This window comes from Camelus bactrianus, chromosome 8, assembly GCF_048773025.1.
Source record: "Camelus bactrianus isolate YW-2024 breed Bactrian camel chromosome 8, ASM4877302v1, whole genome shotgun sequence".
Lineage (NCBI taxonomy): Eukaryota > Metazoa > Chordata > Mammalia > Artiodactyla > Camelidae > Camelus > Camelus bactrianus.
Window position 1 is genome coordinate 45,736,708 of NC_133546.1, and position 243,793 is coordinate 45,980,500.

Genomic DNA, 243,793 nt, shown 5'->3' on the forward strand with positions numbered 1-243,793 from the left:
GTATTTATGTGTTTTTTGTTTTGTTTTGTTTTGTTTCAGATTCCACATATGAGCGATCTCATATGGCATTTTTCTTTCTCTTTCTGGCTTACTTCACTTAGAATTACATTCTCCAGGGACATCCATGTTGCTGCGAATGGTGTTATGTTGTTGTTTTTTATGGCTGAATAGTATTCCATTGTATAAATATACCACTTCTTCTTTATCCAGTCATCTGTTGATGGACATTTAGGCTGTTTCCATGTCTAGGTTATTGTAAATAGTGCTGCTATGAACATTGGGGTGCAGGTGTCTTTTTGAAGTAGGGTTCCTTCTGGATATATGCCCAGGAGCAGGATTCCTGGGTCCTATGGTAGATCTATTCCTAGTCTTTTGAAGAATCTCCATACTGTTTTCCTCAGTGGCTGCACCAAACTGCATTCCCACCAGCAGTATAGGAGGGTTCCCTTTTCTCCACAGCCTCTCCAGCATTTGTCATTTGTGGACTTTTGAATAATGGCCATTCTGACTACACACCATACCACTTCTGAGAGACTGAAAACCACTTCAGAATGCCCTCTCCTACTGTTGAGATGGCAATGGTTTTTAAGCAAAAATCTTTGCCTCTATTTTCCTATTGACTGTGGTGAGGAAGGAGAGCGATGGAGAAGATGTCTGTGGCAGAGGAATTATAGCAAGCACAGTTCATCTCTGAGCTACAACAGCTCTGTAATCCGGCCATCATTCAGACTTTTTTAGAAAATGGGCTGTTTGGGCAATTTTTTGAGGGAAAAGTCACACAGGACTGAGGACAGCTCTCAAGGTTCAGGATCGAGTCACTTTCTCAGTCTGCTTTGCAAGGATAACCCTACTGAAGGGAATCTGCAAAACAGCATAGGCAGTTCCGTCCTGCAGTCCCGGGATTCTCTTTTCTTCCATGCCACCTCCCCAGCCATCCTTTAGGAGAGTCTCTGCCTTTATTGCTGAATTCCTTCATGCCACAAGGAGGAGAAGCAGCTGTCAAAGTGAAGAAGCGAGTACATGATGGTCGAACAAAAACCTGTTTCCATGATTAAGTCGTATTTCTTACTTGGACCCAGTTTAGTATTTATTTTCTGAAAATCCAGGGATATTTTATCAGAAGGAAACAAAAATTTGTTTCAAATTGCATTAAACACCTCTTAATTGACAAGCAATGGTGAGCCAAGGCCCATTCCACTATCAATCGTGTTTATCTAATATCACTCACAAATTTTCTGTTAAAAGGAAGTAAGAGAGGTGCAGGAAATTTGTAAGAAAATATTTGGTGAAATGAAGGATAAATAAATGGAAAATCTACTGTATTTTGACTTCTTAAGAAGGAAAAATTCTAAATTTTGTGGCTTTTTCTCTGAGAATATTTTATACTCATTAACTATGGAAAAAATTTGGTATTGCAAAGAAAGAGAAAATGTAAGTTCTGTTCATATAAACCTCTGGGAAGTACAATTAAATGACATTGCCGGCCTTCCATGCAATCTTTTTTAATAAGAAAAAGTCTGAAAAAACTTCAGTAGCCCACATAGTCCAAATCAAGGCTTTTATGAACAGATATCACCACCTTTGGGGCTGCTAGAAAATCACATCAAATCCTTGGGCAGGTTATAAAATGGTACACTTAGGAGTTGTGAAAATAAGGAGTCATTCTACTTTTCAAATACATGATGATAAAACCATATTATATCTCTGTTTTTATAGTTAAGCTTTATTTTTAAAGTATTTTAAAAGTTATATTTTAGTAAATTGTTTTTCTAATTTTGTGTCCTTTCACAAAGCAGTTTCATCATATTTTTCTGTTTGTGATGATCACTAAAGGGCTGTTACATACACATATATATGTAACAATACCAGTTCTGGCTTCAATAGACAAAAAAAAAAAAAAAAAACCCAAAAACTTAGGAGTAAAGAATATTTCTTTCTCACTGAAAAAATATATATTTCCAGTCTTTACATTTTCATCTGGGCTTTTGCCATGCCACAAAAAAAAAAAAAAAAGGAAGGAAGCAAAGAAAAAGAAAATGCCTTCTGAAGAGAAAAGTGTTGACATAGATAAGGAATCTCTTTTAGCAAAGAGTGCTTAAGAGGAAGGTGGAATTATTCACTAAGTCAGTATTTTCCCAAAAATTGCTCTGCAGAATTCTAGTCTTAAGAAATGCTTCTCTCAGTCTCTGTCTGTCTGTCTCTGTCTCTCTCTGAGATTCATAATGTACATTAACATGTCAAAGGCTCTGAGAATTACTGCAAGAAACATATCTGCTTAACATTTGTTTTACTCACCTTTCTTTTTCCTTCCACAAAACCCTATTAATTCCCTATTGGAGTTATTAAGAAAAAATAAAAAATATACTTTGGAGAATGTGGCCTTGAGCTGATGTCTCCCTAACTACAGTATAATTCATTATAAAGATTTTTGTTGTCAAGTTGTTTTGAAATATTTAAGCCATCCCAGGAAGAGTCTGATTTCAAGAATGTTTCTATGGGGATCAAGTCTAAATCTTTAAGCAGAAAAACTGGCCCGTGTGTCACATGCCCAGCACCAGTAAGAATGATATCCAAGCCCCTTGTGATCCTCACCCTGTTCACACTGGAGTTCCTAAGAAGTTCCTGATGTCCTTTGCCTGAACTTTCCCCTTATCTCTTATTTTTGGCCTCATAAAGACCCCTGGGGGCAGTGGTGGGGCGGGACCTAAAACAAAGGGCATTTGATACTCCTCTGGTTTTGGCTTCCTCTGCTTTGATTCACATTTACCCCTTAAATTCTATCTCCTTCCAACCACTCCAGAAATAATCCAACCAGATTCAGTTTATCCTAAAGCCTTGGTGCTGGACTGTGTCCACTCATTCAGTCATTGGAGAGATATTTTTAGTCTCCTAAGACGAGACAGGCAGTGTGTCAGGCCCTGAGGCTCCTGCAGGGATGAGGACAGATCTGGGCCTGACCTCACAGAGCTTTTGATCTAATGGCCATGCTGGTGAGGTGCGCCAGTGTGCAGGTCAGGAAACAGGCAGGTCCCAGGTGGCGAAACCAGGAATTACTAACTATTAAACATCAGGGAGACTGGAACTTAATGTTACACAGGCAATTATATTTTATTTAAAATTTAAAATTGTGTATCTTTTTTTTAATAAAGTGGCTTTTGTTTCTTTGGCTGCTTTAATTTTATATGAAATTAAAAATTGGCTATAAAATCACAATGATTTCCCTCTAGATTAACTGATCTTATCGATAATATAACCAGAGCCAAGTTTACTTGGTGGCTGCATATTCTAATTTCAGCAGAGTAAGTGGAGACCAATAAAAAGTTTCTTCAGGGTTGGTGTTGTAACTCAGACCTTTTTAATGCTAAGTGAATTGTAGATATTCATACATGTAGACACACAAAAAATTTATGAAGAACATTTTTAGGTACAAATTCTTTTGAACTGAGCAAGGATTGTGATTCAAAGTGCTCCTCAGGATGGGTTTGGGAGGAACCACTGGACTTGGATATTTGAAAAAAAAAAGTGAGGATTCTGAAACTCGGACTAGAAAACCTGGCTTCAGGCAGAGAGTAGTGTCTTTCTCTTCCTTGTTCTCTGTGACTATGAAATTCTACCTATTCCAACCTCTCCTTCTTCTCCCTGATTTTAAGATGAATTGAGCTCCTTTTCCAGAGACAGAGGCTGGCAGCTTTTTGGAAGTATCAGCTGTTCTCTGTCCCTCAAGAGGGCGATGGGCTTAGGGGTGGGAGATAGGGTGCCGCTTTGGGAAGAAAACGGTGGTCAGCTCCATAAGCCATTGCGGGCGTGATAGATTTTACCCAGCCTTTTGGGTCAAGATGTAGTCAGGAGCAACTGAAGGAAAATTCTCCACCAAACCTCAGGTTCTTAGCACCAGTACAAAATCTTTTTGTTTTTAAAAGAAAGTTATGTGTCTAGACTAGAGGAGATAGAGGAGGAAGTGTTTACCTCCATAAATATGGTCATTATGCCCCAACTAGCCTTACCCATAGGCATGCAGGTAATCCTTGATGCCAAAATGACAGCACATAAATAAATCCTGGGGATGTAGTGTACAGCATGGTGACTATAGTTGATAATAACTGTATTGCATATTTGAAAGTTGCTAAGAGAGTAGATCTTAAAAGTGCTCACCACAGGAAAAGAAAATTGTGATGGTGATGAATGTTAACTACACTTATTGTGGTGATCATTTTGCAATAGAGATAAACATCAAATCCTTATGTCATACATCTGAAAAACTAGTATAAGGTTATATGTCAATTATATCTAAATTAAAAAACAAATAGTACACCCCCTCAAAAAAACCAAACCAAACAATTTGTGCCCGCCAGTCTACCATTCTAGCTTCACCATTTTTGATTCTTGAGAGCTTTCTTTTTTAAATGCACATACCCCTTGGAGAAGTTATATCTTAATTTAAGACTTACAGTTTATCAGACAACATGTCTAACACTGAGATTATTCCCCATCTCAGGAAATGGGTACCAATGCCCACACAGTTGCTCTAACTAGAAACACAGCCTTTCCCTATATTCCTTATGCAGTCCATTGCCCTTTCTTGTCAGTTTTCCTTCAGCATATCTTGAGTCTATCTACTTCTCTCCCTTTCCCCTGCACCATCTGAGCCCAAGCCACTCTCATAGGTCACTAGCATCATCCTCCTATGAGCCCCCTCAGCACCTGTACCACCCCCTTGCCATGAGCTGTAACTGCCGTTTACTTACCTGCCTCCTCTCACGGGAGCTTAGGACCTGGTGTGTTGACTAGATGAGTGAATCTGAGCGACACTAATTTCTAAGCCACTTCTGGAGACAGGAGGTTGGGAATTCTATTTCGTATGCTCAACAAGAATATTCTTTCCCTAGGTCGGGCCTCTGGACACACACACACACACACACACACACACACACACACACACACACACACACACACAACCTGCAGATATATTTCAAAGGATAACTTGACCTGAAATGAATCCTAATGAGTTGAGAGAGCAAAATATAAGCTTGATTTAGGACCAAGAAACTTTTCTAAGTTCACCTATCAAAATGTCTTCAGGGCTTTTTCATCATGTTGAAGACCTTGATGAAGCACACTGCAAATGGCTTAAAAGACTATTCTGGATAAATTAAGGAACTGGTATACTTTTGAATTAAGGTTATTGGGAGAAGCCCACACAGAGTAGAGATCCCTTTAACCTTTTGGACTTCAGGGTCAAGGTGAGGAGGGAAATCTACCTTTGCTTTGCTTTTCTTACATTCTGTCTCTTCTTGCCTCCCTCATCTTTTATTATATTTTTTCATCCCTCCTCAGAAACATCTCCTCGCTTTCTAAAATCACAGACTCTTCGAGCTAGAAAGGACTTAAGAGACTCTCCAGTTATCTGTTTTAATATCCCCTGAAGGGAAAACTGAGGCTCAGAGAGCTGAAATGATTTGTCCACAGCAGTTGGAGACCAATTTTTGACCGAAGACCCCTAATTCTTCCTATTATGTAATGCTGCCCTGCTTCTCTAAGAGAATAGTAAGAAGAAAGAAGGCTCCAGTGCTTGCAAAGAAAATGTTTTTCTCTTTTATTTGAAAAAAATAATGTAACATGCATCTGTGCTTTCAAAATATTAATTTCCTGAGTTAAAGAGCTAAACTCATGTAATAGAATAAGAGAGAAATCCCAATTAGATTAGAAAATAGAACTACTGTGAGTATAAATTTATCATTAGCATTCTGATGTGTTTCTCCAGTCCACTAGTCAGCTGCCCAGTATTTCTTAAGTACGAAGCTCTAATAATGTCCTTCTAATCACACTCCATTGAGCAATGGGGATCCTTAGCCTGAGACTAATTCAAGAGGCTTAGAACTCTCTCACATGCCTTGTTTCTTTACTTTCTTTTCATGGATTTCGTTGACTACTTTCCTTCTTCTGCATTCTCAGATGTTGGACAGGTACCCATTCAAGTGTCTATTCAGGTACACGATAAAAAATTAAAGTTGAAATAAAAATAAAATATCAAATAGATTACCCTTGATAAAAATGTCCTTGGAAATATATGTATAAGACTATAACACTATGCTGTACACCAGAAATTGACACATTGTAAACTGACTATACTTCAATTCAAAAATGGGGGAAAAAATGTTCCTGGGGAAGGCTGCTTCCAATTCAGTTAGTTTCTGTGGCTCATGGGGGTAGACAAAGACTGACTTAAGAGTAATCTCTCATGGTATAATGGGGTGTGCAGAGATCTGCCCTCTTAGTACCCTGCAGAAGAGCTGATGTATACAAATGGAAAGTATCCATCAAAAATTCTATGAAAGAATCCTAAGAACCACGTGGTCAGCCCAAACCCCTCACATTGTCCTCATGAACTGACCCCACCTGCTTTTCCCAGGCTCATTGCTGACCACTCTTCCCTTATTTACCAAGCTCCAGCCCACCTAGATTCCATTCTGTTACTCAAATTCCACCTGTTCCCCACTTCGGAGGCCCTGCCCCTGGCCTCATGTGCCCCCTTGACCTAGAATGCTCTCTCTCTCCTCAGGACTGGCTCCTTATTCCGAAAGAAGCCTTTCTGAGGCACTTTACCTGAAGAAAGCACCTCCTCTATCCACTCAGTCTCCAGCCCATCATCTATTTGTTTCCCTCATAGGCCTACCATGATTTGAAATTATTAAGTTCATTTTTTACTGTTTGTCTGTGCCTCTCCCCTCCCCCAAGAAGGTAAGTTCTGTCAGAATTTACTTGTCTTGCTCACGTACGAACCCCTAGCGTCTCAGATAGCACCTGGTACAGTGTAGATGCTTGATATATATTTATTGAATATGTGAATTAACAAATAAACCAAGCTGGAGGATTGTGGATTATTGATCAAACAGCAATGAGCTGTGCAATTATGATGTCAACTGGATTCAGAATTTCCTGCCAGGAATGATGTCTCCGAGAATATTGATGTGGGCAGTAAAACACATAGACTCATCAGCCCAGGGCAATTTCTTCTAATTGGAACGTTTCCTAAATCTGGGCTGCACTCTGACAGTCCCTTGTAATGCTTCCCATTACATATCAGTCTACATTCCTCAATGAATGTCCAAGTATTATTGGGAGGTTTCGGGGACACAGAGATGAGGAAGCCTCCTTTCCTTTCCTGAGGGAACTTGTACTCTAATGGGGTGAAGAGATAAGGGGCTTTATGTTTTGTAAGTCGCCCAGACCATAGGATTTTCATTAGCACGTGAAGTGGTCTCATGAGTGTTGTTCTGCAATATGAGATCTTGAAATGATTCCTAAATTCTTCATCTTTTGATGCCTAGGATCCTCTGGACTCCACTAAAATGTCCAGTGTTTTGAAACCAATAATAATTTTTTTTTAAAAAAACCTACCCATTACTGAGCTTCTATTATGTGCTAGACCCTACTCTGGGCATTTTAAAAAAATTGTTTTTCTCCCAAGGTAGTTCTGATTATACTAAACTCATTTTTACATATGATGAGACTGAGACTCAGGAAAATTCATCAACTGGTTGAAGGTCACACAACTAGTAAGTGAAAGCCATGAATTAAATCCGGATGCGTCTAATGCCAGAGTCTATGTTCCTTGCACTACACCAGCAGGCTCTTGTATCAAATATTCCAGGATCCAGTTCCTCCATTTTTCACTTACAATGGCTCTCTTCCCAGCTTCCCTTCTCTACATGTGTTGGAGAACATCTTATGCACACCAGGTAAAAGCCCTGTAGACCAGGCAGTCTTCTTTACAAAGAGGGTACAGTCCAGTGGCACACTGTACAGATAGAGCTATTAAATAAGGCTGTAGGAGGATACCTAGGAGACATGGGGCAAAAATAACACTAAACTATCAATTACTGATGTGACTGACACAAGTCCCTTAATCAGCTCAGCTTCTGCTCCCACTTTGGTAACTACAGAGCCCTTCTGGGTGAGACCATTTTTCCCCTAGGTCTGTTCAGATTCCTCTCATCTCTTGCCTTAGCATATGTATTTTCAGTCCCTAATGGTCACCTAGAAAGAATTCATTGATGAAAAATGCTGTGTCTTCCAAGAGGTGTGTGACTTTCCCAATAAATGGCAATAGTGAATGCTGCTTTCCCACTGGAGCCAAGCTCTTCCTCCATCTCAGGGAAGCAGTTCTGTTCCTCTTTTTTGGTCTTTATGGTCTTTATTATTTTTTTTTCTTTCAGATATTACTACTTGAAAATTGTGGTTTTTATTCCAGCTCATTAAGTCTTATAAACATTATGATTTGACATTTCACATCCCCCAATTAATTTCCTGTTTGTAAACTCTCGGCTGTTTGGACAGTTGCAGAAACTAGGCAGGGAGGGTGTAGTTGGCAGGAATGAAGATGATCACGCCCTCCCTTTCTGCACATACTCTCCAGCCAATGCCAGGGCACTTCTGGAAAAGTAGGCTATGAGGAAGAAAAACTTTTAAGAGTAATGATTACTCTGCTGAGGGAATAAAATTGACTTTCCTTGAAACCACTTCTTTGGAGTATCAGGCAAATATCAAATATCTTTCAACCTCTTAAGTGTGAAATGGTTTTGTAGGTACCTGTGACAACTGACTTCAAAACAAAGGATTTTAGAGAAGACAGATTTCTAACTAGCTGCTCTTCTCTCTAAATATAAGAAGGTGTATGCCCCTGGGAGAAGGAGTGGAATGAGGAACTAAGGAAATAATGGAAAAGAAAAAAGGAGAGATGGCGGAAGGGTAGGAAAGAGGGAGAGTCAGAAACAAAGGACACATGGGTGGGAAGGGATAGACGGGATTTCAAAATTGTAGAATAGATAAACAAGATTATACTGTATAGCCCAGGGAAATGTACAAAAGATCTTATGGTAGCTCACAGAGAAAAAAAATGTGACAATGAATATACATATGTGCATGTGTAACCGAAAAACTGTGCTTTACATTGGAATTTGACACAACATTGTGAAATGATCATAAATCAATAAAAAATGTTCAAAAAAAAAAAAAAGAAACAAAGGACACATGGGGTTTAAGTGTTCTGCTTCCTTTTCCCTTTCATTAGCACAAGTGATGGGGCTACCCGTGGATTTCAAATCCACTTAAGCTCTTCTTGGAAGCTGGTTGTGGCCTGAGGCACAGGCTGACTCTCAGAGGCGAGCTTGGCAGGAACAGAGGCAGAAGTCAGACAGAAAGGCTCTGACATGCGAGCTGTCGGGTGATGTCAACAACATCATAAGACCTTAGGAAGAAAACCAATGGGAATCTTGTTTCAGAGCATCTAGTGCCCAGCCAGCTCCCTGCTAGGTGCTTGAAAACAGATTGACTAGCATAATGGAATGATTTTGTAATCTGTCATAATACCATAAGCCACAGATCCACAGACTTTGACCCCTCACAGGTATAATAAGCTCCTTTGAATAAAGCTGCACATGTTCTCCCTATGGGGAGAGAGGGAGGGGGCCTTTCTTCTAATTACATATCCAAAGCAGATGCTTTGCTTGAGAACAAAGCATTATATTCATTAGCAGCAATCTTATAAACCAGGTTCTTTTTACCAGTCAGTTAATTAATTGACAGTTTAGAATTTGTATTAATAATATACTGCAGCCAAGCATTGCTTAATCTGACAGTTTTATTAAAAATGTAGGCAAGCCCTGCCTGCAAGCCAGCATGGCTGCCAGTCTTTATGTAGGAATCCCATTTCCCTGGGATCTTCACTTGCCTGTAAAGCAATATCACACTGCTGGAAAATTCCCAGGTCGAAGTCCAGGAGTCAGCAGAATTACTCACTTGGATGATTTTTGTTGTTGTTCCCTTTGTGACACATCTGAACAAGGAATTGATTTTGTCCATGTTTTCTTAAAATCTTATTGGCATGGTTCATTTGTTCTTGGCCAAATTATCCAAAAACTGACTTATCCTGACTCTTCCTTTCCGCTTTTCTGTGTCCCAGACCGTTTTTTCTTTTTAATTTTATTTTATGGGGTATAGAAAGAACTATTTCTTAAGCCATCAGCAACTACATCAAAAGTTGTGTAAGTGAGGACAGAGATGCTGAAACTGAAAATCTATCATACCACTGCCCTTTACAGTCTTTGCTTTGAAATTCTACCCGTTTTCTGCGACCCAGCTTAAAGACTACCTCCTCTACAACATCTTCTCTAACTTCTTTCACTGATGAAACTCAAATATTTTCCTCTTCCACTCTCCCTTTATAAATGCCTCTTCTGCACTTCGCTCACTTATTTGTTCATGTTTCATGCATCTCCTGGAGAAAGCGTGCTCCCTGCGGGTGGGACTCATCACTCTTACCCTTCCACAATCAGTGGAACATGGCAGAGCTTCATTAAGTGTTTATTGAATGAATGGGGATCATAGAGGGAAGTGTCTCTTCCTCTGAATCCCTCTTCTTCCTCCTCTCCTGTCCTTCCACAAAAATGTTTTGATTCTTTTCCCCTCTCTCTGTAGTGACATATGCACTCATGCTACCTGGCAGCACATGTGATGAAGGGACTTGGATAAACACTGACTTGGCTTGGAAACTCAGAAATAAAATTTTATTTGCATCATAAACATGTTTAAAAATATCAAATGAATTTAAGACTCCTTTAACTACCCACCAAATCAGGCTGTGTCATAAGGAATTACAGCCTCCAAGTTTACTCCCAGGAAATCTTTCTTAGAGGTCAGGGAATAGAAAGTCTCATGGGCCAAATTAAATTTCTTAAATACCATTATTTATTGAATATTTAAAACACAGAATGGGAAACAAGGGAACATAGATGGGATTGGTTAACATCTTTCAGATGGGGGCAAGCAGCATGGAAGGAAGATCACTTTTCTCTCTCTGTTTGTGCTATAGACAGGAGGACCAGAGTTGAGGTTGGACAAGATAGGGTGGGGTCAATAGAGAGAAGGTGCCTGGAACTACTCCAAGCTTGCTTTATTGAAAAGACACAGGGCAGGTACCCATGCACAGAGTCAAAGCTTGCCAATGAGATTGCTGAAAAGTGACTGATTTAGGAATGAGGTAACTACCAGCCTAGAGGTAGTGTAATCCATAATGTATCCCTTTTTGTCTATAAGTAACTTTTTGTTGTTCTGTCTGTTTGACATATAACATGTTTTACATGTTACCAATTACTACCTAATACTTAGCATATCTTTAAACATTTATTTATTTATTTTTAATGGTGATACTGGGGATGGAACCCAGGACCTCATGCATGCTAAGCTGGAACTGTACCATTGAGCTATATCCTCCTCCCAATACTTAGCATACCTTATGAATTCTGTGTTTCATAGGCTATTTACTCACTCACGTATACTTAACAGGTCCTGAGTTTTATTTCTCATGAGCTACTCATTTACTTTCTATCTGTGTTGAAACCTTCTTAGGAGTTTAATCCACCTTATGTATTTTTCTTTCTTCTATAGTAGAATTGGATGTTTTTAAATAATGCAGCAAACCCATACAGTGTAGGCTGGGAAAGAGAGATCCTAAAATGCCAGTTTAAGTGTATCTTTGTCCTAATGCAATGTCTCAGGAGGTAATTACACCCAGCAATTTATGCTTCTCACCACCTGCAGTGCATTCCCATGATTGGCTTATTGAAGCACATATTTAAAGGCAAAAGAAAAAATGAAAGTCATAAAAACCTCTGGGATCATTAATTATGTAAACCCATGCTGGCTGGTTAATAATCGTAGTAGTTAATTGGAAAATTTGGCTCCCAGTCATCTTAGTCTCTCAGAATCTTTTTCTTTTCCTGCTTATTCCCTAGAAGTCCTAAACTAGTTCCAATATGGCATTGCTCAGCTGAAAGAAAAGAAGTCCAGCGCAGTTATTTATTAATTTCCTTATTTATTTTAGATTCACTCTAATAGTTTTATTATGCAAATTGCTTTTTAAAAATAAGCTTTTTTGAGGTATACTTTGCATACAATAAAACATACCCACTTTAAGTGTACAATTCGATGGGTTTTGACAAATGTTTGTACCCATAAACACCACCACAATCACAACATAGAGCATTTCCAGCATCCCCTCCAAATTTCTTCATTCCTCAGCAGCAGTTTGACACAAAAAGGAAGTCTCCAAAGTGCCTTAAAAGGATTTCACTTTGCCTAAAGCCCATCTCTTGCCTCTATGGGCAAACTGAGAAAACTTTGTAAAACATCATTTGTCAGTTTCTTTCCAACAGGTGCTGGGCAATGCTTATCCAACACATTGTTTTCAATTATTGGTGTCAATTAGGAGTATAGGCGCTTAAAAAAAATACTACTTATTAGTATTACTTTTTGCTGGGGGAGGTAATTAGGTTTATTTATTTCTAGAGAAGGTACTGGGGATTGAACCCAGGACCTCATACATGCTAAGCATGTGCTCTACTGCTTGAGCTATACCCTCCTCCTTGTGCTTTTAATAATTGGTGTCAGACTTGCCTTCTGCCCCATCTTGAGAAATGGCCCAACCACCTATCCAGCGTTACTTCTTCCCACTTCTGGACCCTTAGCCACGGTCAGACAGGATGTGTGACTGCCCTTTAAATGCACCACATTCAACATGCAACACGGCACAACCTCTGTGCGTTTGCTCATGTGAAGTTCCAGCCGGGAGAGTCCTCCTCCAGGGATCAGCTCAAGTCCTGCCTCTCTGAGAAGCCTTTCCCAACCCACCCAAACTGTTGATCTCTTTCTCTTCAGCACACCCCTATTGTGCACACTCAACATACATGATTAGAATCATCAATTTAGTATCTCATGTTTACCTGTCTCCTCCACAAATGGATAGTAGACTCCTCAAGGGCAGGCACTTCCCTTCATCCCTGTGGTGTCCAGTGCCCAGTGAATAGTCACTGAATGGCTGAGCCCATGAGACTTTCCCTGACAGAATATATTACATATAAATCAATCCTAAAACACTCCTTGACTGACAAAAATAGCTGGATGTTTATCCTATGCTCCAGTTAACAACCTCAGAGGGACACAATGGGAGTGTTGGGTCCTGCACTCTAATACAGAATTCATTCTGCCTTAAGGAAACCTGATGTGTGATGATCCAGTCTTACAGAATATACAAACCGTGCATATTTTTTGGAGAGCAGGAAAAGGGTTGCACAAAGGGGAAGGAAAGGGAGGGAAGAGAGAATGTCTGTAATTACTTTCCTTACAAATTATTGCTTCACTGTACAGAGAGCAGTCATCACAGGGCTCTGTGTGTGCTTGATTCCATCCTCCTTTGCTCTCCTGTGGGATGTCTTCCATTGTGCATCTTCTCTCTCTCCAGTTCCAAGCTTCTCTTTTCTACTGGGTCCTTCCCCTCATGTCATGAACAACTCCAGTTTTCTTTAATTAAAAAGAAAAAAGAAAAAAATATATTTATCCTTCTGAGGTCCTCGATCTCCTACAGCTAAAGATACATATTTTAAAAAGAACCAGAAATTTGGATATTGATGCTTGCACAGGCTGGCTGGATGATACTAGAGAATACCTCTCCCCTCTCTGGGCTAATGAAATCTCTGCTAATACTCTTCCTCTCAATCTCTTTCCATCCTATACATTCTACATCCCAAATATCTACATGTATCCATCTCTGCTTCCCAATCATCTCTCCCCTAGACCACCACAACCAATTCCCTTTTGCCACAGTAGCCAGAGATCTTTCTAAACTGGAAATGAACCATGACTCTCTTATGGCCTTTCACTGCTCTTAGGATAAGTTCCACAGTCCTTATTGCAGATCCAAGGCCCTTCTTGATATGATCCCTCCCTGCTTGCTCCCTTGAGCCTTTCTGGAAACATTTCTTCCCTTTACCTCATGGCTCCACTTCTACCCTTTCATCTTGAGCCTTCTTGCCTGAACATTTCCCCCAATGATTTTTCACTCAGCTAATTTCTGATTCTTTATTAAGTTGCCAGCGTAAACACCACTTCCTCTGAGAAGGCTTTCCTGATCACCTGTGTCCCTCCCCATGATTCAGTTAAATGCTGCTTCTGCCATGCACATTCATATACTTCTAATTCAAATGGTCACAGCACTTATCTCACCAATTGCTTAATTGTCCCTCCCCATCCCATCCTCTGTGCCTGTTCCCCATGGTATTCCAGCACCTAACCCAGTGTCTGGTTCTAAAAAGAACAAATGAATGTTTATCCTCCATAATATATCCCAGTTCTGCTTCTTCCATCCCATGCCCAGAGTCCTTTTCTAGGCAGTGCCCCATAACCCTGGATTCCTGAAACAGCCTGAGATCAGCCTCCCAACCTGAGGTCTCTTTCGTCTAATCCACCCTGCTCACAGCAGCAAGTACCATTGTCCTCAAGCATCATTTTGATCATATCACTCCCCTTCTTAGAAACCTACAATAGCTCCAATTGCCTCTTGAATTAAATTAAAACTCCTAATCATGGGTTTCAAGGGTCTCTACCAATTAGCTGCCTCCCTCCCTTCCCCCACATGTAACCGCTGCCATCTTTTCTCAGGTCCTCAAGCATGGCTTCTCCTGCTGCCCTGCAAATCTGCCTGTCCACCTCCCTCCTAAGCCAGCCCTTCTGGCATCTCTCTTCCTTACTTAGCTTTCTTCTTTCCTCTTTCGTTCTCCCAAATCATATCCCTTCCCCCAATTAAAAAATATTACTCAGTAATCATTCTCTTCTTGGCTATTTCATAAATCAACTGCAGGTGGCTTTGTCCTTGCTGTCATAACCTGTTTACAAGTGTGTAGAATATTTGTGCTTATATGTATGTTGTTAGCATCCCATGCCCTGTGGCTTCTGCTAACTTATTTTTGGTACTGTCTGCCCTATTAGGGGCAGGCAACTCCAAGGACAGGGATGCTGTCTTCCTACCCTTGTGACTCCCTGTGATCCTCAGGCATGTTTTGTGCCTGAGATCCTTGCTTACCTTTGCAAAAGAGATGGAGGGGAGACTGGAAAGTGGGAATTTTCCAATTTCCTTCCTGTTTCCCAGACTTCCCCAGACTTCACTCAGTCTGATAGGTACAGCCCCAGCTGAGCAGTAGATAGTTTGTGCTCAGCATCCCCATCATGAGGGGATCTTAGTCTGATAGAGAAGAAGAGGGACAAAGACAAACATTTCTGAGTGCTAGACACTGTGCTAGGAGCTTTACGTATGTTATTTAATATCTGTCTCCTAATAACCTGATGAATTAGAAAGGATTTTCTTTTTTTAAGGAAGTTTTCCCCAAAAGAAAAAGCCTTAAAAAAAATTGAAGTATAGTTGATTTACAATATTGTGATAGTTTCAGGTGTACAGCAAAGTGATTCAGTTATACATATATATATGTACATAATTTTTTCCAATCTTTTTCCATTATAGTTTATTATAAGATATTGAATATGGTTTCCTGTAGTATACAGTAGGTCCTTGTTGTTTATCTGTTTTGCATATGGCAGTGTGTATTTGTTAATCCCATACTCCCAATTTATCCCTCTTCCTTCCAGTCCCCCTTTGGTAACCATGTTTGTTTTCTATGTCTGTGAATTTGTTTCTGTTTTGTAAGTAAGCTCATTTGTACTATTTCTTAGATTCCACAAGTAAGTGATATCATATAATATTTGTCTTTCTCTGACTTACTTCACAAAATATAATAACCTCTAGGTCTATCCATGTTGCTGCAAATGGCATTATTTCATTCTTTATTATGGCAGAGTGATTTTCCATTGTATATATACCACATCTTCTTTATCCATTCATCTGTTGATGAGAAATGATTATCCTTGATTTACAAGTGTATTAGGAGTCAGAGAGTTACGTATAAACTGCATCATCACTAATCAAAGTCTTCCTGATCCAAAATACATGTTTCTGTTCTCACACCAAAGAAGGCATGTTTCTGGAGGGGTGGACATTCTAGTGGAGCTCCTCAAGTCTAAACTAAAAGCAGGACACATGCTCTGACATCATTGTGTCCACACGACACATACATAACATGCACAATGTTGTCTACCACTTTATGTCTGAAGATCTTATCAAGCCCGCACCACATGGCTCTGTTGCCCTGTCTGCTTGTCTAGCCCTTGTGAGACAAGACTCTTTCTATAAGTGATTTCTTTTAAAATTTTAGTTAAAGATTCCTTTAAGAATTTCATAAAAGCCATGAACTCTTTCCCCAGAAAAAGATAATAAACATATGGCATTTGTGTACAAATCAGGGTGTTTGCAAACAGTGCCCCGCTTACTTCTAGCCATAGGCTTATCTAGACCCAAGGCCTACAGAGAGAACTACAGGTTCTCCTTATGCCTTTCCTATTTTACAGAATTCAGAACTTAACTGTACATTTTTGAGGACTCTGTGTCAGTATCATTTATATATATTGATATGCTGTGTTAAGTCTTTAGTTACTTAACAGTGGAAAGGCTAGCTTTAAAATGGAGACCTAGGAGAAAATCTAGGGATTGAAAAGAAGATAGAGAAGGGGCTTTTGGGAAAACAAGTTTCACGGTCCTTCATTCTGGTTGTGCACATAGGAACTGTGGTTTTAATCAAACCTTAATTTCCAGATCAGCTTTCATTGTGATTGTAGATAAGATTATCATTTGTTTCAGCCTAATTTTTGGAAGCACCACACCAGAGCCTGCTCTGTTTACAATGGGAGGCTCCTTTTTGAACAGTAAACTCATTTTCCTGGGAAACTTTCCCTTTGTAGTTGGGGAGAAAGAAAAAAGAAAAATGCTGGTTTCTTTTGGGAGGCTCTTTAAGGCTGAAGAGTGACATCTCTCGGTGGAGAGATGGAAGAGGCTTCTTACTAGGCCACTTTAAACTGGGACATGCAGGAGACTAAGTGTCCATGGCTTTAGAGTGTCTGTGAACCCCCTAAAGATAGACACAAAGTTTTGGGTGTAAAATATGAATTTTTCTGAAAAAAAAATTGGTCCAGAACTTTCATCAGGTTCTCAGCAGGTTATTTGCTCATGACAGATTGATCCACTGAGTTGGGCCTGTGTTTTCTTAAAGTATTTGAGGTCAGAAGGTTACCTCCAGCAGAACCACTGGAGGGAGCATGGTAAGCACTCAAATTTCTGGGCCCCACCTGCAATCTTTGACTTTCTATAGGAATGACCTGGGACTCTGAATCTTTAACAATTTACCCAGTTGATTTTGTTAAATTTCTGAATTGGTTAGGAGGTTTCAAATGTTTAACACCACCTGTTAGAATAAGCTCAACAATTCAGTGTTTACATTTACCTAAACAAGCCTGGCTTCAAATGCCAGCTCAGCTACTTACTAGCTGAGTTGTGTAATATGGCAAATTAAGAATCTCTTTGAACCTTAGTTCCCTTGTCTGTGAATATGAGGCTAAATAACTTATCTGTTGAGATAATATTGCCTAATACTTAGGAGTCCAGAAAATATTATTTACTGTTCATTGCTTCTCTTAAACACTGAATATTGCCCAAACTCTCCAGGTCTATTTTTTTTTCAAGTGCTTTGTGAGGATTTTTTCATAAAGATATTGTCATTAAACAAAACAGATTAATCATTTTCTACCATGATCCACATGCATGTATAAAGGGGTTTTGTTATGCCATCAAATAGATATGCCTGAACTGTAAACCATAAACTGAAATTTTCTTTGTCTCAATAAATTAGCAATATTCATATTCTGTAGGCTCTACTATACTGCAACTCTCTCTGTGGACTCAGTGATTTTAGCAAATGGAGAGCATAAATAGCAGAATTTACCAACAAGGACAAAGTCTTCCATGCTTTATAGGCACATTATTGAGAATGTTTGATTTAATTGAGAATCTGCTCACTGGTACATCTCCAGAAGCAAACAGCAAAAAGGAGAAAGGAAGAAATTCCTATTTTTGTAAGATCAGTTGTAAAATCCTAAGTTTGGTAAGAACACCCACACCGATCTTCCTTGCCCCCATTCCCGTGCACACACACTGGATTATTTTGAGCAAATTCCTTTCCTCTGGTGATTTGGTAGCTCTATTCTACTACAGCTGTATATTTTCTATCTTTGGGAAATCATTTACACAAATGTTCTTTCTTACATACCAAAGAACATTTACCCTGGGTCACGATGTAAGCAGAAAACCTTGCAAAGGAAATACTTAAATAAAAACAACAAACTCTTCTAATTCATTTTCACATAGAGTTCCTGTTTGATTAACTAAAAAGTCTAAGAATTTGTCCCTGGTGTCTCTTTTGAGGTGAGACATTGACTTCAGTCCCTGGTAGAAGATGACTTCTTTGGAGCATAAGAAATGGTGGCTTTTTGAAGAACTGGTGTATATATAAGGTAGAATGCAGTGGTCTGCTTACCTGAAATATATCATCTTATTCTTCAACCTATTTTTCAAAAATCTTGAAATGGATAAACTTGGGTTTTGTATTCTCTGATTGCCATCTGCTGGTGGTCCTCCATACTAGAAAAAAAAAATTTCCAGGAAGATTGCAACAACCTGGTTATAGTTTGATTTAAGTAGTTTTTGAAACCCCAAAGAGAACGACATTTTTAATGCCCACAGTAATACCAGAGAGTCATGCCAAAGTTCCAGAGAATGTGCCACTCAGAAATAAACCTTTTGTTGTTTTTCCCCTTGGGAACATGGTTCCACAACTATTAGGCATTGCTCTGCAGGGACAGTTGCTTATTTAAAAAAACAAAAAACAAAAAACAGGCTTTATTGTTTAGAACAGTTTTAGGTTCATAGCCAAATTGAGTGGAGAATACAGAGAGTTCCCATAGACTCCCTGCCTGCCCACTCGCACAGTGTCCCCTACTACCAACATTTGGCCTCAGAGTGGTACATTTGTTACAATCAATGAACGTATATAGAGACATCTTTATCACCCGAAGAGATAAACAGTTTACATTAGGGTTCACTCTTTGTGTTGTACAGTCTATGGATTTTGATAAATGTATAAATGACATGGATCCACCATCATACTATCATACAGAATAGTTTCATGGCCCTAAAGATCCTTTGTGTTCCATCTGTTCATCAATCCCTAACCCCTGGCAACTACTGATCTTTCTACTGTCTCCATAGTTTTGCCTTTTCCAGGATGTCATTTAGTTGGATTCACGCAGTTTGTAGTCTTTCCACATTGGCTCCTTTCACTTAGTAATATGCATTTGAGTTTCCTCCTTGTCTTTCCAAGGCTTGCTAGATTATTTCTTTTTGGCATTGAATAAATATTGCCTTATGTGGATGCGTCACAGTTTGTTTATCCCTTCACCTACTGAAGGACATCTTGGTTGCTTCCAAGTTTTGACAATTATGAATAAAGCTCTCTAAATATTAGTGTTCAGGTTTTTGTGTAGATATAAGTTTTCAACTTATTTGGGTAAATAGCAAGGAGTGTGATTGCTGGATGGTATGGTAAAAGTTGCTCATTTTTATTTTGTTTATTTTGGGGGGGGAGAGGTCATTAGGTCTATTTATTTTTTTATTATTAGTTTTTTTTTTTTTTAATGGAAGTGCTGGAGGATTGAACCCAGGACCTTGTGCATGCTAAGCATGTGCTCTACCATTTGAGCTATACACTCCTCAACAAGAGTTGCTCATTTTTAAGAGGAATAAGTGTGTAGCACTCGGCATAAATACTTATTTTTGGGGAGGGTATAGCTCAGTGGTAGAGTGCATGCCTAGCATGCATGAGGTCCTGGGTTCAAACCCCAGTACCTCCATTAAATAAATAAATAAGCCTGACTACCTCCCCCACCCAAAAAAAAAAATCTATTGGGTAATGTGCATTTTCTGGTACTATGGTTCATTGTTTTCATCAGATGCTCAAAGATGGTATGACTCAGGAAACAGCTCTCTGGAAACTTTTAAAGAAATGTAGTTGAGGTGCCCACACAGGAGATATGACAGGCCTGTAGTGGTTCTCTTTGCCACCAGACATCCATTATTGGAGTCAGAATTAGAAAATAAGAACACTAACATTTCTTGAGAACTTAACATGTGGTCAATACTGTTAGAAAGCTCCCACATTAAAAAATAATAATGATAATACTAGAAACGATAGCTGGGATTTATTAAGAATCCACCAAGCTAAATAATTTAACTTTATTACTATATCTCTAATCTTACAATGACCCTGTGCTTAGAAATTATTTTCTAATTATTTTCTGACCAAGGATCAGAAATATTATATTGCCCGAGTTTGTACAGCTAATCAAGGGGCTGAAATTCAAATGCAGACCTGTTTAAATTCCACTCCCAAATAATGAAGAAAAAAACAAAATTCTTGCCTTTGATGACTTCCATGAGGGAAGACAGAGCTGCATACCATCTGTGGTGAGGAATGGGGCCTGGCTCCCTCTGCTGGGGGCAGACCTGAGGATCCACAAAGAGGAGGAGAAAATGTCTGAGCCTAGTCTTCAAGGGCAATGAGGACCTGGCTAGGCAGAGAAGATGGAGGCAGAGATGGAATTCCAAGTAACGAAGCAGCACGTGCCACGGCACAGAACATATCCTAGCAGCTCCTGGGATAGTCATATGGATATAGGCATACTGACTACATCCTGGCAGTTTCTGGAATATAGTCTATAATCATTCTTACTATATCCCAGCAGATCCTGGCAAGAATGACTTGCCAGCTCTTGGGACAGTAGGATAAAGATCAATCATCTCTGGTCTTAAAGAGAAGAAATTTCAAAAGTGAATTCAAAATAGATAAACCAGGCTTCATCAAAGTTATAAACATTTGTGTTTCAAAGGACACTAGCAAAAAAGTAAAAAGACAACCCACAGAATGGGAGAAAATATTTGTGAAGTTGTATATCTAATATGGGAGTTGTACCAGAGTATATAAAGAACTTTAACAACTTATCAATAGAAAGACAAAATAATCCCATTTTAAATAGGGCAAAAGATTTGAATAGATGTGTCTCTAAAGAGGACATACAAATGGCCTATAAGCATATGACAATGATTGACACCACTAGTCACTAGGGACATGCAAATCAAAACCACAATTAGATATCACTTCATGCCCACTAGAATGGCTAAAATTAAAAAGGCAATAACAAATGTTTATGAAGATGTGAAGCTACTGTAACCCTCACACATTGCTATGGGATTGTTACCAATCCGAGCTCATACTGCTTGGTGTACAAGAGGCTAATAAATTGAGAGATGAGGTGTTGGGGCAAGGAATAGCAACTTTATTTGGAAATGTTTTTCTCTGTTCTGCAACTTTTTATCTCTGTATGAATGAAGTGTTACTTGACCTTTAAAGTTCAAGCCTGGTTGGCAGAGCCTTGAGAATGGGCTATTATGTATATTTCAGGCTATAGACAACGTTCGTTTACAAAGGTGCAGGGCCCGAATGACCAAGCACTGGCAACAGAGCAAAAAATGTGGGGCTAAAGAAATAGATTCAATGTGGAGTCAGGTTTGTTCTTCTGTTACAGAATTGTAAATGGTGCAAGATACTTTGGAAAACTGTTTGGCAGTTCTTCAGAATGTTAAACATAGAGTTACTACATGACCTAGAAATTCCACTCCTAGGTATGTCCCCAAGAGAACTGGAAACACGCAACTATTCAAAAACCTGTACGTGAGTATTCATAGTGGTATTATTCAGCCAAACAGTAGAAACAACCCAAATGTCTGTCAATTGATTGGATAAACAAAATATGGCATGCCCATATACTGAAATATTTCTCAGCTATATAAAGGAATGAAGTCCTGGTATGGGCTACAGCACGGGTGAAATTTGGAAACACTACGCAAATTGAAAGAAGCCAGTCACAAAAGATATAATTGTATTCACGTGAAATACCCAGAATAGGCAAATTCATATGGAATGAAAGCTTAGTGGTTGCTACAGGCTGGAGGGAGGTGAGGGAGCATGAGGAGTGACTGCTACTGGTACAAGGTTTCTTTTTTGGATGATACAATTTTAATCCTCTCAACAACCTATGAGGTAGATACTCTTATTATCCCCATTTTACTGATGAGAAAACTGAAGTAGAGAGAGATGGAGCTGGTATTCAAACTCAGGTATTGTCCTTTCAAAACGCTTTATCACTTTTCAAAGCTTTTTCATGCAAATAGAATAATATATGCAGAAGTGCTTTGTGGATGATGAAGTACTATGCAAATGAAAGTAATTATAACTACTTTAATGTAATCTGATTTGACCTCCATGTTATACCTGTGAAAAAGATAAGGTATGTAATATTGTATCATTCTGTAGGCAAAAGCAAATGCCTGTCACTATGAAGTGCAAAGTAAAGAGACTTGCCCAAGGTCACAAAGTTAGTAAGAGCATATGCAGAACTAGTACCCACATTTTTAAAGTTTTGCACTTTTACCTCTTAGGGTGATAAATTCTGCTAAGTATTTTTCTTGAGAAGTATATTTATAATTACATTAATTATTAGAGTTAAAAACAGCTTAGTGTTCATAAATAGATCTTTGAATTATCCCTTCTGTATTTTCAATTCCACTCACTCCACAGGTGTCTTTCTTCTCCTCCCCATCTTTTTCCTATTCCCTGACTCTCCAGACACTGACACACCCTCACATACACACTCTAGGAATCAGGGAGAAGCCATCCACGCTTCAGATTCCTCTTAGTTAACACAAGGAAAAGACATTCATCCCTTATTGAAATGAAACCAGATCATTAGTTCTTAAGACATAGTCAACCACAGGATCCAGCAACCCCACTCCTGGGCAAATATCCAGAAAAGATTCTAACTCAAAAATATACATACACCCCAAGGTTCATAGCAGCACTATTTACAATAGCCAAGTCATAAAAGCAACCTAAATGTTCATGGACAGATGAATGAATAAAGAAGTGGTATATATATATATTTATAATGGAATACTACCCAGCCATAAAAAGAATGAAATAATGCCATTTGCAGCAACATGGATGGATCTAGAGATTATCATACTAAATGAAATAAGTCAGACAAAGAAAGACAAATATCATATGATATCACTTACATGTGGAATCTAATAAACTGCTACAGATTAATTTACTTACAAAATAGAAACAGACTCACAGACATAGAAAACAAACTTATGGTTACCAAAGTAGAAAGGCAGTTGGGGGGTGATCAATCTGGAATGTGGGATTAACAGATGTACACTACTATATATAAAACAAAAAAAACAACAAGGACCTACTGTGTAGCACAGGGAACTATATTCAATACCTTATAATAACCTATAATGGAAAAGAATCTTAAAAATTATATATACATATAATTGAATCACTTTGCTGTACACCTGAAACGTAAATCAACTATACTTCAATTTTTAAAAAAAAGATAATCAGAGTGCAGTTACTAGGAGAAAGATGAGTGTCAAGGTGACTACAGGGGTGAGGTTGAAAAATCACTCTTCAAGGTGATTCATGTGCTATGGGGAGAAAATGCCTGTGTGTGAATTGAAGGGGCTGTGAACCTTTGGCGCTCAAGAATCTTTTCTGTGGACCTCTCCACTGGCTCCTCTATCCCCACCCCAACTTTGGAGAACACTCTATTGCCATCACCATATCCTAGACAAACAACATAATAATACCAGGTGATATTGTTTTTGCAAAGGCAATGGCATGAATTTTAACAATCAGATGCAAAGGCTCTAGCATTTAGGCAGTGACAACAGTGGTGGTGAGGGCTGGGCAAAAGTCTCTCTGGGTTCTGTTGCAGTCTGAGCCTACAGGGCTGTAACCTAATTAGCCATGGCGGAGAGAAATGAGCAAGTCCAAAATATGCACACAGGAGAGGTTCCTGGTTATTTGCACAGCTTTTGCATGAGGCTGCATTTCTTGCAGCCTGCCAAGTAGTGATGGTGAGCCATTGAGATTGGATGAATGGATATAAATCTGGTGAAGCCCTACAGACTTGGGCTGCATCTGTACAGTAGTAGTAATCATTTATTGAAGACTTACTGTTGCCAGGCCCTGGGCTGGGCACTTTTCATTTACTAAACACACAGCAAAAATTTCTCCTTATCTCACAGATGAATTAAACCATTTTCCTAAGGCCACATATGTAGTAATTAGCAGAGCCAGGATTTAAATTTTAAGCTGATTTGGAAGCCCAAGCTCTTACCTTCTATGCTACCCTGCTTTTCTCTATCTACACTCTAGCCATATTTTTCAGTATTGGACACACTCTTTAGATGAACTTGATGATTTCAAATCTATCTCATCAGATTTGGTCTACAGTTCTTTCCACCTGTGTTTCCTCAAATATTGTCTTTTCTGATGTTCACTAGGCTTATCGTGTCCTGACTACATGAGAGTCACCGTCACCCGTCCCTTCTATCTTAGCCTATTTGCCACAGCTATATACTCTTGCTGCTTTTATCTATTAACATTAGATTTGGGGGACAAACTACAGCTTTGTTACTCAAAGTGTAGTTTGTGGTCCAGTAGCGTAAGCATTACCTGGAACTTGTTAGAAATCTAGGCTCAAAGATCACACCCTACACTTACTGATTTAGAACCTTCATTTTATTAAGATTCCTCAGGGGATTCATATGTACATTGAAGTCTGGGAGGCACTAGTCTAAGGTTTGAAACTAAAACTACTCCAAAGCTTGGTAACTGATCTAGTCCAGAGCTTTCAAAAGCAGAGAGGCTGCTGGCTTCTGCAGAACAAGAGCCCTCAAGATCACCTGATGAGACCTCATCTGCCCCAAAATGTGAGCCCCCAACATTTAAATAGTGGTAGTTTTTCATAGTAATGGAAGGTAACTACAATAGGAAGAGACTGTGTGCTTCCCTGTGAGGAGGGACTTAAATAAATGAGTGTACTGGTTCTAAAATCTCGCTGCCGATTGGACTCACAGTGGGAGATGGGGAGGAAAATTCTGCTATAATTGGTACAGGGAATGATCCAGGCATTGGAAATTCCCCAAGTGGTTCTTAAATGCAGCGAAGTTTCAGGACCACTGAGCTATTGTGAATATCTTCTTTTTTCAGCTGATAGAATTCTGGGATCTATATTAGATTCAAGGGTAGTTTTAAAACAGTCTCCTACATGTCTTCAATTTTAAGACTCACCTGGAGTAATTGATAAGAACACAACAACCAGGCCACACCCCCAGTCACTGCATCAGGATCACCAAGGACCTGGGAGCTGTCATTTTAATTAACACCTGGGTGCTCTGCTCATCCTCAGAAAGGAGGTTTGGAAAATATTGCTTTCAAAGACCAGTGGGATATGAGCTCTAAAACCTGTAACAGTTGCCTGCTTTTGTCATCTTCCTATTTCTGGAAGAGAACCTGATCCCCACCCATCAGGAACTAAATGGTTTTAAAAGCACAGAAAAATGATCGCAGCATCGTTGTATAGCTTTCTGAAGGGAAATGTTTTCTTATAAAATGCTCAAGCTGATTGTAATCTAGAGACTAGTGCAGATCTTGGCACAGGGTCTCAAACACTTTTTAAATAAAAGAATGAGTGGTTAAATAACTCTGAAAAGGAGCACCAGGGTGATGGAGCAAGGAACCAGGAAGCAGACTATCTCCCTTAATTCCTGGCTTTTCACTTTCTGCTCAGACACAAATTACATACACACATACATCCAACCCGTACAATGTACTTTACTTCAGTAAACATGACATAGGACAAACAGATAAATTAGGAAGTGGTTACTCAATGCCCAAAAGGATGATTTGATTTCTAAAAATGATTCACTAGAGCAGTATGGTTTCCAGACCAGCAGCATCAGAATCAGCTGGACACTAGTGAGAAATGCAAAATTTCAGGCTGCCCTTTTTGCCTGAATCAGAAACTCTGGGGGTGCAGCCCAGCAATCTGCATTTTAACAAGCCTTCCAGGTGATTCTCCTGCAACTAAAGTTTGAGAACTACTGCACCAAAGGAGTTCTTTAAAAGAGAAGCTCTCCACCTGGTAATACAAAGAATGTTCAAGAACACACTTTCCTTCAAAGAGGACCTTATCTGTATTCTATGATAAAGCATCCCTATTAATCTTCAGAAAGCTTCCAGATTGTAATTCAGTGTTTCTTTAATAAAGCATTTTATATGTAAACAAGTATAATTTATTTGTATTTAATAGGAATAAATGTCTAGTGTAAGATAGAAAAATATCACAACGCATTGCACATAGTGAAGGTTAAGTACTCTTTTATGACATTTGTACTGAGCCATAACATAAAATATATTTCTTGCTTCAAAGAATGGTCAGAAACAGTTTTAAAAGTACAGCTGTATATGGCACAAAGTTTGACAGTTCTCATTCATATGAGTGGTGAATGACATGTAAAAAGGCATACAGAAGGGCTAATAATAAGGATCAAATCAGTAATCTCAGCTAAGGAAGAGAGTTCTAAAGTTGAGTTCTAAACTTAAGTTCTAAAAAGGCTTTTTATTTTTGTGGTCCTGTCTCAGATCCAAGCAGTGAATCTGATTTCTTAGGCTGGTTGGTTGGTTGTTTTTTTTTCCCAGAGGGTCTGGGTTTTAGTGAGAGGAGATGTGGGCACTTGGCAAATCATTAAGACATCTATGCTAAATGTATGTGTGTAATACTATGTATATCTAACAACTGTTAAAAGCAATTTATTTAGTATTTACCTAATGTGGAAATAAATAAAGTTCTTTCAAATAAGAACAAAGATTATTTATTCAGAGCTTGCTATAGTGAGAGATTCTGCTATCACTTGGGTTTGGAAGAGATTCAAATGTAGGTAGGGGAGTGGGGAAACTTTAGAGTGAAAAAAGGGAAGGCTTCAGGTGTGCTCTGATTATATCGTTGGCATGGAGAATCTAGAGGCAGCCTAACAAGGAGTGGAGAATCCTGTGTGATTGGTTAAGGTATTTGGCTGGTTGATATTGATTTGGAAATGGGGCAAAAAATTGGGACACTGGCAGTTTGACCTAGTCCTGATGTTCTGGGCCAATTGCTGAAGAGGCTGTGTTTTGGCTTCCTGGATTGGTTGCTCCAGGGTTGTGGGTTAGAGTTCTGTTGTCATGTAGATCTGGCCATTGTCTCACGACCCATAGAGTGTGGCAAGAATTAAGCCTGGAGGGCAAGTTATTCATGTATTTAACAATTATGGTCTCTTGCCAACTTGTCCAGTGAATTAGAAATTAAAATGAGTGTTGAATCTAGTCAGGCTGTAGGTCAGTTTCCCTACCTTGATCTGTTAGTTAATTGACAGGGATGGGCCATACCAATGTGCTTTTGGTGAACTGGAAATGCTCGCTGATGCTGAAACACCCTCACTGGCTAGCAATCAGCTCTAGGGTGGCTACTCTGAGTCAGTGCTAATCTGAGTGAGCCATGTGAGCTGGGAACCCCCAACCCCACGATGACCCTAGCTACTCATCCCTCTGCAGCCCAGCAACAAAGCAGGCCTCCAACCTAGCTCCCTGCTCTGATCCCGGCTGCCATGTCCACTTTTACTTGCTTCTGAAGTTACTCAGCCCGTCTCCTCTGCAGGTGGGATTGCTGTAACCTCAGCAACTCAGGGAGGTCAGACATCTAATACCCTCTTTTTTCAATTAAGTCTCAGTGAAATGCCAACTGTAGCACATGGAGTAATGGCTAGAGGATCTCACCATTTAACTGCCCAGTTATTTTCACTGTGGACCAATGACATTCTTAGTGGCATCTGCACCCCTTCCAAAGTTTGGGGATCTCCCACTTTATGAGGTAGAACCTTCATCACACCATAAAAGATAAAAACACTAAATACTCTCCTAGCATCCCCTGCAACTAGAGCGTGGCTGTGACCCAGGCTCCAACTGCACACACCTATATAAGCCCTCAACTTCCTCTCTATGCAGATGCAAAAATCCCATAACATACTGTATATCCCATTACCTATACCTTCTGATATTTCATAGTGTGAACAAGGAAAAATGGAGAGGAATAAGGGAAGGAAGAAAAGAGGAAAGAGAATCAGTGAAACTTGTTTTAAATGGGAGATTTTTGTCAGGCTTTTGCTCAAGTTTAAGCAGAAAACCCTGTTTCTGAGATTAGCGTGAATTTACCTAGCACCTGTGGTAAGGGGCTGGAACACATAGAATGTAACAGATTTAAAAACAATTATAAAATGATACATCAAAAAGTTCAATTTGATAGTGTAAATCGAACATTCACTGACTTAACAAATAGTGTGCACCTTCCATATGCCAGATACTATTCCAGGCACCTGGGATACTACAGTAAACAAAATAAGACTCTAATTTTGTGGAATTTACATCCTAGTGAGGGAAGAAATTCAATAAATAGGCAAATTAATATAAAATATATCACCCAGTGATAAATGGTCTGAAGAAAAATAAAGGCAAGTGGGGAGATAGAAAATGAAGGCGATCAGGAAAGGCTTATTTGAAGGCTCAGTAGTTGAGCAGAGACCTGAGTGAAGAGAGGAAGGGGACCACAGGGAGAGCTGGAGGAAGAATATTCCAGGCAGAGGGACTCACTACGTGCAAAGGCCTGGAGAACAACAAGGAGGCCAGTGTGGCTGTAGTGAAATGCAGAGGCAGCAGTGGTCGCAATGGCCTCAGAGGGGTAGGGGGTCTGGCAGATGACTTATAACCTTGTAGACCCAAACCCTAGGCTTTTACTCTGAGTGAGACAGGAAGACTTCAGAGAATTTTGAATAAAGTTACATGATCTTACAGGCTTTAGAAGGATCACACACATACACACACACACACACACACACACACACACGAGTGCTTATGTAAAACTGGTGAAATCTGAATAAGATCTATAAATTGTATTAATGTCAATTTTCTGTTTTTGATATTGTACTATAGTTACATAAGATGTTATTATTGGAGGAGACTGACCGAAGGGTACATAGGTCTTCTCTACTGTTTTTGCAACTCCTTGTGAATCTATAATGATTTCAAAATAGAAAGCTAAAAGAAGAAAATATCCCTCGCTGCTGTGAGAACAGATGTGAAGCAGGACAGAGGTGGGAAAACAGGATTGGAAGTAGAGAGGGAACAGGATGTGACATGACATACAAGGGCCAGCAGAGTGAGGTCAAATAAGTACGTCAAATAAGTCTTTTTAGGGACATAACTGTTGTATTAGATCTTAAGAAGATTTGATTGATACCAAAGAGTAGAAACTATTCTGGATAAAGGAGAAAGAAGAAAATAATAGAAATGGTGACCTAGTCCACCCTCTTGTTTTCTGCAGGACTGTACTTAAACCACACTAGTTAAAACAACTTCTTTTTTTTCTCCTCTTTTTTAAAGGCATCCAAAGGAGATTGCAATGTCTCCCACCTAGGTACTCCTTTAACAAAGCTCATTTAAACTGCAGTGTTGCTAATGTGTTGCTTATAATCTGCAAGCTGGACTTTATTTTTCCACCTCTGTGATTCCCATTCACAACCAGACTAGATTTCATTTGACTTTCCAAATGTTCTCTGAGCTACCTCCACCTGGATTTTTTTCCTTCACTTTTTAAGTTTCAAGGCCTAGCTCAACTGCCACCTCTTCCTTGAAGCCTTCTAATTCTCCCTGCCAAAAGAAAGGATCCTTTCCTATGAATTTGGAAATGACTTTATCTGTATATTTCTTATAGCATTTATCAATTCCTTCCTTGGGTTTTTGTTACTTATTGCAAAAGTATGTCCTCTGCATTAGATCGTAGGCGAGTCTCCGGAGGTCAGAGACCCTGTCTTAAATATTCTTGTGCTCCCCACACTGGTTGATATTATATGTGATCTCAGTGATTGTTAACTGTTGAATGAATGAATTTCTTCCTTATAGTAACCTGTATATTTGGAGGTAAGGGGGTACATTCATTTTGGAGTTAGGGTGATATTTTTATGTAGTTCACAGTTACTTCTGTGTATAGTTGTTACCACTTCCAGGAATACTCCTTCCACCTCAGTCCCTGGGGGCAAACTTACCCAGCATTGCAACATGAAAAGTGATACATCTTGATTCACAAATATGAATATACTCCAGTAGGCCTGGCACCTGAATTATATAGGTAATGGAGGATAAATATTGTTTGAAATGTACAGAGTCAGAAACTACTCTGTGGAAAACTCTCCTACTCATGAAATCTTAAAATTGTAAGCAGAGGATTTAGTTGTCATTGAGCCTTGTCAAAAAGGAAGTATCTCTCTTAGTAGAAATATACTCAATATGCAGTTTATACAATGATAAATGTGCTTTATTTTTCTTGATGGAAATCATGTAAAATATAATTTATCAGAATCTTTCTGTTTGTAGAACACATACCTATATCAATTATAACTATTATAATGTTAGCTATTTTTAGTAGACTTATATTTTTAGAGCAGATTTAGGTTCACAGCAAAATGAAGTGGAAAGTACAGAGAGTTCTTATATATTCCCTGACCCTGCTCCCTTAGGCAGAGCCTCCTCCATTTTTAACATCCTCATTAGAGTGGTACATTTGTTACAACTGATGAACCTACCTTGACACATCATTATAAACAAAGTCCATATTAAATATGAACTTTTGTATCTAATTTTATAATCATAATTTTATATTCTTTTTCTTTATTAGAGTCCTCCAATTTTATAAGCTTCAGGACCCACACTTATTTTCTTTTCAACAAGAGGAGTTATATTTTTTCCTAAAGTTTTAATCTCAATTGAGAATTTTTTCTTCTTACTGAAATATATACCTTTGAAATCGCCATTGTGATCTCCTCTGTTTATTTATGGTCAGTCTTCCAAATTATATTTCAACCTGATTGAGAAATTTCATTAAGTGCTATTTTGTGGCTTACTGTGAAATTTCAATCAGTTTTTCAATAAGCAATTTAAATATATTGGTAATCCATGAAATTAATTCATAAAGAAATAACCTACGTTTGTGGATACATTGTTGACAGCTGGCTTTAGTACAATAAATTATCAGCTTTGGAATCACAAAAGTAGGATAGAATAACAACAATATTGACAAGTCCAACATACTCATGAAAAGGAGCCAAAATACAAAACTTCTCCCAACACTAAAGAAAACCACAGCCTTCAATTCCTCTTTCAACATTGTTTTCATGCTTTCAGAGTTGAGAATAATACATTCTAATGTCTTTCCAACTCACACCTCCCTTCACATTCTCTGCAGGTGTAAGACCGGGATTTCACTGGGTCCTAAGCGCCTTAGAAAGCTAGGGAATGGAGGGATTGCAGTGGGTTAGTACCTTTTACCTAGTCAAAGTTCCAGCATGGGGGTCATGCTTTGAAATTTCAAATGGAATAATGTTGAGGAAACTTTTTGTAAATAATAAGTATTCATACATATGTTTCTTTGTTGATATTGCTGTTGTCATTATGATGGGGTAACTTTTCATCGCCTAAGACCAAATAAAAAAGAATTATTTCCATCAGAGGAGATTGAGCTCGTAATGGGGAAAATCCTGACACTGAAACAAAGTAATAAGAGGTATAACATTACAGATGATTTGCTAGGTTCTAGCAGTGAAGGTTATTGTTGAGTGGGAGGGAGGGAAAAGACTGGAAATAACTGCACTTACTTGCTTATTAATTTGGTGCTTTCCAGTCTCTTTGAGGCTAATTCCATTAAGCAGAAAATTAAATACTGTTAATTATGGCTACACACATGTATTTTAGTATGTATAAATATAAGTCAACATTTTAGTTACGAGAATGACTTGCTGTGAAGAAAAGATCCACTTTAAGGAAAAAGCAGATTATTAAGAGGAACCAAAAAATAGTCAGGCTTTCTACACTTGAGAGGAAATACTTACCTAGCAATTAATATGAAATTGATTAAAATACTCTTATATAGATGCATACAGACAAAATACAAAAATGCCTTTTAACATGTTTTATTAGACTAAGAACAAAAAGTGTTTGTACCTCTGGTTCTACCATATTCACTCACTATTATTAAATATTTCATTAAAATGATACGTTGAAAGAAACAATTGCATTAGTTTAAAAACATCACCATGAGTCAGAAATTGTGATTAATTAAAGGTATGGTTCAGATTTACTTTGGAGAATATTTGGGTGATCTGAGTTTATCTATGACCAGTACTGTTTAGTTCTAAGACAAAATGTGTTTAAACTTTTTCACATCTTTAAGATACATTTTCAAATCTTTAATCTTTCAATCTGATTTTTAAAATTCGTATTTTAGATTGGTCTGGAGTTTAGCAAATAAATGTGATTTGTTCAAAATTTTATTTCATGGTTCAGTTCTGTTCAAGCCACTCATATGCATAACCCAAAGCTGCAGTGAAAAGATTACTCCTGCAGAAAAAAAGAAGGGGAATATTTATCATGAATAATTTATATTGACACAAGGTTATAAAACTGATGTATTATCTTTATACAAATGCTGAGTAAAATGTATAATTAGAGTAATAAAAATAACCAATTCAGCATTATTAAAACCTGGGAAGACTTAATAACAAATTCACATAAACAAAAGGAACTTCAGCATCCTACCCACTTCAGTTGAGCCAGTTTTATGACTAATTTGTTTCTGAACCAAGGCTAATTGTTTTGGCCATATCAGCACTGGGTGATCAAAATGCTGTGCTGACTTCATAGTCCAATCCTCTTCCCCTCACTTCTCTGTTTTATTTTTCCTCTCTAATATAGTGTTTGAAAACTTTATACAGAAAAAAATGAGGAGGAAAATGCAGTAAAATGGTTTTCTGAAATTTCCTTTCAAAATAGGTAGGTAAAATATTTGAAAGGGAAGAGGGAATACATGTGAACACACTCTATTATGAAGGAAGTCATCACTGATTATGATAAAAACTATTTTTGAGGACATGAAAGAAAGGATGACCTGTGACCAGATTTCTCTTCTAACAGTAGTAGACATATTGAAAGGAACCGAGTAAAGAGACTATATAGTTTTAAAATGAGTTTTAAAAAATACAGTGTAATATGCAATATTTGTTTATTACATAGTTCTCCCTTTGAAAACCATTTTCACCACAACTCCCTTTAATCTTCGCAACCACTCTATAAGGTGAGTCGGGTGGGCATTTCCTTTTGATGCCCCAAGGGGAGATGGAGACATGGGGAATAGGGCTGCCGCGGGGCCGTGGGGTCATTCTCAGAACAGGGCACCAGCCCTCTCCACTCCCTGCTCAGCTGACACTGGCTTCTGGGATCTCAGGGCCAGCGAAGGGAGAGGCCACCGAGAGCGACTGCTCCTCCAGCCGTCCTTTCCCGAAGGGCGGATTCCTGCCCACACACTGCGAGGAAAGTGCCAGACGCTATCAGGGAAATGTTGAATTAAGGTCCATGTCCAGGCGGCGGTCAGGGGCACTGGCTTTGTGGCGTCAGCATGATCTAGATTTGAATCCCCAGATCTGCTCATACTGCGCTTGACTTCAGGCAATCTCTCTGAGCCTCATCCTCATCTGGAGAGCCGGCAAGCTTTGATTTATTCTAAGGGGTTCACGGACCATTTAATGATTTAAAGCAATAAAGGTCTTAGTCTACTGCCTTTGTCGAAGAAAACGCTATAAATATTATTCGCTCTGGGATAGGGAGGTCACCATCTCCACCGGCTTGGGGAATCTCCATCTGCAAAATGGGCGCAATGTAGATCGCAGTCTTTAAATAGCAAACATTTCTTTGCCAAAAAAAAAAAAAACCCACCCCAAAACTACAGCAAAACCCTTCACCATCCCTCTCAACCCCACTAACCCTTCGCGCTGCCCTATTCTGACTGACTCTTGTTTCCGAACTGTGGAGGAGCAGATCCGGAACCTAAGGAAACATTCGTATCAAACAGGGAAACAGAAAAGCAAGAGGGCAGGACTGGGTGAGGTAGGGATGGGAAACATAGGAGGCAAGGAAGCCTCTGTTCTGCTTCGAACAGCGGCGACTCCAGCCGCAGTCAAATAAATTGCCTGCGCCTACTGCTTGGTCGGGAAACCTTGGCTGGGACACGGTAAACCCACCATCGAACCAGGAGTGGGACCCTGGGAAAGGAAGCGGAGGAGGGAAGGGGAGGGACTCTAGGGGTAGGGGCGGAGCCTTAGGGAGGAACTACCAGGCTCGAGGGGCGGGGTTGAGGCTAAAGGGGCAGGGCTAAGGGCGGGACCTCACGGAGTTCGGCTGCTGCGCGCGCCACGTCTCCCTCGGAGCGCTTGTAGGGAAGAGGCGGGCGTGGGGGAGGGAAAAACCGAGCGGGGCGGGAGGTATCTCTTCTCGCGAGAGCTGGAGACGGCAGCGGCGGTGGCGGCGGCGTGTCCGTGAGAGTAGCGTGGGGGCGGGGAGGAAAGGCGGCGGCGGCGTAGGACCTACGCCACACGGGGCCGGGGCTCTGGGAGCCGGAGCACAGAGCGGGGTCGTGGCGGCGGCGGTGAGAAGAGGGAGGCGGAGGAGGGCGTGCCATGGCGGGGCAGCAGTTCCAGTACGATGACAGCGGGAACACCTTCTTCTACTTCCTCACCTCCTTCGTGGGGCTCATCGTGATCCCAGCCACATACTACCTCTGGCCCCGAGACCAGAATGCCGGTGAGTGCCGCCGGGGGCTGCCCGTGGACCTGCGCAGGCCCCGCGGGCCCCTCCGGCCGGCGTCGCTCCCGCCCGCTCCGGCCCGGCCCTCCCCGCCTGTCCGGGGGTAATATCGCCAGCGCGGCCGGGCCTCACGTCCAGGCGTCCGCCGCTGGCGGGGCCCAGGCTCGGCGGTGTTTCTCTCGGTGCTTCTCCGGGCTCCTTTCCATCCTCTTCATTGTCCTCCTCAGGAGTTTCGCTTTGCACCTTCTCCGCTATTGTTCTGGACGCTCCTTGCAGCCACCTCCTGCCTCTTTTGTCTTCTCTGCCTCCGGTTTTATTGGGTATTTTTCTTTATGGAGGGAGCAGGATGGGATAGGGAAGATGGGAATTGGGAGGTGAGAGAAGAGTTGGTAGAGGAGGAAGCCAAGCGTGCAGGCTCAACTCCGAGCCCCCACACCACGGTCCTCGTCCCCCCACACCCCCGTCCCCCGGTTGCAGCTGTCGTTACAGATGTTTTGGGCACCGTTTGAGCTGGGAGGCATGTTTAAGACTCCAACTGAGCTTGCCTGCCGCCCCTCCCCCCCCGTGCCTTTCCCCCTTTGCTTTTTCATTTGTTCACTCGCACTGTAGGGGTTGGAAGCAATGCGTTTATTCCCCTTAGCAAAAAAATAGGCTTTTCCCTATTTCCTTTTCTTTGGAGTTTCCTGTTTATGGCAGAAAAAGTGCAAGTATGAAGGAAGGATTAAGTCTTGTAGGTAGTTGATCTTGTGGGTAGTTGTGAGGTAGCTGGTCCATTTGCTTTTTTTAGTTCTTAATTTTCTGTTTTCACGTTAAACAACATCGGATTAGGACACACAATTACATGGATTCTTCTTAAGGCATTTTATGTTTGGGTAGTGTTTTGATTCCATTTGTTGCACATATGGCAGGTGATATTCTTAAAACTGATGGAACAACAGAGCCCTAATAGCTTGTGTATGGTAGTATTAACAGAAACTAGCAGATTTTGAGTATAAAATTTAGGAAAAGCTTTGTTTCACAAGAGCTATGCTAACTTGAGTACATATATTGTCTCAAGTTGGGTGTGATGGGAGTCTAGGTTGTCCGGATGACATACTGTACTTGGGGGAAGTTGTTAACAGTGAAGCATTGAATCAACTCAGAACTTGTTATGGTTTAAGAGTGATTCGGTGCTCTGTAAAATTCTTGAGATACATAATGGAACTAAGTTAAATTGAATTTAGGATAAATAATAACAAAAGATTCCATCTTTTTGTACGTTTGACAATAATTTTATCCATTAGATGCAAAAATCTGCCCAGAGTCCCAGTTTTCTTATTCAGTGGACAGTTCATGAAAATTGGATTTTGGACTGTTGTGCCTTCTTTTCCTGAGTGTATTTAATTTGTCTGAGTTCTTTGGACAGTGATCATATATAAGTGATGTAGTCTTAATACCATTAATGGCTTTCCATATCTGCAAAACCTAGGTTACTCTGGTAATTTTATTTCTACTTAAAAGAGTGCACTTTTTTAATTTGTTTGTTTGTTTTGAGGGGAGGTAATTAGGTTTGTTTGTTTGTTTATATGGAGGTACTGGGGATTGAACCCAGCACCTCTATTACTGAGCTATACCGTCACCCAAGAGTGCACTTTTCACTATGGTAGTTTATTTTCACTAATCACTCATTTGAGTGTGCAAGTTGGTTGTGTGAAAGACAAAAGGGTATTGGGAGAGTAGGTAGGTATGGTTAGATTGTGGGTTTTTTTTTTTTTTTTTTAGTTTTTTAAAAGTTTTTTAAAATTGAAGTATAGTTGATGTTAGATTGTGTTTTGAGAAGCTGCCCTGATTTCAGAAATTAGTCATTTTAATCCACACTGGATTTTTGAAATTTGAAAATCATATTTTCATGGTGGATTTTGCATTATAAAGTTTGTCTGATGTCTTATAGGCAAGTCATGCTTGAGCACCTTCAGCATTTGGTTAGTCTTTGGAAAAGTGGTAGCAAATTAATATTGACTATAAATCATCAACTTCAAGTGTTACTTTATTTAATCCTCTTAAAACTATAAGATACTAGTATCACCTCCATCTTTACATGGAGAAACTGGAGTTTAGACAGCTTAGGTAGCTTTGCGATGTGATAGAAACCGGTCTGCTTAGCTTCAAGGTCCTCTGTGGATTCCATATTGCTAGATAGGAAGTTAGGTGTTCATTTGCCCCTTCTTTACCTCTGGCTCTCTGCTTCAGGCTTACCTTACTCAGTAAATGTGCACATATTGATGTTTTTGGTCTTGACCCAAATTGCATTATGAAAATTAAGGTGGATACTTAAGTGCTATTCTAATTATCATGATAATTGGTGGATACCACTTGGACTTCTTGTGTGTATCCACCATAACGAGTTGTTTCTTTAGAATTACAGTGGTATTAAAAGGATTTTTTTTAATCATATTGATTTTTCTGAAGTCCAGTTAAAATGTCTTGAATATCAAAGAGAAGTCTTGAATTACAGATTCATACAAAGTTCTGAAAAAGAAAGTTTTTTCAGATGTTTGCAGGAAAATAATTTGGTGACTTGTACTGACAGCAGGCTACTTACAGTCTTTATTCATCTCACTTAAAAAGTAGTCATAATTTGCTGTTGAGATACTAATTTGTTGAATTATTGGATCCTTAAGGGCTTGTTAGGTTAGAAACACTATACTATCTTTCTAAAATTTGAAAAATTCTGTAAAATTTTTGAATAACACAACAGAGTGTTATTTGATCTTGAAGCTTATTTAGTTTCCTGTGAAACTGTAAGTAGCCAAAGGCAAAAATGTAGGCATATGATTTTGATTTTCAGAGTTCTTATGTCGATCTTGACTTCAAGGGTATCTTCTGTATGAAAACATAAAAAGATTTTATTTGCCAGAAATTATACAATCTTAAAGTTCAATTTAAGTAGTCGTTGTTTAGTTTTTTAAGTAATCTGTTTAGTTTTTTAAAAAGGTGACACATTTGGGGCTTCAAGATTGACAGTTTTTTCAGTGTTGCTCTTTTGGAATTGTTGGGCTCTTGAGTCCATCAGAAAGCATGGGGCCATTTCAGATTGTAGAATCTAGAATTTGAAAAATAGAAATAACTTGGTCATTGTCATATTTGACACGTTAATTGAAGTTACTCTGTAATCCAGAACATTATTATTGGAATTGTTTTGTCTTGATTTCTGTCTAATCTATTGGGCTAAGTGTGCTTATAATTAGTACCTCTTTTAGTAGTTGAAGGGTCCTGCTGTTTATTTTACTCTCTTGGTTGTTTGCAAGTTGGCTGAATAAGATGACTGAATACTTTTTAAGACCATTATGGACAAAAGCTCTATATGAAGTAATAATATGAAGGGTTTATATTTCCTTAGAATAGTGGTTCTAAACCCTGGCTTCTCATTAGAGTCACTTGGGGGAAGTTTTTAAAAAACACTTAGACCCATCACCAGATGTCCTAATTTAATTGGTGTGGAGTGTGTGCTGTGTATTGGTTTTTTTAAAAAGTCCCTATGTGATTGTAAATAGTAGCTATGTTTGAGAAGTGTTGCTAAGATAGGTAGTGGTCTTTTGCTGGAGTTGTCACTTTGGGAGGTGGTATGTGCTCTTTGCTGCTTAGCCTTTCCGTTTTACAAAGCTAAGAAGACTTACTGTACAGTGGTGTTGTAAAGTTCTTGTAGTTGAAAGCTGAATATATTTGTTAAACCAACTTTAATATTAACAGGTTTACCATGATATTTGAGAAGAGAAAATAACTACTTGTAATTATTAGAAATTCAAATAAGCCAGAGAGAGCTTTTATTCTTTCCATAGGTTAAGGAATAAAGAGACTTTGAATTGAGATAAAATATATCATATTTTAACCCAGTTTTTGTTTGTTTGCTTTTTGACTTCTTAATCTTACTTTTCCAAACTGCCTGGTTTTGAAACCGAAATCTACTGATTTCTATGTTATCTTAGGCAAGTTATTTAACTTCCCTGTGTTTTAGTTTATTCATTTGTAAAATAGAGACAGTAGTTATCTGTTTCATAGAATTAAAGATTAATAAATTAGATTTGTATAAAGCATTTAGACCAGTGTCTGGCACATGTTGGGGCTGTTAGCTCCTGCTGATTTTGCTGGTTATTTAGACAGTTTCATTTGGTACTTATCTCAGATTTTCCCCCCATTGTTTGAAAAGATTAATGAAACTTTAAAAAAAGTTACATTCCTTTATTCTTGTTTGCTTGCTCCCTCTCAAACAGTATACAAGTGATTCAGCTCTCTAACTTGGGAATGTATGTGGAAGCCCCACTTTTAGTGCTTAGTTATAAAGTAAGAAAACTCTAAATTTTTAAAGTTAGAAGTTTTGGTTTAAAGTTCCAGCCTAGTCCCTACTCAGTTGTTTCTGAATTCTCAGCCTCATTTTCTAGGATAATAATAATAACCTGCCCTGTCTACCCAAGAAGTGATTATGAAAAGCAAAGAAATAAATGCATATAAACATGTTTACTTATAAAACTAAATGCACTTTAGAAATTCCTTCTTTTTCAGATACTTACAGAGTGTAATACTTTGTGCTAGATGCTGTTTCTAGGTGACAGGTCAAATTTTTAAGTGTGTATAGCTTTTTTCTTAATAAGTTGCGTGTACTCAATGCAGAAAAGCACAAAGGAGCAGAATAAAAATTGCTTGTAGTTTTGTTTCCCAGATCACCCAAAAGTGATTAAACATTTTGGTGTGTGCATCCCCTTTTTCATCCTGTGGGGATGAGTTTAGACATGGTCCCTTCTCTTGTGGGAGGAGACCCAGTCTGAGACAGATAGTTGTGATCCTCATCTGAGCTCTGCTACTTTGTTGGATGTTTCCTAGCCTCAAGGATGGACAGTGCTGAATGCACTCACAGTAGCACTTTGAGGTAGACTCATGTGTTATACTAGTTTTATTAATGAGGAAGTTGAGCTCTGGAGGAGGTAACCAACTTACGTAAAGCCATATTGCTACTGGGTGGAAGATTGAGTGTTGGAACCAAATCTACCTTACGCTAAAGCTTCTCTTTTTAGCCACTACCTTGTATTGCCTCCTATAATTAATATAACATGTTGTAGTAAGTATTAAAATGACAGATGGAAAGTGGTCTGGGAGAAAAGAGAGAATAATTCTGTTTTGGGATTTGGGTGTTTCATGTAGAGGAGGTCTTGAAAGGTAAGTGGGAGAAGTGCATTCCAGATGTAGGGGAAACCATATGCAAAAGCATGGAGATGTCCAGTAAGTGTAAAGGTTTAAGGTGATTGGCATTTAGGAGCAAATCAGCCATTTTAGGGAGTTTATACTTTATCCTGTAAGTTACTTGGTAAACAGTGGAGGTTTTTAAGTAAAGTAATTTACATGGTCAGTTTTGCTTTTGTGGAGCATTGAGTGGAAAACAGTTTGGAAGGCTGTGCGGTGGGAGGTGGTGGGGACTGGGTGGGGAAAAACTGGATGGAGAAGGAGTTCGTTTCAGAGGCTTATTGTTCTTTGAGATGTCAGGATATAGGGGAATGGGCAGGTTTGAAAGAGAATTCTAAGATAGCATGCGTTATTCATAGAATCTAAGAACCATGGAGGGAATGAGAGAGTGGAGTTCAGATTTTGATTTTCATTCATTTCTTTATTTCTCTTCCTCTTCCAAATTCTGTTTGGTGATTGACCCAATAATAACATATTAACTTTTATCAGTTTGGGGATTGAATGCAGGGGGAGGATGGGGATGAACATTTTTGTTTAAAATGAAATGTTTGCCTTTTCTGCTGATTTAATTTACCTAGATGATGTCTAATTACAGTAGAGTGGATTATCTCAACCTCTTGTTGAGTGGATTTTTTGACAGAATAAACTGGCTAATTACCAGCTTTGTGACCAGAGAAGTGTATTTTATGAATGTTCATATTTAACTTAGAACATAGCGTCTTCCTAAGATTTTAGATTTTGAGTAGTTTGAGTCATGTTAAAGTAAAGTCATTCCCTCTGTGTTTTGTCTGGACAGAAAGGGTATCAGACATGTAGCATATATACACTTATGTCCCACCAGTAGAGGAAACCAGATGGGAACTTGGCAGTAGGAATTATAGCACAACATTTAGGCTTTATAGATATGGTGGCAAACATTGGATTAGTAAATGCATTATGTAAAATTGTTTTTATTTTAAAGTCATCTTGCGTTTTTGATTGATCCTGGAGAACCTGAAAAACAAAGATAGGTTTATTTTCATTTTCTCAGATGTTCATTCCCATAATCATCTGTTTTTATTCAGACATAAAGAAGGTCATAACAAATAAATCCGTATTATACTTGGACTTCCTTTTATAAAAATGTTTCCTATTACTAGATTTTACTCATGAGAAATGTCGTTACAGTCTCACCATCACATTTGCTTGTTTGAAAGGCATTATTTTTCATTTTCTTAATAAGTGAAACCAAGTCCCCCTAAAACTCAAGTTTCTCTGCTGAGTTTACGATTAACCTGTCTGCCCAAAACTTTATTCCCTTTCTTGTCCCACACTTGCTCCCCTCAAGATTGAGGAGTATCAAAGAAAACAAGGATTGAAACTGAGCAGGACCCTGCAGGACCCTCCTGGTCACAGAAGCCCTTCTGTGCCCTCCATTTCTTGTTTATAGAAAAAGCCTTTAGTCTCCTAGGCCTTTCCTCAGTTCCAAAGAGCAGGCATAGGCAGTAGGGAAGTGAGGGAATGTAGAAACAAAGGAAAAGCAATTCAACGAGAAAACTAATGACAATAGTTCAGGGATAAAACCAGTCCTAGTTCCTGCTCAGGGGATATACAGAACAATCTGAAGGATCTCTTAAAAGAAAAAAATTTTTTTAATTGTATTGAAGTATAGTCAGTTACAATGTGTCAGTTTCTGGTGTACAGCATAATGTTCAGTTATATATGTGTGTGTGTGTGTATATATATATTTTCGTATTCTTTTTCCTTAAAGGTATCGAATATAGTTTCCTATGCTATACATACAGTGAAGGGAACTAAGGGTCCCCCACTCCCCCCCAAGCAAGAGGATCCCAGACTGGTTGGAACCAGAAGGTTAATGATTGAGATTCTGGAAACACCACTCTGTTACCTCACTACCAACCGATCAGAAGAAAGTCATGCATCCTGTAGCTGTCACCACCAAGTGTTGCCTTTAAAAAAACGTTTCCCTGAAAACCATTGAGGAATTCCTATCTTTTGAGCATGAGCTGCCTGTACTCCTTGCTTGGCGCCTGCAATGAACATTACTTTCCTTCACAACCCAGTGTCAATAAATTGGCTTTGCTTTGTGACAGGCAAGTGAACACAAAATTGGTCCAGTAGCATAAAATGTTCCTTTCATTTTGGAATTATGTTTGTATGGATGAAGGAATTTTCTCATGTAGATTGCAGGTCTTTTTGCTTTAGAGTTTTGCTTGTTAAATCTAGTAGTTATTTTCTGAGCATTCACTGTTTGCCTGTACTAGGAGCAGCAGACAATACAAAGATGAAGGCAGTGTAAATATAATGTAGTCTTTTTTGATAGAATTTATAATCTGGGAAATGTAAGAGAAGTGAAAACAAGTGCTGTGGAAGTTAGCTGGGTAAAAGTGTTTGCTAGATGGGGTGATAAGGGGTATCTGGAGATCTGGAAAGTTTCTTTAGAGTAGGTTGATTTTGACTGGACTGTTAAAGGATGAAAAAGATTTAATGGATGGAATGGGGCAGGGGAAGGTGCAAAGAAGAAATCACATGAGCAAAAGTAGAGATGGAAAGTATGAAACATGTCCAAAGTACAAGTGAAATCAGTTGCAGCAGAGCTCACAGAGTGATAAAGTGTAAGAAAAGGCCAGAAATTTTGATTTAAGTCATGTGAGGAGAAACTTGTCTAGCTGAAGAGTTCATATGTGATTTGGTTATTAGTATGCCATTTTGAGCATTTTAGAATATATCTTTGTAACTGTGCTGTATACAAGTTAATGCAATAACATCTCATAGAATGAGAAAGTACAGAGATTGAGAAGCAGACCAGAAATAATATGGGCCTGAGCAGTGGTGGTGGCAATACGAAGGTAAGGGACATACTTGAGATATTACTTGATATATTACTTTTCTTTTTAAATTTTTATTGTGGTTATATATATTTAAAACACTTGTAGTTTTAACCATTTTAAATGTACAATTCAGTAACATTAATTATGTTCACAATGTTGTGCAACCATCACCACTGTTTCCCAAATTTTTCATCACCCCAAATAAACTCTATACCTATTAAGCAGTAACTCCTTATTCTCTCTTTCCTCCAGCCTCTGGTAAACTCTAAGCTACTTTTTGTCTCTATAAATTTGCCTTTTCTAGATATTTCATGTAAGTGAAATCATACAATATTTTTCCTTTTGTGTTTAACTTATTTCATTTAGGATAATGTTTTCTGAATTTATCCATGTTGTAGCATGTATCAGAACTTCATTCTTTTTATGGCTGAATAATATTTCCTTGTAAGGATATATCACATTTTTATCCACTCATCTGTTGATGAACATGTGGGTTATTTCTATACTTTATCTATTGTGAATAATGCTGCAGTGAAAATTGGCATACAGATGTCTTTTTGGATTCTTATTTTCAATTCTTTTGGGTGTATTCTTAGGGTGAAATTTCTGGGTCATAGGGTAGTTCTACTTAGCTTTTTGAGGAGCTTCCCAAACTGTTTTCCACAGTGGCTGCACTATTTTACAGTCTTACAGCAGTTTGTGTGGGTTCCAATTTTGTACATCCTCTTCAACTCTTAATTTCCGTTAAAAGAAATTAAAGCCATCACAGTAGGTGTGAAGTGGTATTTCATTATGGTTTTGATTTGCATTTCCTTAATGGCTAATGTGGTTGAACATATTTTTATGCACTTATTGGCCATTTGTATATCTTTTTTAGAGAAATGTCCATTCAAATCCTTTGCCCATTTTTTAAACTGAGTTCCTTATCTTTTTCTTGTTGAGTTGTAGGAGTTCATATATTCCAGATACGAATTCCTATTTAGATGTATGGTTTGCAGATATTTTCTCTGATTCTATAGATTGTCTTTTCACTTTCTTGGTTATATCCTTTGATGCACAAAAGTTTTTAATTTTGATGAAGTCCAGTTTATCTGTTTTTTCTTCTATGCTAATGCTTTTGTTGTCATGTCTGAGAATCCATTGGCTCATGTCTAAGAATCCACTGGCAAATCGAAGGTCATGAAAATTTACCTCTTCGTTTTCTTGTAAGAGAATTATGGTTTTAGTTCTTACATTTTGGTCTTTGATTTGTTTTTGTATATGATGTGAGGTAGGGGTCCAGCTTCATTCTTTTCCACATGGAAATCCAATTGTCCGTATACTATTTGTTGAAGAGACTGTTCATTTTCCATTGAATGGAAAGCCTTGTCAAAAATCAATTGGCTATAGATATATGCATAGTATCTATTTTTATGGGATAACTTATTGAACATAGTTTACCAGTGAGAACTTCTTAATATTAGAATACCTCAAGGCCAAGTTTTTGACTTCTTTTCCATCCACACTTACTCCTTTGGTGTTCTCATCCAGTCTCATGGCTTTAAATATCATCTGTGTGACTCATCACACTTATATTTCCAGTCTAGAAGTTTTTCCTTAAACTCCAGACCTGGGTATATGTAAGTGCCAAGTCTACATTTCAATATCTAATAGGCATCTTAATATGCACAAAACTGATGTGATTTCTGTCTCCCCTCTCTCAGTCTTCTTGACCCATAATCTTCTCCATCTCAGTTAATCACATCTGTTTCTTCAGCTGTTCAGGTAAGAAGTCTTGGAGTTAGTTATTCTTGGCTCAACTCTGTCTCATAGGCCACTTTCAGACTGTTAGCATGTACTGTTGGCTTTACCTTCAAATAATATCTAGTCTAACCATTTGCACCACTACTGCTGTCCTGGCTTATTGCCTGGATTATCATTAGCTCCTAACTAGTCTCCTTGCTTCTACCCTTGTTCCTTGCAATATGTTCTCAAAATGGTAGCAGAGTGAACCTTTTAGAACTGAAGCCAGCCCATGTTACTCTTCCGCTCAGAACCCTTTAACGCACTCCCATCTCAATCACAATAGAAGCTAGAGTCATTAGAGTGGCCTGTGAAGTCCATGATCTTTTTGACTCCATTTTCCTTCTTGCTCTTTCCATTTAAGTCAAACTATCCTCTCTGCTGTTCTTAGATCACATGAGGGGTACTCTTTCTTTTGGACCTTTATAGTTTTTGTTTCCTATGCCTGGAATGATTTTCCTCTAGGGAGCTATGTTAGTACCTCCCTCATCTCCTTTGTGTCCTTTCTCAAGTACCATCTTCTCAGTCATGCCTTCTTTGAGCACCTTACTTAAAATTAAGTTTTTTTCTACCTCCAAGGAAGCTCTTCCCTTTCTGTTTTATTTCTCTCCATAACACTTATCTTCTAATATGCTATGTAGTTTACTTAATTTTTTTTGTTCTCTCCTGCTAGAACGTATGGTCTATGAGAGCACGGGTTTTTGTTTTGTTTTCTGCTGTGTCTTCAGTGTTCAGAAACATCTGGGCACATAGTAGGTACTTACCAATATTTGTTTTATAAAGGAGTTCTCTACATTCTATACAATTCTATACAAATATTTATATAGTGCCTACTGTATTCTTGGCAACTGAAAAGGGGAGGGATGATTATTTATATATAGGATAACAATCTGCCCCCAAGAGTCTGAGTACACATGAGTAAAAATTGGCTTTCATACTGGCTGCTGAAGACTGGTGGTGCCAGTCATGCAAACTGCTGAAGAGAATGTGTAGTCCTACTTCCTTTATTAGAAGGGAGCTTTAAAAATGTTAAAAATTTTAAATTTGGCAGTTCCACTTCTGGGACATTTTCTAAGGATCTTGTTCGTTCTTTCTTTCTTCCTTTCTTTCTTCCTTCCTTCCTTCCTTCCTTCCTTCCTTCCTCCCTCCCTCCCTCCCTCCCTTCCTTCCTCTATTCCACTTGCTTGCTTTGCTTTGCTTTGCTTTGCTTTGCTTTCTCTTTTCTTCCTTTCTTCCTTCCTTCTTTCCACCTTTATTATAGTATGATTCCTGTACAGTAAACTACACATGAACAATTTCAGATGAACAATTTGATGAATTATGATAAATGTCTATACCAATGAAACAACCACCACAATTGAGATAGCTAACATTTCCATCACTTGCTAAGAGGTGCAAATTTCAAATTCCCAATTTATCCCTTTCCACCCCTTTTACCCCTTTTACCGCTTGGAAACCATAAGTTTGTACTCTATGTGTATGAGTCTGTTTCTGTTTTGTAGATAAGTTCATTTGTGTCTTTTTTTTTTTTTTTTTTTAGATTTCACATATGAGCAATATCATGTGGTATTTTTCTTTCTCTTTCTGACTTACTTCACTTAGAATGACAATCTCCAGGGATATAGTTCTAAATACTTATAGGACCAAAGAAAGATACTGTGATATTGTGACTTATAAGAAATATATATTTGGTCATGATCAAATATGTATTTCTTATATATATTTGGTCTTTATCCATAGTTCCTGGTCACAGCTTTCAAAACCCTTGGAATTTCCCAAGTGCTGAGAGTGATGAAGATATCTTTTGTTATATAAATGAGGTGACTTTTGGAAGCACCTAAAGAAAGATTCTGCTGATCACCAGGAGAACCAACCATTTGGTTAGAAGATTGGAACTTTTCAGTCCTATCCCCTGACCTCTGAGGCTGGAGATTGAGCTCAAATGCCAATAACCAATGACTTAATCAACCTGCCTATGATATGAAGCCTCTATAGAACCCCGAAAGGGTGAGTTCATAGAGCGTCTGGGTTGTTGAAATGTGGAGATTTTGGGAGAGTGGTGCACCCAGAGAGGGCATGGAAGTTCCTCACCCTTTCCCCATACCTTACTCTATGCATCTCTTCCATCTGGCTATTCCTGAGTTACATCCTTTTTTAATAAACTGGTGATCCAGTAAGTAAAATGTTTCTCTGAGTTTTTGTGAGCCACTTTAGCAAATTAATTGAACCAAAGGAAGAGGTCATTGGAACCCCCAGTCTGTAACCATGGCTTATGATGGGTGTCTAAAGTAGGGGGCCATGGGTATGTGGCCTTGTGAGACTGAGCCCTCAACCTGTGGAATCTGATGCTATCTCTAGGTAGATAGGGGTAGATAGTGTTAGAATTGAGTTGAATTTTCTGACCATTTAGCTGGTATTCCAAGAATTACTCATTAGAGGTGTGGGGAACCTCCCCATCCCCATGTTGGAAATTGAGTCTCAGAACACCCTATTTAGATGCCTATTATACCAAAAAATTAGAAACAGTTTATATGTCTAATTGTAGGATGGTAGGTATATTATGGTGTCAGTTCATCTGGTTATTAGTAGTCATTAAATGATGTTTACAGTGAATTTCTAATTATGTGAGGTATTTAGAAATTAAAAAGTAAAAAATTACAGGTAATGTGATTTTAACACAAACTTCAGCTTTATGTGATTGTGTCTTTCAGTTTGTACACTGGTACATTATAGAGTGCTACACTTAGATTAGTTTTTGTGTGTCCTGTTTGTTCTCCTGTCTAAGAAACTATCACTTGGGCATCTGCTGCATTGGGGAGAAGTAGTAGATGTCATCATAACTGCAGAAGTGTCCTTGAGGGCCTTGACTGAGGCAGTCCCACAGCCCTCTAATTGAGGGAAACACATTACCACTAGAAATTAGTTGCTGAAACTTACTTGTTCACAGAGATGTCTTTCCTGAGTATGTACCCTTAACCTTGCCAACTCTCCTTTCTTTCTTCCTTCCCAAATATTCTCCTAAAGGGCCTACAAAGGAAATATATTAAAATGTTATTAGTGATTATTGTCTGGGTGTTGGAGTGGTGAATATTTTCTTCCTTCTGCTCTTATGCTCTTATGTATATGCTGAGTATTCTGTATAAATTTGTTATTAACATCCAAAAGCTTATTTAAACAATCTCTGGCTAGATTGGCTGTGATCTTAAGGAAGACATTCTCTGTACCTTGTGACTACAGGCCTTTTCAGCTCAGTGAATTGTCTTTACTTTAGGGTATGTGGTGTTTAAGGTCCCAGTGGGGCTTAACATCCTTTTAAGTATTTTAAGTTGCCTTCTTTTTTTAAAGCTAGTATTTCTTTATTTTAAGAGTATTTGAGTTTCTCTATTTCTTTATCTCTTGTTTTATCTTAAAAGTAATTAACCTTTGACTTGGGCTATGGCTTATCATGGTAGAGGATTGGATGAAGAGTAAAGTAGCTAACAGGGTAGATGTGTTGTTGGCTGACGAGATGGCAGGGTAGAGAGGACCCTTTGGTAGGATTTCAGGTCATGTTTGAGAGTATGCTAAGGAGACATAGCATCCTTCTCAGAGACGTACTTGGAGCACACTCTAATTTGTTTAGGATTCTCAGCTGTCTTGGACTTCTAGTTTAGTCTGAGAAATGTAACTTGGAATGAATCATCTCTACAACTGAGACTCCCCTTCTTTCCTTACTATTATCTTCTGGCTGAGAGACAATTACTCATAAAAACCCCTGTGTTCTACAGATATGAAGGATGGATGTTTGCTTTTGTTTTGGATCTTGACACTTCTGTAGCAGATTGAGCTAAAACAAACAAACAAAAAACTGGTTTGTCATCTCTCCCCCAAAATTTATGTGTTCTGTTGGCTTACCTCATTCACATTCTTTAGTGCTGAAGTCCTTTCAGCAGTTTTATTTGTAATACTCTTTTTGTCTGTGAACTTCTATTTCACCAGACTTTTTTTTAGAGTTATTATCTAATCAGTTGTCTACTCCTTGTTCTTAAATTTTTTGACTTGAATTTCTTCATATTATGCTTTCTGCTTAGGAGATGTAGTGAATTCTGGTTAATAAGTTAATGAGAATAAGGGTACAATATATTTTAGCTACTTTTGTGAATTGTCACAGTGGTCTAGCTATTCTTTGATAGGAAAGGTGTTTAAAATAAAATGATGAAGTGCATGTGAATTTAAACCTGAGCACAAGTCCCATCTTTATTTTTCAGTGGTTGTGATTTCTTTGGTAGCATCCGTAACTTTGAGCAAGTTACTTAACCTCTCTGAGCCTCAGTTTTTTTGTTTGTTTGGTTTGGTTTGGTTTTTTTGTTTTGTTTTTAAAGTATAATCATACATACATACATAGATACGTACCCCCAGGGTGGTTGGGAAGTCTAAATGAGATCATTCAAACATTCAATAAATATTTATAAAGCATCTACTATTGGCCAGGCATTGTGTTAGGCAGTGGAATATAGGAGTGAACAATATAGATAGGATCCCTCTCTTGAAGCTTATATTCCTAGTATAGGGGAGACAATTGACATACTACATATAAATAATAAAAAATATCAGATAGTGATAAATACCATGTAGAAAAGTAGAGTATTCAGAGAAAGTCTTCCTGAGAACATTTTTTCAAGCTGAGTGACAAAAGAGAGCCAGCCATTCAAAGATCCGTGTGGAATGGAAAAATTTATTTCAGACCGAGGAAACAGTTGTGTACAGTCTTTAAGGCAAGAAAGAGTTGGGCCTCTTTCAGGAAGAGAGAAGATCAGTGTGGCAGGAGTGTGACAGGTGAGAAGAATCGGGGATAAAGTCAAAGGGGGAGCCGGGGTGCAGATCATGTCTGTCAGCCAGGTACGAAGCTTGGACTTTATTTTAGGTGCAGTGGGAAGCTACTGAAAGTTTCTAAGCAGGAACGTTGACAAAGTTCCCTATTTCTTAATGAGGTGAAAAAATTTTTTGGCCAGCTCAAGTATATATCCTTTTAAGGATGAAGTCATACCTACTTAAAATGTTTAATTTATACATTTTAGTTGCATATTTAAAAATCATATAAAATAGAGTGCTTTATTTTTATTGAAGTATTCTTGGTTTACAATGTTGTAGTAGTTTTTGGTGTACAGCATAGTGATTCAGTTATACATATATATGTATACATATTCTTTTTCATTACAGGTTACTATAAGCCATTGAATATAGTTCCCTGTGCTGTGCAGTAGGACCTTGTTGTTTATCTATTCTATACATAGTAGTTTGTATCTACCAATCCCCAACTTCCAGTTTATCCCTCCCTCCCCCTTCCCCCTCTGGTAACCATAAGTTGTTTTCTATGTCTGTGAGTCTCTTTCTGTTTTGTAAAGAAGTTTGTGTCATTTTCTTACATTCCACGTGTAAGTGATACCATGTGATATTTGTCTTTCTCTGACTGACTGACTTCACTTAGTATGATGATCTCTAGGTCTAGGTTCATCCATGTTGTAGCCAATGACGTTATTTCATTCCTTTTTTAGTATTCCATTGTGTGTGTGTGTGTGTGTGTGTGTGTGTATGTGTATACACAGCACATTTTCTTTATCCATTTATCTGTTGAGGGACATTTAGTTTGCTTCCATGTCTTGGCTATAAAATATAACATTTAAAAAAATACAGTTTTAGCCCCTTACATTTCAGGAAACAATTATTTTTTAAACTCCTCATGTATTCAACCTCAGTGTCTTTATGATCACCAGAGCTATTTTTTAAGTCATCTTACAGGTTTTCAGAATTTGTTTCATCTTCGTTTGGGACTTTCGGGTTCTGAACATGACCATCAGTGGAAATTTTATTCCAAGCCACAAGTGCAACATTATATAACATTAGGTGTTTTATCATCCTGTAGGTGTATATTTTTAATCTCCATCATGTAGCCACCTACTGTATTTTTAAAGTGGTCTTTACAAAGATTGCACACAATGACAGCTAACACTTGTAATTTGAGATCAGGGATAATTATGAATATCTAAAATTTTAATTTTTGCCTTCAGGTGACCTCTATGCCAAACTACCATTAATTGAAATTGTTGTGGGCTGTCTTCCCCCAGCCTTTTTTGTTTCTTTGGCTTTTTCGGTCTTTTAAAATAATCAAGCACCCGAACTCCCACCCGCCTCCACCCCCCCCCCCCGGGTGTTCGGAAGTGCTCAAATATATAGTGATTTTTTTTTGCCTGAAGGTTGCTTGTAGGGGAATGGAAAAAGATAATTGTTGCCTTATTACCCCTGTTTATTCTCCCAACCTTCCCTTTCTTCTCCCTATGTCCCTAATCTTCAGGCTGTATCGTTCAGCTTGCTTTCCGTGACCCTTCTATAGCCATGTGATTTGGGGTGTGTATGTGTTTAATATTGTCTCTTGTGGGGAGGTGCTTTTGGCATCTAGTGGAAAGAGATCATAATACTGCCAAACATCCTCTAATGCACAGGACAGCTCTCCAGAATTACCTAGTCCAAAATGTCAATAGTGCCGAAACTGAAAAACCCTACTCTATAGTGCTTGTTTCAGTACTATAAAGGGAAAATAAAATTTAGGTGGGTGAGCATGTGATACAGTTGTATGCTGCTGTCTAGTCAAGGGCCTGCTGAATAGTTCTTGATCAGTATGGTGGTTCTGCTCTGATCCAAACATTTTCAGTTGCCTTCTGGGTTTCTTTCTTCATTGCAAAAGTATGCATATGGGGTAGGTGGCAACTGAACCCAAGTTTCTGGAACCCTTCCAATTTCGGTAATCTGTGATTGTGTGCAATGGGTGGTGGTGATGGTGAGTAGTGTTTAGTCAAGTTCCTATCTAATCCAAGCAGTTCTGACCTGGCCTTGAGAATGACACATCATGGCCAAATACTTAGATTCAAGTTAAGAGCATAACAGAAGTCTTAGTTCCTCTTAGTCTGTTTTGAGATGGTTAGGTAAGCTGTGGTTTTGGTGGTTTAGAGCAGTGATTCCCTCCAGTTTTTCACTTACAAATTATCATTCTCATACTTCTCCTTTTTTGAAGCATTCCGGGAACTACCTGCACTATTAAAGTAAAATGTATTTTCCTATTTTTTTCTAAAATTAATAAAACAAAATTGTCCTATCAATGAGGGAGCCAGTATCACATTGAGGTGATAGTCTTGACTAGCTGCCTAGAGACTGGGTAGCTAGAAAACTGATGTATCTATATTGCAAGGTATGTTCTAAAATTTATTTCTCAGTGATTTTTATAACCCTCAGAATATCAAAATATCAGTATATTTATTTGAACTGCAAAATAAAATCAGACTCTTTTTGATCTAGTTTGATTTGCCTGATTTAACAATGAGAACTGCCTTTGTCAGTTATGTTACACAGCATATTTTTTTCTATAAATTGAATGACTCAAGGTAATCTGCAAGTTTTGACAAAATATACTTAACGTAAAAGATAAAGCTGTTTTACCTAACAATGTGCCATATTGGCAAAAGTGTAGTTTTTATTTATTTATTTAGGTTTTTTTTTTTTTTTGGTGGAGTTACTGGGGATTGAACCTGGGACCTTGAGCATGCTAAGCATGCACTCTACCACTGAGTGGTACCCACCCCTGTGTACTTTTTATTTTAAAAAGTAAGTTTTAGTATTTAGAGTTTTAAGTCTTTGAACATTCTTATTTTAGTAATTTATCCATTTATAATATCTATGTTGCCTTGATGACATACACAAACACACAAAGTAGCATCGGCAATGTTAACACATAGTATAGATATTAAACTTATCACTATGATAAACTTAACTGATGTTATTTGGCCATATGTGCCAAAGCATTTGAGGTGAATTGTCTTGATGTCTGCAGCTTTCCCTAAAATAAAGGGGAAAGGGAAGAAAAGAAGGAATGAGACATAAAGCAGAGAGTTGCAAAAAATGTTAATAGTTGGTGGAGTTAGATAGGATATTATTCATTGTAATACTCTTTCAACTTTTCTGAAGGCTTGACATTTTTAAGTATAAAAAGTTGGGAAAAAGTAGTCACAAGGAATAAAACAAATTAATTTTAAGAAGTATGTGTCATACTTCTTATTATAAGTATTATAAGAAATGACTTACCAGGATAAAAATATATTACATTAGGATAAAATTGCGTGGGGGAAGTGGAATGAAGAGCTTTTTCATGAATTTTTGCAAATGGATGACAGTGGGTATGAAATTGCTATGGTTTTTAGATTTCCTTGGTAAATTTAAAAGCACTGGAACCCTTTTATTTTAAAATGTCAACATCAACATATGTCAGAAAATGACATCTTCTGCAACTCTTCAAACTTTACAATGAAAATTTTAGATGCCAAATTAAAACTCTACAAGAAGATACATGTATTTTTGGAGTTCTTTTGTGATAAGCAGGCACTAAGGTTTGAAGACTTCAGATCTGGCTAACATTCTTTCACTCTTCAGTTTCTAGGAAAATGGTGCTAAGAGTTTACTCAGCAGATCTGAGTGACTCTCAGACCGGCAGATCATTCTGGCATGACAGATGGATGTGACTGTTTTAGCAGAGGCACCATATAGCTTATGAAGCCCAACCATAATAACCTGCCTCCAAGCCTGGACTACTCCCACGGACATGTAAACTTTATGTTCAGCTGCTGAGAGTAATCATAATATGTTGTTATGTTGTTTTTAAAATCACAGAATTGTTTTATGACCTTGAAATTTCCCTTTTCTGTAAATGTGGGTAATTTCTTTAAAACTATGTCATAAGTTAATGATATTAATTAGGTAATCTTTGCTAGCCATGAGACTAGTAATTCTGTAAACTAGAAGCTTATAAATGAGTTTTTTATTCTAAGTGTCTTAAAAATATCTGGAAGGACTTCTGACAGTTACTTTGATTTGAGGTCATACATGTAGAATTTTGGAGTATGTACTACGTATGTTTAGTTGTGTTGGATATCACTGTTACTGTGTAAACTATACCCTGCTGTACTTACTGATTGACTTAAATATTTTCCTAAAAGGTTACAGTGTAAATTTTGGATTGGAAGAAAGAGGCATGCAAGGTACATGTACATATTGTACAAGACTTTGAGGGGTAAAAACTATGTGTACTTTCTCATGGACAGAAATATTGGGAAAATACCATTCCTTTGGATAGATCAAGCTATCTAGTTAATAAAGTAACTTCAGCATTGTTCTTATAACCTTATCAGATGTTTCCTTGGTTTTATACTTAAAATGGGAGATGCTGGAGGCTTAATTTAATGAAATGCAGATTAAAAAATCACCAGTGGTATTTTCAAAAGTGTCCATAATTTAACTGTGAAAAATCAGAAAATTAACATTACTACCATTTCATTTTTAGACCCATTCAAGTTTTGTCACTTGTCTCAATGATGTCCTTTATAGCAAAAGATCTATTTCAGAATTACATATAACATTTCGTTGACATGTTTATTTAGTATCCTTCAGTCTGAACAGTTCTTTAGTTTTACCTTGGCTTTAAAGATTACAGGCCAATTATTTTGTAGAATGGACCTGAATTTTTGTTGTCTGGTGTTTTCTCATAATTAGATTCAAGTTATGTGTCTTAGACAGCAATTTCACAAAACTGATTCTGTGTTCATCTCATTGCATTCTACCAGATGATACATGATTGCATTTTGTCTCGTTGCTGGTGATGTTCACTGATCACCTGATTAAGATGGTTTCTGCCAGATTTTCTGTATTAATTTCCTATTGTTGCTGTAACAAACCATAACCATAGTGGCTTAATATGACACAAATTTATTATCTTATAGTTCTGGAGGTCAGAAGTCCAAGATGGGTTTTAGTCATGGTGTTGGCAGGACAGATTCTTTCTGGAAGGTTTAGAATAGAATCCTTGCCTTTTCCAGCTTCTAGAGTCAGCCTATATTCTTTGGCTTGTGGCCTTTCCATCCATCTTCAAATGATAATACTCCAGCCTCTGCCAATTGTCACATTATCTTCTCTGTCATTGACTTTCCTGCTTCCTTATAAAGACCCCTGTGATTATAGTGGGACCACCCAGATAATTCAGGATAATGTTCCCACCTCAGATCTTTAATCACACCTGTGAAGTCCCTTTTGCCGTGTAAGATAATACATTCATTGGTTCTGGGTATTAGGATATGGTGGACATCTTGGAGAGGGGTTAGTTATTCAATCTAATGCACTTCCCCCACTGTAAAATCATTCTTTCCTTCTTGTAATATTTGGTGGGAAAATACTTGGATCTCTGGTTCCTGTTAGTGGAGAATGCTATATAGAAATTAAGATCTGGGTACTAGGTATGCTCACTGCTATTGAGATGCCATTGCTCCTACACTTCATATAATTAGGGAATATGTGTGTGTGTATGTAGGTCTACATTTATATTTCTATAGTAAAAGCTGTTAAATAGTTCATACTGATACCTTCAACACCACAGGGTTCATTCATGTTTTCTAATTTTTCATATATGTAACTTCCTTCTCTGACAGTGAAAAACTGATGCCAGTTACCCTTAATAAATTAATGTATTTGATCAGTCCCCCTGTATATTACCAGTCTCCTTTTCTGTCACTACCCCTTTCCCTGTATGGATCTTCTTCACCATACCTGGTTCTGATACCTCCTGCCACATAGCTCTCTCACATGGATTCTTTCCTCAAAAAATGATAACAGGGTAGTTGGATTTTTTACATGGCAGCTTTGGAGTGTTCTATTATTTGCAAAGATCTTTCACTTATCGGATATCTATTTAAGGCCTTTGATTTTGTAGTTTTTTTTAATATCATGAAAACATTTTTACTTAGTATTAGTCAGCTGGACTAAATTTAGATGATCTCAGTTTTGTTGGCAACATCCCAAAGCATCATAGTTAGAAGCCAATCGAACATACAACTTCTTCTCTCCATCAGGCCTGATCAAGGTGTTGACCTTGGCCATGTCAGTATTGTAGATCTTCTTTACAGTCCTTTTGATCTGGTGCTTGTTGGCTTTGACATCTGTAGTGAACCCAAGTGTGTTGCTGTCTTCTGTCTTCTGTCTTCTTCATGGCCAACTCAGTGCTCAGGGAAACTGGGTAATGACATGGTCAAGCTTGTTGCTCTTCCAAGGATAATTGGGCTGCCTTTGGAGTGTCTTGGGCCACTAGAAGGTGGATAACATGCAAATCTTCTCTTCTTTTGTGGCTGTAGATCTTTTAGCACTGCCTTGTTGGCCTCCCCAGCTTTTGTTTTGGCTTTAGCTTTGAAAGTGGCAGGGGCTTCTTTCTTTGCTTTCTGCGTGCCATCTTCACAAAAAGGTAGGTTTTTATTTTCACACTTAAAAATTTTTTAAACTTGGGAGAGCTATTCAAATCAAGTGATTGTGGTGAGTTTAGTAAAACAATACATGATATTTGGGCTCTGGTTTAATTCCTTTTTAACTGAATTGCAGATTTTTCCTGGGAACTAAAATACCTTTTGTTATAACTCTTAAATAAACCTGTTTTAACTTCTCATGGGTTTGGGTGGCTTTTCTCGTTTAACATAATTATTTTTTTATGTTTGAAGACCACCATTTCTGGTTAGCTTCCTTAATAAACCGCATGTTCCAACTGTTTTATACTTTCTGTTACTTCTATAGCAAAAGAGAATGGAGGAGAGAATTAGAAATTACTGATTATGTAACTGAATATTTTGGGTTCAAGTCAGTGTTTAAGTTTTTCAGTTATAAGTAGACAGTACTTTAATGTTCCAAAAAATATTAGCATGATAATGAAGGTTAGTGTGGTATTAACTCTGGTTTTGCCTTCACTATGAAAATAGTTTAACTTATTACCTTATTTTTCTTTTTTTGACAGAGCAAAATCGATTAAAGAATATCAGAAAAGTATATGGAAGATGTATGTGGTATCGTTTACGGTTATTAAAACCCCAGCCAAATATTATTCCTACAGTAAAGTAAGTAATTGGTTTCAATAAAAAATACTTAGTGTTTATTCTTTGCTAGGCATCTCATAAAATAGGTGTATAATGATGAATAAAATGTGCCTGTAAGGAAATTGTAGCCTTAGGAGGGGTAGGATGTAATTAGTAAATTTGAGAGTAGTCTGAACAGAGTGGTTTAGAAGTTAGAAGAGTATACTATGACTTGGGAGGAGGGACGAAAGAGAAATCATAACTTGACCTTGTATATCTTGTGTCAGGAATTGAGTTTCTCTTAAAGGCTAATGGAGGAATCTTTAAAAGATTATCAAAAGCATGGAGGTGACGTGGTCAGGTTTGCATTTCATGGTAATTGAAGTTTATTGAGCACATATTGTGTGCCAAGTGCTGTGCTAGGGTTTTATATGTTACTTCAGTTTTATATTAACTTCAAGGAAGACGTTTCTGCTTTTTCTCAGACAAGGAAACTGAGGCTAAGAAGATAAGGTCACTTGACCAATATCCTAAAGCAAGAAGTGGTGGAGTGGGGACCTAGTTACACTTTATTTTGGCAAGCCCAGCTGCTTAAAAAGGCCATTGGCATGTTTAATTAGAGTAGGCGTCTTTGGCTTTGCAAGGCTGTGAGGTGTGCTGGTTAGAGCCCCCTAGGCTTTGAACCTTTACCCTAAGTCATCAATTTAGAGGTAATAGATGAAACTGATAGGGGGCAAAAAAGTTGCTGTTACTGGATGACTGTATCTTGTGAATTATCTCCATCTGTCTATCTAGTAGATAGGAGAGCAAGACCTAGCAGAGGAAATTAGTAAAAGTAGAACTGGTTATTTTTAAATCTTGGTTTAAAAGAATATGATAGTTTTCAACATATGTGTATTACTTAATGAGGTTTAAATAGTTTTCTTTGCAAGGTTCTACTTTGCCTAGTTTAGTTCCTTTGTAGCTTTGGTGTTAAAAATTCTTAAGTGGTGTAAAACTAAAAGGCAAAATTAGTGCTTTCAAGAGTAGTTTCACGTTCACTATTTATTCTTTGCTATTGCTTCTCGTTTTAGATTAAACTTTTGAGGCAGCAAGACAAATATTTTTGGCTTTCCAATCTTTTCTTTTTTGGGATTTGATCAACATGTTGTAGTATCTGAAACCTCAGTTTTCAAGGAAAAAACCCAACTCTGTGAAGTTCTCTTCAGTGATTAGTAAAGTGATTTACTTAAGTGGAAGTACAGTGATTTACTTTAATGGATGTTTAAATAAGGAATATTTAGGTAGGTACTGGTAAAAATTTAGAAAAGGTCAGAAACCATCAAAACCTTTTTGCTACTTAACCTTGAAGTATTCTTTAAAAATTAAGCAGTCACTGTGTAATACTCAAATTTCTGAAAGTTGCTTCCACAATGATTTTTAAAGTATTTGGAGAAAAAAACACAAGATTTCAAGTTAATTACTGAAGCTATATGTAGGGAAAATGCTTATCTTTTCAGAGAAATCAACAATGCTTTTAAAAAATTGGGCATAGAGCATGATGTAATCCATTATGTCTCTACCTTTGCTTTGGCTTTCAGGAAATGAGAATGGTTTTTATTGTTTATGGTAGTTTTCATCAGCCTGGAGGTTCTGTCATGGACCTCTTTATTCTTTGGCTCAGAGAGCCATATGCTACACGTAGAACATCTAACATGGGGTGTAGTGTCTTAGGTGTTTTATTCCCTTTCTCTTCTACCCTTGTTTACTTTAAAATTTTACTTTAGCAATTTTCAATTTCACCTTAATCTTTGTTTTCTGAGCTTTGGGAAAGTTGGCAGAACAAAATGTGGAGTTAACTAAATTTGTGTGAAAATAAAGTATATATTCAAGTATTCTTTAGCATATTGAGAGTATTAACAAACTTTGGATTTGAGTCAAAACTTACTACTTTAAATTATTTTCATTATTCAATAAGTAGTTACTGTGTGCCTACTATGTATGTGTCAGGTATTATGCTAGGCGCTGATATGCTGTGATTCACAAGTACTGGCAACTAAACAAGTAATGATAATAGAGTTTAGGAAGGGTTGTAAGCAGGGAGGGTGGTGGTGGGGTGCCATTAAAGAGCAGAGGAAGTGCCCTTAATTCTGGCTTGAGACAGAGGCTTCCTTGAATAAGTGAAGTCCTAGCTGAGAGCTGAGACTTGAGTAAGAGTTACTAATAACAGCCAATAGCTAAGATGAATTGATTACTATCTGTGAGGCACCTTCTAGATGCTTTACATACCTAATCTCATTTAATTGTCAAACCCACCCTAACAGTTGGAAATTGAGTTGTAAGAGGCTAAGCTAAATGGTAAGGCTGGGTTTTGGCTTCAGGTAGTTTTGTTCCAGAGCCTATGTTCTTAACTACCTCTCCCTAATAGCCAGGTGAAAGTGGGAGTGTTCCAGGTAGGGCTCCCCCTTTGTCTTTGGGCATACAGATAGTGTGGGGAGCAGCTTGCAGTATTATGCCCTTAATAAGGTTTAGAGCATTAACTTGGCCAGATGGAAAGAACTTTGCATCTGAGTGCAATTTATGTTTAAGTTGCTCTGAGGTTAGTCAAGACTGAATAAGGTCCTGTCTGTGTGCTCAAGGAGTTTGCAACGAGTCAGAGGAGGAAAGTCACAGTTTGTGCTTCTTTGTGACTGTGACCATGGTCTCGCCATTGATCATCTTGATGGTTAAGGATTGCTTCTTGGAGGGTAAATAATTTGAGTTGTCTTGAAGGATGAGTATACTTTAGATATGTAGAGATGGGGAATGGGAATTCTAGGTAGAAAAATCCAAGACAGCAAAAAGCATGATGGTGGGAACAACTTAGGAAACTTTGGGAGACGGGGATTTATTTTGTTTGAAAAACCAGAGTGATAAAGGTAAGGAGGTAGGTTGGAACTGGATCCTAGGAGCTCATTCCAAATAAACATGTTTAACTAGGTTCCTACCAAGAGACTTAAACATGTTTTTTTCTGTATTTGAAAACAAGTCACTTCAGTGTTAATAAACTTTTATTTATAAAAATAGGATTATATTATACATACAGCTTTGAAAGCCATTTTTCTTTTTTAAACTTAACAATACAACGTAGATAATCTTCCACAGGAAATATATTTAGTGGCTAAATAATATTTCTCTATGAATGTACTGTTACTTTATCTGTTCAGTACTCTATTGGTGGACATTTATGTGTGTGTGTGCTTGTTTTCTGCTATTATTTATAACTGTAACCAGCCTTTTACACTTTATATACTTAATTTTAGTTTATTTCCTTCTAAATTTCTTAAAGTGGAGTAGATTGATTGTTAAAAAGTTACATACTTTGGGGCTTTTGATTCCTTATTGCCAGATATTCCTTCAAAGTGTAGAGTATATGAGAGTTCCTTTTTTCCTTAGCCTCTCCAGCACTGGTAATATCAATCTTTTAAGTATTTTTACTAAATAGAACATATTGAAGAGAAAGGAAATTAGTTTTCTTTCAAACTATATGTTCTTTTATGTTATAATCTGTTATGCACATTTTTCTACATCTTTGTTGGCTAAAAATATTCCATTGTGTGGCTGTATTTTGGTTTATTTAATTATTTAATTAGTCTCCTATAAATGGTTCCATTAATTCCCTATAAATGGACATTAAGATTTTTTCCAAATTTTTACTCTTATAAACAAGGCTATTTCTTTATCTTTACACAATTGACCCATTATTTTTTGTAGCTTTATCTTACTAAAAGTATAATTACAAGGTCAAGAGCAATTCTTTTTTACATTAAATGATTAACTGAATACTTGTATTAATATATTTTGATCTAATGTAATAGGTCTGATAGGTTAATAAATTGAATTAACTTCTTAAAATTCTGCAAATAGTAACTGAGGGAATATTACATGCCAGGCACTGCTAGAATCCAGAGAATTCAAACGTGAAAAAGACACTGTCCTTGCTATAACAGCTTACAATGCAGTGATTATAAATTTGAGTCAATAGCACAGTGATATGAGACTACTTTGGATTGTTTTACGCCTTTATCATGCAATAATGTGTTTAGAATCTTAAAGGAAAATCATAAAGTTGTATTTACCTATACTTCACTTATCTTTTTCCTGAACAGGAAAATAGTTCTGCTTGCAGGATGGGCTTTGTTCTTATTCCTTGCATACAAAGTTTCCAAAACAGACCGAGAATATCAAGAATACAATCCTTATGAAGTATTAAATTTGGATCCTGTAAGTAGTATTTTTATATAATACACATTAGTTTAATGATCCCGTGAAAATACTGTAGGTCCACATCCTAAAAGAAATTGAGCTGTGCTTAAAGAAATCAGACTTTGGTCAGTTAAAATGAGATATCTAATCCATTATTATTCTAGTGCGTGTATGTTTTTTTAAGCTACAGATGTTGATTGCCATCCTATTAAGGTTGGTTTGTAATTGCTAAAATGTAAAAATATTTGAAGATGAGATGAGAAGTTAGTACATTTTTAAAGGACATTTACAAGATTGGTTTAATGCAAAGTTAAAACCAGGAGGTTCACTTATGTTGGTTGAGTGATAAAAGTCTTAGGACCCTGTGTTAGTTGACACTAAGGCAAGGCATTAAGTCTTTATGTCTTATGAAGAACTGGTGTCCTTGTCATAGAAATTCGAGTTAACCTTAAGTGTACTTGTTAGGTGACTTTCTTGATTGAACTGGATTAATGGATCCTAGTAGAAAATTAGTCTTAAGTTTATCAGTGGAAAGTTAGAACTGAAATGAATGCTAGAGATCATCCAGCCTTTTTTTTTCTGATGGAGAAAATGAGGCCTGGAAAATTTGTACCTTGTCTGGGGTCATACAACTTCTTAGCAGCCAAGCTGAATCTAGTGTCCATTTTTTCCCCCAAACTACTTTCTTTTACGTCTAGTCTCTGCTCAGTAAATGGCTTGATCCAGAGATTCATAAAATACAAAAGAGTGTGTTTATCTTCTCATTTGCTGCTTTATAGAAGTGAAGTTTGCATGTCAGCTAAATTTTCTTACTGTGATGATCATGGTTATCAAGAGAGGCTTTTAAGAGCAAAAGGTTTAGGGGCAATTTAATACCATAAAAATCAATTTGAAAAATTTATTAATAGAAATTGAATCTAATTAAGAACAACTAAGGTAGACTTATGAAATATTTACTTAATATTAAAATGCTGACAGGCTGATAAAACCAGGTATTCTTTAGATAATTTCTTAGAAAGGAAGTTGACCTTTGATTTGAGGTTTGTTTCAGCCAGACTTAATTTACTGTGATCATTCTTTGATATTTAAATATCACCATCATTTTATTTTTTAAATTCTGTATATTTAAGAAGATAGATGTTCAATACCATTTTTATTTAAATAGCATTATATAATATCACTCTCAAATTATCAGTGCCTAGGGTACTGCTTGGGACATAATAGGTGCTTAATAAAATAAATATATTGGACAAAGTATTTTTATTTAAAAAATATGTGAGTGAAATATGGGACAAGATACATATAGGATGAAAACTTTATTTTCTCTTTCTGAAAATATTGAGTAGTTAATATTTTAAGTTCAAAGTGAGATAGATTATGTTTTTACAGCATCGTGCTTATTTTTACTAAAACACAACCTTTTCTTTTAGGGGGCAACAGTAGCAGAAATTAAGAAACAGTATCGTTTGCTGTCACTTAAATATCATCCAGATAAAGGAGGTGATGAAGTTATGTTCATGAGGATAGCAAAAGCTTATGCAGCGTGAGTATTATAGGACCCATTACATATTTTTAAGAGTGGTAAAGATAGTTCTTTGTCTGAATAAAAGAGTAAATAAAATGGTTGTCATACACTTTTACTAAATGCTGACCTCATGTATTGTCTGTCATTTATGGAACTACCTGGCAACCCTGAAGTGGTAATTTAGTTAAATCTTAATTTTAGTAATTTATAGTAGTGCTTTTGTCCTGTGAGTTGACCAAATTAAATATTAAGTTATATGTTAATTGAGCTATTTTCTAAGCATCGTGATTAGAAGAGGGATATACTTACACCTTATTTTCATTCCTAGGCTTTTTATTAGGCTATATCTATTTTCTTTTGTTTTGACATTGTAGCTTGTCTCATTTAAACTATTTAAAGTTGAGTTTAATTTGGGGCGGTAATTAGGTTTGTTTATAAGATGAGTTTAATTTTGGGGAACAGGATAAAGTATATAAAATTAGAAGTAGTTATTCCTTGAGTATTAATATTACAAGAGATAAAAAAGTTAGCTGGACTCTTCAGGAATCATGGTAGGTATATCCCACATAGCTCTTACATTGAATTTAAAAAGTAAAATACAGACAAGAGTAAAATACAGATGTTATCTGGTTTTTGAGGATTCAGTGGTGTTATAATTTTGTAAGCTAATTTAAAAACTGTAAGTAAATAATAGGCTATGCAGATATAATAGACTGTTAAAGTGGAATGAGAATGACAGAAGATTGGAAAATATTATTGTCTTACACATTTTTGTGCTTAATAAAAGTATATTGACTGTGCTTCCTCTCTGCCTTCCCCTACTCCCACTTATGGATTTCTTATCTATGTAAATGCGATTCTATAATAAAGCAGCACCTTCAGGAGCTTTTGAAATGTGCACTACATTTTGTTTTCTATGCAGCAGATGTCCTCAAGATTACTATCTTTCAGTTGGTGTCTCCTTTTCCCCCTTTTCCAGTGTGTCTCCTTCAAGCATTTACCCTTGTTGCACAGGTATTGCAGTGCCTTAGTTGCTGTGTCTTCAGGTAATTTAAAAAGAACTGAAGATGTCCAGAGGAAGTCAGATAGCCAAGATGAATTAGTAGTTTTAATTTTAGTGCTTTTGGTATAGTTCCCCCCCCAACCCCTAGTTTTGGGTATTATAACATTTTCAAGTTCATGATTTTGTTCTCAGGTTCCTGGAAATCTATTATGTATGGTCACTATTCTAGAGAGTACAGAAGAATAATATGTGGCCTTTGGTTTTAACTCAGTTACATGATCAAGATGTAGAATGTTTTGTATTTAAAATGTCTTAAATATTTGATCTATCAGACAAATGAAGTAAAATGATTATGGGACCCAGAACTTTGAATTATTGTAACTTGTACCAGTATAACTAGATTAGTTAAAAGAGTGCGTTTTACTAAATATAAGTTATCAGTGATTCAAATGAAGCTGCTATCTTATGTATAACTATCTAGTTTATTCCTCTTGATATAGTTGAGATTTTGCTTTTGGGTGTAAAACCTATACTTGCTTAAGCTACTTTATAACGAGTGGGCAGCATGGATAAACATTGTTAAAGCTATTTTAACTTTTAAAAACATGTGCCTTCTTGTGTTCTTACATATGAATATGTAACTTAGCTCTATATAGCCAACTCAGGTCACTCACATATAATTTAGTGAAAGCATTCTCTAGATCGGGAATTATAACCTGAGGTCTCTGAAATTGCATACAGAATTTATGTGTATTTGTAAATGTGCATTTTTTTGCCCATAGCAGTGGAGTCTTATAGGCGTTGTTCATTTTTTTCTTGAAGAATGTGATGGCGTTTTTGGAGAGATTACTATTAATCATGTATTATTACTCATGTATTAATCATGTATTGTATTTTAAAAATAGATATATATCATTATTAAAGTATAATCATATTCATTGAAGAAATTTTGGAAAAGATACGAGCATATAAGATTTTAAAAGTTGCCTATAATCCTACTTGCCTTCTTAGAAGATGAGGTATAGCCTTTAAAGTGTCATCTTCTGGCTTAAACTGGCTAAACTTGAGAACTCATGGGCCAACTAGGAATTTGTGTCAGGGCTCAGTGGTTAGCATTTTCTGTTAATGCTGGGTTCCTTACTCTTCTCCCCCCCTCCTTTTTTTGGGTAATTTCAGAGAGGTTTTTGTTGATTCTCTGAAATTGGTATCTTTAGGATATGAGTTGGTGGGTTAATGGAGTTTGTGTATATGAGTATTTATTTTTCAGATGTGGCTTTCTAATTCTGTACCTTTGTTTTTTTGTATGCTAGTTTAACTGATGAAGAGTCCCGAAAAAATTGGGAAGAGTTTGGAAATCCAGATGGGCCTCAAGGTGTGGTAAATTATGATTAAAAAATACTGAGGTTATGGTGTATATTAGGAAAATATTAACTAGATTGAAAAGAATGATTTTCTTAGTTTGTGAATAAGAAAATTACAACCACAAGGAGTTAAACAGTTATGTAAATTAATTTTTACTTTATTTTTCTTTCTAGAGACTAGTTGGAAAGATGGAACTTAGACTGATTTGTTGAGAAAAGTAGTCAGTCATTATTCATCATTTCCAGTTAGTAGTTGATAAAAATTAGATGAAAAAATCTTTTTTTTTTAATTGACTAAACATTTTCTCATATATTTGTAGTGTTTGTATAAACTCAAGACATATGAAAGAATTTTGATGTTCTGGGAAGAAGGAATTCACGTACTTGGTTTTTTTTTCTTTTGAAAAAATTTAAAGTTTCAGATATAAACCCTATCCATCAACTCGTGTAACGAGAACACATAATAAGATCATCTTAAAGCTCTTTTGAGGGGCGCAGGGTAGAATTTGGGGATATAAATAAATAAAACTGGAAGTGGAGACTCTTCAGAAATATTCTTCCTATTTTAGCCACAAGTTTTGGAATTGCTCTGCCAGCATGGATAGTTGACCAGAAAAATTCAATTTTGGTAGGTATACTTAAATAAGACATTATAATGTGTTTGACATATTTTGGTAATATAAAGAGAGCATTACAAAGAAAATACTGATATGCTGTTTTTAATTTAACTGTGTATTGTGAAAACTGTTTTGGCATAATGGGGAAAAGAATTGGTTCCTTTTATTAGGTTGCTCGTTTGGTGTGTTCTAAGGTAGTTTTAGAACGTTAAAGTTGTGATTTCTTTTGGAGGTAGTTTCAAGATTGGAACCAGTTCCCCAGGGATACTGAGGGATGACTGTATATGCTGCAGGTTCCCTGTCAGCAAAAGGAATATAATAATGGTACCTTCCTCATAGAGTTTGAAAATAAGGATTAAATGAAATACTACATGAGGAGTGCTTTAAATTGTGTCTCCCCTATGTAAGCCTCAAAATGAGTTGGATGTTGTAATTTACCTGATGAAGGCCGTAATTTTTTCTCTCCTTTTCAATCCCAGGTTTTACTTGTGTATGGGTTGGCATTCATGGTTATCCTTCCAGTTGTTGTGGTAAGTTCCAGCTGTTTTCATTAAAATTTTTTTGAGGAAGGGAATTGGTGGCATGTTTTGCAGTCTCCCTATAAGATTGTTATTTGTATTAGAATATAATCCATTAATCTTTGATTTTTTTTTTTAAAGCAGAGAAAGGTTTATTACAGGGCCAAGCAAAGAGAATGGGTGGCTTGTGCTCAAAGACCCAAACTCTGAATTTTAAGAATCTTATATTCAGCTATACATTAAGTTTTCTGAAGGTGGCATCACTTTAGTATGTTAAAATATATCTCCTTCTGATCCAGAAGTTACATATAAATGAGATAATACAGATGTATTTAGAGCTTAAAATGAAAGTCTTCCTTTACCACTTCCCCCAAGTCCATTTCTCTGTCAGATAATATCACTGCTAAGTTTGGTGTTTTCCTTTTCAGATATTTTTTGTGCGTTATGTATACATTCATATGCACATTTTTAAAAAAGGTGATCTTGCTATATATATTGTTGTGTAACTTTTTTTGCTTCATATATTAAGAGTACAACATATAGAACAACATATAGAACAACCTCATTTTTTAAAGCAACTGCATAGTACCTCAATATGGAGAAACCGTAAAGTTTATGATTTTATTGTTTATTATTTTTTTATGACCGGTGGTGTTCTTTCTGATCTTATGGTTCCTCTGAGTCCCATAGTGAGGCTAACAATTAATCTGTCTTGCCTTCTTCATAGGATTGTTGTGTGAGGATCCAATTGTATGGAATAATGTGAATGAAAGTAGTATATCAACTATAAAATTGCTCCACTTATTTATCAAATATCTGTTGAAGATACGCTATCTGTCAGGAACCAGCTTGTTGCTTATATCAATGGGTTGTTTCATTCCTATTTTTTCTTTAAACAATTTCTAACTAAAACTTAAATGTTTTCATCATATATATGTATTGAGGTAGGTTGGCATTTAGGCATCAGGCAGTGTAAGTATTTGCCAAATAAATCACTTAAAATATGTAACAAATGTATTTGTTCTAAAGAACGGGTCTTTTTCTTGGTTTGTAAGCATTTAGAAAATTTGACCATAAAATATTCTGCATCAAATTTAACATTTATTGTGGTTTTCATGCTATTTCTTGTTTAATTTTGTTTACATTTTAGGGCTCTTGGTGGTATCGCTCAATACGCTATAGTGGAGACCAGATTCTAATACGCACAACACAGATTTATACATATTTTGTTTATAAAACTCGAAATATGGATATGAAACGTAAGTAAATTTATGTAACTGTGGTATTGTATTATTTTCTGAGTCATTTGTGTGGAGTTGATATATATTCAACTGGAAAAATTCCATAGTACAGCTTCAGGGATATTCAATTTATGTAACTAAAGCTGAGGAAAATGCTAACACCCTTTATTACATTTCTTGATCTTGTAGTTCTTTTATTCCCATTTACTCAGCTATCTTTTTCATATACATGTATCTTTTTCCCCCTAGAAATTTTATGGTAAAGCTTCTTGTGGGCTAATTTTGTAATAATACCAGCTAACATTTCTTGAGTATTTGTTGTTGCCAGGCATTGCTAGGCACTGTACATGTATTAAATCGTTTAATCTTTGTATGCCCCCATAAGTAAGTGCTGGTTTTAATAGATGAGGAAACTGAGCCCAAGGAATTATATAGTAAATGACAGAGCCAGGATCCAACCCAGGTAATGTGGTTTCCAAGTCCTAAACCAGTACGTTATACTATGTTATTTGTGTCAAATAAGTAGAGGTCTTGGATGTGTTGAAAGAAAGCTGCCAGAATATTTCATTCCCAGAGTCTTTTTTCAGAATTTATTATGAAGAAAAAGTACCATCCTAAATACTTTCTTTGACCCCATAAAGCTAATAATGTAAATTTTATCCCTGAAATATATAGTGTTGCTTTTCAGAATCACTGCTCTGTGGAAATAAATCATAGGCATTTCCCTTCCTGTCCTTTAAAAAAAAAGAAAGATGTAAATTTTAAATTGTGCCTCACTGGAGAATGCGTTTTTATTCCAAAATCTGAGTGGACTTTTTTGTATTTTCCACTTTTACTAATTTTCTTGGTAATGAGAGTCTCCTTAGAATCACTTGACTATGTGAGCTGATCTTATATTTCTGAAGAATGAGCATATCTTTTATTTCTGAGGAATGAGTGAATGTTACCCTCCTTCATGCACACATACCACTCTTATGCTGGATTGAAATAGTGATATATAAATTTACTCCCTTATGAAAATGTTTTGTTTATAATCTGTTTTAATGGGTGTTTGTTTTTTTTTTTTTTTTTTTTTTGTTCAGTGATCTTGATGTCTGTTTTGTTTCTGAGGGTGGTACTTAGCCTTACACAATTAATTCTATCAGAAAAGCTTTGTTTAGCAGGTGGGTTTGGTTATATATATCCTTGATTTTACCATTGGCACCATTTATATGGCTGTCTTAGGAACAGTTGTTTTTTATGCAAACATTGGAGGTAGTAATACTAATAGCTCACACATATTACTATGCTGACTGTGTGTCAGGCACATTTGAAGAAACTGAGGCCCATAGAGAGGTGAAGAATATTGTCCTAGGCCACTCAACTAGAAAGTGAAAGCTCCAGGCTCTACACACTTAACCTCTGTACTGTCCCGCTTTTTGTGAGGACATTGCATGTATTTTCTGCTGTAAATTGAAATTGATGACTGTAATTCCAGTCATTAAAGAGCTTGTGCAGGCTATCGAGAGTAATGCTAATATATGTGACTGCAAATCATGTGTATTTCAAGGAGCAGTATTCCTACAAAACCCTCTAGGGTTCCATAATAAAAATTTCTGTAAATTGCAGTGTATTTTAGTTTACTCAAGGCTCTGAGGAGTCATGAAGTGAAGAAACCTGGAACTCTTTGTAACTCTTATTTTTCAGCTTTATTTAACCAGAGAGAGCCCCCTTTTTCCACAAAGCTATTAGTAATGTCACATGGAATACTTAGTGCTATGTACAAAGTTTCTGTGGAACACATGCTTAGGTCTAGAAATAGATGCTATTTGTAGTGGTTTTAATGCATCTACTTGCTTCTGGGCCCTTAATTTGATGTATATTTCTTTTCACTTGTGGTAGGTAATATTGCATACATTTTAAAAAGTGAGATGTTTCTTTTGTTATGGGAGAAATTAATACTTGTTAGTAGTAGAGTTAGGTGATTTTAGCATTGTGAGTGATTAGAAAACTTCCCCACTCTAGGATTAATCAAGTGTTATGTGGAGAATTAATAGATGAGTGAATTTATTTATCTTCATATTTCTTTTGTTTTCTTAGGTCTTATCATGGTTTTGGCTGGAGCCTCTGAATTTGATCCTCAGTATAATAAAGATGCCACAAGCAGACCAACAGATAACATTCTAATACCTCAGGTTAGGCTTGTCTCCTGAATTCCTTAAAAGGCATTTAAGTATTAAAAGTTAATGCTTTTTTAAGTATACATTTTTTGAGTAATTATTTTATTTACTCTAGCTAATCAGAGAAATTGGCAGCATTAACTTAAAGAAGAATGAGCCTCCACTTACCTGCCCATATAGCCTGAAGGCCAGAGTTCTATTACTGTCTCATCTTGCTAGAATGAAAATTCCTGAGACCCTTGAAGAAGGTATTTGTGACTCTAATATCTGTAGGGTTTTAATGGTATAAATGTAGTAGACTTAATTAGACCTCATGGTGCAGTGTTTTTGTCGCTGTTCTTTTTACTCAATCAAGTAATTACTCAAGGACCTTTAAAAAAGGAACCTATATGCTACATACATAATTACTTCACAAATACTTTGAAGGTCTAAGAAAGTCAGAAATTTGGTCAAATGTCAAGTGTAGTATTTCAAGGTGAGAGAATACTCTGTATAAGAAAGGTTTAGTCAATTGTAGATTATACAATAATTCCGAATGACTTTTTAAAATAGGATTTTGTAAGCTTTTTGGGGGGAGAAAAAAATGAATTTCATAACAGATATCTCAGCACCACCACTACCACAACCACACTTAAGCAGTAATTACCAATAAAGTGTCTAATCTTTATTTAAAGCTTCATAAGTACTTGTAGCTTTACTTCTACTTAAAAGAAAAGCCGTGGGTTGCGACAGTGGTGTTTCCAGGAATGTCATGAATTTGAGTGTCATCTCTTTTCATTTGCATTATTTCAATTGAAAGTTTTAGAAGAAAGTTATCCTTAGGGAATAAATTTTCTTTCTGAATGAAACAAACCACCCCCCTTCCCTTTTAAGCCAATAATACAGTCAAATGCCTTTGAAAACAAGGTCAGTTGATGCTGTGATTAATGACTGTATGGGCTATTTATGATGGAATGAAGGAGCACTGTTTAGGCATTGTGTAAATGAAAGAACCTGTCTCCCTCCTCCTCCTCCTATCTTTTCTCTGCACTTAGTTGACATTTCTTCTCAGTCTTAGTCTTCAGATTTATCCTTAATTATAGAGGCTTAGTTTTGCAAAAGGAAAATTTTTAAAGTTCTTAAATTAGTAAGGTTAGGATTAAATTTAGGATTCAGACTTTCAAAAAAAGGGGGGAGTCACTTATAAAGCCTGACACTATAATATTCAAAGTTTCTCTTGAAACATCTAATCTGAGCTAAGGTTTTCTGACTGATTTTTGACATAGTGCTACTGAGGAGAAACTATTGTGTTCAACCTGTAAAATTCTGAGGTAATATGAAAAATTTGTGGGACAACTTAAATTTAGCGTTAGTCTTGGACTATAGGTGGTAAAGATGTTTTAACTATAAAAGAAGAATGATTTGTTTCAGATTTTTTTTATTGTTTTGCAGATCAGCAATTTATGCTGAAAAAATGCCCTGCTCTACTTCAAGAAATGGTTAATGTAATCTGCCAGCTAATTATAATGGCCCGGAGCCGTGAAGGTGAGGAGAAAACATAATTATGTTGTACTTTTTCTTGCAAGCATATACAGATTACACGTCATAGTTTTAAGATTTATGGGTACTTAGTATAATTCTGTAAGTTGAATCCGCTTTCCCAGTTTTGTTCATGGTTTTTCTTATTTCTTTCCTTGATTTTCCATTATGTAAGGTGTCATAACTTACTATGCTTTTGAATTTACTTTTTCACTGTTTCATTGTTTATTGTTATTTATTTTTTTGCAAAGATTTAAGATATCCTTTCCCTTCCTCTGAATATTTTTAGAATAGCTTAACAATGAATTTGAAATAACTCTTTGATGTAATGTTGGTTCATCTGACATGTAATGTGTTTTGCATGAAGAGGAAAAAGAACGAATGAGTTTGTGGTCAGTAATGGAAATAGACCCTTAAAAAAGGAGATAGTGATTGTGGTTTGTTGTTATGGATGATGTCAGTTTTTGGCATGGTGTCAGTGTGTTCTTGATACCAATGTCTGATTGATGCAAATAATTTTTCTATTCAGTCAGTGGTTGTTGCTGAATAATGTGCATTTGACCAAGTTTGTATATTTTCTGTGTCTTATCCAGTTAACTTTCAAAGGAAAATCAATAATGTGACCATAAAATTTGAGGTATTAAGGATGTTCATGTAAATCTTGTTTTTGTGATGAATTATGTACTCCTGAACATATAAGAAGTCCAGCCCTGTTTTTGCTTTTTCTCCTGTTCTTTCTAAGAAAGGGAGTTTCGTGCTCCAACTTTAGCATCCCTGGAAAACTGCATGAAGCTTTCCCAGATGGCTGTGCAAGGCCTTCAGCAGTTTAAGTCTCCTCTTCTACAGCTTCCTCACATTGAAGAGGACAATCTTAGAAGGGTTTCCAATCATAAAAAGGTAATTCTTTGCTACTTTCAAATTAGTTTTAAGTGGTTTGTTGTGTCACTTAAAGGTAGCATGAATGAAACATTTTGTACAAATGGTTACTCTGAATTTAGATTTATAATATTTTAAATATTATAAAACTATTCCTCAAGTGGCTCTGTTAAGATTTTCTTGACTGGGTAGCTATTTTATAATATTTACTACTGTAGTGATTTTATTACTTTGCAGGGATCAGTGCATTTTAGCAGTTAACACTTTGTTCTTTATGTTGCCAAAAATAAAAGTACTAAGCAAAAATTCCATTTATTTTATTTGTGGCTTAAAGGTTGGGCAATTGTTTATTGGTTGAGTATGAACAAGAAAAAATTAAGCATTCAAAAAATTAGATCAAATAAAAAGATAATTCTTTTTAGAAAATACAATCTATATATAGATTATAATGAATCTTAGGGTACAGCAAAAATGTGTATAAATGAAAAACCTGAGGAAATATAAGAAACTGAATGAAATTGTAATTTGAAAGATTTTAAATGTTACTTTGTATATGGACAAAGTAGGCAAAAGATAGACATTGGATTTGATAGTGCTACGGTAGAACTAATGAATGTATATTAGAAATTTGCATCAAGGTTTTTTCCTTTCAAGTAAGTGTGTTACTCTTATAAATTTGATCACGTTTTAAGTAATAATTGAAAACTTCTGTATTCAAAAGCAGGCATTTCATATACCTCATGATCTAATCTCTTTCTGAGAAAGTAAAAGTTAATAACTAGCACCAAATACTCAGAAATTTAAAAACTCTCTCTTGAGTATCCATTTAGCCAGGATAGGTATTACTGCAGTAACAAACAGCTATATTTAGAAAATAACACAAATGAGAATATTGCATAGTAAAACCTTAAGGGTGCATGCAGCTGTACTTGGGAGATAAATTCATACTCTTAAAGGTTTATACCATTAAAATTAAAAATAAAGGTGTGCAGACTGAGCAAATAAATGACAGTAGTTCTTACTTGGGTCAAGAGTCTCTAAGAATGTTATATTTTTCCCTCTAACTTTATTTTTTTCTAATTAAAAAAAATTGTGTTAACTTTGTAATTAAAAAAAATCACAAATTTAAATTTCCTTGGAGAAAAAGGCCATGAAATACAGTAAGTATTTCCTCCTTTGAAATTTATATAACATTAACAATTTTCTAAAAGTTGTTGCACTTTGTTTTAGTAAACATTCCAAGAATTTTCCTTTTATGAAAAGTTTTATGACTTTTGGACTTATTTTCTTTCTCTCTTTTTTTAAATTTAGTACAAAATTAAGACTATCCAGGACTTAGTGAGTTTAAAAGAATCAGATCGTCACAATCTATTACACTTCCTTGAAGATGAAAAATATGAAGAGGTTATGGCTGTTCTTGGGAGTTTCCCGTATGTGACTATGGACATAAAATCACAGGGTAAGTGGGAAGTTTCCTGTTGCTTCCCTTTTGATAGATTGGCTCTTGTTTATTTGGCTCAAGGTTCTCAAAATACTTAATTTAATATCATAACTTGTAATTTGACTTTGCAGAACTGTAGTTTACCTGTCAGATTTGCTGTAATGGAAAATGATGTATACTTAGTAGTTTTGAAAACCCCACTCTTAATATTCTCATAGCAAGATTAGGTTTGAGGACTCTTCTGTAGTTCAACTTTCAGGAAGATGTTAACTTTTCAGTGAAAGAGATTTCCAAATGGAATGAAAGATATTTGAAATATACCTATTGTTAGTGTAAAAACCCTGCTTAGTTCTAAAATTAATTTTTAAAAACCTATTTATATTAAGCCTTGAAAATGATCGTGCTCTGTGCCACATTTTGTGTGTTTTTCTCTATCTTTATGTGTGCTTGGAGTTATTATATCTAAATATAATATCTTAGAATAGTGACAGAATTAGAGATTATCTGCTCCATTTCTTCACTGTGACATTGTTCTGAGCTTTGACATTTACTAAATTGCTGTTGTGAGAACATTCTTGTGGGACCAGGAATACAAGGATGTATTCGGAATGGTTTCTGTCTTTAAAGGGGTTGTAGTTAAGTTTGTTTTATTACTAGACTTTTGGGGATGTGTGTGGCAAATGTGGTTTTTTACAAAAAATATTTTTAAGGTGCTTTTTAATATAAACAATATTTTGAATTTCTTACCTTAAAAAATAAATATCTTTAACGTTGCTTAGAATACTAGTTTTAATTATTTTTTTCTGATAGGCAGGCATTTATCATACAGGAAAAATCTTTTGCATATAAGATTTACACAATTTAACAGTGTCAGAACCCTATTTTTGTATCACTGTGAGAGAAAGCTGTGGTATGGTAGTCCTCACTTTATACTGTTTTAAAAGACCTGGGTTTGAAACTTGGCAGTGCCAGTATAGCCATATGTGACCTTGGGCATTTTACTTTTTTTCTGAACCCCAGTTTCTTCTTTAAGGTGGAAATAATAATAATAATGCTTCATAGAGCTAATTTAAGGATTAAATGAGTGCATTTTTAAAGACATCTACTAGAGAGCTTTATACATAGTAGATAGTCAGTGAATTATTTTTTACTTAGTAGGTTTAAAATTCTGTATGTTTCAGATACCGAAGTACCCAACTGGTTTGGGTAAGTTAAGTTTTGCTGTTTGCCTTGACATAGAGCTTGATTTTTATATTCTACTCTTCTTGTTTTCTTTTATCCTATAGTTTTGGATGATGAAGATAGCAACAACATCACAGTAGGATCCTTAGTTACAGTGTTGGTTAAATTGACAAGACAAACAATGGCAGTAAGTAGTCTTGTTTGTATTTTTATGCTTTAAGAAGTAATGTGTTAAGGTTTTTATATTTTCTCATTTTAAATTAAACAGTCTTAAAGTCAACACTATTGTTCCAAAATCTAATTTTGCAAGTTCTGCTTGCTATTTTGAAATTTTGAATTGATTTTTATTGTTTGCACACACAAAGTCGGAAAAATAGATTAATTCTTCATGTGATGATTTGTTAATTTCCTATAAAACATAATAACAAGGTAATGTGAGTGTCATTCTTAAACTGTAAAGTGCTATACAGAGGTTAATTATTGATTATTGTTGAGAATTTCTATTACCTTCCAAGTCAACTGTACTTCCCAGTTTACAACTATAGTTGTAACTCATTTTTAATAAACTGTAGTATTTCAACTCAGCTTTATTTAGCTAGTGATAGATTTTAGCCTGTGCTACTCTGGGATCTGTGGGCATCTGCAGGAAACATGCTGCATTTAAAACCCGTTTCTAAAACCTCTGGTAAGAAAAGCATATTTTTGTAATAGGATATATCAAATTAAAGATGTTGATTTTATGGTAGCAAGTGGTAAGGAAACATTTGTATCAAGGACTCTGGATAGGAGATGCCTCCTGGGAGAAGAGTAGACTCTAAACAAGTGGCCAGGGTTGGGTTTAGAATCCAAATTTACACTACTTACATGCTTTGAAAGTCCCACCCTGAGAAATGAGCCCAAAATTGGCCTTGTGCTGTTGACACTTCTAGGGTAGTTGGTAGAAGAAAAAGCAAAAATGCCTTAAAGGAAGGGGAAGAATCAGTTATTTATCTTTCAATTCTTGTATCAGTTGTATCTCAGCATAATTAAGTATTAGAATCCAACTAATAAATGAAGAAATGAAGCAGAGATGATAGAATTAGATTAGGAGTCAGCAGATGTTTTCTGTAAAGGCCCAGTTAGTAAATATTTTCGGGGTTTAGAGGCCATACAGTCTCTGCAGCAACTGCAGAATTCACAGATGGGTATGACAGTTTTCTCGTAAAACTTTGTTTAAAAAGCAGGCAGTGGGCCATAGTTTGCTGGCCCCTGCATTAGGCCAGCAGTTTAGAGCCCACTAGTTACCATTGCTTTTACTTGGTAGCTTTAATAATTCTAGGGAGTTTATTAAACACAACCCACATTACTTGTTATCTTCTAGTACCGATTCTTACTGAATTCTCACTGGATTTCAAATTCTAAATTTATAGCCTTTGTACTGATTCTAAATGGATTATTTGGTGGGTTGGGTATGTCTTTAGGATATATAGATTTCCTTGGTGTTCCACTTCTTGGTTATATTTAAGTTTATATCACTTCGTTCTATCAGCAATATCACTTGCAATCATAAATAAACTAATATTGGTCTCGTGAAGTTTTAATGTTAGAGAATAATGTCATATATTCAGATTCTCATAAATAAAACAGTCATACCTGATTATTATTAGAATAAGAGTAAGACTTTAAACTGAAATAAGACTATGACTTTATAATGAGTTTCCAAATTTTAAGTCATTGCATTTATAATTTAGATAGGCTGTACTTTTCAAAATATATTTAGGCAGATGTGAGATATTTCAGAAGGTAACTTCTAAAGATTTAGTGGTTGCTAAATTTGCACACATACATCATTTAGTAATTGCTAAAAGTCTCCTGTCTATCCATGTCATCCCCACTCCCTGCAATTGTCAGCAGTCAAAAAACTTAACTGATAATATATATTGAAAGTTTACTTTGTTTATCTGAAAGATAAATATAGGTTGACAGACTTTATCTTCTTCTTCTTGCTACCTCTAGGAAGTATTTGAAAAGGAGCAGTCTATCTGTGCTGCAGAGGAACAGCCAGCAGAAGATGGGGTAAAAACTTGAGCTTTCTTTCTATCTTTTCTGGTTAAAGAACTGTTTTGTTTAGTTCTCTGATTGATTTATATTGCTGTGGAAGAGTAATTCACTTTAGGAGAACATTTAATTTAGTTGTTTTCATCTTAAAATTACTATGACTCCCAAATGAAACTTTTGCTAAACTTCTGAATGTTTATGTGTGTTGTGGTTTATAGCAGAGTGATACTAACAAGAACAGGACAAAAGGAGGATGGCAACAGAAGAGTAAAGGACCCAAGAAAGCTGCTAAATCAAAAAAAAAGAAACCATTAAAAAAAAAACCTACACCTGTGCCCTTATCACAACCAAAGCAGCAGAAACAAAAGCAGGCAAATGGAGTCGTCGGGAGTGTAAGTTTATTATCTTATGTAAAGATTATTGTTATTATTTATCTTTATTGAGGTCTGACATACACTAAAGTGTTCAAATATTAAGTGTACAGCTCCTGGAGGTTTACAAATGTATGTACCCATGATACCCAGATCAAGATATAAAACCTTACCAGCACCCTAGAACGCTCCCTTGTGCCCTTCTCAGTCAGTGACCCCTCCATCCACCTCCAGAGCCTTTCCTATTATTCTGACTATTATTACCATAGGTTAGTTTTGCATATTCTTAAACTTCATTTAAGTGGAGTTATGTTTGGCTGCTTTCATTCAACATTATGCCCATAACATTCTTCTGTGTTGTATATAGCAGCAGGTGTGTGTGGGGCGGGGTGGGGTAATCCACAGTTTATCTATCTGTTCTGTGATTGGTGGACATATGGGTTTTCTGCTTTTTGCCTATTATGAATAAAGGTGTTATACTTATTTTTGAACATGTCATTTTGTGGACATTCATTTTTTCTTGGGTATGTACTTAGCAGTGGAATTGCTGGGTCATAAAATAGGTATATGTTTAACTTGTTGAAAGAGCCCATTTTCTAAAGTTGTACCATTTTATGCTCTGACCAGCAAAATATGAGTCATGTTGTTCCACGTCCCCACCAGTACTTGGTTTTACCAGTCTTTTTTATTTTAGCCACTGTGATAGATCTATGGTGGTGTCTGTGTATATGGTTTTATTTGTGTCTACCTGGTGACTAATGATATTGAGCACCTTTTCATATGCATACTGGCCATTTGGATTTCTGCTTTTATTTTTGTCTGTCTTATAGATTTGTAGCATTCCTTTATATATTCTGGATTTGAGTCCCTTTTTACTCTCTTAATGGAACATTTGATGATTCTTAATTTTAATAAAGTCTAGTTCATCAATCTTTTATGGTTAGTGCTTTCATGTCCTATTTGAGACATTTCTGCTTATCACAAGGACACAGATATTTCTGTTTTCTTCTGTAAGTTTTATTAGTTTGCTGGTTATATTTAGCTCTGTGATACATCTTAAATTTTTGTGAAAAGCGTGAGATGATATTATGGACCACTTATTTTAGCACCGTTTATTGAAAAGATCATTTTTTCCTCTCTGAACTGCAATAGCGATTTGTTGTAAGACAAATTACCATAACTGTGCATGTGCAGATCTGTTTATGGACTCTCTGGTCCATTCCAGTGATTATTTGTCTCTTCTTGTGCCAATACCACACTTTCTTAGTTATTGAGGCTTGAAGTCTTAAAATATGGTAGTGTTAAGTCCTCAAACTCTTTATTTTACATCTTGAAAATTGTCTTGACTATTTTAGGTCCTTTGCATTTCCAGCTAAAATTTTAGAATAAGCTTGACAATTTCCACTCAAAAACTGATGGAATTTAGATTGGTATTGTGTTTAATCTGTGATTCAATATGGGAGGAATTCACCTGTTAACAGTACTGACTCTTTTTATTCATGATTATGATTTATCTTTATTAATTTGAATCTTTCTTACTTTTTTCTCAGCAGTGTTTTGTGATTTCCATTGGCAGAGGATATGACACATCTTCCATTAGATTTAGTCCTGTGTATTTGATGCTTTCTGGTGCTATTGTAAATAACATTTAAAGAAAAATTTGTTCTTCAGTGTTTATTGCTGGTGTATAGAAATATAGTTGCCTTCTAAATACTGACCTTGCATCAAGAAGCCTTGATGAAATTGACAGTAATTCTAACCATTTGTAGATATTAAAAAAAAATGATTTTCTGCATAAATAATCATGCCATCTGGGAATAAAGGCAGCTTTACTTTTTTATTTTTAATCTTTATGCTCTTTCTTCCTTTCTACCTTACTGTACTGTCTAGAACTTTCAGTGTAAAGTTGATTAGAAGATGGCAGTCACCCTTGTCTTCTTGTTGGTCTCATGGATATAGCAAACATTATGTCACCACTAAGTGTGATGTTAGTTTTTGTAAATGTTCTTTATCTGGTGAAGGACTTGTTTCCTCTATTCCCAGTTTGGTTTTTTTATCATTAGCAGATGCCTAATTTTATTAAATGCTTTTTCTCCATCTATTGAGATGATTGTATGATTTTTCTCCTTTTGTTAATGTGGTTAATTATACTGATGAGTTAAATTTTAAACTATTCTTGTATTCCTGGAACAAACCTCATTTGGTCATAACAGTATTTTAAAAATAGTTATCTGGATTTGATATTTTGGTTTAGGATTCCTGCATCTATTTATATGAGAGAATATTGGTTTGTCATTCTCCTTTCTTGTAATAGCCTTTCTAGGTTTTGGATCAGGTTTCTGCTGGCCTCATTATACAAGTTAGGAATTATTCTTTCTTCTTCCTGAAAGAGTGTATAAGATTGGATTTGTTTCTTATTTGGAAGAATTATCTAGAGAAGCCATCTGGGCTTGGAGTTTTAAAAAAGGATTTAGAGTCCATTTCTTTAACATGTTCACCTTTTTTCTTACATTGGTTTTAGTAAATTGTGTTTCTCACAATTTATCTATTTCCCTTAAGTTATCCAATTTATTGACATTTTTCATAATATTCTTTATTTTTAATGTCTCTTGGATCTGTAGTTATGTCTCTTTTATTCTTAATGTTGGTAATTTGTATTGTCTCTTTTTTCTTTGATTAGTCTTGCCTAATAAAATTTATCAATTTTATTACTCTTTAAAAAGAGTAAAAAGAACCAACGTTTGGTTTTATTGAGGTTTCCTTTTTGCATATCTGCTTTCTTTTTAATTGATTTCTGGTCTGTATTATTTACTTCTGCTTTCTTTGCATTTAATTTGCTGTTCTTTTTCTTGCTTTTTGAAATGGACTAGTAAGTGTTTTGCTGAGACATTGGCTTTCCTTACTGCATTATGCTCCTGTCAGTTATCAAAGATAATATTAAACTCCCAAAGCAGTACTTTTCTATAAACTTCTCATTTTTCATCTTCAAATAAAATATGTGTAATTGATGTTTTGAAAGATGAGCCATCTTCATTGTTATAGTATATTTTCCAAGTAGAAATAAAATATTTTAGTTTTACCAGCTATGAAGAATGAATAAAGTAACTGACAGTAGACAAATAAAGCAAATGTTTAAACATCTTTAGCCTGACTCCCACATATTTATACATAAGAATGTTTATAATTCTCTTAAGATTCTATATGAATAGTGAAATTATAATCTTGAGCCAGCTTAATTATAATGACAGTTTCAGAGACTCAGAATGATATAGTCATTGAGATGTTCAGAACTTTTTGTGGTTACTTTTTCTTTTTAGGAAGCTGCTGTAAAGGAAGATGAAGAAGAAGTTTCTGACAAAGGCAGTGACTCTGAGGAAGAAGAAACCAATAGAGACTCTCAAAGTGAAAAAGATGATGGTAGTGACAGAGACTCTGATAGAGAGCAAGATGAAAAACAAAACAAAGATGATGAAGCAGTAAGACTTATAGGTTTAAATAACTGGAATTATACTTCTGATGAGAGTTTTGGTTTTTGTTGTTGTTTTTCATTTGCTTGCTTTCCTTTTTTTTTGCTTGTCTTAATACCAGTATATTTTACAATCTTATATTACTTAGCAAGAATATTTTTCAGAGATGGTGGCCGTAATTATAAAGAAAAAGTATTTCTAACAAGAATTGGAAATCCTAATTTTCTTAAATTGCTAGATAGAATAGGATCCAGGTCTGAGATGAAGTCAGTTTGGTCTCTTAAGGCAATTTTCAGTATTGGAGATGACTCTGGAAATATGAATAAGGGAATATGGGTTATGAAATAGGTTGCAATGTAGGAGGACCTCAGAAGTCCCAGGAAATTTTTAGGGTAAAGAAACATTACTGTGGGCTCTAATGTCAAGAGGTTGGTTAAGCGAAAAGCTAACATCTACAGAATGCCACCTTGTTTCAAGAGGTATATATAAGACATTAAGGAAAGGAGGCATCTCTAAGGTATTAAGGATGAGGATATAGAGAATAGAAAATAATCTCATGGCATGGCATTAAGTTGTACATGATTTATGAGAGGGCTATAGAAAAGAATATTTGGTAGACGAATAATTTGGTCCTTAGAGGCTCACTGAAAATAAACTAAACTTATCAGCCATTTCCTTTATGTTTGCGGTGTTCTTCTTGTCTGGGCCATTGATCTAAAAGTAACTTTTACGGTTTAGTAGTCTAAAAGAGATTCCCTGAATAGCCTCTGAAGTAAAAGCACAGGACAAAAAAAAAGGAAAAGGTGAAGGGCAAAGAATAAGAATGTAAGTAAATAATGTATTTGCCCTTGGGAATAGTGGGCAAAAGATAAGAATGACTGTTTTTAACAGCTGCTAGCCCTTGAGTGTTTTTTCATTTTGGGAATTAAGTTGATTGCTAGGAAATTAAAACCTATCAAAGAAATTATTTCCCTACCCTTGCTTTGAGGAAGAGTTGACTTATTTCTTTCCAAATATGTTAAGGTTAGTAGAGGTGACTCTTAGGGTTTTGATTAACTAGTTTCTTCACGTGACCCAAAATACATTGATTCATTTGAGAAATAATTACATGAATAATTACTCATCATCTGTCCCATTGCAAGCACTGTGTTAGATGATAGGAATGCAAAGCCAAACGTGGAATAGTTTCTGCCCTTGAATGATAGCAGCCTTGTAAATAAGCATTATAAGCACATTTTGTGCAGGGTGCAGGGTGGCACAAAGGAAGGAGTGATCAACTCAGCCCTGGGGTAGAGGATGATTTGTGGGACTCAGGAACTCATACTTTAGACTTTAGCTACTCTTGAAAGAATAATGAGTAGGAATTTGCCAGATAGAGGAAAAAGAAGACAAAAATCCAGACAGGGTTTAAGAGGAGTGAAATAGCTGGTGAGGTCAGAGAAGTCAAGGTAGTTTGTAATAACTAGAATAAAAAGTGCAAGGAGGAGAGCAGTGACAGGAGACTGGAGAGACAGGCCCAGGTCAGATCATGCTTGGCTGTGTAGTTCATGCTAGAGGGGTTAGATTTCATTTATGAAAAGGGGCATTGTACGTTTTGAGCAGGGAAATGATCAGATTTGTGGAACTGAACTTAGTAGTAATTAGTATTGTCAGGAATAATATGTGAAAGAAGATAGACACCCCTCAAAATGATCATAAACATGCTTGATTTCAAATATTTAATTTTCACTTTACTAGGAGTGGCAAGAATTACAACAAAGTATACAGCGAAAGGAGAGAGCCCTACTGGAAACCAAATCAAAGATAACACATCCTGTTTATAGTCTTTACTTTCCAGAGGTGAGTTATTCACAGCCTAGTGTTTTCTCATTCTATTCAGGTATTTCTCAGTTACCTTTTATCTTTCTGTAGTGTCTATTGACTCAAATGTGCTGAATGTGGTCTATTCTTGACAGGCCACATCTTTGAAACATGTATTTAAATATAAATCAGTTTTAGTGAGTATGTTGTTTAAAAGGAGAGTTGTTAACTTCTTAAGTACTTCTATGTTTTCCTGGGCTTCTATCTTTTCTGTGCCCAGATTACTGAGTGTTGTGCTTAATGATGATTTCTCATTAGCAGTTCAGGCAGTCTTAATCAGACAAATGCATATTTTACCTATGAATACTTGGGAATACATGTCTTTTGTGAATCTCTCACTTCCATCATGCTTTAAGTAGAATGAAAAATGTTCTTAAATCTTCCCCATAGGTTTTCTCTGAGGGTCTTATACTGGCCACCTGGAGCCACTTGACTTGCATTCATAATTGCCCTGGTCCATGGGACTAAGCAAGGCCATGGCTGAGGGACCAGCTAAGTTCAGTAAGAGCCGAGCGTGGCTAAGCCCCACGCTCCAGACAGATTATTGCAATGCTGTTTGTTCTCTTGTGCTTGTTTACTTTGTGGTTATGGCCTGCTCAACTTTTGATCTCTTTGATAGGCTATGTTGTTTGTCTTTCAAATGAACTTGAAATCCACTTGACATTTTGCTTTTGCAGATGATTCTGTCTGTGGCTAGAGGTCAGGGATTGGTTGCGTTAGTTCAGGGAACCTGTTCCACAGACTGCCTCACAGCTTTGCCACAGAACCTTTTGCTCACCCCTCATGTTTGGCAGGTGATTTCATGTATAAATCTGCTTTCTGCTCTGAATGTCAGTTCTTAGTTGCTGGGAGCTGCTGAAGGCAAATTCCTAAGTAATTTGGCTCTCCTAATAGTAAATGAGTGGCTCTGCACAGACTTTTTGTTTTGACTTGGAGAGAAATCAGCCCAGAATTCCATCTTACTGTGCATGCTGATCTTCTGGCATGTCCTGAGCCGTAGCCCATCTGTTAGGGGCATTTTGCCCATTGCAATGTAGTCTGCCAACACCAAGGCTCCTGAAATCAAGCGAATAAATTCCACTCATTGATTGGTTTTAAAAGTACCATGGGATGCTGTAATCTGCATAATTTGTACCCTTATAACAGACAGCTTCATTTTAGACCATGCTTACTAAATAGGCAAAACATTCATTCACTCCCTTTGAACATTTTAGCAGTGAAAATGGCTTTTAAAATTTCATCTGCAGGGTAAATATCTCAAAGTGCCATTTATCAGATAAAATTTATTCGGGATTTTCCCAACATCTTCCTGTCTACTTCCCATGTACCTACCTAACTATACAGTACCCACTTAAATTACTTGAAGTTTTTTGTTAATAATTGACTTACATGTTATTGAAACATTTAATATATTTAATACATTAAGAACGGTTGGGAATCTTACACAACAGAAAAACAATTTTGTTTAAAGTGCAAATAACTCAATGCAAAATATCTTTTCCACTAGGCAGAGGTGCAGTGCCGTAGATTGATACTCACTATCTTCTTAATAAATAATATTCTTGAATGAATCTCATTTTAATCAAATAGTGTGCAACAGGGGAGGGAAAGGCATTCTCTGAGTGGAGAGATGAAGAAGAAATGCATATTCTTGAACATATCCCTGTGCTGCTTATATTACATGCATGTTCTGGTAATGGTATTTCTGATGATGAAATGTCAGACTACTTAAATAATAGAGATGTTTACCTCATTTCATTAATAATCATAACTTTAAAAATTATCATTGAAATATAGTTGACATAACAACATTATGTTAGTTTCAGGTGTACCATGTAGTGATTTGACATTTGTATACTTTATGAAATGATCACCATGATAAGTCTAGTAATGAACTGTACCCATACAAAGTTATTACAGTTTTATTGACCATTTTCCTTATGCTGTGTATTATATCCCTGTGGCTTATTTATTTTAAAACTGGAGGTTTGTACCTGTTAATGTCTTTCACTTACTCCTCCCACCCCCACCCCTCTGGCAACTACCTGTTTATTCTCTGTATCTGTGAGTCTGTTTCACTTTGTTTCATTTTTTAGCTAACATAGATAAGTGATCTCATATGGTATTTGGCTTTCTCTGACTTCATTTAGCATGATATCCTCTGTGTCCATCCATGTTGTTTCAAATGGCATTATTCATTCTTTTTTATGACTGAGTAATATTCCATTATATAAATGTATCACATCTTCTTTATCTACTTATCCATCAATGGACACTTCAGTTACTTACATAACTTGACTATTGTAAATAATTCTGCAGTGAATTGATGTACATGTATTTTTTCAAATTAGTGTCTGTTTTCTTTGGACAAATGGTGAGAAGTGAAATTGCTGAATCATATGGTTGTATTTTTAATTTTTTGAGGAACCTTTATACTGTTTTCTGTAGTGGTTGCATCAACATAACTGTAATTTTATTGCATGCAGTGTCCTAGGCATTCTAACAGATATTTTAATTATATTATCTCAGTTTATCTTCACAACACAGCTTGAGGTAGGCAGTTATCATTTACAGAGGGAAAAAAGTGAGGTTTAGAGAAGTGAAATAATCAAGTCTAGGTGGCTTTAAAACAAGCATTGGTAAACTTCAGCCTGCAGACAGATCTGCCTCCTTGCCTGTTTTTGTAAAATAAGTAGTATTGTAAATGAAGTTTTATTGGAACACAGTCACACTCATTCTTTTTGCAATACAGTAGCAAAGTTGAAGACTTGTAACAAACTCTCTGGCCTGCAAAGCCCAGGTATCTGTATAGTTGGCTCTCTGTAACTGTGGGTTCTGCATCTGCGAATATGGAGGGCCAGCAGTACCACGACATTTTATATAAGGGACTTGAGCATCCACAAATTTTGGTATCCTGGAGGTGGGGGGTGTCTTTTTAATAGTTTTTTGTCTCCTGTCATTGCTTCCTGCCTTCATTGTGCTTTCTGGTGGAAGTTTCTTACCCAGCTCTTTTTCTATTCCTAATCTTTTGTGAAGTTCAACTAAAAATACTGAGCATATTAAAATCATGCACAGTGGGGAAGGTATAGCTCAGTGATAGAGTACAAACCTAGCATGCACGAGGTCCTGGGTTCAATCCCCAGTGCTTCCATTAAAATAAGTAAGTAAATAAACCTAATTAACCCCCCCAAAACAAACAAAAACAAAAAACTACCACAAACAAACAAAATAAGTAAAACATTTTTTAAAAATCTTGAGCAATGAAAGGTATAAATAGACTCTTAGAATCTGAAATGTTCTCTTATGAGTAATGTGTTTTGATGTATTGATTTCTGATTTTGTTGCCCAAGTCCCTTTCACTCCTACTTTCTGGCTTTTGCTTATTACTAGGTAAAATTACTATGATTTATTTGCTAGATGATATTTTAATAGTTTATACTGTTTTCTTTTTTAGCATGTCTGTGATTTAAGGTTAATCGTGGGTTTTCAATATAGAGGCTCATCAGTAGGGTTCAAAGAGCCATTTGAAACCCCAGAATTACATACAAAATTCTTTTGGAGAATGGATCTACAAATGGTTAAGAACAATTTATTCATTCAGTAAATATTTATCGACATCTGTTTTTTACCAGACACTGTGTCTCTACTGGGGATACAGCAATGAACAAAACAAGGACAGTACAGTGGGCCTTCTGCATTTGTGGGTTTTGCACCCATGAATTTGACCAACTGTGGATTGAAAATGTTAGGGGGAAAAGTTTCAGAAAGTTCCAAAGGAAAAACGAATTTATGCAGCACTGGCAACTATTACAAGTAACCTAGAGATGATATTAAGTATACAGGAGATGTGCATAGGTTATAAGCAAATACAACACCATTTTATATAAGGGACTTGAGCATCCATGAATTTTGGTGTCCACATCACAGGGTGTGGGGGGGTGTCTGGAGCTAATCCCCCTCAGGTGCCTCAGGGGATAATTGTACCCCTAAAACTAGACAAGGCAAAACTGTATTTCTCTAATTCTTTTTCTTTTTTTTTAATTGAAGTACAGTCATTTACAATGTGTTAATTTCTGGTGTACAACACAACATCCCAGTCAGTGCATATACATATATATACTTGTTCTTTCTGATCATTTATACTCTTCTCTTTTCTTCTGTGCAGGAAAAACAAGAATGGTGGTGGCTCTATATCGCAGATAGGAAGGAACAGACATTAATATCTATGCCATATCACGTGTGTACACTAAAAGATACGGAAGAGGTAATTATCCAACAGCATTACTTTAGTGTTTACAAATGGACAGCATCTCATCATCATGCTGCTACTTCATAAAATCTTTTTAGAAATCAGTTAATCACATTTGGCTTACTGCATTTTATTTAAGACACAACTTTTTCCTGATGTCTTTTGAGGGGAGTTCATTGGAAGTTTATAAAGTACTGAATTGTTAAAGGTAGACAACTTGATCAGTTTTTTAAAACCTTGTTCTCAACTTATTTGGGGGGGAATTTTCACTGTTACTAAGAACATATGCATTTCCTTCTCTCCAGAATTTAATTGTGTTTTTACAGATATTTATGATATTTATCCTCATTGGATTAGTGCTCAGATATACTCCTTTTGTCTTAAAAAAAATGTAAAAACTGGTGATTTGGTTTTTGGGGTTTTTGGGGGGTGGAATTTTTTATTACTTGCATTTGTCCACTGTCAGTGACATCACTAACATAGCATTGTGATGAACATACTTTACCCTTGGGTTTTACTGTTTTTCTTCTTGATTTTTTATGTCACTTTTCTAGAAATAAGGTTCTGTCTACCTGGACTTGGTGGACAAGAGCAAGACTTGTGAATTTCAAGATAGTTCTATGATGTTGATTTTTAATTCAAAAAGCTTTTTCCTCCCTTTCTAACCAAGTAATAAATGTATGAAGTAGTTTATTATTTGACACTTAGAGTTAGTGCCAACTTAAGGGTATTTCTTTGACAGTAATTTTAAACATTTTTTTCAATTTAAATTTTGCTTATTTTTAAATAGATACTACATTCACCTAGTTAATATTTCAGAAGATACACAAAAGTGCACACATTGAAATATTTTGCATTCTTATCTCTCAGTCACCCATTCCCCTTCCTGGAGACCATCAGTGTCACATTTTTATGTATTTTTCATGTGATATTGGATGTAAATCAGGCAAATACATAGGTGTATTTTCCCCAGTTTTGTGCAAAAATAAGCATACACCATGTTCTGCACCTTACCTTTTTCTCTCAGTGATGTAACTTGGAATTTGCACCATGTTAATACAGAAAAGCTTCCTCGTTTGTTTTTATACCTGCATGATATTCTTTTGTATGGAAGATCATTTATTCAGCACTCAGCCATTTCATGGACTGACAGGTTGATTCATGTCTTTTGCGGCAGTGAATAATGTCATATATCATTTTGCACATGTGCAAACATATCTATAGAATAAATTCAGAGAAGTAGAATTAATGAATCAGAGGTCTGCAAATTTGTAATTTTGATAGATACTGCTAGATATTTATTTCTCTATAGGGAGAATGAAGGTTTAAGTATGCCCATTGCCTCTCAGTGTGTGAGACATTTTGAATGTCATTGCTAATCAGAAAGGTAAAAAATGATGTCTCAGAGTAATTTTTTCCTCCTCTGATCTTTTATTTTTAAAAGCTTCAAACCTATAAAAGTGTGGCAAGCACACTATCATGAGCCCCCATAGACCCTTCATCTACATTGACCAGTTGTTAACGTTTTGCCATATATATTTTATAGCTCTGTGTGTATACACAAAAAAATGTCTTTCCATCCCTTACCCTCCTGAGGTACTTGCAGACATGACAGTATACCCCCTAAATACTTGAACGTGTGTCTTCTTAGAACAGCAATCTATTCCTACATAAGCACAGCATATTTATTCTTCTATTTGGGAAATTTAACATTGATATGGTGTTACCACCTAACATGTGGTCTATATTCAGATTTCCTTGAATAGTCCACTAATGTTTGTTAAATTTTTCGTTTTGTTTTTAAATTCAGTGTCCAGTCAAGGATCATGAATTATGTTTGGATGTCATTCCTCTTTAGTGCAGAACATTTCCCTGGCCTTTTCCACTTTTTCATGCTGTTGACATTTTTAAAGAGTCTGGGCTAGGTATTTTGTAAAATGTCCCTTAATTTTAGTTTGTCTCATTGTTTATTGTATTCATCTTTAATATTTTGTCTCATTGTTTATTGTATTCATCTTTAATATTTTGGGCAAACATCAGGGGCACATTTATATCAGTTTGTCCAACTTTGGTGATATGTTATGATTCATCATTTAGTTAAGGCTTTTCTATATTGTGAAAAGTATTTCTTCCTCTAATCTGTGGGGTGATATTTGGACACTATGTGGCTATTCTGCTCTCCAGCAGTCTCTTGCCCACTCATTTTAGCATACATTGATTATTCTTGCCTGATGCTGATTGTATTCAGTGTAGTTTTAATTTTGTATTTCCCTGAAGAGTGAAACTAAACATCTTTCACTGTGTTTGAATTATATTTCTTTGTGTGTCTATTTGTGACCATTGCCCATTTTTGTTGGGTTATTGGTCTTTTAAATTGGTTTGGGGACTTTTTTTTTAATATTATGAAATTAGCCTTTTGTGATGTGTGTTGCAAACATTTTCCCCCAGTTTGTTTTACCATTGTTGTTTTTACCAAAGCAAAAATAGAAATGTTTGTTTATTTGTTTATCCATTGATTTATTTGGGGGTAATGGGTAGTATGATTTAGTAATTTTTTTCTGTATGATTTCTCAATTTGGTGTTACAGTTAGAAAGGCCAAACTTTGATATTAATTTTAAAAAAATTTTTCCCATGATGTTTTCTAGCTTGTTTGTTTTAATGGCATATTTTAATATGTAATCTTGCCTACAAAATCTGGATTTTGGAAGTTGGAGGCGGATTACCAGAACATCTAAATGTCAAAAGCTTATTCTTCCTTTGTCCAAGTGGACTAGAAACTTCTAAGAGTTTATAACTCTTTGTATTTGAAGAGAGTTCAAAATAATCATCATTTATTATTATATGATAGGAAATAAAATATCTTTTTGACCTTTTAAAGCATTGGGCATCTGTAAAGGAAAAATGTATTTCTCCTGTTTGTCCCTCCTTTACTCTAACACTACTGCCACAGTCACAACACTCTTACACCAGTTTGTGGGTTTTCCCCACAGCAAGCAATTCTTTGTGATGCCAGCTGAGTGTCAGGCGTTTAACACAGTGCTGTCACTGTCTACCTGGCTATCTACCTCAGCTTAAGGGTTCCCCAAGACTGCCATGCCCCTGCTCTTCACCTTTAGATGCCAGTCACAGATCCCAAGTTGTCACCTATACTTCTGATCAGATTAGTATAAATTGTGGGTCCCGTGATCCTCTCCTTGGGTTCAATAATTTGCTAGAATGGCTCACAGAACCCAGGGAAACATATTTACCAGTTTATTATAAAAATAATATGATAAAAAATAAAAAAACATGATTAAAGGAAACAAATGAACATCCAGATGGAAGAGATACATAGGGCAGGATATGTGGGAAGGGGCATGGAGCTCCCAAGGTTTCTGAGTATACTCCTCTCCCAGCACCCCACATGTTCACCAACTCAGAAGTTCACTGAACCCCTTACTTTGGGGATTTTTATGGAGGTTTTATCATAAGACATAACTGATCATTAACTCAGTTTCTAACTCCTCTTCAGAGAATGGAGGTTGGGACTAAAAGTTCCAAACTTCTGATCACAGCCTGGTCTTTCCAGTGACCGGTCCTCGTGTAGCAGCGCATCAGGAAGCACACTTCGTTAGAAGAGAACACATTCCTGTCATCCAGGAAATTCCAAGGGATTTACGAGCTTAGTTTCAGGAACTAGAGTCAAAGACCAAATATTAGAACAAAAGATGCTCCTTGTGTTCTTTTCATTTAGGAAATTACAGGGTTTTGAGGAGCTCTGTGCCCAGATCTGAGGGTAGAGACCAATGTGTATATTTTCTGTTATCTCACAGCATTTGTCTTAGAAATAAGAAAATGTGGCAAGAACTATTTCTTGTATGGTGAAGTCTATTTTATTTCCACATTTCACTTATTTTACTTTTATACCCTACTTCATTTCTTCAGGTTGTCAAGGTGTGATGGTCAACATAGAACTTGATTGCTTTAAATATACTTCTCACATTGTGGAGATAGAAATTAACCCCATCAATTCTGCCAATTTGGTTTCCTTTTTGTGTAGTATGTATAATGTATGACGTAAATGTCACATATATATATATATGTTTTTGTTAGAACCTTTGTAATTTCTTTTTAGGATATCCTGTGTCACCTGAGTAAACTCTCACTATTAAATACTCTGGTCTAAGAGTTTCAGGAGTGAGCTGTTGTTTCTTCCACTCTTCAAAATACAGATTTTTAGTGCTGATTTTATCTTCTAGGTAGAACTGAAGTTTCCTGCACCAGGCAAACCTGGAAATTATCAGTATACAGTATTTCTAAGGTCAGACTCCTATATGGGTTTGGATCAGATTAAACCACTGAAGGTAAGAGTAATGACTATTCAGTAAATATGGTCGTCTATTTGAATGAGTGCTTAGTATACTAGGGAAGCATTTCTGGTTTTGAAATGTAGAGTAGTAGAGGGAAAAAGAGGTCATCTCATACTTTTTATATAATACACTTGACAGACTACTCTTTCAGTAATAAACTTAAATTGTGTTAAGGAAGTAGAACGATTTAGAACATTGAGTATAAATTACTTAAGTGATACATTTTAGTGTGCTGTAATATGCTGTAATTTTATAGGGCCTCACCAAATGGGTTCTGTTTTCTTTAGAAAGGTACATGTGTTTTCCCACGGATTCTATTGGGGTGTTCATTAATTTCTGAAAATAATTTATTTTTTATCATTTTAGCGTATATACTTTGTGTGAGTATCGTTTAAAGGACAGTCCTATCAGTGTTTACCTTTTCACTTGAGGTTTTTATAGAAGGCATTCTGTTGTGTTAGGAGATGACGCTGAAGAAGTATTGTTGCACTGTGTACTGGAGACCCGAGTGAAGGGAGCCGGTGAAGGCCTGCCTCTTGTTTCCCAAGAGGGTACCATATTTCTTTCCATGGGTGTACATTGGTACTTCATGAGTCTGGAGTCTGCAAAATTCTTCCTTGGAAGTCACATTTGAGTTTTTCTTCCCTCAGCAGAAGCCTTACTAAGATTTTACTCAGTGTTCTTGCTCAAGAATCACAATTATTCATCTTTCATGACACAGAATAAATAGTATAGCTTCTGTAAAATCAAAATATCAGACTATGTTAGAAATTTAACTACATTTATGTTTGAAGATTTACCTTTTTATTTCTGGGATGAATCTCTATTCCAAATGTGTTAAATTTAGAGTTTAAAAACATAAAACCTATTTCTTTGTAATTGCTGTGGTCAAAGAAAACTTTTTCTTTACCAGATATTTCTTCCATTATTCCTCCCCAAATTTCTAATGTCTACATTTAATTCTTTTTATAGTTGGAAGTTCATGAGGCTAAACCTGTGCCAGAAAATCACCCACAGTGGGATACAGCAATAGAGGGGGATGAAGACCAGGAGGACAGCGAGGGCTTTGAAGATAGCTTTGAGGAAGAAGAAGAAGAAGAGGAAGATGATGACTAAGCAGTACTACAAATGGACCACAATATTTGCACATATTTGCAAATTTTTGCTGTTTTGGAAGTGTGTAATAAACCAGAAACAGTACCGAACTGATTTTGAGGGAGGTGTTAGTTCTTTACTAGAAATGGGTGCATAATATAACTAGGCAGTGGTGGTGCCTTGGTACACTTTGGAAAATGGCTAAGGCTTGTTAAAGCCTTTAAAGTATGGGATGGTGCATTTATTTCATCTGCAAATGATAATAAACCCTTTGTTATAACTGTCCAGAAGTGTGGGCTGTATTATCTGATCAATTTATGGTCCCAGTAAAAGTAAAGGTACATGAAAAACAATCTATAAATGAGCGACTTTTCTTTGTTTAGCTTTAGTTTTAGCAAACATTAAAATATGATAAACACCACAAAATATGTTTTAAGTAATATCTGTTCAAGTTTTAATCTCTTAATAAGCTCTGTTATTCATTTACTGACATTTTGCAGTGATATAAGACTATAACAGCTCCATTCATTGCTTTAAACATTTTATTTTTGCCTATCTTGGTCATAATTTGGCGTTCTGTCACATTCCACATAATACAGAGGGCTACATTTTTGGATTTCTTTTTCTTAATTGCCCAGAGTTATCAGATAGATTATAAAAATGGCTTTTAATGGCTTAAAACATTTTTAAGCCTCTATTTTAGCAGATCAGTGCAGGATCTAATTCTTTTTATAAGCTATAAATCTAAAAATGATTGTGGGACCATATGTTCTCTTATGTTGGTGACTTACGTTATTAAACCTTTTTAAAAAGGTTCATTATAAAAGCTGAAATACATTCTTAGCTTTTAATCTACCTGACTCTATCAGAAGCCTTTTAAGGAAAAAATATATATAAACATGCAAAGGAGGCATTTTTTTGTATTCATTTTGGACTCCTGTCAATAAAATAGAAGTTTGACTCATTTTACGTTTGTAACGGTGTGTGTCTTTTTACTCCCAGAAAGGGATATAGTAGGATAACTCATTCTTTTTATTTTTCAACTAAAAATTAAGTAATACTGTACATGACTGCTGAAGTGACTGCTATTTCTGTAACTATAGAAAAACCTATGCTCAGGAGGAATTTCCCCCTCACACATTCACAGAGTATAACCTGGAAGGATAGTGCTTATAAAGAGCAGAAATGTGTACATGATGAATTACTGAGATAAGATGAATATTTTTATTACTAGTATGGAGGAAGCATAAGTCTGTAATATTACAGGACTGATTGTAATAATCCTCTCCTATCAAAATCTCCATAGACCAAAGTACTGTTGGAATACTAATTTGTGACCTTGTTTACTTAAAAGGTTGCCTCTTTCCATACAGATTTACAACGAGTATTTTGTTACTGCAGTAGTTGGAAATAAAATTTGAAAATTACCAAAAACATGAATGGGTTTTTTTTGGTTCTCAATTTAGGATGTAATATTTCCTATAACATGGGCAGAGCAGTTTTTTCACTGACACTTCCATCACCTGTTTTTCTTTTTAAAGGTGTTAGTGAGACCCTTCCTTGGCAAGCAGAAGTGCCACTGAGGATTTATTTCATTTTATAAGTAGAGGGTGGGTTTAATTTTCGAGTCAGGCTTTGCTGGGAAGCTGCTGGTTACCTAAGTGAGGTGGAAGGGAGTGAGCCAGCCTGTAGCATCCAGTGGAAAGAGAAGTTAGAGAAAAAGGCAGGTTGGTGTGAAGGCAAGGAAAGTGAGCAAATGAAACAATGTGTGTGTGGTATGTGGCAGTCCTGGCTTTCTTGAAGGATACTTCTCTAGAAAAGTATTTCTATTCTAGTGGCTCTTTCGTCTTAAAAGAGGCTTCGTAAGTTCATTCAAACAACTGGCTTCTTCTGATTTTAAGACTAGACAATGATTTCACAACCCAGTAACTCACCATAGTACTTAAAAAACCAGCATCACCTCTTTAGGAAGTTCTGCTAGTCTGTTTTCCTTTGCCATTTGTGTGGTACGTGTGTACCTCCCAACCGAATAACGCAGTTTCCTCTAGTGAGTACTGTAGGTAAGCTCTTTCCACATGGCAACAGTGAAAGAACTGAGCCCTCAGTTACAGTTCTCATCTCTTCTTTCTTTCTCTTAATTGAGATTTAACAACTAACTTAGCTTAGTTTGTATTTAATTGAATGGAAACTTTTATTGAGTGCAGTTCCAGTTTTGTTCCATCAAGAAAGAGTGATATTTTGTCAACATAATAGATGAACATAATAGATGAAAACATTCAGTGTGTGTATACAAAGTTAAACTGATTATTTATGAAACTAAGCTACTTAAACTGTATAATGCTTTTATCTCTTTACATTGGTGTAGTACCTGTTAAAAGATACTCTTCCATGAGGAGGCCACAATTGAAGCTGTAACTTTTTGTTACACAACTTGTTGGAGGCCCCATGGTGTTTTCCACGTGCATGTCTCAATCTCGAAGTCAAATGTTCCTGTCCTTTAAATTTTTAAAAAATTTTTTGCAAATACTTCTTTAAAATTAAAGAGTCCATTGAGTAAGTTTCTCTGCGTAGGACAGACACACTGTTCTATTTCTCCCAGCACTGGAGTAGAGAAGGATGAGCCTGTCTGGCTGCAGGGCTCTCCTGCACAGTGGGAAGCTCAGGCCCTGGCTGGAAGCAGAGCGGGTGGATGGACGGCAGAGGACTGCTGTGGAAAAGGGGAGCAAGGGTGTTGAATGTGATGAGACCAAGCATATTCTTGACCATGACATTTATCCAGTTGTTTACTTGAGCCAATCAAAACCATATACAGAGTGTTTCTAGCAACAATTGTTATTTCAAATGTAATTCAGCACTTTACATGCTTTCCGAGGGGTTGTTCATCAATCATCACATATTTACTGAGTTTCAACGTGGCCGGGTCTGTGATTGGACCCTGGGGCTATACAGATCAAAGAATTGGTGTTCTTAAGGTCTCACAGGCTTTAGGGCAGGCAGGTATGTGGCAAACCATCTGCACTGGCTAATGGTCATTTTTTGGAATGTCTTTATTTATTTATTTTTTAAGTCCACTGTAGGCAGAGGAATTTATTTTAGGTGCTAGCTACTTTTTGACTTTAAAAAAAAATAGGTAAATTCTCATCCTTTATTATGAAGTGTTTCTTCAAAGCATTTTCCTCCCCAAATATTCTTACTCAACTTCATGAAGTCCCCTATTTAATCTGCCTTATGATAACTGAAACAGCTGTCAGTGAATCACATTGTGACATTTTACCAGCTGTGCAGTGGTTAGTCCAGATATGTCTTAAAATGTTAGCATCAAGCATCTTTGCACATTTAAATTTGATGCTAGGGCTATTTTGCAAAACTAAAAAAAAGGAAAAAAAGCTATGATCTTGTACATTTTTCTGTAACTTCAGCTAAAAATTCAAATCTAGCAATCATGGGCATGATTCAGGGCTGTGCTTTCAGGTGGGAGTGTGTACAGTTCATTGGGAAAATGTTAAAATGCTTATTTGTATTTAATCTCATCCTTTTAAATTTCTATTTTTGTGTGTTTTATAATGTACATAATATGTTGTACAGTTGTACACTTTATGATTTATAAATAAATAATACATTTACTGGTGCATTATACAATTTTTTTCTGATTTCAGTGATCAAATTATTTGGATATGCTGCTTTGAAGTATCGATATAGTGCCATTTAAGCTAAAACTGCAGTTCGGACCTTTGGTATTCACCATTTGAGTTCACAAGGTGATGCTCCTCTGCTGGAGTCAAAGGGTTGGCATTCACCATGTAGCAAAGTGATATTTTTTGAGGTGGAACCAAGTAGGTTTGGTGATGGGGTTAATAGACAAGGGGAGGATTCCAAGCATCTATTGTCTACTGAATGAAAGTGGAACAGGTGAAGGCAGAAGTGCCAAGTGCAGCTTCCTGGGGCTTCCAGCAAAGTCTACAGCTCTGTTAGTGGTCCCTGCAATCAGTGGCTGCTACAGACACAGGTGCATGTGAGAAGGGCTGTCCACTCTCTTTTCGGCACTAGCTGGCTCAGCATTCACCCGTCAGGCTGGGTATGCTAAGGGTGCTGTGTTCCTTTACCTTTCTGAACACCTGAAGTCTACACTTTAAGTTCTGTATAACTGCAGCAGTGGATACCACATAGGTACGAGCAGATTCTAGAAAGAGCAACTTCCAACTATTTCCCTGCAGTTTCTAGCCTGGCTCCGGTAGAGGGCGACAGGGCTATAATTTTCTTTAGCAAAGAATGGTTTACTTTGTGGGACTAAAAGAGCCAAAATTAAAGACATGCTCTATAATCTCTATCTCCACCTTCTAGGATTACCTCCTTCCCTTTAATGTTTTGTATTTCTATCTAACCTTAGTCTGTCTTACATGTGTCCTTTCATAAGTTAAATTTACTTCTCAGTTTTCTGGCTGGAAATATTAAGCCCCCTTGCAACAAACTCCAGAAGACTGTCCATATTTACTAATTTTGCTAGAATTGTATTAGACTGTTTGCTTGAGGGGGGGGGGTCAGGTAGGACAAGGAAATCCTTTTATTCTACAAAATTAATTTTTGGATGGTAGGTGTCAAGAACTGTGACAAGTCTGAGGTTTCTCCTCTATGTGCAAGCTCATAAGTTAACCTGTCACAGTGTCACGGATGCAGAAGACAGAAGACTCCCAGTAAGAGGCACCACAGACTGAGCTTCCTGTTCCTCGTCTGCTCCTCTGTCCCCAGGTTCCATAGCGGTGATGAGGAGTAGCTCAGGTGGATGCTTCACACGGAGTGTACTGTGCCCCAGCTGAGGAATTTCGACCTCAGGAAACCTATTCTTTTAAAGGGTATACAAGCAAAGCTGTCTAAGAGGGAGCTACTCATTCTTCCAAGGCTGTTCCCTACACAAACATAAATAGAGAGTCTGGAGCAAAATTGTATGCCTCTGCTCACAAGGTTTGCAGAAATATGAGATACCCATAGAAAGCCATCTCTTAAAAGTTGAACTTCAAAATATATAATAGTACATCTATTTACGAAGAAGTATAGAGTACTTTCAAGTGACAATTAGGACCAGCAAGGCCATCTTCATTGAGAATAATGTGCTTTTAGACCTTCTGCGAATGTTTTACTGTCAAAGATAGTTTTATGTTACAACTGAAGACAGTTTACTTAACATGCACCAACTAAAACATATCCAGAATTTTCCAAGTTGAATCCAGTCCAATGTGACAGTGGAAAGGGGGTGTCTAAAAATGGACACTCTCTCTGTTACATATTGTAAATGTAAAAGATTTTGATTATGGCTTTGGCACCTTTCCTCAAAACCTCAATCTAAAATATGTCCTGACCCCACTCCCCTCCAAAAATCCTGCTCTTCCCAACAAACTGAACGTGTTCCTCCAAGTGAGTCTGAATCCTTGTAGAACAGCTGACATTCCTTTTTCCTAAGATGCTGCCCAAGTCCAGGGAGTCTTTGGAGCTTCTTTGGTTGAAATAATTGAGGAACCTCTGAAATATTCTTCTGAACAGTTGTGCTGGCATCTGATCATCTTTGAGAGATTATTTATTTTTGTTTTTGACTGTGAAAAGGCATTTAGAGATGATGCAGATGAATTAGGAGGGTAATCAAATTTGCTGATATTTCAATTAAAAAAAATCATATGACTAAAATTCAATGAGTGACTTTTTAAAAATCATTATTTCTATTTAAACTGCCTCTGATTCAAGGAGACATTCAGTAATACTGGGATAACAATAACCTCCCTCATTTACATGAATCAGTCTGCATCTATATCTTTAAAAAAATTAGTAAATTTACTTAAAATTAATCTATTTACTTTATAATCACACCCAAAGTTTTTCCAGCTTTTTAATTTCTTGATTCTCTGCCACATTCTTGGGACTCTGGTCACTGGGTATGTTCTATGTCAACTTTCCAAAATTTTCCGAAAGCCTACAATTCCTGTTCTTTTTGTTTTGTTTTGTTTTTTGTTCTTGACATGACAACACATATGAGAGAGAGAGGACGGAGAGCACTAGGGAGGTGCCTCAAGTCAAAGGGAAGCAAGGCACCCCTTCCACGTGTCTTGGAGGTACAGCTTTCCCCACAACCAGCTCCTTCACAACTCTGCAATTACTCTTCCCCACCTACCACACCCCTACTCACAAAACACAATCTGGGCCTATTGTCATGGAAATTATAAGGATTAGTGTGACTTTCAGCAAAGTGCTTTCGAGAATTGGAGATGACACTGGAGTGTTATGACTCATGGAATTATTTCTTTATACACTGAACCCCCACATCTTTCAAGCCTGCTGACATAATGACAGGGTATCTCTCTGTATGTCAGGAGTGACACCTCAGGAGCAGCGCATCTCAGACGAGTTTAGGTTTGATGATACTAAAACTGAGTTTTGAGTAGAATTGTGAACGTTTCAGTGTGTTGAAAAAAATAGTTTTTAGAGCAAGAAAAAAATCTAAAAAAAAAAAAAAAGCCATCCTCCATCTCCAACAGTATGATTTGTAAAGTTTTCTTTGCATTTAGTACTAGGTACTTATAATCTGACTGAACCAAGTGCCTGACCCCCAGCCTTCCACAGCTTAATATAAGCAGAACTGGAATGTCGGTATGAAAACAAACCCCGTGGATTTCAGTCTTGGAGCTGCCTCCATGGGGTGGTGTTATCGTGAGGAGCTATGAAGGCATGTATGCAAGTGCTGAGAACCTGGGAGGCCCCCTCTCAGCAGCTGTGACTTGAAGTTAATTGCACGTCCAGTTGCACCCACAGAGGGCCAGGCACTGACGTGAGGGACAGACCTGGAAACGGAGACCCAGAGAAGAGTAGTGACTTGTCACACTTGGTGACAGAACAGGAACTGGGACCCATGCACCTTCCCCCACAGGGGGCTGCGCTGCATCACACAACACCCCTGTCTTGCACCACTGCTTCCAACAGCAGGGCCAGACAGGAAGCCCTTCCCTGGGGTTCCTCCCGGGGTTCCCCCCGGGCACCAGGTACAGGGGCCTGAGGCCACGGGGCGGGGCAGAGGACAAAGCTTACAGTAGACTGTGGTTTACAGTTCTAGGTGCTTGGATACAAAGAGAGCAAAACAGAAAAAAAAAAAAGCAGATAAAGATCCCTTCCATACATAATCAGTTGATAACTAATTTAAATAGTATAATCAAAGGTGACAGACAAGTGTGATGGATAAAAGAAACACTAGAGAAAGGCAAGGAGGGCAGAAGGAGAGCAGGTTTCAATTTCTGTGGTCAAGACAGATTGCATTTCAAAGCTGGGCCAAGGCTTGAAGGGGTGAAGAAGTTAGCCGTGCAGCTATTTGGGGGAAGAGTGTTCCAGACAGAGAGCAAAGTTGACACACGGGCTCTAAGGCGGGAGCAGCTGGCTTGTGTGTAGACTGTTAGAGACGCCAGTTGCTGGAGGGGAGAGCAGCGGGAGGGGAGCTCAGAGATAGGCCCGAGATCAAGGCTGCAGCAGGCGGGAACTCGTGTAGGCTGTTGCTAGGACTTCGGCTTCTACTCTGAGTGAGGTGGGAGCCACTGCAGCGTTCTGAGCAGAGGAGTGACAGGACCTTGCGTTTTTGTCTTAAAAAGATCCCTCTGGCTATTGTGTAAAAACAACAACAACAACAACAACAACAACAACAAAACCTAAGGAGAGAGAGATTGAAGTAGGAAGACCAATTAGGTGCTTACTGCAGAAACCTCCCTGGAAATTTTATGTGTTATAAGGCAATGAGCGCTGTAACAGGCACACCTCAGAGATACTGTGGCTCTGTTCCAGACCGCATAAAATAAAGCGAATATCACAATAAACTGAGTCACAAGAAATTTTTGGTTTCCCAGTGCATGTAAAAGTTATGTTTGCACCATACTGTCGTCTATTAAGTGTGCGACAGAATTATGCCTAAAAAAACAACATAAATACCTTAATTAAAAATACTTTATTGCTAAAAAGCAGACCATCATCTGAGCCTTCAGTGAGTCATAATCTTTTCACAATAGTAACATCAAAGGTCACTGTCACAGATCACCATAGCAAATACTATAAAGTTTGAAATGTGAGAATTACCAAAATGTGACACACACAGAGTCATGAAGTGAGCAAATTCTGTATGGAAAATGGCTTTGATAGACTTTCAGGGTTGCCACAAACCTTCAATTTGTTAAAAAAAAAAAAAAAAAAGCAATCTCTGCAAAGCACAATAAAACGAGGCCTGCCTGCATAGCTACCTGTTTGTCCCCATGGAGGCTCTGATGAGGTGACAGCTGCGAGGTGGGGTGCGATGTTTGGATTTAGGATGTGCATATTTTGAAGGTAAACCCAGCAGGATTTTCTAATGAAGCGGATGTGCTGTTATGAGAGGAAGAGTCGAGTAAAGAAGCTTCTAATGTTTTGTGCCTGAGCAACTAGAAGGATGGAGGTGCCATCAGCTGAGAAGGTCAAGGCAAGATTGTAGAGTGGATTTGGGGGGAAAAAATTATAAGCTCTGTGCTGGGTATGTTAGTCTGAGATTCTTCAAAGGGAAAAGTTAGGTAGGCAGCGAGTATATAAGTGTAAAGTTTAAGAACAAGGTCCAACAAAAATAGAAATTTGAGGTAAAATGGCATTTACTCTCTGAATGAGATCGACGAAGAAATAAGAGCAGAGGCGTCTGAACTCTGAGGAGAGTTAACAGTGTCAGGCCGGGCAGAAGAGGAGGAAATGGGGAAGGACACGGAGAAGGAGCACACAGCGTGTTGGGAGGAAAACCAAGGTGTGGTGTCCCAGCAAACACTGTCAAGAAAGAGGTATCACCGGTGTCAATTGCACTGAGAAGGCAAGAAAGATGAGCACTGAGAACTGACCACTGGATTTAGTCAAGCGGGGGTGGTGCTGAGCTTCCTAAGAGCCACGTCAGTGGGACAGCTGGAGACGTAACCCCACTCCGAGCAGGCTTGAAAGTTAGAATGGGAAGTATGACAGTGTGGTACTGGGACAAGGGCAAAGAGGCCAATGATACAGATGGGAATCCAGAAACGACCCCACACATGTGGACAGACTCACACACTTGATATAGGCGACAAGCTCGCTCTGCAGAACAGTGGGGCAAAGGAAGACATTTTCAAGGGGGAAGGTATAGCTCAGGTGGTAGAGCATATGCTTAGCATGCAGGAGGTCCTGGGTTCAATCCCCAGTATCTCCTCCAAATATAAATAAATAAATAAACCCAATTGCTTCCCCCTCATTAAAAAAAAAAAGGAAGGCATTTTCAAAATATGGTGCTGAGACAATAGGATATTCATTTGGGGGAGAAGAAAATGATACACGGCTCCTGTGTCACTTATGCAACAATTAATTCCAGGTGGCATGTAAGTCTATAATTGAAGGGCAAAACAATAAAAGGAGAAAGGAATATAGGAAACAATAAAAGGAATACAGGAGAGTATGTTTATTCATGACCTTAGGGTAGGATATAAAGAGCATGTCTAAAAAGGAAAAAAACTGAGAAACTGAATTACATCCAAATAAAAGACTTCAGTTCTTTAAAGACACAATAAAGAAATGAAAAGCAAGCCCCAGAGCGGGCGAAGACATTTGCCACACATGTAATTGACAACGGACTTGCATCCATGCTAAACAAATAACTCCTACTAATTGGTAAGAGAAAAGATAACTCAATAGAAAAATAGAAATAGAAAAATAGAAGAAGACAACTCAATAGAAAAATGGGCAATAGGCTTAAAAAGACACTTTGTGTCCTAGATTTTCAAAGTATGGTGCTCTTCAGAAGCAGACCCTGAGAAGGAGTTTGTGGTGCAAGATGTTTATTAAAAATCAAGATGCTTATTGTGAACAAAATGGGGGAGGAACTGCAGGATTGGCAGAGAAAGGAGTTGAGCTTCGATGTCAGCCCGGCAAAGCCTGGACTAACCTAGTGGGGGTTGCTCAGTAATGTGTCCTGTGTCCCACGTCCCATGTCAGGTTGAAATGGCTGTGCTTGCAGAGTCCGCCTTGCTCAGTCAGAGCATGGGCTCCCCAGAAGAGCGTGACCTTGGACAAGGTGGTTCTCTGTGGTTGAGGCTGACCCTGAACGCGCTGCTGGCTGGAGGCTGTCTGGGGACCACACTCTCCGCTGCTGGGCAGCCAGTCCTTCTAGGAAGGAGGAGCTGAGTGCTGTGTCTCCATGTCTGCTACAGTTCACAAAACCCTATATCCCAAGGTCCAAAGACATACGTGAAAGCCGTTCAAGCTCTTTATCCATCAGGGAAATGCAAGTGAAAACCACAGTGAGGTATTACTACATGCTCACCAGAATGAGAGAAGCAGAAGAGACTGACAATACCAAATGGTGTGAGGACATTTAGCAACTGGAAATCTCATCTCCTTCTGGTAGGAATGTAACTATGTAGATCACTTCATAAAGCAGTTTGCCACTAGTTATTAAACTTGACAGTGATGCACAGGCAGTAACCTAGCAGTCATACTTCCAGGTATTTGTATGCACATATGCACCAATAGACATGGACAAGAATGGTCATAGAAGCCCTATTCATAACAGCTCCAAACTAGAAATAACCCAAATATTGATTGATAATAGAATGGATAAATAAAGTCTTCTATGTTTATATGAAGGTTGTGGTGGGTAGCTTCCAAGATGGTCCACAGTGATTCCTGCCTCTTGGTTTTCACATCCTTGAGTGGTCCCCTCCCACACTGGACCAGGATGGTTGGTGTGATCAACAGCACACAGCAGCAGTAATGGTGTGTCACTTCTGAGATTAGATTATAAAAAACATTGCAGCTTCCATCTTGGGAGCTCCTTCACTCATGTTTTTTCTCTTGGACTATTTGCTCTGGGGAATCTATGTCATGAGCAGCCCTATGGAAAGGCCCATGTGGCAAGGAGCTGGTCTCTTGTCAAAAGCCATGTGAGTGAATTTGGAAGTGCCTGAGTTAAGTCTTCAGAGATTACAGCCCAGATGACAGCTTGACTGTAACTACAGGAGAGACCCAAAACCAAACATCCAGCAAAGCCACAAATGATTCCTGACTCTCAGGACATAGGTTGTATAATTAATGTTAGTTTTAAGCTGCTAAATCTTGGGGTAATTTGTTACACGACAATCAATAAGTAATGCAGTGGGATCCTATAAAGTAATGAAAATAAATGAAATGCAGTTACATTTGTCAACATGGGTGAAAACCTAGCCACAGGACACATTTTTGATTATTCCATTATTTTTTTTAAATTGAAGTATAAGTCAGTTACAATGTGTCAAAATGTCTGGTGTACAGCATAATGTCCCAGTCATGCATATATATAAACATATATTTGTTTTCATATTCTTTTTCATTAAAGGTTACTACAAGATATTGAATGTAGTTCCCTGTGCTATACAGAAGAAATTTGTTTTTTTTATCTATTTTTATATATAGTAGTTAACATTTGCAAATCTCCAATTCCCAAATTTATCCTTTCCCACCCTCTTGCCCCAGTAACCATAAGATTGTTTACTATGTCTGTGAGTCTGTTTCTGTTTTGTAGATGTGATTATTCCATTATTTAAAGTTCAAGAAACAGGTAAAACTAAAAGTACAGTGCTCAGGGATGCATGCCTAGAAGGTAAAACAATAAAATAAAGCAAGGAAGTGATGCTCATTAAAGGCAGGATGGTGGCTACCTCTGGGGGCAGACGGGGGCGGGGGAGGGTAGGAAGTGGGAGGGGACATGAGGAAGGACTCTGCGCTCTTGCTAATGTCCTGTTTCTTGACCTGGATGGTGGTAGCAGTATTTGTTTTGGATAAATTATTAAGCTGTATAGTTCTGTTTTTACCCTCCACTCCCTCTTTTTTGAATATGTGTTGTATTTCACAATAAAAAGGCAGAGAGAATGGGAGGAGAGAACTGCAGACAGAAAGCGTACACAACACTTTAGAGGAATGTTGCTACAAAGAGGACCAAAGAAAGAGGGTAGCCGCTGGAAGAGAAATGAGATCAAGATTTTTTTTTTTTTATTAAGAGGAGAGAAACAACAGTATGTTTTACACAGAAAGAGATCATCTACTGGAGAGGAAAAACTTACAAGACAAAAGAGAGGTATTGTTGGAGCCAAATTCTGGATTAGGAGAAAGGGATGGGTCTGGGCTAAGCTGGGTGCCAGGCTGTGGGGAAATTGAATTAGGCAGGGTTCTCCAGAGAAAGAGAACGAACAGAATGTATCTATAGGTATCTATAGATATACATCCTATTAGTGAACCTGTATCTACCTATCTCTATATCTACATATCTGAGAGACAGGGACAGAGAGGTAGCGAGATTGAGAAAGAGAGGGAAATTGAGATTTTAAGGAACTGGCTCACACTACTGTAAAGGGTCCAAAATCTCCAGGGTGGGCTGCTAGCAGGCTTGGAGATCAGGCAAGAGTTGATGCAGTCTTGAGTCCAAAGGCAGTCTGCAGGCAGAATTCCCTCCTTCCTTGGGAGAAGTCAATCTTTTTCCTTTTGAAGCCTTCAACTGATTGGATGAGACCCACTCACATTATGGAGGACAGACTGCTTTACTAAAAGACTACTGACTGAAATGTTAATCTTGTTTTAAAGAATTCCTTCACAGTAACAACAGCCCAATGTTTGAGCAAATATCAGAGTACCTTGACCCAGTCAAGTTGACACATAAAATTAACCACCCACCATGCAGACTTTAACCGTGTTTGTGAGTTATCTTGCTTGGGGTGGAGAAGGAGGGTGAGAGACAGTTGGTCAGCTATTAGGCCGTCTCTGGCCCTTGGGTTTCAGTTAGAACACCTGCCTCTTGATTTTTCTGTCGGCCTTGGAGAACATCCACACAGCATTGTGGGAAGGGGAGAGTTTGGGATCACTGTGTGAATAATGTAAAACAAGACCCAAGACCTGGCTCTTCTTATTTTGAGTTTGGAGCAAGAGTCTGAGGATATTACTAATTCTGAGTGAGCAAGACATCTGCTTGTATTTTTTTCTTACAGTTTGGCACGTCTTATATTTGAAAAGGTGGATTCCGTATCACATTTACTCAAAGTGGTCTAAGTGGTGGGGCCATCAGAGCATTAAGCTACCTATACCTGCAGAGGAGATGAGCAAAGATGCTCTCAGGAACAGTGGGATTGCCCCTGGGGGATTTTCTACCAGGGGCTCAGTTCTGCCACCAGAACTAGGTGACCAGGTAGATGTTTGGGGAACTCGTAGCTGTGACTCCCTTGTTCGTGAAGACCCTGAAAGAGGTGTCTTCGGTGACGTTCTTCTTCCCTGTCCCAGGAAGCAGTAGTTCCTCCAGGACTCTCGCCTCGCCCCGCTCCGCCACGAAGTGCAGGCGCTCAGAACCGGGTGTCCGGATTCAAGCGGGAACGGCTTGAGCGAGTGGCGCGTCCAGCTGTGGCCGCCAGGGAGCGCCAGCCGCCGGCGGAGGTCAGGCACTGGCTGGCGGGATCCGGGACATCCGGGACCCGTCTCTGAAGCCCGCGGCCCGAACCGCTGTGGCGGGATCGCGGCTGAAGTTCCCCAGCGCCGCTGGCCTCGGGTATCGCCGTTTTACCCACCCTGAAGTCCCGACCACGTCCCCTTTGCCCTTTCCCACGACGGAGAGCTGCTTCTCCTTGGACCCCTGGAGGCAAAAGGGAGTCCCTGCCGCTTCGCTCCTTGGCCTGTCGGATGCACAGAGCGGGCGCCCTGCCCCCAAGGGACTCGCCCGCTGTCCCCGGGCCCTAGTCCCCTGCCCCCCACCCTGGGGGAGGACAGCTACCTACGGTCGTTGCCTCAGAGGGGTGACCCTGTGAACTTTAGGGCCTCTCGCTAGAGCAGGGCGGAAACAGCCACCCCCGGGATAAATATAATCCTCTTTAGGACGCGCCGCCACACTCTCCATGGAATCGTCAGGGGCCTCGCTTTGGGGCCACAACAGGGTGGCCAGATTTAGCACACACACAAAAGGATGCTCAGGTAAACTTGAATTTCAGATGGACAACAAATTATTTTTTAGTATTTAAGTGTGCCTCATGCAATATTTGGCACATACTTTTGCTTAAATTTATAGTATATATGTATTTTATATTATATGTTTGGAAAAATACACTAAATATATATTACATTTTATATACATATAAATATTTAGTAAATATACATATATGTCTATAGTATATACATGTAGTGTACTAAATGTGTGTGTGTGTGTGTGTGTGTGTGTGTGTGTGTGTGTGTGTGTGTGTGTGTGTGTATTCCTTGTTTACCTGAAACTCAAATGTGACTTGAGTGCCCAGTATTTTTTTTCTGGCAACTCTAGCCAGGAATGAATTTATGTGGAGGGAGGAAGGGAAAGGTGAGGGCAGATAAATGTGTGTGAAGCTGTCACTATGAGATACTCATTTCTGTTTCCTCTTTTTAATGTCTTATCTATACATTTTTAATTCCATTTATAGAAACCTGACTAGTTAAAAAAATCCAATTTCTCTGTTTTGTTTCAGTTAAACTCAAGTACAACCTTGTCTGTAACTTTTTTTTCTTAGCAGATTTTAAAAAGAAGCAACTGATCATTTAGATCATGGAATTCAGCTAAAGCTGTCACTCTTTATGTCTATGGAAACTTTCCTTTCGAGAAACTTAATATTTTTCTATTAATTTATTTTTAGAGACAAATCTGTATTTTGCTATTTTGGCAGAAAGCTTTACCTTCTGACCAGAGACCAAAGAACTGTTGGGTGGGGCAGAAATATGGAAGGCATGATACTGCCTGCACACACCCTACACACCCTGACCAGGGCCTGTGGGAGCCTCCTGGGACCCCAATTCTGGGTAGCCATTTCACACCCACTATCCAATGGGGGACACACACACACACACACAGAGTATATGTGTCCATTACATTTAGATTTTGAGTCAAGGGACTCAATCCCCATGAGGGACTGGATCCCGTATATTCCTAGTAACACTGCTTGGCCTTTGCTAGCTCATTTCCCTCACTCCGTTGCGGAATCCCACCTGAAACAGGACCGGCTTAGATGTAGATAAGCTCCTGGTTGGTCTTGACCTGCTTAGTCTTGGAGGAGAGGAAGCCAAGTGTATTAGCTTAGTTTCCCTAGGGCTGCTGTAACAGAGTACCACAAACTGGGTGGCTTAAACAACAGAAATGTATTGTTTCAGTTACGGAGTCTAGATTTTTCAAAATCAAGGTTTGCTTCCTTCTGAGGGCTGTGAGGAAAAGATCATTCCAGGATCTCTCTTTGGCTTGTAGATGGTGTCTTTTCTGTGTCTCTTTACATTGTTTTCCCTCTAAGCTCATTGTCTCTGTGTCCAAATTTCTCCTTTCTATAAGGGCACCAGTCATAGAGGATTATAACCCACCCTAATGACCTTGCTTTACCCTGATTCTCTCTGTAAAGACCCCATCTCAAATAAGGTCATGTTCTGAGGTAATGGGGGTTAGAATTTCAACATATCTTTTTGTGAGAAATAGTTCAGTCCATAACCCCAAGGAAGTCCCGATGAATGAAGGTGCAATTCCCTGGTTCCTGATAGATGATTCTCTGAGGGTCCCATCAGCACCTCAATAGACAGGGCATTGGCTACCAGGCTGGAGCTTTGGTCAGGAAGCTCCTAGAACCCAGGAAGTGCTGGCTTCCTGGGAGAGCTCGCTGTTCCTGTCAGACACTTAAGCTTGGTTTGAGAGGCCAGCTGAGCTCCTGGCAGGAGAAGTGCTTTCCTCTTCACAGTGAGCCTTTCTGTGATGGAGATGCTCACCTCAGGGAGGGGTCCTTCTCTCCCCAAGGGCAGGGGCCCACTTGTCTCCTCTCACTGCAGGTGGCAACAGGACCCTGAGCAGAGCATCCTCTACAGATTTGTCCAACATGTGTGGCACCCAAGTTCAACAGGGAGCTGGGAATTGGTCCAGGAAAGAAAAACAAGGGCAGGCATTCGGAGGACTTGAGGTAAAAATTTAATAACGTGCAGTAAATGTTCATAGTAATTTGGGTCTCATAAAAGCCTGCCTCCTCACACTGTATCCTCTTACTCGGACAGTAAAACTCTAATGCAACTCCGTGTTCTGTCACACACAGTTGAAATCTGAGGATTCAGAATAATGCCTTGCCTATTTCTTCCTAAGGGAGTATGGTCACTAAAGAGTTTCAGACTCAGACTTTGGTCACCTTATCGTCCCATAAGATTTTAATATTCTAATTACTAACAGGAAATCATGCAAGCAAGGAAGAAAATCCCAGTTCCTCCATTAATTAATACAGACAAAAAGAATCCAATCAATCATTCTGTAATTTCCGGAGAACCATCACCTTTCTAGTAGCTGCTAAGTCCAGTGTGAAAACAGGCTAATAGCACATGCAATCTCCCACCATTTCTGGTCCCCCTGGGGATAGTCAGGGCTATCGTGTCCTGCTGCATTAGGACAGATTTTTTGACCCCAAGCCTAATTTCAGATTTTTTGTGTGTGTGCATGCTGAAGTGTGATCCTTTATGTCACTAAGTTGGGGATATGAATTTTTAATCTCCCTAAAATACATAGTGTGTTGGAGGTGCAAAATTTGGCTTGTGAACAAATGGGATGGAGAATTGACTGCAGGGAGGGCGTCCCCTTGCTGTCACTGCGAGTGCTGTTTGGGACTCCAGAGGGAGCTATTTGGAAAATGAATTGGATTCTGTCCTTAAAAATAAAGTTACTTGGTAAATTGAGGAAGCCTTGATCCAGGTGAGAGCCCAGGAGCAGCTGGGGCTTAACACCCTTCTGCACATGTTTAAGGACATTGGAGGCTTATGACTGCTAATTAGGACCCACAGATCATTTAAATCGTGAGTCTCTTGATCCACTGTGAGCACATTAATAATTTTTCTCAATACTTTCAAGGTAAAAAGAGATTATGGAGAGAAGACTGTTTAATTTGATCACTTGTGTATATGGGCACCAACACCCTTTTCCTGCCTCCCCTCCTTGGCACCGTCCTTGGACGACACATATCCCCGTGCTTTGGGGAGTCAGCCCTGCTCCAGGAGACCCACTCACCCTCTCAGAGCCACTATGTGCTTTCTTTCTGTCAGTCTCTTCATTTCCTTTTCTCCTCCATACACATTCACATCTGTTGCACATCATTTAACTGTTCTGTGTCATGGGGTACATTTTATTTTCCAGTTTTCCTGTCTACCATCTCACGTGTAGGCTTTTCTTTAACAAACACATTCTCATTTCCTTCTCATACTGTGTCCTGGATTGTTTCCACTACTCACTTTGCTATTGTTATAATTTTTCTTTGTCTTCTTTTTTTCTTTTGCTTTGGTTTTTCTCTCTCTGTTGTGGAGGTATGGAAACCAGAGTGTAGGTGCTGAAGCTGGTCAGCTGGACATCGCCAGCAGCCCTGGTTCCATACCCTCTAGCCTCTTCGCTAGTGGCCCCTCTGATTCTTGTGAGAGCAGTTGTGGTAAATCCCTTTCCCTCCCCCTCCAGCCTCTGTTTCAGGAAGTTTGGGTGGGTCATTCGCAACTGGCAACATGTTCAGTCTCCTTCCCCGAGGTTGAATGTGCCTGCAGGTGTCGGGCTCTTCTGCAACTCCCCTTTGTAGGGCCTGTGGGAGGACAGCTCAGAAGTCACTAGCAGGGTCGGCGGGAAGAGCAGGCAGGTTGATGAAGAAACTGGTAACAGAAGTATACGGTGTGTGGGGAGTCATTTTCCTGGATTACTTTGAGTAAGAGTCTTCTCTAATATCTTGTGCTCAAAGACATGTTATTAAAAGTTTCAAGATTGCTGCAATACAGGTGCTCAGTTTGGTGAAGTCTAGATTTTTTTTTTCTTTTTGCCTTTATGACCTTCTAAAGGGGCACTGGAATGTTGTTCCTGACTACTCTTTGAGAGTCTCCTGTCTTCCCCAGGGAACGTAACGTACCTTTTTTCTCTGGCTGCCTTCAAGATTTGCTTTTCATCTTTTATTTTCTGCAGTTTGAAAATGATATACCAAGGTATGATGTTTTTGTTTGTTTGCTGCTTGATGTTTCTGAGCTTTTGGGTTTGTTTGCTGTCTGTCAGGAAGTTTGGAAAATTCTCAGCCATTAGTTCTTTCAATATCTCTTCTGCCTCACTCTCTCCCTCTTCTCCTTCTGGTATTCCCATTGCATATATATCAGGCCACAAGATATTGAATCACTTTAAATATAAAAACATAGATACATTATGAGGAAATTATGAAAAATAAATGTCATACAAACAGTGAAGAAAGCTAGAATAGCTATATTATATTAATACCTGAAGAAGTACACTTCACCCTTAGGAGTGTTACCAGGGATAAATGGTGCTGACACATAATGATAAAGGGTTCAATCCTCCAAGAAGACACAGAGATACGAAATGTGTGCCCACTAACAGCAGTACTCAAAGAGACGCAGAGAAAAGCTGCTAGAACTGGAAGGAGAAAGAGAAAAAGCCACAGTTACAGATGGAGACTTCAATCATTGATAGAAAAAGTGGACAGGAAATCAGTAGGCACAGAAGATCTGAATAATATCATTAACCAACTTGGCCTAATTTACGATTATAGAATATTCCACTCAGCAGCAGAAAACAGCCTTTTCAACTGCACACAGAATATTCTCCAGAACAGACCATATATTGACTCATAAAGAAAACCTTAACACACTTTTTTTTTAGTTGATCTTTTTGTTTGTTTGTTTTAGTCTCTTTTTTGTGGGGGGTAACTAGGTTTATTTATTTTTTAATAGAGGTACTGGGGATTGAACCTAGGACCTCGTGTATGCTAAGTATGGGCTCTACCGAAGAGCTATACCCTCCTTCTCCTTAACATAGTTTTTAAAATGGAAACCTCTTCTTGGCTCTTGGAATTTTGGCCCCTGTGTGAGAGTGGTGGTGCTGCCTGGACAATGTGCAGAGTGCCCCTGCTGGGCCAGTGGGGTGGAGGGCAGGTGGAAAGGTTTAAAAAAAAAAAAAAGGAAATCTCACAAAGTATGTTCTTGGAGTATAATGGAATTAAACTAGAATTCTGTAACGATAAGATATCTGGAAAATCACCAAATATTGGCAGTTAATACGCTTCTATGTAACCCATGGGCCTCAAGGTAAATTTAAAAATCCTTTGAACCAAATAAAAATGAAAATACAGTATATCTAATTTGTGGATTGCAGCTAAAGAAGTGCTTAGAGGAAATTTTATAGCATTCAAATGCTTATATTAGAAAAGAAGCAGTGTCTCCAACCAGTAATCTAAGGTTCTACCCTAAGAAACAAGAAAAAGAAGAGCAATTAAACCTAGAACAGGCAGAACAAAGGAAATAATAAAGAGCTTATATCAATAAAATTGAAAAAAAAAAAAGAAGAAAAACCTTCCTACCTCCCACTCTCCCCACCAGTCCTAAGTCCCTGTGTACATCGTTGGATGCAAACAGAGATGTGTGGAGGAGGAGGAATTCATTCAGTTACACAGGTCAGACTTGTGGATATTAGCTCTCTCCCTCCCAGGAAAAACTAGATGTTACAAATGTTTTTTTTTTTTTAATATTATAAGTTTTCTATGTCATTTCTAAAGCTAACATCTGTTGAGAGCTTGTAACATTCCAGGTATTGTTATAAGCACTTTAAATATATTAGTTCATGTAATCCTTACAAGTAACCTATTTTTACCCCCACGTTATAGATGCGGAAACTGAAGCACACACAAGTAATCTGCCAAAGATGACTCACGTAATATGTGATAGAGCCAAGATCTGAATCCAGGCAGTCTGGCCTCAGAGCTCAGATGTAAAGGAGTGTTTTTGCTGGTACCTGTGATCGGGGGGTCCAGGATGGAAAGGGCTGTATTTGTTCCCCCTGCATCTAGCACAGTGTCTGGCAAACAAAGCTCTGGATAAGGGTTAGTTGGCTGGTTTATAACTTGAGACCATTTTAGAATAAAAATGGAAATCATCTTGGCCTATTAGAGAGGTGACTTCAAAGTTGCTAAGAGACTAGTTCTTAAATGTTTTCTCCCCCTAGAATAAATGATAATTATGTGATATCATAGAGGTGTTAGCTAAGGCTACAGTGGTAATCACTTTGCAGTATATAAATACATCAAACCAACATGTTGTACATCTTAAATGTACACAATGTTATAAATCAGTTATGTCTCACACACAAAAAAGGTGATGACTACAATGCTACACTTTATTTATAAACCTATTTATAAGTTACTGATGCTGGTCAATACAGATGACCTTTCGCTTTATATTGTGTGATGTGATATGATGGGTGGAGGGAGGGAGATGTTGTCTTTGGGGTTTGAGCAGATAGATGGAGAGAGAGGTTTCTCTGATAACATCACAAAAGTCATGGAAGAGAGCAAACAATTCAATCTCTAGAATCTTCGTATCCTTTCTCTGAGTTAACTGACATTACTCCCACTCTCAGGGGCCCGGAGGAGGAGGAGGAGGAGCGGAGGCTCAGATGGCTCCCCCTTCACTGCCTTCAGGTCTTAACACACCTTCACCTCCAGGAGACTTTCTCTGCTACTCTAATTTTAATTACAGCCCTTCCTCCTTACTGCAACCCTGACCGTCTCTATCCCCCTTCCTTGCTTAAATGTTCCTCTTTGTCACTCATTACCATTTAACATGTACATATTTTATTTATTTATCTTGCTTATTGTTTGTCTCTTTGCAGTAGAAAGTAAGCTCCATGAGGCTAGAGATTTTGGTCAGTTTGTTAAACTGAGCCTAGAATAGTGCCTGGTACACTGAAGGCATTACATATTTGTTGAATGAATGAATGAGTAAAGATTCCCTGTCATTTCACTTACTATAAATTAGGGGAAGGACATTCAGAAGTTAGGAATCTGTGAGAATCTGTATGCAAGACAGCTCAAAAGGTGCCTATTTTGTATGTCTATGATGTCTGGGTGCTAGGTGCATAGTGGGTCACATCGTTTATCCCAGATCAGGACCCAAAAAGTCTCTGCTTTCAAGGAACCCTCTGTCACTCATTCAGATGTTCACAAATGTTCAGAAAATTAGTATTTCTCATTCATTCATTTATCATTTAACAAACATTTATTGAGTGCCCACTGTGTGCCGGGCATTGTTCTATACACTACATTGCTCATTGGATCTCTCCAAGAAAAAAAATCCAGTATCCAACTAGAAAGCAATGGTAAGTATTTTCATAAAGTATCTGTAATAACAGACATTTTTAATTATGATTTAAATAAGGCAGTGTAATTAGGTTTATATTAAAAAATTTTTTGTTTTTAATTTTTACTTTATAGTTGAATTTTATTACGTATTTTTAAAAATGCCCACTCTTTGTAGGTGAAAAAAATCATGCTCATAGTATTTGTGAGCTCCTCCACTCTTAGAGATAGAAGATCAATGTTTTTTTTTCTATAAAAATGAGCATGCTTAAATTTTTTATTTAATTGATTTTATGTATAAATGTATCTATCTTTTGAGAAACAGATTAAAAAGGCCAAATAATTCTATAAGATGTATATCAAAAATAGTTGTCTCCTGTCCCTACTCTCTAAAGACAACCATAGTTTTAGCTCTTCCTTCTGATATTTGCTTAGATTTCTAATTGCTTTGCATGTATTGCCCTTTCTTGATTATTTTTTGTTTTTGATATAGTCTGTTGATCTTTTACTTTGGAAGATGAAGGTGTAGCTTGAAGAACTCATCCCACCTTTTCCTCCTTCCATCCTCCCAATAAAGTTATGGCATAATTTTTAGTGAAACCAATACTTAGTGATAATATTGTTTTGAAAATGTATATATTATTTAGAATTGAATCATATAATGTACTACAGTTATTTTTTTCTTTATCTTTCTCTCTCTCCTGTTGGGTTAATAATTCTCCCTCTCTTTTTTTGTTTGCTTGATTTTTTAGTGCTTATCACAAATTTATCCCCAAATTATCCATCAGCACTAGAACACTTTCATTATATTTATGCAGTTCCTTACCACCTAGTTTTTTCTTTGGAGACATCCCTCCAGGATGGGCAACTCACTAAGTCCATTGATTATCTGTTATTCTGGAATTTCCCCTCACCCTTATTCTGGAATGAATCACTCCTACCAACTGCCCCTGATGATTTGTCCATCTTCAGACACTCCTGAACCAAGAGCTTTAGAGGACACTAGGGAGGAATTGAAGATGGGCCAGACCTGACATCATGCTTTCTTTACCACCCCTCCTGTTTGTTGCATGGGGCAAAAGGCTGAATGGTCACCTCTGGGACTCTGGAGGGCCACAAGCTCTGCCCAAGTGGTGGTAAGCCAGCGCCAACTGTGCCCTGTTATTTGTGGGGAGAAATTTACAGAGTCCCTACTGCTCATTCAATAATGGTGAGGTTAGTCTGGGACGTGTTGGGCTATGATACTGGTTGGAATAAGATTAAAGCCAATCAGCTTGCCCTAGCACTGTGTACAGTGCTTATGTAAGGAGCCAGCTATGACTTGAGAGGTAATGTAATCACAGCCCTACTAGGCAGGGCTGTGGCAACCCTAGGGCAATCAGGGACTTGATAAAGAATTGATCTACGTCAAGAAAATGCTTCCATGAATGGCTATTGTAAATAGTGCTGCTATGAACATTGGGGTGCATGTATCTTTTCAAGTTAGAGTTCCCTCCAGGTATATGCCCAGGAGTGGGATTGCTGGATCATACAGAAGGGATAAATTGGGAGTTCAAGATGTGCAGATACCAACTACTATATATAAAACAGATAAACAACAATTTTATACCATATAGCACAGGGAACTATATTCAATATCTTGAGTAACCTATAATGAAAAAGAATATGAAAACAAATATATGTATGTATATGTACGACTGAAACATTATGCTGTACACCAGAAACTGATACAACATTGTAAACCGACTATATTTCAATACCAAAAAAAAAAAAAAAAGAAAAGAAAAGAAAGAAGAAAAATGAACAACAAAAAAAGAAAATGCTAGGGAATATACCCTTCCAAGGTTGAAAGACCCTTCACTTCATAATTCCTGAAGAATGGGCTGTCATAGTGCCTGGTATTAAACCAGGCAAGAGCCACAGGCTACCAGTGACTTCTGGGTGATCTGTCCCCAGTAGTAAACCTGATAAGTATCATAAACAAAGAAGAATATCAGGGAAAACACCCATCGTTATGGGGTAGGGAAACCAAAACCTTGAACTCATGGGATGTGGATGGGAGCACATTAGGCCTATGAATTTCTGGACATCCAGGGTTGGGGACCACAATGCCCAGAAGCTGGTCACCCAGAACTCACAACTGGCAATCTAACCCTCAAACACCCCAAGACACCTACTCCATAAAGCTACTCCCTTGTTCAGGATATACACGTTCATAAGCCCAGGCAGAAGTAGAAGGGTGCAGTTCCTGGAACATTGTGATACTTCCTGATGGTTCCATACCATCACCTCTCAATGCACATCCAGAATGGGCTCTGATAGTGGGTAAAGAATAGCAGCCTGCCTCGAATTCTACCTACTGGATACATGAGTCATGTATGGATGTTCAGAGGCTCCGTGAGAGAAAGGAGATGGGGAGAGAAATTGAGACTGGGAGTCAAGAACCCAGGATAAGCTTCAGAACAGCGTTTGGATATACAGTTCCCAATGTATGAAGGGACAAAGGGCATAGTAGAGATTGGACATATGTTGCTGTAAGAATGGTGGCTTTGAGAAATGTGATGCTCCAAAACTTCATGGCCTTAGATCATATCCCAGCTGAAAAGGGAGAAAAACTTGATATTGTGGGGAAGACTGGCATTTGTATTCCAGACAACTTCCCAAATACATAGAATTTAGCGAGACATACATATAAGGAAATGGCTAAATTTAGGCAGACTCTAACTGAGCCCTGGGATATGTGGTCCTGATTCTCAGTTGGTTTTTTTTGGTTTTTTTTTTTTTTTAGAAAATGAGAGCTTATGTAATACTATGTATGTTATGCTTTGCTTTGTATAAATTGGTTGTATTAAAATACTGATTGACAGATGTCATCACCTGTTTGAGGAGTCATCACACCTATCTGGGCCATCAAGAGTTATTAGTAGGAAAGCTACTCCCATCCCTGACCAAAGAGATGGATGATGATACATTCTGTGCTGCTTTAGAGGCCCAGAGACAGTGGGGGTGCCCCACGTTGTTGGCAGGCCCTGTGGGTATAGTCTTGTGATGTGGTTAGAGGTTTAGTATTTGAAAACTGGACTTAACCTGAAGTGTTACCTAAAATGTAGTTTTATCAGTTAAGATGTTGACGATGTGACCTCTGGATGGGTAAGGGATAAAGCTCTAAGAATAAGGTGACAGGGCCCCCCTGACCTGCAGCACTCATCTCTGTGCCAGCTCCAAACCCATCTGTCTGTCTATTTAGAGTGCTTCTCCTGCTAAAGTATTTTCAAATGAGACAGCAACAATATTCCAATTAACATACTTTTCCAAAACAGCATGGTGTCTTAAAAAGATGTATGAATCTGCCTTAAGAAATTTATTCTGTTTCTAAAGTACATCTTAAAGCACAGGAACAAAAATTGCTGCAATCAAAATTTACTTAAGAATATTCATGTCAGCAAAATTGTCTAGGAAGCTCCAAAACCCTTGTTTCCCCAGAAGACATTCAAATACAACCTAAAACTGGCTGAAATAAACTTGCAGGAGGGTGAAGCCAGGAGGGACATGCATCTCACTTCTGTGGACCCTTTAAGAGGCGTCAGCTTGCCATGAGTCTCCTACACTGATCCCTTGGTTTCTTCTTATTTTTCTTCCGTTAGCTTTTTTTTTTCTATTATCTTGAAGATTTCCTTGACAGTATCCTTTGATCTTTTGATTAAAATTGCTATTTCTACTCTCATATTTTTAATTCCAAGGATTCTCTTTTATCCTGTTAATCATGCCTTTTTTTTTTAAATAGCAACCCATTCTCATGTTATTGATGCAATATGTTGTATTATGTCTTCCAGGACATTAATCATCATTTTTTTAATGCTTTTTTTTTTCTCCCTGTATTTTGTCTGTTTTTTTTTTTTTTTTCCAGATTCCTTTTCTTCCTTTTTGTTGGTTTTGGTTTCTGTCATTCATGGCTCAGATTTAGTGAGGTCCTTAAAATGTGACTGGAAGCTCTTTTTGTATGAGCAGCCTTGTCACCAGTGAGAGTCGCTGAAGAGGGATCTTGGTGGGCCATCCACGTGAACCCCACCTGACAGTGTGTGTACATCTTTCCTCCCTCCCATGTCCTGCCTGAGGGTCTCAGCCTCACTACGAACAGTCTGGAAGCTGAGTTTGGGTTGGTGCTGTGGGTCCCACTTTAAGGATATGAATTTTCTCTGAATCTTGTTTTGTACTTGTTGGGCCTGTGTCCTAGAGAACAGAGTAAGGTTTCGTTTGGTCAGGTTGAGGGGCCGTCACCAGCAGCACAGGGGTGGGAAGGGGGTGGGGGCTTCATGTTCTTATTCCCCCCGTCACTTCCACTTTTGGAGATTCCTGAAGCCTCAGTTTCAGAGGCTTTCTTGGTGTGAACTGTGTGCTTCCTGGGATCCCCTACTTCAGAAAAAAAGGTCAGACTTCTTGGGTCCACCAGGTCAGTTCCCTCTTGACCATCTGCTTTGCAGCTTCTATAATTTTGTTGCTTTTATCCCCTTTTTCTTCTGTTTCTCATTGTGTTCCCTTGTTACAGCCATTCATTCATTCATTCCAGGCACTATTCTAGAAGCTTGACATTATAGCTATTCTAACCCACTTAATCCTCACAATAATACTGCCGTCCCCAATTTACAGATGAGCGAAGCTAAATAAAGCACAGAGTGGCTGAGTTTCTTGACCACAGACACAGATGTGGTGAAGCCAGAATCCCTGCTCTGAGCCACTGAGCTTCACATAAAATTTGTACATTTGTTGTTAAATTTCCTTTTCATTTTAGTTTTTGCTATTCCCATCTCCTTTAGTGTTCATATGAACATAACTGGGCTACACTCCTTCCCACAAACCAGAAGAAGATGGGAATCCCTCTCTGGAGAGTCCCCCAAACTACAGGTTTTGTTCTCAGTCCAGAGGGCATTCCTGGTCTCAGTCACTGGAAGGTCAGTAAAGGGCCCACTTCTAGATGGTGCTGCCATGACCTGTTGCTGCCAAAAGCAGGTAGTCCCTGAGTCCCCACAGCATCCCCTGCTCACCAGCCCCTTCAGTTCCCACCTGGTCATTTTCCTGAGGCTTGCACGCAGCCCACACATGGTTCAAGAGGAGAGAACTGAGCCTCCCACCCATTCCCTGCAGGCAGGGCCTGGCCTGTATCTCCCATCCCACAACCCTCCCCCCGCCCCCATGCACATACATACACACACATCTGAGGAGTGAACCATGCAGCTAGATTATCGCAGTAGTCCACAACACTTCTCTCAAAGTGTGAGCTATCACTCTAAAGTAGCTTGTTTGGCGAGTACCAATTCCAGCCAAGCCTTCTCCAGAAGATCCCTCTCCTTTGCTAAAGCGACACAGCTGAATATACACCCAACTTACATGACTAGTCCCTTTGTCAGCTGGCTACCTTTCTGCCCCTTAAATTCCCAATTTTCACATCCCAGGGAAGTCCAGAGTCCTCCTCGTTATGGCTTAACAGTTAACTACTTCCTTGGGTTTAACAGTTTCTGAATCCGTTTGTCTTGGCCCCCTGGCTTCTCATGTGCTATCTTGGTTTCATTTGCATCGACCCAGGATGCAAAACTCAGCCTCTTTACCAGTTTCTACAAGAACTTCAACCACATCAAGCACTTCATAGTTTCTGTGGTCTTTCCTGAAGATCGTGTCTGAGAGTGCTGTAGGGGTGAGGGTCACAAGCGCAGCGCTCAGCATCCTACCATCTCTCCATCCCCCGCGCTCTTCTCTTCTCCAGATCTCCCCCTCCCTACCTTCTACTAGTCAATTGCTTCTTGCTGATTATGGTCCTTTAGCACTCATTCCTTTTCCTTTTTGCCAAGAGCACCACAATTATTCAGATATCCAGCCCTCCCCAGGCAGCTCCTGTGCCTGGGGGAAAGCAGAGTCCTACCTCCACCGGCTCCAAAGGTGGATTTAAGCCCATCAGCATATGCCAGCGGCTGTCATTGGTTCAGGGATGGGGCGTGGCCCAGTTCCATCCAATGAGATGGAGGGATGTTGGCAGGATGCTCTAGGAAAGAAGCTTCCTAGCTCCTCTGTGGAAAGTACCTGGAGAAGTTGTCCCCTGTGTTGAATGTGAATGGGGAAGTAGGTGGCCTGGAAGCAAGTGGCAGCAATATTGTGACCATGAGGGAAGCCAGGCATAGGATGATTGAGACCAGCTCTTTGGTCATATCATGAGTTAGGTCAGCATCACCTAAAGCTCACTGGACTCTCTGCCAGTGAATGCTGTTTATTTTTAAGCCAGTCTGACTTATTTTTACTTCTGCTTGCAACCTTACTTCCCTCTTCCTTCCTCTTGGCCCCAGAGCCAGTTTTCTGGGTTCAGCTTCTAACTGGGGTTGGCTTATCAAAGACATGGCCCACACAAAAGTTGGTTATCCTTATAGAGAATTCACCAACCAGTTGCATTTTGTTCACCATCCAGCTGCTTTTTAGTATAAAGACATTGGAAACTTTCAGACTATATCATCTGCTTTCAGATTCAAGTTCTGTTTCAAGGACAATGGTTGTATTCTTGCCTTTTGGTAACTAAAGGGCCCATCTTGGAGATCTCCCCTCAAATAAAGGGGGAAGGAGCTTCAGGTGATCAATGAATTTATTCTAGAAACTGAAGCTGCAGGCAACCTCCAACAGGCTATTCTCTAAATGATGTTTTTAAAATGCAGAGTTTCTCTTAAATGGGCCCCTGCTATGTCCTTCCTACGTTACACACATGTACACACACACACACACATATCTTTCTGTATATGATGGGCCCAGAAGCAGTAACTATTAGCAACTAAATTGCATACACTCCTTACTTTATTTGAAGTCTCTTTTTCTATCTCTTTGGAGTGCACATACAGTCCTGGCTGAGGCTCAGCTTCTCCAATTCTAGGAGCTTCTCAGCACTCCAAGGTTGATTTCTCATATTTACCTTGGGGAAAATATTTTAGGAGGTGAAAGGAAACCTAGCAAATAGCCAAAAGTGCTTGGAGTTCACCTGTATGAAATTTTTTTTTTCACCTGTATGAATTTTGAATAAAAATTTATCAGTTTCAAACAAACATGGCTCAGTGCAGAAGTGATCTCAAGGGGTTAGCATTTTTAAGAGCATAAAGGAGGAGGGACTTAGGAAATGGAAGTCATCCTTGCAGTTTTTTTTTTTTTTTCTAATGACAGATATTCAAAGTCAATCACATTTTTGGAGAAAAGGAATCAGGTCTAAAGGCCTGTACTCATGTTGATTAAGATTAGATCACTTCTTTAACCCCTAGTTTCTTTTGTTCATTAGGCAATAGTTATTTGTTGATTTCCTACTACAGACCAGATACATGTTGGGAATTCAGTGGAGAGCAAGACTGGTTTCCTGGCAGCTTGGACTCTGCAGCCTAGTGACCAAAGAAAAAGGCCTGTCTGCTGTCCCCTTCAGCTGTCCTGGCTGTCAGCACATGCCCTCACTGTACGAACTCTGTTACCAGACACTGCCCCTGAGATGAGGGTCTCCGGGCTAGCTACCACCAAAACTGCCAGACCTTGAGACAAATATTTCCACTCAGTCAATCCCTGAATATCAGCCAGGGCCACAGGCCCAGAGCCACAAAGACAGGAGGCCTCATTTGAAAGGAACCATGTTTTAGGCCCAGGAGAATTTGAATGAGTCACTTTTTCCTTGGATGGGAGTGATTTCCACTTCATTCGATCACCTTCCCCTTTCCCCAACCCCCTGTGTCTTTAGCACGTGGCTTTACTAAAACAAGACTGAGTTTTATCAAGTCTGAAAGGACCCCACAGACTGTGGGAGTTCTTGGGTATGGAAGAATGGGGAGTCTGTCCCCTGTTTGTGTTTGTGCTGAGTGCGCTGTGTGGGCTCAAAGATATTAGGTGATTGTGAAGCCCAGGGTGACTTGAGCGAGTTGGGGGATAGTCTTCAAGTTTGAAGCACTGGCTAAGGCTGTGGCTGAATGTAGCCCACAACTGTCAGGCAAAGGATTTATTTTTATTTCATTGATGAAAAAGAAATTTGACACAAGATTTGTGAGAATTATAAGCAGATATATTTGTAGATATGAGGAAAAATTGTCACCAATCAATTAATTCACATAATTTGTTATTATCACAGAAAGCAGAAAATATAAAGAAAGCTTAAGAAGATAGAAATTACTCATAATTCTATCACCAAGGGATCATCACTGTTACCATAGCTCCAGTATTTTTGCGAATCATTTTTTTTTCCAAAAGAAGAGTGTATTCTGCATATTCTTTTGTAACCTGCAATTTTTTTTAATCAACTATATATTGAGAACATTTTTTTCATGTCTTGGTCTTCTATAGCATCCTTTTCAGTGGTTACTTTGTATATTCTATAGTGTGGATATATGATACATTAACTTAAATAATCTCTTTTTATTGGCTATTGAGGATGTTTCCTGTTTGTCTTCACTCCAAAGAACAGTTTTGCTTTTAATTTGGAAAGATCGCTGCTTGTGTAGTTTAAAGTAAGATCTGTCCCTGTGGAGGGCAGGGCTTTGGGTTGAAGAAGTGGCTGGCTGGGGAGGAGGTCTGGGTCTACTGATTATTTACCTTTCTTGTCTGACTAATCAGGTTAACAATGAGCTGCCTTGATTTCCCTGCTGGCAAAATGTGATCATAAGCCTCATACCTTCCATAACCCTGAAACTTCTCAAACTTTCAGGAACATTTAGAGAAGAGCCTGTGTTGAATGATGTGAAAGCAACATCATGGGGCCTCTTAAGTGTGGGAGACTTATCTCCTTTCTCCACTTCAGGATAGGAATCTTGGCCTTTAAAACTTCCCTATTTTTTCTCCATGCTCTCCCTGCCCTCTCCTGCCTCCTCTCCCCCCACCACCCAACACACGCCTTCATCCCAGATTGACAGTCCAAAGCGCTTAGTTTGCCAGTCTTATTCTAATGAAAAAGAGGGTTCTTTTGGCCCCTTACTCATGGCCATAGCCACAACCACAACTGAGTTTTCCTCCAATCCAAAGCATCGCCCAGCAGATGAAGCAATACATTGGACAGTAGAATGTCAAGACCATGAGAGATCACAAAGATAATCTAGTCCCCTACTCCCCATGTTATAGAAGGGGAGTAATTTGACCAATGTCATTGGGTTAATGGCGGAGCTGGAACAATGGACTGCGCCAGGAATCATTGTGGCCAAACAATTAATTACTGTGTTTTAGGGACAGAGTGCTGGGTCAGTCCTGCATCCAACACTTCTGAGCTGTGTGACCTTGGGAAACTTATTTAACATCCCCAAGTCTCAGTTTCCTTATCTGTAAAATGGGGATGATACTCATAATACTTATTTCATATCATTGTTGTAAATGAGATCACATATGAAAAGGGCTGGCATATAATATTTCCATAATAAATGTTGGCTTTTATTATGAGAACAAGGATTCTTTTTTCTGTAGCACTGACTCCCTTGTTCAGGACACAACTCTCTCCACTTGATGTTTGTGTTGAAACCACAACCCTTTACCAGCAGCTGACAGTGGGATTACTCTTCAAATGGAGGCTACTCTAAGTAGGTTTGTGTTTGGGATGCCCCCAAATTAACCTGCTCCCTCTGGCCGCCTCTTGCTAACCACCAACCCAGTACCATTTGTGTGGAAAGTGTGGAGCGTGCTGCCTGTGGTCTGAGACAGAAATGTAACCACAGTGCCAAAGAAAATTAACAACGTGGCACAGCCTAAGCATCCTGATTGTAGCCCAGGGATGTATAAGACCTGGAGATACATTAGCTCAGAAGGGCCCCCTTTTTCCTTAACGGACCCCGTAGCTTGTATGCAGCCACCCCACCAAATTTCTTTTCTCTTTTATGTTTAACTTAAATTTTTCTTAGAATTAAAAAAATTGAGGATTTTTAAAAACATGAATTTAGTTTCTTAAGGCCCATAGTCCTGATTGCATAAAGACAGAAATCCTAGTAAGATTATCTATCATCTATTTTTTTTAAGCAAGTCAGGTTAGTTCATTTCCATTTTAAGCCTCTTGTGTGATTGACCTGTGATGCCAATGCCTGCATCCCAGACACACCTGATTTAAGGATGGGCCACCACCATAGCGCATGTGGGAGGAGGTGAGGCAGTGTGGACCCTGAGTATCAGAATCACAGACTCTGACAGAGCTGGGTAGGAAATCCAACAACTCCTTTATTTAGGGGCAGATCCTGCCAAACCTTTTTCTTCTTTTACAGAATTTGGAAAATATTTTTGATTATTTAAGAAATATTTATTTGATTTATCTGAAGAAACATTTTAAAGTGAAGACTGGTCTAGCATCTCAGCCCACTCAAGGTGCTTCGCTGAGTGAAGTGTGGGATTGTGTTCAAGGCCCCGGGCATCAGTACAACCAACGTGGCTGCAACAGAGATGCTGGCCAAACTGAAATCATCCATTGCGTTGTTTTCTTTCCTCCTCCTCTTCCTCCCCCTCTCTCCTCTTCCTCCTCCTCCTTTAATGAAATCAACTTATAGTGAATGAGCAAAATGAAAAACTACCAAACTTGCCTTTGTTTTGTTATATACAAAACAACAAAATCAGATGATTAAATGAACTAATACAGTGAATTTACTTCTTGCTTAATAAGTACAATTTAATTTTTGATTTCAAAAATTTTAATTTTTCTCTGTGTTTATAATTCAAAGAGAGGGATTTCTTATTTCTTTCTCATGCGACTCTGTATATATATTCAGAAAAACCTCAAGTTGTAATTTAGGTTTTTTTCACTCTCAGTAACTGTCCAAGTTACATTAGCCCTGGTTGATGTTTAGTTCTGGCTAAACTTGCTTGTTGCTCATCCCCAGGAGTAAGCCTTCGGATAAACGGATGTTTCCTCTTGTAGGAAATACTTGGGAATAATATGCCAGAATGGGGTGAATGAAATGGGCAATTGGGAGCCTTGCTCCACTTTACAAAAAGAAGAAGACAAAGTCTCTTTCCTAGTATAAATTGATTTGCCACAGAGAACACAATAGGGCGTGGAGGATGAATAGCAGCCCCTTTCCCGTGTGAAGACCACTCCACCCCATGCAGGCCCCGACGGTGTTTTCGAATATAAACCGTGTTCATGCCTCTGCACTTACACACAGATGTGGGGCCCACTTCAGGGCCCCGTTTTAATGAACTGACCACATGTGTTGTACGCAGTTGTTGAGTCAATACATATGACCATGGTGTGCTTACCCATATAGACACACTCCTCTGGCAAATATACAGTCTGTCCTGAACAACAATGCCATTAGAATCTTTCTCTTTGTTTTATTTGTCCAAAGTCAAACATTCACTCCTTTAGATCACCAGTATATTATAAGCCCGGTGCTGGCCCACACTGCTGCAGGACTGGGACAAAGAGATGATGTTACAGTCTGGTTTCTATGGCAACAGAGGAGGGGTAATGAAAACCGAAATGTTGGAAACACCCATTCTGACAATTGTGACATAATTCAGGTTATTACAAGGACGTAACTACCAAAGAAGCAGAAATGTCATTACCTTGCAGCTCGCGTCGGCAAAAAGCTACACTGCACATTTCTCTTAGTTGGGCTGCTGAGAGGAAGGAAACACGAAACACACACACACTCACACACACGCGCGCACGCACCTCGTTTTCTGCATGTAAAATGTGTGTGTTCTTTAAAAGCCAGTGGTTGGCTGGTTTTCCGGACATGATGTGGTTGAAGCTGTCATCGTAATGGAAATTCATTGCTGTAGCTATGGTAAATCGAGTTTTCTGCCTGTGCTGAATGCATTAGTCTAATGAGATGTTTGCAGCCGGAGAGCAGGGCTGCTGGAGACTAACTGTGAGCTACTAACACACGGGTGGAAGATTAGCTTTTGCAATACTCGGTTTGCATGTACTGAAAGTCATCTGTCTTCTGAGTCAACATTCCCGGCCTGGTAAAGAACCTGATCAGGGCTCTGGTGAACAAGCCGTAGGTAAGGGAGATGCACAATTGGAGGGTGTGCCGTTGACATGGGATCCTTTTTTTTTTTTTTTTTTTCACTGTCAGCATGACATGTTACCTGTTTCTGGGCTGCAAACGTATCTCTATAGCAATGCACGAGTGTCCTGCATTAAATCCACTGAGGCTGGCAGGTAAACTTTAGTCCTTCCCACTCAAAATACAACATTTGATTTCTTAACCAGATTTTAGACGGGGAGATGTAGTATAGAATTGTATAGTTTATCAATTTGGGGTACATACGCTACTCTTTGACTCTGCATTTGAATATGTAGAAAGTTATTTTTCCCCCAAATGTGAACTCAAATAATTGGTGAGCCTTTTTTTTTTTTTTTGGCATAATGATTTCACTTTGCTTTGTTTCGTTTTTTAAATTTAAAAAAATTGTAGTATGTCTTGGGGTAAAAATATTTACCTAAAATTTAATTTTTACAATTGATGTGAACATGCAAGAGAGGTTTTTTTAATTGAATTTATTTTTTATATACCAGATGGAGTATTTTGTGTGTCTCTGTGCTCGATTTTCCTAATTTACCAGGATAGATGAGAATACTATTTATTGCTAGTTGCTGGTCTTAGTTTTGGGAAAGATACCCAGGTGACTGTGGAGTATCAGGAGCAGTTTTCCCAAGTTCAAGTACAGAGAGTCACCTCCTTCCCAGGTGGGCATTATATGACTCGAACCCAGTGTCATGAAGCTTCCTTTCCAGGTTGCCTGCTAAACAGGACAGCACAGTGGATGAGAGTGAGGTACCGGCTGCAAGAAAGTCATTTGACCGATGGTTGAGGCGCTAAGTCAAAGTTCTTTCCCCTCCTTGTAACAGTGAAGGAGAGGGGGCTCATGGTGTTGTCTCTCGGTGCTGTGACAGTACTCGAGAGGGTCAGACAATCAGTAGCTTCCTGAGAAAGTGGCTTTTTGGTTGGTCTCAGAAACTGTGGTATCTGAGACAGTAATCCAGGCACTTCTGAATCCAGATGTTTGTTGTATACTCTGTTATACTGTTTTTCTTCCTTTTTAACCAGAGCGACCATTTTTGAAGAGTGAAAAACATAGTTGCTTTTTTTGTTTTTCTTGACTCTTTTTTTTTTCCAATAAAATAGGATATTTGGAGTGAAAGCATAAAAATAACTGAAGGAATTTACAGTGTGGAAAAGTAAACTACCTAGGAGTGCAGTGTTCGTGTGGAGCAGTTTTTGGTGTGTTGTTTGGTAGAACTAGCCTGAAAAAATGGGCCGGGGATTTGAGCAACAGCAGCTCAGTAAAGATTACCTAGAAAAGCAATAGTGATCATCTACACTCAAGTAAGTGTACGTGTAGAACCTTCAGTTTTAGGAAAGTTGCTTGGTGGCTTCACAGTCTTTATCTTTTAAGTACATTTGTGACAGATATTTTTATTTTCTTCAACTCTGTAAATTGCATATGTGGTAAGGCTCTATAATATTTTGGTAAATTTATATCTGCTTGATTTGTGGAATTACAAGAAAAATGCAAATCTCACAAACACCGGGTTCTTTTATGTTTAACATGCTTAAATTTCTTCCCTGTGCCACTGAAATTACTTTTATTTTGCTACCAAAACCTACCCCCCAAAACAACAACAACAAAACTAACAAGTAAATGAACAATAATAGAAAGAAAAGAAAACAATAAGAGAAACAAGAGAAAATTGCTCTCCGTCATTTATTTGCTTTTGGTGGTGTGTTTTCGAGGCAAGTGAAACCAGCAGAAGCAGTTTCACTTTCTGGTTCTTGGTTTCTGGGGGCTGGGGTTGTGGGGGCTTCTCCAGCATCAGTAAGACAAGCAGACCAGCAGCTAGAGAACAAGCCAACCTCAGGTACTGCCTCTGCTGTAAGAACTTTATATTGAAGATTCAAAAAAGTAATGAGTTTTTAAATGTGAAATAATGTTTGCTTGTTATAAAAATTCACGCGATCGCCCAAAGTACAAAGATAGAATTTAAAAAAATATCTTAAGCTTTAAATGATGTGAAAAATCACAAGCAGATTGCGTTAAACCTCTCATATTGTGGTGGCTTTTATGTATTTTTTTCAATCTCAATTTTGGATCTTAAATACTTCAACAAGTTTCAGGAAACATTGCTGAAGTTCCCTTAACACAAAACTAGGAATGCTGAGAAATAACCTTTACGTTCATTTAGGGAGTTCAATTTTAGAGTGTTCTGTAGGTCTGTTTACAGTTTGGGGTGGCGGGAGGACACATCACACACATTCACTCCCCCTGAAGACACCTTGGAGCCAATTCTGGGATCCGGCAGAGGTGGGGAGGAGCGCGAACTCGCTCCCCGGTCCAGGCAGAGCTCGGCGGCGGCGGCGGCGGCGGCGGCGGCGGCGGGGGGGACGCGGCTTCTCCGAGTCTGTACCCCTGGAAGCCACAGCATCACTCTCACTCCAGGTGGCCCGTTCCACACGTCCTGGAGAGAGCAGGAGACATTGCCTCTGGTCGGGCTGGGGGCTTCAGAGTCCAAGCACCTCCAGTTTCATTCCGTGCTGCTGAGTCTTACACGCTTTTATTCAGGGATGGTGTGGGAGAGAAGGGAAAGGAGGTGAGGGAAGGCTCTTTTCCAACCAAATTATCAAAGGGCATAAAATTCGGTGTAACATTTTGGAGATGAAGTCTGGAAAGCAGTCCCTTTTGGTGTGAGCTCACGTGCTTCTGAATTTTGGTGGGCAAATCTGGCATTTCTAGGAGAGAGCTTTGTTTAAATGCCTCCTTGGACATCTCACTTCTTAATCTTGCAATCTCCCGAAAGGCTAGTTTGAGGTTTACACGTTTTTAATGTTTTTGTTGCCTTCAAAGGCAGACAGGTGAGGAGAGGCAAGGGGGATTAGAAACAGCTCCTGGGAGAAAAATCAAATGGTTTGGTACGTATATAATGTAACAGAAGCCACCACTGTGTCTGGTAAATTACTCTAAATTTTAATTAATGAGTCACAAAAGCCACACCAGAAGCTTTAAAAATTACCCCTTTATCAATAAGGTGATAATTAACTTTCTCTGGAATTAGCAATTCTCTCAGCCCCGGGCAGTATGCAGCCTAGTAAGTTGTCTGGAATCTTGCCAATTTTTAACAATTGGTCTTTTGGCAAACCGACTGGATTTTAATTCAAACGTCTATTGTGACATTTTCCAATGTGGTTCAGAGACCATTAGGATCACCCAAATTGTGGTAAAATTTCTGAGGCTGAAAGCTTTGCTCAAAGTGTTTGGATTGTGTTTCAATCTGTCTCTTTCGTCGTATTCCTTTTCTACCTTTTCTCCCCAAACCTCTATTTGCAAGAACGCCACATGCTAGTCTCTGCTATAAATCTCTGCTATAAATCGCTGTGGCGAATCCTGCATTTGTTGGTACGTACAGACCAAGTTTGAGTGTTTGGCTGCAAGCCCACGAGTTTCTAAGTGTTTGTCATTGTTATTGCATTCATCTCTGTTTCAGTTCTGGCAAGGGTTCATTCCTTAATATTTCTGCAAACTCTCACCCGCATTGTCAGATGCTAACATTTAGATTGATGCTTGAAGGAAAGGAGCTGCAGGCCAGTTTGGACGTGCTTACAGGCTGTTTGAAATTTGGTTTATTCTGACCTATCAATGTCTGAGGAGGTACAGGAGTACTGGGCATTTGAGAGCAGCCTGCTCCACAACACCTTCTCCCTACTGCCAACACACCTACTCCCCTGTGTTGCTAGTCGCTGGTAGGTGACATTTGGAGGCAGCTTAAGGAGGGACACTGCTCTTTGGCCATAGTGGCTTGCTCTTTGGCCATAGTGGCTGGCTGGAAGTCAAGTGGCGATGGGTGCAAATCACTCCTTCAGAAGTCAGATTTCTCTCTCCATCCTCTGGGTTCTTCAGATATTGGCATTGGTAGGCTGTTGCTTCTCTCAGCCAAGAGACCTGGCTAGGACCTGATGCTGGAGACAGAGCTTCCTGCCAGGTTAAACTGGCCCTTCTGACACAGTCTAGAACATCCCTGCCTTTAGGAGAGTGGGCTGGAGATGAGCAGTCAGCAGGATTTGTGCATTCTGGAATAAATCAGCATTTTTCAATCAGAAGAGGTACTTGGCCACCACTGAGGAGATAAAACACCTCTTCCTTCTTGCAGTGATTACTTTGTGGACTACCATTTTAGGACAGGAATGGACTTTGCATTAGACTGAAAAGTCATTCCACTGAGTCTGTGTGACACCTTGGCATAATGGGAGTGTATTCTGAAATCCATACACTGGATTCCCAGGGGTTGCTATTGTTACAGTTTGACCAGTTATGTTTTATAGAGAATCTGGTGGCACCAAACCATACGAACTCCTCTTTATTCTCTCACCAACTCAGACACGGCCTACCCTAAATTTTTATTTGTGGGGAGTCATACATGCATTTCCTTTTCAGCAGCCGCATTTATTGATCAGATAGATGGAACTTGGTCCCGGTGTTGCTGCTTTTTAAGGAGGATTGGCACTCCTTTGAGCCCTTTGAGGAAGGGACTGGGCTGAGGAGTGGTGGCCTTTCTGTCTCCATAAAGCATTCAATACAGAAGCAGAGGAGTGGAGTTGGCTGCTGTGAGAAAATTAATGTGCCAGGGAAAAATAGCATCAATGCTGTGCTTTGAAAGGTGGTGACATTGTCTGGTTAGCCCTGTGATGGTGACTCAACTTTTGGGAGCTGAATATTTGGTAACAAAAGCCTTTGCCCTTTTTCTGTCCCTGTGCTGACCATCCTAGAGCAAAAGCCGTAATTCTTTCAAAACAGAAACAATGACTTGAAATTCTTCCTGAAGAAACATGCAGCCTTTCGTGAAGATGGGCTTTAAATTTGGGAGCAAATGCTCATGTGGGCAGAGCAAAAAGTTATGCTGGTTGGGTCCCAGTCCAGCCTAGGGAAAATGGCACTGGACAAAGAGGTACCAAGATAAAACCCAGAGGAGAGACCTATTCTATCCCCCTTCCAGTGAGGACTTCCAGTGAGCTTAGTCCACCCGCCTTCCATCATTTCGCCTCCTGTAATCCCCTGGTGCTGTTTGAAAGGCTTCAGTAATAGTCAACAGTAGCATATGGCTGTCAGCTCACAGACCTTGGGCCGTTTTCTTTTGGACTAAAGGCAAAATTTCTGTGTTCCCTTTCATATTTGTTCACAAGTCATCCTGGGACATCACCCTTCTGATGAGAAAACCAGGGTTGAACACCAAGGAGTGTGTTTTTCCCTGCTGTCGGGAGCCAGGCCCTGAGCCCTCTCACCCGGCTTATGTTAACACTCACAGTGACCATGTGTGGATGTAACCTTGGATGCAGTCTTTGAGGTGGCCTGAGGCTGGCCTCAGGATTTGAATCCTATTTTGATAGGGCTTTGGAAAAGAAGAATTGAAGAGAAAAACCCAAGGTGAAAACCAACTTTGGAGCGTTCATGCTTTTTGTTTTGAAGCCGGGATTTGGAGGTTGTATTATGTAATCAATTCCTTTGGGCCTGTTTCTAAACTATTACAAGTCAATAGAAATCATTCTCATTCTTTGGACCTTCCAGAAAAGAGGCTGACCTCTTTCCTTCACAGTCCTTTAGGATTTAGCACCCTCACTATTGGGAAATTATGGTGATGTCAAGCCTTGATCATACAATTAGCTTTTAAGATATGCTATTTTTCCCACAATGAATAACTCAAAAATGTTTTGTGAAGCATTGGGTTGATTGATCAGTAAAGAACTCCATTGTGGGAATAGAATTCTATCATGTTTCAGTCCTAAGAAACCTGTGGTCACTGATTTGGTTCATGCTATTGCCATTGCATCCTATGCTGGGGGACTTTGCCATGAGATTTGCGGGTCAATACAATAGCCATCAGTGCTTTCCCCTTCTATGAGAATGCCCCCTTTCAGGTCAAAAGATGCTCAAGGGTATTTGATGATATCACTTTAAAAACTTCATTTGGAAAATGCTTCAGGTGGAAAGCTGTAGAAAGCTTTAAATCTTGGTGCACAAATTACAAACAAAGCATAGAAACAGTGAAAAAAAAACAAAACTCAACAGGCTCTAATGCCTGAGATCACCACCCACAGTGTGAAAAAATACCCCTGTATTGAGTGTTTGTAATGTAATTAATAGCAAGCATTTAGCATAAATAATGAGGACAAATTGTGTGGTGGGGCTGTGTTGGTGCCTGAGGTGGAAATAGTTAATTGGTCCCACAGTGAGAACCTGTACAACTCTGCATTGTGTTAATGAGACCAGGTGAATATAAGCTCTCTAGGGAATTGAAGGTAAACATTCAGGTTGGGGTGCAATGTGTGTGACAGTGTGAGGGCCAAAGATATGTGCTGGTATAGTGGACTGGTCCTTTCTTTCTATTGCCCTTTTTTTAGAGGTCACTTGGCATGAACCTAATAGAGAATAAAGGACCTAAAAGTTCTCTGATAGCAGAGGAAGGGAAAAGCACATTCAGAAAAGTTTGTCTCTTACACATGTTTCCTTGGAAGCAGCCCAAATCTGCTAGGGTCAAGTAAAGAGAAATTGAGTTCTTACTACTTGGCTTGAAACCGGAATAGTGTGGAATAAATGGGAAGTATAGTCATTTTTAAAAAATCTATTTCGGTTAGACTACTGCGTTTATGACTATATTTGACATTTTCATGCCTGAGGAAAGAAAGTTCCATGGGACCAAAGATGTAACTGGTCCTTATAGGTTTCTAACAGTGGACAGTGTGGGTTGTATGGCTTCCTGGGCAAAGTTAGGCAGACCCAAGCAGCTCTTTGGTTGAGATTTCCAATATTCTGCTTGTGTACCTGGTAGATGGGTTATCAGTTTCAAGGGGGTTTTCTTTTTCATCTGTGAGAATAGAGATTTGGGACAGGATGAGGAGAATTTATATTGGGACCATGGATTCACTACATCCCAGACCATTTTCCAGCCAGCTCACCTCTCTGTGGAAGCTGGAAGGTTAAAATAATAACCTAAATAATGAGCTTGAGGGGAAATCATCTGATATTTGAAGGGAATAGTTAAAAGTAAAAACCAATTCTCTGTGAAGAGGTCTCTACGTGATTCCCAGATCCTTTGAGTGAATGGGTTTTGACGACCTCCCTCCCAGGGCAAGCCTCAGTCTCTTTTCTAGTGTCCCTCCTCAAGACGCTACCCCTTCCCTTGTTGGAAGCTCTAACTGTTAGCGAGGGAGGTTCGCAGCTTCTTCCTCCAGTAACTTCTTCCTCCTGTGAGGGCCTCCTTTTGTCCTCAGAGCTGTACATAGTAAATCCAAATGGAGCAGCATGGATTTTGAATGGGAAAAGTCTTGTTTCATGGCTACCAATGTGACCCAGGGCAAGTATCATGGCAACTTTGGGCCTCCCTGAACCTCCCTTCCTTATGGGAATTCCTGTGGGTCCCCACAGCTGAGGCCCAGTGCTTTGAATATGGCAAATGCTCAATAAATATTTGTTAAATGGATGAAAAAATGAATGAAGGATTAAATTAATGATAATGCTGGCACAGGCAGAGGCAGCTTTTGTGGAAAGGGCGTATGCACTCTTTGGCGTTATACTTACTGTATTAGATCATAGGCTATAATATTTCAGAAGTTGTTGAGAAGGTTTACTTGGGATAATGTATATAAAGTTCAAAGGAAACAGGATATGGAAACGGGTTTTGTAAACTGTAAAGTGAAATACAAATGGTAATAAACCCGTGTTTCCATTTATTGAGCACCATACGCTCAGGGATGCTGAGGGAAGCACTAAACATGCTTTATCTCATTTTTTTTTTATTTGATCCACAGAGGAAGTCAATATAGGAGGGGCTATTTTTATCTCCATTACATAGATGAGGAAACTGAGGCTTATGTTAACTTGCCTTGGGTCACATGGCCATATGAAGTCTGCTGAGTCTTTCCTTCAGTTTTGAAAAGCTGACGAGGCGTCCGTGTCTTTTCACCTGTGAGGGCTGAAGAGAAAGAGCTCCTTCATGCTTTAGAGCTAGCTCCTTCTGCTCGGCCGGGCTGGGCTGTTCCCAGGTCCAGCAGGTTCCAGAAAGGAAATGATTCCCTGGTGTTTCCACTGGGAAAGGCATTTTTGATCCACAGCAAACTTCTCTTAAAGCAGTGGACTCTGAGGCCTGTTGGACTCAACCCTCATTTTTATTACAAATATTTTTTAATGCCCTGTTTACAATTCTGAAGTGAATTTCCCAGATAATCTAACCCACCCACACCCATGATTTAAGAAAAATCAGCATGATGTCATAACCGAGATACGAAGAAGAATGAAGGCAATGTAATTCGTAACTACTTCCAGTGCAGGCGCCCCACTCTGGATGCCACGTGGAGTGATCAGGTGCTTGCCGTCCGCTACCTCTGCTGCAGCCCCAAACAGGCATGTGGTATTGAGGACTCAGACAACATGAGCTCATGCTGCTTCCAGTGACATGATTCTCCAAAATGGTAAACAACTCTTGCAATTCTGAGCAAAACAGAGAACAGTCTTCCCTTGACTTATGTACTAGTTGCATTCCTGGAAAGTATTATAGCTGAACAGAATTACATTATGTTTATACATAAAATGAAGTTAGTTCTAGGTTCAGAAAAACGAGGTCTTCACTTACGTGACTGTGTGGTGAGACAGTGCTTTATTATGTGGGACAGCTCCGTGCACCCAGCATCCCTGGCCTCTGCCCTCTAAGTATAGTAATGCTCACCCTGCCCCCAGCATTGGACCAGGTAAAACCATCTCCAACGCATTTCCAAAATGCCCCTCTATAGGGGTGTCATCACCACCTCTGAACACCTGTGGATCACAGTGTGCCAACCTGCCATGCATTTTACTCTCTCGACCTCCCCAAACACCTGATTAATTATGGCTAAGAAAAAGAATGGTGCTGTTTTGCCAGCTCCCTACATGATTACTAGGCAGAGCTATTCTCAAATATCATGGCAGGAATTTGGGGGTAACTTTGACATTTGAAGAAGATACTTGCTAGAAAATGTCCTCCAAAAACTGCAGCTTTAAGCCGCGTGAGAAGGCCCCTTCGATCATGTCTCATTCTCCTCCTTCAGATTATGCATAGGTTTTATCACAAATACAGTGAAAATACTTTTGTAAAATCTTCACTATCCTCTGGGTTTGCTTAAAAACATTAACACTTACTGAGTAAAGAAAGTAAGGCTTTTTACTAGGTATCCACACGACAGCCCTGGAAAGTATCATCATTCCACTTTACAGACAAAACCCATGAGAGTCAGTGAATTTAAGCAACTGGCTCAAGGTTACCCAGTAAGTGATATAAGTGGTCTCAAAGCCAGGCATTCAAACCGATGCCTTTTCTCCAGTGTGACCTGGCTCCTGCCCTAGTTCTAGACGCATGGTGCACTTCTATCCATGATGTGGAAACCCCGTGCCTGAGGACTTTCTCCTTGTTCAGTACGTGAGAATAGGGTGAAGTAATAAAGATGGCTGCAGACTCTTTGACATTCCTTCCGTGGGACTGAGGCTTCCCTCCCCCTAACTCTGGGCTGTCCTAAGTGACTTGCTTGGCTCATGGGTTGTGGTGAAAGTGATGTTCCAGGACAAATACAAGGAGCCTTGCAGTTCAACCCAGGACTCTCAGAATGCCTGCCCTTGGAACCCAGAGCCACCACGTAAGAAGTGTGGCTGCCCCACAGCTGCCAGGCCATGAGAAGGCAAAGCTCCGTGGAGAGGCCCTGGAGGATCAAACACCAAGGGGAGAAAGAAGGAGGCAGGAAAGACAGAGACACTAGACATGTGAGTGAAGAAACCACCTTGGAAGTGACTCCTCCTGTCCTAGCCTCTCCAGCTGATGCCACAAGGATCAGATACAAACCGCCCAGTCCAGCCTTTTCTGAACTTCTGACCCACAAAATGGTGAGACCTACATAATAAGTCACAAAGTTTGGCATAGGTTTAAATGTAGCAGCTGATAACTGGAAAACACAGTAATGGCATTCTTTCTGTTGGATTGTGGATTGTGGATTATTTTTGATGCCTAAGAGAAAAGAATTTTCCACTTGAAAAGAGGATATAATTCACTATAAAATATAGTTGATCTCCATTTACTAGGGACTGAAATGAGAAATAGAAGTTTTGTTTTATATACAGCTACCATCAGAAGTTTTCAAGAGAACTATTATTTTAATAAGTGTATATTTAATTTCATGGTTAGCCTATATATTTATATTTTTGGCAAAAATACTTGGTTTAAATTTGTGAATATGACAAAGTTGCCTTTTAAAATGCATTTATTTAAATAGGCTATTTAAAATTTAGTAGCTATCAAGTAAATATGGTACAGAAGGTGTATTAGGGTTCTTAAGAGAAACATAACCAATGGGATAGATAGATAGAGTATAGATAGAGATTTATTATAAGGAATTGGCTCACATGATTATGGAGGTTGAGAAGTCCTAAGATCTATGGTCAGCAAGCTGGACCCAGGAGAGCCAGTGGTATAGTTCCCATCTAAAAGGTGTCAGATTCCAGACCCAAGAAGAGTTGATGTTTTAGTTCAAGTCTGAAGGCAGGAAAAAAACTACTGTCTCAGCTCAAAGGCCATCAGGCAAGAGCAAGAGGAGTTCCCTCTTACTCAGCCTTTTTTGTTCTATTCAGGCCTTCACCGGATTGGATGAGCCCTACCCACATTAGAGAGGGCAAATCTGCTCTACTCAGTCTGCAGACTCATAGATACACTCAGAATAATGTTTGACCAAATATCTGGTTACCCCATGGTCCAGTCAAGTTGACACATAAAATTAACCATCATAGGAGGTGTTCAGACATGACAAATATTGCTAAGGTTGTAGCTAAGGATCTGAAGTTTGGTAAGCAATGCTTTGTGCCCTAGGCTTCCCCTGTCTCTGGTCTGAGGATTTGGAGCTGAAATCCTCAGTTCACCTGTAGAGACTGTGATTGTATGAATCCTTCCCAAAATGTCTCCTGGAAAAGTTATTCTTTGGCTTTCAGAGCAGCTTTTAGAGAGTGTCCCTGTTGGTGACTCTACCTCTGGGGAGGTTTGAGCCACACCGTGGACTTCTGGCTGCCTTTCTGGGAGTGGCCATTCCCAGTGATGTGCAGCTGGCCGCCAGGCTTGCTGTCAGCCTTCAGGCTGCCCACAGTTGTGCAGCTGCCATTCAGTCTTCCTGCCAGCTCCTGCACAAGATCATATGTCACAGCAAACTTGGCCTTCTGGGGAGAGAATGTCTGCCCTGGAAGTCAGGGCTGCTGGACACCCTGTCTCAATATGTTATGTGAAGTCTGTCTCAGGGTGACGAGGAGCTCAGATGTGATGTATGTGATGTGACATCAGAGGCGCTATGATAAGTCCATGTCTCACGACCATGAAGGCAGCTGGACATTTTCATGTCCCCCTCTGGGCCCTGCTTGTTTAGATGATGCTTTGGCACTATCATTTTCACTTACTAACTGTCCCCTCTCTGTGACCAAACCGCCCTCAGAAGTGGGATAAAAAGTCTTTAGGGCAGCGGTTTTATCTCTTTGGCCTCTTTGACTTAAAGGGTCAATGTGGAACAGAGAACCTGCAGTGGGCACCTCAGTGGGACTGAAGAAGACACACCTTTTTCTCCAGGCGGGTCCCTTTTGACTGGGGGCATTCTGGGCAGCCCTCACTTGCACAAAGTGCTGCAAATCAGCAGAACCTGTAATCATCCTCACCCTGTCTTCAGCATCAGAGAGAGGGATGGAACTTCCACCCCATGTAATGACGAATCCTGTTTGGATTAGAGAGAGGAGTAGGCTGGGCTGATTCACAAGTAATACGAGGAACAACCAGAAGCACGAAATACAACAAAGAAAACAAGCAAGTTCACAAAAACAAGTTGTACTTGTTTTGATTATATATTTATTGGATGAAAACAGCAGTGATTTGTTACTAAAGAAGCAAATGTATTCATAGTGCCTGTGTTGGTCTCCTTGGGCTGCCATAATGAAATACCAGAGACTGGGTGGTTTAAACAACAGAAATTTATTTTCTCACCATCCTGGAGACTTGAAGTCCAAGATCAAGTGTTAGTGGTTTCACTTCTCCTGAGGCTTCTCTCCTTGGCTTATAAATGGCTACCTTCTTGCTATGTCCTCACATGGCCTTTCCTCTGTGAGTTGAGTATCCCTGGTGTCTCTCCTTCTTCTTATAAGGACAGTGGTCCTATTGGATCAGGGTCCACTCTTATGACCTCATTTAATCTTAATTACCTCTTTAAAAGCCCTTTCTCCAAATGCAATCACATTGGGGGTTAAGCCTTCCAACATACGAATTTTGGGGGTACACAGTTCAGTGCACAACAGTGCTTCGTCTGACCGTTTTCATCTATTTCCTGTAACTATCAATGGTAAATGTGCCTCATAATGGTCTCTTATGGCTTAGCAAACACCTACAATTCTTTGAATTTTAGATCAGTCACATATCTGCTATATCCGCTCCAGATGGCCAAGGGACCTACTTTATAAATGTTCCAACTCTCCCTTCACGGCAGAGGAGGTGGTCTGATGTCTCCAAATCTTTTTAAAATGGCAACTGGAACCTCCTGCTCTCTCCTCCCTGCCGAGCAGTGCAAGTTCACAAAGTTCCTAAAATTGATGGAACTCAACAAGGAGGGTTGTACTGATAGCGCCCCAGAGTTTATGCTTGTGGACACAGTTCCCACTGTGCATCCTACCTCTCCCAGTAGGACTTCCTAAGATGCTTGTGCACCAGTTTGGTGGGGGAGTCTTGAGGATCCAGATTCTATTTGAGTTAAAATTATTAATCTAACGTTCATCCCTTTGACTAGTTTTCTTGAACTCTTCAATATGACAGTTCCCTCTTATTCTTGAAAAATTAACTTGTTGAAAGTGAATAATAATTATTGTGGCCTGAATTTTAACACTGATGTTTGGATGCATTGTGTAGTGGGCAACAAGCTTCGTTGTGAAGAGACAAATGCACCCTTGCTGCAGGGTCTAGGACAGTAGCAGGGTTAGGATAAAAATCCTGCATTATTGAATCCCAGACCAGAGCCACTGTCAGCGTTAGCCTGTAAAGTTTTCCTAGAATCCCTGATTTCAGGAAGGGCAATATATGATAAGAATAGAGGTGGAGAACTTTGAAAATACATTGCTACAACATATAACTCAAGCACTCTCCTCACTCACATTTGATGGTATGAATTGGCTTTGACTGGCCTGCCATGTTTTGGTTGATGTCCAGGCATTGAGAGAAAGAACTGGGACAGCTGCCTTGCCTGAGGGCCAGGGGTTTTCCTGGGGACTTTTTGGGTGACTTTATTTATCCGCTTACCACCTGATGCCCCAACTGAAGATTTCCTGATGTGGCAGGCAGGGAGTGGAGTGAGAATGAGTACCCAGCCCAGGAGCAGCCTTTGTGTTAACTGCCCCTTTCCCAGACCACATGAGCCTCAAGCCTGATATAGAGCTCCTCCCCATGTTTTCTAGATGGATCAGAGGATGTATGGACAGAAAGGGGGATGAGTGGTTACGTGAGGGGGGTTTGTATGCAAAGACTTGCTTGGCTAGCTTCCCAAGTTCCAGTTTAGAATTTCAACTGTTTTGATGGACATCTTCACCTACATGTTCTACAGGTACCCTAAACTCAACATTGCCAAAACTGGACTCGTTATTTTCCCCCTTCGCCACTTCTTCTCTTTCTCCTTTATTCTGACTTCATGAAAGCAATCACTGCCTCCCCAGCTACCCAAGATAACGGTTTCAGAATCCCTAACTCTTCTCACCCCATGCCTTTGAATTAGAAATCACGTCCTTGTTGATGCTACTTCCAGAAGAGTTTCTGGTACTTCCCCCTTCTCCCTCCACCCTCTATTGCCCTTGCTCAGGCCTTCAGTGACACCCCTCCCTGGACCATATTCAGGGCCGTTGGCCGCACCCCTCTGCCTGCAGTTCCTCCTCCCGTCACCCAATTGTGCACTGCAGCAAGGTTACCTTTGTAAGACACGATGCACTCTAGTCACTCAATTGCTTAAACATCTTGGGTAGATTCCATTGCTTACACTCAATGGGTACCAAATGTCTGGACCATGTTCTCCATCATAATTCCTTGAGTGCACATTCCCAATATATGTATATTCATAGATTATGTACACACAACGATATTAATGCATCATACATATTATAAAACATAATATGCAAAACATGCAAAATAGAAATGAAAAAGGCTATATGAGCATTTTGCCCTTTCCTATACATTCTCAAAGACTCTGTGTTTTTTCACTTTCTCTTCCCATGTCCTAGAATTCTCTTCCCTCACTTCTCCATCCTCCATGTGATGAAATTCTGTCTTTTAAAACATCGCTCACATATCACTCCCCTGACCCTAATTCTCCACACAGATTCTCCACACAGACTTTATATATAGTATTTAGATCCTTAGCTATCTCCTGCTACATGACTTCAGAATATTTTTCTGGTGGACAAGGAGGAAGAAGGAAGGTGTCAGGATGTGTGTTCTTGTTGCTGCCAAAGAACAAAATTGTAGTAGTAAAGTGTCTTTCCTTCCTTGTTGAACGTTCCAAGGAAGTTTTTTCCCCCCTTTTTTCCTCATTCAGCTTTCCTATTACTCTGGGTAAAATACGTATCCCACAAATGAGTGCAGAAGCAGGCAGGCAGGCAGACAAAGTGGGAGGGAGTAATTGCGGGAGATGTGCAAAAGAAAACTGAATTCTGAATATCAAGCAATTAGGTTGATGTGATTTAGAACAACGTGATGGGTGAAGTTTGTGTTTGTTTTCCCCTCAGACTGTAATTAATTCATGGAAGTGCTGTAGGTTGTTAAATTCTAGTAATTGGATAACAGAACTGTTCTTTGAAATAAAAGCAGCGGCAACAATCTTGTGATTTTACAGTCGCGTGAATGGAAGACGATTACAGTTTGCAAGAATATCCCTGTCCAGTGCAGGAACACTGGTGGGGCGGCTTGTCTTTGGCAGGGAGTTGCTGCTCAGGGAAACGGCCCAGTATTTTCCCCATCTAGCTAAGGAGAGTGCTTAACTCACTTTTCAGATATTCCAACCAGTGTCCTACAGGGAATTGTGCTAATAAATATGACAATAACGTTGTAATGGGACAAGAAAGGCTGACACGGCATTTAGTTAATTTGTGTTCCGCATTAGCAGGGAGCTTTGCAACCCCTGGGCAGTGAAACAGGAGCATACTGGTTGACCGTGGGCATTTTAATTAGCAGTATTGGGAATATCTCTCTGCTGTGGCAGCTGAGTGAGACCTGGCCCCACAAAGCTTACCCAAGGCAGGCTTTCCTCCTTGGCCTCAGCATCCATGAAAAGGTCTTACTGGAGGCAGGGGGCTGGGGGAGGGGAGGGAAAAGTTTTTAAGAAGAGGACTTCTGGTTGGCTGGTGTCCAATACCAATTAGCTACTCGGCTGTCAGCACCCAGAGCCCTTGTTTTAACCAAGTGGTGGCAAGGATTGACAGAAATGGCTCGATCCCATGATGGATCCCAAAGCATTTTTAAAGGGTTCTTTTTACTCTTGCTACCTTTTCATAATTTGGCTTAAATACAATGCAAGAATAAAGACATCATAAATCAAAAGCTGTTAGCACACATGGCCCCTGAATTTATGGGTATTAAGTAGAAAAAGCTTAGGAACATTTCACCAAATAATTTTCCAATCCCTTAGGACTCATTTAAAATTCCCTCCTCTCTCTTCCCCGTTGCTGATGCACATTTGCTGGCTGCCAGCAATTTATTGCACAGGAGCACCTGGGCCCTAGGGCAGAGGGAGCCGGCTCTGCCCTTTGCCATGAGACAGGCTGGTGGATTCTTACAGGGTGGAAGTCAAAGCTCTGCCCAGCTCCCAGCACCACTTGGGCAAAGAGCCAGGAACCAAGGGAAAAATATGGCAACTGCCCTCAGGTCAATGATGCAGCTGTGGAGATGGTAATGTCCATGAGTCTGGGCCTCAGTCCCCACTCCTTTCACTTTTAGCCCTGGAGCCGGAGGGTGGGGAGCTTCACTGGGAGATAGTGGGACTAATTGGAGATAAGGAGTCCACTGCCAGGCTAGGATGGGGACTTAGTGCTTAAAGCCAGCAATTTCTGTGATGGTTCAAGGAAGTGAATGCTGGTCCAGTTTGGAGGTCCAGTGCTAAGTCCTGGAAGGCAATGTGTATACAGAGCAGTGGGCCCACCAGAGGTCAGCATTAAGGAGCAGAGACACTGAGTTATGCCCTGGAAGGTGGTTACTCGGTCTGGTCTTACTGTTAGTGGAGAAATAGAAACCAATTAGTGGTGTTACATTTGTTAATCAGTGAACTTGACAATAATTATTGAGCCCCTCTGATGGGCAAGACACATGGAATAACTTACTCTGGCCATGCAGATAGACAAAGTCACGTCCACTAGCACCAAAAATTGGATCTCCTGTCCTTCAAGGATCACATCCTCCAGGAAGCCTCCCTGCCTTCCTCCAGTTCTTGTACTTACTCTTGGAGGACCATTCAGGTCTGTACCTCAATCCTCTACTCCTTTAGGTTTGGGGTTATCTATTTCATGTATGTGTGTGTGAGACTGTGATTGTGTCCTCTCCTCAGGGCAAACTCAGAGGACAGCTGCTGCCTCACCCTTGAGGCTCTGTGGTGCAGCATTAGTGTCTGGGCAGCTCAGAGTTTGAATCCCAGCCCTGCTACTCCTTAAATAGTTAAATTGCCTCTTTTCATCTCTCTGAGCCTCAGCTTTCCCACAGTTCATATGCAGACACAAACACCTACATCACAAGTAGCTATGGGGAGCAAATGAGCCAAGATGAGTCCAATACTTAGCATATTGCCAGGCCACAGTGTGCAATAAATTGAAGCTAATATGATTCTGTCATTAAGCACATGGATTGTCAGCTGAGCCCTTGTTAACTGTCTCTTAGGACAAAATCTCTTTCTGATTGTTTGTCCTTCTTGAGTTGACAAGGGACCCTCTAGGTTGAAAGCTGCCTGGGAGAAGTAGAGAAGGTGGTAGGCAACAAGACTCTCTGTGGAAAATCTTATTTTATTCAATGAGGAAAGGAAAGAAAAGGAGCATCTCCTTAGACATTCTTCTGAGGCTGACAGGAATCTTTTGATCAAGAACCCATAACCATGGCCTTCTCCACTTGAATCCCTGGGCTCTCATGCTCTCTGATCCCCTACCGGTCCAGGTTCTCCTCGGAGATAGTGTCTGTCCATTTCAATGCCATTGTTCTTATTATAATTAGGAACATTATTATTTCAGAACCAGGCTGATTTCTCATCAGGTCTCATTGCCAATATTATAGCAGCTATGTGCTCTTAGATCCGAAGGCCTATAAAACAGCTCACCACATACGTGATTCTTAACATCACTCTTCGCTGAGCTAAGTTGGAAAATTTATAGTTTAGAAGAACACAGAGTCAAGTTGAAAATGTGACTTTGGCTGGGTTTGTGCATAACTGGGGTTTTCAGGTGTAGTTTGGCAGCTTTCATCTAACAGAAACATCAGGGCTCATAAAGTCAGTCCAGTGTCAGAGTTTCAGGTTGCTGCAGTAAATATTCTTGCGGTTGCTGCCATCCCTCACTTTTTAAAAAATGAGGGTATAAAATGACAGGATGTGCTGCTTTAAAAAGGCCAAAATCTCAATATTCCCCACAATGAGGGAGAATAAGCTTGCTGTTGAAAAAGATGGTATCTCATGTTTTCTCATTTATTCATATTTTTAAAAACATCTATTGACACCCTGTATTTCAGGCACTGTCCTGGGGTACAAGGAAAAGTAAATTGTGGTCCCAGCTTTCATGGAGCTGATGATGTACTAGAGGGGTCAGCAAACATTTTCTGTAAAGGACCAAATAGCAAATATTTTAGGTTTTGGGGCCATTTTGATTGCAACACTCTCAACAGTGATTCCATTTCTTTCTCCTCACGCCTCAACTCTCCCTCCCTCCCTCTAGCCTACTGACACCTCTCTTCTCTCCCTACACCCGTTATCTCCTCACCTGTAAGACAGGTATTAATATCTACAGTGCAGGCTGATTGTGACGATGAGCTGAGCTGACAGTGCGAAGTTCCCACTCAGGCTCTAGCTGCCTCCTTTCCTTCCAGGTGAATCTGAGAAAGTAAAATCCTTCCCCCTCTTCCAGACTAAAAACATCTGCCTGTGCCCCACTGCAACCCAAACATTCAGCACTTTCTCTTGAACATTCTACCTTCCCCTCTATCTTGTTACTCTTTGCCTAAAAACACACTTAAGTCTCCTCTATTTAAAAGAAGGATTTAAAGAAGGAGGAGGAGGAGGACACTGTATTTGACCTTACATTCTCCTCTGGCTACCATTCTTTTTCTCTTCTATCCAACTGATCTCCAACTGCCTTCACTTTCCCATTAATCTCTTTGTTAATTTCTTTTTCTTCCTTATGTTTTCCTCTCTTAAAGGCATTCTGAGCTGTGGAAAAGGCAGGCTTTAGAATCAAGCACACACCCCCACATCACCATTTGTAGTGTCACAGACCTTGGGCCACTTACACAACACCAAGGTTCTCAGCCACGGAATGGGAAAAGCGAGACCTCCCTCAGGAAGGGATGATGAGAATGCAACAAGGTGATTGATGAAAGGCACTGTGTCAGGGCTTGGCTGGTGGCAGGTGCCACTTAATAAATACCTGTCTTCTTCTTCCTCCACTAGCTGCTTAAGGAAGGGCAGGGGCCTCTGTTCTCAGGGATGTTAGGGGAGGGGTAGATGCGGGCAGTTTATTGTTTGAAAAAGTACCTGAAAATGGATAGGTGCCCAGGTTGAGCTTATCAAATAATTAACTAATCTACTCAACATACACTTATTCAGCATCAGCTATATGTTCATCCCTGTGAAAGGCCTGGGGATACCAAGATGGCTCCTGCCTGAGAGAATCTCTCAATCTGGTTGGGGGTGCAGAGGAGTGAGCCAGGCAAGTTACACACACAGCATTCCTGGGCACTGAGAGGCCAGCTGTCGGAGTTCCTACAAAGTGCCATGGGAGTGTAAGAAGGGAGTGGTCCTCTTTGCTGTATGAGGTGGGGAGTCTTGCGAGGAGGTGTCCTCTGAGTTGTCTGGAAGGATGTCTTTGAGTGTGCCAGGGCAGAGAAGGCAGGTGGGGAGGGATTCCAACAGGCTGAGCAGTGTGTGCAAGACAGTCTGTGGATCAGGGGGACCATACCCTGGGTATGGAATGGAGAGAGGGAGGCAAGGCGAAAAAGGCAGGCTGAAGGTGTGAGTCTCACCATGATTTTCCTCTGGAAACATAAAGTATTAGTCTTCCATATGGAGGAGAAAGTGGACTTCCTCATGTAAATCCAGAAATAGAGCTACAGCCAGGGGAGAAAATTTTCTGGGAGGTTCAGCTCAAGATTAGGAAGAATTCGCAATCCTTCATGTCCAGCAATGGAGCAGGCTTCTACCTCCCACCTGTGTAAGCAGGACCCAGGGTGCATGAGGGCAGTGAGCATGGGGGAGTGTCTCCTATGCCAAACATAGAAGAAATTGGTAAGAAGGATGAGGGGGAGAAAGGAATTTGACCATCCCACACCCTACCCCTGCCACAGCCCACCCCACTCAGATGGCCAGTACTGGTCTCATGCCTCAGTCTGAGAAGAGAGCAGGACCTCTTCCCAGATGAGGGCTGCGTGTCCAGCTCAGCTCTGGGCTGCCTCAAGAACCCCAGTTTCACGACACTTTTTCCTTTCAAGGGACAAGAAAAAAAATGGAGCAACTAGATAACATCCTCTACTAGCAGGAGAAATTTAGAGTGCTAGACAATTTTTAAAATTAGAAGGTTGTGTGTGTGTGTATACACATATACATGGGCATCAAGTGAAGTTATTTTCTTTGGATTCCAAAATTAGGTCTACTTGGATGCTTAAACAACATACTGCAATTTGAATCTGGCCCTCATTCTCTCTGTCTCCTCTCGACTCCCCTCTGGGTGGCCTGTGTCTGTATGGCTAAAATGAAACTTGAGAAGCCAAACCCTGGACCTCATCTTACCTCCCCAGGGGGTCTGGCCTCAGGCAATGGTGGGTGTTCTACCAGGACTTAACTTTGTAACAGGCTGTTGAGGGTTATTTATCTATTTAAAAAAATTTTTTTTGAGTTCTGCAAGTTGTACACACACATGTTTATGTTTAAAATGAAAATCAGTAAACTGGTAGAGTCCATGTAGCCATGTTCTCCACAGAGCTGCCAGAGCAAGTCACATTACTTCTCTGGCTCAGAAATGCCCGGTGCTTCTGCATCTCACTCAGAGAAAGAACCAATACTCATAAATGGTCTGCAGGGCACTATACTCTCTGGCCCCTTAGTCTCCTCCTTACCTCGTCTCCCAGCCCTATCCTCAGCCACTCTGTGCCCAGTGTCTGACTTCCGTACTGTCGCCCACTACAGGGCTCTTGCACTTGCTGTTTCCTCTGCTTGGAACACTCTTCATTCACACATCCTCATGGCTCACTCTCCAAGTTCCTTGAGTCTCTGCTCAAATACCCCTTGATGAGAGAGGCCTTCCCAGGCCATTAATATAAAGTAGCACACTCATTGCCATCAGGTTTTATCCTCCTTAACCTAATTCATTCTCCTAGTATTATGTTTATTTATGGCCTGTCTGTCCCCACTAGAATGTAAGTTCCATTAAAGCAGTGACTTTTGGTTGTTATTTATACTATATTCTTAGTGCCCAGAAGACTGACATACATAGTAGGTGCTCAATAATTAGTTGTTGAATAAATTAACAAATTAATGAAGATCACAGTAGAAAGTAAAAATTTCTCTCTTTACCCACTTGTGTGCTCATTCCCATTCCACATTTCTCAGTCTTTAGAATTATAACAGCATATACTTCCGGAAATTTTCCTTGCATATGCAAGAATGTCTAGAGGCTTCTACTTCCAGTGAGGATGTAAAGAAATGTGAAATATTTTTGGTCATGGGAAGGAACAAGAAAAACTTGGGAAAATAAAACCCATACTTTTCTATGGAATTAGCAAAAAGTGATGGATGCAAAGAAACCTTGATGAACTATACTCCAGGGAGAAATGAGCCCTTCCTAGGTAGGCAGGGAACTCTGGCTTCCATACCCAAGGGCTGGGCAGGTATAGGTAGATGTAGCAGTGGGGAGTTTCCTCAAGGAGATGCCCTCTGAACCATCTGGAAGAATGACTTTGAGCACACCAGGCTAGGATGGGAGGTGGGGAAGGAGTTGGGAATAGTGTGTGCATAGATAGCACTGTCTGGGAACAAGTGAAAATATGACTGGGTCTGTAATGGTGTGGACTTATAAAAGACAGAGAGAGTTTACAGGGAGAAATCACTTGGACTTTATGTAACAGTGTGTGCTGGTAGGAAGTGCTGAAAGATCCTTGGGTTCAGTCAGAGACATAAACCACACTAACAATTTGAATAGGAAAGATTTAACATAAAGAGTTGCTAACTAGGTAAAAGGCAGCTAATTTTTGATAGAGGTAAAGAAGAACTCTAAAATAGTAACTGCAGAGAGCAGTAACTATTCCTAAAGCTGAAGGAAAAGTGAATAATGAAGGGACTTAGAAACTCAGAGGAAGGGGGCTCTGTAAGGCTGAGGGTCAGACCTCTGTCTGTGGAAACAGCGCGTTGACGTGTGGTGGAGACAGCTTGCTGCTGAACCCAAGAACCATCCTTCTCTCTAGGAACACTGCCAGGGCTTCTGCATACTGACCCACTTGCCACCATGTAAAACAAAACACTAGAAGAAGACAAAGTCCCTTCTTTTCTCTTCCAGATTTGAAATGTCTCTCCAATGCCCTCTGTTGACAGAGCCTAAAATCAAGCCAAATGGCAAAGGAGAAATACAGTCTGTAGAATCTAGCTCCAGTATCACAGAACATGATGAAGAAACATGGGTTTGTTGCTGGGAAGCAATAAATTAGTGTGGCACTAAAATACATACGTGGAACACAAAAAAACCAGTGTTGTTATCTCCCCCTTTCTGAATTTTTTGAGACAGCACCAGTGGAGGAGGGGCTTGTAGGCAGAGAAAAACCATGTAGTTTCAAATATTCTCCTGGTTTTTAGATTCTGGTGGGCCTGCAAGAGTTGAATTCAAAGGTAAACAAAAAATAGAGGAGACTGGTTGGGAGTTGGGCAAATTAATCTAAATAAATTTAGGTGAACTCAACCTAGATAAAGCGGCAGCTTAACACCATTTTAACTCAATTCTAAGGAAATCTGAATAGCCACCTGGCAGAGGAAAGGGTTTGCAATCTGGGAAATAAACAAAACTAAGCAAAACCATTATTTTCCATTCTCCACTATTTTCCTATACACAATTTCTGGATATACAATTTATTATGTATATTTATATATATAAAGAGAGAGAGAGAGATGTAAAGACGCAGGAAAAAATTACTTATGATTGAGAAAAAATACAGGCAATAGGAACATATCCCTGGATGGCCCAGGTATTGGAATTATCAGATAAGTACTTTAAAACAATGATTATATATATGTTAAATAATTTAAAGAAAAGAGCTGAATATTTTGGGAGAGAAATGAAAACTCTAAAATAAAAACAAGTGGAAATTGAAATTCTAGAACTGAGAAATAAAGTACAAGACATAAAAAAATGACTGGATGGGTTTAACAACAGATTAGCCATTGAAGAACAATGAATAAGTAAACTTGAACACAGCTAAGAAAGAAATCAATGATGTCTAGCTAAAAAGCCAAAAGCAGAGGTAAAATGAAATTCTAAAAAAAAATTCAGGAAATAACAAAGTCAGGAAAAGAGAAATGAAGGACATGTAGTAAACAAATAGCAAGATGGTAGACCCAAAGTCAACTTTCTCAATAATTACATTAATTATAAATGGACCAAACACTTCAATCAGGCAGTGATGATCAGACTGGATAATAAAAACAAAACCTAGAAAACTGGCTACAAGAGACATATTTTAAATATACAATTGAAGTTAGATTGCAAGTAAAAGATCAATAAAAGCTAAATATGCAAACATTAATCATAAGAAAGATGGAGTGACATATTAATATCATACAAAGTAGACTTAAAGCCAAGCAGTTTTATCAGAAATAGAGATATTCATAATGATAAAGCAGTCAAATCATTAAGAAGACATTAAAATCTTAAATGTATTTGCACCTCAATAACAGCTTCAAAATGTATGTAGTAAAATCTGTCAGAAGTACAGAGTCAAATGAAAAAATTCACAGTTAGAGTTGCAGATTTTAATACTGTACTTTCTGTAATTGGTAAAACAACTAGACAAAGAATTGTAAAAATATAGAGCATTTGAATACCACTGTCAATCAAATTAACCTAATTAGTATTTATAGAACACTATACCCTACAACTGCAGAATAATCATTCTTTTCAACTACACATGGAACATTCACCAAGATGGACCAAAAACTGGTCCATAAAACAATCTCAATAAATTCCAAAGGACTGAGGTCACACAGAATGTTTTAAAAGTCAGTAACAGAAACTTACCAGGAAAATCCTAAATACATGAAAATTAAAAACAAACCACCAAATAACCATTGTGTTAAAGGAGAAATTTATAAGGGAAATTATAAAATGTTTTGAACTGATAGAAAATGAAAGAAAAAAATTCAACATACTAAAATTTGTTGAATGTGGCTAAAGCAATGCTTAGAGAGGAATTTATTGTGTTAAATATTCATATTAGAAAAAGAAGAAAGGCCTAAAATCAGTTATTTAAACTTCCAACTTACGAAGCTAGAAAAAGAAGAGAAAATTAAACTCATACTAAGTAGAAGGAAGGAAGCAATCAAGTTAAAAGCAAAAATGAATGGACTGAAAAACAGTAGAGAAATATCAACAAAGTCAAAATTGGTTCATTGAGAAGATTAATAAATTTGATACTCTCTAAGAAGATTGATCAAGAAAAAGAAGGAAAAATTCACATTACTAGTAGAGGAATGGAAGAAGGGAAGATGTATCTCTATAGATACTAAAAATATTAAAATGATAATAAGGAATTATTATGAATAATTTATGCTAATAAAGCCAACAACAAAAAATCTCTTTGAAAAACACAATTTACCAAATCTAAGACAAGATGAAATAGAAAACCAAAAATAGTCCTCTATCTTTTAAAGAAATTGAATTTATAATTAAAAACTTTCCCACAAATAGAACTTCAAACTCAGATGACTTTACTGGTGAATTCTATCAAATATTTGAAGGAGAAATAATACCAGTCTTACACAAGCTCTTTGAGAAAGTAGAGGAGGAGAGAACACTTCCCATCTTGTTTTTGAGATCAGCATAAGCCCGGTCACCAACCTTCACAAGGATATGATAAGAAAAGAAAATTATAAGCCAATATCTCTCACAATAACAGAATAAAAAATAGAAATTATATGATCATCTCAATAGATGGTGACAAAGCATTTTGCAAAATTCAATGCCCATTCTTGATTTACAAAAACAAAATAAAATTGTTAAGAAGCTAGGAATAGAAGAAACCTTCTTAATCTGGTAAAAGGTGTCTTTAAATACCTTATGATAACACCACGCTTAAAGATAATATAATGAAAAATTTTCCCCCTGAGATCAGGAACAAGCCAGGCTATCCTCTTTCGCTATTTATGTGCAGCATTATCCTGGAAGTTCCAGCCACTATAACAAGGCAAGAAAAAGAAAATTTTAAATTAAAAAGCAAAAAGATTGGAAAGAAAAAAATACAAATATTTTAATTCACAGATAGGATTGTGAATATAGAAAATCTAAAGAAATATAAAAAACTTACTAAATCTGGTTATTTAGAAGTAGTTTACTAGTAGTATACAAGGTTGATGTACAAAAATCAATTATATTTCTATGTAAAAGTGACAGTTGGAAAATGAACCATTCCAATAGCATCAAAACCCAAAATATACTTAATGATAAATTTAACAAAATATATGCATGATATCAACACCAAAATCTACAAACACATTTCTGAGGAAAAACCAAAGAAGTCATAAATAAATGGAGAGATATACTGTGTGTAAGGGTTGTAAGACTCCAAAGCGGTAAAATTTCAGTTCTCCCCAAACTGATTTACAGATCAATGCAGTCCCAATCAAAATGCCAGCAAGTTTTTGGTACTTATGTAGAAATTCAAATGTAAATTGTGAAAGAACTTTGAAAAAGGAAAATAAAGTTGGAGGACTCACATTACCTGATTTTAAGACTTACTGTAAAGTTATAGTGACCAACGAATTTGGCATTGGCATAAGAACAGATGAATATGTTAATGAAATAGAATACCTGGTCCAGGAATAGACTCAAACTCACATGGTTAATTGATTTTTGACAAAGGCACCAAGCAATTCAATGGAGAGATAAAGTCTTTTCAATAAATTGTGTTGGGGATGACTGGATATCTATGTGTGAGAAGCATAAATCCTGAACCTTATCTCATACCGAACACAGTAATTAATTTGAGATGAATCGTAGACCTTAAACTGTAATAAGTAAAATCACAAAGCTTCTAAATTAGGAGAAAACAGGAGAATATCTTCATGATCTTGGGGTGGGAAAAAATTTCTTAGAGAGGGCACAAAACCCCATGATTCAACAAGAGATTGCTATATTGGACTTCACTGAAAAAAAAAAAAAAAAAAACCCAAAACAAAACTTCTGCTTGTAAAAGACACTAGAACAGGCAAGCCACAAACTAGGAGAAAAGTTTTGTTGTACAGATATTTGACAAAGGACTTGTATCCAAAATATATATAGAACTCCTACAGCTGAATAATAAAAAAAAGGCAAACAACCCAATAAATATTTGGGCAAAAGACTTGAACAGGTACTTTAAGCAGAAGGTGCATGAACGGCCAATACACACAAAAGAAAGGTGCTCAACCTCTCTCCTCATCTAGGAAATGCAAATTAAATTCCACTCAGTAGAATAGCTAAAATGAAAGACTGACAGCACTGTATTGGTGAGGATATGGATCAGCTGTCCCTCTTTCACATGGCAGGTGAAGATGGTGCGACCATTGGAAAACTGTTTGGCAGTTCCTTATAAAGTTAAACATAAACCTATCCTATGACCCAGAGATTCCACTCCTAGGTATTTGCCTTAGAAAATGAAAACATATGTCCACAAAGGACTTGTATATGAATGTTTCTAGCAGATTTGTTTAAAATAGCTTAAAACTGGAAACATTCCAAATGTCTAATGATAAAACAGGTGAATGGATTAACAGATTGTGGTATATTCACACAGCGGGATACGAGTAAGCAATAAAAATAAATTGATTGCTGATTTATGCAAAAATATGTTTATGAACTAATGAAGCCAGATGCAAAAGAATACATATTGTATAATTCCATTTATATGAAACTAAAGAACAGACAAAACTAATCTATGGCGATAGAAATCAGAATAGCGGATGGCTTTGGAGCAATGAGGTTGGCTGAAAAGAGGCATAAAGGAACTTTCTGAGGTGAAGAAAATATTCTATATTCTAATTGGGATATGAATTACATTGGTGTATACATTTGTCAAAACTTGTTACCATGTACCTTTAAGACCTGTGCATTTCACTATGTGTAAATTGCATTTCAATTAAAAAATATTTTTATTTGGAAAATATAAATTTAATTGGAAAATGTCACTTGCACAAGTTAGCTTGAAGATGAAAAAATATGGTTAAATTATAAGAAAGGCTATCGGATTTGCTTCATCTTTCCAGGGGATGTAGGAAGAAAAATGCCTCAAATTATAGCAAAAGACTTCTATAGAAATTCCTGTTCTAGTTAACACACCACCATAGCTGGTAAGATAAAGACAGTATTTCCCCTAAATGAAAGTTGATGCATACTACTTGTATGGGGCTGGATGATGTCCCCCCCAAATTTGATGTCCATCCAGAACCTCAGAATGTGATGTTATTTGGAAATTTGCAGATTAAATAAATTGAGATAATATCATACTGGATTAGGATGGGTTGTAAATCCAATGACTAGTGTCATTATAAGAAGGCCATGTGGAGATACAGAGACACACAGAGAGGGTTGAAGACCATGTGACAATAGAGAAAAAGATTGAAGTTATATAGTTGCTGGCAACCACCAGAATCCAGGAAAGAGGCAAGGAACAGACTCTCAGATTCTCCCTCAGGGCTCCAAGAAGGAATCAAACCCTGCTTGACACCTTAATTTTAGACTTCTGTCCTCCTGAACTGTGAGAAAATAAATTCTATTATTCTAAGCCAACAGGTTTGTGGTTATTAATTATGACAGTGCTAGGAAACTAATATTCTATTCAATTAGGTTATCGAAGAATAGGGTTAAAGTATTCAACCATTTGTTTGGTGTACTCGAGTAGATTTTAAATAATAAACTAAACAAAATGTGTTCTAAAAAGTATATATATGCTTTTTCTTGTATACAATTTGAGTAACATACAATTGAGGTAAGTCTATAGCCTCTTTGGCTACTTCTTACTGTTATTTTCTAATGGAATAATAAATCCTAGAGACATTTCCCTGTTAGCACACAGAGAGATGCCTGAATGAGCCCGTCCGGGCTGCTCTGGGACCAGGGAATTAGTCTTTCTGAAGACTGCACTGTGTTCCGGGATACATATGGATTTCCTATGATTTATTTTGCCAGTCTAGTTCAATTGGATGAAAGTTTATTAAATGCCTCATCCTGAGCACTTCAATTAAAATCTGTTCTGTTCAATCCAACCCAGTATGAACGACTCCAATAGCATCGGTGGAGCACCTTCCTTTTGCCAGTCACTCTGCTGTGATCTCATCTTTGGTTTCATCTTAACTGATTACCTCTGCCCCTCAGGTCTCGTGGGAAAGATATTTCTTGAAAATCTAGTATGAAATATAACAAGAGACTGATAATAAGACCAGAGGAAAAGAGGCTGATGTTCAGGATGGATAAAATGTTTTTCTTTTTCTAAACTGACCTTCTTATTTTAATAGTCTCTAGTGTCCTTACTTGGCTGGGCTTCTTAGACTTTGGGATTTGCCCCAGATAGAAAGATGCAACTCATCCTACAAAGAGTTGAAAGCAGAAATAATAGGTGATTCACAGTGAGAAAGACACACACCCAGAAGCCGTGAGGAGAAACCTAATGTCCTGCACTCGTTCAGCCTGTGTTAAGTATTTGTCTGTCTCGTACGATTCCTAGTTACTGGTTCTGTGTTTCACGTATGTGCAGGCGCTTCCTGTCCTGTAGAATAAATACACACTGGCTGTAATACACAGCATCTCACTTAGTTCTCCTTGCTGCTGATGTAAGGAAGCACATTAACTACTGCTTTCCCATTTTGGAGTTATACTAGGTCTTAGATCATGAGAATTCTGAGTAATAAACATTTTCATTAGTAATTTACTTTAAATTCTTGACACAGTGTGAGAGTGGAGTTGGGGATCATTGGGGCCATTTTGGAGGCTGCCTGCTGCTAGATCCTGCTTTTGCCTTGTGCTGTGTGGAATAGTCCATCTCTTCCCCAAGCCAAGGGGCCTCAATTATTTCAACTGCTCCACAAGGGAAAGTTTCCATATGCTGTTCTCCACTCCTTTTGGGTTTAATATTTGCTTTAATTTCTGCACCCAGAAACAAGTGTAAAACTCCAGATGTTCTGAAGACAATGGGGTTGTTTCCCTTAATTTGGATGCTGTACATAACCCCGAGAGCTTTTTGATAAAATAGCCTGCACCATAATCTAAATAAGACTTCTTGTTAACTAAAATTCCTAGATCTTTTTCACACAGGAAGCTTTGCCTGTCAAGTCTCTCCTGTACATCTGTGAATGAGGATTTTAAGTATTTCATTTTTTAAAAAAACATTACTTGATTGGTTTTGTCTCCCAGGCTAAAAAAATTTTTTTGAATCTTAATTCTGTAATCTGTATAATTAGCCATTCCTCCCGGACTTCTGTCATTTGCTTATTTGGTAGGCCTGCTTCCAAATCTTCATCCATGTCATCCAAGAGAATATAACTAAAACTAGAGGCCTGTGGCATGTCACTAGAGACAACCTGCAGATTGGTGCTGTCATTAGTCATGCGACTTGGAACCTGGGTGGTGTCTCATTAATGATGATTCTGCCCCAAAGTATTATCCTTCCACTCACATTTACTATCTGATCCATGAAATAATATTGGGAAATTTTGTCAAATACTTTGTGGTAATCAAGACAGCCCATGGTTATAGCATTCCTGATTTCCAACCTAATCCATCCCACACCCCCAATAAATCTAGTTAGGTTAAGCCTTAAACTTTAAGGGAACTTGCTCTTAGAGAGCCAATGTTCCAATGTTAGTGATGATCACATTCTCTTATAAGAGCTCACCCATTTGTTTAGTGTCAGTTCTGTAATGGATTATTCACGTCCAGAATCCAACCTGTTTGGAAATTGGGATAAAACACGCCCCTCTGCTCTTCTAGCACCTCTCTCCTTTCCATGATTCCTCAGCGATTTCCAACAGCAGCTCTGAGACCTTGTATGTAAATTCTTGTTGCCCTGGAGGAGGGTTTTTCTGAACCTGGAGAGATTTGAGCTCACTGAAGTGGTAAACAGTCATCAACACTTCTGCCCACTACATCGGGCAGCGGTCCCCTCTCATCCTGTTTTTTGCCCCCTCCACTTTGAGATCCTTCCCCTCTCCATACTAAGCAGAAACAAATAGTCTCTGAGCTATTCTGGCATCTCACTGTCAACTTGCGAACTCTCTCGCCTGCTTTAAGCAATAGGCTAATTCCATCCTTGTTCTTCTTGCTCTGAAAAATAGAAATTAACGCAATAGCACATCCCTGTATTCTTAAGTGCTTTTTGTCGCTCTCAGCTCCTTCTGTGCTTTGACCTCTGCTGAGACTTTTCTGCTTGACTCCTGCAGTTAAGTGTGCAAGCTTTATCCTAGACCAGGCATGCCTGCTGCTGCAGGCACTTTTCTATTTGCATGCTTGTCCTGATGCCCCTTTGTTTCTCCAGGGCCTGGCACATGTGCCTTGCACTGAGGAAGTATTAAGTGTTCAATAAATATTCATAGAGGTATGGATTTTCAAAAGGTAAACTTTGAAAGCTAATTAAGAATTGATTTAACTGTGTTGCATGGCCTCAGGAGACCCCTGAGAAGGGGAGAAGATCTGGAAAATTATCTAGGAAGCCCCTATTTGCTGACTGCTAACCCACTGGAGAGGGTCCAGGATGAAAGAGGCATTATTTTTTCCTTTTTTGACCTTTTCTTTCACAACCAAGCAGTAGAAGGCTGCAATTGTGTCATTGTATGCTCGCTTCCCTCCCTTTCTTTTTATGAGTCAATCAAATCATATTTGCTGAGGATTGACTGCATGCAGGGCCCCAGGAGGTCACATAAGCTTTAACCAGCCCAGATACAGTGGCAGTAACATTGTTGACTTCTCTCAGGTTGTGTGCAAGGCTTCCAGAGATTTTGCTCAGACATTTTTTTTTTCTTTTGTGTTTCTTTTTTTTGGCATATATATATATATATGCCAAAAGAATAGTCAGTTTACAATGTTGTCAGTTTGAAGAATAGTCAGTTTACAATGTTGTGTCAATTTCTGTTGTACAGCCTAATGCTTCATACATGAACATACATATATTCGTTTTCATATTCTTTTTCACCATAAGTTACAAGATATTGAATATAGTTCCCTGTGTGCTCACATATTTTTAAATGTAACATCTCCTACCCCAGCTCCAACCAGAAACAAAAGCCCCGGGGGACAACCGCCTTGGGTCTCAGCAGCTAACATCTTGCTAGCCAGGTACTGGCAGAGAGAGGCTGTGTCTGGCACAAGACACAGAGCCTCTCCAGGCTATCATCTGTGTAGATTTGACAGACTCTTTGTGTAATGCAGATATATAACAATACTGAGATTGGTGGGAATTGGTGAGAATTTAACAAAATAATGTATGCATATATATATATATATATATATATATATATATATATATACTTCTTTAGTTCATTTATTTATTCATCTACTGTTGCCTTTTTGGTTCTGTGAGCTGAGCCCTCTGTGTAACAGTGTCTACCAGGGACAGCGCCTGCAGCATCGGGGTCAGAGGTGTGAGGGAAGCAGCTGACAAGAACTGGAGGGACTGGGAAACCCGTGCTCCAGGGTGGCATATCCTGAGGGAAGAGGGAGCAGGGGAAGACCCGAACATAAACTTGGCTGTTCTACTGTGGGCTGCCAGCCTGGTCTACTGAGGCTTTGTGTGGGTGGTTATTGGCCACCACTCCTTATCTGGACTGAGTGTGTGCTGTGACTGCTTCTCCTTCTTGAGTGACCTGCGACTGTCACAGGCTCAAAACCATCCTAGGAGACCAAGACTGAGAAATGGGCTGTGCTCTGCACACCACAACATGCCAAGGGGACACCCTTGGAAGGAGGCTTGTGTGTGTATGTTTGTGTGTGTGCATGTCTGTGGTGGGGATGGGCTGGGACTTGAGGAGACGTGATGACCTGTAGTTGCTCCTCTTCCTTCTATCCTCCTGAGAGTCTCTGGGGAAGGAGTCATTCTGGGTTCATCCTCATTTCTCCAGTGGGCTCTGCACAGGGTCTGGTACACAATAGGTGCCCAGAAAAATATTTATTGAATCACTGAAGAGATTAATAAGGGAGAGAAGAATCCATTTCTGACCAGCACTTCCCTTTTGAGGGCAATAAGTTGCTTTTTTGGCCCTGATCTTGTAGTACTGTTAACTGTGGGGCCACCAGGCTGTGTTCGGGTGGCCGCTACGGACACTGGTTTGAGAAGTAGTGACCAGTCTACCATGTCCCTGGTGGGATGATGCTGCAACTACACCTAACAGGACGACTGAGTGATCAGAATCAAATTAGGACTGCCCTTTGTTTTCCTTCCTCTAAGTTAGGAAAACAAAATCAAAAACAAACAACCACCAGGGAAATTTCCCTGTACTCCTCGTTCCAGCCCCCCTCCCTTCATCCATTCTAGTCCCAGACCTGGTAATGGTTTGCATTCTGATTTAAGACCCTGGGATTCTTCTTTGTGAAATAAGGGGGAGAGTGAACGAGTGTGCAGTGTGCATGTACAGATGATGGGTGGTGACAGTGCCAGGCACCAGGGACCCCACCTTCCTCCAGGCTCACAGCTTTATGTTGAGCTCTGAGTCCCCGCGATGCCAGGGTGTCAGTAGCAGCTTCACCCCCATAAGGCAGGTATAACCTAGCCCAGAGACAAGACTAATGTGATGCTTTCCAGGAGGAGATGAGGAACATGACATTCTCTGGATGTATCTGGGGGTATTTCTTTAGCACGGTAAATAATAAAAAATGATTTTGTTATGTGTGGTCTTTGGGGGCTCTGAAGACAAGTTAGTCAGGAAATAGAGTTCCCATCAATTCTGTTCTTTGCAGAGAAACAAAAGAAAAGAATTATTTGTCTGGGAACAGCAGCAATTTATATCACAAACAGCTTAACAGATTAGGATGGGCTTTTCTCATGGGTTCTCAAGGCAGTCTGGTGATGTGACCCTGGCAAGTACTGGTGTCTCAGTTTGACAGGTCAGGACACTGATACCTGAGAGTTACATTGCTCTTGTCCTTACTTTCCCACTCCAAGCCGGTTCTACTGATCCTTGCTCGATGGCCCCTGACTGCCGCTCCTCCTACTGGTCCCTCGATCACAGAAACATGATTCTTGTCTATTGGGGAAGCAAAGCTTTCCGCTACCAAACACAAAGAACCAAAATCAGTTTCAAGATAACCAGGCACTTGCTGTTTTCACTTTTCACCTCTAAATCTCATCTCTCCTTAACTTGCACGAGAGGTAAGGGCACTGGTTCCTGGGTTGTTCTCATATTTGTTTTCTGCTGATTACTGTATCTTACCTACGTGGGGCCAAGGTGTGTATCTTTCTTAGACAGTGAGTTCTTCGAGGGCAAACATTGAGTTGATAAATCTCATTACATACCATTAACAGAGTGTCTTGGGTACTTCAGTGTTTTGCAAAGAGTATCATAATTCAGATATCACAATTGCACATTTTTATATTTCAGTCTGAACAACTATGTGCCTGAAAATTGTGTGAGAACATTTGTGTTGAAAAGGATGTTGTCTAAAACAGCCTTGTGTGAAATCCTTGAAGAAGTCACGATCCCCAGGACTGCTGAATGGATTCCTACTCTGTTAGGCGTTGATTCAGAAAGTTATGATTCATCTTATTTGAATCCAATTGTTTCATCGTTAAAGCTCTAAGAACTTTTCCTAACGAAGCGTTTTAAAGGAATCTAGCTCTATGGCTGGCTTACATTTCAAAAAATCATTTTGAAAAGAAAGTTTGCTTTGTTGATAAAGATTGAGCTAGAAACAACCAAAACACCAAACCACCAGTGCTTTCTCAAAACTTAAATGTAAAGTATAAATAGAGAACAAAACAGGAAATCGTGGTTTGCAAAAAAAAGAGAAATACTTGTAGCTACCCTAAAAAGTGCCTTTCCTTACACTGTAGACTGAGTTCAGAGACCAAGTGATTTGGATCAGTCAGTATGTCACAGGCACTGGCCCGACAAGGGTGCTCCTGTATCCATCCAGTCATCGCATGCTCAGTGAGTTGACTGGATTGCCTTATATCCCCTAAGTTTCCCCTAGGGTTAGTGCCACCTCTTTACTTCCTACAGAGACGTGGAGATGTGTCTTGAAGGGTCAGGGTTCCCTCCTATCCCTCTGTTGCCAGCTTCCAGCATGCTACCCGGAGCTGGCTCCAGGAGGCAGCTGTAGGGATTTGTGCTAAGAGCCCTGGGATGGAATCTGAGTTCTGCCCACTAATGGGTGATTTCATGCAATATTTCTGTGCCTCAGCTCCTCACCTGTGAATCCAAGGACAGTAATACTTAGCTCACAGAGTCATGAAAATTAATAGAGATGAAGGAGGTGAAGGCCCTGGCAGCATGTGGTGCACTGTGTCTTGCTGGGGAGGCCTTGTTGTAGGAAAGTGGCTGTCATAGGGTGGAGTTCTGAGCCTGGTGGTAGAAAGTGTCTTGAGCTGATCCTACTGCTTCAGTGCTGGGGAGGGGAGGGAGTCCTGGAAGAGGGGCTAGGTTGAGATCATTCATCCATCATTTATTCAGTAAATATTTGTTAAGTCCCTAGGTTGGGCCAGATGCTAAATTAGGTGGGATACTTGTCTATCAAGACATAGTGCCTCCTTCAAAGAGCTCAAATGTACTGGGAGAGACAGACAAGCATACAAACAAATGGAATGACATGTTGGAGGTGCTGTGGTGGAAGTTGTTCAGTCACAGCCACAGAGGAAGATGTAGAACAGAAACATTCTATCCAGGCAGGGTTGTTGGGAAGGAGCCTCTGGAAAGCCACCTTCTTGAGGAACACAAGTCTTTGAAGGTGATTCCTTTTCATCCAGCCCAGGGAAAAGGCCTCACATTTCAGGCAGAAGCTGATAGCTTTTGGAGAAATGATAGATCTCTCTCTTGAAAAGCTGAGCAGGGGTCCAGTAACATCACTCCTCTGACTCTGGCCTTAGAGAAAACTGTAAGTGAGGGCACCTCCCTCGAGGCTTTTGAGGAGACCTGCTGTGATTCCCTCACTCACCTTGAGTTCTCCTACCTTTCCATCAGACCGGGAGCAGGTCAGTTTCACCATTATGTTCAAGCCCATGAAAGCCACAGGGAATGAGCTAGGAGTAGGTAATGGGGCAACTCTAGGGGCTGCCTCAGGGGACCCCTCCAGCTTGGAAGTCCTCTCAGGTCAGTAGCAAAGGGGAAGGTGCCCAGGATCCCTCAGGGAGTGCTAGCTGCAAGGACCTGAGGTGGGTGGGGAGCGGGACTGGCAGGCCCCGAATGCTGACTTCCCCTTAGCTGTTACGTGGCCCCCAGTATCTCGGCCCCACAGACCTCTTCTCTCTGCGCGTCATGGGCCCTTTGGTCCTCATTCTTAGGATTCAAGTTGTTGTCCTGCCATTTCACTACAAATATCTCTTCTCTCCTCCTCAGTGATTAGCTTCTCGAAGGCAGGAGAGGAGTGTGCGGGCTGGCTCGGTCAGGGCACCCCAGGAACTTGGCATATCTCCACAGAGACCACCAGGCAAGGCTTGGCCAAGCTGATGTTAGTCTTGGCAGAAGCCCTGCGATCCTCTCAGACCAGAAGCACGTGAGAGGCCTGCAAGGAGTTGCTGCCTCCCTCTTGGCCCAGAGGCTGCTGTGGGACAGCCTCTCACTGCCTCCTGGGTGCTGAGCAGCTTTGAGGCCTGGCTCTGCATTTGGGTTCAGCTGCTGCCTCTGAAACTACATCTTGCTGCTCGGTGGCTCCTGAGCAGCCAGGTGCAGCCATCCCGCCCCTTGCTTGTGTGTTGTCCTGTGGGGCAAGGGACATGGGGGCCCAGTGCTCTTCTTTCTGATGTTTCTTGGAAGAAACTGTTTGGATTGAACAAAGGCTTATTGTCCCCCAGCTGCCTGAATCTGTCCACTTTGCTCCCCAGAAAGCTTAGAGATCTAAACCTGCACAGGTGAGGGGGGCAGAGGCCCAGAGAGGTTAAGTGACCGGTCTCTATTTCTCTTCTGCTTAGGAGCAGGGCCAGAACTGGGTGTTCCCCCACTTAGAGGTACATATTCTCTGCTGTTGCTTCATGCATCTTTCCTCCTTCCCCTTAAGTATATGAATTTTGGCTCTCTATCACCCTGGCTGCTGCACCCTTACTGGATGCAGGGAAGGTTCTAGTTTTAGGGAGGGAGGGGCTTTTGTAAGTTCAGCCAAGGGTGGAATGGATGTGACAGGCTTTAGAATTTTCCCTCACAGCTGACGACAGCCTGTTACCAGAGGCAGGAAGCCCCTGCATCTACCCAGTAGCAAAGTGGGGAGTTCTGGCTGTGGAGAAGGAGACATGTGTGTCTTGGAGTCTCCATATACTTACTAGGCATGTCTAGAAGCTTCATCTCTAGGGGTTGAGGGTATAAGTCTACACATTAAAACTCCCCTAAAGACATTTAAATTATTCATCATCTTTAAACATTCTGTTGAACCCACTTTCTACCTGGTTATTTTGTGGGACAACTGGGGCTGACCAGTCCTTTCATTCCTAGGTCAATTTCTATTTTTCCGGAAGAAATTGGCTTATTTATAATACCTTAGTGCTCACTCCTGTGTACGTAAACATGGAAAGACAAGGGCATATCAGTATGCAACTAATGGAACAAAATACCTGTAGATAAGCCCTCGCATACTTATTAAAATCAACAAAAATAACTTATACTTTATTCTTTTCTCCCTTCTATTGTATTAAAACAATTACTTCTAGAGTTTGGTGCACCTTAGCTTAGTCTCCTGAGTATCATGAAGAACCTTTCACAGACAATTATTTCAATTCACTATCTTACCATTGTTGTTATTATTACAATTGCTGATTCATAAATTGTTACAGCTTGCTTCTTTGTCCTCTTAACACCACCCCTGATACTCTTAAAGTCATCCTTGTCTGGTAATAATAAAATGTTCCACGCTGATTTTGACCTTTCTCTCTCCCCAAGATATAGAATCAGCTGAGGAGTTTTGGTTTCATTTCAAGTGGAAAATAGTATCAGAGAGCAAAAAGTGAGTGCTAGGAGTGAGTCCATGTGAGTGTTGGTTTTGGCTTCTGTTGGCCCAATTTTTGTGACAGAATTGGAGAAAAATGTATATTAAGGGAATTACTTTTCTCCATTCAACTGATTATGTTGCTGTCCCTCTTCTCATGGTATGAAGCTTTCATTGACCATCAAAGTGTTCTATTAAGTTGATCTATTTCTATCCAAAATTAAAACATATGAGAGCATAGCTGTGGGCCCTTAGCCTAAGGGAGATGGCAGACTCCATGGCAAATGGTCTTGCCACAAGTGCCAGGTGCACTCTGTAGGGGCAACATTGCACCAGGTGCTCTGAAGAGCAGAATGACAGATGAAAGAAACATGGCCCCTGGCTTCCAGGAATGTACAGAAATCATTCATGTGCCTGAAACAATGAGAAAACCATATGAATAATCATTTAATCAGTGCCCACAGCAACTGGTGGTGCAGGTGGGGAAGGAGTTGAGAGAAGGGAGAGAGAAGCACATGGAGAAGGAAAGATCTCTGAAGAAGGAGGGCTTGGACCACCTTGGAGAGTGGTTGAATTAGTGAGATGCCAAGGCACATCCTTATTGCTGGAAACCACCTCACATACAGACTTAAGCAGCCTGAGGAGCCATGGGTTTTAGGGTGTGTACAAGGCTGCTAGCAAGAGAATGACACTAGAGACTGGTTTATGGTGAATTCAACACAGTACCCCAGAACAAGAGAAAGTAGGATTCCAGTTGTACTTTTAAAATAACAGCGAGAAAGAGCGTTACACCAAGGTCAGGAACCCATCCCATGCAGTTAATAGAAGGAAAAGATCTCAAGTCCATTAGATGGCTAGAGATCCTTGTAACTGCCTCCTCTCAGTACTTTTAGAAACAACAGAAAGCCAACGGTCCTGCTTCCAGTCTGTCTGGCCCAACACTTCTCCATGTACCGCCAAACATCCCTGCACGAACCTGCTTTATTGCCAGCTCTGGGCATTTAGCTTGCTCCACTTGGGTAAATCCTAGTTCTGATGTCACATTTTTGTGCTTCTCCTGCCTCCACTCTTTCTAACCCTGTTAAAGAACCGATTTCTTTCCTTCTTGGTGTTCTCATAGCATTTCATAGGAAGCCTTTGTTACACCATCTATCTCATGTATTATTATTGCCTCCTTATTTGTCTGCTTCTCCATAGTGAATATCTTAGGAGATGTGTCTTGTTTATTCTCCTCTTCTGTAACCCAAGTGCCTATGCACAATACCTGGCATTCACTGCATATTCAACAGATGCTTATTGGATGAATTAATACATGAAAGAGTGAATGAATGAGTGGATACATGAACACATGCCTCAGGATTGAATTAGGTGACTCAATGGCCCCATGGAATTGGTGTATGCTTTGAATTTGATAATTCCTTGTTCTTTACCTTGATGAAGCACCGTTAGCCAGGACCTTGATTTATATGTATTAGATTTGCAAGACTAAAAGGTAAACTGTCATCCCCAAATTCATAGACCAGATCTTAGTTTCTCTTGGTTTCAGCTGTAATATTTCTAGCCAAGCCTTGTTTTGTTAAGAAGAGAGAGACTTAGTAAACCAGTGGCTAATCACTTGGTTTAATATGTTGTCAGGATATGACAACTGCTTAAAGGTTATACCTTGGAGATTTAGAGACTTGAATGTTAAGTTGTTCTAGGGACAGACTGTTTTAATGTTTACTAAAGCTCTGCTCCAACACAGCTTCCAAATCTGGATGAACTGAGACAGTCTGTATTCAATGAAGTTCACAACTGAAGGCAGAGAAACTCAGAGGGATCATATATACCTCAGGATTTTGACAGTTTTCAAATGATTTATATAGTTGGTTGTATCACATTCTGTGTCCATGGCGCAGATGTCTTTAGACAGCATTTGAGGTCTTTAAAGGTTTTTAGAGATGGGTGGAAATCTTTGTGGGAAGGGCAATAACCTACAGGTCCCAACCTACAGGTGCCAACAGGTCCCTTGGTGGAAGGGCCTGAGAGAGGTGGTATCAAGGAGGGTGAGGGCGGTAAGCTGGTTCTCTCAAGTCCCAGAGAAACACCCTTGTCCACCATCTGTTTATGGGCATTCTTCTTGGCTCTGAAACAACCTTCTCTGTTATTTTTGATGACAAAGTCTTTTTGCCTTTTTGTTAACAATTTATTTAAGATGTTAAAGCAGTGAAGTTCTGTGGCTTAGAAGCTAAAACCATTAGAAAACAAGAAAACAAAAGACCATCTAAAGAAGCACAAATTTCCAGTAGAAACTTCCAGAGAATGAGAATTATTCACTCATGATTTATTTTTCCATTTATACTGTTTTTTTACCTATGTTTTAAAAAAATTCAAACAATGCAAAAAGTACAAAGAAGAAAGCAAAAACATCTTTCAGTATTTTTCTGCCCAGAGATAACTACTATTGACATTTTTGATAGTTACCTTTCCTAGACCTCTTTCTATGCCTAAACACATGCAGATTTATCTATATCTGTATGTGTAAAAAAGATATGAATAGAATCACAGTATAAATGCTATTTTGCAATCTTTATATATGCACGTATAAATGTATATACACACAAGTTACAAAATATTCCATTTTACGAATGTGAAATAATTTGCTAAACTGAAGTTGTTTTAGAAGGCATTTTGATTGCTTTCAGTATTTTACTATTATAAACAATGTTTGAAGAATATCCTTGGCCATATATCTTTATGTTCTTCGCAGATTATCTTCTTAGGATAAATCCTTAGGAGTTAGATTAGGAAGTGTGCACTTATAAAGTTTGTGAGTGATTTTCAAACTGTCCTCCAGAAAAGTTAGCCAATTTCTACCTCTACCACCAGTAAATGGGAATTTCCTCTGCCTCCTCCCCAGCGTGAAGGATTGTCAGGGTTATTCATGTTTATCAATCTGATAAAATTGAGAAATGATATCTCAATTTACTTTTTGAGAGGTTACCAATGCAGTTTAGGATCTTTTTTTGAAATCACTGATCATTTATTTCTCGCTCTTTCTTCCTCTTCTCCCTCCCTTCCTTCCACTCTCTCTTCTTTCCTTCCTCCCTCTCTTCTTTCCTTCCTTCCTTCCTTTTCTTTTCTTCTTTCCTTTTGCAACCGTCCCTGCCACCCTCCCCACCTGTTTTGTGAATTCTGTGTCCTTTGCCCATTTTTCTATTGGAGTGTTCATATTTATTTTAATAATTTTAAGGAGTTTTTGTATTAACTTTTTGTTTGTTCCATATACAGCAAATAGTTTCCTCAGATTTTTATTTATTTTCAACCTTTGTAAACGGTCTATTTATTCTGACTAAATGCTTATAGATTTTTTTCCCTTTTCCCTTGAGTATTTAATTTTCCTTAGGATATTTTTGTTGTTTATTCTTAAAGAAATTTTCTTGTGACTCAGAGAGGCGTTTCATAGATGATGACAGCCTCTTAATGTATCTTTGAATATTTTCCCTTGCTATTAGTTTTGACCTTTTCTTTAAACATTTGATAAATTGTGATTATGTATCATCCATGGTTATGTTTTCCTTAAAAACCATCTATTTTGTTTCCACTGCATTTCAAGATTGGGGCCTTTCTTTATTTTCAGTATTGATCATTGCTATTTTTACTTTTCTAAAATTCATGTCTTAGTTTTGGAAGGGGAGAATTTGGAGACCCTGCACTTTTGCCACCATCTTTTCTAACGTGTCTGGATCTGTTATTGAAAGAACCATTTTGTAAATGCTTTCCCCCAACTCTTTAAAATTATTCCAAGAAGATATTTTGAGACTCCCCAATGGTTAAAATAACCTATTTAATTTTTAAAAGCTTTCTGTCCCCATTACTTAAAGTTGGATTTATTTGTAACAAGAAATTGAAGAATAGCATCTTCCTGATTGATGGATGAAAATGTAATCGCTCAGGTGTGGTGAACTGAGGAGACTGTGAGAAGACTTTCTATCTCCAAGTATCTTCCCAACCACCGTGGTACTTAGTATTCCACTAAAAATACTCCACTGTTTCTCCATGAGCAGGAAGTTCATTGATAGGGTGTAGTTACCTGGAAAAGTCCTTCATACTCCTGAGATGGAAGTGCTTCTATAGAAGGAAGTGGAAGATAGCACAAGTCCTGGTTTTTCCTCCCACTTGGGAGAGGGAAGTAGAACAAAAGATCTGGTTTAAAAGATGACATTTTCCTAGGAAATTATTTTTGACATATTGAGAAACTTGAGGATATTTAAGTGTAATTTTGAGTGATACAAATTCTTAGGGTAATGTGCTAACTAGTTTATTACCCTTCCTTTACTCTTCAAAACCTATTCAACAAGAAGGGCTTTGTGAGGGAGTATGTCATTTAGCAGAGTATCCCAATGCACCAGGGAAGGGGTGCAGCTAAGTGACCCTTCCAGGACTCCCATTTCCACAAGAGGAAAGAGATTCAATGCCTTCTCTGATTGTGGGTTTTCTGTTGTTGACTTTTGATCTTGATGTTAGTGAATACATTGCTAATCTCCTCACTAGAATCAAGTAGAAAGGAAGAAAAACATGTCCTAGACTAGGAAAAATTCCTGTTTCCAAAGTCCAAAGGTAAAGTAATAATGAAAAAGCAGAAACTTGATCATGATAGTTCAAAATGGGACTCATATAAAGCTTCACATTGCAAAAATCTTATTAAATAAACATTTGTGGTTTTTCAATGTTTTTAAAAGCATCTCTTTTGAAAACAAATATTTGGGTATTTGTTGGCACTATGCAGTTGAAACACTAAATCTAGAAATTGATGTCCTTTGTTTACCTGTTTGTCTACATACGAGTTTATCTGCATTGATCATGACTCCTTGACATCAGAATGTCTTTAATTGTATCACATATCATTATTTCATGTACCACTAAGAAAGAAAAAAAATGCTCTTTGTGGAATTCTGACATGTTTGCAGTTCTTTATGGTATATCGTTATTCAAAGATGTTAATGTATGAAAAAATATCCATCTTAGAATCAATGAGATATAGTATTTTTTTAAACTGACAAAAACAGGGAAGATTGGTGTCCTCAACAGCTCATCCAGCTATCTGAAATAGTTAACAATGCAGTCAATAAATACACTTATGTTTTAAAGCAATATTTACTAGATATTATATTTCCAAGAACAATCAAGATGATTGATAAAGTACCTTAACATTTAGAGAATTAACAAAGTGATCTCTATAGATGATACCCCAAATTTCCCCTGTCATATTTTAAAGAATTTCCACTATTTGATATTTTCCTTCCTGTGCAAAGCAATGTGGTCCCTGCAGTGCTATCCAGACCAGGGTATGGGGATTGCTTCCATCATCTCTCCCATCTCTTTCTGCAGCCTTTTTAGCAAGAGCCTCTCATTTCCACTGTTAGATATGCCCAGAAGTGAATTTTATCACCTAACATTACCTCTGAATAAAAGTCTAAAGTTCTGTCCCACTTGTCACATTTCTGAACATTCCAGGAAATCTGGTCATTAAGCTCATGATACAGCTGTGTTCTCTGGGTTGGAGTTGATCAACTATCTCTTGCTGCAGGGTTTAACCAATTCTACCTGAGAAGCTTATTCTCAGTATTCTTATTGCTAAGAATATTATAGTTCTTGGGGGAAAGGATTTATACATGGTGAACAATTACCCATAGCCCTCCCATTTTTGCCATTGGTGGCATTTTAGCACATTTCTTTCCACTTTTTCACCACATTAATTTTTGCATAGATGAGATAACTTTTATGTGAAATTTGTGTGATGCTTTTTCACTCAACATCATATCATTAAAAAGAGTATTTTTAAAGGCTTTTTACTAGTTGATTGTTTTATTCTGTAGGTGTATTTGCAGTTCCCCTATTGCTTGTTATTGGGCTGTATCCATTTAGTTTTGCAGTTCTGAATTGTGTCAAAATTAGCATCTTTGTAAGCAAATCTCTGTCCACATTTTGATTGAGGGATGTAATCAACTTTAATACAATGGATTTGTGCTGTTAAATTTCTTTCATGGGGAAAAAAGGTCGTAACAATTTGTTACCCAACCAAAGGGATAGGTGTTAGAAAATGGTTATGTTTATTTAATACTGTTATTGCTTCAGTTCACAGTTGAACTAACTGGGAAACTGAGACACAGGTAGATAAAGTTGTCTCATTGCTGGTACACTGTCAGTTGTGCTTGTTGCTGGGAATCTATTGTCCTCTCCACCTAGCTAGTATCTTCCCTACCTCACTATAGTCCCATGGAAATTCACTATCCTTGAAATTATACCAGGAGCCAGACTTTAAAAGTCCTGGTGCCTGGCTTTCTTGTATTTGGTCTTCCCCTCCTGTAAGGGGTAGTTATGGCCAAAATCACCAAACTGGATCCATGTTTGCCTTGCAAACCAAACAAACACTTCTGTTTTTGTTTTGCTTTGTGTCTGGACTAATTCTTAGCACCTCTTCTGCCTGTGAGCGATCTGTCACTTCCTTCTGTAAGACTGGCACCAGCAGACATGCAGTCTCAGAGGATCCCGGGGAGAAAGAGAGGCCGACCCCCACTTCACTCAACACCTATGAAGATGGCAGTTCATAACCTTTATTCTGCTTCAGCTGGTTCTTTACCAGCAGTGAAGATCCCAAAGAAAAGAGGGCGGAAACCCGGGTACAAGGTACGGCTCCATCATCTCCTTTCTCCAGAGTGGGATTGGGCTGGGGCATGGTGCTTGGGCAGAACTCCAATGCAAAATGTGATGAGAGGTTGGAAGCAGGGTAAAGACAGGATGAGAAATAAGTTTCTCTCAGTGAAGCATGTGACAGACGAGGCTTCATTGTAGCAACACGGTGCACAATGCATGCTGTCGCTGTTGTGTGCATTTTTACAAGTGGAGAAAGCAAATTACACCAGATGGGGAAAGCTGTAAGGCGAACAGATTTTAGGGTCATAGCTAAACACACATTATTAAACCTCGCATCTCAATTAGCGTTTCAGACACTGAGCTTTCCCCTGACTGTTCTTACGAGGGCGGCTCTTGAAGTCACTTTCCAGAACTCATTTGTCATTAATTTTAGTAGAAGCAGATGATGTTCCTGAGACATTTAAATTAATAATGAGAGCAAGCTAGTGGCAAAGGACGTGAAGAGTTTTCCCCAAACGGAGCCTCAACAAGGGGACTCATCATTCAGGGTGTTAATTCATAGTTTCCTGCTTACAAAAGGCACTGACGTCAAATTTGGCTGCAACCAGGCATATCAGGCAAAATAAAAATCCCGTTACTCTTTCAAGAATTAATGACTTGGCAAGGCTGCGGGGTGGAGAATAAAACCTCTGATGGAACTGAAATCACATAAAGCAACCCAAACCCGAGGGAAAGCTTCTCCTCTAAGATGTTTTTGAAGAGTCTGCTAGAGAAGAAAGACCATTGAGTTGTTTTCCACGAGCCTTTCGGGCATTAGAAAATGAGCTTCAGAAGTTTTCCTTCATTTATTTTTCTGGAAATAAAGAGCTTATGTTTCCATCTTGAGATCTGAATCTCAAACCAAAATGCAAATTGGCAATTAACTCCCATATATTTAGGAAAATGTATGGAAATTATTTCAGGTCAGCAGAAAGACAAAGCTTCCGGAAGAAATGGTAATGAATTCATCCTCTATCCCTTTGGTTCTCCACAGTTCTTCCAACTGCTGGAAAATAGACACAGTAGGTGGGGGGAAGGTGAGTCAAAGTTATTTGAGGGTCATTGGTTTTAGTAAAAGAAGCTTTTACTCAGCCATCTCTTGAAGTAAAGTCTTCTGTCACTGGTTATTTTTCTAACAAAGAGAGCTTCCTGTTTCTCATGGGCACACCGGCTTCAGAATTGTGTCTCCCGGAGCTGGCCCAGGGCAGGTCTCCCTGCTCGGCTACCTGTGTGGTTGCTGGGGTCTGGGAATTGCATCTGGAAGTCTGGAGCAGGACAGCCCTTCTGTTTATAGAGCCAGGGAGCAAATCCAGGATCTGAAGAAACACACTAAAAACTTCTCTCTCCTATTTGGCCTTTCTCCTGCTCCCCTGGGAGCTGTGACCCAAGAATGAAAATTACCGACAGACACAGCATTTCTGGGGCCAGGAAAAATGGAAATTCACTCCATGGAATGAACCCAGCTTTGCAATTTTCCTGTCTCCTGAAAAGGGCAATTTTCAATGCTCCTAACACTTAGAGGCAGCTCAGGGCAGGAAGAAATATTTGGGGACAGTTAGCCGACATATGGGTCCTACACGTGGCAAGTGGGGCTCATTCCCATGCCTCAGAGTCTTTTTTCTGGGGACAACAGGCCACAGCTCTTCCTTCAGTCCACCTCCCATATATTTGGGGAAATGTGTGGGAATTATTTCAGGCCAGCAGCTCCCAGATAGCTCCCCAAGCCATGGGCTTTGTGTTTGAGAAGAATGGCTCTAAACCAGGTGCCAGTCTGCATGAAGCTCCGACCCATTCATGGTGGTGACAGGAGAAAATGTCTGAAAGGACCTATAAAGCTAAAATGATTCCACTTTAAGGATCACCCTTTATTATAAAATGTCTGCTTCCTATTATTTTGGTGTTAAAGTTTATTTTATAAAGTGTTATGTGTTGTGAGGGTTTGGTAATTTTTTAAAAATGTCCTTACTTGGCAAAATAAAGTTAGCAACCTATTAAGTCTGTCTAGTTGTATTTTGACAATTTCTTAGACCCCCAAAGCCCCATTTTACCATTAACAGAAGGGTTTTAATTGTGGAGAAACCAACAAGGAAACTGTACAGTTTCATTCCATTTACCAAATGGCCACTCATTTGGCAATTTTAACTATCTGGGACAAAGATGTTTAAAAAAAAAATCCTGAGCAAGCAAAATAAGATATTACTTGCTCTACCCTTAAAGATCTTGTATTTTATTAGTAAGAAAATGCTTCCAAGCCCTCCCTTGAGTCTATTTACCTTTATTGTAGACACATTTCTTACAAGCTTGATTATCGCAGCTTAATAGCCTTTGATTTGAAGAGGAAGATATTTGGGGGAGAAGACTGCACACACAGCTGGATACTGAAAGTATAATTATATGATATTACATTAATAATATAGAACAATAAGATACACAATAATATTATCAATGTTATAAAATAATAAATAACAATATAACTTTTTTATACCAAAACATTATTATCATACATTTATGTTAACAATATTATCATAATAAAATTGTAGGTGTTGAGACTTTGGCAGCTCTTCCCCAGGAGATTCTGAGGATTCCTGGCTGTGCCGATTATGTCACAGGTTTGTGCTGGGTGACATTTGTCACTTCTTGCTTGGTGCTGTCCCAAGCTGCTCTGTCAGTCACCTCTGTGCCCCTGCACATGTGGACTCTCTGGTCCAAGTATGGGCACAAACCTCTCCCTTTAAGACCTAAGTGCAGCTAACACAGGCTGTGACATTTAACCCCTTCTCTGAGTCTTGAGAGTAGCACGAACAAATTACAGGTGGAACAGGAAGAGCTTAATTGGCAGTCAGATGTCAGCGCTCCAGAGTTCTTGGGTCATTCCTCCTCCCAGGGCCCATCTGGCCATGTCTCTTAGCCCTGCCTGCAGCCACTTTGCTGGGGCATGCTCACTGCTGTGAGAGCATCATTTTATGGCCTTACTGCCCACTTCTCACCCCAGTCAAAGGAAGCAAAAACCTCTTAACATCATGTTTTCTCTGAAGAGCCATACTCTGCCACTAGAACAACCTTCTTCATTATCAAACAGAACATTTACATCTCAGTTTGAGGCACCTGCTGTTGATTTAGGTCCTTGGTTCAGAGGCTCCCCAAAGTCATCAGGTAGATTTTCCTTACGTTTCATGACTAGAGAGACCACTGAGGTCTTTTTTAAAGAGATAGAGAGGGTCTGCGCTAAGGACAAACCCTAGCTGCCATTCTGTAGACACAGCTGATTATAATGGCTCCAAATGGTGGGATTTTCAGCTTCTGTGTCCTTATGATTTAAGCAGGAAGGAAAAAGTGCTGGGTTTTTAAGATAGCCATTTGTCCCCAACAGACAACAATAATAATTAATACTAATAGTAATAATAGTTATAAGTAGCACCTATTAGCACTTCTACATTTGAGGCTCTGGGCCTGAGTATTTTATATATTTTTTCTTATTTGATCCTTGATAGTTAGTCATGAATTAACCAAATCCCATGGCCTGTAGGGCCAGCAGTCCTCTACAACTTTACCTTATTTTTCAGAATAGTAATTATGATTCAAAAAATGAGTAGATTATTTTCTGTCTGCTTCATTTAATGAGCTAAGAGAAGTGTAAATGTTCTGGAAAGAATATCATTCCTGAAATATTAAAAACAAATGGTTAAAATGTTCTAAAATGTTAGTAATTGTTATCATTCAGCATATAAATTCAGTTGCTATAACAAAGGCCAAATAACATGGCTTTAAAAAGATAGAAACTAATTTCTCTCTCATGTTACTCATGATTCAATGGCTACGTGATGTTGAGGACCCAGGCTCCTTCTATATTGTTGCTCTGCTATCTTAACGTGAAGTCTCTACCTCATGCTCTAAAATGGTTCCTCCAGTTCCCACGATCTTACCAGTCCAGCCTGCAGAATGGGGACAGAGGAGGTGGAAGGCACGCCATTCCCTGTAAGGGTGAAACCTCCAAAGTTGCACACACACTTACATTTGCAGCTCACTGGTCAGAACTGAGTCACTTGGCCACACTTAGCTCCACAGGAGGCAGGAAAATATAGTGCTGGGTGACCAGATGATGAGCTAAAATTCAGGAATTCTATTAATAAAGGAAGAAGAGAGCATGGATATTTGGGAAAAACCAGCAACCTCTGCTAAGTATTTAAAGGACAGCCTTCCATTAACTGGAAAATTCACTTTATAAAGAAAATAATTTTCTAAAGAACATGGGTAAATGCAACATTTTGTTGTGTTCCTCCTTTCTTATTTTTGTCCTTTTTCACCCCCTGAAAAATATGTGTTCTTGACACTGTAACAAGAATGTGAAGTTCACAAAAATCTCATTTAAGAGAATATTCAAACTTAAGTAGAAGGGGTTTTGTTTGTTTCAACACTTCTTTAAAGCCTCTTTCTAAAATGTTTTTATTAGAACTGTTGAATTGGCTTCAATGCTTCTTTGATTATCCAGGTCTTGTATTGCCTTAGAGTCATATTTGTGAACATTAAATATAGCCTAATAGTATGGAAGGAAAGAATGGATCTCTGATAACCCTTCCTGTGCTTATTTTCGAGGTCCTCCTCTTGCTGGTAATGGGTATAAAGTACCACCTGTGGCCCGTGGGGGAAAATGATTACACATGCACAAGGCAGGGGCCATTCCCTTGGCCTTAACACTGTGTAGCACCTAGGGCAGGGAATGTCTCTCCTAGGGTCTTCTGTGGGCCCCTGCCCTCACCCCAGGGCTGGAGCAAAAGTCAGCGGTGAGGCTTAGCAGTGGATCTGGGACAGAGATATCTTGTGAATGTTTCCTGACCAGCGTTTCGAGTATAACTCTGACATGAATGTTCATTGATATTTTTTGCTTATCTTAAGGAGTAAGAGAAATGTAAACAGTAAGGTTGTGTGTTGGAACTTCGCTCATTTGTCAAGGATGTGATTTACTTCTTTGCTGAAACTTCTTTGTGAAAACAAAATGTTTTGGTTTTTTTGTGTGATTCACAGTGTAACAGCTACAGACAAGACACACTTTTAAGTTTAATTTGCGTTTTAAACATATTTTCCATTACTCTCTTAAGCCTGTAAATCAACAAAGTAGTTAATCTAGCCCTAGTCTGAAGCATTTGCCAAGGTGTAAATATTCCCAGCATGGCCAGTTCCAAGGCACTGATGTGACACCCCTGAATATGGAGTTGGTAAAAAAGTGTCACAATACCGTACTGGTAACTGTATTTCCACACAGATGCAACAGTAAAATAATTAGAAAGTGATGAGTTTTGAGTATTTATTATCTTTGTCTTTAATATTCTTCACTGAATACTCTGTAAGTGTATGCACTTTAATTTTTAATAATTGCTGTGTTTAACAAACAACTTGCAATATTCCCGAAAATTTAACAATCATCTCTTGTGAATATTAATAAGCTGCTCTAGCCCTCAACTACTCTGAGCTCTGCTATGCACAGGATACCTGTAACTGCATGTCCCATGTCCCCCTCTCATCTGCAGGGCTGATTCCATGTCGGTTGATGCACAGAACTTGGTCCCCTCACAAGTCTCTGTAAGAAACTCAGTCATAGCAAGCATTCCTTGAAATGTGTGGTCTCTGCTAAAAATTGTTGGGGTCACAGGGCAGAGTGGACAGCATTCCAATACATACTTCTCATGGATGGCTCTGTTTTTCTGAATTCCACTTTACCCAGTGATGGTGATTTTTGTTTTCATTTTTCTTCCTTCTGTCTCCTAGTACCCATGGAATACCATCTTCATTGTCTCTTTTCTGGGCTCCCCACTGTCAGCAGGAAATTAAGCCATTCTTCCCAGCCCCACCCAGGCAGAGTAGTAGCACAGCAAACCTCCCCCCAACCCCCACCCTGCCCCACCCTGCACTTTACTAGTTTCACTGCCTCTCTGGAACCAGAGGAGAGTCTGAATCCAACAGAGTTGGTGGGAGAAAGCTCCAGCATCCTCATCCTATCCCTGAGCCATTTGCACTTCTGAAAGACACAGGAGAGCTGGATCACTCCCTCCCACCTCTGAGAATCCCCTTCTGTCTTCATGATGATGAGGATAGTATATTGTATTTGGATAATTTTGTTCTTCTGGGGAAGTTTTAGTGCAAAGATTGTTTAACTGGGAGCTCAGATTTGACTGAGGGGCATGTTGCCAAAGCCGTCCTCAAGGCCAAAGGATACTGGCCCGTCCATCCCTTCCATGTTTAATCTCTCCCCAGGGAAGGAAGAAAAAGGTGTGGGTAGACCCAGAAACAGGCTGACTCCTCGGAATGGAATTAGGTCATTGGCTGCAAACTTCTTGTTGTTGGAGCTGATTTGCATTCCCAACAAGCAAGTTTTTAGACTAAAGTCTGAGGTTAAACACAGTGGGGTATTCAAATTCCCCTAGCTCTGCTCCCTGCAACATCTCCTCAGAACCCTGAGGGAGTTTGGTGTGAAGACTGAGTGTGAGCTGTAAAGGAGGAATGTGCCCCCAGGGAAAGCTACGGCAGGGACGTGGACAAAACTATCCTCAGATGGGGTGGGAGGGGAAGGAAAGGAGGGAAAATGACTTTAAAAAATAGAATCTGGTATATTGGTTTCTAGAACTGCTGTAACAAAATAACAACAAACTGGGCGGCTTAAACAATAGAAATGTATTGTCTTCCAGTTCTGGAGGCTGGAAATCCGAGATCAAGGTCTACCAGGTTGGCTCCTTCTGCAGGCCCTGAGGGAGGATCCGGTGCAGCCCCGTCTCCTAGCTTCTGTCGGCCTCAGGTGTTCCTTGGCTTGTGGATGGAATTCTCCCTGCTTCTTCACATTGTCTTCCTTCTGTGCATGTCGATCTCTGTGTCCAAAGTTCCCCTTTTTATAAGGACACAGTCATATTGGATTAGGGCCCACTCTAACGACCTCATCTTAACTTGATCATCTGCATAGATCATATTTCCCAATGAGGTCACATTCACAGGTACTGGGGGTTAGGACTTTAACATCTTTTGGGAGGGACACACTTTAATCCATAGCATCCTGTATAATAGTCTTCATCTTTTAACTAGACATTTAGTCTATTTAAAGTAATTATTGATAAATTTGGGTTTAAATCTGTATTTTGTATATTCTATTTGTCCCACTCATTCTGTGTTCTTTTTACCTGTCTTTCCTGTATTCTTTTGTATGTTTAAGTATATAATTCTTTTCTACTCCTTGAAAGTTAAGCACTCTGTTTTCTATTGTATTACTGATTGCTTTAGAAATTACAGCATGCTTCCTTACTAGAGTTTCCTAAAGTTAACTTTACCTTTGTTTCTCCCTAGATATACAAGGACTTAGGGACACTTTTTTTTAATCTCCCCATTTGAATATTATTGTCATTACACATTTTAATTTTTTTTGCTTTTTTAATCTTTCAAAGCAATTATTTTTGTTTTGTACAGTCATTTTCATTTAGATTCACCTGCTTATTTACCACTTCTAAAAAATTCATCATTCCTTTTTGTATATCAGACCTCCAGCTGAGATCACTTTCCATTTGCCTGCAGTACATCTTTTAGAAATCTCTGTAATATAGATCCTTTAGTGATGAATTCTCTCAGATTTTGTTGTCTGGAAGTATCTTTATTACATCTTCATTTTTGGAAAAAATATTTTTGCTGGGTATAGAATTCTAGTTGTTAGTTATTTCCATACAACACATTGAAGATATTATTCCATTTGTCTTTGGGCTCATTGTTATAAAGAACTCAGCTATCCTTTTAACTTATTTGAGTGTTCCCTGTAAGGTTTTGTATTTTTTTAAGCTAATTTGAAGGCTTTGTTTTCTTTATCTTTGGTGTCCTACTATTTCATTCTGTTGTGTCTACCTGTGGATTTCTTTTTTATTCATCCTATTTAAGATTTGTTGGGCTTCTGGAAACTGTGATTAGAATTTTCATCAGCTCTGGAAAATTCTCAGCCATTATCTTTTCAAATATAACCTCTGTTCCATTCTCTCTGAAACTCTAATATTGAAACTTCTCATATTCATATCTTTTAACCTCTCCTCCATAGTTTTTATGTATTTGTCTCTATGCTACTTTTTGGTTAATCTCTTCTGACATGTCTTCTGGCTCACTAATTCTCTCTTGAGCTACATTTAGTATGCTGTTAAATCTGTCCATTTAGTTTCTAATTTTAGTTATTGTACTTTTCATCTATAGAAGTTAAATTTAGTTCTTTTACAAATTTTCTATGCTTTTTTTTTTTTATAGTTTTCTGTTCACCAGAGATGTTTTCAAACTTGTCCTTTATATCTTTAAACATAGTATCACAGTTGTTTTTATGATCTAAGTCTGATAGTTGAAATATCTTAAATATTTCTGGGGTTTATTGCTGTGTTTTTATTGCTCATTCTTGCTTTGATTCCTTACTTCCTTGTGTGTTTGGGTTGTGCTATTCATTGACTTTGAAAAGTCATTTTGGGAACTTCTTTGAGCCTTTCTCCAGAGATGATTTATGTTTGTTTTTCCACGTACTTGGGAGCACTGCCAGATAGGGTAATTTTTAAACTAACTTCACAGGCTGAAGTTTTCTTGGTCACTCAAGTTCTATGCATTTGGGCTGCAAATCTGTGTGAGCTCTGGCCTGTGGCAAGATCTTCTCAGGGATTTCCTTAGAGTCAGGTGGGGTGGGGGTAGGGCAGGACAAGTTTACAGCTGGCTCACCTTTACTCTGAGGTTGTAGCCCTTTGAGTGAGCCCTGGGATCCATGGCAATTGCAAGGCCTAGATTTCACCTATATTTGGGCCCAATTCTTCTTTGTATATTATTAGCTCCTCAATAATTTTACTAACTTTACATTTTATCCATTATTGGTAGTTATTTTCAGTTGATCCAAATAACCTAGTTTTCTATATTCCCTGAAACAAAACAGCAAAGAAATTTAGGATACCGCATCTCTTTTAATCAACATTCAAAGTGGCACTGACACTGGTTTTACATCAAATTCTTTAATACTTTCAAAAGTAGTCTAACTCAAGGTACATACACAACATTGTGAGTTGGAAGAGAACTTAGAAACCACAACTCTACCCTTATTTAATGGCTTTGAAAGATGAAGCCCAGAGACATTGAGCGGATTGCTCAGAGTCTTATGTGAGTTGGTGGCAGAACCAGGGTTAGAATCCCGGTCCTATCTGGGTCCTGTGTTCTCACCACTTCCTTGCAGCTCGTTGGGCACTGTGAAGTCATGTCAGTTCTTAGTGTCCATTTCCCATATGAGGAAATGTGGATGCTCGACTTCTCTTCTTGTCCTCTCCCAGAAGTTCTACACAGAAGCTTTTCTGTCCTGGTCTGAAGGTTTACTGCTTGAATATTAAAGGAGGAATGTTTTGAACCTTAGAGGCAAGCCAGTATTCTTGCTTCCCCAAAGTTAACTAAATAAGCAACAAGTAAAATGCTAATGTTTAAAACTATTGTACTGTCAAACGAAGTTTATGTGAATAAATCTAGAAGTTGTCTTTAGTTTTGCACCTCCTCTCACACATCACCTTGAATCCAACCAATTCTTTCAACCCACTACTCCCACCCTACTTCAGCCACCAGTGCCTCTTGCCTGGACCACCTGATAAACCCCTTGCTAGTGTTCCTTTCTCCACCTTGCCTCTCCCTATCCCCATACAGTCTCCATAGAGCAGCCATACTTATCTTTATAAAACAAAAACTGGGTTGTGTCTTTCCCTTCTTAAAATTCTCAAATTGTTTCCATAACTCTCAGAATAAAATACAAACTCCTTAATCTGACTGACTTTATTTACTAGGGCTGCTGTGATAAAGTACCACAAGTGGTGAGTGGCTTAAAACAACAGTTCTGGAGGCAGACCTCTGAAATCAAGTTGTTGGCAGGGCCATGCTCTCTCTGAAGGTCCTTGGGTATGATCCTTCCTCGACTCTTTCTAGTTTCTAGTGGTTTCTGATAATCTGTGGTAGTCCTTGGTTGTAGATGCATCATTCCAATCTCTGCCTCTGTGGTTACAGGACATTCTCCTTGTGTGTCTGTGTCTGTGTCCAAATTTCCATCTTCTTATAAGGACACCAGTCATTGGCATTGGGGCCCACTCTAATCCAGTATGACCTCATCTTAATTTGATTACATCTTCAAAGACCTTATTTCAAAGTCAAGTAACATTCACAGGTACTGGGGATTAGGACTTTTAAACATATCTTTTTGAGAGGGACATGAATCAGTCTACAACACTGACTGAGAGAGCCCTCATGATTTGGCTCTAGCTAACCTCATCTTGCATCATTCTGCCTCTTGCCCACAATTCCAGCCACCCTAACTTCCTGGTTCCTTGAAGAAGCCAAGCTATAGGAGGCTTACACCGACCACTCTATCTGCTCGGAAGGTTCTTTCCCCAGGCTCCCTCTTGTCATTAACATCTTGATGTAAATGTCACCCCCTTATTGGCCTACCCTGGTCACCTGGTTCCTTTTTATCATATAACTATATTTTACTTCCTAGAGTAGTACTTATCCCAATTTGACATTCTTATTGTGTGCTGTTTGTCTCCTCCTGCTATGACATTAGCTCATTGAGAACAGCGACCTTATCTCCCTCATTCAGAGCTGTATTCTCAGCATCTATAATAGTTTCCTGCATATAGTAGATGCTCCATAAATATTAGTTGAGTAAGTGCCTCATAGAGTGAATTTTTTTTTCCTTTTTTAGACTTAGCTTAAATGATGCAACTTAAAAAGGGCAGCTCCTGCCTAAGCCATACTTAGGAACCATTGCAAGATGAATTGGGAACATGTTTCTTAAAGGGGATCTGTGTGAGGTGTAAGGTAGGAGGGTGGGTCTGCAAGGATTTGTGAAGATGTGATCCCAAGTGGTAAGTAAAGAAAGTGTAGGTGGTTTCTAGGAGAAAGATGGGCAATTTCCCTGTCCTGCCATGGCTACATAAATAAGAACCTTGGAACTCATTTGTATTTCTGGAATTTCATAATAAATATTTACTAAGTTCTCACTTTGCATTAGCCCTATGCTAAGTGTTTGCACTTCATTTTCGCCACATCCCTGTGAGGAGATATTATTATTCTTACCTTACACCTGGGAAAGGCAGAATCTAAAACCCTAAAATGAGATTAGAACAGGGTTAGTGAGGGGCCGAGCTGGACCTGGAACCCAGATCAAAAAGCTGTGTACCCATTGCCTTATTTGTAGATTTTTCTCTGTTGTTTCATCCTCTGCTGATGTGCAGTCTCCATATATCTTTATACTCCCCCAACCACTTTTTTGTCCTCCGTTTACCAACCTCTTGCTATCAGTCTAACAAATACTGTGTAGTTAGTATGTCTGTTTCTGCCACACTTGCATATTTCTGGAAAAATACTTGAATGTTACATCAGCTGACCCCTCTCCTTTAGTGTGCCCTGGCCACACACTTTAGTTTGCAAGCTAATCCCCTCCCAACTCTTTGCAGTGATTCTCTAACAAACGACTTAGAGAGGTCTTACCCTGAAAGACAGCAGGAGCAAGAAACTCTCCAGGCCCTTATTTTTGGATCTGTGAATGGAAAAGAAAGATGAGCTGATCCCAGACTCCCCAGCCCCTTTGGTTGAGACTCCAGCTGGCAGGGGCCGCCTCTGCCCTTCTGCTTCATCCCACCACGATGCTTTAACAAGGCAAAGCACAGCCATTGGCAGCCACGCCCTGGATAAGGAGTTGCCACACCCATTTGATTGAGGTTTTGAATTTCAGATAAAGGTGCCAACTTTGCCAGCATCTGTACAGGGCTATTGGCTTTGAAGGCCCAGGATTAGCGCCTATAAGTCAGAGCAAGGCGTCCTGGACAGCAAATCTTCTTCCAGTCTTATGCTGCCAAGAAAGAGGCCTCTCCTCCCTCCTTCTTCATTTTACCCAGTTTATTCTGCCAGATCCTGTTTTTAATATTTTAAAAATAAACTATATTTTAGAATAGTTTTAGGCTTAGAGGAGAGCTGCAAAGATACAGAGGCTTGTTATGTACCCAACACCTAGTTCCCCCTACTGTTAACATCTTACATTACTATGGTATATTTGTCACAGCTAGAGAACCAATAATACATTATTGTTAAATAATGTCCCTTTTTACTCAGATTCATTAGTTTTCCCCTATTCTGTTCCAGGATCCATCCAAGATACCTCATCACATTTAGTCATCTTGTCTCCTTAGGCTCCTCTGGGCTATGAATGTTTCTTAGACTTTTCTTGTTTTTGATGACATTGGCAATTTTGAAGAGTATTGGTCAAGTGTTCTGTAAAATGTTCTGCAATTTGAGTTTGTTTGAAGTTTATTCCACAGTTAGAAGGTTATGGATTTTTGGAAAGAAGATCTCAGAGGTAAGATGCCATTCCCACCACATTATATCAAGGGTGTGTACCATCGTCATGGCTTATCACTGTGGATATGACCTTGCTCCCCTGGCTGGTGCTGTTTGACAGGTTTCTCTACCATAAAGTTACTTTTCCCCCCATTTCCATACTGCCTTCTTTGAAAGGAAGTCATTATGTGTGGCCCACACTTAAGGAGTGAGGAGTTATGCCCCACAATAAATATTCAGAATTTTTATGCATGGGAGATTTGTCTGTCCCCCTCATTTATTGACTTAGTCAATGGATATTCAGTGTGTACTCTGCATTATAGTCCATCACTTCATTCTTCATTTTTTGCTCATGTTGGTCCAGATTTGGCCACTGAAAGCTCTTTCTGTTGACTCCTGTGTCCCTACCGCCTTCATTTTGTGTGTGTGTGTGTGTGTGTGTGTGTGTGTCTGTGTGTGTGGTTTTTTATTTAGTACTTTCTTAATTTCTGGCTCATCTCTTATGTTTCCTGCCCTAGTCCTAGAATCAGCCATACCTCCAAGGATACCTGGTTCCTTTCACTGAAGCACGGTATTAGAAATCAAGATAGCAGCACTCTGTTTTATTTTGTCCATTTAAAAAACCAACCAACCAAACAAACAAAACCCCAGCAATGACAAAGACAAATGCCCTGCTAGAGAACAGCTTGGATAGGTTGGCGCACACAGGGAACTCCTCACTGCACACATGGAGAGGCACTGACCCAGGATGCCACATCACACCAAAGGAATGTTTCTAGTCAGTGGACTAGAATATGAATCTATTTTAGGCCCTTTCTAAAATCATGGGTGACTCCCTTTTCTAGACTAGGTTACTTTAAACAATGAGAAATTTCAGAATGCTAAGTCAAAGGATATTTCTACTGATGATTTATTCTCTTACCAAAAGGATATTACAAAAAATCATATACCGCCCATAGTTGCACGAGATTCTTTATTTGTTCAAAAGTCCTAGCAGTTGTTTTAGAGGTTGAATGAATGCATATAGTTTTTCCTGCAACCAGCTGGCTTATTCTAATCCCTTTAATTGCTTCACCTGGACAGAATTGATGGGCAGAGGTAACAGTCAATTGTAATTGTCTTACTTCATTGGAGGTGGGTTCAATGTACAGATCCCTCTCTAATAAATATTAAAATAATGAGCAAGCATTAGATGTGAGTGTTGTCATGAGGTTTACGTGAACCATAAACAGTGCCTGTCTGTCTAAGTCAGCTGCCATCATCATCATCATTATCATCATCTTTCTAGGGAAGGATCACAAGGATCTTTGTGTAATTTACTTAAAGACAACAGAGGGGGGAAATGACGGCTTGCTAATCCTGTTTTTACCCCCACCAACATTGTTATCTGTGTGTTGGGAGCTGGAGGGCTTTACGCCTGTAAAAGGAGGATTTAGCCAAGGCTCTTCCAGAGGCTGCCCTCGGTCCTTGGGAGCTGTCACCACCAGCCTCTCCCTCACAAGCTATGCAGAACTGGATATCATTCCTAGAGAGACCACCAGGGGGACCCTTGGTGCATGACCTGAGAGGACAGACAGCGTGGCCATAGCTCTCTTCACATTTGGCAGATGAGGAAACCCTGCCAAAGTCATGGTGACTGAGTCACAGCAGGTTTCCCACCTGTTCCTTCCCACCACTGAAGTGTCTTTTAAATTAGTTTTATAATATTTAGTAGTGTATTGGTACATGATGACCCCTTTAATTTTTCAAATGCTAAATTCACAGTAAGATGAGATGTCTGTTGTTATATGCTGCTTCTGATTAGTATAGGGTCTCGCACAAGAGCCCCAGATTCTGCACTCATACAGCCTTGTGCAGCCAATCCCCTCACTCTTGGCCTATCTCCTTTTAAATTCATTTCAATGAATTTAAATTCATCTCCACACATCCCATTGTGCCTTCAGTGCTGCTCAGCAGCTATGCTTCATTCCCCCACCTCTCCCTCCAACTTCATCAATATACTCTCCTCTGCCCTTACACACAGCTTCCAGCGTCACTGAGAAATTAAAAGCCATTGGAAGAGGCCTTCTGTAAGCTCCCACCTCCACATACCCAGATCCAGACCCTCTTTCCTTCCTATTGCACTGGATGCAAAGTCCTTGTTTCTCCCTAAGGCCATAGCTCCCCTCTGATTCACTAAGTCTCTTCCTCTCTCACCTACTCAGAATCCCGATGCCAGCAGATCTCCACTTACTCCCCTCTGTCATCAAATTTTCACTCTCTACTGAGTTAGTTCCATCAGCATTTGAACATATTTCTCCCATCTCAAAAACAAAAGCATCTTTTAAAATTAAAAAAAAATTAATTGTGACAAAACCACATGGCATAGAATTTACACTCATAACCATTTCTAAGTATACAGTTTAGTAGCGTTAAGTATATTCACTTCATTGTGCATCCAATCTCCAGAATGTCTTCACCTTGCAGAACTGAAACTCCATACCCATTAAACAGCTTTCCAACTCCCCCTCCCTCCAGCCCCTGGCACCCACCATTCTACGTTCTGTTTAGTGCGTCTGACTCCTCTAGGTACCTCATATAAGGGGAGTCATACAGTAGCTGTTTTTTTTGTGACTGGCTTATTTCACTTAGCATAAGGTCCTCAAGTTTCATGTTGTAATGTGTGTAAGAATTTTCTTCCTTTTTCAGGCTGAATAATATTTCCTTGTACATATATACCACATTTTGTTTATCCATTCATGTGCTGACAGACATTTGTAGTTGCTTTCAGAATGACGATTATGAATAATACTGCTATGAATATGAGTGTAGAAGTATCTCTTGGAGACCCTGCTTTCAGTTCTTTTGGAAATATACCCAGAGTGGAATTGCTGGATAATTCTATTTTTAATTTTTTGAGGAATGCATCATTTTAAGCATTCTGTACCATTTGACATTCCCACCAATAGTGCACAAAAGTTGCAATTTCTCCCCATCCTCATCAACACTTGTTATTTAAAAAATTTTTTTTATAGTAGCCATCCTAATGGGTACAAGGTGCTTTCTCACTGTGGGGCAAAAATCTTTTGATCCTGCTTTCCTCTTGCTATGGCTAATTGCTTCTCTCCTTTAAGACAAGACTCCTTGACAGAGTTGACTTTACTTCCTGATCCCAACACCTCTTTCCCCATTATTTCTTGAGCTTATTCCAATCAGGTTCTCATCCCACCTACTCTACCATGACCTCTCTTGTTGAAAAGTTGCTACATCTAGCAGCCACTTCTAGTCTTCCTTGTCTGATCAGAGCATTTGACATGGTTAATCACTCTCTCCTTCATGAAACACTTTCTCCATTTTGCTCCCACATCACCACACTTTCCCAATTTTCTTTCTACCCCACTGGATGTCTTTCATGGTTTCTTTTGCTGGTTCCTCCTCATCCCTCTAACCTCTTCTTGTTGGAGTCTTGCAGGGCTCAGTGCTTGGATCTTTCTCTTCTCCATTTACACTCAATTCTCTGATGATCTCATCCATTATCATGGCCTTAATTATCAACTCTCTATTGATGATTCCCAAATTTTAACCTCGGTTTAGACTTTCCCCAGAACGCCATACTCCAGTATACATACTTGCCTACTTACCATCTCTACTTGGATCTAGGCATCTTTAAACTTGACATGTCCAAAACTAACCCCTGATATTCCCTAGTTCTCTCCACTCTCCCCTCCTTCTGACTCCACCTACAGACTCTCTAGCCCAAACCTTAGAGTCATCTTTGACATCTTTTTTTCTCTCACATACCACATTCAACGTGTGGGAAAGTCTTGCTGGTTCCACCTTCAAAAGCTGTCCAGAATCCATCCCCTTCTCATCACCTCCACTGCTATCACTCTGATCCAACCTACCATCATTGCTCTTCTACCCTAGATTAGTGGTCCTCCCACTTTTTCTCCTTTCATTTCTTCCAACACAGCAATCAGAAAGATTGTTAAAATGTCCGTTTAGATTTTGTAGTTTCTCTGCTCAAAAGAGCTCAGAGCAAAAGTCAAAGAACTTGCAGTCTTGCTAATCCCTGTGGCTTTACCACCTCTCCAATCTCACTCTTGCCTCCTTGAAGTTGCACAAATACTCCAGGCATGCTCTTGCCTCAGGACCTTTGCACTTGATATTCTCATTCACTGGAATGTTCTTCCCATAAACACTGGTATGACTTGCTCCCTCACCTCCTTGAAACCTTTATGCAATATCATCCAAGAAGTGCCTTAACTGTCCTATTTTAAAATTTCAACCCAAAATACAATTCCTCTCCATGCTCCTTCCCTCTTTTTTCATCCTCAGCTCTTACCATCTCTAACATACTATATCATTTTCTTGTTTATTCTGTTTATTGTCTGTTTCCCCCCATCAGAAAGTCAGTTCTATGAGGACAAATATGTTTCTCTGCTTTGTTCCCTGCTGTATCCCCAGCAGCTAAAGTAGTTTCTGTCCTGTAATGTGCACTCAATACATATTTGCTGAATGAATAAATAAATGAATTCAGAATGATTGGATAACTAGCAGTAAGAATACTATTTTCCCATGACTATTATTATTATTACATCCTAAAAATCTGGGAAGCAAGTTAGGATATGGATGGGAACTGCATATATATTAACAACGTCTTACTACTCAAAGCTTGGTCCATGGACCAGCCAGCATCAGCACTGCCTAAGGAGCTTGTTAGAAATGCAGAATTTCAGGCCCCACCCCAGGCCTCCTGAATCAGAGTCTGCATTTTAATGAGACCACACCCCCCCAGGTGATTGATTGCACCTTGAAGTTGAAAAGCACTGGTGTTGAGCAGCGGTCCTTAATCTTAGATTAATTTTGTACTGGAATCATCTGAGTATCCGGGGTCCCACACCCAGAGATTGATGTAAGTGGTCTGGAGTGGGGTCCAGACATAGGGCAGTGGTGAAGTGATGAAGTGACTGACTTCCTTATTATTTTTGGGTGGACAGCTAAGATTAGAAACTTATCTGTCAAACCTTGGTACAGAGAGTGACTTGTTGGTATTGACACATCAACCAGTCATCTCCACCCTATTCCATAACAGCAAACTTCAGCTCCTTATTTGTGATTTCAAGTGAGGGACCTTCCAGGTGGCTGCTTGTCACTACCAGAGAATGCGCTCATGTTCACTCTCAGCTGCCTAGATGGTCTCTGCTGCAGAGGCACTCTACCCTGCTGAGAAGCACGTCAGCCGCTTGGGGGAATGGCTCTTGCTCTCTCTTTTCCAGCAGAAGCCAGTGATCTTTGTGAGCAAAAAGCTCAGCAGAGTGAGCAGAACTTCAGGGACAGTCTCTGGGTGGCTGTCAGGAAAGCCCTGTCCATGGGAATCTCGACAACACAGGGGCTCAGGCTGGGAACTGTCCCCCACTCTGCGTCTTGCACTCGAGGGCTTGCAGATTCCAACTGTCCATACCTCTTTGTGTCCCACACATGCTGCCTGACACAGTCATTTCCTGGGTGGCTCCACTGTAAGGGTGGGGGATGCAGAGGTGACCACTGCGTGTGACCCAAACTTGAATCTTTTTTTTTCTGATTGAACTATAGTTGGTTTACAATCTGTGTCAATTTCTGGTATATTAGCATAGTGATTCGGTTTTATATATGTATTCTTTTTCATATTCTTTTTCATTACAGGTTATTACAAGATATTGACTGTAGTTGCCTATACTATACAGTAGGACTTGTTGTTTGTCTATTTTATATATAGTAGTTTGTATCTGCTAATCCCAAACTCCTAATTTATCCCTCCTCCCATCCCTTTCCCCTTTGGTAACCGTAAATTTGTTTTCTATGCCTGTGAGTCTCTTTCTGCAAACTTAAATCTTGGTCATGGACTTGAATCTGAAGTTCAGCTCCCAAAGCTGCACAATAGAAAGGTGTGGAAGTGTGACAGAGTCGCAGTGGTTAATCAACACCCAGGAAAGATCCTGGGAAGGTGCAGAGAGCATCTCCAGATTTTCATTGACTCTGGGCTCTCTCTTGCAGCTCAAGTCTCGGGTTCTCATGACTCCGTTAGCCCTCTCACCTCCGCGGAGCACGCCAGAGCCCGACCTCAGCTCCATTCCTCAGGATGCAGCCACCATACCCAGCTTGGCGGCCCCACAGGCTCTCACAGGTATGTCAGGTGAATGAACTCCTGGGCTGTGATGGTCTGCCCACCATCTAGAGTTACTTTGTGAACTAGAGAGCCACCTCTGAGATTGAGCAAATGGAAGATTTAGAGTGTTAGCTGGACAGCAGGTGGGGTGCTCAGGTTCCCTGAGAACAGGATTTAAATGTTTCACAGCTTGGATTATTTAAAATTTGTTTTCAATGCACCTTGGGTTGCTGGCTGCCATAGATGGGTGGGGGGACTATGAAGAGTGGTTGGTGGCCCAATTTTTTCTTTTCAGAGCCAGGTTTATTTTGCACCGATAGTGAGCCTACTCACCTTGAAGTTGCTTCATTAGTAAAGGAAGTAATAATACCTAAATCCTATGTTGAGAATCAAACAAGATAAAGTATATACAGTGCCCAGAATAGAGTAGCTGTTCAATTAAAAAGTGTTTTTCTTCAACTTTGTTGTTACTGTTTAATCCTTCCGAAATCCTAGTGGTCTCCTCTTAAAGTCCCTCTTGAACACTCCTTTGCACTAGTGGCTCCCAAGGTAAGATGCTCATACCTGGGGTGGAGGCAAGGGGAGACATAAGAGGAGTCATTAATGTATGGAAGAAAATACGACATCTACTATTATTTCTTTTCTTCTCATCCTTTAAAAATGTCTATTTTTTATTATGTTTTAAAATTTATGCAATACATTGATACAGTTGAGAATGTGTATAATCTATAAATAAACACACACTCTTTGGGGCATGTGTTCAAACATTTTTTACCAATGGGGTGTATTACTTTAAAAGTGTGGGGACAATTGGTTGGGCTCATCTAAATGGACAGCTGACTGTTTATTATTCCTGAGGTTGTAAATAGCATTCTCTTTAGAACTTCATTGAATCAATAGTCTTTGGAGTGATTAGCATCATGTTGCTTTTTTTATTTACTTCAGGTTAACAAAAAAAAAAAAGGGCAAATATTATGTATAGCTTGATAGCTTCTTGGGAGGAGGGAGGAAGATTTTGTGTGTGTATGTTCCCAGCATAGAAATATATTTATACACATGGTCAACAATTGTCCATAATTGTCTACGATTCAGATTTAAGTACACCAGAGAGGACCCATCTGTCTGTCTCTTCCCAACCAGGAGGCCCTCTTGAGATCAAGCCCTGGTGGTTGGAGGTGGTTGGCTCTACTGCCTCTTTTACTTCTTAAGTTGGGAAAAATTGGTCCCACTTTGGCCTTTTCAGCTTTCCCAAGGCCAAGGCCAAGGAGGCATGGCTGAGGCACCCCCATACACACGAGAGCCACCCCAGGCCTGATGTGTGTTGATGCTGAGGGCTTTGTGGGTCTGTTTCCACAGTCTGCCTCTACATCAACAAGCAAGCCAACGCAGGGCCATACCTGGAGAAGAGGAAGGTGCAGCAGCTGCCCGAGCACTTCGGGCCCGAGAGGCCGTCGGCGGTCCTGCAGCAGGCTGTGCAAGCATGCATCGACTGTGCTCACCAGCAGAAGCTGGTCTTCTCCCTGGTCAAGCAGGGCTACGGTGGTGAGATGGTGTCGGGTAAGGCGCCGGAGCATATTGTATGGGGAGGGCTGTGGGTGTCTCTATGAAGAGGAAGGAAGCTATAATCAGGCTAGGGGGACAGGGGCTATGGCCAGGGTCCGTCCCTATCTGCTGGTGGGACCTTAAATGAGCCTGTGTGCTGAAGGCCTCTCTCAGGGCTTCAGGAGGTGATACTTCCAGACCTGGACAAGAAGACTAGATGACTGAACTCTTACCCTTGACTTGTCTCTTTCTCCCATCTCCCACTTGCAACCCATCAGTAAATCCTATCACTCTAACTTCAAAATATATCCAGAATCCAGCCAGCTTTCACCACCCACAGCAACCATTCTGGTTCTTTAAAAATCTAAGTCAGATTATGCCCTTCCTCTGCTCTAAACCCTCAATGGCTCCCATGTCATTACGAGAAAAAGCCCACATCCTTATAAGGCCCACAGGCCTCCAGGCTGTATGTGACCTGACCCTGGGTAATTCCTAGTCACTTCTCTTGAGTCCACCATTCGGCACTGGCCACAGCGGCCTCATTACTATGTCTTCCAACCACGCTCTTGTCGCAGGGTCTTTGCGCCTGCTGTTTTCTTTTTCTGGAATGTTCTTTCCCCAGCTGTCCATGTGACTTGCTCCTGGACTTCTTTCAGGTTTCTACTCAAATGCTACCTCATCAAATTGCCCTTTCCTGACCACCCTGTCTAGCGTATCAGCCCTTGTCACTATTTATTCTCCCTTCCTCTGCTTCGTTCCTTTCTCATGGCACTTAACACCATGCAGGGCAGTGGGGAAAGCTCGTGGTCTCCACCCCATCTCACAGGGCATCTTTTAAACAGGAGCCTTCAGGGTCAATCCCTTCTCCCATTGTCGCCACCCTCCTCCAGTTTCCGCCCTGACCCAACCACGTCCAGAGGGAGTAGAAGTTGTCGCCACAGGTGAGAGGCAGAATCAGAAGCTCTGCCGCCTTCAAACGTTTGCCTGCAGAGCCTCTCCCCTTCTTACCCAAGGCTCTCTACATACACAGTGGTTGTCACCACCTGCCCTGAAACCCTTTGCAAGATGCTTTCACTCTAAGGGGACAGGTTGGTGTCTTCTCTGGTCCAGCATTGTGGACATGGCCTCCATATCACCAGGGAAAGAGGGGACGATTCCCTCACTGTGGGGCAGTGCAGGTGACTCTGCTGGCTGGCTAAGAGAGTATCGGGGAGAGGGGCCTCTAATGTGGCTGCACCCTGAAGAATCAAAGCAGAAGCATTTTATGTAACTCCAGATCGACCCCAAGGGCTTGGGGGTGGAGAGGTTGTCCAACCCAGCTCCCCCAGCTCTGATTGCTTCAGACTCCTTCTGGAGCTCCCTCTGAGCAGGAAGCTGGGTCTGACTTGCTAGTAATTGATTAAAATAGAACTTGGCAAGGTCTGAGTGCATGTGTCTGACCCAGGATGACTGTTAGGAGACACAGCAGATACAGCCAGAGGCAGGAGGAAGGAGTACTACACCAAGAGGGGCCAGGGGCCAGCAGGCCTCTGAGAATCCCTTTGCCACTCTTTTCTTGGTTTCCATCTGAGAGCCAGGTTCTCGATCTTGGGCTGCCCTCTGAGGTTGAAAGCCTTGTCCTTTCCTTGCTAAACAGCAGGGCTCATGACACAGACTTGTGCTAAGAGAAAGCTCCTCCTGTACTGTGTGCCCCTCCACCATCCCCTGAATGAATCCCGTCTAACTGAGTTCCTTGTGGCCCCCACCCTCTAAGCTGGGAGAGCTGACCCCATTCTCCCCGCTCTCCTCTCAGCCTTTCTGTGGCCTTATGGGCCTTGGTGCCAGGGAGGAGGTTCTACAGTGCTTGGCACCAGCAGAAGAGCAGGCAGAGCCCTGCCAAGTTTCCCTGGCTGGGGTATTCCCAGGAAGGCCAGAGCTGAGCACTTGGTCTTAGTGTCTTGGAGAATGCAGTAGCACTGAGGGGACTCCTCATGCTACCTCCTTGAGGTTGTGAAGCGGCAAGGTGGTCTTCCATGTTTCCGATGGTGACGTGGAAGCCCAGCCAAACTGTGATATCGCCAAGTGGTTTAGGGAGGGGCTCAAAGAGCCAGACTCTGCCACTCTCTCCACTTAGAACCTGATCCTTAGGGCACTGCTTTCTAAACATTCCCATGGTGTGACATGTAGAAGATGGTGACGTTGGTGCTGGCACCAGGGGCTAAAGGAACTTAAATTGCCATGGCTGGGCCTCAGGCCACCCCAAAGGCTGAAAGGAACAGCAGCGCGGTACCCATGGACCATTCCCAGCACACCTGTTGGGATGCTCTGCCTTAGTCCCGCTCTCCCAGAGGGGTAGACTCCGTGATCTCACAAATTCCATGTCTGCTTCCAGGAGGTGGAATTTTCCCAATATCTCAGAATGTATACGCACTGATTTATGGCACAGGCCTGATGCCCCAGACCCTCTTTCTGTGGGTTCAGTCTTTTAAGGTATCAGAGGCAAGCAGCAGCACCCACACCAAGAGAGAATTTCCAGAGAGTCTGAGTGGCCAGGATGACCCCCCTACTCAGCATCTCTGCTGGCTCTCCCAATCAGAGTCACCTGGAGTATTTAAGTGACAAGCAAGTGCCACTTAGAGGCTACATGAGCTCGAAAAACCATTCCACGACTTCTCCTCAGTCTCCTCTTCTGTATTATGGGATCATAATCTTTTCTTCATTGACCTCATAGGATGGTCAAAAGGCCTAAATGAAATGATGGATTTGAAAGTTCTTATCAGACTATAAAAAGCTACACAAAACAAAAGGATTCCTTTGATTTTTAATTTAAATGGGTGTGTGAGGGGTTGTTGTTTATTTTTTAGTTCTGAAATCAAAATTAGCTCTGGTTGCTCTGCAGTGTACCGGCCTTTGGGAGATATAGTATAAAAACTCAGGCTGACCTCCAGGTGTGAGCACTGAGGGCAGAGCCCAGCAGGGAGCAGAGTGTCCTGCTGGGGATCTTCTTGCATGTTCGCTGCACCAGAGCTGGTGTGCAAGCTTCACGCTGCAGCAGAGGGCTGTGAGGAGAACTGCAGAAAGGAACATGCTCTGGGCTGGAAGAAACTGGTGCCTCTTCTAAATTCTAGTAACCTAGAGAAATTGATCTAGCATCACTGTGGAGAGATGATTGTCCTTTTATAAAGATTCCTCCCCAGAAGGCTGAATGAACCCTGAACTCCGTGATGCTGGGTTAGAGTTGGAGACCTCCAGATAAACTCATGTTTGTTTGAATAAACTTATATATCTAGATCTAGGCTTATCTATCTTGATCTACCTACCCATCTAGATCTATCTATCTAGAGTTGCTGGGAAAAAAAAAAGGGAGTACCTCATAGGGATACAGGAGTCAATCTGAAAGCTCCCAAATACAAAAACTGGAGTAATTTAGCAACAAAATAAATAACACAGTATTGGACAACCCAAAGTACAAAATATCGAGTCTGCACTGATATAAATACATACATACATACATACACGAAGGAGAAGGGCCAATTCTTCCTTATCGTAGAATTCCAAATGATGCAGAGACGCTCCCTCTCTGGGAGGCGGAGCTCAATCCTGCCACCGCCCTTGTGCGTGGGCAGGACCTTGTGACTTTTCTGGGGAACAGAATATGGAGAATACAATGGAAAAATGTGGCAAACACTACCTTGGTCAGGAGATGAAGGTTAACATCGCAGTGATGTGATGTAGATATTATGTACTCCTGATCCGATGTGATGAGAAGTGCACTTCACCTCTGTGGTCTCCCTCCCCAAAACCCATAACCCCAGTCAAATCATGAGAAAAACATTGGACAAGCCCAAATGAGGGACATTTTACAAAATACCTGACTAGTACTCTTCAAGACTGTCTAGATCATGAAAAACAAGGAAAGTCTGGGAAACAATTTCAAACCTGAAGAGACCAAGTTTACATGACAGCGATACCCAATGTGGTCTCCTGGATGAGATAGGACATTAGTGAAAAAAATAGGTGAAATTCAAATAAAACTTAGTTTAAAACAAAACAAAACTGAACAAACCAAACCCTCCTCCCCAGGGCTGACGGGCTTGAGGCTTTCTCCAGAGTCCAGCTCTGAGTCTCCATCTCTGGGCTTTTCCAGTCTCTGCATCCTTTGATGGGAAGCAGCACCTGCGGAGTCTGCCCGTGGTGAATAGCATTGGGTATGTCCTTCGCTTCCTCGCCAAGCTGTGCCGGAGTCTCCTGTGTGATGACCTCTTCAGCCACCAGCCCTTCCCCAGGGATGCCAGCGCCTCCGAGGATACCCCCGAGTGCCAGGAAGGCAGGATAGAGTCAGGTAGGCTTTGTCTGTCTGTTTTCCAGAGACTGCAGGTGGTTCCAGGTGTCTCCACCCTCCCAGGGCAGGTGAGACTGCCGCCCAAGGGGCTGCTGGGTGCGCTGCTGCAAGAGGCTCACAGGCTGCCTCTCTGAGCACTGGGGAACAGTCAGGGCCCACCAGGACCAGGGACTCCCTGACAGTCCCCACCCAGGATGCAGTTGGAAGAGATGTCTCTGGCTACTGAGAGCTGACATTATAGCTTTTAGGCCTGTGTTATTAGAATTTAGACAATGAGACTGCATCACATGTAATGAGTGATTTTTTTTTCCCTCTGTCTTCTAATTAGGACTCTTGGGCATTTATTCATCATTTTTGAGTAATTGAAGGACTACTAACCTAAGGAAAAAAGAAACCCTGAAGAAACAAGGGCTAACAAATTGATTACAGTGGACCAGTCTTGGGACTTCAAATTCCTACCCATGTCAATAAAAGTGTCTATCATGGCAGGGATTTGACCTGGCCATAAATCAAATCTGTCCTCCAATGAGAGTTAGTGTTTCTCTTTCATCACAGGGTGGAAAGTGACCCAGGGGCTGAATGCCTTTTGCACCACCTGCCCCAGAATAGCTCAGCATAGGGAAGTGACCAGTAGGAAGCAAGACCACACAGGCAAACTTGCCACACCATTGTCTGCCCAGTGGGCTAGATGCCGACGGGAGTTGCTCCTTCCCTAATTAGCAGCCCCAAGTTATGGATTTGCAAAGAGTTGAACATGACTCCAGGTTAGATTCCAGGTTCCCAAGGATGAACATACATGTTGCCTTTTTTCTTTCTCCGGAAGCAGTGTTGTTGATACATAAAGAACACATAGACAGTGAAACTGGAATTTAGCCACTATGTCATCTTGCAGACATTTGCTGAACCCTCTTCTGTTCCAAGTACCATGTGAGACCCTGTCTCAGGATAAGGCAAATATGTGAGTTTAGGAGTTTTTGAGGTACTGAGTGACCAGTACAATTAATGAAAAACTGATACATTTACAGGTATGTGCTCACAGACAGGCTTAGCATTCAACAAGAGGATATTTATAATAAGAGTGGTGAGGACATCAGGGAAGGATAACATAGATTTTCTCACATATTGTCAAGAACCTTGTCTATAATTTTATTTTAAACTCTCTGAGACCTGGGAAACAGGAAGGAATTTGGCCTTTACAAGAAAGGTACCTAATTAAATACAGTCTGTGTGAGCAGATGCTATATATTTTTATGTTTTCCTTGATGTCTCTATATGTGTGAGCTTGGGAAAGTCTTCTCATCTCTCTGGGCCTCAGTTTCCTGTGTGAAATGAGAGGGTAGAGTTGCTCATATATAATGTTCCTTCTGGTTCTGATAGTCTATGATCTGGCCTTTCCTGTAAACCTTAGTTGACTCAGAAACATACTGTAAAGTTAATGTATCTTCTAGTGATCTTGCAACGAGAATAGCAGAATGATTTGATTTCACTTTGCAAACCTTTGAGTCATTGTTACACTGAACAGACGATGACCCAGGGGACATAATCATAAAGCCACATAATCCGTGTCTCCTGTTCTCCTTTAAATGTATCCTGTGAGACCACTTCTTCCCTGTCTGTGGATGAAATTTAGGGCAAATCTTATGACTTTTATGGCTTCTTTCAGGGACCAAAACAGTCTCTAGTCAGTAATTAATATGTCCAGGTCAGTGTGATAATCAAACTTTAATCTTCACTCAAAGATGTAACTTCTCAGCTGTGCTTCAGGCCAGTTGCCTGCAGCAGTAAAGGGGGGCATGGTTGGCTTCTCTCCACCTCCCTCCCAAACCTATGTTTTGGCCCCTTCCATATCTAGCTAATAATGATTCAAATCCTTCCTGATCAGAGTGAGGGAAGGAGGAGGGACAAGAGGTAGGAGAGTTTTCACTCGACCAATCCTGCTGCGAGCTGGCATCAGGCTCGCCGGTTCTGGCAGGCGTTTCAAGCTGATTCTTCGTCCTGTGGGCTCTTACATGGGGCCTTTGGTGATCCGACCATCTCTCACCTCCATGTTCATTGACATGGAGAAAGGTAACTCTGGCTGATCACTTACAATTCTTTCCACAGCCTCAAGGCATCTGAGGGTAGATCTCTAGCTTCTTTCTTCTGAGACCCCCTTGTGCCTCCAGACAGTCCTGTGGAAAGGATCTAAGATAATCTCACTCCAGATCTTTCTTCTGATGGCCTGCATCCGGTCCCTGAGAAATACACATCCTTTGCTCAAACAAACTCTGGGCATGCAGGTTGATCTCTGCCCCTCTCCTTTGTTCTGCCATCAGAGAAGCCAGACTTTTTAGTTTCTCATGGGAATCAAACAATAACCCATTGGGTCTCTTGAGCTCCAAGGACAGATATCAAGCTATTCACATGGCGACACTGAATGAAGCCCTTGGGAACATATGAGACCATTCTGTCCACAATTCTTCTTCTATTCAACCTGTTTTTCAGCCTCTACAATTTCTCTTGTAGGCTGCATGTGGGTGATCATCTTCAGGTGTAAAACTGGCTTTCAACCACCTCTTTTCGCAAGATCTGCTCACTTCACTCTGGTCTGGGTGTCTACGGTCTTGCAGCTTCAGCCGAAACTGAAACTAAAATAATTTCATTTTAACATCCTGTCCCAGGAGCCTCTCTTCAGCTTTCCTTAAGTGATCATTGAGGAAACCCTTGCCCTGGTTTCCACCTTATTCTCTCCTCTTCCAAGCTCACTATGCTGAATAGAAGTTCCTGTCTTTTTCCTGGAAGTAGCGTAGCTGCCTAACTTCTTCCCTTGACTGAGGCAGGCATTTTTACCTGGAAGCTGGTTTCCTTCCTAGTTGGCTTGGCTTGGCTTTGGAAGTAATGACTCCAGTTGTCTTAGTGAGCCCTTCCCTAGCCCATAGCTGCTTTGAAAAAATGAATTGCTCCAGATCAACCGACCTTGTGGAAATTTCTCCTCATGCCGTGGGTATCACAGAACCAAGTGCTGTGTGTGTCATGTATCCGGGGGCCTCAGGGAGGGTGGAGGAAGCAGCCGTGGTACAGTGAGCTCTGAGCAGCCCCCTGGCACACATATTTCCTACCTCTCTGCCAAGGGGCCTAAGATGACACCATTAAAGAGTTTACCTTTAGATTAAGACATTGCCTCTTTTGAAGTGCCTTGTTAAAGCTCCCTTAAAGGATAACATGTCAAACTATTATTACTTTAGATGAGGAATTAGTTTTTCACTCGCTTTCCCACCATTGTGGCAAGAAAGGCAGGTGTATTTATGAGGGAAGGGTTGGAGGGCTTTGTTGGCTTTAGGCTTTGTATCCATCCATAGGACCATGTGGTTTCTAAACAAGATCATATGGTCTTGAGTTTATTTGAACCAGGTCCTGCTCTGTCCCAAGGTTGTTCAGTCAAAGCTGAAGTGTCCCATGCTGAGTGGCACACAGAGAGTTTGTCAGCATTCATTAGGGCATTTCCAGAAGTTAATCAGATAGTAAGAAAATGCAAAACCATGACACATAAGGAACTATCAAAGAAACCATGATGTTTGTGGCAAGAAAAAAATGGATAATTTGGGGAAGACATGATTTTCTGTTCCAAAATATGACAGCTGGTCATGTGGATTTGTTCTCTGTGGTCCTGAAGATGGATTTAATTAAACCTGAGGTCTTGCCACTAAAACTCTGGTCAGGAATATTGTCCTCACCTGAGAAAGGAAATGCTCAGTGGCCCTTATCCACTCCTTCACAACAGATCCCAGGTGTTCTGAAGACACATTAAAGTTTGAGAAGCATGGGTTTAAGGAATACTCTTCCAGGTAGAGGACTCGGCCTCTGAACAACCAGAAGACCACCCCACAGGAGTCAGGTGGGGTTGACACTGTAAAGAACTTTGAAAAGTCATAGCTGTTCAGAGTAGAAGGGGTTGCTTGGATGGAATGATCTCCGCATTATTGGTGACAAGTACAGGTGTCCACTTATCAGGGCCATTGGGGTGAACTCTGGCAACCCAGAGGAGTAAGAGCAAGATGTCCTCTGTGGTCTCTTCCAAGCTAAGAGTCATGGCTGGAGGTGGCAGAGGTCAGCCCTGGACACCCGGAGGTCAGCCCTGGACAGCCAGAGGACAGGGGCCCCAGGAACCCTCAGGAGGGGACCCCCAGAGGTGAAGATGAGGATACCAAGACAGAAGGGCTCATATAAGAGCAGGGAGAGCTTCTTCCAAATCTCTTCCCCAGACCTTTGAAATATAAACTCTCTTGCCAAATGATCTTTCTTCTTTGTCCAGGGAAAACCTACTCAGCTGCCTGAATTCAGTCTGAAAGGTAGGGACCTTGGCTTGGAACGTCAGTCATTTTCCTCCAAATCTCTTAACCAGCAGCCAAACATTCATCTTTTAGGAAGAACAGTTCTCTGGGTGCTTTAGGAGAATGGAAGCAGAAACATGGATTTGATAACATTTGTGGTTCTGTCAGAAGTCATGAGATCATTACAGCGGAAATTTTACCTTACCTTTGAATGTTGAAAAAAAAAGTTCGCGATTATAAGTAAGCTTTCACCACGGCTTCTCAACTTTAATTATGCCCAGGAACGACCTGGGCATCTTGATAAAATGCAGATTCTGACTCAGTAGGGCTAGGAAGGGGCCTGAGAATCTGCATTTCTAAAAGGCTCCCAGGCGATGTCCATGCTGCTGCTGGTTGAGGACCACATTTTGAATGAGAAAGGATGTGCTGATGGAGTCCTGCTCACATAGGGAATTTTATTTCAGGTTTTCAATAAAATAATTCTATCTGGGCTAGGACAATGCTGCCCCTGTACTAGTGCTGCCACTGAAGATGACCAAGTGCCCCGTGGGTTGGAAAAGAACAGAGGGGCTTGAGAGGGCACAGACAATGTGCAGATCCAGGTCAGAAAGAGGTCTGCAGCACTGGGAAGAGGGTGAAAGAAAGGAAAGAATGATGACGGGCAAAGGTCCCAGTGTGGCCTGGTCACCACGGGCAGGAGGGTCTCTGTTGCCCTTTAAGCATCCCCAAATCCCTAGAAGACATCCACCTGTTCTCCCACACCCTTGTTTACCCCGCTCAGTGGATTTAATTCCGCCTTATACTGCTAGAATCTGGTCCAGCTCTCATCTCCCAGCTAGACAGCCTTGAAGGCAGGGCCATGCCGTCCTCAGCAGAGCCTGAGATGTAACAAGTCCACATAAATATTTGTTGACTCGAACTCTATGCAATACAACAGAACAAACTGTCTGCTCACCAAGCGTAGGGGAGATTTCTTTGGAAACCACAAATGTGGTAGCTGAACTCTTCTGCAAGATCTAATTTAGCAATTGGTTTCCTGCCTTTTGAAGGTTTGACCTGATGGGAACAAATTGTTTACTTTTTGTTGAGTAGCTTTTTTGATACTCAGATGGTGGGGGTGGGAGATGAGAAAAGACATTTATTCTTGAGACTTGATGTTTTCTTCCTTGGCTGCTGGTCTTGGAGCCAATCACCAGGAAACTATTGGAGTAATAGACACAGTGTGTTCTGTTATGGTTGAACCTTCATATCCATTCATCTAGAAATTAAATCTGCTTCCCTGTTGAACTACAGATTTGTCTAATGTAATAGTTCTACAGAGAATGACTATCCAGAGAATATCTCTTTTTCCAAAAGATTGTTCATTTCAAAAAGGAAATAGAGCTTTTAATGGCATAAGTTCCATTATATAGAAACGCTCCCATGGTCAGTCGGCAAACATTTTCTTAGCTCCCTCTACTTGTGATGCCTTCAGAGCTGAGGCCACTCATTCAGAGAAGACGGCACAGAAAGGCGGCAAAGGGGTCACGTGGAGTGGGTAGGGAAACTGAGCCCAGATCTTCTTCTCTCTGGCTCTTTGCTTTTCCTCCCAAGCCTGTCTGTCAGTAGGACCCCATTACCCACACTTGCTGGGTGGGGTGTGTCCTGTTTCTCAGCTCGAAGGCTGACTGCACAAAATAGATGTTCACAAGTGGCTTGTGGTACCCTGTGCCACTTCTTGCAGCAAAGATGTAACAGAACACAACAAACATCAATGCCACTTAGCAAAATCTGGGTAGAAACTGCGCTCCAAATAGATCAATTATCTTTTCTCCACTGGGTTTCCTATCTTGGCCCCAAGGAGTGTTTCGTCCTTATCCTTGGTCCTTGCTACACCATTGCTGGATGACTTCCAGCAGACCCTATCATTCTAGACACCAGGAGGACTTTCTCATCCCTACAAAATCCACACAAATTGGCCCATTCCACCGACATTAGGCATAGTTTGACCTGGTATTTTTAAATATTATATGAAATGATGCAGGAAAAAAAAAAAAGAAATGAAGGAAGGCATGTGCAGGCCAGTGGTTGGAATATTGTAGAGCTGTGCTCATTCTGTCATAGCCACGGGCCATGTGAACAAAATGAGCTGTCTGCTTCTCAAGCCGTGCATTGGAAAGGGGGCCATTTGGAAAGAGAACAAAGCATAAGTGTCAAGCTCAGTTCTTAACAATCTTTGCAGAAAGTTTTGATAGAAAGGTGAAAAGAAAAATGGCCACAAGTTCCACAGCAAATACAAAGGCCTTCATGTATTTCCAGACAGATAGGTCCAGGAGAAGCCCAGACGGAGCTCTTACCAAATGGAATCGGGAGCGTTTGCCAGTGTAGAATTCCTGATCTTAGTTCTGCCTGTGTGCCAATATGAGTTCATTTAGGAAAAGCCATTTATTATATTTTCAATGATATCACTCATTAAAGTGTAATATCTATACATATTTTAAAACATTGAGCTAAAAGGGAAAAATGTAACCTCTAAGGGAAATACTAGGTTTTGTAGAATTTGAAGTAGATTTTTACAGTTTTCACTAATTTATTCCTCCTTTGCACTGTACGGTTTAGGTTCTTTTTTGAATCCTGTGGATATTTTTTGAAAATTTATTTTTAGCTTTATTTTTTTAGAAGCATACTCTTTTTTTCTTTTTGCCCTTTTTTTTATTTTTTCTTTCTTTCTTTTTTTAATGGAGGTACTGGGAATTGAACCCAGGACCTTGTGCATGCTAAGCACACACTCTACCACTGAGCTATATATATACCCTCCCCCTTGAGTTCTGTGGACACTGAGGAAGCACAAGTATTCAATAGTTATTGACTAAATGAATGAATGAATAATATTCCAATTAACTTGTTGGAACCTCCCAAGGAACTTTAAATATGGGGTCAATAGTATAATATTGAATCATGTTGACCAATTTGACAATATTTTAATAGAAAGTATATATATATTAAAATGAAACAAAAAGAAATTAAGGTAATGCTCCTCTTGTGTAAGATCATAAATAAAATCATTCTGTGGATTAAAGATGCCAACATTCAAGGCTTGAGGAGCAGAATGATGATGATGGTAAATCCCTAGTAGACTTTCTACTGTTTGGGAGAGCTCCTTCTAGGAGGGAGTGTGGAGAAGAAAAAGACCCTGTCAAAAAAGAGGCCATATGGACTCCTTCTTCCTATAAGGCTGGTCTCAGGGATTCTCTAAAAGACACCTCCACCCCTGCCCCATGCCTCTCTTCAAATAAAGAAACCTACTGGAAACCCTCCCCTCTGTTCCATGAGGTTAACTGTCATTTATGTGACCCCCCCACCCATCAGTCCCCCATGAGCCACTCTCCAACTGATCCGATGATGCTGCAGGCACTGGGCTTAGCTGCAGAAGGCCTTTTGTATCTCTGGCAGGCCTTTCCAAAGAGGCTCCTGCCCATGGGGGAAGAGGAGATACAGGGAATGGGCAAGGTCTCTAAGGGATCTAAAGAGATGGTGACCATCCAAACACAGAAAGCACAAGGACTGATGGAGACAAAGAACTGAGGATATGAGATGTGGCCATTCCCAAATCTCCAAGGTGCACACAGTAGCTGTAACTGGAGACTCTCTCCTTCGGGCTGTTCCCCTTGAACTGATACCCTGAGCCTCTGTGGTGGGTCCTAAGGTAATATCTGCAGGTTATCCACACCAGTATCTACTGACCATGCATCAGAATTAGGGTTAAAATGGCAAATCATGCCAAGAGGAATTGAAGCAACTTTGGAAACCAGTAGGCTTCTAAGATAAACTCCACGAACTCTCTCTTATTAATGGGTAGTTTATGGGTCTCAGACATAAGTAGTAAATTCCTTGATTTTGAAAAAAAAATCCCATAAACTTCCTGAGAGAGAATTAGATATTCTATAGCAGATACATCCTAGCTGCTACTGAATTAATAATTACAACTTCCAACCTGGAATATGCAAAGTCAAGAGGAATGAAACAAATCCTTTTTTCCTACCTGTATTAGCTATCTATTGCTGTGTGACAAATTACCCAAAACTTAGTGGTTTAAACATTTATTTCTCACAGTTTCTGGGAGTCAGGAGCTCAGGTGCAGCTTAACTGGATCCCCTGGTTCTGGGTCACTCACAAGCCCACAGCGTCTCAGAGGTCAATTAGGGAAGGATCCACTTCCTAGCTCATTCATGTGGATGTTGGCAGGATTCCGTTTCCCCGAGCCTTTGATTCCTTGCCACATAGGCCTCTCCACGGAGCCTCTCACAACGTGGCAGCCTGCTTCACCCATGTGAGGGATACTGGAAAGTACTGTGAACCTTCCTCAGAGTCAGGATGTCCATTTAGAACCAAAACCTGTGTGGCGTTCTCTATTCCAGGGACTCAACATTTTCCTGATTAAGCATCACTTTTACTTTGCCCAGAGTTCTATGAAAGACCAAAAAGTGCGGGGGCTGTTGAGGGAATAGAGCTTGACTGCGGCCGGTCCCCCACTCTCGCCCTCCTCCACCTCTTGGGAATTCCCATAAGCCTTGGGGTAGAGACTTGGCAAAGCTGCAAGACCATAGAGAGGCTGGTTATGGAAACTCCTCTCCTCTGGAGACTGAAAGGGCATTCATTATTTCAAACGGCTGACGTTGGGCAAAATTGCCTTTGGGCAAGTTTCTACAAGAGGAAATCTTAAATCTTAAAGAACAAAGTCTCAGGCAAACGAGAAACACTGGAAAGGGCTAAAGAAGTTTCAGGTGTCAGGCATTAAAATTATGGTTGGTTTCTGTCCATCTCATTAGGGGAGAAAAAATATAAATGTACTTAAATGGACCTGAGGGGAGTCATAAGGTTGATTCTGAGGGCTGAGTGATCTGAACTTAGAGACAAGCTTGAAGAAAAAATCTATACTGGCCAGAGACCAAGTTAATGGAAAATTTAATTGAAGCGAATGAAAGGCTAAGCCTCATAGGTGGTGTGGCCCGGTGCCCTTTGAACCAGGAAGGCTGGGACAAGAGGCCACAGAGGGCTGTAAGGGAAAACGTGATGAGCTTATCTGAGCGAGAACAAGGGGCGGGACCCAGCCCCGGAGTAAAGGAAATCTGCAAACCTCCACAAGAGCCTCAGTGAAAGGCAGCAGGAGGGCAGAGAGGAAATCGACTGGTTTCTGCCACCAAGAAGTCCCTCAGAGGTCCTCCCTACCTCCCACAGCACTGAGCACCAGCGGCGCTGGAGAGGGGTGTGCGGGACGCTGCCTGGTGGCAGAGACACGGCAACCCAAGGTAGGAAGCTGAGCCCCACCGTCCTGGGCTCTGAGCAGGGGAGGGGCAGCTCTACCAGGACCCGCTGTTGTTTCCTGGCCCTTCTCCCTCCTGGCCCTCTTTCTCTTTCTGCTTCTTTCCTTGCAGGTTTCTTTCTCTGCATCCTGGAGTTTACTGGCTGTGATCCTTAGGTGGTGGTGCCTGGTTAAGCATAGGGGGATAGTTATTCCACGGTTATTTAAGTGGTGGTATTATCGGACCCACAGTATTACTTTCTTTCCTAATCTGGGTTTCAAGGCCAAGGATCTGTGGTGCTACCGTCTCTTTAAGCAGCAGAGCCAAAGTGCTCCCACATGGAGCCCTCTGGACACTGGTCCAGTGGTCTGACCTTCTTGAGGGCCTGGGCAGAGTTGTGTGGCCTGCTGGGCTGGGCAGGCCTGCTGGTAGTCAGTTCCAAGAGAGGCAATGGCTCCCAGCCTGGGGCAAGGTAGCAGAGATGATTGTAGAAAGGATTCACTCTGAGCAGTGGCTCCATCATTTGCAAAGTTATGACTGATGTGGAGAAATAAGGTGGGGAGTGGAGGGTGAGAGTGTGTGTGTGTGTGTGTGTGTGTGTGTGTGTGTGTGTGTGTTTGCGTGTGTGAGAGGGAGAGAGAGGAAGAGAGAGAGAGGAGGAAGGGAATAGAGAGAGAGAGAGAACTGTTTAGTGCTGGGAAGAATAGTGTCTGAGACTCTGGGATGTAGGGTTATTATTGCATGCATAGATATTATTTGAGAATAAGCTTGCAGATGGTGTTGTTACTGCTTCTCAGGGTTTCATCTGGTTAGAGAATCCAAGTAAAGTGCCATTAAAATTATTTAAATAGATTAAATACTCCAAATTCACTTAACTGTGGGCAGTTGGGTCTTGGGCCCTACACATAAAAAGGGACCAGCAGCCCCTGAACTCACCCTCACTCAGCAGTGTCTGGAGTCTCATCCATGTGGCCACTCTTTCTTCCCCAGGCCACTGTCACTGCTTTGAGACTTTCTCTTTCTCTCTCTGGTTCTTGGCTTTCTCCTTCCTGTCCCTCTGCCTCTTCCTGCTTCTCTTTGGAGGTTCTCCGCATTCCAGGTGCTCAGCTGACCCTCCAGAACTGCAGCAGGTTGGGCCGTCCTGGGAGCCGAGGACGCAGGGGCATCCCCCAGGCCTCTGAGGGTGCAGGAGGGGTCCACACTCCTGAATCACACCCTGGAGCTCTGTTCCCCAGACAGGGAGGCTGAGACATGGTTCAGATTCAGAAGCAAAGAAGTATCCTTTGAGGCTTGAGTGGGTTTGAACTGTTCTAGAGTGTTCTTTGGCCTCACAGGCAGGTTTTATACATAGCAGCTGGAGGAAACTGTAGTCCACAAACAGATCAGCCATGGTGAAGAAGGCACATCAGCCTCTCCTGAAAGTTCCCGAGACATTAAACCCTGAAAATTGTGGCAGGCTTCTTAGAATATGCCTTTTTATTTAAGCATGCTCTTGTGATTGGACGAGAGCAGTTTATTCCTTTTTCTGGATGAAAGACTTAATGATTTACGAGTGGCATCCTCAGTGTCTTTGACAGAGGCGGGGAGTTACAGAAGAGAAGCACATGAAGTGCCTCTTGTTTACCCTGCTTTGCCAAGCTGGTGTCCACAGCGGTGAAACGGCCTTAAATAGAATCTGGGTTGGAGCCACCTGTTCAACGAGAGGTGCCAGGGTGACAAAAGAGCTCATTTCAAATGAGAAGGGATTTTCTAAAACTCCAGGAGAAAAGGACCCAGGAACGTCATAATCTGTCAGCCCTGTGGTTTGCCGCGAGTCTGTGCGCGGGGCTTAGATCCGTGCAGGGCACTCACGCTGGACGATCCCAGGTCTGCTGGCCCCATCTGGTGTTCACTCACCAGTCAGCCACAGAACACTTGAAAAGTGTAGTTACCTCTCTACAAGGATAGATTTGATCCTTCTTTTTACCAACTTTAAATAGTGGTTTTAGGTAACAAACAATTCACGAGACACATTTTATTAAAGTTCTTAAGCTGCTAGAAGTTCTGCATACCTATAGTTCATCTTAACCTGCATGTTGGATGACTTAACGGTTTTAATTATAAAGGGTATGTATCCAGCAGTCATCTTTTTAACTGAAGTAAGAGGAATTGGGGTTAGATGTAAGGAAGAAGTTTCAGGCAGTGAGGTTTGTGGCACAACGACCTAACTGTGAGGAAGCTGTAAAATCTCTTTGGGGAAACTTTAAAATAAGAGGCTCAGTTATTTTTTTAAACATTTTTTAAAATTGAATTATAGTCATTTTACATTGTTGTGTCAATTTCCAGTGTACAGTGAGAGGCTCAGTTATTTACTTTCTTTTCCTCTCGAGACACCACCCTGCCTGAAAAGAAGAGTTGGGGTCAGCTCAAGGCACCTTCACAGTTTTTGCTATATTTAAGTAAAACCTATAGAAGTGTTTCCTCAGGAAATTCCTTTAAATGGATTCATTTTGTTTAGTCTTAGCCTTTAGTCATCTTAAGTAGTGATACCTTATCATTAAAATATAGTTTGATGGGCTAATTATATTTTATTGCTGTACACTAAAACATATGACTATAAAAAATAATGTTCACCTGTTTCTGTGTCTTCCAAAAAGATGCATGTTCAAGTCCTAACCATGGGTATGTGTGAAAGGGACCTTTTTTGGAAATAGGGCCTTTGTAGATGTAATGAAGTTAAAATGAGTTCACACTGGATTATGTACACTAATCCAATGACTGGTGTTCTTACAAGAAAAGGGAAATTTGGATACAGACACACCCAGGGAGAATCCCATGTGACAACAGTGGCAGAGATTGGAGTGGTGTGTCTATAGCCAAGGGGCACCACGGATTGTTGGCTACCACCAGAAGCAGGTAGAGGCAAAGAAGCATCTTCCTCTAGAGCCTGCAGAGAGAGCACGGCCCTGCCGACACCTTGATTTCAGACTTGAGTGTCCAGAACTAGGAGACAATATATTTCTGTTGTTTTAAGCCACCAAGTTTGTGGTAGTGTCTGCAGCCTTTGGAAACTAATAGACCAAAGTATCACCAAAAATCACTCCTGCCCCACCAGTGGCACATATTTAACACCTGGGAAAATGCTGGGCTGGGTGCTTTGTGAAGGGCCTTTCCAGCCCTATGGTTGCATGATGATGGCCCTCATTGTATCAGTCATTTTTACACTCAGGTGTGATGTCATTGTCAGCACTGCTATTTATAAAGGTGAGGAAAAGGCTGTTTTAAGCAGGTTTGAGCAGATGCGTCTCATCAATTCTGAACAGCACCCTGGTGTGTGCACCTGAACGTGCTAATCACTCCTAGGCTTCCTGGGAGCTACAGGCTGTGCAGGATCACGGCTGGGGCTTGGTGGTCTGGTCTCCACGGCTGTGCACCTGGCTGCCTTCGGAATCATGGGTGCATCCTTTGCTGGGTAGAGGACTATTGCTTGATGGTCTCTCAAGTCGATTTTACTTTCCGATGAATTCGTTTGGATCATAGCCCAGAAGCTGGCTTTTACTACCTTTGATCTCACCCATGGTTGTCAGCAGTTTTTAAACCAATAAAATCCATGCTCCCTTGTTCCCCATTTCCCCACATTGTCATAGGAGAACAATATTCCATCTGCATCTGTATTTTCCAGCTATAGTGCAGATTGGTGAACTATCTGCATTTCTACCTTAGACTACCAGAATTACATAGGCATATTTAATTTGGGTTTAAAATATTTAATAAATAGAATGAATGTTTTAGTTAGGGCCTTTTTTCATTGTTTATCATGCATCTAACATGAAGCATTTATATTTAGTCCTTTATAATCTGAATTTTAATGTATCTTCTGTGTAACAGCAGCCTTACTGCCCAAATGTCTACTTAATAAATACTTATTGAGTGCCCTTTGTATGCCAAGCACCATGCCAGACACTGTGAGTAGCTTCCTCATATATACCAGAGCACCTGCCACTGGGGACACCAAAAGGATTAGCATCCTAGAGGATGAAAACTTTCCAACAAAGGGAATGTAATGGCAGCTTTCCTGCTCACTGGTTTGGAATGTGCTGCGCCATAGTAGGTGCTCGGTAAATGTCAGTCTTCCTCTTCCTCAGTCCATTCAGGAAGCAGCCTAGTATACAGTTCCATAGCCAGGTCCTTCCTGCTGATGTCTTCTGACCCGGAGGGAAGATGCAATAGGGGCCATCCAGGTGCAGGTGCAGACTGCCAGTTTCTTGAAGTCATCATGCAGCACTGCATTAGCCACAAAGCATGAGGCGCAGAGTGTGCACACTTTTTGCTGCTCAGATTCCCTGTGTCCTAGTGGCCAAAGTGGTGTCAGACCTGACCATACAACAGTCTCAAGAATGTGTTCACAACCAAACATTGGGCCTCTGCAATGACCTTTTAAAAATAGCTTTATTGAAGTATAATTCATATATCATATAATTCACCCATTTAAAGTATACGATTCAATGGTTTTTAGTATATTCATGGATATGTGCAAGTATTGCCCCAGTCAATTGTAGAAAGTTTTTAACACCTCAAACACCACACATCCTTTAGCTAAGAACCCCCACTATTCCCCTAACCCCTAAGTTCTAAGCAACCACTAATCTACTTTTCGTCTCTATAGATTTGCCTACCCTAGCATTCCATACAAATGAAATCATTTAATATGTGGTCTTTTGTGGCCTGGTTTCTTAGCATAGCATTCCAAGGCTCATTCACACTGTAGCATGGATCAGTACTTCATTCCTTTTATGCCTGAATAATATTCCATTGTATAGATATACTACATTTTGTTTATCCATTCATCAATTGATATCTATTTGGGTTGTTTCCACCTTTGGTTATTATGAATAGTGCTTCTATAAATATTCACGTATACATTTTTGTGTGGAAATTTCATTTCTCTTGCGGTTTCTCTAGGAGGAGAACTACTGGGTCATATGGTGAATTTACTTTTAACCATTTGAGGAAGTGCCAAACTGTTTTCTAAAAAGGCTGCATCATTTTACATTCTCACCAGCAGCATATAAGGGTCCCAGTTTCTCTACAATATCACCAACACTTGGTATCATCTGGCTTTTTGAATATAATCATCCTAGTGATTGTGAAGTGGTACCTCAATGTGGTTTTAATTTGCATTTCCCAATTACTAATGATTTGGAACAAGATTTCATGTGCTTATTGGCCATTTGTATATCTTCTTCAAGAGAATGTCTATTCAAGTCTTTTGCCCATTTTTCTAATTGGGTTATTTGTCTTTTTATTGTTGAGTTGTAAGCATTTTAAAAATATACTCTGGATAGGAGTTCTCTTTATCAGGTATATGATTTGCAAGGAATTTCTCCCATTCTGTGGGTTATCTTTTCACTTTTTTGATAGAATCTTTCAAAATTAAAAAGTTTTAAATGTTGATAAACCCAGTTGATCTGTTTTTTTCTTTTGTTGCTCATTCTTTTGGTGTCAAATCTAAGAATGTATTGCTAAACACAAGGTCATGAAGATTTACCCCCATGTTTCCTTTTAAGGGTTTTATAAGCTTTTGTTCTGATATTTAGGTCTTTGATCCATTTCAAGTTCATTTTTTCTACATGGTATGATGCAAGGATTCAACTTCATTGTTTATATGTGGATATCCAGTTGTCCCAGCACCAGTCGTGGAAAAAACCATTCTTTTCCTTTTGCATGATCTTGGCACCTTTGTTGGAAATCAGTTGAACATAGACCTATACATGTGGCCATGGGGCCACTGGATCAGCATTTGTGCCCCCAGTTTGCTATCTTTGGTGGAAGGTCCCTCCCCTCATGTGAATTGTGACTAAAAGTGCAGGGAGGAAGCAGCATCACATGTGTGTCGGTACCCAGGCCAAAGCTGTTTCTTCCAACTCTGGAACACTGTTACTCCGGCTTGATCTCTCCGAGGAATCCTGGGCCCGGTAGGGGAGGCAGTGGTGCTGGGCAAGAGAAGAGGGAGCAGGGAGATTCAGACAAGCTGGCAGAGACTGCCGGAGCAGCAGAGCCATGGAGGAGAAGAAAGCTTGGTTTGAATTTTATGTCCAAGGCACCAATAACCAAGATAATCCCGTTTTCCTCCGAACATGGAGGGACACATCTTTTGGTCCCTCCTACGATATGCTTCCTTGGTGAGGCAGGTGTCCATCTGCCAGGAGGCGAGGTATTTGGAAATATGCCGTGAGGTCCATTCCACCTCATCGCCCATCCCCACAGATGGGCCCCGTGCTGCTGGGAAAAGTTTTGCCAAGACTGAGCGCCCGGTGGCCTGTTGAACTGCCTGCTCTCTGATCTCTGCTTCTCTGTCCTGCCTTCTTGCTCAGCGAAAACAGTCACGGCCGAGGAGTGCCGGGTGGGCCCCGCCGGCATGCACCGCTACAGCGTGGATCCCTCCGCCTCCGCCTTCAGCCACAGGGGCTCCCTGCCCGCCTCCTCGTCGCTCTACTGCAAGAGGCAGAACTCCGGTGACGGCCACCTGGGGGGAGGCTCAGCCACCACTGCCGGTGGTCCCCGCATGAGCCTCATGTCCTCTGGAGGCCCCTCAACACCTGGGCTGAGGCCCCCTGGCTGCAGCCCCAAGAGAAACGGGACCTCTCTCGAAGGAAACAGATGTGGTAACATATTGCCTGCCCGGGTTCCCCACGACCTAACCTCCTCTGCCCTTGCCCTGGGACTTCCAAATGTGGAGGGACGGTGTGTGTGTGTGTGTGTGTGTGTGTATGTGTGTGTGTGTGTGTGTGTGTAGGGGGGCTGCTGTTTGAACATGGGAACACTGGAGAATTAGAAGTTTCCACAAACCCCTTCATGGATTTTTGTTGCTCTTGAAGGCAGCTGACTTCAACCTTTGACCGTAAGCAAAGAAGATGGTGTGTCAGAATAGGCTAGGTGTAGGGTTAGTGGAATCTAAAATGCAGAGCGGCTCAAACACAACAGAAGTTTATTATTTATGCAGGCATCCAAGGTGGGTGTCCTGATTGGTTCAGGGACCCCGGATCTGTCTGTGGCTCTGCTCTCCCTACAGCCTCCACGCCTGTGCCTCTGGCGGGTAGAAAGCAAAGGGCAAATGGAGAAGGCACATGCACTTCCCTAGAGCCTGGAAGTGACCCACCGCTTCCACTCACATTCTGTCGGCAAGAGCTGGCCATTTTACCACACTTAACTCTAAGGGAGTCTGAGCGGTGTAGACTAGCTCTGTGCCAGGAGGAGAAGAACCAGAGGTTGGTAAAGCATTTTCTCTTGCACAGTGGGTGACTCTTGCAGGGCACAGATACGTGGGCAGAACCAGAGTTAGATAAAATTGCCCCCGTGCTGGTTGTGATGCCAAGCCTGCCTCACCCGTTAGAGTTAGCTTGTTGGGATGCAGTGTCTGAAAGTGCTGTCATTCTCAGGATGGCTTGGCATCCATTTTGATTTATGTTCTTAAAAAAAAAAACACATTTTCAAGCTTCAGTATTTTGTTAATGAATAGTGGCTCGAGGGTATAGTCACATGGACTGCAGAGCCAGACGGCCCAGATTGAAATCCTGGATATGCTACTTCCTGACCCTGTGATCTTTTGCAAGCCTGAACTTCTCTGTACCTCAGTTCCTCGTCTGTGAAACTGGAATAATAATGACAGCACCTACCTCATAGTTTTGTTGGGAGGATTAAATAAGTTCAATATGTATTTAGTACAAGACCTAGGACTTAATAAGAGCTCAGTAAGTGTTAGTGGTCACAGATCATGTGAACCACCCCTCAGTAGATCATGGCGCATCAACCCCACACTGAAGAAGTGCTGAAGGACGGAGGCCCAAGGCCAGGGAGTCAGGGAGTCTTCATCTTGCCCCTCGGGTGCCTTCCGTGGGCTGACTGTCTTCTTGGCATTTTTGTTCCGAGCCTTGGAGGTGTCCATCCATAGCCCTGACAGCCGCAGCAATGAGCTATTTATTATGATCCAAAGTCCTCCACACGCTCCCCTCAAAGAGCCTCACCACACCAGATGAGCCTCTGCTGGCCAAGGAGGGGCGGAAGTTCCAAGGGGCAGGGCACTGTTCCCTCAGCCATGGGGGATCTGAGAAAGCCCTCTCTGTCGGAGCCCCGGTTGCATCCCAGGAGAGCCTTGCTAGCGCAGGACTTGTGCCTCTCAGAATCTTGGGTGAGGACAGAGAAACAGAGCCCACCAGCGCCTGCTGCCTTCCACTCCAAGCAAACCACTAACTGTAACCTGAGTATTGATTGTCTCTTTTACAACTTAGAAATAGTCACGAGACCTTTTGCCTGACATGCTGAAAATTAGACTAGTTTATAATCAGCAGGACCCCACAGGGTTGTGGGATGTTCAAAATCACACACCACCCAGGCTCCTTGGAGTAAAGTGCTGCAGGATGTAACAGCTGAAGTTCATTTTTGAGCTTTTGTGATACACTGAAGAAAAATGAAATTATTCACCCTTTGTAAGTGCATTAACTCTTTGATATTCCGAAGATTCCGTTTAATCAGTGCCTTCTTCAGGATGGTACGTGGAACCACAGATCCAGAAAGAGCCAGCTGGCTATACATATTCTTAGCATCAAGACAGAGGAAAGATTTGGGGAGAGTAAGAGGACAGAGGGTGGTGCTGGAATCTCTGAAAGTGGTTTCCACATCTGCTTACATCTCATTGTCCAGAATGTGGTCACATGACCACTCACTGCAAGAGAAGCTGGGAAGTATGGTTTCAATTCTAATCAATCGTGATCCTAACTGGAAATCAGGGCTCCTATTGCAAAGGAAGAAGTGGGAAAAAATTGGGCAGGCAACTGGCAGTCTCAGCCACTCCTGATTAGAAATGTTTGTTCCCTCCTGTTTCCTACTGTGGCTCTTTGCTCCTCATCTCTAGTACTTCCTCTTCCCTGTCCCATAGTAGGAGCCAGACTCACAGCCTCCTGAGGTCTCTCACTTGTATTTGAATCCTCTGCAGCCCCAGGAAAGGGGCCTGCTTGTTCAAGACATATCCTAAATAGCTGTTTATTGAGTACCTACTATGGGCCAGACACTTTGCACACATTACTTACAACTTGTTATAAGTTGTATTTTATAACTTATTATTATAGCAGGTGTATATATTATTGTCGAAGGTATTATTATATTCAATTTACAGATAAAGCAAGTGAAGATCAAGAGAAGGTCAGTCTAGTGTTGAGCCAGGATTTGACTTCAACTGGCTCTAAAGCCTGTGTCTTTCAAAACTGCCTCAGGGGTTTTCAAACCATGCTCACTGGTTTCAGGGGGTGTCCAGGGGTCCCTCTGAGGTTCCAGGGGAGCATAGGGAGGGGATAGGGGCAGACACCACCCTCTTTAACCAGGGTCTCTTTACATTTGCAGAGTAAGGTTCTACGTTTGTGTTTCTTGAACAGAGTTTGTACAGCTAAACACATTTGGAAACCACGGAGATAAACCATGCTGAACTGATTGACAGTATATTAGAGTAGGAGAGAAAACCTCTGGTTTCCTTACCTATTTGTCACCCAGCTGCCAGTCCAGGTGCCAGCTGTGGGCTCTCTGGAGAACTGTTAAGTTTTCCCTCTGCCCAAAGAAGTGCTCAGTCTTGCTCTGAAATTGCATCCCAAGTGAAAGCAGTTGATATTAAGAAACCATATCTCTTTAAGAAGGTTTGACCCAAGTCATAAACCTGGAAGGGACCCAGAAGTGGATTTTCCCCCATGGTGCAAATCAAAATGGTTTAAAACCACAGAAGCCAGAAAATGGCTTGAGGCTGCAGGCAGGACAGTAGGTATCGGTGACATGACAAACTTCCCAGGCTTCTTTCCCTGTGAATACTTACCCTAGCCTCCTGCTGCCTTGATCTATCAGGCTTATTGCCTCTGCCAGTGGACTCTGAGGGGGTATGTTCACAGGACATGTTCCTGTTTTTTGCTGCTACTCAGGTGAAAATTGGAGAGCTCTCCTTTGTCTTTCATCCAAGATATAATCCCCAAGAATGATAACGGGGTTTTGGATAACAAAGCTTCCTGACTTTTGCATTTAACAGGACATGCTGTAGAATTCCCAGCCACAAGTAGGTCCAGGCTTCAGAACTGAAGTGCAGCTGGCATTGTTATTCCCACCTCAGGCTTTCCATGGGTTGGAGTTTGATTCCATAGGGTATGGCGTTGCGGATGGATAGAGAATGACTCAGCCAGAAAAAGAAGAACTGGGATAGCACTCTTCATGGGGGGTGGAATGAGTGAAGGTGTGGCAAGGGCTTTTTCATTCTGAGGAAAGAAAAGAGTTTGTGCAGGGACACTGAGGGAAAGTACGCTGGGAGATTTTGGATTCATGTCAAGCAGATTGGACTTTCTGTCCTCTGTGGAAATCAGATATTTCTGAACAGTGAAGTGAGCTGATGGCCACAGGATTTAGGAAGACAAATCTATTGGCCATTATGGAATGATGTGTAATAAGAAGAATAGCAACTACTTTTTGAGTAAGTCTTTCTGTTTAATGCTTCACATTGTCCCCTTTAATCCTCACAACATGGTAGTTGTCTGACAGGCAAGACAACCAAGACTCAGAGATCTTGTTCAGTCCTGGCCAGCAGATACTTCCTGAGCACAGTATGCCAGGGGCTCTGAGGATGGAGCTGTGAGCAGGACACGTGGTCCTGTTCTCTGACAGCGTCCATTTCCAGAGAGACAGTCGTCAACAATACTGAAGGACCCCGAGGGACCCCTTTTGGAGACTGATGGGCTTCCCTTCAGGATGCTTCTTGTCAGGCTCTAGCCCAAAGCCACATCTTCACTTGATTCTTACAATACTCTTGAGAAATAAGATGAAGAAACTGAGACCCACAGAGAATAGAATGATTAGGGCCAGGAAGGGGCTCCAGTCCTGGCTGTTGGCTCTGCATTCACTGTGCTTCGCACATGAACACACTGACAGGGCTTCAGATGTGTGAGCAGGTAGCTCCATAGTATTGCCTGGGACATCCTGTGGTGTGAAGGGACCTCAGATAGCCTTCCCAGCTCCCTTACTTCACACCAGAGACGCTCACAAAGCGGGTGGGTGGTGGGAACTTCTGACTTACACCTCATTGTTCCTTCCATTCTTCCCCATGACTCTATTGTCAGCTAAAAAGTTTTCTCTGAATTATGAACGAGCAAAAGGAAATTATGTATGTGCTGGTGGGTATGTGTGAGACAGGGGGCGACTCACAGGCAGCAGCTCAGGAACCTGTGCTGTGAAGATGTCTGGGGTTGCTTTAGACACTGATTCATAGTCATTCTATTCCTGGTGAATGTGAGTTCAGTGTTAGAAACAGCCGCCACCATCTTTCATTATACATCCGTTCACAGCTGGGTTTCACTTTACACATGTCTCTGGCAGCGCCCAGTGAACAGATCTGACCATGCACGATGGTCTCCTCCCTGGAGAATGCCACCTTCCCACAGAGGAGGTTGGCGAGCGCTTTGCATGCTCTGTTCCTTTAGGAGCAAGATTGTTTCACATCCATCATGTCTGACCGCCGACCAGTCTCATCTGCCTGGCCTGGCTGCATCAGGCTGGACCCATCTGTCTTCCTGACACCTTTGCAGCAGCTGGAGGGGCTGGTGCACTTACCTTTGTGAGCACAGACCACTGCAAAGGCCCTGCCGCTTCCATGCCGCTGGAAAGTTCCCTCTCTCTTCCTTCTAGAGTGAGTTGATGTGCTTTGGATCCTGAGCAGCTCCTGAAGTGCAACAGGCTTCCGGCTGCTCTCTGTCTTGTATGACTGACCTTACTGGCCCCTCAGAGAGGCCCCCCAGCCAGGCCCCGCTGCTGCTGCCCCAGCCTGGGAAAGTGAAAATGCCCACGGCCTGTGCCAGGCACCTGGAGCGGAGCCACTTCACTCCACATTCATCACCTGGAGAGCCTCCCCCATAAAGACAAGCCAGTCTTCGTCCTCAGCCCCATGGCTGTGGCTTACGGGAAGGTATTTCCCTGACCTTACTCGAAGGACTTTAGGCTCCATGAACGAGGCTGTGAGTCGGTCTGGTGTTTTTCCTTCCTGTCAAACACAGGGAATTAGATTTGACCTCTGCTCTGATCACTCTAAAATCATTCTTGGCACTGAAGATGTCCCACCTTTGTAATCAGAGCATCTATTATCACCCTGATTGCTGCCAATGCTCCAATGGGGCGGGATCCAAAGGCAAATGCGATTTCCGTGATGCCTCCTCCCTGTGTTGAGTGCAGATGTCTTTAAATGCAGTGAAATCATGTCTAATAAGCATGCATCCGCATTCAGATGGCCCCGGGGTGCGTGAACAGTTTCCTGGCAAGGTGCCCCACCCCACCCCGTGCCACTTAGGGGACCCTTGCAGGTCCAGCAAGGAAAAGGCAGGGACAATCTCAAAGAAATCCCAATTCTCAATCAAACATTATGTGTTTAGGACAAACTCAGAAACGTGATGCTGTACTTTTCTCAGCACTAATGGAGACCCATGCACTTCTCAAACATGTTGAAAAGAAGAGGGAAAAAAGAGACAGCAAAAAACCACTGCACTCTGAGATTAAAGGAGGGAAATGGAAGTGAACGCTTCTCAGCTTCTAACTTAGAATTATTCTGTAGGGAAGCTGCTTCATTGCTCAGATGAAAATAGGATTAAGGATTACTTACACAAAGCTTTTTATAAGAGTTACTTGTACTGTTTCTTTCGTTTTATGTTCATTAAACTTATATGTACAAATATTTTGCTTGGAACTGTGGAGGAGTCAATGATTATAAACCTTGTAATGAGAGGATCCCATTTTTCACCAAACACGTTGCCCAGGACCTGGTACAGAAGAGATGCCCTGTTGTTATTTGTGGAATGAATAGGGGAAAGATGAAAAAGATCATTCTCCAGAAATTAAAACTAACTGGAGGTTACAGACAAGCACATGCACACTTGTAACATAAGGCAGAATGTAGAGAGCATCTTAAGAGAAGAGCAAGCAAAGATTTGGGGGTTAAAGGTAGAGCAAGGCGGCATCCAGATGGCAGGACACAGAGATGCTACACGTGAAGGGGTCTACCAGGGCTTCGATGGCTTAGAGAATTTCTTTGAAAAGGAGGGAGGGTAAACACCTTCCAGAGAGAAGCAAAAGCACCAGCTAAGCTGGGTGCTGGGGGAACATACGGTCACAACCAGTGTACCCAGACAGGCTGTGCAGGAGGGCGGGTAGACAGGCAGGGCACCTCCTTCCCTCTGAGGACCATCTCATGCAGGCCAGCCACAGGCCCAGCCCTGACGTTATTTCCAGACTCACACTTGCCCTTCCAGGTGGAGAGCATTGCCATTTTATAGTTAGTCACAGGCAGTGCCAGGATTGCTCTTCCCTCCATCTAGGCAGGAAAGATGTTATTGAGACCAAAGGGAGCCCTTGACCTTGCACTAGAGTGTGGACTCAGTGCACAGGCGAGGGGTATTCACAAGGGGCACAGGTGGAGCTGGAACTAGGGAGAGCATGAGACAGTGGCAGTTTTGCTCTAGCAGGAAGGGAGCCCGGGGTGAGGATACCTATTAGAAAACCTTTGCAGGGGGTTGAGTAAGAGGATCCTGGGTTGGGAAAGCAGGGATGGAAGGCAAGAGGCCAGTGTGAGAGGCATTATTCCAAGAGCTTCAGAATACTCAAATGCAGGGAGCAAATAAGGGGCAGGAGGTAGAGGTTTTAGAAACATGAGAGATAGGAAGAGAAGCTGATTCTGGACAAAGGATGAGTTAGTTTGGGACATACAGAGGAAAAGTCACCCCCTAAATATTGCCAGGCCTCTGATCCACTACCCTTCCTCCTTCACTAGTTCTGCACCTTTTAATCTGCCATGTGGGAAGTGCATTGATGCAACAGTGCAACTCATGCTGCAGTCACTGATCAGGGACCAGCTGTAGACCAGGCGCAGGACTGGGCTCTTGTAGTCAAGGGCTCCCCCGTCTAGCTGGGAGACTGGAGTGAGTGCTCTGACAGACGGAGGGCTGGAGGCACTCAGTGTGAACATGGGGCGGTGAGTGAGACAGCGACGTCTTCTTTCTGCACGTGCAGAGCAAGGCACAGACATCTCACAGACAGGGCTTCCACGGCCTGGTGGCAGAGACCCAGGACAAGCACCAAAATTCCCCTCCATTGTGCCACATCTTTATTGTCTCAGTGTGACACGAGCGGAGGCAGAAAGGACCTGAAGTCATTTTGGCCTCACAGCACCGCAGAGGCCTATTTGGAACTTCTTCGGAGCAAGGGTTCTCTGTCACCAAGTACCTGGTTCCAGGAGACCCAGGCCCACTGAGACGGAACTGAGCAGGAGGGTCTTTAGAACTCTAACATGGATCAGCATTTCAGCCTGCTGAAGGACAGCCATCTCCCAACGCTCTAGCGCCCGGGAGAGCAGAGAACGTCCACACAGGTGGGGGCGGGGGGCTGCCTCTAGGAATGGCCTTGGTGCTCCAGGATCCTGGCAAGAGCAGGCATTTAGAGCCTTTCTCTGTCACAGGAGGTCACTCAGGGCCAAGTGGGGCGCTAAGGCCCTTGGCCCACTGTCTCACGGCCTCCCTCTCTGTGCTCCCCATCCAGCCTCAAGCCCTTCTCCGGAAGGGCAGGATGCCCGGCGGCCAAGGAGCAGGAACCCGTCCACCTGGTCTGTGGAGGACGTGGTCTGGTTCGTGAAAGATGCTGACCCGCAGGCCCTGGGGCCCCACGTGGAGCTCTTCCGGAAGCACGTACGCCTGTGGTGGGCCTGGTGGGCGAGGACGGTGGGGGAGGGTCAGGGAGCTGTTGGGGTGGGGGTGGGGGGCCTGCACTATGCCCTGGGGGCACCACTCAAGGGAGGCCAGATGGAAGCACACTTTTCTCAGAGCAGAACCACCACATAGTTTTGTTTTTAAGGGATGTTTGTCCCATCTTTTCCCTCACTTCAGCCTTTCTCGGGAGTGTCTGTTTTCCTGCCCATCCGTCCATCTGTGCATTCAACAAACATTTATAGCACCCCTACAGTATGCCAGCAAACTTAATAGTGCCTCTTCCTAAGCTGCTTTGAGAATTAAATGAGAAAATGCACATCGAATGTTTAGCATGGTGCCTGGCTCATAGATAGCCTTCAGCTAGCAGGTATTTGTATAATTATTTAGGAGATTCTAAAATATATAAAGATGATACAAGTTTTTAAAAGGTAAGAATTCATACTTTACCTGCCAAGCTTACTATGTCAGTTTTAGATTTGCTGCTATAACCAGTCACCACAAAGATAGTAGCTTAAAACCACACAAATTCACTATCTTACGGTTCAGTGGATCAGAAGTCTGACAGGGGTCTCACTGGGCTAAGACCAAGGTGTTGATGGGTCTGACATGTTTCTGGAGGCTCTGGGGAAAATTCATTTCCTTGCCTTTTCAGCATCTAGCTCCTCCCTCATTCTTGGCTCCTACCTCCCTGTCTGCATCCTTAGAGCCAACAACATCAAGCTGAGTCCTTCTTAGGCTGCCAGCCCTTTGGTTCTTCTGATTTCTTCTTCCACTTTTAAGGATCCTGTGATTGCATTGTCTCCCTCCTTCTCCAGTAATCCAGGATAAATTGATTCGTAGCCTTAATTCCATCTACAACTTTAATTCCCCTTTGCCAGGTAACTGCTCATATTCACAGGTTTCAGGGATTAGCACATAGACCTCTTGTGGGGAGGAGAGGGAGCGTTATTCTTCTCTACAGGAGTTACTATTATTTTTTTTCCTTCCTGTCTTTCATTTTATTTGAAGTGAAAATCATGGAAATCATACTTTCAGATCTGGAGAGGACACTCACATTTTCTTCGGGATATACTTGACCTCGGCTAACAGCGGGGCCTTGAGAGAAGCACCAGAGAGGGGTTGTGTTCAGATAGATCTGGGTGGGAGCAGTCTGGCCTCCTTTCTGAGTGAGAAGTGGAGACAGTGGAAGTCTAGGAGGTGGGGTAAAGAGAGAACATTAGGCAATGAGGACCCTGGGAGGGTCCACAGATGAGCTTTGCCCAGTCTGCCATTTTGCCATGGACATGGAGAGTGAATGACATGGAGTAGGCAATGCGTCAGTGCTGACTGGCTGGATAGAGGAATGAGAGGGGCTGGTGACACTTGCAGTTATTTGAGTCCTGTCTATGCCTCTTCTCCCCAACTGAGCACCCCAGATTTCTACCCTTTGTCTCTAGTAATCTGAAAATAGCAGTGTAGGTGAAGGAGGAAACCCAGCCTTACTTAGTTCATTAATCCAACACGCTGTCTGGAGGGGTGCCATTTTCAGAGACAAATAGGAGGAATACCAGGACCTCGGAGGATTGACATTCCCTTAATAGTTATTTGTGCTAAACCCTCTGATGAGGCAGGTGCATGTGCCACCTAGTATTATTGACAGGGACGAAAAAACACCTCAAATCCCTTATAGAGTGTCATTAGCAATTTGGTAATCAGCTAAAGGTGGGTGAGCTTACTGAGAAAAGAAACCAGAGATTAGGATGATAGATAGAAGTCAGGGCCTTACATGAGCACCTGGAATGGAAAGATAACCGCTAGTTCCAGGATCTAATGGGATGATGCTTTGTCTTAGTTCAGGCTGCAGTAACAGTCCCATAAACTGGCTGGCTTATGAATAACAGTAAATCTTTTCTGTTTTGGAGGCTGGAAGTCCAAGATCAGGGTGTCAGCAAGGTCACCTTCTGGGGAAAGCTCTCTTCCGGATTTCAGACTGCCATCTTCTCATTGCCTGAGGACACCAATCCCATTCACAAGGGCTCCACCTTCAGACCTTATCACTCCCCAAAGTCCCACCTCCAAATACTATCACTAAGGGGTTAGGATTTCAACATATGTATTTGGGGAGGGGATGAGGGGGACACAAACATTCAGTCCATGGGACACTTCCTGTTCCATTAGCCCTAGACTGGATAAGGAGATAAACATCGTACATGGTATATTGGGACAGTGGCTGGGGTTATGTTAGATTCCTTCCATCAGGAGAGAGCAGGGATATGAAAGATCCAGTATATCGAATGACCCCAGGGAGATGTTGGGAAGAGGAGCACATAGTATTTGTGGGCTTTAATTTATTTTCTTAAGATCTTGCTTCGGAACTAAGAGAATATGCATCTGAGTAAATCCATATCCCCTTATCTTATTTCCTGACCATACTCTAACCATAGCCACTATTTGATTACTCTGACCACCTTCTGGGTTTTCTTTTCTCTGATCCTGTTCCATCAGGAGATTGATGGCAATGCCCTCTTGTTACTGAAGAGTGAGATGATCATGAAATACTTGGGCCTGAAGCTGGGACCTGCACTGAAACTCTGCTACCATATTGATAAACTGAAGCAAGCCAAGTTCTGAAGATGTTTAAAGGATAGAAGTAAAATCCAGACAACAGATCTCAAGATCATCTTCTGAAGCCTTACCAACATCAGCCTCCATCGCAAAGATTCTCTTCTGAAAAAAATAACAACCACAAAGACTTGGTCTTTTTATAAAACTCGTGCATCTTTGCCTTTAAAAAAAATTCAACATGGCCCTTTTGAAAGGTTCCTCTGTGTTAGTGATTTGCCAAAAAATTATCCCCCAAATCTATTATTTTTCACATTCCTGGTAGGTTGGTTTCTTGTAGGGTGGGTCCTATTTTTATAATGAGAGTGTGGGGAACTGAGTGTTATCGCTCAAAGAGGACCCTTGAGGCTTCCAGTGATGTTAGAAGGACCTTTGTCTCTGCAGCACCACCTGTCTTTAACTCGGACCTGGGGACCTATCATTGTGAGCCTTGCCTGATTCAGCTCTGAAAGCTGTCTTCTGAGGATAAATGCCTCACTTTGCACTATCTGGAAAACTTGAATTCTTTTGCTCTCTGAAAGAGAAGAAGAAGGAAAAAAAAATTCTTTTCTATTCCCAGTTATCTGAAGTACTGTGTTGCCCCACTAGAGGGCAGACTGCTGATGAAATTTCAGGCCCCTCATTGCAGTAGCCTGATACTCAGTACCCAGAGGATGGGTAGGGTTTCTGTGAACAAGATCTAGCCTACACAGACATGGGAAATTAATTCCCAGTGAGCACCACAGATTGCAACTTGGGAAGAAATCATCTTCTAGAAGGTTCTAGTTCATATCCAATCATTATTGACTGACTGAGATGCAGCAAAGGCAAGAATTTGGAAGCATGTTCTTCCCAGATGGGGTTTTGGAGTTCCTTCCCTTCCAGAGTCCTTACTGAGCTGTCAATGTGTTGGCACGTGGGAGAGTCTTAGTGACATTTAGCCATGGTGTTTCTTAAAAAAAGTAAGAAGAAAGATGTCTCGACTCAGCTTTGAAATGGGAGAGTGCTGATTTCTAGTCACACTGAAGGACTGTATAGTTGTATCTGTGGTTAATTTTTCCATCTTCAACAAATACACGGACATGCTATTATGAGGTTTAATTCAATTTACAAATAGGTTTTCCTTTCTCACCTTGGAGTAATAGAAAAAAAATTGATTTCTACCCCTTTGCAGCTGTGTCCAGGGAAGGACAATGAATCCACAATTTATGAGACAGAAGGGCAACCTCATCTCCATTTTTCTTCTTATCCTTTTCGTTTCTCTCTTCCCCTGTCTCTTTTTCCCTTCCTCTCTCACTTAACAGGAAACATATCTTCAAAATGGATGGTCCTTTGCTGTGGGCATATCATTTTCCTTTAAAAGCACCTGCAGTGTTGGAGGTGAGGAGGACCTTGTGATCTCTGGGAGGGCGAGGATCAAGGACAACTCAGGGCCTCCCTTGGCCCAAATGCAAGTTAGAAAAAGCACACTGTCCCCGGTGGGCAGCCTGGCAGGGGTCTCGGCTGGATTTCAGCCCCCTCACCCCTCCACCAGCTGCCCTTGTGCAGGACAAGACCTGTACAGACTTGAGTGCAGCCCTGGGTATATTTCTGTGTTGATCCTCTGTAAATCATACAGAACCTAGGCGAGGATCATAAGAAGAATTCCATGCCGTGCCATTAGACCCACTTTGATGAGTGATATTTGAGAAAGCACGTCATAGCAAAAACCCTTTTTAGATACACAAATGGTGGCTAGATTTAGAGCACAACAGAGAAGGGACAGAGGAGAATGTCCTAAAAGTGCCCACAGAACCGAGCTTGAGTTACCAGGTCATGGAAGAGCTGAATGTTAGTTCCGGCACCTGACAAAACTACTCTGAATCAGGCCTTGGGACAGAGTCCTCAAGATTTTTAAGTGATAGATTGTCCCTCAAAGTCGGTTATTTGTGAAATGCTTACTGCTGGTCTGGAGTTAGAGTCTCCCTCAAAAACCCATGGATAGCTTATGCATTCAGAATGGCCAATGTGAAAACAGTAAGAGCCAGAAATCCCACAGCAACCATGTTTCTCCTTCTTTTGCTCAGTCCTCTAAAACTTGCGGTGCCTCTTCCATCAACATATACCTCATACAGAGACTTTCAAAACTTCCTACCCATTCTCAGTAGTGCCCCTTCAGGATAAAAACATCAACATTGGTGTCCCCCAAATCCAAATCATCCCCAAACAATATCAGAGAGATGCTTGGTGTGGTTTTCAGGGGAGAGAGATTTTGCCATCTCAAGTGTAGGAGAAAAACTGGGTCCATGTTCGTGGGATCTGCTCTCATGGAGGTGCTATCTCATTTTGCATTAAACTTTAAGTGGGACAGATTGCTGAAGCCATGATATTTAAGGTTTGACTTTTTAAAAATCTTCTTACTCTTAAGATGAATGCTGCCATATCAGAGAATAACCCAGGCAGGAAGTTCTTCCTTGCCTGTTTTTGCACTGAAATGCAATTAGCCCACCACATTATTGTTGTAATACTGCAATTATAATTAATTTTCACCCCTTTCAAAAATCTTGTCAAACCAGGCAGCTAAATAGCTTAGCAAATGTAAAACATGCCAGGCCATTTCCTCTAAACAGACCTTACAGAGTCAGGCCATGTGTGTCACCCCGTCCGAATGGGAGCTTGTTTGGGGGGCCTCGCACTTGTACAGACGTGGTGCTTGTTATTCCACGGCAGTAGCTTTGCTTCGGGTTGTGGCGAATAATGATATAGTTTAGCATAATTCCAAATTAGAGTGTGTGTGTGTGTGTTCATGCTCCAGACACTTCCAATTACACTTGTCTGTTAAACACTTTTACAAAAAAAAAGTCTAGAGACAGTTCTATTGCCTAAGGCATTTTAAATATTTTATGAAGCACATTATTCCCTTTGTGAAGACTTCAGGTAAAAGATGTGCATTTTGTGTGTGTGTGTGTGTGTGTGTGTGTGTGTGTGTGTGTGTTTGTTTCCTGACACTGTAGTTGGAAGAGCCTTAGGAAGTAGCTAGGTGTGTATCGGCTGTTGGATTTGCTTGGTGTCAAAGGCTTCCCCAGCTTTGTGGCACAGAGGGGGACCCCACTCTAGGTTGTTACTACTGGGTATCCCCTCTAATGCCAGTAGGGTGCGCCCTGGAGGCTGCTGGGGGTTGGTTCTGGGGTTCTGGGCCTTCCCAGGTCAGGAGCTGGCTGACAGGACTCCACTCCGTGTGACTGAGGGGACAAGCCTAGCCAGGAAGCCCACTGGGCAGGACCAGCCGTCTGGAGCCTAGTTTAGTGCCCGCCAGAGCTGCACCGCTCCCCCATCATTTCCCTTCAGCAGGAAAAAGGAGTGGAGAGCACCTCACCAGAACCAAATAGGATACTGAAATACACCAGGGAGGGATACTGAGCTGCGGTTAGGAAGGAAACTGTGAGGAGGGGAAGACAAAACTACAAATGTCTTAGGAAGACAGTAAAAGGGGGTCTCTTCTAACAGCCCCAACCCTTTAAGCTACAATATCCTATTTTTGTATTTATGTGTGGAATAGTTCTTATGTTTTAAAACATTAAAATTATGTTTTTTATTATTTTCTGAGATTGTTTTAGGAGAATTTTGTCATAGCTCCGAAGATTATTGGAAATGCCCAGAAGTGACAAGGGACTTGAATTTAGTCATTGTCAGAAGGTCTTGAAAGACGGAGATATTCTGCTTTCTTTCCAAAGAACTAGCCAGGTTTCCTCCGTGTGAGCAGAAGGTGAGTGCTGCCTGCCGTTTGCTCTGACCTGGTACTTTTCTAAGTCTTCTCCGATGGGCTTAGGTGAGGAGGAGATGGGACTCACTTTTTTTTTTTTTTTCCTTAAACCACAGATAATAAGATAGGGGACTGGGAAGGAGTGTGTGTTTTTTTGGAAACTGCAATATTTTGTTAAGGAGAGGGATGAACACCTGCCCATGGGTGTGGTTTATTTTTTGTCACAAACACACTCCAAGAACTGAGTCACTGCCCAGCTCTGCTCTGGTCTTGCCATGTGCCTTAGTCTCCATGGCACGAGAAGACCATGCTGAGAACCCCAGCTGTGACCCCAGCAGACGGTCAGCTGTTTAGAGGTACAAGCAGTCCTGTTCCCACCTTGTGATGTCACCCTGGTGGCGACTCTCACACAACTCCCGCCCGTGCTGCCCTGGGAAGAGCCCTGGGAGCCTCAGCTTCCAGAGTCCCCTTCCCTCCAGCCACTAGCCTAATTGAAGACGATTCCTTTGCGGACAATTGGAAGCTGGATTTTTGGAAATCTAGCATTTACTTGAAAGAGAATCGCTCTTATCTATTGCCACCAGTTAAATATTATGGAAACATGTCTGCTAACAATTTGCTTTGTGTAATTTGTTCTAATGCTAATAAGTAACAGCTGGGACACTTCCTGTGGTAAATTCCTTTGTGGTTACAGTGGTATGATCACACATGGACTTCACCAAATCGCTGTACTTGAGAAGAACGCTCACTCTGGCTCTCCCAGGTTGCAGGAAATTCCCAAACTGAGAAGCAGTTCTGGGCAAAAGCATATATTTTTAGAGGAGGATTTGCTTTTCTTCATTCTCTTGTTTTCCTAAACAGGGCCCCAGACCTGTGCTCTTAAAATCCTGCATAAAGAGCCTGGGGTTCTCCTCCTGCTTGGCGTTGAGCTTGGTTTCCTCCAGAGGAAAAGACAGCAAGCAGAGCTAAAGAATGACACCTCCCCCCAGGTCAGTGTGCTGTGCCCAGAGCTGATATGGAGAGGACAGGGCGAGAGCAGTGGAGATGCATCTGAGAGCCAAGAGCTGTTCAGCAGCTGATTAGGTAGTGATGGCAGACAGCGTGGGCATCTTGCTGTCCAGAGGGTCTAAATGTACCACTCAGACTTGATCAGGGCCATCAGCCCACCACTCTCTGCTCTGTACTCGACCACATGACCTGAGCCTTAGAGTTGATTCCAAGCACTAGATGCTCATCGCAAAGGCCAGCACAAATGCCTTCTACTGGATCCTACTTTGGAACACAACCAAAGCCTTGCTTCTCCAAACAGCTCACTAGGAAATACCCGACCTTCACTGGGTGTCATTTTACAGTAAGCATATATGACCGGAGGCTACCTCCACCATAACCTATAATTGTAGCATCCTCAAACCTCAGGAAGGCTCTACCTCCTCATCCAGTGCTGGAACACCTTCCCTACAGCCCTGAGAAATGGCTCTGCCTGACCGCGTCCCATTAGGAGGCGTTCACTCCCATAGGAAGTGGCTTATTTCTCCGTTGGACAGCTCTTGTTGTGAAAACATTATTTCTCAGGGAGACACAGATGTCTGTGAATCAGACACAGACGTTTGAGATGAAGCCAACTCTGCAATCCTCTTTTAAACAGAGCTTGTCCAGGCAGGAACCACACCTACAATACAAATTGACGTTGGCAAGTCCAGCCCAGCTCCACTACGTTAGGGCAGAGGAACAGACACCACATACAAATACAGGACTCAGATAGGTCGCAGCCATCAGATTCATCAACCCTGTCATGAAAAACTATTAAAATTCTTGTGACCTCACACACACACAAAAGGGTGTCCTGGGAGAATCTTCAGTGTCGTTGTAAGTCTGGCTTTGGTCACACAAGCACGCGAGTAACAAAAGATTGCGTGAATGAATCTACAAGTCCATGGGCCTCATTAACTGAAAAAAACACCATGACACGCGGAGGTTCCATCTCTTAATTGTACTCACTGGTGATTTAATAAACTAGGGAAGCTTTAGTTTATAGACAAAAACAAGGAATAATTGATGATAGAAAAGTAAACATGGTCTGTTGTGAATTTATTCAAGCCTTGTGCAGTTCATGACACCAAGCCCAAGCAGATTTCATGCTTGTGCATGCATTCCCCAGTGAGTGTGTATTTGTGAGTTAATGCAATAAGAGATGGGAACTGGGGAAGGTTTGGGAAGGGATTGCCAAAGGAGATTTTGCTTTCTAGAGCATTCTTATTCAGAAGAACTATCTAGCAATGATTTAGAAATCAGACAAAACATAGTTTATGTAGTTTACTTAGATAAACTTCTGGATTGTGGGGCAGATTCTCTATGAAAATTGTTCAATCTTGGTAACTTGGAAAAAGCAGCTAAAATCCAGCACCTTGCCCAGCACCTGTCATACAAAAGGCATCTCATTCATATTCATTGACTGACTTAAGGAACTTGTTTAGTTTTCATATTTTCTTCAAAAAGCCGTGAGTTTCTTTTGGGAGCTCATATCTTTACTGAGAGGAGAACCGCTGAAGGGACAGGCCAGAAGAGCAGGAGGCCTTTCCAATGGTTCTCCAAACGCTCGAGCAGGCCAACCCTGTGGTCACCGATGTGAGTTTCTGTCTCCTCTTTTTGTCATAGGATCTCACATTCTGCTTAGCCCCGTGCTCCACTGAGAGTGTTAGAGAGGAACAAAGGCTTCTTCACAGCTGTACTGTTTTTTTCCTTTGCAGATTTCTTTTTATTTTATTTTAAATTTTTTATTGAAGTATAGTCAGTTATAATGTGTCGACTTCCGATGTACAGCATGATGTTTCAGTCATACATATACATACATATAATTGTTTTCACATTCTTTTTCATTATAGGTTACTACAAGTTATTGAATACAGTTCCCTGTGCTATACAGAAGAAATTTGGTTTTTTATCTATTTTATACATAGTAGTTAGTATTTGCACATTTCAAACTCCCAATTTATCCCTTCCCACCTCCTTCCCCCCCAGTAACCATAAGTTTGTTTACTATGTCTGTGAGTCTATTTCTTTTACAGCTTTACTTTTAAGACATCTCCTTTTCTTTCTCAATCCACAATGCCTCTCAGAAATAAGTAGGGTGTCCACTGGCTGGTTAACTGAAGGACTGTAAGGGTCTCCGGGAGGCAGAGCACACTGTCCATGAGCCCTGCATTCCCAGGACCCTGCTTGCCTGGGCAGTGGAGGGGGGCAGGTCAACGGGGCATCTTCCCTACAAGCCACAGGCTGAGGGTAGCACCGCTGAGGAGGCGCCGCCACGGGAAATGGGTAGAAGAGAACCTTCCAGGTCCTTTTCGCTCTTTACTCATCTCCACCCTTGAGAACAGATTCAGAAAGATCAGGGGCTTCTCTTTTTTCCCCAGACGGTTACATAGGAGCATTGAGAATCATGTGACCAATTTTTTTGTCCACAACCACTCCAAAACTTAAGAGTGTTTCACCTTCAAAGAAACCACCTCAAAAGCCTGGGCATGTGTTCCAAGGATGTTCTCATTGCTCAGAATATTCCTAGTGCATCTCTTTTGGGGTCATCTTTAGGAGCTGGAACACATTCTCCTCAAAGTGGAAAGCCTATCACTTGAGGGTGGGTTTTTTTCCTTTTTGGAGCCAAAGGCACTGGGGTCATGTCTGGTGAGCAGCATGAGCAACACTGATAATTCGAGATGTAAAACAACATGTCTTCATACTCATTAGTTTGTCTTTTCCTTGTGTCTTTCCATACTGGGTACCAATGGTTTGAGCAATAATAGCCACAATTCATTTGTTAACTTAACTGTATTAGGCAGGTGTCAGTATAAGAAGCCGCAGTGTAGACTACTTTGAAGGGCAGCGTCATCTGGATGAACATTCAACGTGTTCATTTTATTTTTTTATTTTTTATTGTAGTGTAGTCAGTTTACAATGTGTTAATTTCTGGTGTACAGCATAATGTTTCAGTCATACATATACATACATCATTTTCATACTCTTTTTCACTATAGGTTACTACATGATATTGAATGTAGTTCCCTGTGCTGTATAGAAGAAACTTGTTGTTTATATATTTTATATATAGTAGTTAGTATCTGCAAATCTCAAACTCCCAATTTATCCCTTCCCACCCCGTCCCCCCTTTGATAACCATAGTTGTTTTCTGTCTATGAATCTGTTCCTCTTTTGTAAATAAGTTCATTTATGTGTGTGTGTGTGTGTGTGTGTGTGTGTGTGTGTGTGTGTGTGTGTGTGTGTGTGTGTGTGTGTGTTTTAGATTCCACATATGAGTGATACCATATGGTATTTTTCTTTCTCTTTCTGGCCTACTTCACTTACAATGATGATCTCCAGGTCCATCCATGTTGCTGCAAATGGCATTATTTTATTCTTTTTATGGCTGAGCAGTATTCCATTGTATAAATATACCACAACTTCTTTATTCGGTCATCTGTTGATGGACATTTAGGTTATTTCCATGTCTTGGCTGTTGTAAATAGCACTGCCATCAACGTGTTCATTTTAAAGTAATCTCATGGTCGTATCTTTAGGCATTGTAAGCTGAGGCTATTGTGAGTTTTTGCAAAGAAACAGAGACCACCCTCATACCTAGAACCCTAGAATACCAGGGGACTTAGGAGGAAGAAGCCTTGGGGGGCACCTGGACAGCTCACTCCAGCGTAGAACCTTCTCCACAGCATATCCCACTGGGTCCACATCACTCTGTGGGGGCAGACTATGGTACAGAGCAAAGAAACAAGCTCTCCAAGTTACCACCCCCACTCCCATCTCCTCATCTGGAAAAGGAGGGGCATCCAGATGACCTTCAGGGCACTTACAGCAAAGGCTAGCGGGGCTGTTGGCTCCTCGGTCTTCCATTTTATAACTTCAGCTTCTGCCTCTGCTCCTGTTTGTCCTTGTCTAGGTGTTTTCTCATCCTCTTCTCTCATGGGCCCATAGCTCCTCCTCAGAGCCACATAAGCATCACTCTGCTATCCTTTCTCATTTTTTCTTTTTTACTTTGCATTTCATTCTTTCTTCCTGTCTTCATGTTTTTTTTAGTTTCCCCTTTTTTGTTTTTCTCCATTCCACTAGCTCAAATGCCTTGTGGGAAGGAGAGGAGGTGGAGAGAGAAATAATCAACAGGTGGCCTCTTCCCTCACTGGCCAGATGGTCCTGACCCTTGCCTGCCTTCCACTGTCCCATTGTCACCCACCTACAGCATTCCCCAGCTCTGTCGTGCTTCCGGCCCCATCTCCACTTGTTCATTCCATTCCTCAAGGTCTAGCTCTCTCAGTCTGTCCTTGAGTTTGGGAATAAGAGTCCCATCCCTTTTGATTGCTTTGTTCTGTGACTCACCCTGATGTCTCACTGATAGGCTTTATCAACCTTCCTCAAGCACATACCCCAGTGCCCATCCCACTGGGTGTCCCTCCTCATTCAGCCTCGAAGGTCAAGAGCCAAGTGACCTGGAGCTGTTGTGACATACCTCTTGAGAAGCAAGCATTGTTTCTCCCAGTCATGCTGCCTCCTGCAATCTGCAGGGAGTCACTCTGCCCTCCAGTAGCCTTTCCCATCATTCCACACTTCTTTATGGAACATGTAGCTTTGTCCAGACCCGCTTAGCATGGACTGCACCTCCTAGTGACCAAAGCCAAGCCAGTGTCTCAGTGTAAATGAGAAGGGCCAGCCTGGATCAACGATGAGGCACAATGAGCTACGTCAGAAGCACTTCTGGGCTGAGGGTTTGTCATTAGTCATTTACAGGTCCACTGAGATATGCGCAGTATGAAGTGGCTTGTGTCTGGGTGGTGGAAGATGATGACACATTTCCCAAAGGAAAATATGGTGTAGAGGGGGGAGAAAGGCAGCAAAATTCTGGAATGGGGATGCTCTATTCCTGGGCTTCATCCAGCATCATCACACCCCCTCCCCAGGAACTGAAAGTGTTTCTGCCCAAGGATGAGAGGGTTCGGAGGACTTTGATTTCTTTCATTACCCACTGTGTGCTAAGCTGCAGTACTTAACTTGCTGTCATCTTCCACAGATATCTTTGATCACATGAGGATTAAAACAAATGAGCTCCTCTCATCTCATCCTCCAAAAATTTTGAAATATCAGTTGCTTTATACAGCATATATTTTCATTTTACAGACATCGGTTGATCTGTTTGTTTTTCTCCTGTATATACGTAGAAGTAACTTTATCAATATAAAATTTTTAAGTACAATTGTAGATTAATTTACTTTTAATTCGATACACACAAAAACTAAACATATAGACAAAATAAACTCATTTCATCATAATTGTATTCTGTTGCTATTTTTTTTCTTCATATTAACAGTGAAAACTTTTTGTTAAATTCTATTGTAACATCACAAAGCATCGTGAGGCTGAAAGTTTTGTGTTTTTCTAGCTATGCTAGGTTGTGAGTATGTGGCATGGCTCTTGCTAAATAATGTGGAGTTCTGAGTAAGTGAAAATCCATGTTTGCTAAGCTCTCGAGGTTGAATGATGATGTGCCTTTTGTTTTGTAAGTTGAGGAGGTTATTTTCAGATTCTTTCTTTCAGTGCAGCCTTAGTTAATCTCATGTTTCCACCTCTTTATTCTGAGTCTTGACCTCGCTGTGCCACGCAGGAGACTTTCTCTCTCTGTCCACCTGGGAGGCTGGCAGCCACTCCCTTTCCCTGGTTAAGTTTTGTCTTTAACAAGGGTACCAATAAGACATGCCCCCATCTCAGTAAGAGAAAAACCCTCCCTAGATGGTCTCCCCTCTCTTCTAATGAAAGATTTTAAAAGGGTATGTGTGCGCATTTTCACATGTGTACTTATGATTAGGTTTGGGGATCCAAGACAAAGGTCATCCAGTGGAAGTTTTTACATCATTTGCTTGTGCTGAGCGAGGCACGTGTGCAAGAGGGACCCCATGTGTGTACTTCATATACTCTAGTTACTTGCAAATTCCTGTGCTTTCACTTTTTCTGGGCATTAGGTAATTCTGGAACATTACTTCAATTCCCCGCTTTACTTAAAAGTACTTTAGGAACGTGGAGCTTCAAGCTTAGGAAATAGTATAGTTTTAGGGTATGGCTTTTTTCATTTTTAAAATACCAATGGATCTAATTTTGCAGACCAGAAGTCAGTGAATAGAAGTCATTGTAATGGGGAACAGCGTTTCCAGTGGAGAGAAAAGGCAGCAAACTGTCACCTGGGGAAAGAGCCTCTCCTTAATTCTTGCTCTTTGCTAGCATGATGCAATCAGTGTTTCCTGATACTGGGACAATCCTCTCGCCTCAAAGTGTTCCTATGTAATTGTGTCACATAATGGGGAATTGTAATAGGCAATTTGGTCCTGTAATTCAGTTTGCAGAGCATGCAAACATAAGATAACTAGGTTAAATGCAAATCAGCATTACACTAAGGTACAAAAAAAGGGGTGGGGTGGGGGCAGAAAAGATGCTGTGTACATAACTTAGAAACAACGTGAATTTTATTCCCCATGTGCCTCAAAGTGTAGAGTTTATTAATGTTATTTACCCTCTTAGTTTAATTTCATTCCAGACTGTTCACCCAGGTACCTTATCTGTATATGAACGTACATGTGTCCTTACTGCACATATTTATGGTTTGTCTCTTATTTGTAATAAGCAGTCTCCGAGGGAAGCCCCTTCTTCAGGAGTGAGGTGATGTGCTCATTTTTTACGATGTACGGTGCAAGTAGACTGTTAACAGACACATTGTTCTATATGACACCATATCAAAATGTGCTTTCAGTTTTTCAAAGCCTTTTTGTTATTGTCTGTAACTTTTTTCTTTGGGCTAATTCTTTCATTATTTAGAGGTCTATTTTTAATGTATTCCCTTAAGCAGTGACTGGTAGGTACAGTATAGTCAGATATGTACAGTTTCATTAAATAAACACTGCTGGCCTTAATGATTTTAATATTTTCAGGTGCTTTTTTTCATTTTTGAAGCAGCATTTTTTTTTGTAGTACAGTATATCATGGGCCTGCGAGTGATTCAGTAAAATTTCTAAATCTTAAAATTCCAAGATAATGCAGTATTTTCTGTTCATTCTGTAAAAAGTAGTTCTGTATTTTTAATAAAGAATGGAATTTATATGTGCCTCTGTATATTTTATCTGATCAACTTTTTAATGTTTATTATTCTTTCATTAGGACTAGTTTCTATAAGTAGATAACAAGGAAAAGTCTTTCGAAAAGAGTCTTTTGACAGCCAAGACCTCAAAAGCCTAAATCACAGCTGCCTGGGAGGCCTCTCCCACCAGCTGCCTGCAGCCCCTCAGGGTGGCCAACCCAGCTCCCAGATGGCTCAGGAGCCCAGGGGTCTCTAATGACTACACTTTGTGTCTCCCTGATATTTCTATTCCAGCCTGTGACTGCAAAGGGGCAGCCCCGTGGCAGGGAAGGAACATGAAATTTGATCAGAGCCCCCAGGTGAGGGCCCGCCCAGGGTCATCTTGGACCAGGAACTCCTTCCTGGTCAGTAATCGGGGACAAGAGGGCTGCCTCCTCTGATAGTTGGGAGGATTAAAATAAATGAGGGTGCCTATAAAGCTCCTTAGACAGTTGAATCTGGAATCCTCCTCTGGGACTCCAGCTGTTTGGGGTCACTGACCCAAACAGTCTTGGTTTTTGACCTGCCATTTCCCTGCTCAGAGGCCCTGTCCTGTCCAGACTTTTGCAGTAACCCTTGACAAGGGCAACATGGTTCTCAATGTAACAGTTTAGGGCGGGGGATCCTCCCAGGCCAGTGTTCTCCAGGCTGGGTAAGGCCAGCAGGGAAGGCTTGGGGACAGCTCTTGGGGAGAGTTGGGGGTCCAGACCTCCAAAGCCTTCTCTCACTATCTGCCCTTGGTTTGCTTAAAACCTAATAGACTCTGAAAATATTAACCTTACAACTTGTCCTGCCTCGAACACAGTCATTTCTGAGCTCGTCTTTCCCGTCTCTCCACCCTCACAGGTCCAAACTAGGTGGCCTTTCTCAGATGTCCATGAGCCCCTGAGCCACCCCAAGAAAATCCACTTATGCTTGCCCTCACACACCTGGATCCTAAGGTCTCTTCTCTGAGCCTGTTCTTTTCCAATAGTTAGACACAAGCTCTGAAAACCCAGCTTTTTTTCTCATTTTGCACCAACTGTAAAAACCTAATTATAAAAGGTCCAATTGGGGAAGAAACCCTAAAGCAAATGTGAGATGTTTTTCTGTCTTTTTTCTGTCCAACCTGAACATAGATTTGGCCACCAGAACACTTGCAGACCTAGAAAGGAAGGAGGGAACGCCATGAAGGGAGGCCTCTCGCCCTGGATTACAGCCCCTGTGTGGGGTGAGGCTGACGGGCATCACCGAAGGGCAGGAGAAGCACAGCTGGTGTGCACGGCCAGGTTGGAAGCTGATGTGTGGGCATGTAAGCCCCTGACCATGTGTATGTACCTGCACTGCCCCCACCTCATTCCCTGTTTCTCAAGTGCCAGAAGATGAGAAAATTGATCAATAGTCAATCTAAGAAAGAAATGGAAAATTTTATTTGAGCCAATTTGAGGATTATAATCCAAAAGACAGTCTTTCAGAAAGCTGAGGACTGTTCTGCCCATCAGAGGTCAAGGCAATTAAAAGTTTTTGAGACAAAGGGTTATCCATCAAATGACATATTGACAGTTTACACAATCAAGAGCTGCAGGTACAAAGCAGGTAGGAGGTCATCATGACCTTTTACCAGATTAAGAAGGAATGTTAGCTCTTAAGGAGGTCTGGTTAACACAAGACACACTAAAGGGGAGGGAGGAGGCCCAAATGGGCAGAGAAAATCTTTGTTTAAATTCTTCTTGTCTTGCCACAAAATATGAATTTGATTTCATGAATAGATTGGACCAGAAGACACAAGCCTGGATTTTAGTCCTGACTTTCCCACTGACCGGCTGAGGGTGTTGGGTAAATTGTTTCACCTTTTTAGAACCCACGGAGTTGGACCAGCTGAGGTCCACATCCCTCCACCCCGACCCTGGCCACTCCAGGAGCCCGTGGGCCTGCGGCTTACCTGCAGAAAGGCCATTTGTGACTAGACTCATCCGTCATGATCCTGAAAGTCCTGAGCTGGTAGGACCCACAGGGTCCCGTAGGAAAGAGAGGAGCTAGTGTAGCTGAGAAGATGACCACCCACCTCGGGTATCTCCCTAAGGATCTACGAGGGAGAGTCCTTCTTAAGAACAGAATAGGGTTGATTTTCTCAGGCAAGTTATCAGAAATGAGAATTTCCTACATACTCTGAACCACTGTGATTCACACAGTGACAGAGTTCTGCTCCAGTGTAGAAATTTAAAATCCCATCACACACACTGAGCACGGACACATCTTGCCTTCTGATCTCAAAGAACTTCCATTCATTTCAGTGCTCAATGAACTTGCACATTTTCCCATTACACCTTTCATTAAAAAAATCATCTTTTAAGCAGAATTGCTTTTCTCCTTGAACTCTTCACCAAGGTTGATTCAATATTCATCTAAGAGTGGCTCTCCTAACTTATTGTTAACCTATTAGTGGAATCAATTAAAAAAAAAAAAAAACAGCTGTTGAAAGTCAAGGGCTACTTGAATGAGAGATATTTCTGTAAAATCCCCTGGGATTGGGAGATGGAAGAGAAGTGGATCTGACAGCAGCTCCGTTGAGGTTTCAGTTTAACAGGTTTGGCAACGATGTTTCGTTAGCGGCAGTTAATCAGTGAATCTCATTACTTAATAAGGTTATCACTCTTAGTAAAAGCTGCAAATTACAGTTTCTTTCTCTCCAGGCTGAAGATAACATCCTTAAAATTTTGCATCTACTAATAGTATCTCGTTAGCAGAAACCGGTAAACAGAAGCACATTGGAAAATGCCATTTGTGTGCAAATCAGGCTGATTTTTTTATCCAAATATTTTACAGTCATGCGAGCCTGCCACTTCCCTTCTCCCCCATTGTTTGGTGCTGGTGGTACTGTAAATCAGAGAGAGGTAGGAAGCTGCTCCTTTGTTCATCACCAGCTGAAGAAAAGACACTCTTGTGTCCACGGAGAGTAAATTCATAGTCTTGTAAAAGCCTTGCTAAGTCAATGTCAAACACAAGTCCATCTGCTCATCAGCTTTGGAGGAGACTTTCTAGTGATTTAGTGGTCCAGGAGAGCCCCTTTCCTTCAACAAAACCACCTCCCTTTACCCCACTCGGCTCTCACTTCAAATCTCATCCAGGGCTTTCAGAGTAGCCTATGAGCTCCGCCTCTCACCCTCTCACCTTCTCTTCCTTCCAACCCCTTGGCTCTTGCCGGTGTTTAAATCCCATAGCCTCATCTGCCGAACTTCCCCTGCCTGAGTTCACACATGCTCACCCATCCTTTTCCCCAGAGAGCCTGGGAACCTCAGAGAAGGACCAGGTGGTGCTAACTTTGACCTCCTACCAAGATGGCGTCATGTCCCATGTGGAAGGGGCGGTGGTGTAATGGTGAGTGTGTCATGCAGCTGGTGGGGAGTGCTGTGAGAGCCCCTCAGAGATGGGGGCAAGGGAAGCCGTTCCCTCTGTGCAAAATGTGGGATAAGAGCTGCTGGGAGAAAGGCATCTGGGAGCCAGGAGAATCCACAATGAAGACCTTTCAGCATCACCTCCAGAGGGGCAGGGCTGTGTCTGAGAACCACCCAGCACTCACAGATGTAACCAGGCAGACCTGTCATTCCCTCTCCACAGTCCTCCGCTTTCCAATTCAGATCTTTTGTTTGTTTGTTTCTTTTTGGCTCAAGAAAGCTCCAGAGGGGATGAATTGGAGAATTTTTCTGGTGTGTGGTACATGTCTTGTGCACACACGGAGTCTGCCTCATTCCAGCTGTGGGTGACATTTTTCCCTCCGGCCATTTCTCCCCCGCCCCTCTGCCCACCCCTTCCCACGCATCCTCTGGCCCCTAGCATTTCTCGGAGCTGCATATGATTTCCCTCAGGAGGGACTCTGTGTTTTCTGGCTGAATTATTCTTTATAATTTCCAACCCCTTTCCCTGTTCGGCTGCACCTCTGCATCCTTCCTCCACTTGGCCCTTGCAGCATTTTTTTCCCTCGGTGTTTTATTTCCTCCTCTGCCTCCTCCACCCCCACCCCAGTGACACCATCTCTGCGCGTCTCACAGCCTTACATTTTCCACCCGCAAACACTCTTCCAAGGGCCTCAGTGACTTGTGAAAATTCCTTCCAAACTTGTCTCCTGGAAACAGGATGGCAGATGAAAGAGTTCTTCATTAAAATTAGACACTTTAAAGAGGGATCCAGTAAAACTCCAAGAATCCCCAGTGCACGGAGCTGGCGAGGGGGCCAGGAGGAGGCGTGGGCTTCAGGAAAGGCCAGGACCCGGGAGCTGCGCTTCTACACGGCCTCACCACCCGCCCTTCTGACACTGAATCCCACCCTCCGGTCCCCGGGGCGGAGGCTTTGAGCCTGGTGGATTGTTTGTTGCCTCAGCTTCCTCCCCTGCCTCCCGCTGAGACGGCTGCTGAAACAGCTCGTGCGAGTGCGGTGCCCGGAGGTCCCGACGACCTGCGCTTCTCGGAGAATCCAACATGATTTCTGAGCTGAGAAGCTGGTCGAGGGCCTGGACGTCATTCCAAGCTGTGATTTCTCATTCGGGCTCCTATTGTGTGATTGTGCAGCTGGGCGGTGTCCCCTCTAAAAGGCCCAGCAGAGCGCAACTGGAGCCCGCAGCAGACTCCCGCGGGGCCTCAGGGGACTCAGGGCCTGGGAAAGCGGTTGTCGAGCTCCGGCTGAAGCAGGCCAGGTGGAGGTACGGAGCGGGTTCACCCTCTGCGCCCGGCTGGGCACTGGGTGCTGAACGAACCCTCCAAGCAAACTCTAGGAATCGACACCCTGGCCAGCGGAGTGAATCCTACGGCAAGGGTGGGACCCACGTCAATAGACCCCTCCTTACCCAGCCCAAAGTGCCCCCTCCTCCGTGCAGCCTCTCCAGACTCATTTCCACGTGTCTCGGGCTCCCATGCTGTGTGAACACTTCCTCCCGAAGCGGGGACTTTTTTTTTTTTTCCCCCTCATTTAGCGATGCTGAGACCTGTCCTTGGAGGCAGCAGGGGGTTAGGGTGGAGGGCAGGGGACAAATCTGGAATGATGCTTCAGAGGAAGTCTTTAACTTGTCTCCAGGCAACGGGAAGCTGTTTTCCTTTCTCCAGGAAGAGCCTGCTTTTGCTGGCCTGGAGAACTAAGGGGAACTGGGGACTGCAGATTCTCAGGCACTTCTAATCACTGTCTCTGTCCCAAGTCTCAGGGGCTCACTCAGTTGCTTTTTTTTTTTTTTTTTTTTTGGAAGTTTTTTTTTTAATTAAACTACAGTTGATTTACAATGTTTTGTTAATTTCTAGTGTATAGGATAATGATTCAGTTATTCTTATGTATGTGTCTTTTCATATTCTTTTTCATTATAGTTCATTACAAGGTATTGAATATAGTCTTTTTCATTATAGGTTACTGCATGATATTGAAAATAGTTCCCTGTTCTATACAATAGAACCTCGTTGTTTATCTATTTTATACATAGTAGTTAGTATCTGCAAATCCCAAACTCCCAATTTATCCCTCCCTGCTTCTTTTCCCCCTGGTAAACAAAAATTTGTTTCTTATGTCTGTGAGTCTGTCATTTTTAGGGTCATGAATTTGCCATAGGAGACCTAAGGCTGCACATTCTGTGTCCTTAGCAGCTCTGCCTCTATTATTATCAGATCTTGGGGCTGAGTTTCAGCACAGTGTGTCCCATGGATGCAGGAGATGAGGGTTAGGGCTGCCACAGAAGCCCCCAGCGTTCCTGGCATGCTCTCAGTTGGTAGTAAACTGTCCCAAACATTTTTTTTAATCAAGTGTTGCAATGCCATCAAAAATATCCAGCATCTACCACAATGTACTTATCATTGTCATTACCCCATTCCACCAATCAAGAGCCATGGCCCATGCATATCCCAGTGGTTCCCAAATTTTGGTGCATGTAAGAATCACCTGAAAAAAAAAATTACCTGGAAAACTTTAAAAACTACTGACTGCTGGCTTCCACCTACGGACAGTTTGATTGGTATGGGGTGGGACCCAAGCATGGGGTTATCTGAGAGCTCCCCACATGATTTAATGTGCAGCAGTGTGGAAACTACTGGCCCATCCCAGTACCTCAACTTCCACCTCCAGTGCAGTGCAGTTACTCCCAGGAGAAGTGTCAGTGCCTCCCTGCACGTCAGGGATGTTGCCAGGCCACTTACCACTGGCGACAGGGCCCAGGGCCTTCAGACTAGTGGGCAAGTCAACTCCAAAATCCCATTCTGATGGTCTGCTTTCTAGGGCCATACTTGGAAATGTCTCTGCCCGGAATCCCTAGGAAATAGAGGCTGAACTAAAGGTTACATGCTCAGACTTTATTGAGAGATGGAATTCCAGGGAAGCAGAAGTGAAGATAAGAGTCAGGGGAAGAGAGAGGGCATATAACGAGGTGTGTCACCAAGCTGCTCACAGCTCCACGAGAAATTGCTCAGTCCCATGGGACATCTGCAGCGAGACCATGTGACTGGCCTATCCCCAGACAGTCCCTCCCAGGGGAAAACAGGAGAAGGACTTACTTTCCAGCTCCCGTCTTCCATCGATCCTGGCCTGCCATTTCACTGTATCCTGCATCTCAGTAGTAAAGGGAAAGTCCCATGGCAGAAGATGAGAGGCAGGAGATGTGCAGCATGGCGTGGAAGAAAGGCACTGTAAGAGTCATCTGTTGCTATGGAACACACCACCCTAAAACTTGATGACGTAAGACAACAACTGCTCCATCTGCGCACAGTACTACGGGTCAGCAATGTGGGGTGGGTTCAGTGGAGTGGTTCTCCCGTTGGCCTCACCAGGGGCTACTGTGTAACTGCAGTCATCTGAGACTTCCCAGGAGCTCACCAGGCGCTGAATGGTCCAAGACAGCCGCCCTCACTCACCGGGCTGTGGCTGCATGCCAATGGCAGGGCCTCTCTACCTGATCATTTACCCTCCAGGGGGCCAGCCTGGGCTTCCTGGTGGGGCAGGAACGTGTTCTAAAAACTAGGGACGAGAGGCTGTCAGAGTTCTATTGAGGCTGAGGCTCAGAAGGCACACAAGTTCTTCCTACACGTTTTAGTGGTCCAAGGAGCCGCAAGGCCAGCCCAGATTCAAGCAAGGGGAAATAGGCCTCTCGACGGGAGGGACAGGACAGGCACACAGTGATGGGTTTGTGCACAGCAGGAGGAGGGACCCCCGTATCTGTCTTTACAAAGAATGTACCACAAGCATTGTACTCTGTGCCTGCAGGCAGGCCCTGGTTCCATGGCAATGGTGGAGGCGGCAGCAGCCTCCTGGCTCCGAGACAGAGGGGACAGCACAAGTTGCAGCTGAAGATGCTCCAGCTCCAGCCAAAGTCCAAGCAGGATGTGTGGATCTGGATGGCTGGTGCCTGAATCCAGTTAAGAGTGTATCACTATTTCTGAGAGCAAAATGGCAATGTCTAACAAAGTTGAAGACGTGCCTAGCCTACAACATCTAAGTTCCATGCCTAGGAATTCTCACTGGTGTCCACAAAGAAGTGAGGCCAAATATACACACAGTAACATTGTTTGAAATAGCAAAACACTGGAACAACCCAGAAGCCTATCGACAAGGAAATGAGTAAATGAAGGCTGAAACATTCATTCAATAAAATACTATATAGTAACTAAAATTTTATAGGTGAATCAACATAAATAAATGCCAGAAATACAATGGTGAGTGCAAAAAGAAAACTGAAGGAGGTATATGTATTGATACAACGTGTGCAATTCTTAAAGAACACAAAAATGATACCTTATATTGTTTAAGTATGCAAATGTACATAGAAAAATATAAAAACACATATGGGAAAGATACTCAGCTTCAGGAAAGTGGTTATCCCCAGGAAAGAGGAAAAGGGTGGGGGTGGGGGAGGGTATTAAAAAATCAGCAACCTTGTGTTCATTAAAATAAAAGGTATCTGAAGTGAATATAGAAATGCCAACTTCTGTTATATGTGGACCTTGGGTTTACTGATTTTTGTACTATTTTCTATACTTATTGTGTATTTGAAATGTATAATAATAAATAAAAACAAATATTCTTAAAAGGCACCAAGAGACCTCAGTTCTGGTCTGGGTTCAACTTCTAAGCTTGCTCTTTGATAGAAATAAGTTTGGGAAATACACACCAAAATGTAAATAGTGCTTTTCTCTGGGTGAGGGGATTTTAGATTACCTTTATTTGCTTGATTTTCATTGCATTTTTCAGTATTACTTGTATTTTTTATTATCAGGAAAAAAGGTAAGACATTTTCAGAAACTCTTGTTCTTTGGCCTTAGACAAATCACTCAACTTTAAAACCACATTATGCGTACAAGAAAAAAATGGAGGAACATACTACAAAACACCTAACAAGTACTCACAACTGTCAAGATCATGGAAAAGAAAGAAAAGTGAGAAACTGTCATAGACCAGAGGAGACTAAAAGAGACTTGAGGACCAAACACAGTGTGGTTTCCTGCCTCAGATCCTGGGACAGGATACGGACTTTAGTGGAAGAACTCGTGAAATCTGAATAAAGTCTGGAAGTTAGTTAACATCAACGTGCCAGTGTTGGTTACTTAGTTTTGACGTAGGTGCCATGGTTATGCAAGATGTTAACAGTGGGAGAAAATGGGTGAGGGGTATATGAGAACTTTGTGTACTATCTTTGCAACTTATAAATCTAAAATTGTTAGGATCAAAAAGGAAAAACTAAAATTGGCATCATTTGATATGGTTGTTTACATAGAAGTCCAAAACAATAGGCAAAGTATTAGAACTAATAAAGCTTCAGTCAATTGCTACCAACACACACACACACACACACACACACACACACACACACACACACACACACAAATAATTAGAAAATGTAGATACTCTTAAAGATACCATTACAATAGCAATAAAAGCTACAATTTACCTAGGAATAAATCTAATATAAGATGTGCAAGGTCTTTATAAAGAAACAAAATTTTGTATTGAAAGATATAAAAAAGAAATGAAATAAATGGAAAGATGCACCATGTTCATGGGAGGAAAGACTTTATATCATAAAGATGCCATTTTCCTACAAATTAATGTACTAATTTAGTAAATTTATCTTCAAAATCCCATCAGTTTTTCATGGGATATTTCCAGATTAGTTTACTTGTACCAAGGGATTTGTACGCAGGAAAACTCCACAGAGCAAGGACCAGTGATGACAGTCTCATCTCTTCTTTGCCATCATCCTAGGGTGATGAGATCTGGCTCTTCATCCCCATCCCCCCCAGTAAGGTGATGAGTAGGGGAGTCTTGAATCAGACCTGTGACTGGGGTGTATTTCAACATCAGCAGAGTTCTGTGTTTTTCAAAGAGGAGCAGTGGATAAAATTGGTTCCTGATATTTCTATCGCTCTGGAACCAAAGTCTCTTCAACCTTTGGATCTGGCCGGCTAGGACATAATAAATAACCCCACTAGTGGAAAAAACGCCTTCATTCCATTCCATGAGCTTATAAATCAGTATTACTCAGTTATCCCCTGACATCATCTAGTACTTTTCTCCATCACTCCACCACTGGGGATAGTGTCCTGCAGGAAAAACTTTCATTCTGAAATGTGCATTTCATCTTCTTCCAGTACTGGAAAAGCAAGCTCAGTAAGGAAGAGAAAGCAGCCACTGCCAGCTTTCTGCTTGGAAACATGCCACAGAAAAGCATCCAGGAAGAATCTCGTTGGAAGATGACTCTATCAGGAGTTTACAGCAGGCAGCTCACGCTGGGGGCTTCAGGGAGAGGAGCTGACCCTTCTCCTGCCGGTGTCGGTTCCTCCAGTCTGAAGGAAGCTCTGTGACACAGCTCAGGTCAAAAGATGAACCCCAACAAATGCACCCATGTGTATATGGTTCTTCATAGTTTGCAAACCTTTTTGTCTCATTTCATCCACACAACGACCCTGTGACTATTGCCATTTGAAATATGCGGACGGTGGCGTTTTGCAGATGGGGAAGCAAACTTCAAATTCACAGCTAGTAAGTAAATAAGCTAGAACTCATGCCTAGATTAAAACAAAAAACAAAACCCCAAAAAACTGTCCACTCCTCTGTCTCCACATTGCATTCTTTCTGGGCGTTTTACCCACGATGTCCACCTGCCTTGACCTCTTCAAGCTGCGGTTTGGTCAGGATGCCCCGCAGAGGCCGTTTTACTTATCTGAAGGCAGAGAGAGGCAGGTGGTTAGTCTACAGGCAAGACCGAGGGAGAGGCCTTGGGAAACTTAATCATTGTGCCCCTACTAATAAAAAAAAAAAGGCAGTTTCTCTAGACAAGGAATTTTAAAGGGCAGCCGGCAACACCTTCTCTGCGTTCTGGGCATTCTTCCTCCAGCCGCGCGCAGAGCCAGCACCTGGCCAGCTCACTGCTGCCACCTTGTGGCCGAGAAAGAGTGCCTGCCCATTGCCTGAATCACCCCAAGAAAGGAAGCTGAATGCTAGGACCAGCCGGATCTCCTTCTGCCCTTCCCGGGCTCCCCTGGCAACCCCCTCCCCTGACCCCTCAGTGGCAAGGCTGCCTAGGGGTTGGTGTAAGCCTCGGTGGGTGGCTGCCGGGCTTCCTCAGGCCCCAAGGCTGCCCCGCTCCTGCCAAACCAGGGTGGCGGTCCCAGGGCCCTCTAGATGGCACCTGCTGCCCAAGGAGTTACAAGCACACATGGCACTGGCCAAACAACTGACAGATGAAACAAGGATTTGCTCGTAAAAATAGGCCTGAACCGGACACCTGAACACTGGGTCTGCTTGGGGCCCTGTGTCTGCTGCCGCAAACTATGAACATCAGAAGGCAGGCAGAGGACACGCTGCTGGAAATAGAGCTTGTGGCAGACGGCCTCTGGTGACAGCCATTGAGGCAAATTTAGAGGCAGAAATCATCGGGAGACTTGTTCCCATGTCAGCAGGAAAACACTTCAAATTCTCAGGAGACACTGAAAGCAGTAGGAAAGGGGGGCTTCTGGTATCTGCACACCCTTCTAGTGGAGGCCTCTAAATATGGGGAGTCTATCACTGCTTTAAAATGTGATGTGCAATGATTTTAGTTCAAGGTTGTTTTTTTTTTTAATTCCTAACAGTAATCATCCGTGTGGCTATGATTCGGTTAGTAAGAATTTAAGACGGTTCTATCTCAAAGCACCATGATGCTCTATTACACTCAGTGGCGAAGGGTCCTGAAGCAGATCATTTAACCTCTAGCCTCTGTTTCCTCACCTATCAAATGAAAAGACTGAACAAATCTGTATTTCTTAAAATGTGGTCTGTGAACATATGTGCATCAGAATCACGTGGTCTCACTAACAAACGACCCAGATTTCAAAATCACTGCTCTGGGGTCTGGGGATTTGCTTTTTAATCCATTCTTCAGGTAATTCTTATGCACGGGTGACTGAGAATCACTGAGCAAGGTGATGTGGGGTTTAAGGTTTATCGAGACCTATATGCATCAGGCACTGACAAGAGACAATCCTTTTCCACAAAGAGCCCACAGTCCTGTTAGGAACATAGACGAGTGAACAAAAAGCAAGTGCCTGGGCTTGGTGGGAGGGGGGGTAGTGGAGAGAGTGGATGACTGCCTGGGGCATCATCCCTGAGGGCTTCATGGGGGAGGTGACACTGGAGTTGTCTGGTAAGACGGGGTCACCAGCTGCACAGAGAACGCTGCTGACGGTGGTCAGGAGGGGACCGCGGGCCTCGTGAGCAGCATGTGACTTTCCACCCACGTCCTAGGACTGGGAAGGTTAGAGATCTGAAGCCCCACCCTGACGGTGAGGCCAGCATCTGTAAGAGGAGAGGAACACGCTAAGGATTAGTCTGAGGTTTTCATTTGATCCAAAATTGGATCCAAAGCTCTGGTAATCTCATCCTCTCCTTCCAAAGCAGTATGAGGTCAGGTCCTCACAGAGGGAATGCCCAAGGGCAGGGCGGGTCCTGTGTCCATCACAGCACACATGTGGGAGGGCGTGGGAGCTTCCACAAAAGCTGGCTGAGGGTTTTGTGTCAGCATATTACTTTTTTAATAAAGGATATTTTAAACATCATAGCCCTTTCCCTCCTTATTTCTCTTTCTCCGTTCCCTTTGTTCCTTTCAATTTCCTTGGCTATCTACTATTTGAAACTGTTTATGTCCTGTAGCTTTTGGAAGGATGTATATAAAAAAACACGTTTTGTTACCTGCTACATAGTATCTGATCCATGTTCTTAAGTCTTCCCTCTTGGCCTCTGTATGAGTTGTGTCCAGGCCTTCTTCCAGACGGCCAGTGTCCTCTCCTCAGCCGGGGCGGCCCTGGGAGGAGGAGCTACTAGTGGCATGTTAGAAGCTGCTCCTGTGGGCTCCTGAGAGCCGATTCTAAATTTCCAGGAATTTTATGAGCCAGTTGGTAAATACAGACATTATTAAAAATTAAATTACACCCATTAGAATTAAGTAAGTTCTGTTAAAAACAAAAGCAACTGATTCTCAAACCTTACCACTCCCCAGTTATTTTATCTCGTTATACTCTTATCTATGATATTGGAATTATTTATGTCTGTTGTATCTGAATAGTGGAAATACCATATAAGCAGGAGCCGCTGCACACTGTCTTGCCAACTCTGGGTTCAATGACATCGATTGTTAGCTTGAAATTGGTCATGGTGAAAATATCTGTACCACGGAAGTCAGTATATGCTAGAAACTGGGACTTGGTTTATTGTCTTGTTGACTGTCTAGACTTAAGAAAGTGATGGAAAATATTAACAGTGAGGGGCAAACTTAAAATTGTGTCCTGTGGCTGCTGCACTGCACACAGCACAAACATTCAAGGAAATATTTTCCCTGTATTTGAAGACTAATATCTGATTTAGAAAAAAATTCCTATCATTGATGAATAAGCAAAGTTCCAACCTGTGTCTCTGTGGTTTTGCTTTTGTCTTATTTGTTAACATCCAAGAAAATGTCATGGACCACTCCTTCTGCAACTGCAGGCGGATACAG

At 40.6% G+C, this 243,793-nt stretch overlaps 2 protein-coding genes, 1 long non-coding RNA gene and 1 other non-coding gene across 9 annotated transcripts; all 4 read left to right on the forward strand.

Annotated features, from left to right (window-relative positions):
• The first annotated feature begins 19,607 nt into the window (after window positions 1-19,607).
• TRNAA-AGC (transfer RNA alanine (anticodon AGC)) lies at window positions 19,608-19,680 on the forward strand. The gene has a single exon. It is a non-coding gene; the product is annotated as a tRNA-Ala (tRNA).
• A 14,499-nt stretch (window positions 19,681-34,179) lies between these two features.
• On the forward strand, window positions 34,180-91,398 carry SEC63 (SEC63 homolog, protein translocation regulator). The gene is made up of 21 exons (XM_074368547.1): window positions 34,180-34,454; window positions 56,133-56,232; window positions 60,318-60,432; window positions 61,845-61,957; window positions 64,253-64,314; window positions 64,873-64,931; window positions 65,400-65,450; window positions 66,589-66,697; window positions 68,759-68,853; window positions 68,954-69,086; window positions 70,270-70,362; window positions 71,099-71,253; window positions 72,544-72,691; window positions 73,960-74,042; window positions 75,851-75,910; window positions 76,111-76,284; window positions 79,581-79,739; window positions 81,468-81,569; window positions 85,756-85,854; window positions 90,079-90,183; window positions 91,162-91,398. Exons 1-21 carry the CDS (start codon window positions 34,331-34,333, stop codon window positions 91,303-91,305), a joined length of 2,283 nt encoding a protein of 760 aa, XP_074224648.1. The 5' UTR covers window positions 34,180-34,330; the 3' UTR covers window positions 91,306-91,398.
• Window positions 44,743-55,788, forward strand: LOC141578367 (uncharacterized). The gene is made up of 2 exons (XR_012508677.1): window positions 44,743-46,291; window positions 52,742-55,788. It is a non-coding gene; the product is annotated as an uncharacterized LOC141578367 (long non-coding RNA).
• Window positions 91,399-103,175: 11,777 nt separating the features above from the next.
• SCML4 (Scm polycomb group protein like 4) lies at window positions 103,176-230,808 on the forward strand. 6 transcript variants are annotated; one of them, XR_012508678.1, is made up of 10 exons: window positions 103,177-103,390; window positions 104,584-105,264; window positions 107,119-107,246; window positions 186,039-186,168; window positions 187,507-187,707; window positions 191,819-192,013; window positions 207,959-208,249; window positions 216,183-216,328; window positions 218,834-222,674; window positions 223,533-230,808. XR_012508678.1 is itself a non-coding variant. In XM_074368549.1 (9 exons), the coding sequence occupies exons 3-9, from the start codon at window positions 167,511-167,513 to the stop codon at window positions 218,957-218,959; spliced, it is 1,245 nt and encodes a 414-aa protein (XP_074224650.1). In that variant the 5' UTR covers window positions 103,176-103,390; window positions 104,584-107,246; window positions 167,452-167,510; the 3' UTR covers window positions 218,960-230,808. The 6 variants fall into 6 exon arrangements, 5 of the variants coding, with proteins under 5 accessions (XP_074224650.1, XP_074224649.1, XP_010963683.1 ...); XM_074368549.1 differs by adding an exon at window positions 167,452-167,666 and having other exon boundaries at window positions 103,176-103,390; window positions 104,584-107,246; window positions 218,834-230,808; XM_074368548.1 differs by having other exon boundaries at window positions 218,834-230,808.
• The last annotated feature ends 12,985 nt before the right edge of the window (window positions 230,809-243,793 follow it).

Coding starts and splice junctions, on each gene's coding strand:
- SEC63 (XM_074368547.1), top strand. CDS start 34,331: ATGGCGGGGCAGCAGTTCCAGTACGATGACAGCGGGAACACCTTCTTC. Junction 56,233..60,317: donor AATATTATTCCTACAGTAAA/GTAAGTAATTGG, acceptor TTTCCTGAACAG/GAAAATAGTTCTGCTTGCAG. Junction 85,855..90,078: donor CACTAAAAGATACGGAAGAG/GTAATTATCCAA, acceptor TTTATCTTCTAG/GTAGAACTGAAGTTTCCTGC.
- SCML4 (XM_074368548.1), top strand. CDS start 105,189: ATGGAATCGTCAGGGGCCTCGCTTTGGGGCCACAACAGGGTGGCCAGA. Junction 187,708..191,818: donor CGGTGGTGAGATGGTGTCGG/GTAAGGCGCCGG, acceptor GGGCTTTTCCAG/TCTCTGCATCCTTTGATGGG. Junction 192,014..207,958: donor GGAAGGCAGGATAGAGTCAG/GTAGGCTTTGTC, acceptor CTTCTTGCTCAG/CGAAAACAGTCACGGCCGAG.